The sequence below is a fragment of the Schistocerca gregaria genome, chromosome 7 (assembly GCF_023897955.1).
Source record: "Schistocerca gregaria isolate iqSchGreg1 chromosome 7, iqSchGreg1.2, whole genome shotgun sequence".
Lineage (NCBI taxonomy): Eukaryota > Metazoa > Arthropoda > Insecta > Orthoptera > Acrididae > Schistocerca > Schistocerca gregaria.
The window spans coordinates 99,128,421-99,356,290 of record NC_064926.1 but is presented as its reverse complement, the minus strand read 5'-3'; the positions used below and the strand labels follow the sequence as shown (position 1 = coordinate 99,356,290).

At 39.9% G+C, this 227,870-nt stretch overlaps 1 protein-coding gene across 3 annotated transcripts; it reads right to left on the bottom strand.

Annotated features, from left to right (window-relative positions):
- Positions 1 to 80,333: 80,333 nt before the first annotated feature.
- Positions 80,334 to 201,259, bottom strand: LOC126281864 (tRNA modification GTPase GTPBP3, mitochondrial). Of its 3 annotated transcripts, XM_049981131.1 has the most exons (9): positions 200,937 to 201,223; positions 180,425 to 180,598; positions 174,528 to 174,647; positions 142,991 to 143,271; positions 123,418 to 123,523; positions 114,121 to 114,367; positions 92,174 to 92,407; positions 80,556 to 80,834; positions 80,334 to 80,463 (listed from the first exon to the last, which is right to left on the bottom strand). In XM_049981131.1, the coding sequence occupies exons 1-8, from the start codon at positions 201,067 to 201,069 to the stop codon at positions 80,603 to 80,605; spliced, it is 1,527 nt and encodes a 508-aa protein (XP_049837088.1). In that variant the 5' UTR covers positions 201,070 to 201,223; the 3' UTR covers positions 80,334 to 80,463; positions 80,556 to 80,602. The 3 variants fall into 3 exon arrangements, with proteins under 3 accessions (XP_049837088.1, XP_049837090.1, XP_049837091.1); XM_049981133.1 differs by having other exon boundaries at positions 80,334 to 80,834; positions 200,937 to 201,259; XM_049981134.1 differs by having other exon boundaries at positions 80,334 to 80,834; positions 201,099 to 201,223.
- Positions 201,260 to 227,870: the final 26,611 nt, after the last annotated feature.

The following is a 227,870-nucleotide window of genomic DNA, read 5'->3' as shown; positions in this document are numbered from 1 at the left end:
GCCCAAAGGTAATGAGGTATCACAAACAGAGCGACCTTCTTCATGCCAAACACTATGGATTTCGAAAAAACAGATCATGTGAAACCCGACTCCCACTCATCTCATATGACATATTGAAAGTTTTGGATCAATGGAGTCAGGTAGACTCGGTATTTCTTGATCTCTAAAAAGGATTTGACTCAGTGCCACACATAGGTTTACTGTCAAAAGTACAATCATATGGAGTGTATAACCTCCCTCTTTGAACGAGAAGAAGATTTACTTTGGCAAAGAAACTTAGTTATATTTTGAGAATGAAAATATGGCTCTGCGTTCCTAATTCACGACTGCATGAGTATTAATTATTACAGGTGCACAAACTTTATTCGCTCTGGACATCGGACTTCATAATGAAATAATAGCTACAGGCTCTGGAACAGTATACTACAAAATATATACAACTTTAAGAACCGTCTGACATTCATAGGAAAGCAAACCTATATATTGTTAGACCCTGCCTTTATAATTTACTCAGCAAAATTAAATGTTCCTTTCACTGAGAGTAGTGTCTATATAGGACGTATACTTAAAGACACTTTTATAAGTTTCATGCAGTGATTTACATACAATATAAAAAAAACACATTTTTTTCTAGATCATTTTTGCATTAGATCGTAGTTTATTAAATATTACTCACAGTTTCTTTACTTTCATCTTAGTGGACTTTAAGTCACTTCATACTCAACATACAACAGTTTCACACACTTCATTCGATTTTAGTCTGTTCACTTAACATATAACAGAAAAACAATGGAATTATAGACGTTGGCTGCGAGTGATCTTCATTTAAATTAATGGGGAAAGTTGAAGATTTGTGCAGGATTGGCATTCAACCCCATGTCTCCTGCATACTAGACTGATGTTCTGACCACTAAGCCATTTAACATGGTGATCATCACAACTGCACTGACTACCCTAGCATGCCTCCCATCAGATCCAAATTCTCACTTACCTACACAGTACTAATATAATGCCCCTGGCCCATCATTCCCATTACTCCTGGTATTTCGCCGATTCTCATGAGTTCGAGCCTGGTGTGCATCCACACTGAAGACATCATCGGCCATCGTTGCCTGAATTATATTTCTGGTGCCTGCAATACTGTAATGACAATAACTGACAAGGAGAATTTGGGTTTGACGGGATGTGTGGAAAGACAGTCCATGCAGTTGCACTGTATTTGCAAGAACCAACATATACATTCAACAAAAAGTTTCAAAAAAGGTACTTTGAATATGTTTCTGTAAAAGAAATCAAGAAACAGTCACTTATCTTGTATTTAAGATAAAATGTGGTTCATTCATTGGATGTACACTTCCACAGCAGAGTGGTCAGTGTGGCTGACAGCCATGCAGGGCACCTGGGTTCGTTACTGGCCAGGTTGAGATTTAGTCCATTTGGGGCTGGGTGTTGTACTCATCAACCTTTCATCATCATCATCAATGCACTAGTGACCAAAGTGGCGTCAAATAAAAAGGGTGGCTGATATCCCAGGTGGAGTAGCTGAGCCAAAAATGCCATACAATCATTTCATTCGTGTTGGATTGGAATAATGCTTATGATAGATGTGAGATCAGGAATGGTGAGGTCAGGAACCTCCATGAATGTTTTAAGGACAATCAGGTTAGCTGCTTTCAAGCTGCTTTGGGAAGGATTCCAGGAAGTGGCATCGATGTCTAGAATTGGTGGATTATGTAGAAAAGACGTAGACGTTGGAATTAGAGTGGTTGCATATGCAAGTTACTTGCAAGTGCAAAAAAATACAGAAGCCAAGTGAATATACGTTCAGTGTAGTAAATATTATACTAAATACTTACATTAATTTTTCATCCCCTCTTAAGCAACAGACATATGACCAAACTGCTTTCACATACGCACTAAACAGGTCACATCCATCAACTCTGATACCCTTAATCAATACTTAACCTAAGATCACAGTGGTCATACTACACGAACATTCTCCTCTCACACTACAAGCGCATGTTTTCACTTGAAAAGTAGACTACTCTTTTATGTTCTAGATCCTGTTGCTACACCAACAACATTTGTGAATGGATTAGACATACATTCTCGTGTACTTGCAGCCAAGGCATTTTCTCTACAAAAAGTGAAACATAATGGGTCATTGTAAGTTACTTCCCCATTTCTTAACATTATTATCTGAGCAGAAAATTATGCTCACTCTCGTTAGTGACTTGTAGTACTAAGGCCTTACTCATCCTATTTTATTGATTCTGTCATGGTATTCATTCACTTATTGAAAATACTTCAAGTCATAATGAGGGTACACATCTTTAATTTTCGTTGTAGGCCAGTAGGTAACTGCTTTTGTGGGGAATTTGAATCATCTGGAATAGTCCAGTATATACAGGGTGCGGCACCTAAAACCAGCCCACAAAGCCAACACATGAAAATAAAATGAAACATAATGAATTGAATACCATTACTCGCCTTCACAGTAGGTGCTGAAAGTGTCATCTGTGCACTTCAGCACACATATGAGCATGCTTGAGGAGATTCATTTATACTTTGTCAGTTCTTGCCTTGTGATGTTACTGATAACATACTGGATCCTGACCTTGAGGTCTTCAACTGTGTGTGGATTTGTTTCATATACTCTTCCCTTTAACAGTCCCCACATGTAAAACTCACAAGTGAACAAGGCTGGTGACCAAGGAGGCTACACCCCTTTGCTGATTGTCCTCTCTAGTGCAGATTTCTCAAATGCTGAGTAGGTGTTTTTACAAAAAGTCTGATGTTTCACCTCCACATGGCATAAATTGATTTTAACTGTACCTGAATTCTTGTCAAGCACACAAGTATATTTTGACAGTAAAACTTTCAATTGCTCCTGCTGGTGGAGAGTGATATAGGTAGACTCTATGACTTTATCCTGAACTAATTTTTCGTGTTCACAAGTGATACTGCTATGATGAAACGAATCATCAACCAGTAACTGTCTCGTTTTGGCAAGTATTTAGACAATACTTATCATGGCACGTAGGCATTTTCATTAAACCCACAGCGACTTCCTTCTCATCAACACAAAGATAGCCTTCAGCAACCCTAAGTTAATTTTACACACTTCTCCCTAAAGAACTCATTACCAAAAATATACCTCTCTATCTGATCCTCCATTACTAAGAAGATACTTTCTGTGGCCATGTCCCCTACCATCACACTAACATGAGTTTGGATTTTTGCTGGTTTCGACTTACTACCTAATGCACCAACAATCTAGCAGTGTTGATCTGGGTCCATTGATAGCTTTCGAATTTTACTTATTTCATCAAATAACACTCTAGACGTAACATTGATTATTGTTTCAATATCACTCAAGATAAGTGTTGGAATAGTTTCTACAATTGCTTTGATACATGCTTGCACTGTTTCCCTGGAACCCTCAGCACACATGTGAAAATTATCTGTTGATTTGTCTCTCAAATCTACATCTTCATTACTCCTTAACAGGTGACTGCGTGTAGTGATTCACAATACAAGAGAAGGAGATAGTTCAACAGTATGTTACCTTGATGAAGGATGGACCAAGCAGAATCATTTCAGGAAAATCTACTGGAAAATGGGTGCTGGTACTGTCAGTTTTAAAGTTTTCATAGGAGTAGGTTCTAGGATAGTTTTTCTGCATGCTCGCTCTTCTTAATATTCGCTGAATCGCTTGTGCATGAGGCAACAGACAACATCCCACCTGTAGTGTTGGCACAGTCTATGTGGCATGCTCAAAAGCTTCAGAAAGATTAATTTGACAGGGAAGTGATGATGGATATAAGCCTTGAACCTATCATCATAAATTTACAATCAGATTGTTTGGAAACAGCTTCAAATAGAAATGATATTGGTATTGCCATGTAGACTTTGGAACAAAGTAATAATATTTCTTAGGTTTAAAGACTCAAGGTTTAAAAAATGTGTTTGTCGACATATCAGTTGCACACATAATAATGAAAACTTCCAAACCGTTTTGATCACGAATTTGCATCCTTTGAATTGTGAAGACTATAATGTTCAACATATTATCATGTTGTATACTCTAATAACATGCGAGAAATGCAGCTGAATAAATTCGTCAAAAATCCGATATTTCCATATGTAAACCCTCGTCATTTTCAAGGCACGAATCAGATAAGGCCCTAAAATGACAGTAACTGTTACTTGTTGAGATATCGGTGGTTTTCGATGTTATGGGTCACCATACACTGGAGTTATTCGCAGATGATTAATTGCTTCCTTGTTCAATGGATTACAAATGCGGTCTCTCAGTGAAATATCTAACGTGTCGGTTTACACTCATAACGCCCGTTAACAGCAAAAAATATGACAGCTTACTGACCATTTTAACTATTGGTCTTTTCTACCACTAATTCTTTTTTGCGCACAGTGATTAACACTTAACTGCAATCAAACCATCAACACACACACTGTATACTTATTTTTTAAAATTCTATTTAGTAGAAGCAGTTGTCAAGCAAATATAATGATTTCGGTTTGTGTTTGAAGTTAATTATGTTGTGTATTAAATTTTTACTTATAGTACACTTCAAATCGCAATAAATTATAATTATTGCAAGATGATTCAATGATCCTGTCATTAGACAATTGTCATTTTGAGAAAAATTGTACTTCACAAAGCTGTGTGAGCAGTTCTCACCTCTCGACGTCATGCAGAGTAAATTCGTGGAGCAGTGGACGCAACATCGTGAAGATGTGTATTAATATGTCTCTCACGACGATTGATCGAAGTTGGTTTTAATATTTACTATTTCCCTCATAGATTTGCACGGATGATGCGATGTACCATAGGCAAATGAGCATGACGGTTGTCTGCAGCAACACAATTTGGCAACATGGACTTCGCTTGCCCGCTCTCTGCTGCTGCAGATGCGCAGTTCTCAAATTTGCACTGCTTTTCTCTAATGTGACTCAGCAACTGGCCTTTAAGAATACATGTCTTTGTGTGGTATAGGTCCATCCCAGAAGCGATCTTGCTCAAATATTTCTCAAAGTACTGTGTTAGGCTTCCTTGTCTATGATTTTATGATTCTGTATTAAAGAGTTCCTTTCTCAATTTTTCTTGATGCCTTTTGACCAATACTTTGCTAAAAGGCATTTTCGAGTTGTTCATATGACTGAGAGCATTATTCAGTGTGGTAGCTTATAGGGCAGCCTCGCCCTGGATAAAGCCTGTGATGAACGGAATCTTTTGTGGGTCAGACCACGTTTAGACAATACTTTTCTACATGATTTAATGAAACTAACAGGATGTACAGTTTTCTTCTCTGGTATGAACACCTGAAATTGTCTATGTTTGAGGAAACTTTCCTCCAACTATGTAGAACGAAGGGTGAGACACTCCATTAAATTCTTACTGGTATACTTTTGCAGCGATTGTGTACCCGATCATACATCATCAATTCATGCATTGTTTTGTGATGTTGGAGTATTATAGTGGTCACTGGCTCCATTTATTGGAGCTACATTTGGGGTGTGTTCACAAATCTGACTTTTTACCATATTTAATTCCTTTTTCACATGATCAATTTGATCAGTTAATTTACCCTGAACCTCTTGTGCCATTTGGGAAGATCTTTAATCAACGTTTTCCTTAAGAAACCAAGTTCGCTTTTGACACCATGCACTATCATGCCCTGTTCAGCACATATCCCAGCGACAATCTGATTTATCTCGTTCCATGGCTCTAATTAGAATTTGTCCGTAATTTGATAATCTTTTTCTTTTAGGAATTCCTCTATTTTGATTTCGGGCTCAACAGGTAGATTTTCTGTGCGTAATACAATTGGTTCACTCTGAGCTTCACATTATTTCACTTTTTTTTTTGACCAGTCTTTTACTTTCTCCAGAAGGCCCTTAATGGTCTCCTGAAAACCAGATATTTCGGTATTTATGTGATGCAGATTAGGTCTTAAAACTTCTGTTACATGATTACCTGCTTCTACTTTCAACTGTTTGGTTTGTTTCTTGAGTTGTTCGCTGACTTGCTTCACTTGTTGTTTCAAAGTAAAAAAATCGTTAGACATAGTGTCTTGCTTATGGTCTATGTCGCTTATACTTTGATCCATAGAGGATATTCATGTTTTTTGTTTCTGATTCATGGACTCTTGTTTTTGTTTTAGTACTGAAAAGCTAGTAAACATGCTTTCGACTTTTTGCAAAATCAGTGCAACATAGTATCATATTCAGTCGTGAAGGCTGATGTTACATTATTTGCTAAGATAATAATGCTCGAAATAATTGCATATGAATCAATAACTGGATTAAAATTCCTAGTATTAACATTAGAAATAGGACTACAGGTCACAATATCGGATTCTGTATACATGACAGTTTCAGATAGCATTGTAACACTACTCGCTGTATCTGAGCCAGCAAATATATTTACACCAGCGAACTAGCTGTTAACCATCTCAATATTCTCATGTACAGTATCAGTGTGTGCCACTTTCAGCAACTGCTGGCGAGATAACACCATAACAAGGAATAGTAATTCTCTAAAACGGTATCACTTTTATGCAATACAACTAAAATGTTACAGACATAATGCTTGGCGTTCGTTAATGTAATTCATATATACATCGCAAAAGGTACTGTGACTGAGAGCGAGAATGGAAACAAAACAGGGTTTTGCACTAAACTCACCACGTCCTCCCAGTACTAACCAAGTGACCAATGAAAAGCCAGAACAGGGAGACCAGTCGGAAAGCGCTATGTTTTGCCTGCATGCAGGTTGTATTCATTTTCATGCTAAAGTTATTTTTCGCGCACTGTAGATCTGTCAGAAACGTGTTACCCTTGGTCTGATTTCTTATAATTAAATATCAACTAGAAACATATGACCAGAGTCATCAGAAGATCCTACTATGAACAAAAACTTTATTTCACAATGTTCAATGATCTGTTTGGTCGTGTGCTTAGAAGCATCAGAATACCGTGTCGAAGGTCACAGGTTTAAGGCTTATTGTAACTTAACTTCCTTTTTATCTCCGCGTTTGTGATGGGTTCTGAGACCAGCAATGATAATTATATTCTCACTCGGTACTAATATTTGGCGGTTTTTTCGACTATTTCATGATTTCCATGGGTGTAGTTAGGCAGCAACTTATGACTTCAGCCAAAATTGCTGTGAGTGAATAAACAGCAGTGATATTTGGAGAGAAAAGTGCATATATGCGCACACACATCTCGTTTTTTATTTTTCTTAAATAGAATATAGTAAAAAAATGTACTTTAAAATTAGAAAGTAAAAGTGCAAAAGTAATTTATAATCTCATGTGCCATTTACATTTCAGTGATAGGAAATAAAGGAAAAATTATTATGAAAAAATCTTTTAAAAACTTTATACTTATCGAATTCCAAAAATAGCTGCCAGAATCGGATCCCATGTACAAATAATCAAAATAACACTAAATGAAATTAGGAGAAGGTATTAAATTGTAGAAATCATAATTAGTGTCAAAGTAGGTGTAATACACCTTTCAGAAAGTTGCAGAATTTCTGTATGTGAATACAAGAGCTCTGTTATGGGATGTTCCTGTAGGATTTATTTCTGACAGCTTGGTTTTGTGTCATTTAAGAACTACCCCACATTTTCCCCAACAGTTTCGCCTCTGAATGGGTTTTCAGTGTTATTTTTCTCTAACAGTTGTATAGTCATTCTTCACAAGTCATTGTTATTAAGCATGAAGGAAGAAGCAAGACAACATTAAACGAGCTCTTCTTTAAGATCTTTACCCAGATATGCAGGTATGCCTCTTTTTGTTTTTGCTGCTTCATCTAACTGGATACCCTCTTAAGGTTGGTTTTTGAACGATTAAACTGTTCACTGTCCTTCTTCCAACTCACCTGTTTTTGAACTACAACAGTAGGCAGGCTCAATTTTTTTTAATTAGCCCTTCCTATTGCCCCCTTGGAATCAGCAAGAGAATTACAAGGGGATAAGAGTGCACCAATAGGGGAAGACTTTAAATGTGAAAAAGTAAAAGGCCCTATTTAAGGAGCTTCAGGAGGTCCAGTTTATGTGACTAAAGTGTACATTTCATACCAGAATAATTTTTTTAACGATACATCTCAATTAAAATGTAAAAGTGTTTGATACAAGAAATGTATCAACGCACTATATATAATTTTTGTGTTTGAATATCTTATCAAACATTGCTATGAGAAATAAAAGTTTTCCATATAAGCATTTACGCTCTGTGTAAATAGTTGCACTTCAGATAGTTTATTTGGCGCCCGTTTGATAGAATTCATGGGAAAGGGCTAAAGTTCAACTGTAAAGTACACCTACAACAATCATTTCTGGGAGAAATTTTTCTAGAAACTTAACATTTCACTTGATACACGAATAGTTTTCTGATTTCATTGTTCAAAACAGCAATACGAAAAAAACACTGAACATAATTTTCACAAACGAGTACAACTGTTGCAAGTAAACATAATTTTCAGAGGAAACATTTTTCACACATAAGTAGGCAATTTTTGAAAGAAGTGGCAGTGCCTTAGACCTTAAACAAAAATCAGCTGTTTTTGTAAGTATGTGGGTGAAACATAGAGCTTTCTGACCAGCCTCCCACATCTGATTTTTCATTGGTCACTTGGTTAGAGCGAGGATGACATGGTGGAGATATGATAAACCCTGTGTCGTTTCCTTTTTCGCTGGCTGCGCTCCTTTCAGAGATATACTTTTATTGAAGCATCAATAGTTGTCCCTGTTGCCAAGGTAATGTCACAGTCTCACATATCAGTCGCAATATTGGCTGCTGTAAAATTTGTTACCGTTTGACAGTTGGAGCGACACTAGCACTCCAAGTGGAGAGTAAGGAGTACATCAAATGTGTCTTAACCCTTTCATGCATAGTGTACCTCACCGCCTTCAGACTTCACTTCTTCGATGCAACCTATACTAAGCAACAGTTTTCAACAAATTCGTTATGTAGTTAAGTGTATACACTCTACTGCACCTGCTAAGCTGCTAGTTGTTCTTCATAGCGATCGTAAATGGCAGGAAGAACTGAACCAGTTCGACAATCAGATGTGTGGATGTACTGCTGTGCGTCTGTTTTGGGGGGAAAATAGAGACTTCTTTTGGTGCTTGTGCGCTGATTTACTTTTTTATTCTGAAAACGTAAGTAGATATGGTGTAGACAGTTAATTCGATTGTCTTTACAATTGATTTGAAATTAGTTTTTTTTGTGTTTGGAGCAATTGTCAACAATAATGCCTTGTTAATTTAACTAAAAAAATTTTTCAATATTTTTTTCGTAATGTAGGCACTATAAACTAAACGTGGTAATTTTTACAGCTTGAAATAAAAAATCGTGCATTTAAGGGTGAAGAATAATGTTTGTTTCGCATCCCTTTCCTATGTGATTTACGAAATATTTGAATTATTACTACTATTTTTTTGCCTCAAAGAGTTTGTGTAGTAAAAGAAGACAAATGTTTCTAAAAATGATTCTAAAACAAGTGCAAGCAGGGATAAAAATCATGAATCTAGTGGTAAGCTACAACATATTCGTGAAGAAACACTTGAGACATTGGGTAGAACTGCAGCTTACCACATTGATATCAAAAGAATATAAACACATAGATTCACATATAAGAAGCACATATATGTATCATTATGTCCAAAAGGGATTGGTGTCCCATTTGTAATCCTGTAGGCCTACTATGTTTTAGTCATTGTCGCCTCTTGCTATGTATTATTCTAAGTGCCAGATAGTGGGAGAAATACGCTGTGAGCATAAACCTCTAGTTCTCAAAGCCAATAACACTGTCAGAATGCTATCATATGTTAGATTAGCAATTAGAGACATTTCATCCAATCACATATTCACTAGTTTATCAGTATTGGCGAAATGCTGTACCCTCTGCTTTAAAAGGTGTAATATATTATCACTCATCCCGCATTTTATTTTTATGCCTTCCATATCCCTCTGTAATGTACGCACTGATAGAAGCAAAAAACATTCTGACAAAACGTGTATTCCTGAGTGCTGTAAAATAATAAATTTAGAGCAAACAGCTTATTTTCGTCTTTCTATCTTGCAGCAAGTTTCTCCTTCTAATCTGATTTAACAACAAATCAAGGGCATCTTTTTTTAAATATTGGGATCCTACAGTCTTCAAAATTTGTTTGTCCTTCTTCATTAGATTTTTCTGATACAGTTTCTGTTGCTGTCTGTAACTAAAATGATATGCATTTTCCTTGTCCCATAACAGTTTTGCAGGACATCTATTGATCTGCACATTCTGACACTTCACATGCTTTTGCAAAACATGAGTAATTTGCACTTAATCTAACCATTTCATCGCCAAAGCAGGTCTGAGTTGACGATCCAGATGAATCTGGGATATATGGAGAGTAGAACTGGATGATTCTGTGTGATAGGACTGTTTTATAGCTGTAGACGCATTATCGTAGCTTTGTGGCAGTTTCCTCTACATCGTCAGTTGCGGTAGCTTATTCAGGATATCAACAGAATATACAACGTCTCCCACTCAAATCTCCTTGATTTTAAGGACCCTGGTAGAAAATCCACGGTAGATACGACAGTGAAAAGTGCGCCACATTGTAGAGCATCCAAAGAATTTATATTCCCCCGTCAGAAGCGCCAAATATCGTCGCCAGAGTGCAGCATTGTCGCATGAAGTGAAAATGGCGACTCTATAGCAGAGTGCGCAAGCTGTAGTGCGATTTTCAGAAACAAAATCGCCGATTACTGTGCAAAGAAATTATGGTCGTGCGTATGAATGTGATCCTCCTGATGTGAGAACAATTAAGGAATGGCATAGGAAGTTTCTGGCAACAGGAAGTGTTCTGAAACATTCTGGCGGTGCACGTTATGGAGTTTCAGAAGAGATAGTGGAGGACATCAGACAAACGTTTCTCAGAAGTCAATTCTTCAAGCATCCAGGCAGTTTGTATCTCGCTCAACATTGCATCGTGTAGTTCACCAGCGTCTTCGTATGTATGCTTACAAAGCGCAAATTCTGGAACATCTGACTTCGAACGACAAACCACACCAACAATAATTTTCTGTTGATATGCTGCAGCATATTGATATGGATGCCAGCTTCCTGGAAAGATGTTTATTCTCAGATGAGGCAACCTTTCATCTATCAGGAAGAGTTAATAGGCATAATGTTCAGATTTGGAGTTCACAACATCTGCACATTGAACATGTTCATGATAGCCCTAAACTAAGCATCTGGTGCGGGCTGATACACGACAGGATTGTTGGACCATTCTTCTTTGCAGGACAAACAGTGAATGTGTCAGTGTATCCGGACATGTTGGAGCAGTTTGTGTACCCTCAGATACAAGACTTGCAACCCAACATCATTTTTCAACAACATGGAGCTCCGTGGCATTGGTCAACGCTGTTCAGAAGTTTGTGGATAGGCAATTTCCCAATCGTTGGATCAGACGTGGAGGACCCATTGCTGGCCACCACGTTCACCCAACATTTCTTTATGTGGAAATTCATGAAGGACCATATGTATGCGATCATGGTGGACGATATTCCTATATTGCGACATTGTATCACTAATGTGATTGCAACAATAACAGAGGAAATGTTATAAAGAACTTGGCAAGAAATTTAATATAGACTCGATATTATCTGTGCTAGAAATGATTCAGATGTAGAGGTCTATTGATGATAAATAAATAAATTCTTTGAGATGCTCTACAACGTGGTGCATTTTTCATTGTCATATCTACTGTGGTTTATTTTCTGGGTCTTTGAAATCAGGGAGATTTCAGTGGGACACCCTGTATATTGTGGGCACTCATGGACTGGTTTCGTTCGAAGCGTAGTGAACAAAACTTAACATTATTATAAAGGGTATGTTTTTCATAACATCTTCTCGCCTGCTATTCACTAGCAATTTTTTGCTTCTAAAACGAAACATTAATACACGTGTAGTTTGCAGGCAAATCCTGACGATACAGTTCAGTAACATGATGATATATACCTGTCAGGGTCCTTAGGCAACCTAAGAAAATACAAATTTGATATCTTCTTCTTCTTGTTGCTGAAATTTATTACGCTACAGACGTTCCTGTGTGTAAAAACCAATGTACAAACCCAAATAAACAACTACCATTCGCTTTCGCGATAGCGCAAAACTCAGCAGTTTTACTTCCTGGCCACTTAGCGCGCTGCTTGGGCAGTAGGCAACAAATTGAGGCGAAGTGTCGTGACTGTTATGTTAGGCTGTGGTGTCGTTGTGACTGCAGCAGCCATACTCGCAGAAGAATTAAAGCAGAAGCTCCTGATATATTCAGCTCGTTCATTCATTTGGAAACTATTGCTGTCTTTTCGCTCTTTGAAAGCGACCAACTGCCCACTTCGCGCTCGTCATTTATGTAGTGGTATACAGTACGAATAGTATTTAAGGAGCCTCCCCAAAGCTAAATAATTCTGCTGATTGTGTGAAGGGTATTCTAATTTGTGGGAAATTTTTTTCTGTATATTTTTTCTTTGAAAGAAGATCTTTACATAGTAGTACATATTGTAGAAAGTACTTAAGTAGAAGCTCCTTCACTGTTAAATAAATGTGCCGATTGTGTGAAGTATGTTCTGATTTTGGGGAAGAATTATAATTCGCTGCCAGGAAAGCAAACTTCATCGTTTACTCTTAAAGTAGTTGAAGCACCAGCAGAAGAACACCTCCATCAGTACCAGAATATACTTTATCTTTGCAAATGCTTAATTTGAAGGCGTTCATATTTGGAAAAGAATTCTTCTAAAGTAACTATCCCACAAATTTTATTTTATGCCTTGAATTGAAAAAATGAAATGAACATTTGGCATTGTTGGCTGGGAGGCTCCATCCGAGTGCAAGTCTTATTTCAGTCGACGCCACACTGGGAGACTTGCGTGCTGGTGGTGAGGATGAAATGATGATGAGGACAACACAACACTCAGTCCGCAAGTGGAGAAAGTCTCCAGCCCACCAGAGAATCGAACCCGGGCCTGCTGAATGGGAGGCAAGTACGTTACTGCTCAGCTAAGCAGGTGGACACTTCATACCTTATAGGTGGCTGACAGTGAGACTAAGTCACCTTTTAATACTTTCTTATGTGTATCAATTTTTTCCTATTTCGTGTTCTGGCAATCAGTGCTGGTTTATTTTATCAGTTAATCAATATGTTTTGAATACTCAATCGCAAATCCATTTGTTACTAATGAGAATGGCAAGTTCCATAATCCCTCAGAAATGTGAAGGTGAATAATAAATTTCTTGTAGGTGGCAGGACTCGAACCAAAACAACCAATCTAACACAACGCCATTATCGTCCATTAGTTACCCAATACACAATTCCTCAAGTGGAATTGAGTACTTTGTTTTATGTCACATGTCTGTGAAAACATTGAAACGCTAATAATCGTGATCTGAAATTTAATATCAATAAACTGCGCCTTTTCGAGACATTCTCAATGTACTAGTGTTTTGGAACAGCATTTACTTATAGGAAATACGTTATTGCTGAGATCTACTGTGCCATCAATGAACATTTACATACTTCAAAAAAAATGAACAATTTACCCACCAGTGCAACACATATTTTATTTAAAAACACGCCACACAAAAGGCACTCGACCAAAAGGCAAAAGATTACACACTTGCATCTACAACAGCTTTATACAAAGATACAGAGTTTAGATATCAAATAATCCAAAAACGAAAACATAAGTCTACACTCTTCCTTATTTAATAACTTACAGACTCCAATATTATCACACAAACATTTAAATCTAACTGAAAACAATGGTTTAGTTAATACATCAGCAAGTTGTCCTTCAGTGTCCACTTTTGATACTAGAATTTTACCAGCACTAAATAACTCTCTAACAAAGAAGCGTCTTATAGGAATAGGCTTCATTCGTCAATGAAATTCAGGACTCTGAGCAAGCCAGATAGTAGTTTCACTGTCAATCCATAAATTTGGTGCTGCTTTCAACTGACCTGATTCAATTAAAAACTTCTTCATCCAGACTATCTCTTCAGCAGCTTCGCTAGCAGCTACATTCTTAGCTCCAGTTGTGGATAAGGCAACAGAAGACTGAATTTGGTTAATCCAGGAGATAGGTGCCCTAGAATATAGACAAAGAACACTTGATGTTGAGTGCCCTGTGCCAGTGTCACCATCAAGATCACCATCACTATAACATTTTAAAATTCCCCTTTATGAGCTGTTTTTATAAACAAATCCACAATTTGTTGAACCTCATCCTCTTCACTCTCACAACATCATGATCTGTTGGTTTTTCCAGGTTTCTGGGTACCACACTGACAGTATACGCAATATCACGACGTGTCCCACACCAGAAACATTAATGCTCCAACAACTTGTCTGCACAGATGCTCAGAAGTATGAGGACTTTCTTCTGCATTACTGTCATTTATAACTGAAATAGATACAACATTGCAGTTAACCATGTTGAAGCGCCTCAATATCTTTCCTGCTTAATGAGATTGACTTAGATGAACAGGTCCATCTTCTTGTTGATCAGTTTCCAGACATAAGAAAAATGATGCAGATGTTGGAGTAATTTTGAACTCTTCTCTTAAATCACTGATAAGTTCTTGAAGTTCCTGTTCGCTGTGAGCTGCAGCAATCAAACCATTATCAACATAAGGCAAAAGGAATATCTTCTTAGAGCCTTTTAGTCTCTTGAAAAGACAAAGGTCAACTTCGCTTCTCTGGAAGCCAAGTTCAGTGAGACTATTACTTAACTTTTCATTTCAGCAACAAGGAGCCTGCTTCAGTCCATAGAGACTTTTCTTCAAGCGACATACTTTCCCAGACTGATCACCACATCCTTCAGTTTGCTGCATGTATACAGTTTCTTTCAAATTACTGTAAAGGAAAGCAGTTGAAACATCAATTTGTACAAGTTTCATGTTCTCAGTTGCTGCAACACAGAGTAGTGCTCAAACTATGGAGATTCTAGCTACATGACTATAAGTTTTCTCATAGTGAGCTCCTCTCTGCTGTGAATAACCCTTGATACCAGTCTTGCCTGGAATTTTTTCACTGATTTATCAGCATGTGTTTTCACTTTGTACATCCATTTGTTCAGTATGGCCCTCTTTCGTGGTGGTAGTTCAACAAGGTCGCATGTTTTATTTTCACTGCACAGTCCATGCTTCCTTTACTGTGAAGAGGAGTGCAAACTCATTAGATCATGAGATGTAATCTTTGAAGAGAGGCTACTGAAATGTGAGAAACTTTTAACTTCTCCAGGGACTACTTTTAATCATTGGGACCTGATACCTTAGGCTGATGACCAGTCCATTATTGATACTGAGAGTGATGAGAATGACAGATTAGTGAATATAGATGTAGACCATCAGGAGGAAGATCAAGAAGACATAAACGAAGGAGCCTTACCTGACCTGCATGATCGATCAACTCTAGAGCACCACAAACGTTTAGAGATTATGTGATGCATCTATCAACATTGTTTCAGGAACCAGAAACCTTAGTGAAGCCGTGAACACTGTTCAGAAGGATTTCTCGACAAGATGGAGACATCACCTGCAAATGTTGTCTTGGCTTCTTGATACACCACACTGCATCTCTCCATCCTCCAGAAAAAAAATAAACAAGAATATGCTAGGCTCAATGAAGGACAACTTGGGTCTAAGAACACCAGGTGTCTACAGCATTTCCTGTGAATGTGGTAAACAAGAATTTCTCGACAAGATGGAGATATCACCTGCAAATGTTTCAGTCTCGGCTTCTTGATACGCCACACTGCATCTCTCCATCCTCCAGCAAAAATCAGGAATATGCTAGGCTCAATGAAGGACAACTTGGGTCTAAGAACACCAGGTGTCTACAGCATTTCCTGTGAATGTGGTAAACAATATATTGGACAGACACACCATTGCTTCACACATTTCATCTCTGAACATCCAAGAACCGTTCGCCTTGGACAATAGGAAAAATCCGCTGTAGTAGTTCACAACCACAGTGAAGAACACACGTTTCAGTTTGAAGAAACCAAGAGATTGTGTAGATCGAAAAGTTTCTAAGACTCTATTATTAAAGAGGCAGTGAAGATACAGCTTATTGATAACCTGGCCAACCAGAATGGTGGCTTTCAACTCAGCACTGTGTGGAACACAATATTCTCGAGAATGGCAGCGGATGGAATATGGTGTCTCGCACCGAGACGAGACACCAGGGCCCGGCGCAAATGACTCCCCCCCGCCCTCCCACACCACGCGCCACCGATCTGCTTCTGCTTGCGCCTGACTGGCCTGAACAGTGCCGAGGATGCAGAGAAGCCGGTAGTCCAGCAGCTATAAAGATCCCGACGAGACAAAAACCCAACACTTCGCCTGAATATGGCAAGTAAGAAACTTACTGAAATGTTGCCAAAGAACAAGACATTGACTCGGCTGTCAACCCAAGAAGATTTTATGATGCATCCATTCTGTTCTGGAATGTACAGCACTCTGAGATGGTGAATTATACATTCTTTCTGAATAATTTCTTTAGATTATTTATTGTCAAATTCTGTTCCATTGTCAATCAGAAGTTTCTTGATGGTATGTCGAACAGCATTGCTTCAGCAATGAACTGGCACAACTTACCTACAATTCCAGACTTTTCTTTGATGAAATATCATCTTTAAAAAGTACAAAATATTGATATCCCGCCACTGAATTTTGAATAATCTCACCCGGTTCCGAAGTCCTATATCTGGAGCCAAATGGTAAACGATGAGGCTTGCCATAAACACAGACTTCACAAAGTTCACTGTCCATTTCCACATCGATGTTTAGCTCACTGCTAAGTACAGACTTCACAACGTGCTTGTTTTGGAGTCAAAATATTTCAAGATAAAGCTGCAAAAGATTGCCTTTGCTAGTGACATTGACTTCAGTGATGGGTATCACATTTCGCACAGCCAGTTTAAAAAGTCCTCCAAAGCAATGACAGACACCAACCAATCTAGTGACATGAGCAACACTGAATTTACAAATTTCTGTACTTGTTATGAATTTATTTTTGGATGTGTATCCTGTGCTGCAAGCACAGAGAATGGATTCTTGTGGATCTGAGGTACATACCACACATTTAACAGAGTATTTCTGTGCCATTTTCCTCCAACTGCTGCTTCAATGTCAATTACATCTTTTCCCATGATTTCAATTGTGGCACAATTAGCTGCAGTACTGAGAGTTTTGTTGAAAATGATTCAAAAATGTTGAAACAATTTTTATGATTTGTAATGTGTCATGTTGCACCATTGCCTATGTAATAGTCATCATTTCTGCACACAGAGGATATAGCAGCAAAAAGTATCATATTTGCAACTGTATTAGATGGTTTTGGAGGTTTGCCATCAGTTGCCCATTTTCTGCACACTTTAGTTGTACAGTTGGGTTTCTTGCATATTAAGTTCTTTTTCTCCATGGGACTTTTTAACGAGATGATTGCCTTGATGAATCTGTAGTGATAGCTTCTTTGTCTTCCAAGCTTTTTCATTTGCACAAAATTGATTTGTAACATTCCAATTGTTCTGTTATCTTTTGACATTAGCATCCAACTAGACTGGAACGAAAAAGTCTTCTGGTAGCATACCTAATATTTTGCAAATCAAAACCAAATTGTGCAATTTGATAATTCTTGTTGAATCCATCGTCGGTTGGATGGAATCAACAACATCATGAATAAAACAACCAGCTTTGTGATGATAACTTTAAAAAAATCTTGTGTACAAAGTAATGTTTACATTTTGGAGCAAGTGTACTTCTAACACACATCTGGGCTCATAACCAACTGATATTACTGTACAACAAACGAATATTTACACACTTGAAAAAAGGTGAAGAAAAACGAATATTTACACATTTGAGCAAGTGCTCTAATCAAAAACACGCCACACAAAGGGCACATGGACAAAGAAGACAGAATGTTGCACACTTGTACTGCAAACAGCTGAATACAAAGATAAAGAGTTCAGTTATTAGATAGTCCAAAGATGAAAAAATACAGAAACAGTTATATTATGACTATAGTATAAACCACACCAAATACCAGTTTGACAAAATCCAGTATGGCTCCAAGCAGGTGCTCCAGCCAAAGTACATCTTTGAAAGCAGCACAGCCACAGTACTTCTCATGGTGTACATGCAAATAAACACACGTGTTAATGTATATGGCAAATGCATATTTGGTAACAGATGCCAATCACACTAATCAATAGTATGCCCTTAACTATGTTTATTCGCCATGTCGTTGAATTTCTACACATCGTAATTTTAATTACAAAGAATTCTAAAAAATCTAACTAATTGCAAGAAACAAGCCCCAATGCCCAAGAAATTTATTTCTACTGAAGTGGATCTACTGATATGAACTGTATTAATTGATTCTTATCTTTTCACTTGGTGCTGCGTATGCCAACAACCATTATGATAATAAATTTATAACTCTTTAATTCAGCTTACTTTCCTTCCCGATTTTCTTTCTTTTTACAAAGTTCAGCACACTTCAGCCTCTCTTTCTCATCAGGTCTAATTTTCTCAGTGTATTTGATTACTGGCTCATTGATTCTTTTCATTATTCATTCTCACACAACACCACATCGAATAGAAAAGAACAAAATTATTACAACATACACAGCATAAAAATCAAGTCCTCCTTACTTTGTCTCCAGCATAACACTTCCTCTCTCACTGAGAAGAGGAATTGCTATGGAAAAGAAAATTGTTTATATTTTGAGAATGAGAGTATGTAGACTAGTACTTCATTGCCAAAATAATGCATTCACAATTCCTTTTGTGACCATGTAAATATTAATTATTACAGGCATGCAACTTTATTGATGCTTGGACATCCTACTTAGTAATAAAACAATAACTGTGGGCTGGATGGATGTAGATGTAGACATCAGAGTCCTGTGGCATGATGTGGCATGGTGGCCATTGTGAAGTGGCCATAACATTTTTACTATCACAAGCAGAGAGTATTGTGACTTTACAGTTGTATAAGCCCATTTGTGACAATTTCGCACTGAAAGTTCACTCATTTGTTTGCAGTAGATGTAAAGCACGACTTTTCTGTTTACGCATGCTCAGTGATCATTATCTGCTAAACGTGCCTTATCAAACAGATGGCTGCAAATATTAACAATATTATCTATTGATATCACTGTGACTGGACAACTTTAAACTGTCTGTTTAATGTACAAGAGACTTGGCAAAATCCTATGTTTTTTAAAGATAATGTATAACTGAGACAATTTATACATATGTTTAAATACCAAAATGAAACTTTCCACTAGGCCAATTCACACTGACCACCACATCACATCATGTGATGACACTGTTCCCACAGGCTATACTTACACTGTCTTTCACATCATGTCTCATCATGTCACATCATGTGATGTCAGTTTGCTTAGTCCAGCACTGAAAGTGAAGATGAGACTGTGAGATACCAACTGTGATATAAAAAGTTGGAGTATAGTGTTGAGAGACTAACAATGATGCAGTTTGTAGATGGCCAAAACAAATAGCATATTGTCTTGATCAGTATTGTGTTTTGAAGTCCTAAGAAGTGAAACAACATTTCAAAAATCAACATTAATTTGATATTAAATATATGTACATACAAACACATCAAATAATATTTATGGAACTAATATTGCCATAAGCAACTGTATGTTTGTCCTTCATTGGTGAGATTTTTTCACTTAAAATGTTATTAAATGAAAATTACTTCATTATATAATTTTTGCTTTTGGGCATCTGACCTCGCTTGCAGCAGAGCACTCAAAGGAGAAAACATCCAAGACATGATGGAAAATTTGCAATTTGCCACAAAAACAAAGTATAGCACTAGTCCTAAATATAAGACACATAGGAACAAAAGTAGAAAATCTGTTACTATAATGTGAATGAGGTATCGCGAAAATAGGTGAACTTCCGATATTAATACATGATGACATCCTCAAAACTTTATTCCTAAGAAACCTCAATCTAACATGTTGGCCTGCTGACCATCTGTGTGAATCCACTGTTTGAAATGCATTGTTGATATATTGAAAGGACATAATTTAATGGTCAGTGTAAAATGCGCTTTAAAATTTAAATTATGCAGAACATTCACTTAACATAGTAGCATCACATAAAATGTCATAACGTTTCCGAACAATACTGTTTATGCACAAGCATATGATGTAATTAAATTCTTGTAAATTCTAGTATAATTCAGATACTGAAAATGTGTCATTATACAGAATTCTCAGTTGTTATGTGTAAATATGAAAATTTCATGAATTTAAAGTTATGGATAAATAAAAAACATTTATTACTTACGTCTACACCATAATGTGCAACTACTCATCTCCTGATATGAGCTTTCATGGAAACTGCAGAAGCTCTACGAGACAGTTTACGTAAAATACGCTCTGTTAACTTATTGATGCTGACACCTTGTAGTGCAAGTAGTGGTCTGTTGTGAATCTATCGAGTGTGTAATTTTTGTTCACATCCTGAAACTAATTGAAGCGACGTTGAAGAACCAAAATTCCGTGTTCTTGATGCAAATTAGGGCTAAACCATGACAAATATGATAACTGGGATAAGAAACACACATTTTCAGAATGTTAAAAAAACCACAATTGCAATATGAATTGAGAAAAAATGTATTAGTGATACTTTGAAGGAAAGTAGCTGCCATTTTTGCGCAGTTAAGAGTGCAAAAATTTTATAATTATTTGTATAGTTTATATGGCAAACGGTATAACCATGAACAGAATGTAATGTGTCCTGAAAGAAACACACATCTATTAGATAACATATTTACTAACTGTAAGAATATAAAATATCCAATATCATACCTTCAAGTGATAAATGTTCATCAGTCACTTTGCATTGGAATGTGATGTGTCAGTCATGTTAGAAGAGATTGGATTTGAGTATTTCCAGGATCTAAATGAATTGAAGTAGTAGACTTTTTTCTTTAGCATAATTCATATTTTATTTCTAGTCATCTCACTTGACACATCCTTCTCAGCAACACACTAATAGACAGCTGCATTTATGTAATTAATGATGTGGATCATCAGAAACAAATGACATAGTTAGACTTGACAGAAATAAAAGAAGTATGTTAAGTATTGGCATCACAAGCAGAATTCTGTTTGATGCAATACATGAGAAATTAATGGATGTCTTACCTGTTTCCAAGTTAGAGGAAATGCTCTTCTTCTTTAGTGTTCAACCCTGAGGTTGGTTTGCAGCAGAGCGCCATTCCTCTCTTCTGTCTGCTTTCCTCTTCATTTCCACATATGTGTTACATCCAACGTCATTCATGATCTGTTGCATGTATGATATCCTTGGTCGCCCCCGCCGATTCCTTCCCTCAATAACTCCTTCTGCTATTGTTCCAATGATATTGTTGTGTCGTAGGATGTGCCCTACAAGTTTGTCTCTTCTTGTTTGGATGTGCCTCCACAGAGATCTGGTTTCCTGTACTCTTCTAAGCACCTCTTCATTTGTTACTTTGTCTGTCCAGCTGATCTTCATCATCCTTCTATAGCACCACGTCTCCAGGGCCTCTAGCCATCTTCTCTCTGCTCTTCCAACTGTCCAAGTTTCACATCCATATAGGGCCACACTCCAAACGAAACCTTTCATGATGCGTTTCCTTATTTTCAGACTGATGTTGTTGCTGGTGAGTAAGTTCCTTCTCGGATTAAATGCAATTTTGGCCTTTTGTATTCTGGTCGCAATTTCTTTCCGGCTTCTACCATCCCTTGTGATTTTGCTTCCCAGGTAAGTAAATTCCTGTATCACTTCCAGCTCCTCTCTTCCAATTCTAATTCTCGGAGGTTCATATTCTGCTCCTGTACTGCATACCATCACTTTAGTCTTTTTCTTGTTTATTCTCATTCCATACTGATTGTATAGAATTTTTTCCGTTGTTCTGAGGACTTCCTATAGATCTTCTTCTGTCTCCGTGACTATAGCAATATCATCTGCATAACGTACCATGTCTATCTTCTGCCCATTAATTTTGATCCCCACCTCAGTAGTTTCTCGAACTTGGTCTATAGCTTCCTGGATGTAAGCATTGAATATAAGAGGAGAGAGAGCACATCCTTGTCTTACCCCTTTTCTAATATTTGTTTGTTGTTCCTGGTGACAGTTCCTAATCACTGCCACCTCATTCTTATAGAAACTGAGTATCACGCGGATGTCTTTGTACTTTATTCCAATTTTCCTCAGCACTCTGAACATCTCTTGCCAGATAACGTTATCAAATGCCTTTTCCATGTCTATAAAGACAATATAAGTTGGTTTATTTTTCTGTAATTGCTTTTCGATAATGAGTCTTAGTGCCAGAATCGCCTCTCTTGTTCCCAATCCCCTTCTGAAACCAAACTGATCTTCACTCAGCATATCCTCCACCTTCTCTTCAATTCTCTTCAGAACTATTTTTATGAGAATTTTTGATGCATGTGATATTAGGCTAAGAGTTCGGTGCTGTTCACATTTTGTAGCTGCTGCCTTCTTTGGTATAGGAACAATGATACATTTCTGGAAGTCTGTCGGTATCTCTCCTGTGTTATAGATGGACCTAATAAGTTTAAGCAGCATCATTTTCATGCCGTCACCAGCATTCTTTATTAGTTCTGCAGGGATGTCATCAATACCCGTTGCTTTGTTGTCCTGTAGTTCTTTTAGAGCTCTGTCAAATTCTTCTTGCAGAATGTCATCTCCCTTGTTATCTTCGTCTACTTCCTCTTCTCTTCCTATTACTTCCTCCGAAAGAGGTGTTCCAGCATACAACTCCTCTATGTATTCTTTCCATCTCTTCAGCATGTCTTCACCAAACAGCATTTTCCCCTCTTTATTTTCTATTGTGCCTGAGAGTACTGTTTTACGTTTGTTAAAAAAAATTGATTTGCTGTTCTGTAGGCTAAATCAGTTCTTCCGTTTTGCATATTTTCTTCTACTTTCCTGCACATTTCTCCAAGAAAATTTTCTTTTGCTTTCCTAGCTTCTCTATTAACTAAATTCCTTAGTCTTCTGTATTCAGCTTTTCCTTGTTCCTCAGTTGCATTTTTGTACAATCTTCTGTTTTCTATAAGCTCAATAATATCTGCTGTAATCCATTTCCTCTTGTTTTTGGGTTCAGTTCTTCCAACTATCTTTTCTGCTGCTTTGTATATACCAGATTTAATCTGATTCCAGTCTTCATTTACTCCACCATGTTGAAAATTTTTAATTAGGTTGTCTGTTTCATGAGCATAGTGCTTTGCCAGTCCCTCAGTTTTCAGTTTTTCTAGTTCCCATTTAAGTTTTACTGGCTTCTTCTTCAAACGTTTGAATCTCAGTGAACTTTTCATCATGACCAGGTTATGATCACTGCCTATGTCTGCAGATGGATAGCTCCTGCAATCTTTTATCTGGTTCCTAAAACGTGCTTTCACTAGAATGTAGTCAATCTGTTGTCTCCTCAGGTCTCCAGGGGCCTTCCATGTATATCTTCTTCGTTTGTGGTGTTGGAAAAGTGTGTTTGCAACAACTAGTTGGTGCTTTGAGCAGAACTCGATCAGTCGATCACCTCTTTCATTTCTTCTTCCAAGTCCATATTTGCCAACAATTCCTTCCTCCGCGTCTTCACCCACAATCGCGTTCCAGTCCCCCATGGCAATCAGGTTTTCATCTCCCTTAACATTTCTCATCGCATCACTTATTTCTTCGTATATTTCGTCAATGACTGCAACTTCTTCTTTGGATGTTGGCATGTATATTTGTATTATCACAGTGTCCTTTGGTTTAGTTTCAAGTTTGACTAGTATTATTCGAGAGCTATATTGCACATATCCCTTGACACGTGAGCCATAGTTTTTCCTCAAAATTATTCCAACTCCTCCCATTCCCGGTCTATCTTGGTCAGTTCCGGTGTGAATGACTCTGTATTCTCCAGACCAGAAATCACCTGGTTGGGGCCATCTCATCTCCGATGGAGGCACCAGCAGCCCCGACAGGCCGCCGCTGGCGCGCCGGCGCCCGGACCCGCGACCCCTAATGACGTTGCAGTCGATGTAATGTTAAAAACCAGTCTGTATAACAGTGATCAATACAATGATTTATTTGCAGATTGCAAGGTTTTAGTAATGAGATTATTGTGTTTTTATTATGTTTGGTGGGTTGATACTGATATGGCGAGTAGAGTAATGTGTGATTGATTGAAATGTCAAACTAGAGAGAGGACTAAGTAAGTGAGAAGGGGAAAACATTTGTGTTTATTAACCACTTGTCAACATAAATAAGTGTTCCAGTGAAATAACGAGACGTGACTTAACTGATGTCTACTAAAAGTGTTATGGCTCTAATCTTGAAATAACATGTGATGCTTCAGTAGCTGCTCCTCCACACCGGTACATTACAAGTAGCGATGAGTGATAAAGACAATATACAGTGAAGAAGAATATTGGGGGGAAAAAACTTGAATAATAATATTATAATTAAATGTGCTTGATAAATGCCTATTGTAACATGACACGATGGCACTGATAGGGAAGTGTAGTGACTCTCATTAACAAGGCAAAAAATAAACAGTTCACTATGTAGGGAATGTGAAAAGCGAGTGATGAAAGGTGTGTTCTTTTTGCGTAAAGTGCAAATTCTAGTTATATAAAAAGAGCAAGAAAGTAAATCTGAAATTCTCCAGTAATGATTTTCCTTTGATGTTCCACGGCTGTTTATGTGACGAAATGGCCGACCTTTTAAGTGCAGTGTGCTCAAAAAACGAAATTATGGAGGTACTACAATGTGACATTGAAACACTAAAAGCAGAAATATTGACTGAAATGAAAGAAAAATGATAGATTAATACGTGAAAAACAGTCCTATGTGGGCGAAATAAATCTAACAGTAAAGCAACACAGCTAAAATACATGTGCTCCTATGAACCTTGATCAAACAACACATCCAAGATTTCTGATGCCACAATGAAGTTATAAAACCGATAACCTGTAGATACATATAAATGGAAGGTGGTGAAATACAATAAAATGAAACAGAAGACCATAGCTATGCAAAGGAATGAGAGTACATTTATAATACCTGGCGATTCGCTGCTAAAAGATATCGCTGTCCCAAAATGAGGAGTCGATGTCAGACCAGGAACTGGAATCAAGTAACCAGGGAAACATTATAAAAATACTGTAAATTCAAAACAGACGAATACATAATCAGATTGTGATTACAGTGGTGTCTTTATTCACATTGGAAGAAATTCGTTAAGAAGCAACAGCAGAGAAGAAATTATTAAAGGCACGAGAAATATAATTCATTCGGCGAGAAGTGTCTATGTGGCTTCCCAGCTGATATTTAGCGGAATCATAAAAAGGTCAGTGGGGTAGTCCACAACAGTGGACTATATCTCATCCAGTTACTTCTTCAGATCTAAACATCAGTGAGGTGGACTTTCCATATATATTAAAACAGGTAAAACCCTAATGACTGCAAATGGTACAGGTGTAAGATTACTCACAGCTAGAGGAAAAAAGACTTTGAAATTACTGGTGTAGTGACTGCTGACTTTAGATTGCTTTGTGTGAACATATCACCAAGTGGCAAGACTAGCATCTTCCTGAAGAAGAGAAAAATACCCATTACTAAGACTGTATATAAATAAAAACTCATTATTCTGGAGACTTGAAATGGGAAAAGAATCAAATCCAAGACAAGATTTTGAAGAACTGTTAATTACATACAATATGGAGGCAACAGTATCTGTACCGACAAGAGTCACTTCTCGAAGTCAGACAATTGCTATAACATCATTACTAATATTAGTAGGTGGAATTATGAGACACATTTATTCTAAACAGAAATATCTGATCATCATGGAACACTGATACGCTTCTGCAGATGTAAAGACATGGTATAAGAAGAAAAAAAATCAGGAAATCAATGTACAAAATACACTCCTGGAAACTGAAATAAGAACACCGTGAATTCATTGTCCCAGGAAGGGGAAACTTTATTGACACATTCCTGGGGTCAGATACATCACATGTTCACACTGACAGAACCACAGGCACATAGACACAGGCAACAGAGCATGCACAATGTCGGCACTAGTACAGTGTATATCCACCTTTCGCAGCAATGCAGGCTGCTATTCTCCCATGGAGACGATCGTAGAGATGCTGGATGTAGTCCTGTGGAACGGCTTGCCATGCCATTTCCACCTGGCGCCTCAGTTGGACCAGCGTTCGTGCTGGACGTGCAGACCGCGTGAGACGACGCTTCATCCAGTCCCAAACATGCTCAATGGGGGACAGATCCGGAGATCTTGCTGGCCAGGGTAGTTGACTTACACCTTCTAGAGCACGTTGGGTGGCACGGGATACATGCTGATGTGCATTGTCCTGTTGGAACAGCAAGTTCCCTTGCCGGTCTAGGAATGGTAGAACGATGGGTTCGATGACGGTTTGGATGTACTGTGCACTATTCAGTGTCCCCTCGACGATCACCAGAGGTGTACGGCCAATGTAGGAGATCGCTCCCCACACCATGATGCCGGGTGTTGGCCCTGTGTGCCTCAGTCGTATGCAGTCCTGAGTGTGGCGCTCACCTGCACGGCACCAAACACGCATACGACCATCATTGGCACCAAGGCAGAAGCGACTCTCATTGCTGAAGACGACACGTCTCCATTCGTCCCTCCATTCACGCCTGTCGCGACACCACTGGAGGCGGGCTGCACGATGTTGGGGCGTGAGCGGAAGACGGCCTAACGGTGTGCGGGACCGTAGCCCAGCTTCATGGAGACGGTTGCGAATGGTCCTCGCCGATACCCCAGGAGCAACAGTGTCCCTAATTTGCTGGGAAGTGGCGGTGCGGTTCCCTACGGCACTGCGTAGGATCCTATGGTCTTGGCGTGCATCCGTGCATCGCTGCGGTCCGGTCCCAGGTCGACGGGCACGTGTACCTTCCGCCGACCACTGGCGACAACATCGATGTACTGTGGAGACCTCACGCCCCACGTGTTGAGCAATTCGGCGGTACGTCCACCCGGCCTCCCGCATGCCCACTATACGCCCTCGCTCAAAGTCCGTCAACTGCACATACGGTTCACGTCCACGCTGTCGCGGCATGCTACCAGTGTTAAAGACTGCGATGGAGCTCCGTATGCCACGGCAATCTGGCTGACAGTGACGGCGGCGGTGCACAAATGCTGCGCAGCTAGCGCCATTCGACGGCCAACACCGCGGTTCCTGGTGTGTCCACTGTGCCGTGCGTGTGATCACTGCTTGTACAGCCCTCTTGCAGTGTCGGAGCAAGTATGGTGGGTCTGACACACCGGTGTCAATGTGTTCTTTTTTCCATTTCCAGGAGTGTATTAACATTTTTTGAACAATGTTAAACGAGGAACCCAGAAATGAAACTCTACAGGTGCAAAATATAAATAAAAAGTATGATTCATTTATTACAACAATTAAATCCCATTATAACGTAGCATTCCCCAAATTAAAGAGACAAGAAAAGTTGCAGGATCAGAAAAAGTTCATGTCTAGAGAAATAGAAGAAGTGGGAAGTAACCCACAGGATTTGAGATGGAGTGCTGAAGCTGAAAATATAAAATGCTACATAATAAAATAGACAGATGATAAGAGATGGAAATGTAAGAGCATTTAATGTTACTATAATGAACACAAAAAAGGTAAAGGTAGCTTGGAATGTAATTAATGATGAAAAAAGGAAAAAGCTGGATTGAACAAAGAAACAGATATCAGGCCAATGAAAATAGATAACACATTGATTAGAGACGGTGGAGACTTAGGTAACATATTCAATGGTAACTATATAAATATGATAGAGAATTTAACATTGGAAAGAAACAATCCACAAAAGAAGTTTACTATGCTGTCAAAAACATCAAACAGGACCATGTTCTTTATACCAGTGACAGAAGATTAACTGAAGAAAACTACACAAAAACTGAAGTACAAGAAATCTGCAGGTGATTACAAAATATCGGATCATATGATAAAGAAAGTAAGTAAGCAAATGTTTTTACCATCGGTGGACATAGGAAACAGCTCTTTAAGAAATGGAATTTTTCCAGAAAATCTGAATACAGGCAGGGTGGTACAAGAACAAAAGAAAAGGGATAAGATTGACCCCAACAACTACAAGTCTGTTTCACTGACATCATGTTTCTCAAAAACCCTGGAAATACTTATGTACAACAGATTAGTTGATTGTCTGAACAAATACAACATTCTTACAGCATCAAAGCACCATTTCAGAATGAGTAAATGTATGGAATATGATATTGCCAGTCTGGCAGGTTGTATTATACAGTCCTGCTATGAAAAAGAAGTTGTAACTGCAATGTTTCTGGATCTCTCCAAAATATTTGATACTACTGACCATGAAATAATGGAAAGAAAATCGTAAAACTATGGTTTTTGAGGGAAAGCAGGTGAGTGCATAGATTCATAATTATGCAACAGGAAACAGTCTGTATTAGTAGGAAATGCATATCAGCTAGAAGCCAAAGCTCTCAAATATGGAGTGCCACAGGGATCCATAGTGCGGCCATTGCTGTTTAATCTGTCTGTTAATGAGATAGCTGTTGAAGGAGAAGGCAATATTGTGTGCAGATGACATGAAAATACTGAACAATGACCAAAATGCGGTACACCTTGAGAGAAGAGCATACATATCTGTAAACACCACAGCTCAGTGGCTCCTGGAAAATGGGCTTGTTATAAACCTAAGAGAGACTGTATGTAGTGTACAGAAATAAACAGAAAACTGTACACATGGGTTTAGAGGTTGATGAAATGAGGCTGGAAAAAGCAGATCCCACGAGACTGTTAGGTATTACTGAGGATAACGACCTGAAAGAGAAACACATATTAATTCTGTCTGTAAGTAACTCAGCTCCATATTAATCATAGTGAGGCAGTTATCAGAGTATGCAGACAAACAGCTTCTGTGCACAGTATACTATGGGCTCTTCGAACCATATCTGCAGTATGGAGTGATAGTGTGGGGGAACTCAAACATTAAAGAAATTAGAAGGGTGTTCACATTATAAAGAAAGCATTCAGGATCATATTAAGATCATTGACTTCTGAAACATGCACAAACTGCTTCAAAAGACTAGGCATCTTAATTTTTACATCCTTGTACATATTAAAACTATAATATATCAGACGAAAGATAGTGCAGAGTGGACTGCAAATGCTAGTGTACACAACCACAACACACGGAGAAAGAATGACGAACAAAGTGTACCGCACCAACTGACAATGCTTCAAAAAGGACCTCAGTATTCAGGTACCAAATTACTAAGAAGTCTTATAATATATTATATGTTATTTTAATCAGCGTTAGAATGTAAGAAAAATGGTTAGAAAATAAACGATAATGATTGTTTTTTTTATTTTTGAAGTGTTCTGTATTGAATGTACATTCACTCTACTCCATGCAGTCTCAGAGCATCAGATAAAACGCATTTCAGTTCAGTTCGGCATGAAAACAAAGAACTCGGCATTAGAAGAGACACAACACATTCATGAATGACAAGTAGGAATGAATAGAACACACCCCATAGTCAGAAAAAGTTGTCCCACGAATTGTGAAGTGAATAAAAGGAATAATTTTACATATCAAACAATCAAAGCAATCACAAGAAAACCATGGACTACTTTTCAACATTGCAAAGTACAGTTATGTTACACTGCCATAGTAGCTCAAGACAACAAGAAGCAAAGTTTGTACTACTGCAAATTATCTCTGTGATCAAAACAGCAGAAATATTTACGCCTCCTATTTATCTCTAATTGCGCCTCTTTGAACCATAAACGATTGTACCTCTTCCTGATCTGCACCTACCTCTAGCTGCATTCTGTCAGATCTTGTTTCACATCTTCCACTGATCCATTCTACTGCTGTACTAATTTTAGTCATTATGACCACTACCTCCACAACTTCACCTTTGCGCTCAATTAGCGCCACTTCTTGCTATGTGACTTGCGCCACTATGCGGTCTAAAAACCCTTGCTTATCTGCAAATAAATCTTCGACTACCTCTTTAATCCATTCATCTGGCAACACATCCCTATGTTCATCAAGATCGCTCTCTACAACAAATATTCGTACTTCCAAGTTACTGGCTTTTTCCTCGACGGCGTCACATACCTGTTTCAACGCTCTCACTTTCGTATCTCCCTCATCTAACCAGTTATTCACCATCAACAAACGCTCATCGAGAATGGAGTATAACTTCCACATTCCCTCTTTATTACTCTTGTCCATTGCTTCTAATCTCTTCCTAATATCTCTGTCCCTCTCCTTATTATCTCTATCTATCGCTTCCAATCTCTCCTTATAGTCTCTATTCATCCTCTGTAAAAAGTGTAATAGCGCGTTATCATTTGTTGTTGTCGGTGCGCTCATATCAGCTGCCTGAGCGCACACCGCTTCGTTTGGGGGAGGGAGGGGGGGGGGAGGCGCTCTCATCATCTACCTGAGCGGGCGCCGGCTCGCCTTTGGTTTTGGAAACGAACCCGGCAGCAGGCCAAGCACGCTGCCTAACAACAGAACTTCTCCCCGCTGGCCCCTGTCCCGGCCAGCCCCTTGTGACTGCACGCTACCTTCTGAGACTCTCACTACCTAAAAGGCGCAACCTACTTCCACCTGCACTATGTTTTCTGACACGTTCGCTTCTGAATCACTACTCTCAATGGTGACTAAACTTTTGGTGCGTGACCTTGTTACCACGAACATAATGCAGAAATTACGCTATTATTTTCTAAACCCAGAATAACCGAATATTCAACAAAAAATATATCCTTAACAAACCAAAAAAAAAGATTCAGAGAAAATTTACACCATAGCAACGATACGATTACACAAAAATTGCTGATAAGTCGTACACTAAATTTCTTCCCACTATCGCCTTAAATGACACAAAAAATAAATCGTAAATGTGATTTCAGTCGATTCTCACAATTAGATATCACAATGAATCCTGGCAGGGTCGAAAAAGTGGGAAATTCCTTCCCCATCTCTGGCATCTAGTAGTGAGGCCTACTAGATGAATGCATTGCCAAGTGAGTGCAATTATTATTCGTACTTCAGAAATATTTTCATGATTATCATACCCACTGTATCTATGCTTGAAATATGGCCCCTAGTGCCTATCAGTTAAGCTATAATTTATCCTCGTCCATACTTCTTAATGCAACAGAATAGATAACGCATCTGACTATTAGCAAGTGCACATTTATGATGAACTCACTCCACCCTGGCAAGGCCACATTTCCTGTGGGATGTATTTTATCCAAAGCTTGAACATCACAGCAATAAAATGGAGGTTATGGTAAAATACCCCTCTCATAATCTCATTCATTAGCAGAATAACGAATTTACTAACTTTCGTGCTGTACTAGGAAAAATCATGTTTGACTCACTGTATTCGAAACTTATTCGCTACTGTCTCATTCCAACCACACAGATTAAATGCACGAAATAAATCATACTGGCAGTATAAAACACGTCTCATAAACAAAATGTTTGGTTATCTACTCGTTCTGCTTTCCTACGTCAAACAATAGTCATCCCAGATTCACACATCACTGATCCCCATAATAATTTTCCTACCTCAAACTCTGGAGGATTTATGAACATCTTCGTGTGGAATGCAACCCACATTGTGTTGCCGGGTTGATGGCTGACTCACCTTAATTCACTCTCAGAGAATCTGAATATCATGCTTGCGTCACACGAAAGTATCTCATAATGGAAGTTTTGGTATCTTATTTATCTCACACATGGATCCTCAACTGAATGCTAGGACAAGCACTTCTAATTCATTTTATTGTCTCATAGTTAGGTTGAGACTCACACTGTACTCACTACATGGAAGTGCTTGTCTCTAATTCAAGTTCTGCACACAGAAATCTTAATTATTTTCAACTTAGATTTATACACACAAGTATTTCATCTTAATACTAACACACACTAGTATTTTATCTCATAATTACAACACATAGTTTCTTTGTCACTTCTGAAGAATCCTATGATCCCCATGAATTTTTCCTGCCTATCTTTTTCCGAACAATTTACATGAGCCTCCCACAAAACGTTTCTGGAAAGGGAAATTATTAGTTCATCTACTCCGAAATATTCCACATGCATACCATTTTCATTTCAGTTTGTTTTTCTGCTGCACGAATAGAACATGTCTTCACTCCTCAGGAACCAGCAATAGTGCTAAAACATGGCCATTCATCTGATCATCCTGCACTTCCACAGAAGTGGGGGAGGACTTTGCCACCATATTGGTCAGCCACTTTCCAGGCCCTCTGGTGCTCTGGTATACTTCCTCAGTCCTCTCTTTGGTTCAGCCAAAGGTGACCAGAGAACTGTCTCAAAGATGATTATAGATTCTACCTTCATTATCTGTGGTCAGCAGACAACCAGCCATTCATTCAATTCACAAACATTACCATACTGGTTTCAGGGACCTAATTTAAGGAAGTGCACGTCTGAATAATTCAACATACAAATTGCCCTTCTTCCTACATTGGCCTTCAGCTTTGTGGTATTAAATAAAATGGTGTTAATCTACAAAAAAAGCTGTTCTGACAAAAACAACAAAGTATATTGTTGTACATCTTTTCTATGTCAGGCTGTAATGTACCCTTTCACAACATTTCATAAACATCAAATGTGTAAAAAAGGAGAAGAGCTGCAATCAATTTTATGGTGTTCAAAGTAATGGAAGATGGAAGAAACATATGAACTCAAAGCCTCATTATGCAGTACTAACAGCTAAAACATGCTGGTGTCTGATAAAAAAGCTTTACATGTGTAAGTGAATTTGAGTTTATTCACCTTCAAAGTTAAATTTGCAGACAAAGTAGATTAAGAATGCAGCGATGCTAGGTCATATATTTTGTATGAAGTAAGTCAATATCGTGGAAACAAGGCAAATAAATGCCTGCTCAGCTGTGGAACAGGGCTTCCCTTCTCCTCCAATAAACTGCACCAGAGCTAGATGTCAACTCTTTAAAAGTGGTGGGCGATCTGCTCACTCCACGCGATTGTGGAGAACATAGTGATCTGAGCTGTGTCATCAGGTGAATTGTGCTGGAGCATTAATTCTGTTCCACTCACATTTAATCAGCTGGCAATGCTGACAAACAGACAATATGCCCCAGTACTGTGGCATATGTGGACACTTGCACCTATAGACAATGAGACATATCACAATAAAAAGAAGGTTAAAGATTGTGTAAAGTGTTTTTCAGGCTTCGTTTTCTTGATTTCATAGTTTAGAAGGGTGCAATAATAACATTATTCTACAATTTATGTGAATATTAGAATATAAACAAAATTACAAATGGATGGAACTGTAGTACAATATGATCCATTTCCAAAGATTTAATACCCTTGTACCTTCAATAATATGAGTAAGATGTTCATTATTATTCTTATTATTAATTAGTCCTATTTTTATTAGCTGCTACTACTTCTACTACTTCTTGGCGAAAGAAATCTGACTTCTAGGTATTGTGTTGACCTGTTTGATGCATTTATGTATATCAATCCTGTTAAGCTGTTAGTTGATACATGGTAATGTGAGTGATGAGTGACAGTTACAATTATGTTGTACTTATGGTATCCGAGTGTGGGAAAGTCGTTAATTGTTTGTTCCATACAATCTTGTGGCACTTATCATTTCCTGACCTGACGTGATTTTTTTTGTCTTTGTTTTTCAAAATTTTGGATTAATTCAAAGAAAGGTTTGGTGATGGACTGTAAGATTATAATAGTAAAGCCAGGTTCACACAGGCAACAATAGTGTCACCACAGCTGGTGGCATACTGCAGTAATATTGCAGTTGCAAGTGTGAACTTCCAGTTTTTAGTGGTGCAGCTTGAGAGATGCAACGTTTGTCACACTACAAAAATTTCAGCTTAGTTGAACGTTGTTGTTCCACTTTCCTACCACCACTGCCCCTGGTGGCTGTATTTCGAAACACGAGCATTTTGTTGCAGCTATTGTGGAGTAATTGCTATGGTACGGTTTTCCATTTCATTGTTTTTCTGTTTTACTTCTGAAAAAGTGGTGAGCAGGTACACTTTCACAGCTTGTCAGAACTACAAGAACAGCATCCTATGTTTGATTTTCTGCAGCAGTCTGTGTCCGTAATATTTGCAAACCAATGGCGTACCCCACAGTCTTAAAAGAGTTTTGAATTAATAAAGAAACTCAGTATATTTAAGAAATGAAAGGGAGTCGTATGACAGTCGTAATTTGTGAGACCAAGCATTGTATTAATTGTGGATCATATGCAGGAAATAGTTCCAGCGTGTGATGTGGCAGCTGCTAAACTAAAAATTAATTATTCGAATTGCCTGTGTCAACGAATATAATAAGATTCAAAAATCTTGGAAGAATATCTGGCGATAATATTTACACGCCAGTTGTTTGTTAGTTTGCTATTGCAGACAGCATTTTAGTCTCTTGATTTTCATTTCTTTTGCAAATATTTTTGTTTCCTCTGATTTATCCCTATATGAAATCTATTTTCATCCAATATTTCGGTTTCGTCTTCCTTGTGTTTTGCTCTTGGCACAGCTCTAAGGCCACAACCTGCACTATAACATTCATGCCCGCCCATATGATTCTAAATACAAATAGAAATGTTATATTCCACTGTTGAGCATATTTACTTGCAGTTGGTGCCGTCAGTGTTTACATAAGAAATATTAACAATAATAATACTCTTATTGTTGTTATTATAATACTCCTGTGTGCAGTTTGCTGATCCCCCACTGGGCGCCTCCCCAGGTGGTGGATAGGAGAATGCTCACCAGATATGGTGGGTACTGGGGAAATAAAATACCCGGGGTGGACCAAAACTAGCAACTGCTGCCTTGTAGTATGATATTGGCTTATCAAAGGCTAAAGGTTGAGTAAAAATTACCTTGAGTAAAAATTACCTGGTCCTCCGGGGTTGTGCAGTGGGCCAGCTCCTCACTCACATGAAAATATAAAAATGCTAAAAAAAACCTAATAACACACCTAGGAAAAATTGGAACTTTGGACGATGAACTGGCTATAAGAAACGGACAATGATGTTTGGATGCTGGAATGTGCAAGATATATTCACTAAAATAAATTTACTACGTGCAGAACTTGACATGTTCAACATGTATGTTGTCGTACTCTCTGAAACAAAGAAGAAAGGCCAAGGAGAAGAAGAACTGGATAATTATGTATATATCTGGAGTGGGGTATCAAAAGCAGTAAGAGCCAAAGCAGGAGTCTCCATTATGATAAAGAAATCATGGAAAGAAAGAATCACAAATTGGACATTCATCAATCAACGTATTATAACTGTTGAAATGTCATTGTTTGATAGGGAAGTTTTGATTATTGGCGTTTATGCACCCACGAATGACACAAAAGATAAGGAGAAAGATACATTCTGGGCCACCCTCAGGGAAACTATTGAAAAAATCCCAAGAAGAAAGGAACTGATTATCATGGGAGATCTGAATGGATAGGAATTAGAGAATCCTGTAGAATAGTAGGAAAACATGGAGAGGAAGAATATAATGATAATGGGGAACGATTAATTGCAATTTGAGAACAATTTTATCTAAAAATTACCAATACATTTTTCAAACATAAGGACATTCATAAATATACTTGGCAACAGAACACTAAAGGACTTCGTTCTATAATAGATTATATTACCATTAGGCAAACAAGTAGTTTCAAGGCAGTAGACATCAGATCTTATAGAGGAGCCCAGTGTGGATCAGACCACTATCTATTAAAAATGAAGTCTTTCTGGCCATGGAAGAATGCAAGGAATGATACAAGTAACATAAATAAAAGAACCAGACTTATAAAGATGAAAATTTACATTTTAATATTAACAGCCTACAAGACGAAAGTATCAGAACACTCTTTGCAGCCAGGATGGAAAGGAAACTGCCTGAATCACTTGAAGGAAGTACAGAGGAAATTTATGACTATATAAAAGCTAATGTGAAAATCGTAGCAACAGAGGTGTTGGGTAAAAAACATAGCATCCACAACCACACAGCAGAGTGGTGGTCAGAGGAACTAGAGGTCTCTGTTAGAGTAAAACGAAATGCGTTCCTTCAGTGGTTGAATGATAAATCAGAAGAAACAAGATCAATATACAAGGAAAAGAAGAATGAATTGATGAAAAAATAAGGATGGCAAAAAATGAAGCATGGGGAAGAACATGTGCCAAGGTGAATAGCAAATTAGGATTTGGGAGAGCAAAAGAAACATGGTCAGTATTAAAAGGGCTTTGACAGGATACAGAAAGCAAAACAAACCTCCAACTGATAACACAAAAGTAATGGGAAGAGTTGTTTCAAAAATTATTAAATTAGGACAGAGAAGAATATCTATAAGAAGGAACAGTGGAAGAAAAAGGACATGAAGATGATGAGATACAAATTTTAGAAAGTGAAGTACTTCAGACGTCGAGAACAGGAAAGAACGGTAAATCACTGGGACCAGGCAATATCAATCTGGAGTGTTTGAAATATGGTGGTGACAAAATTGTGAAACTGATAACACAGCTCTTCAGCAAAATGATACATGGAGATTAACACCCAACAAGATGAAGCTAGGTTACATTAATACAATATTTAAGAAAGGGGATCGGAAAATTCATTCAGACTATCGAGGAATTTGTGTTACAAACACATTAATGAGAATTTTTGCGAAATTAATTAAAAACAAACTGTAAAAAAATTTTAGAACCCAAGAAGAACAATATGGATTCATGGCTGGGAGATCATGTATAGACCATATTTTCACACTACGAGAGATTTTGGAGAAACATAGGGAAAAATCAAAAAATATAGGATTAATTTTCATAGATCTAGAAACTGTTACAAGAAAATAACTTTGGAGAGCACTACATATGGCAAACATAAACCCTTCCTTGATTAAAATACTACAACATATGTATAAAGATAACATTTGCCAACTGAAAGTTGGTAATAAACTTTCACAGAAATTTAGAACAAGCAAAGGCCTTTTACAGGGCTGCCCCATGTCACCATCATTATTTAAAATCTATATAGATATTTGCCTTAGAGCATGGTCTCGTAAATGTAATAGTATGGGATTAGAAATAAGAGATAGAGTTTACCTACATCATTTATTGTTTGCTGACGATCAAGTAGTCGTAGCACAAGATGGAGAAGATGCTAACTATATGTGCTATCAACTAGCAGTAGCATACAAAACTTGGGGCTTGAAGATTAATTACCAAAAAACAGAATACTTGTCTAATGATTCAGATGAGCTTTGCATTGAAGGAAAGAAAATCAAAAAGATAAACACTTTCTGTTATTTGGGATCCATTTTAGAAATTAATAAAAGAATTAGTTGCGGACAGAAGGTCATTGGGATGCTTAACTCAGTCATATGGAACAGGAATGTAATGAGCAGAACTAAAAAATTAATATACAAATCCATATTAGAGAGTGTGGTTCTGTATGGAACGGAGACCTGGACAATTAACATGAAGCACATTAAAAAATTACAAGCTCTAGAGATGGACTTCTGGAGAAGATCGGCAAGAATCTCCAGGAAAGAAAAGATAAGGAACACTGAAATAATAAGGAGAATGGAAATAAAAGAAAGAATATATGACTTAATGGATAGGAAGAAATTACAGTGGTATGGGCATGTACGACGAATGGAGAAAACCAGAATACCAAAATTGATACTGGACTGGGAGCCGGAGGGGAGAAGAAGAAGAGGACGACCGATGACCACCTGGCTCCAAAATGTACAGCACACAATGAGGAGAATGGGCGCAGAGGAAAAGGACACACAAGATCGAAACATCTGGAGGAATATTTTGAAAATATAGTTTAAGAACGTTTATTGTTTGTATTGTAATTTCCAAGTAAATTATTATGTTGGAGATACGCCTCTGTAATGAGGAAAAGCTCAAAATAATAAAAATAATAATAATACTATAAACTCTGACATGACAAATGTTACTAACTACAATATAATAATCCAGGATGGATGCAATACATATTTGTGCAAATGTAAATAGCAACAAGAAGTTTCCTATTAAGTCAATTACAAGATAAATGAACTACATAGTTCAGTGAATGACAAATAAATAATCAAACAGATAATAACAATATGTACATTAAGCCGTAATAAAATAGTTGCACAGTATGGCATATGTATGGTTTTCAGTTAATTTATAGTCATTTTCATAAAGAAAGTGGATCATTTGTCACAAACTCAAGGAACTCTTGAGCAGAGTAATTTACTTTACTTTTTATCCACCTCGAAAGTCTAGTTTTAAATTTATTTACTGACACTGTGTAGGCATTTTCAGGTAATTTGTTGAAGTAGACAGGACCAAGATATTTGTAGCTGTTACGTGTCTTTGCAAGCCTAGTATATGGCATATTAATGTATGTCCATTTCTTATGTTATGGTCATTAACTGTTCTCGTTAAGTCAAATTTACTCAGGTTTTTTTTTACGAAAACATGGCAGTTGTATATTTACAGGCCAGGCACTGTCATTATATTTAGTTCCTTAAAATAATCTCGACATGATTCATATGGGCTAAGTTCTGCTATGCACCTTATGGATTTCTTTTTCCATTTAAACACTAATTGCAAGCCAATAGAATTGCCCATAATAGTGTTCCACAGATCAGGTGCGAATGGAAGAATGCAAAATACGCATACAACAGAAGTTCTTTACTGACACTGCTCCTCAGCTTGCACAGCAGATATATGGCACTTGCCAATTTGCCACATATCTTCCCTGTGTGAATATCCCAGCTGTGCTTTTGATCTATATGAAATCCTAATAATTTTACTGTTTTGTTTCCATGATTGGGAGCATTCAGATTGAATACGATAGCTTCAGTTGTAGTATCATTCTGCTGCAGTACATTTGCCTCAAACCAAGTAATGAACATCTCGATTGCCTCTGCCATGCTGTGTTGCACATTGGTATCACATGTGATGGGTGTTGTGTCATCAGCATAGAGCACTGCATCACATGATACAATTGCCGGTAAATCATTTATATAAATAATGAAAAGGAAAGGTCCAAGAACAGATCCTTGAGGTACATCCTTTACAACTGGGAGACGTTCTTACATTTGATCATTTACCTTAACTAACTGTTTTCTTTGTGCAAGTATGACTGCATTAGGCAGAGAGCATTCTCTCTCACTCCATAATGGTAGAGTTTTTTATGAGAATATTGTGGGAGACCATATCAAAAGCTTTCCTGACATCCAACAATGTTGCACAGATAATATCTTCATTTTCAAAACAGTTTTTTCTTTTGCTACCATACTCTCAACTGGTTTGACTGTAGAAAGGGTAGATCTGAAACAATACTTTGAGGAGGTGAGTATATTATTATGTTCAAAATATTGACTCATCTGTTTATGCATGCAGTATTCTATTATTTTTTATATTATGAGTATAAATGACATTGATCGATAGTTATCTGTTGATGCAATATCTTCTTTCTTATGTATTGGATTAACTACAGATATTTTTAAACATTCTGGATTATTACCTTCATTTAAAATTTTGTTGATTATTTTAGTCAGTGGTGTTACAATTTGATTTCTGATGTATTTAATGACATAATTTGAGAGACCATAGTAATCCTCTGATCTAGAATTACTGAGCTAAGCTATTGATTCATTGACCATCTTCCAGTGAAAGCTGTGTCTGCTTACTGTTCATTTCTGGTAGCAGTGCCTCTGCCTTGCTCACATTCTGCATTATGCTGTTATCTGATTGAGGACTGACAAAATGCACATGTAAAATATCAGCTGAAATTGGTGTTTGGTATACTTTATCATCACAGTTAGTTTCTGTTTTAATAATTGCCCGTGCAGCTTTGAATTTATTTACTGAGTTCAATATGTATCATCTGCTTTGCACTTAGCTGCCTTGATTTCACACCTGTAAATCTTTTTCACATTCATGTACATTTCCTTTTCAGCATTATTGTGCTTGGACCTATCATGAAAGAGTAAAATGATGATTCTTATTCTACTTAGATGTGGGGTGTACCAGCTTCTTAGATTATGTGTTTTGGTGTAACGATTTTACTTTGATATTTTCTTGTAGTGTTTAGGACAACATGCTTCAAAATTTTCAGTTAAGAGTTCTAGAAATTTGTTGGTAGATTCATTTGCACCTGCAGTGGTTATTATTTTATCTCATTTTATTAAATTCAAATTACTTATCAACTTGTTTAGCTTTCATTCGTTAATTGGTCTTATAAATTTTCTACAATCAAGTTTCAGTTGCTTTACTGTTAAGAGTTTGTTTGAGCCATAGTCCCTCATGATCTGAAATGCCTAGCTAGATTGTGTTGAATTCTGTTTTGTTTATATGAAAATTACAAATTATGTTATGCCAGACATGCTTCCTGTATTGTGGCTTTGTCATTAATGCAACTGAAGGTAAGGGATCTTAATGTGCTTAGCAAGTGATCAATCTTACTATTCTTAAGCCTAATGTCTGTATTGATATCACCAAATATTAATACTCTGTAGTTTTTGTATTTGAGTAGCAAGAGTATCAGTTTCTCCAGAAGCTCCATAAACAAGTCTTCATTGTGTTTTGGGGGGTGGTATACTGTAGCTATTATAATTTCCTGGTTTGGCAACATTATGGCTGCAGCTTCTATTTTTGCTTCTATGCACAGTCCTCTTACATCTATAACTCCATAGATTAGGTTCACGCTATTTTTAACATCTACATATACACCACCATGTTTAATACTTGTTCTACAATAGTTGGTTGCCAATTCATACCAAAATCGTACACTTAATTTTAGTTGCTCAGTGCTAAGCCAGTGTTCATTTATTGAAATAACAGTGCAGTTTAAGTTTTCCACCCAATACTGAAGTTTGTTTTTAAGAGACTGCACATTAATATGTAAGAGCATTACACTTGTACGTATCTTACGGGGATTTTGCTGTAGCCCTTGAGCAAAAAATCATTGAGATGGGATGGGATTGCTCTTTCCTCTTCCTCAGTATACAACTATTTGATGGATTTTCCACTGCTGACTGCTCTTTCAGATGGCATGTTGGTGAAGTTCTAATCTTGTTAAGAGGATGAGTGGCTGAACATAAGAAACGGTGGATTTGCTTTCTGTTGCATGTAGGGCAGGAAACAGTTTCTGCTGCATGTGTGGATATTTCAGCTGTCCTGACTGATGATTCTGCTGCTTTTGACGATGTTGCTTCTCCTGCTGCTGAGACTGGTCCCATACCGGTACATGGAATTTTGCTGTTCACTCTCTCCCTGTTCCCAATGATTTCATTTATCATTTTACACCCAAAGTTTTTCCCTTCTTAATTTAGATGCATTCGGTGTTTTGTATGCTGACATCTGTCTAATTTGCCTATATCAAGGACGCTACATTTACCAAAAAAGAACACATTTGTTTTATTTTAATGGTAGTTTTTCGTATTTCTTTGTTAACACACGAGTGTTACATCAGATCAGATCTGTGTGGTAACGTTCATATTGTATTTCGTTGTTTATTGCATTCCAGGAGCTTTCTTAGTTCCATTACACACTTATTTGCTTCGTTGTTTGCAATATCATTTGCACCCGCTATACACACGACGCAGTCATTTTTTCCCGACATTTTATCGTGTAAGTCGACACCAATAATGTTTTTCGTTGTTGCTCCTGGCTTCACAATACCTGTTGCATCGAATTTTTTATTTTCTTTGAACAGTCTCACCAGCTCTATGTTTTTGTTGATATTGTCTTTCTCATTCGTCCCATTACTTGGTGCAAAAGACGGCATGCTCAGTTTCTCACCGTCACTGTTTGCCTTACTTCTGAACTTAGATCCTGTATCACCTTCCTGTTGATACGGTTTGTTAAAAAGTTCATGTTCCCTTAAAACTTTCTTGTAGTTGTAGTTACTTATTTTACATGACTTACTAAACACACTACTTCTTGGCGATGCACAGGTACTTTGTTTACTTTTGGAGTTTATCGTAGATAACTTATCACAGCCTTTGTTGAGCACTAAATTTACGCTGCTTTCACACTTTTTTGGTTTCCGACACTCTGTGAACTGTTTATGCACGTATCTTTTGTGAAGTTATCCGAATAAGTCGAGTTTTCTTTCGTCGTTTCTTGCTTCAACAGCGGCTCACGTTTTTCTAATATAAGTTTACTAATATCCACTTTCAGTTCACTGTTTATAAGTTGTAATTTAGAAACACGGTCATTTAGTTCCGATATTTCACATTTATATTCTGCACACACTTTCTTTTTACCAGCAAAATTGGTGCTTTTTTGACGAGATATATGATAGACTTTTACACTGCCCGCCATCTTAGTAAAAAGAACAGTCACATCACAACACACAACCACAATATAATACATACAGTATCGTCCCTAGCGGTCAGAAAGCTTGCCTTCCTCTGACGGCACATTCGACGTAAAAATAATGTTTGTTTTTAATTCGTTTTGTACATAATTTAGAAAATAGTTAGTATATTTTTGCGTCACAAGTGTTAGGAGAACAGCAAGAGACATAAATGATCGTGAAATATAAGTAAACAGAGCACGAGCTATTGAATGAAGTGACATAAGCTGCAACATATTCTTGAAGAAATAATTAAGAAGTAGTATACAATCGCACTTATTCCGCGAAAGTAAGAGAATACACACTGTATATCTCACATATGAAATATATAGATGCTCTTCCTTGTGTAAAAATGGAGCAACACAACACTTTTCATTGCGTTCTGCTTTGCAGGAAGCCTGCTTCCAAATACACATTTTCCATTATTATTTGTGGTGTCAAGTTATCTCGATAAAAAGCATGACTGTTTTAAAACTTTATTATATCCCATTGATACATTTAACGAAAATAAAATTAAATTAATGAGTCAGTCCTAACACTTAAGCAACTTAAATGAGCCAGCTTCATCACTTTTTTATTTCTTCTCTTGCTCGTACAGACTAAGTCTTTATTCCTGAATTTAATAATGTACAAGAGCCTCACTTTCACAAACAGTCTTATTAACAGCAGCTGGGTTTCAGCACAGCACCCAGGTGGAAAATTGGATGATGTCCATCAACATGTTCACAAAGAAAGCACCACAATTACTTATGTGAGCATATTCATCAAAAGTAGAAATCATCTTAGTCTCACAATGAGTTAAAAATTCTTTGACATCTTCTGTACAAATAAATAGGCTTCCAAAGTTGCCTTTGTAACTTTTAAAATGACAATAAACTTTGTCATTTGCATCCAAGACTTGGCTGCCATCTACAAGTACTGTCCTATATTTATAACAGTCATGAATTGTAAGCAGTTTCTTTAATACATAACCAAGCACGTATCTCATGCTCTTTGCCTCTCCGAGGTCTGTTTGGACTTCCACATTTAGTAGTCTGATCACTGAACTCGTGTCACTGATGTCCAACAGTGGTGAAACAAGTAATTTTGGCGCTACTTTCATATCCACTATTGTCTGACCCTAGTTGGTCCCCTCACAATTGGCGGTAGCTACACTGTGTGCGTTCATTAATTTGCTTAAAGTGCAATTACTGATTGCAGCACAAAATTGTCGTGGTGATGGGTTGCTACAAAAACCATCTTTATGCCTTATCACTGAGAAAACGTTTTCCAGTGGAACTTGATTAATTTTGCGTGTTAATAAATATAACTTGGTTCCATCCAAAACATCATCAACAAACATGTTCAAGTGCTTATGTTACTCAGAAGTCCTTTTACACACTTAATCGTAGATGAAAAATCTTTCCATCAACTACTACATATTTCCATGACTGTATCCATGGCTTCAATGTCTTTAATATTTCCAGATGTCTTGAGGCACTTGTAATGCAGTTCCTTAAGGATACAGGCCCTTTAACACTATATGCGTTAAATATGTCAAAAATATCGTTTACTTTTTGGCAAAAACGTGCAGTATCAGTAGCAGATGATGATATGGTGCCACAAGTAACAAGTGTCTCACAGCCTGCTGCTATTGTATGACTCAACACATGAACTGCAGTGCTTACTTTCATTTTTGAAAATGTGGCAGTTGGACAGCTCTTTTAGTTAGCTTGGGGGGAAACTTGTACTTCCTTTCACAATCACTTGAGTACAACTGACAAATGTCCTTCCATGAAGCAGTGCCAATCCATCCTTCATCTGTTGTGTGGATAATGTTATACCTGAATATATTATTACGTATGCTTTTTATCAAGTGTGGGGTGTCATAAAAAAAGCATATCTTACTCCCTTTGTTTACTAAGCATGGATTAGCTGGTGGGATACCCAGTCTGTGCCTCCACTCTACAAAATTCAAGCCTTGGTCAGTCTCACATGTTTTTACAACCAAACGAATCTCTGTGAGTTTTTTGACAACTTCAAAAAATATGTGCGTGAGATGGGTGGCTCCTACTGGTCCTTTGGAGAAATAATATACTAATGACTGTTTAAAATTTGAGAGGATGCCGTTAATTATTATAACTAATGCAGTATTAGCAACCACTGATGTATGCATGAAACCCATGTCTTCAAATCCAATAACACGATCCCTAGAGCAGTCATACGTCAAATTTTTCATTAGTGACATCTCATCCATAGGCAAATTAACAATTATATTAGTTTCTGGTAACTGCTGCACTTTCTGCTTTAAAAGATGAAATATGTTATTATTTATCCCACAATTTAATTGTATATTTCCACATACCTTTGTAAGGCACATACTGATGGAAAGCTAAAACAGTGTGATAAAAACTGTGTACCTGAGTACTATAATACAGCAAATTAAGAGAAAATAGTTTAGTTTCATCTTTCCATCTAGCACACATTTTTTTTAAAAAAAAGAAGGAGAAAAAGAACATAATTGGACAGACTCATTAAAGAAGATGTGTTAATGTCTATTCCCTATAGTTAATGGACCACTCTACTGGAAACAGTACACAACTGGTACCTCGAGCTGATTTTAAGGTAATGGTAAACACAGCAGCTGAAGTGAAGACTCATCCCCTACTGACCCAGAATGAACTCTTTGCAGAATTAGGGCACAGCAACTTGTTCAGTAAAACTGGCAATGCAGATGCATAATTTTAAATTGCCCTGGATGCAGCACGACTACCTTACCTGGTGCTCAGTATGCCATATGGCCTCTATCATTATAATTGGTATCTTTTTGAAATTTCTTCATCTCCTGCCATATTCCAGCATATTATGGATTAAATCCTACAGAGTATTCCGAACTATGCTGCATACCTTGGTGATATCTTGGTTACAGGTGCACCTCGAGAGAACCATCTCAACAACCTCGACCTCTTGTTCCAAAGGCTGGCAGCAAAGGACTGTAATGTTCTTTCATGCAATCATCCTTGAAATATTTGTGATTCTACCTCTCTGCCAATGGACTCCAACAAGAGAAGATTATGTTGCGGCTAGTACCTGCTAGGAAATACATCTACATCCACACTCTGCAAGCCACCTGACGGTGTGTGGCGAAGGGTACTTTGAGTACCTCTATCGGTTCTCCCTTCTATTCCAGTCTTGTATTGTTCGTGGAAAGAAAGACTGTCAGTATGCCTCTGTGTGGGCTCTAATCACTGTGATTTTATTCTTATGGTCTCTTTGCGAGATATACGTAGGAGGGAGCAATATACTGCTTGACTCCTTGGTGAAGGTATGTTCTTGAAACTTCAACAAAAACCCATACCGAGCTACTGAGCGTCTCTCCTGCAGAGTCTTCCACTGGAGTTTATCTATCATCTTCGTAATGCTTTCGCGATTACTAAATGATCCTGTAACGAAGTGCACTGTTCTCTGTTGGATCTTCTCTATCTGCTCTATCAACCCCACCTGGTAAGGATCCCGCACTGGTGAGCAATATTCAAGCAGTGGGCGAACAAGTGTACTGTAACCTACTTCCTTTGTTTTTGGATTGTATTTCCTTAGGATTCTTCCAATCAATCTTAGTCTGGCATCTGCTTTACCGATGATCAAACTTTATGTGATCATTCCATTTTAAATCACTCCTAATGCCTACTCCCAGATAATTTATGGAATCAACTGCTTCCAGTTGCTGACGTGCTATATTGTAGCTAAATGATAAAGGATCTTTCTTTCTATGTATTTGCAGCACATTACACTTGCCTGCATTGAGATTCAATTGCCATTCCCTGCACCATGCATCAATTCATTGCAGATCCTCCTGCATTTCAGTACAATTTTCCATTATCACAACCTCTCGATATACTACAGCGTCATCCGCAAAAAGCCTCAGTGAACTTCCGATGTTATCCGCAAGGTCATTTATGTATATTGTGAATAGCAACAGTCTATGACACTCCCCTGTGGCACACCTGAAATCGCTCTTACTATGGAAGACTTCTCTCCATTGAGAATGACATGCTGCGTTCTGTTATCTAGGAGCTTTTCAATCCAGTTACACAAATGGTCTGATAGTCCATATACTCTTACTTTGTTCATTGAACGACTGTGGGGAACTGTATCGAATGCCTTGTGGAAGTCAAGAAACACGGCATCTACCTGGGAACCTGTGTATATGGCCCTCTGAGTCTCATTGACGAATAGTGCGAGCTGGGTTTCACAGGATTGTCTTTTTCAAAACCCATGCTGATTCCTACAGAGTAGATTTCTAGTCTCCAGAAAAGTCATTATACTCGAACATAATATGTGTTCCAAAATTCTACAACTGATCTATAGTTCTGCACATCCGTTCGACGTCCCTTCTTGAAATCGGGGATGACCTGAGCCCTTTTCCAATCCTTTGGAATGCTACACTCTTCTAGAGACCTACGGTACACCACTGCAAGAAGGGGGAAATAATGTCCGACACTACACCAAATACCATCCATGGTTTTCTTGTGACTTACAGTGCCACCCCAACTGAAAGCTGCAGCTCAGCACAGTACCCACTCGGATGTGCTGCGCCCACCACTGGCATGTATCAGTGTCAAGGCTTCTTCCATCTGCGTGCACAGCCTTGGTGTGGGTCTGGATGTTTGGATGCCCCCACAATTAGGATCCACAGGATGATTTACATCTGCCACAGGTCTGTGATGTGTACAAGGCCACTGCCCACAGCCTTCTGTGGTACCACCAAAATCAACTTCACCTATGCCATCCTGGTTAGCAACTGCCCATTTCCACACATCCACCAGACCATCTGGACCTAGGATGACTCATGCAACTTCCTTGGGCCTCAAACTGCCCCAATATTCTGCAGTGACTTTCAAGGACATCGATCTGTTGCTCCTCCCAGTGGCAGATTCTCCATACCATGCACCACCTACATTTTAATCCCACAGTGGTCACTGCGGGAGGTGAAGGGGATCTAGTGGAACCACCTGGCATCCCTACGGAAAATAGGTGATGTAGCAACATTACTGTCAACCGCTGCAGTGCCACTACTCAGATGATGTTTGTCATCAGGCACTCCTCTAATGAGACAATGCCAGACCCTTGCATATAAGCTGGCTGAGTGTCAGTATGAGTCAGTCTTGATGCGATCAATTAAATGTGCGCTGATTAGATAATGGTCTGGTTTTCCATGTTCACATTTTGGGCTCAGGTCAATATCCCCAGAACTCTAAAAGTGCAGGAGTTTGATCACAATTGAACTGCTTACTCTAGCATGCAATGTTCCTGAAGTGTTCTGTGCCAGATTTCACTCTAGCAAATAAGTAGAAGGCAAGTCTCTACTAGTTTCAAATGTAACTCATGTTTACAAAAGTTTTCACTGGCAAAATACTACTGATCACATGATGGGTATATTTCAGTGTACACTGTTATTTTCAATATTATCAACATCTTGGCATCCATAAAACAATCATAACTACAGTATGTGTAGCCAGACTTTACAAACATCCCAAAAAGATTAGGTTACGGTCTTGGATGAAAAAACTTTGCATTATTCTTCATGTACATTACAAAGAAACTAACAAGATTTCAGTCATGCTATGTATGGTCTATATCACAATACACATTATCAAGAAATTACTGCCTTACTCTCATACTACTGCTAGATATCTCAAGGATGAAAAATACTATTGACTCCTCTCTCACATAATAATGGCAAAACTAGTACACCATACATGCTTATCCATTAACTATTGAAAATGACAAACATCAGTAACAACAATTAATGTGCAGGAAGATAACAAAGATTGTTTCTAACTTGTTTTGTTACTTTCTATATAAATTTAAAAAAACTATCCAAGTTAAACACATACATAATATCAGGTTTAGAAGTAAGAGTACCAGAGGCTCATTTGCCAGACAATGAGAAATACACTCCTGGAAATTGAAATAAGAACACCGTGAATTCATTGTCCCAGGAAGGGGAAACTTTATTGACACATTCCTGGGGTCAGATACATCACATGATGACACTGACAGAACCACAGGCACATAGACAAAGGCAACAGACCATGCACAATGTCGGCACTAGTACAGTGTATATCCACCTTTCGCAGCAATGCAGGCTGCTATTCTCCCATGGAGACTATCGTAGAGATGCTGGATGTAGTCCTGTGGAACGGCTTGCCATGCCATTTCCACCTGGCGCCTCAGTTGGACCAGCGTTCGTGCTGGAGGTGCAGACCGCGTGAGACGACGCTTCATCCAGTCCCAAACATGCTCAATGGGGGACAGATCCAGAGATCTTGCTGGCCAGGGTAGTTGACTTACACCTTCTAGAGCACGTTGGGTGGCACGGGATACATGCGGACGTGCATTGTCCTGTTGGAACTGCAAGTTCCCTTACCGGTCTAGGAATGGTAGAACGATGGGTTCGATGACGGTTTGGATGTACCGTGCACTATTCAGTGTCCCCTCGACGATCACCAGAGGTGTACGGCCAGTGTAGGAGATCGCTCCCCACACCATGATGCCGGGTGTTGGCCCTGTGTGCCTCGGTCGTATGCAGTCCTGATTGTGGCGCTCACCTGCACGGCGCCAAACACGCATACGACCATAATTGGCACCGCGGTTCCTGGTGTGTCTGCTGTGCGGTGCATGTGATTATTGCTTGTACAGCCCTCTCGCAGTCTCCGGAGCAAGTATGGTGGGTCTGACACACCGGTGTCAATGTGTTCTTTTTTCCATTTCCAGGAGTGTATAATTAGTACTATTGTGAAGTCTTCTTGGATGAATAGGATGACTCTGTGTGCAATATTTGATCCCCAATTGCTTTCAGTATTGTAATTTCAGGAAGTCCTGCAATCATTGGAAGACCTACTGGATGGTAGATCATGTAGGAGACGTCTCTTCCTAACCTAAGACTAAATGAAATATGCTTACAAATAAAAAATAATAGAGGCTCTTTGTTGAGTAGTGCCTGTGTTTAGTCACTCCCTCTTTGTATTTATTAAATGTTAATTCAGTGGTTTATTTGATTTTTTTAAAAAAATACACTCCTGGAAATGGAAAAAAGAACACATTGACACCGGTGTGTCAGACCCACCATACTTGCTCCGGACACTGTGAGAGGGCTGTACAAGCAATGATCACACGCACGGCACAGCGGACACACCAGGAACCGCGGTGTTGGCCGTCGAATGGCACTAGCTGCGCAGCATTTGTGCACCGCCGCCGTCAGTGTCAGCCAGTTTGCCGTGGCATACGGAGCTCCATCGCAGTCGTTAACACTGGTAGCATGCCGCGACAGCGTGGACATGAACCGTATGTGCAGTTGACGGACTTTGAGCGAGGGCGTATAGTGGGCATGCGGGAGGCCGGGTGGACATACCGCCGAATTGCTCAACACGTGGGGCGTGAGGTCTCCACAGTACATCGATGTTGTCGCCAGTGGTCGGCGGAAGGGGCACGTGCACGTCGACCTGGGACCGGACCGCAGCGACGCACGGATGCACGCAAAGACCGTAGGATCCTACGCAGTGCCGTAGGGGACCGCACCGCCACTTCCCAGCAAATTAGAGACACTGTTGCTCCTGGGGTATCGGCGAGGACCATTCGCAACCGTCTCCATGAAGCTGGGCTACGGTCCCGCACACCGTTAGGCCGTCTTCCGCTCACGCCCCAACATCGTGCAGCCCGCCTCCAGTGGTGTCGCGACAGGCATGAATGGAGGGACGAATGGAGACATGTCGTCTTCAGCAATGAGAGTCGCTTCTGCCTTGTTGCCAATGATGGTCGTATGCGTGTTTGGCGCCGTGCAGGTGAGCGCCACAATCAGGACTGCATACGACCGAGGCACACAGGGCCAACACCCGGCATCATGGTGTGGGGAGCGATCTCCTACGCTGGCCGTACACCTCTGGTGATCGTCGAGGGGACACTGAATAGTGCACGGTACATCCAAACCGTCATCGAACCCATCGTTCTACCATTCCTAGACCGGCAAGGGAACTTGCTGTTCCAACAAGACAATGCACATCCGCATGTATCCCGTGCCACCCAACGTGCTGTAGAAGGTGTAAGTCAACTACCCTGGCCAGCAAGATCTCCGTATCTGTCCCCCATTGAACATGTTTGGGACTGGATGAAGCGTCGTCTCACGCGGTCTGCACGTCCAGCACGAACGCTGGTCCAACTGAGGCGCCAGGTGGAAATGGCATGGCAAGCCGTTCCAAAGATCTACATCCAGCATCTCTACGATCGTCTCCATGGGAGAATAGCAGCCTGCATTGCTGCGAAAGGTGGATATACACTGTACTAGTGCCGACATTGTGCATGCTCTGTTGCCTGTGTCTATGTGCCTGTGGTTCTGTCAGTGTGATCATGTGACGTATCTGACCCCAGGAATGTGTCAATAAAGTTTCCCCTTCCTGGGACAATGAATTCACGGTGTTTCTTATTTCAATTTCCAGGAGTGTATATCTGTCTCACCTTAGGAAAACCTGAGAACTAACTGGACAATCATGCATATCTGGCTGCGACTTGCCAATACAAAAATCTCTGAAAATTACATCTAAAATTTGTTCACTGCTAACATGTCCTGTGATATGACCAATGTGTCTCAATGCCTTCCGCAGTTGGTGGGTAGCCAAGACCGTGCCACCAGTGCAGTGGAAAAATCTGTCCAAACAATTAACACAGGCAACAAGGTGGTGTCGATGGTGAGCCTGTGTGAGTGCTAGGTTGGAATTGGTTATTGTGCTCCCACACCTGAAAAAATGGTGAGGATCATTATAATTTGTTACTTATAAATAAAGAAATTGAAAGATTCAGTTATATGACGGAATGCTAATATTATGACAACAATTCCTAAAGTGGATAAAAATGCACTTATGTTGTCTATGTCCTGAAAGGAAGAATGTACTACCCACTATCCTTCCCTCCCCTTCCACATTGGTATTCTGTTGCTCACCAAACCTACAAAATATCCTCCCACACCATCTGCTCCAGTCTGGTAACAACCATCACCTACCCCATCAAAGGCAGGGCTATGTATGAAACTAGCCATGTGATCTACAAGCTAAGATGAAACCACTGAGCTGCATTCTATGTGAGCATGACAACCAACAAGCTGTCTGTCCACATGAATGGCCACCAACAAAGTGTGGCCAAGAAACAACTAGCCATCCCATTGCTGAGCTCACCATCCAACATGACATTCTTCATTTGAATGACTGCTTCACAGCTTGTGCCATCTGTATCCTTCCCACCAACACCAGATTTTCTGAATTTCACAGGTGGGAACTCTCCCTACAATATATATTACATTCCCAAAACCCTTCTGGCCTCAACCTTCGTTAGCCATTGTCCCTACCCATCTTTTTTGCCCTGTACCTGTTCCCATTCCAGGGCTACACAGCCGTCTATTCCACCATTGTGCCCTCAGTCTCTTTACTTCACTCCTTGTCCACTACCCCCTCCTTCCCCCAACCTCCATCTAGCCTCCCAATTGCACCTAGCTGCCCTACCTTCTCTCCACTTCGTTCCTCTATGCTTCCACAAGCAGCACTTTACCATCCCCCACCCCCTACCATGCTACCCCTCTCCTCCCCACCCAGGCTGCTCCTTATCTCCCACCACCTGGTTGCCTTTCCCATCATGCGCTGCTGTTTGCAGTCTGGTTTCAGCAGCCAGAGACTGTGGTCACGAGAGTGTGAGTTTCATCTGCACAAGCGTGCACGTGTATGTTTGAAGGCCTTTTTGGCTGGCAGCTCACTTTCTGGTAGTCTTTTTGTTGTGCCTATCTGTGGCTCAGCTTCTCCACTATATGGTGACTAGCAGTTATCCTTTTCAGAATATTGTTACAGTCTGACGTTTTTATTCTTTGATTAGTATTAATGATATGTTCACCACTTTGTTACATACTGTAACCTATTGCAAAACCTGTGTGCCAGGTTAAATTACAAAATTATATTTGTCATCTGAGGATTTTGATCTGTGTCCTCTTTTGTACCACTTTCATGGATAAAATCTAAATCTGTCAGTCACTTCCAGGAGTAACAGATCATATATTTGTAGGAGGTTAGGGCAATCTAGATTTTTTAACTGAAAAAGATTTCACTGTCATAGGGCAAAAGTTTATTCCTAGGTAGGTCAACTGTAGGAGGATTCACCATCCATACCCAACAAAACAAAAACAAAGAGCCCAAGAGAAGACACCTGACACCAGAAAAGGCCAAGATTCCAACACCATGGCATCAAGATTCTGATGGCACTGAGGGGACATCAGAGGTTTCACACTCATGAAAACTAATGCTAGACACTTTCTGTATACTTCATTTGCACAAAAAGCTACCAATCCAAACATTCCAAAACAGTTTTTCAGGATGGCCTAGTATTTCATTTTCCGTATCATTTGCTTGATAATAATAACTGCTGTATTTTACTGTGCTTGGGGTTTAGAAGAACAGACAGCTCCAGTGTTCTCTAGCACTCATTAAACATTTATTCACCACACCTTTTCCCAGCCTGCCCTGTCTTGTTTGCTGGTCAGTGCTGTGTTGTCTGTCTGTGCCACCACAAAGCAGTGTTAATCACTTGCTAGTGTCTTAATGTTTGGATGTCTTTGTTGACATATACTGTCTCACTCTAGATTACTTTGTGGCCATTCATGAATGCGCATATAAAATTTGAGGTTTTATTTGTACAGAGAAACAAACTGACTTTTCCGTCTAAGTTAGGCATTGCATGAAATGTGCAATGAGCAGTATTTATTTGGGCTGACTCCATCTACACATTCCAAAACTGAAATTACATACGTTCACAGAAAGACTTGAGGAAATGAGCCTAACAGCACCGAGTGTTTATGTACATGTCACTTAATATACAGGTAGGTCTTGTAGCATCTCCATTGCTGCTTGTATGAAAAATGTATCGAAGACCAAAATGAATCAAACGCTCTCAAAAATTGATATTAGAATACTAAAATAAGAAACATAATTGAGGGCAATTTTTGACAAAACTCAACAAATGCCATTTACAAAATTTTGCAGGAAAGATATTTTTAGTTGTTCTTAATATCATTGGCTCAAAAAATTCCAAAATTTTAATACTGGTCTTCCATCAAGAACTAACTGAAGTTTATCAGTAACATCCTATATTTAGAAAATGTTACAAGTTACAACTTTTTATAAAACTCAACACTTTTTCATCCATGTTTCTTCTCTATTTTATTAAGCTAGGTGCTAAAAATATACATTAAAAGCATTAAATTTAATGGGTTCATAACTACCTTACATTTTGTAGATAATATCAGTATAAGAAGATAATTTCTTAGTAAATTTACATTTTCTTACTTATGACACTCATAGCTATACATTTAAATGATAACCAATACAATAACACATATTTCACTACAATGTTGAGATTTAATGCTGTGCGAAATCCAAAATGATGCTGAAACACAGCCCTCTTTAATGTAAATGTTCTTCATAATACAGAATTGTCTTTCCAGTATAATTAGCATTCCCTTGTATAACTGTTGAATAGAACTCTTTATTTTCCTCTGGATCATTTCCAAAACAAGACATTAACTTCTTCCCACCATCAGCTTTATTTTTGCTTACATGACTCACTGATGGATGATGAGGTGCTTCAAATGTTATTGAAGTGCTTCCCTTTCCACATTTTAGCACATCAACATCTGTCAGGGAAACAAAGCAAGTATTTTGAAAAAGACATTGTGCCCTGTTCTTAGGTTTTCTTACACGAGTACAATGCAAGACTCTTGCCTCAGATATCCCAAACACAGTTTGGTTTTCATGCCATGTTTGGGGATTGATTTCATATTTTAACTACGACAGTTTATATCCCAAACTTTAACCTCCCTAAATTGTCATAAAATTCTGCTGGCAGAGTGATTGTTTCATGTTTTCCTCGTTCTTTTCCAATAAGGCCAATATCAAATAGCTATGCCCACATATTGGGAAATAATGCTGAATTCCTTTAAATGTCTTTGAGCTTACGATGTTTTTCTTTTGAGAGCCACAAGAATTTGAAAATAAACTGGGACTAAAATTTTCTGCTCTTTCTATTGGTAGCTCTTGCTCTGAGGAATTTAAATAGTCTCTCACAACAGATGTAATTTTGTTTGACCCTGTCTTGAGTTCGTCTCAAGCCACATGTAATTAACTACTCTGCATGCTTTATTTTGTGACTATTTTAAGATCATACTTTATTTTGTGACTATTTTAAGATCATACAGTTATACAACCAGACCTGTCTGGAGTGAAGTACTTCTCTAACAGACAGTTTTTGTAAGCATTGATTCTGCTGTTAGTCAAAGCAAACTGTCACAGTATTGTTTTTATTTTTATTTAAAATATTGAAAAACTTCGTGCTCTTATTTTGTGCAACTTATAATCTGTTCTTATATTAATTTTCAATCCCAAACCTTGAGCTAACTTTAACTCTATAACAAAGTGTGTGCAAGTTAAGCAACTATCAGCACAGGTATTTCCAAAGACCAGGTAGAATACTTTTTGTACTTTGAAAGAGAGCCACCCGATAGTCTTAGTTTAGCTCAAGAAGCATTGTACCTATCATGCATTTTTGTTTTATCTTTAACTATGGTGGAGGATATGACCACTTAACTTTATTGTTCAAACAGTGAGAAGATCTGTTTTTATATTTAAGTATATCCTTCCCAATCCCAGCAATACCAACATATTTTCCATAATGTGTACTACCACAGGGGGGAAAAATAATAAAAAATACAACATTTGATAATTGTTGGTAACTTTTATTAACAACATAGTTTTTAAATAGATATTGATATATAAGAAGTGTCAAGAACCTGGAAATATCCTTTAGCACAATCTTACCAATACCCACGCATTTTTCATTATGTCTACATTATGGGGAGAGATGCTTTATGAACACCATAAAACAAAAGAAACACCAATTTCATTAAATGTCTTTGACTTTTATTCATAACAGATTATTTAAAGCTACACAGATGTGTAAAAAGGATCATGAATCTGAAAATATGAATATGACATACGTTATGAAAAGTCACATTCACTACTAAGACTAAAAATTTGCAGTTAAGTTTCACCAAAAATTTTAACATAATTATGGAATCTGGCATTAAAAAATTGAAAACAATATTTTTTCAAAATTTTGATATATTAAATTCATGACCAGATTAAAATTTTTCAAAAGGTGGGCATAAAATATGCCTGAATTTGTCTTTGAGCACTCCTTTAAAATACATATGAAATAAAGTAACTTCACCAGACAATTACATTCATTCTAAAAACTTTTGGTTTTGGCTATAAATAACATCAGACTTATCTGACACTTTTTTGAATGTTGAGGCACATTAGGTAATTTCTTGGCCTTCCTATTACTTGATGTAGTAAACTGACACAGGTCTTTCTTTACTTTTATTGTATTGTTCAACTTTGGTCTTATTCATGTACAGGGTATCTCTAAAATGAAGTTGTTTTCCATTACAGCATTCTAAACAGCGTAATAGCAGTAAAACACAGCCTGGGTGGCTAACTAGTAGGATAAGGATATCAGGCAGAACAAAATGGGAAATTACATCCAAATGTTTGAAGTGGTCACAATCAAGCTACAATAGCCCACTACAAACAGTACTTTAAGGTGCCTAAAATGTTATTAGGAAAGCAAAGAGTATGTGGTAGGCAAACCGAATAGCTAATTCACAGGCTAAAATTAAAACCATGTCATTAGTCATGAAGGAAGTGTCTGGTCGGCAGCCCAAGGTCAATGATATAAAGTCAATATATAGCAAAACTGTTTCTATTACTGATAAGTCAGATATATGTAGAGTATTTAAGTACCACTTTCTGAGCATTGCTGATGAATTAAATGAAGACTTAGTTTGTATAGGGAATCACATGACTCTCTTGGAAAAGTCTTTACGAGACTGATATTCGAAATACTTCTCTGTGATACTGACATGGGGGAGACTGAGTCAATAATTAAATCACTGAAGATTAAGGACTCTCATGGATATGATGAAGTGTCTAGCAGAATATTAAAGGACTGTCCTGCCATATCAGCCCTGCACTTAGCCATATTTGTAATTTTTCCTTAAAGAATGGCCAGTTTCCGGAACAATTAAAGTACTCAAAGTAAAGCCACTTTATAAAAAGATAGAAAGTTATAAGGTAGGCAATTTTAGACTTATTTCTGTGCCAACAGTATTTGCTAAAGTTATTGAAAAGGCCATGTATCAAAGAGTAATTGATCATTAAATTTCACATAATTTTCTACCAAATGTACTTCACATAATTTGCTATCAAATTTGGTTTTAGAAGTGGGTATAGAACTGAAAATGCTATATTCTCTTTTCTCTGTGAGTACTGGGTAGATTAAACAAAAGATTTCAGATGCTAGGGATATTTTGTGATTTAACTATCATTTGATTGTGTTGATCACAAAATATTGCTCCAGATGTTGGACCATTATGGAATATGGGGAGTAGCTTGCAAAGCTTACTTTAATAATAGACAGCATAACGTCATTCTCCAGAGTACTGAGAATGGCTATGATGTGGAGTCAAAGTAGGACACAGTTAAATGGGGGAATGGGGGGGGGGGGGGAGGGGGTGCTCCAGGGATCAGTTCTGGGGACACTCCTGTTCCTTATTTATACAAATGATATGTATTATAGTACTACAGACAATTCTAAAATGTTTCTGTTTGCTTAAGACTGTAGCTTGGTAGTGAAGGATATTGTGTGCAATGTTGGCACTGTTTCAGATAGTGCAGTTCAAGATGTAAGCGCATGACTTGTAGCAAATAAACTAATGCTCAGTCACAGTAAGACTCCATTTTTACAATTTATAATGTACAATTCAACGCAACATGACTATTTGATTTCACAGAGTGGGTATACAATTAGTGAAACAGAACAGTTAATATTTCTAGGTCTTCAAATAGATAGTAAACTGTCATGAAAAGCCCATGCTCATGCTCTTGTTTAAAAGACTTAATGCTGCCGTTTTTACTCTTAGAGCAGTATCTGAAGTAAGTGGTAGTTTCACACGAAAAGTAGTCTACTCTGCTTATTTTCATTTGCTTATGTCACACAGTACTATATTTTGGGGTAAGTCTTTGCATTCTCAAATATCTCAAAATGAGCAGTTCAGGAATAAGTGGTGTAAGTTCGTGAAATTCTTGTTGACCCCTGTTCACTAGACTGGATATTCTGACATTGGCCTTTCGAAATATGTATTCTTTATTGTCATTTTTTGTTACAAATACCAGCTTAGTCCCAATAATTAGCAGCTGTCACTCAGTCAATGCTAGGCAGATATCCAATTCGCATTTGGATTGTATTTCCTTGACTCTTGTGCAGAAAGGCGTGCACTATGCTGCTGCATCCGTTTTCAATAAGCTACCACGAGAATTAGCAGCAATCCACATGCTTTCAAATCCAAACTGAAGAGTTTCTCGATGAGCCATTTCTTCTATTCTGTTGAGGAGTACTTTGAAAAATTATACTGATTCCTGTGTTATACTGTTGATTGTGTTTACATAAACTTATGGCTTGTAATTTTTTTTTTTTTAATTCAAGAACACCTACTGTGTGATAGTCAAATTATTTTCCCGAAGTGACGTAGCAACTCTGTCCTATGAAGAAATTTTGTCTGCATCAGTCAGTGTAGTTGCAAAACGGTATACCTTCTTTCGTACAAAACTTATGGCAGGTCAGACTAATCGGGAGTGGGTTGCAACCTTGCAAAGCCTTACTAGGGATTGTGCTTTTGAGTGTCAATGTGGACTCCCATATTCAGATACTATGGTACACAATGCAATTGCGCAGAACGTTTCTGATGTTCATATAAGGGAACAGATTTTGAAACTAGTCAATCCCTCCCTTCAACAAGTGATGGACATATTGGATTGGCAGAACACACTTGACTTTGCTCAGGAATCATTTAAAACTTCGCCAGCCATGTGTCAAGTAAACCGGCCCGCCGAGCGAGCTGCACGGAGCAGTAAACAGCCCTCGCACCCAGCCATGCCGCTGCCGCCAGGCTCGCAGCTACGTGTGCCGCGCCAGCAACAAATGCAGTGCTCAAATCATGCCCGCGGTGCGCTAGTAAACATTCGCGTGAGAATTGCCCGTTACGCCAAACTATTTGCTTTTACTGTAATAAAAAGACATGTTCAGAGTGTTTGCCAGAAAAAGCTCAGATCGGAAACTCCAAACCATTCCAGGCCCTTTGCTTTGCACCGGAATTGTAATCGTACCAAGGATACTCAGGCTCATGAAACTTCGCCCATGGAAATTCATGTCGTTCATTCCACTCCGGCCAGTGCCACTCTCTCTAACAGTGACTGTGTTTGTCCCACAAATAGTGTGCGTTGACATCGCTGGAACTCCTGTCAAGTCGCAAGTGATTTTGTACCAGTGTCAGTTCACATTGCACAGGACAGTAGCTCTTGTCATCAGCAGGACAATAAACTTTTTGTAGACTTGGACATTAACAGCAAAGTGATACCATCTCAGCTCGATATCAGAAATGCAGTTTCACTGATCAATCAAGACACTTACAAACTGATGGGCACATCTCCGTTGCATGCCGCAAATGTTAAGTTCACTAGCTATTCAGGTCAAGACATCCCTGTGTTGGGTCAGTGCAGCCTTCTTGCAACATACAAAGTAAAAAGAAAACTTGTGTCATTTTACGTCCTTTGTTCTTCTTCTGCAGTGAACTTGTTTGATTTCGATTTATTTGTTGTTTAACTTGTCTATAGTAAATCAGGTCCTATCAGTGAACCAGACTGTGCCTTCAGACAGTGTATCTCATCTATGTGAAAAATTTGCTGACATTTTTGCACCGGACCTCGGCTGCGCTAAGAACTATGAAGCACATTTGGAACTGAAAGTAAAGGCGCAACCAAAATTTTTCAGAGCACGCAATGTTCCTCACACATTGCATAATGAGGTTGCAAAAACATGATTTGGAATCACAAGGTGTAATTGAATGTGTGCAGGCTTCTCTCTGGGCATCACCCTTAGTAATTTTGCCAAAACCTTTGGGAAAATTTAGACTTTGTGTGGACTTCAAGGCAACAGTGAATCCACAACTAGTGATTGCAACTTTTCCTTTACCCCGCCCTGAAGATCTTTTTGACAAACTGTGCCCGGGCAAAAATTTTTGAAGTTGGACCTAGCAGATATGTACTTGCAAATACTAGTGGACGAAGAATCCCAGCGCGTTTTTGTGGTTAACATGCATCTTGGTTTGTATCAATTCAAACGACTGCCATTCGGGTGTGCATCCGCCCCTGCATTGTTTCAGCAACGTCTACAAACTGTTTGTGCATCGGTCCCTACTGCAGCAAACTATGTGGAAGATATTGTGATCTCCAGAAAGACGGAAGAAGAACATTTAGCCAATCTCAGAACATTATTTCAGGTCTTGCGACATAATGGTCTTCGCTTACGGAAGGACAAATGTGTGTTTTTTGCTCGTGACTTGCCATACCTGGGCCATGTACTCAATGCCCAAGGCGTACATCTCAGTCCCAGGCACCTCCATGCCATACAAGACTTGCCTTCTCTGCAGAATTTAAAGCAGCTACAGGGTGTACTGGGAAAAATCAACTATTATCACAGATATGTGCCGCATGCCTCTTCCATTTTCCTCTTCATCACTTACGCCGTCAAGGTGTTCCGTTCATCTGGATGAAGGAAAGCGAATGAGCCTTTTGCCAGCTGAAATCGGCGTTGCTTTCCAATACATGCCTTACGCCATTCGAACCCCAGAAGCTTCTTTTGTTGATGGTGGATGCATCGGATTTTGGGATCGGTGCTGTGCTTGCGCACAAAGATGGTTCGCACGATCGCCCTATTGTCTTTGCGTCCAAATTGCTCTCGTCTGCGCAAAGAAATTATTCACAGATCGAGAAAAAAGCATTGGCTCTTGTATTTGGTGTTACAAAGTTTCATGACTTCTTGTATGGTCATCCCTTTACCATAATCACAGACCACAAACTTTTGACATCACTTTTTCATCGAACAAGCCTGTACCTCCACGTACAGCGCAGAAATTCATTCGCTGGTGTATTTTCCTTTCGCAGTACCACTACGATATCTTGTATCGGTCCACTGCTAAGCACGAAAACACCAATGCGTTGTCCCATTTGCCTGTTGCTGAGGATAGGGCATTCGATTCCTCCAAAATTGCTTGCATGTTCATTGATTCGGAAACGGATGACATGGTCGAATCGTATCCGATTGATTTTCGTCGTGTAGCTACAGCCACAGCTGCCGACCCTGCCCTTGCTACCGTTCTGCATTTTGTTGCTACGCAATGGCCCTTGCCAAAGTTATGGATTTGTGACCTGTTGGTTCGCCAATTTTTTTGCTCACAAGGAACGACTTTTTGTTCAACGTGGTTTTTTGCTGTTGCATTCTGATAATGATCAATCCAGGATCGTGGTTCCGCGTTTGTTACAGTCCTCTGGTGTCTTAAAGCTTCCCCACCAAGGACATTGGGGGTATAGTGAGAACGAAACAACTTGCTCGTCAGCACTGTAATTGGTTCGGAATCGATGCCGTGATTATGAATATGTGCTCTTCTTGCATGATGTGTGCCGAACAACAATCAGCCCCACCGTGGAAATTCTTTGTGTGGCCAAAAGCCACTTTTCCTTGGCAACGCTTACACATCGATTTTGCTGGTCCATTCTGGAATGCTCAATGGTTGGTTGTGATAGATCCTTTCAGTAATTTTCCTTTTGTTGTCTGGACGTCTTCCACGACATCATCTGCCACCATTCAAGCGTTATCTGCTATCTTTTGTGTTGAAGGTCTTCCACAGACTATTGTTTCCACCAATGGCCCACAATTCATGTCCACAGAATTTCAGTCATTTTGCAAGGCCAATGGTATTCAACATCTGACATCCGCGCTGTTTTTGCCACAGTCAAACGGTGCTGCTGAACGATTGGTCAGGACTTTCAAGTCACAGATGTTGAAGTTCAAAGAGTTGCAGTCGCGAGAGGATGTGTTATTGCTCTTTTTGTCCTTGTATCGCTCTCAGCCCCGAGATGGTCGCTCACCAGCTGAGTTGCTCCATGGTTCCTGTGTAGCGGCAGACACCTGCTTTTGCCCCAGGCGATATTGTCTACTACTGCCACTCTCGAGGTTCATGGCGTTGGCTGAAAGGGCACATTCTTCGCTGCCTCAGACATGCTATGTACCTGGTTTTGGGGGCCTCTGGTGAAGTGCACCGGCATCTCAATCAGCTGTGCCTCTGTCGTTGCACGGGATCTGCCGATTGCCATCTGCTTTCAGTGACGTTGCCATCCGGTCAGTGCCATGGGGACCCATCTACTGGCTCGCCTCAGCACCAGGTATTACCGGCCTTCCATTTTGCCCCATGGCAATGCGCCGCAGCTGCCTGTTCTCCTGCTGGTGACGCCCGCAGTGGACGTCGCTGCTGTCGCCGGGCGCCTCCTTGGGTCATGCGCCGCCGATCGCTCCCCGTGACCAGATGTCCTTCAACATGGAACTCTTGCCCGCTCCGGACCATATGTTGTCTTCGCCCTTCGGGTGCCCTGGCCCGATGGAGGTCAACCCTTTGGCCCCTCCTGTCTCTCTACGGGCGCATACTCCGCATGTAGGCGTGCACCTTGGAGTAGGTTTTCAGGCAATCCCTAGCTCTCCGCGGTCCGATTGGCAGGGTGCGGGTGGCACAGCCTCACCTGTTGTTAGGCTCCACACCTCATCGCATACGTCAAAACGGGGTCCTCCCTATGGCGGGCGGAGGCCTTATACCACAACTATAGCTGATTTGTGGGGGAGGAACGTGGTGTCACTGCCAGACACCACACTTGCTAGGTGGTAGCCTTTAAATCGGCCGCGGCCCGTTAGTACACGTTGGACCTGCATGTTACCACTATCAGTGATTGCAGACCGAGTGCTACCACATGGAAGGTCTAGTCTAGAGAGACTCCATAGCACTTGCCCCAGTTGTACAGTCGACTCTGCTAGCGATGGTTCACTGTCTACATATGCTCTCATTTGCAGAGACGACAGTTAAGCATAGCCTTCAGCTACGTCATTTGCTACGACCTAGCAAGGTGCCATATTCAGTTACTATACTCAGTATCTTCAAAAATGTGTTCTGAACAGATAATATTGTGAATCATGTCCCATCAAGAGCGACATTCATCATTAATGGATTAAAGTTAAGTATCAAACTAATTACGTCCGCTTTCTGAATTCTCATTCCTTCCTTGTCATGTTCCAGACCTCTCGCCAATTAAGTTCTTCCCTCCTCATGTCAGCCTGCATGAGCTAAGACGCGTGAATTTCGGCCTCCACTTGTAACACAGTGTTGTCTTCTGCTAACATAAAACTTGTACTACTGTGGTAGGCATGGGCTTCATATCTATTTTGGCCACAATAATGCATTCACTATGCTGTTTGTAGAAGCTTACCTGCATTCCTATTTTTTTAATTCATTATTAAACCTTCTCCTGCATTACCCCTAATTGATTTTGTATTTATAACCCTATATTCACCTAACCAGAATTCTTGTTCATCCTGCCACCTAACGTCACTAATTTCCAATATACCACCGTATCACTGAGGCATGCAAGCCTCCCTACCAACAGCAAGGTCCTTCCTTGTTGGCCTCCTCACCTGCCGGACGATGTGGCCAAGCGGTTCTAGGTGCTAAAGTCTGGAACTGCGTGACGGCTATGGTCGCAGGTTCGAATCCTGCCTCGGACATCGATGTGTGTGATGTCCTTAGGTTAGTTAGATTTAAGTAGTTCTAAGTTCTAGGGTACTGATGACCTCAGAAGTTAAGTCCCATGGTGCTCAGAGCCATTTGAACCTCCTCTCCTGCCAATATTATCTCATGGATCTCTGAGACTGAAGCCTCCCTATCTCACTGATTGACAGGTTGGAATCTCCTCATTCAACTCTTCCGTGAAACCCATGTCTGAGACACAACAATAACTCACAATTATATCTGGTTAGGGCTGTTGTACCTACCTGTAGTCCATATTTGTTTGGCATGCACTATTCCATTTTCCAGTCTATGATAGGGCACTGTCTCTGGATTCTTTATGTGACAACAGGACGGCATATATGTGTGCCACCAAGCTACAAAGGGTGCTTTCCCCTTCATGTGTCAATGAGTTGTATGAAAGAGACTTTCCATGTGCTGTGCCAATGCAATGTCCAGTAGGTGTGGCAATTAGACAGTGATATACAGAATGAACCCAAATTTCACCTAGCTTGTTGCAGAATCCTACCCCCATGAACCATGGACCTTGCCGTCGGTGGGGAGGATTGCGTGCCTCAGCGATACAAATGGCAGTACTGTAGGTGCAACCACAAAGGAGGGGTATCTATTGAGAGGCAAGACAAACGTGTGGTTCCTGAAGAGGGGCAACAGCCTTTTCAGTAGTTGCAGGGACAACAGCCTGGATGATTGACTGATCTGGCCTTGCAACACTAACCAAAACGGCTTTGCTGTGCTGGTACTGCGAACGGCTGAAAACAAGGGGAAACTACAGCCGTAATTTTTCCCCCCCGAGGGTATGCAGCTTTACTGTATGGTTAAATAATGATGGCGTCCTCTTGGGTAAAATATTCCAGAGGTAAAATAGTCCCCCATTCAGATCTCCGGGTGGGGACTACTCAGGAAGACGACGTTATCAGGAGAAAGAAAACTGGTGTTCTACAGATCGGAGCGTAGAATGTCAGATCCCTTAATCGGGCAGGTAGGTTAGAAAATTTAAAAAGGGAAATGGATAGGTTGAAGTTAGATATAGTGGGAATTAGTGAAGTTCGGTGGCAGGAGGAACAAGACTTTCGGTCAGGTGAATACAGGGTTATAAATACAAAAACAAATAGAGTAATGCAGGAGTAGGTTTAATAATGAATAAAAAAAATAGGAGTGCAGGTAAGCTACTACCAACAGCATAGTGAGTGCATTACTGTGGCCAAGATAGACACGGGATGCCTACTACAGTAGTACAAGTTTATATGATAACTAGCTCTGCAGATGATGAAGAAATTGATGAAATGTATGATGAGATAAAAGAAATTATTCAGGAAGTGAAGGCAGACGAAAATTTAATAGTCATGGGTGACGAATTCGAGAGTAGGAAAAGGTAGAGAAGGAAACATAGTGGGTGAATATGGATTGGGGGAGAAAAATGAAAGAGGAAGCTGTCTGGTAGAATTTTGCACAGAGCATAACTTAATCATAGCTAACACTTGGTTCAAGAATCATAAAAGAAGGTTGTATACATGGAAGAATCCTGGAGATACTAAAAGGTATCAGATAGATTATTTAATGGCAAGACAGAGATTTAGGAACCAGGTTTTAAATTGTAAGACATTTCCGGGGCAGATGTGGACTCTGACCACAACCTACTGGTTATGAACTGTAGATTAAAACTGAAGAAACTGCAAAAAGGTGGGAATTTAAGGAGATGGGATCTGGATAAACTGACTAAACCAGAGGCTGTACAGAGTTTCAGGGAGAGCATAAAGGAACCATTGACAGGAATGGGGAAAGAAATGCAGTAGAGGAGGAATTGATAGCTCTGAGGGATGAAGTAGTGAAGGCAGAAGAGGATCAAGTACGTAAAAAGACGAGGGCTATTAGAAATTCATGGGTAACAGAAGAAATATTGAATTTAATTGATGAAAGGAGAAAATATAAAAACACAGTAAATGAAGCAGACAGAAAGGAATACAAACGTCTCAAAAATGAGATCGACAGGAAGTGCAAAATGGCTAAGCAGGGATGGCTAGAGGACAAATGTAAGGATGTAAAGGCTTATCTCACTAGTGTTGGTTGGTTGTTTTGGGGAAGGAGACCAGACAGCGAGGTCATCAGTCTCCGCAGATTAGGGAAGGATGGGGAAGTAAGTCGGCCGTGCCCTTTGAAAGGAACCATCCTATCTCACTAGGGGTAATATAGATACCCACAGGAAAATTAAACAGACCTTTGGAGAAAAGAGAACCACTTGTATGAATATCAAGAGCTCAGATGGAAACTCAGTTCTAAGCAAAGAAGGGAAAGCAGAAAGGTGGAAGGAGTATATAGAGGATCTATACGAGGGTGATGTACTTGAGGGCAATATCATGGAGATGGAAGAGGATGTAGATGAAGATGAAATGGGAGATATGATACTGCGTGAAGAGTTTGTCAGAGCACTGAAAGACCTGAGTCGAAACGAGGCCCCGGAAATAGACAACATTCCATTGGAACTACTGACAGCCTTGGGAGAGCCAGTTATGACAAAACTCTACTATCTGGTGAGCAAGATGTATGAGACAGGCGAAATACCCTCAGACTTCAAGAATAATATAATAATGCCAATCCCAAAGAAAGCAGGCATTGACAGATGTGAAAACTACCGAACTATCAGTTTAATAAGTCACAGCTGCAAAATACTAACTTGAATTCTTTACAGACGAATGGAAAAACTGGTAGAAGCCGACCTCGGTGAAGATTAGTTTGGATTCCACAGAAAAGTTGGAACACGTGAGGCAATATTGATCCTACGACTTGTCTTAGAAAATAGATTACGGAAAGGCAAACCTACATTTCTAGCATTTGTAGACTTAGAGAAAGCTTTTGACAATGTTGACTGGAATACTCTCTTTCAAATTCTGAAGGTGGCAGGGATAGAATACCGGGAGCGAAAGTCTATTTACAATTTGTGCGGAAACTAGATGGCAGTTATAAGAGTCGAGGGGCATGAAAGGGAAGCAGCGGTTGGGAAGGGAGTGAGACAGGGTTGTAGCCTGTCCCCAAAGTTATTCAATCTGTATATTGAGCAAGCAGCAAAGAAAACAAAAGAAAAACTCGGTGTAGGTATTAAAGTCCATGGAGCAGAAATAAAAACGTTGAGGTTCGCTGATGACATTGTCATTCTGTCACAGACAGCAAAGGACTTGGAAGGGCAGTTGAACGGAATGGAGAGTGTCTTGAAAGGAGGATATAAGATGAACATCAACAAAAGCAAAACGAGGATAATGGAATGTAGTCGAATTAAGTCAGGTGATGCTGAGGGAATTAGATTAGGAAATGAGACACTTAAAGTAGTAAAGGAGTTTTGCTATTTGGGGAGCAAAATAACTGATAATGGTCGAAGTACAGAGGATATACAATGTAGACTGGCAATGCCAAGGAAAATCGTTTCTGAAGAATAGAAATTTGTTAACATCGAGTATAGATTTAAGTGTCAGGACGTCGTTTCTGAAAGTATTTGTATGGAGTGTAGCCATGTATGGAAGTGAAACATGGACGATAAATAGTTTGGACAAGAAGAGAATAGAAGCTTTCAAAATGTGGTGCTTCAGGAGAATGCTGAAGATTAGATGGGTAGATCACATAACTAATGAGGAGGTATTGAATAGAATTGGGGAGAAGAGGAGTTTGTGGCACAACGTGACTAGAAGAAGGAATCGGTTGGTAGGACATGTTCTGAGACATCGAGGGATCACCAATTTAGTATTGGAGGGCAGCGTGGAGGGTACAAATCATAGAGGGAGACCAAGAGATGAATACACTAAACAGATTCAGAAGAATGTAGGTTGCAGTAGGTACTGCGAGATGAAGAAGCTTGCACAGGATAGAGTAGCATGGAGAGCTGCATCAAACCATTCTAAGGACTGAAGAAGACAACAACAACAACAACAACAACAACAACAACATGTTGCACAATAATAATTTAATAATGATTCATGTCATTTGTTACATTAATTACCTCTGTGAAAATATCTTCACAGTGATGAAATGCCTGTTATGTGCAATCATCAAAATGTGCAATATGTAACAGAGAGTAATGTAACAATCCTCAGACACACAATGTGCACTTATATCACAGTATATTCAATAAATGCTGTAAGTGTACTGTACAGACTGTAACAAAAGCAGAACTGTTCCACTACATGTATTGTTCAAAATGTTGACCACCATGATCTGGCATAGTGTACAGTGATTCACCATCAACTGTCTTACACCTCAAGAATCCTAGATGTTTAGCATACTAATTCCATGGCTCTGATGATCCTAGGAAGCAGGTCCATGGGAGTATTGACAAGAGTCTCATTAACTAAATTTTTCACATGTGCACTGGTGTCATGCCTGGTGACAGGGATGGCAGGCCATGGAACAGGATATTAATGGTCAATCCACTATTCTCAAACTAAATGCAATTACTACATAACAGGCTACTGGAGACTGCAGGACCCTGATCCCAAAATACTCAGAAAATATCTGATAACAACCCCCAAACCTTTTTCGTGAATTTCATCTCACCCAATAATACTGCAACATAGTGAACTCAATTGCTAACTGCTGTACATTCTGCATCCTATAATGGAATTTCAAATGTCTTGTACTACAAGAGAACACTAAACTTTTTGAGTACCAACAGATCTGCAACAGATCTGCATCTCTATCTCCTACAACTACCACTTACTTTTCAGGCCATATTTCTTTTTACGATCATGAAAAAAGGTGAATGTAATATGAGTAATGAAATGATAAAATGCAGCCACTCAATGAAATAAAGAAGTGTTGAACAAGCACATAAAAACAGAATTTGGAAAAAATTCAAACTTCCAAAAAACATTACAGCACTCTCTCCCTCGACCCCTCTCTCCCTCCCTCTCTCTTGCTCTCCCCCCCTACCCGCTCCCTCTCTCTCTCTCTCTCTAAAAGAACATTATTTTTTAATTTTAAGTCATTATTACATAGAATAGATCAAACAAAATTTTAGGATTCAGCACTAAAATTAAAAAAGAAGAAATGCAAAAAATTTTAACATTATTAGACAACACAGCTGTGTAGCAATTACCTCCAGTAGAAATGTCAGTATGGCCCACACACATATAAAACTACATGCTCTATACTAGCTTATGGAAGTTATAGTTCCTTCCTCAGAGGAGATTCAGTGGGTGGCTAGTTTAAAAAGTAAGGGCACATCACTTAGATTCAGAATCAGAGAAACTGACCTGTAAGTACTGGCTAGCAATTCTGTCATAATTTTATAGTTTTCTCAAGAAATTTTCTTTTTAAGACATAAAAATTATAAGGTCATTAAAATGAGAGCAAATATAATTCCTCAGCATGCTGACAGCAAGGCACCTATTCATTCTACTAGCCTCAGGAATTCAGTAAAAAGAAACAACGTTATGCACACAGTCTGATAGGACATCATAGAATAGTACTCAGTCACATAAATTTCAGCACCACGAATGAAAGTGCTGGACACTCACAATGCAGTTTATATCACTGAATCAGTGAACCTGCAATGTGGCATGCAGGCAGCTCACAAGATAGCTGTTCTCTAAAGCTCTCTCATGGGAGGCAGGGGAAAGTTTTGCTTGTACAAGACTAGTACTGGCTAATGATGATTTGGAACCATTGTGGATGCACCCTCTATCAACTGAACCCAGGATCATTAAAACTAGTGAAACTGTAGTTATACACTACATCTACATGTATAGTCTGCAAATGACCGTGAGGTACATGGCAGAGGGTATGTCACATTGTACCATGTTCCATTCACTTATGGAGCTTGGGAAGAATAATGGTTTGAATGCCTCTGTGCATGCTGTAATTAATCTAATCTCAACCTCAAGATCGCTATGTGGGATAGTGATAAGTATGGGGTTGTAGTACAGTCCTAGTGTGCTGGCATAGGCTGTTGCCAGCACACTGGTCGGCAAAGATCAACCGATAGTAGGTACTGGTTCAAGCGTGCCTGTCACGAGAGAGGCCAGAGACACGCCGACAAGCAACACGCCGCCAATGCCCTCTTGACATTAAGTATTTAGGCCATCGCCGCTGACCGGAGAACCTCACTACTCCAGTTTGGCATCTGTCAATTCAACCACAATGGGCTCAGTTTATGTCACAGCTTACAACAGTACATAGCGACCAGGTCAGTGACCACAGTGGGACTAGCAGTGAGACTAAAGTTTGTAATACTGAGATTACCGATATTTCTTGCAAGAGGTCTATTACTGATGAGCTTGTACCACAACACATGGACTCTATTCAGCTTAAGTATCCTGTTCACGTAAATAAAGAACCATATTAATCCATGTGTGCATTTGTGTTGCAGAAAGAGGATACTGTCCACCCATAACAACATCCTCTCTCTTGCTTCCTTGCAGTACAAGATTCTACACCTAAAGTTATGATTTAAAGCTGGTTCTTGAAACTTGGTTAATAGAACTTCCCCAGTATGGTACCAATAATCTCCTTTGTATACTGACTTCACTCCCCACTATGGAACCAATAAACTGAAGTCTACCACCTGCTTTACCCCCAACTGAGCTTACATGGACATTCCATTTTATATCCCTGCAAAGTGTACCCCCAGGCATTTGTGTGAGTTCGCCGATTCCAACTGTGATTCATTGATACTATAGTCACAGCATTCTACATATTTTCATTTTGCGAAGTGCACTATTTAACATTTCTGAAGATTTAAAGGTACTTGCCAATCTCTGTACCATTTTGAAATCTTATTAAGATCTGACTGAATATTTGTGCCACCTCCTCTGTGTCATCTGCAAAAAGTCTAAGGTTACTGTTATTACTGTCCACAAGGTCATTAATATACAACATGAACAGCAAAGGTCCCATCACACTTCCCTAGAGTGCACTTGAAGTTACTTCTACATCTGATGATGACTCTCCATCCAAGATAAGATGCTGTGTCACCCCTAAGAAAAAGTCCTCAGTCCAGTCACAAACTTCACTTGATACCCGATATGATTGTAATTTCGACAATAGGTGTACCTGTGGCATTGAGTCAAACGCTTTTTGGAAATCAAGAAATACAGCATCTACCTGACTGCCTTCATTCCAAGCTTTCAGTATGTCATGTGAGAAAAGTGTAAGTTGCTTTTCACGTGATTGATGTCTTCAGAATCAGTGCTGGTTGGCATGATGAAGTCATTCTGTTCAAGATACCTCATTATGTTTGAGCTCAGAATATGTTCTAAAATTCTACAACAAATCAATGTGGAAGATACTGGATGGCAGTTTTGTGGGTCACTTCTACTGCCTTTCTTGTAGATAAATGTGACCTGTGCAAGCTAACAAACATAAAAAATTATATGATGGCTTTACAACCTCCTTTCTGCAAATTAATTGGACAAGTTGTGCAATATTGAAATAGAGCTACTCATTGTACAAAAGGCGTGTTGTAAAGATAGCTGCATAAAAAAGGTGTTGATGACTGAATTGTAGCTATAGTACTTGTATTCTCTCTCTCTCTCTCTGGTTTGATAGTGTTTTAGATAGCTTTTTGTTTCTTTCTGGCATTGATGTCAATCCACTGTTGCGAAAAGTCTGTAAGTGTCTCACTAGAGTGCAAAAGAGCACTGTAACATGTCACCACCTAGAGAGAGTTTCACAAATGAATAGAAAAAATACATACATAAAAATTTCCTGTTGGCATTGTTAGCAAGTTTCTTTTTGTGAATGTGCTGTGCCTGAGTTCTTGTGTGTTTTATTTTCCTGTGAACAACTTCAGTATACCACAAGTCTGAAAACAGATCAGAATGAATTCAGTGTACAATTTATTAGGCAAAATTTAGACTATGGTTATAAAGGAACTACTGAACCATCCAAACTTTAATGAAATAGTCCTAGACTATTTAGCAGTGTAGAAGAGGAAACAACCTGATTTCTCGTATAAACAAATGAGCTAAGGTAAGCAAAATGTGCTTTTATCAGTAATAGGAAGCAATTCTTTTGCTGCAACTGCCTATTTATCCTACTGTGTTTATGGTTTTTACACCATTTACCAAAGTGATGACTGCAATTACATTTTATTGCTTTCAAATTTTTGACATGGAAAGACAAAAGGTCGTGTTCATGTCAGGCAATCATCTAGTGGACAGTAACATTTTCCCACTAACATTCCACTATCTGATACTTTAGTGTAACAAACCATACTGAAAGTGATGTGTTTTTGTGAAATCTTAAATGTGGTGTATCATTTAAACTATACATTTTTGTACTACACAATTATAAATACAAAAACCAACAAATGTGGTACAATAATATTATGGAAAGGATAGATTGCTACTCACCATATGGGGGAGATGTTGAGTCACAAACAGGCACAACAAAAAGAGTGCTAAACAAGTAAGGTTTTGGCTAAAAAACCTTCTTCAGAAATAGACAAAGCACACACAGGGAGATAAAATCTGTGTGGTGGGGATAAGGAGGAGACTGGGGTGAGTAGTGGAAGGATAGCTACTTGTGGGAGCATATAGGACCATCATGGGAAGAGGGCAGGGCAGCTAAGTGCAGACAGAAGGTTAGATGGAATGCAGGGGAGGGAGAAGCAAAGGAGAGAAGACTGTGAGTGTGTTGGTGGAAGAGAAAGCTGTGTGGTCCTGGAGTGGAAGCAGGGAAGCAGATAAGTGGCTGAAGGTGACTAATGCAGGTTGAGGCAGGAGGGTGTGGTCACAGGAACGTAGGATATATTGCAGGAAGGGTTCCCACCTGCACACTTCAAAAAAGCTGGTGTTTGTGGCAAGAATCCAGATGATGCAGGCTGTGAATCAGTCACTGAATCAACGAATGTCATTTGGACAGTGTGCTCATCAACTGAGTGTCCAGCTGTTTCTTGACCACAGTTTGTCAGTGGCCAACCATGTGGAGAGGCAACTTGTTGGTTGAAACTTGTTGGTTGTTGTGATGTAGAATGCATGACAGCAGTTGTGGTTTAACCTGTACATAACATGACTGCTTTCACAGGTAGCCCTCCCTTTGATGGGACAGACGATGCTTGTGACCAGACTTGAGTAGGTAGTGGTGGTGGTGGGATAGGTCTGGCATTTAAGTTTATTACAGTGACATGAGCTATGTGGCAAGGGTTTGGGAGCAGAGAGTGTGAGATGGATGAAAATACTCTTTGGGTTTGGTGGGCAGGATAACACTTTGGAGGGGTGGAAAGGATAGTGGGTACTACTTCCCTCATTTTAGGGCACAATGAGAGAGTCAAAACCCTGGAAAAGTATGTGATTCAGTTGCTCCACTCTTGTGTGGTACTGAGTCATGAGGGAAACGCTCCTTTGTGGCCAGACGGTGAGACTTTTGGAGGTGGTAGTGACTTGTGTGATAAGGCACAGAAGATCTGTTTCTGTACTAGCTTGGAAGCATAATTTTGGTCTGTGAAGGCCAAGGCCTCAGTGAGACCCTTGGTACATTTTGACAGGGACTGCTTGTCACTATTGTTACGGCAGCAATGGGTGGATAGGCTGTATGGAAGGGACTTCTTGGTATGGAATGGGTGGCAGCTGTCGAAGTGCAGGTATTGCTGGTGGTTGGAAGGTTTGATATGGACAGAGGTACTGACGTAGTCATCTTTAAGGTGGATGTCAACATCACTGAAGATGGTTTGTTGGGTCAAGGAAAACTGGGTGAAGCAAATGGGGGAGCAGGTGTTGAGGTTCTGGAGCAATGTGGATAGGATGTCCTCACCCTTGATTCAAAATATGAAGATGTCATCAATGGATCTGAACCATGTGAGGGGTTTGGGATTCTGGGTGGTTAGGAATGATTTCTCTACATGGTCCATAAATAGGTTGGTGCAGAATGGTGCCAGGATGCCCTTAACCATAACATGGATTTGTTTGTAGGTGATGCTTTCAAAGGTGAAGTAACTGTGAGTGAGGATATAGTTGGTCATTGTGACCAGGAAGGAGGTTGTACGTTTGGAATCCATTGGGCATTGGGAAAGGTAGTGTCCAACAGCAGAAAGGCCCTGAGTATTAGGTATGTTAGTGTAAAGGGAGGTGGCATCAATAGTGAGGAGCAGGGCACTGTGTGGTAAAGGAAAAGAAACTGTGGAGAGTAGGTGGAGGAAATGGTTGGTATCTCTTATATAGAAGAGCAGGTTGCAGGAATAGGCTGAAGGTGTTGGTTTACAAGATCAGATATTCTCTCAGTGGGCACACAGCAACCAGCAACCATGGGGAGTTCTGAGTGATTGAGTTTAAGGACTTTATGAAGTATGTAGAAAGTAGGAGTGCAGGGAGTGGTAGGGGTGAGGACAGAAATAGACTCTGGGGAGAGGTTTTGGGATGGACCTAAGGATTTGAGGAGAGACTGGAGATCATGTCGGATTTCTGGTATGAGGTCACAGTGACAGGGCTCATAAGTGAATGAATCTGACAGCTGCTGGAGTCCTTTTGTCCGGTAATCCTTGTGACTCAAAACTACAGTGGTGGAGCCTTTTAGGATTATAAGGTCAGGATTAATTTTTAAGTGATGGACTGTGGTTCTTTCTGTGGTTACCTTGCATTTTGAGGGATCTGGGGAAATGACGCTGAGGCAAGGTTCAAGGTTAAGAAATTCTGGAAAGTTAATGGGATGATCTGGGGCAGTGGGGGTGGATCACAGTTGGATAGAGGAGTGAACTGAGTCAGGTAGGGTTCACTGATGGTTTTGTGTTGAGTCTAATTGGTAGGGTTGGTGGTGAAAATGTGTTTCCACAGTGGGGACCAGCAGAAGAAGAGAAAGTCTTTAACAAGACAAATGTGATTGAATTTGGGAATGGGGCAACATGTAAGACCTTTGGAAAGGGCTTGTACTTCTGCAGGTCTTCCTAACTGTGTTTCGGGTCTGTTTATTATCCATTTCATAATTACTGTTCCCTGACTTTGAGCTGATATACTGATCACAGCATGGAATCATGGAAATGTCTACTTTCATTTGGCTAGTTGAAAAGCGGGTGGCATACACATTAATATTTAAGACAAAGTGTGCATTTTTCACATTAGAAGTCAGACTGGATTAAGAGAAAAATTTCCTTTGCACAGTTTAAAGATACAACAAGTGTAGTTGCTTTCCAATTATTCATTTTGTCCCAATAATGGTGGGTGTAGATTGCTGAAATTCTCCTCTTGGTGATACATGTTGACAAGATGAAAAGTGTAGATGCAAGCTCTTTTATCGCCTTTCATAGCTGTTATGTTTTTTAGCACTTAAATCAGCATAAAACACTAATATTACACTTTTAATTTATCTGTGTTTGCGTTTCTATGTGCCTCATGCATGTGGTGCTATGTTACAGGGTCTTTGAATATTACCTCCAGTTCATTGTTGGTGTCTTTACATTGAGGCTTCCTGTCAGATAGGAAACAATTGTGCTCCCATTTGTTGTTGTGCAGTCATGTGAGACAGTGCTCGTAACATAATTAGTTTCTGTGTACTTGTGTGAAACATTTATGGAGTCGTGAAAAGTCTATGGTGATCAGTGATTACTTTGATGCTGAAAAAGAACAGAGCGCAAGCAGTTCTGTATCACAGTTAGTAAAAAGAACTTCCGAATGTCTCAGTATTAGTGAAAACACAGTGAAGTGAATTTTAGGAAAATACAGAGAAACTTTATGTCTTGTATCACCAAGAAACAGTTTTGGCTGGTGAAAGAAGTTTGTACTGATCGAGTTTACACAAAGCCACAAGAGGTAAAAATCCATGATTACTATGTTGAAAAGCAGTTTCCAACAGTGGCAGCCATGTTGGAAAAGTTGAAGATTGATGTGAATGGTTTTCCTGAAATGAGTGAAACAGCCCTTTGGCATGGTATTCGAAAACTGAGCTTCAGATACAAAAAGTTCAACAAAAAATCTATGGTGGTGCTGATGGAAAATAAACAGTTGGCAGGAAAAAGAGACAAGTTCATGTGCAGGAAATAAGACACTTGCACAACACTGGGAGGATTATTTATTACACTGATGAGAGTTGGTGTGCTGCAAATCATCCCAGAATGTTTCAGTGGTAGGAACAAAAAATGCCTTATGCCTCAGAAAATGTATATGATTGTCACAGAGGAAGTGTTCAAGAGTGGAATTGTTGGAAAGGTGGAATTCAAACACTATTTGGTTCAGTAAAAAGTATTATAATGTGCCACATTGATAACTATGATGGATCATGTTTTATTGAGCAAGAGGAAGGTGCAGATTATCATTCTGAATGAGCCATTATCGAATGCAGTGGAACTTGAGTTGTTTAGAGTATTTTTTTTTGTTGTTGTAACAATATTTGTTGATGAAGAAACATGTTTCTGCAGCCACCTTAGAATTTTGGTAATGGAAAAAGGGTCTCATTCAGTCTTATGCAGTCTGGGCTCCCAACCTACAGGGATTAAATAGAACTTGCAATTTCAAATGTTTGTGTGAGCAGACTAACATTCATTCCCTAATCATGGACATTGCAGTATGTCTTATTCCTGATTTGGAAGTGAGAAACCACACATTGTGGAAATCAGACCTTCAATGTGGCCAATAATGTGAATAGCTCATGTTTATGAAACTGCCCATACACCCCAGAATTTGTTCCTGATAGAAGATGACGTTGCAGCAGTCAGCTCTTTGGCACAGGTAGTTTGAGGTGTCATGCCACCTCCAGCATGGGCCTCACATGCACCACACACCCATATGTACAGTTAAACCAGCAATGACATGACATGTCAGTGGCAGCACTGTGATCTAGCTGTAAACATTACTTTCCTCGCTGTGCAGCCCATGTGTTCTTTAATTGGTGCACAACACATCACAGATGAGACAAGAAGGGACGATTCAGGAGCTATGTTAAAGCAGTTCTCATGCAAATATGCTACAATATGTGTAAGTTAATAAAACAGTTGATAAATCTATGGAACTGCAAATGTACTTGTATGCATTTATAAGGAAACATCCTGTGAAGTTACTCCTGGAGACTGACGCTTCAGTGTACTTGCTAAAGCAACCCACTTACTTAAGTTTGTCGGTTCTGCCCTTGCTGTCAGCTTAAACAAACTTTGGGTCTAAGGATACTATCATGTTCTTTTCTTAGAGAAATTTCCAGTGTTACTCACTCGCAACTCTGTCATTTGTCCAGCAAATTTTCTTGTGGTAACTGACCGCAAAGTGGATTATCTCTCTGGCATAGACTCTTTCAGATTTATGGTTCTACAAACAGTACGCACCATGCATTGCGAATGTCCTTGCACTGCCATAAATACAATCTATAAAGTACATGATCCAACCTTCTCACCTGGATTAAGGAAAGAAAATTATGTCAAAGCTGACCTCGCTTTTAAGGCAATAACTGCCCCATTGTTTTTCAAAGACACCTAGAGCCCTCAATTCTAAAGCACACACTTTTTTTTTTAAAAAAAGAAAAAAAGAACATAATTGGACAGACTCATTAAAGAAGATGTGTTAATGTCTATTCCCTATAGTTAATGGACCACTCTACTGGAAACAGTACACAATTGGTACCTCGAGCTGATTTTAAGGTAATGGTAAACACAGCAGCTGAAGTGAAGACTCATCCCCTACTGACCCAGAATGAACTCTTTGCAGAATTAGGGCACAGCAACTTGTTCACTAAAACTGGCAATGCAGATGCATAATTTTAAATTGCCCTGGATGCAGCACGACAACCTTAACTGGTGCTCAGTATGCCATATGGCCTCTATCATTATAATTGGTATCTTTTTGAAATTTCTTCATCTCCTGCCATATTCCAGCATATTATCGATTAAATCCTACAGGGTATTCCGAACTATGCTGCATACCTTGGTGATATCTTGGTTACAGGTGCACCTCGAGAGAACCATCTCAACAACCTCGACCTCTTGTTCCAAAGGCTGGCAGCAAAGGACTATAATGTTCTTTCATGCAATCATCCTTGAAATATTTGTGATTCTACCTCTCTGCCAAAGGACTCCAACAAGAGAAGATTATGTTGCGGCTAGTACCTGCTAGGAAATACATCTACATCCATACTCTGCAAGCCACCTGACGGTGTGTGGCGGAGGGTACCTTGAGTACCTCTATCGGTTCTCCCTTCTATTCCAGTCTTGTATTGTTCGTGGAAAGAAAGATTGTCAGTATGCCTCTGTGTGGGCTCTAATCACTGTGATTTTATTCTTATGGTCTCTTTGCGAGATATACGTAGGAGGGAGCAATATACTGCTTGACTCCTTGGTGAAGGTATGTTCTTGAAACTTCAACAAAAACCCATACCGAGCTACTGAGCGTCTCTCCTGCAGAGTCTTCCACTGGAGTTTATCTATCATCTTCGTAATGTTTTCGCGATTACTAAATGATCCTGTAACGAAGTGCACTGCTCTCTGTTGGATCTTCTCTATCTTCTCTATCAACCCCACCTGGTACGGATCCCGCATTGGTGAGCAATATTCAAGCAGTGGGCGAACAAGTGTACTGTAACCTACTTCCTTTGTTTTTGGATTGTATTTCCTTAGGATTCTTCCAATCAATCTCAGTCTGGCATCTGCTTTACCGATGATCAAACTTTATATGATCATTCCATTTTAAATCACTCCTAATGCCTACTCCCAGATAATTTACGGAATTAACTGCTTCCAGTTGCTGACGTGCTACATTGTAGCTAAATGATAAAGGATCTTTCTTTCTATGTATTTGCAGCACATTACACTTGCCTGCATTGAGATTCAATTGCCATTCCCTGCACCATGCATCAATTCATTGAAGATCCTCCTGCATTTCAGTACAATGTTCCATTATCACAACCTCTCGATATACTACAGCATCATCCGCAAAAAGCCTCAGTGAACTTCCGATGTTACCACAAGGTCATTTATGTATATTGTGAATAGCAACAGTCCTATGACACTCCCTTGTGGCACACCTGAAATCACTCTTACTTTGGAAGACTTCTCTCCATTGAGAATGACATGCTGCATTCTGTTATCTAGGAACTTTTCAATCCAGTTACACAAATGGTCTGATAGTCCATATACTCTTACTTTGTTCATTGAACGACTGTGGGGAACTGTATCGAATGCCTTGTGGAAGTCAAGAAACACGGCATCTACCTGGGAACCCGTGTATATGGCCCTCTGAGTCTCGTTGACGAATAGTGCGAGCTGGGTTTCACAGGATCGTCTTTATCAAAACCCACGCCGATTCCTGCAGAGTAGATTTCTAGTCTCCAGAAAAGTCATTATACTCGAATATAATACATGTTCCAAAATTCTATAACTGATCTATAGTTCTGCACATCCGTTCGACGTCCCTTCTTGAAAACGAGGATGACCTGAGCCCTTTTCTAATCCTTTGGAATGCTACACTCTTCTAGAGACCTACGGTACACCACTGCAAGAAGGGGGAAATAATGTCCGACACTACACCAAATACCATCCATGGTTTTCTTGTGACTTACAGTGCCACCCCAACTGAAAGATGCAGCTCAGCGCAGTACCCACTCGGATGTGCTGCGCCCACCACTGGCATGTATCAGTGTCAAGGCTTCTTCCATCTGTGTGCACAGCCTTGGTGTGGGTCTGGATGTTTGGATGCCCCCACAATTAGGATCCACAGGATGATTTACATCTGCCACAGGTCTGTGATGTGTACACGGCCACAGCCCACAGTCTTCTGTGGTACCACCAAAATCAACTTCACCTATGCCATCCTGGTTAGCAACTGCCCATTTCCACACATCCACCAGACCATCTGGACCTAGGATGACTCATGCAACTTCCTTGGGCCTCAAACTGCCCCAATATTCTGCAGTGACTTTGAAGGACATCGATCTGCTGTTCCTCCCAGTGGCAGATTCTCCAGACCATGCACCACCTACATTTTAATCCCACAGTGGTCACTGCGGGAGGTGAAGGGGATCTAGTGGAACCACCTGGCATCCCTACAGAAAATAGGTGATGTAGCAACATTACTGTCAACCGCTGCAGTGCCACTACTCAGATAGTGTTTGTCATCAGGCACCCCTCTAATGAGACAATGCCAGACACTTGCATATAAGCTGGCTGAGTGTCAGTATGAGTCAGTCTTGATGTGATCAATTAAATGTGTGCTGATTAGATAATGGTCTGGTTTTCCATGTTTACATTTTGGGCTCAGGTCAATATCCCCAGAACTCTGATAGTGCAGGAGTTTGATCACAATTGAACTGCTTACTCTAGCATGCATTGTTCCTGAAGTGTTCTGTGCCAGATTTCACTCTAGCAAATAAGTAGAAGGCAAGTCTCTACTAGTTTCAAATGTAACTCATGTTTACAAAAGTTTTCATTGGCAAAATACTACTGATCACATGCTGGGTATATTTCAGTTAACACTGTTATTTTCAATATTATCAATATCTTGGCATCCATAAAACAATCATAACTACAGTATGTGTAGCCAGACTTAACAAACATCTCAAAAAGATTAGGTTACAGTCTTGGATGAAAAAACTTTGCATTATTCTTCATGTACATTACAAAGAAACTAACAAGATTTCAGTCATGCTATGTATGGTCCATATCACAACACACATTATCAAGAAATTACTGCCTTACTCTCATACTACTGCTAGTTATCTCAAGGATGAAAAATACTATTGACTCCTCTCTCACATGATAATGGCAAAACTAGTACACCATACCTGCTTATCCATTAACTATTGAAAATGACAAACATCAGTAACAACAATTAATGAGCAAGAAGATAACAAAGATTGTTTCTAACTTGTTTTGTCACTTGCTATATAAATTTTAAAAAAAGTATCCAAGTTAAACACATAAATAATATCAGGTTTAGAAGTAAGAGTACCAGAGGCTCATTTGCCAGACAATGAGAAATATTTTTTAAAAAAATCAAATAAACCACTGAATTAACATTTAATAAATACAAAGAGAGAATGACTAAACACAGGCACTACTCAATAAAGAGCCTCTATTATTTTTTATTTGTAAGCATATTTCATTTAGTCTTAGGTTAGGAAGAGACGTCTCCTACATGATCTACCATCCAGTAGGTCTTCCAATGATTGCAGGACTTCCTGAAATTACAATACTGAAAGCAATTGGGGATCAAATATTGCACAAAGAGTCATCCTATTCATCCAAGAAGACTTCACAATAGTGCTAATTATATATCTGTCTCACCTTATGAATACCTGAGAACTAACTGGACAATCACACATATCTGAGTGCTACTTGCCAATACAAAAATCTCTGAAAATTACATCTAAAATTTGTTCACTGCTAACATGTCCTGTGATATGACCAATGTGTCTCAATGCCTTCCGCAGTTGGTGGGCAGCCAAGACCGTGTCACCAGTGCACTGGAAAAACCTGTCCAAACAATCGACACAGGCAACAAGGTGGTGTCGATGGCGAGCCTGTGTGAGTGCTGGGTTGGCATTGGTTATTGTGCTCCCACACCTGAAAAAGTGGTGAGGATCATTATAATTTGTTACTTAAAAATAAAATATTAAAAGATTCAGTTATATGATGGAATGCTAATATTATGACAGCAATTCTTAAAGTGGATAAAAATGCACTTATGTTGTCTGTGAATGTTGCATTGGGTACCAATGTTGTGAACAATTGGTGGGAACTTAATATGATGAATTCTGAGTTGATTATCAGTAGACAATCAGAGTGTTAATTCATAAACAAAATTAGCTGGTATTTGGTTCTGTGAGGTTGGTTTAGGATAGAATTTAACCACATTGTCAGAATTTTCGGCAGAAGCAGAAATAAGACATGCAGCAGAGTATTGCATTAACAAATGTGTATCTTCAGCTATACTATACATAACTCTATGATGGCAATCATATTTTCATGCTGAAATTTGCTGGCTCTCCCAGTTCACAAGCAAATTATAACATTCCAACCTAACCAAGGCAATGGGCTATGCTACAGGCCAGTCTGTCAGCACATTTAGTTTTCTTCCATTCACAACCAAATTGTCACATTCCGCCATAACCTAGGCTTCAAAGCTTCACCACTGATCAGTTTTTTTGCAGTCACCAAAGAAATATGAATATCAGTAACCAACCTTAAAATCCACAATAAACAGATCAATAAAATTTATTGCGGTGCTCTCCATACAGAAAATAAATGTAATCAATTTGCATCTTCTGCTGAAAGAAATCATTAGATTCAGTGATTCTCACTGACTACTGTATTCTACAATCTGACTGGCTATTGCCAAAGTCAATGAACTGCCAACATCAGCATGTAACACACCACAGGTGCACTGTAACCCTTAATGTGCACTATGCTGAGTGTGTGTTAAGTAGTCTGTTGCGCAATATTCTATTTACTGTGATTCAGTATTTAATATTTGGCAGGCTAAAAATACTTAACAATAAGGAACATCTTACTGAATGATAGGTGTCTGAATCAGCAGACATTTGGGTGTGTGTGTACACAACAGAAATCTAGTGTTCCCTGATTAGTGACTGGAGATATGTAAAAATTGATGAAGAGTGGCTCATTTTGTCATAATTTATGAATGATAAGAGTCTCTCCTTTGAGCACTACAGAAGTACAAAAGGATGCGCATGATAGGAAAGTTGGTTCCTGTGTCAGTTTCCAGTGAGAGAGATGTCAGGACTCCATTTCGCATCGTGTTAACGTCCAGCAAATGAAAAACATCTACCAGCTGCAAGTGGGGTGCATCTCTTCATGTGATTTTTTATGTATTCAAACCCTGGTATATGTGTGAACCAATATCTCTTCCAACTCGTTCTTACAGGTGTGATTATTACAATGTCTTGAGCATCCAGTAGCAATGTTCCTGTACCCACCATAATCTTTGCACACTGAGATGTGCAGTGACCAGAGGTACATGTTTAGTGTGGCAGCTTCTTTACTCTATACTAAGAAGGTGGTTCCACATGGCATGGCAGTGTGCAATTACTACTGTCCAGCATTAAATTGGTGAGTCATTTGCTGCAGGATGGCCTACCTACCTGTTGTTACAATCCAATGGTAAATGCCGACCCTGTCATGAGCACATTCCTATCCATGTCAGATGACTCTGGTGATGGCAGGAAGTTGCTCATTATACAACAATGACACGGTGGCTGCAAGATCTCTGCGATGAAGTGCTAGGTCATACTGATGACCCATGATCTGGTCATAGGTAGGGTGACCAGACGTCCGGATTAATCCAGACATGTCCTCCTTTGTAGCTCTTTGTCCAGGGTCCAGGCGGATTTTTACGGAGTCCGGTTTTTTCACAAACTTGAGCGTAATACAGTTAAATTTACAATTTGTCCCATTCTATTGCTTTTTTCTTAAATACTTTAACTATTGGCACAGCCTTCGCGATAAACACGCATAAAGGCGGTGTTAGTAGGTGGCACCAGGACCGTCGATGTTATCGTTGATCAACCTATATGCGAATGCAAATATCAATTATTTAAAATTTTCATTTTGTATCTTCCTTTGTATTGGCTTGGCTTCCTGTAGTGCACATGTGATTTGTGAGTATAATTTTTAACTGAGTGAGTTACGTAAAATATTTGGGTATGTCTAAACGAAAGTGTACATTTCCTGATGTCCTTCCCTGCAAATATCCAGCTTTCAAGAAAGGGAGAAATGAATTTGAAGAGGAATGTAAGATACGTGGAGCCAGAATGTATGTCTCAGTGGCCAATAAAGGTAAGAAATAACTTGACGGATTAACTGTCATGGTTTTATCTCATTGTTTCATAGTCATTCAATTTATTTGTATTCAGAAGGTTAAAGTGCAGTTTACATGTCGTCAGCTGCTGCTTGACTTATAGATGTTGGTAGCGGTGCGTCGAATGAAGGGAGGTGAATGGTCCTAAGTTTTTTGCTTTGTAAATGCTATAAAATGAAATGCATGTTGCTTTGTCACTGAAATGTTAAATTTCTTGCACAGGTGGCCAAGATTTCTAACACCACGTTGCCACTCAGAAGCATAAAAAAACCTTATGGCTTCCAGTTCAATGTCTAGGATAGACACATTATTTCAGCAACAACAATCTACTTCTGCTATAAGCCACAGAGTTCTTGCTGGAAAAGCAGCATTAGCATTCCATAAAGTTAGGCATCATTTTAGCTACAGATCAATGGATTGTACACTGAGTCGGATGTTGCTAAAAACTCACCCATAATAAAACTCAAAGTATTATAAATAATGTGATTCCTCCACATGCCTTGACTGTAACAATGGAAGATTTGAGTGGTATATCTTGTTTTGGCGTCTCTACTGATGGAAGTAACCATGGCAATATAAAAATGTTTCCAATTGTTATACAATATTTTGAGTACAAATAGGGTGGTTTATAAACAAAAGTAATCAAGCTAAAATCTACTCCAAATGAAACATCTGAGACAGTTGCAGAGTACATTACAGAAACTTTACATCATTTGGGTATTGTTAATATGTGTGTGTCGTTTACTGGTGATAATGCAAACACAAACTTTGGTGGTATTAACAGCAAGGAAGGCACTAACATATACAGCAGATTAAAGACATCTCTTAAAAATGAGCATTTAATTGGAGTGGGATGTCGAGCTCACATTTTACACAATACAATTCGGCATGGAGTTGATTGTGTTTCTATTGATTTAGAGTGTATTATTGTAAAAATACATAATTATTTTTCTATTTACACAGTTATAACAGAACAGTCATGATCTTTCTGTAAATTTGTTGAAGTTAATTACAAACAAGTCCTGTCTCATCTGAAGACTAGGTGACTGTCTCTTTTTCCAGCTCTTGAAAGGGTACTGAAAATGTATGCTGCTCCACCAAGGGTTTGTTTCAATTTTATGAGAACAGGTTGAGTGAAGCTTACTTATGGTATTTGCATTCATTGATGTCTTTGTTCAGTACAAGTATTCTGGAATTATAAAAGGACAACAACTCTGTGGTTGATGTGATTGAAATTTTGGAGTCAGTATGTAAGGTGCTTGAAGACCGATTAAGTGAAAAATTGATTTGCCTTAAGGTCAAGCAGAGCCTGAAAATTACACCAGAGGAAAGCTTCGAGAAAGAAGTCAGACTTCTTATGGAGGAAGCTATTTTACTTTATGAATCATGTCATGAATATTTGAAACGGTGGATCTGTATGTTTGAGCCTTCTCATGTTTTAGTGGATGTCACTTAAAAATGATTTTAGCTACAGTGATGATGAGAAAAGCCTTGTGTATTTGCAGGAGAAATGTAAAGCCTTTGAAATTGAATATGCAAAATGTTTTGGTCAGTTCTGCAATTTCAGGCAATTTCTAAAAAGGAATAATGATGATCCAGAATTTAAGACTTTATCTTGTAGTAAAAAATGGGCAAGGTTTTTTGTGACACTAAGTCAGTTGACTGTCACTTAGAGTTGCTGAAACTTGCTCAATACTTTTTCAGTATTTTAGGGCATAATGCTAATGCCGAAAGAATATTTTCTCTAATTACCACAGAGTGAACTGATGAGAGGAATAGATTAAATCTTGAATCAGTGAAAGGTCTGTTGATGACCCAAAATAATTTAAAAGAATTTTCATGTGTCATTTTACAGTTATCTGTTGAGTAAGCCTAAACTTCTGTAAAAAATTGGTTCCTCCGAGAAGTATCAGAAATTGTTAAGAAATGTATGTATGTTATGTGTATAAATAATAAACTCATTTATTAAAATTGAACGTATGTTTGATGGGGAATGCTGCATATGAGGATACCACCGGTGAGCTTTGGACACGTAACATGAAAGTAGCCAATCGGGAATGGCGTTTAGGCAGCCGTCTTTGTTAAATCTTAACACTAAGTGTAAATATAGAAACAATTGAAGCCACACTGTCACCACAATCAATGTTTTTAATATAAAATAAAAAAAATAGCTCTGGGGGATCACCACCAGTAACAATTAACTACCAGTTTTACCAGTAATTGCCGGCAGTCACGTGACTTACCCAAAGCTCACGAGTGGTGTCCTCATCTGCAGTTGACCCGTATGATGTGTCCTGTTTTTTTCTTCCTTTGTCCTCCTTTTTGAAGCCGTTTGTCCTCCTTTTTAAATAATTGCATCTGGTCACCCTAGTCATAGGTAAATGTGCTGATATTGTACGTTTTGTCAGTCTTCTGCTAAACTGTCAGGCCAACAACTACTACAAGATCTGAAAACACTGCAGGCATGGTGGCAACAGGCCACTCTCTTTCTGCCGCAGCAGTTATGTCTAATTCAACTGCTCATATGTGAACTAACATTCTACAGTGCAATCCATAGAATATTTAAGTGTATTAAGCTCTTTTCTGATAATTCTTTCCTGCATTTTGCACGCCTGGAGATCCAAATGGTGAATCTTTTTACCTCCTTCCAGACTTTTTTGTGAGGAAAGAGGTCACTCTCAGAACATTTTATAAGATGGTTCTGTGGATATTTTCTTTGCGACTTCAATGCTGTGGTTTAAACTGCTTTCTTCATTGTAATGCTGTTGATTACAGTTGATTCTTTGAATATTTGGGTCAGTTTCTCACTTTGTAGGATGAGGGTGTCCTGGAATGAAATGTGCTTGTATCTTAATATGAGGGTTGGAACTTAAATAGTGGCAACAATTTATTACCAACAGATACAAAAGAGTTACATGTTTGCACTTGTCACTGTCCTCGAAAGTGGTCACCAGTGTTGTGTAGGATCCCTTACCAGTGATGTGGAAGGTGTAATATACCGTTAGCAGAGCCTGTTCTGTTGATGGTGCGAATGGAGTGGTCTAAAGTTATGGTGATTTTCAAGTACGACTGTGATGGTCTTATCCTAAGGAATTATGCTCCTCCATGGCAGACTGTCAGTACACAGTATTACTGCTTGTTTTTGGAGCATCACCTGTGACCAGAAGTGGCGACCACCTTCTGCGCAACCCACCCATCATTTTGCACGACAATGTGGTGCAGGCGCATATAGCGCAAGCTGTGGCTGCTCTGTTCGGTCAATGGGACCGGGAAGCTCTGTACCATCTACCATACTCCCTGGACTTAAGCCCTTGTGACTTTGATTTGATTCTGAAGATGAAGGAATCACTTCATGGCATTTGCTTCAGAACTGTTCTAGAGATTCGACAGGAAGTAGAACGCTCCATTCACACTATCAACAGAACAGGCTCTGCTAACTGTATACTATGCCTTCCACATCACTGGCAATGGGTTCTACACAACGCTGGTAAATACTTTGAAGGACAGTAACAGGTGCAAACATGTAACTCTTTTGTATCGGTTGTGAATAAATAGTTGCCACTATTTAAGTCCAACCCTCATAGTTACAGTATTACCAGAACAGATGATACAAGCACAACAAACCATTATTAAAAACTGAAGGATTCTCTGGCACTTTCCAAGTCCATTAATTTTGTTAGAAGCTTTCACTGCTAATACAGGATGCCCAAACTGACATTCACATGTTTGACTTCCTACATGGGTACTTGCCCCTCTTGAACTCAGTTGCTGCACCAGCAACTTAAGAATAGATGTTTGTTTGCAACACTAGTTAGTTGTCTCTGTGGTGCTCAATTGTGAACAATGAAGGCAACTGTCAACAGAAGACGCTCACAATGTTCACAATCAGAAAAACTGTGTTTATCAGCTGCTTAACGTTCATAAAGAGGGCCTGCAAATGAATGTTAATAATTTTACTGAAAACAAAATAAAGACAATAATAATGAAAAAAATGCTGCAGTAAAGAATATTTTCCATTTTAACTGAACATAAGGATGTATACACAGGGTGAACATGATCAAAAACGACTAACTACAGGGACAGGGAGGGAAAAAAGTCATATGAACTTCTGTCCAGAAATGCAATGTTGCCACAGCAGATGGCACTAATGAATGAGAGCTCCTATGACCACGTGCCATGTCTGCAGGCCACAGATGATGATTATGAACATTGACGATGCCAGTTCTGGTAAAGGTTGCTTTGTTGGTAAAGAGGACTGATGACAGAAATCCCATAATTGTGATGGTCTGGTGCAAAACCCATCAACAAAATCCTCTCCATAGAGGGACATCTGCTGCTGATAATCCTTGCACTCAATGCAAGTGATAGTGATAGCAGCAGTTGTCATGCAGAGTACACATAATCATATTTGGCTTACACCATGTTGGAAGGTCATTTGCTTCGAGCCTGTACTAGGGTTCATCTCAATATCCTGTAGAATTCAGTCCTCCAAATCTGGTGTACGCACAGTTCGCCACCTCCCTGCACATTCATCTGTCTGGAAAGAAGCATGATCACACAATGCTCCAAAAGGGCTTGGAATGTTGTGTGATGTGGTTGGTATCTGTGAGGGTACTTGTCTTGGTATAGCTGTGCTGCTTTTCAACCATTTCCATCTGCTTGGCTGTACATAAACAACATTTTGGCCTGTTCCTGGCACGAATACCAGACCATTCTGCTGTTCACTGTACACTGCAACAATCACATAGCCTGCAACACGCAAGGAACACACGACACCACGGTCAGAGGAACTTTCATTCATCAGCACGATCTACCATGGCAATGATGCATTTCCAGACACTTGTCCACTGGACCTTTGTCCTCCATTTCTAGTCGGGAATCTGTCTCTGCAGTTTGTTGGTTTTATTAATGTTCACCATGTATACACCTGTTCAGAATGACTGGCCAGTATTTATTTATAGGAAGCAACTAACAAGTGCTTCCAAGAGAAATGTATAAAGTAGAAAAAAAACTATCCTAGCTTCTGGAAGTGTTACTTTCTTCCACATGAACGATAATAATATTGGTTGCAGGGTGCTCAACGACATGGTTATCAGCAACCTTGCAGAATATGAACTAAATCCTTAGTGAAAATACAGTCTTTCTTCATAAGCATTCTTCTTGGGCCAGAAACGAAACAGAGATAAGTTGAGGTAGGTTAGAAAGGAGGTACAGGTTTTTTAGACAACTGGATACAAGGTTCCCACTTGTTATGAAGAGAAAGGGAGACAAAGACAGTGTGGTGAATGTCAGAGAGAGCAAGAGATCTTTGACCAATCTGATCAGGTACCCCAACCCTGTGCCTCAAGACTTAATTTCTTCTGCAAAAGTGCTCTTGACATTAACAAACAGCTATACCTTCGATCTCTTACTGTATGTGATGCACATCCTTAATTTATGTCTCCACTTGTGCTTAAAACAGGTAGGTCCCTCTTGTCCTGGGGTCTGCCGCTTCTTTAAACATTTCATTTCACATTTCCTTTCTGAGGACGGAACTAATGGTTCCTAAAGCGAAGCTAGTTTTTTGTACTTTGATGTGTGTCTACCAGCAGAATTTAGCCTTTTCTTGCTGAAGTTAAGTGTTGACAGCCATTCTATCTTCCTCCAATTTTGTAGGCTTTTTTGAGTAAATTTTCCATTTTATAAATATCTTTTCATGCACTGAAGTTATTATGAAATACGACACATATCACTCTAAGAAAAAGTTCTGATATGGGATGTACAAGCCCTTTGAAGGCTGTTAAATAATGAATTTCCATAATTTTTATGTCATAATTTCTGATGCTAGAATTTAATCTTATGATATTCTGTTAGATTAAGGTATGCAGGTGGGCAAGCTCAGACATGTTCAGTATTGTCTACTGCAACAAAGGAGGTGACTTGCAAAAAACAATATGAGACTTTGAAATTCTGCAGTCATCTCAACAAATCTTTAGCTGAGGCATATGCAATGTTACAGAAGACCTAGGGAGAGTCTGTCCTTCCCTTCAGCACAGTTCGAAGATCATTTAAACTATTTACAGAGAGGAGATGATAAATTTCAAAGGAAGGTGGATCTGACACTTCAGTTACTGGCCTTTCAGAAGAAAATATTGACACCACTGCTGTCACAGAGAGAGAATTGACGAATAACCTTATGAACACTTTTGGACAAACTGAAAATTTCACTTGATGCCACCCAATAGTTGCTGACAGAAATTTACATGAGATGTGTACGTACACTGTGGGTTGCAAGACTGCTGATTTCTGAACAAAAAGCCATTTGTGTACAGGGTTGTCCTGAAATTGATTTTAGAGTAAGAGCCAGAGTTTCTTTCAAAAGTAATTAGTACTGATGAAACTTTGCTACAACATTGTGATCCCGAGAGCAAACAGGAAAGCTCAGTGTGGAAATCTCCATAACCTAGTCCCTAAAAAAGCAAAAGTGGTTGCATCTGCTGGGAAAGTTATGATCATCTCATTTTTTGATATTCATGGAATGATTTATTGGCATATTGTACCTGAACACACATCAATAACTGGACAATACTACAAGGTTATCCTGAAAACTTTGTACGACTGTATCAGGTACAAAAAAATTGCAGATTCATGAAACAGGCTGGATGCTGCACCATGAGAAAGCACAACTGCATATTGGATATGTCGTTGCGGAATATATTGCAAAAGTCAATTTGAAGTGCAGCCCTCACCCTTCCTGTAGTCTACATTTAGCCCCATGTGACATTTTTCTGTTCCCTACCCTAAATAAACACCTCTGGTGGGGGCACTTTCATCATCAGAAGCAGTAGCGAAGGGAGCAGAGGTGATTCTGAAGGAACTATCAAAACATGGTACCAGCATCTCTTGTAGATGGCCAAAATCACTAGGACTAGTGCATCGCATCCAGGAGAGACTATTATGAGAAGAACTATCAAAATTATGAGGACTGAACATGCACTCTGGGATTTGTGCCTGCAGTAATAAGCTAAATACAGTAATAAGCTAAATAATGGTATATGGGATAAAACACAAGGTCTTTTGGAGATGCAAACATTTCAGACAATTACATATTTGTCTCATTTTCTCACAGTGTTGCTTCTCATTGATTTAGTTCCCATAAAGAATTGGAATAGTTTTTTCAACCATATCTGATGACATTGCAATAGATACGTCTTTTCCCTCCACACTGTTTTAGATTTATGTCAATTTGTTTTAAGTATATGTGACTCATCATCAAAAGATAAAGTGGTGCACTACAGGTGAAACTGGTGTTTGTAAAGACAAGGGGTGTTTGAAAAGTCCGTGCAAAGTCCAAGAGATGGCACCACCAGTGTGTATCGAGGTCATGTTTAGTTAGTAGCATCTTCAGAAAAAATGCACACCAAGTTTCAGCCATACTGGTCTATTTCTTTGTGTTTGGCACTCGTGCGAATCAAGGAAGTTGAGTAATTGTTAAAAAATGCATGGAAAAGAATTTCGTGTGGTGATTAAACATTACTTTATGAAAGACAAAATGCCTCAGGCAACTAAAGAGAAGCTTGATAAACATTACGGTGACACAACACCTTAGATTAGAACAGTTTATAGAAGGTTTCAAAATTTTTGGTGTGGCCATTTGGGCACAAGTGATGCTGAACATTCTGGATGCCCTGTATAGGTTATGACTCCAGAAATCATTGATAAAATCCATGATATGGCAATGGATGACAGAAGAATTAAGGTGTGTGAGATTGCTAGTGCTGTGGAATGAACGGGTACATAATATTTTGCATAAACATTTGGACATGAGAAAGCTATCCGCAAGATGGGTTCCGTGACTGCTCACACTTGACCAAAAACAGAATCGTGTGAATTGTTGCAAGGATGGTTTGCAGCTGCTCAGGAAGAATCCGCAGGACTTTAAGGGTTGTTTCATCACTGTGGATGAAACATGGATACATCATTATACTCCTGAGACCAAACAACAATCTAAACTATGGGTTACCAAGGGAGAATCTGCACCAAAAAAGGCAAGACCATACTTTTGGCCGGAAAGGTTATGGCGACTGTCTTTTGGGATTCACAAGGGATAATCCTCATCGACTATCTAGAAAAGGTTAATACTATTACAGGTGTATATTATTCATCGTTTTTGGACCATTTGAAAGCTGAGCTACAAGAAAAACGCCTCCAATTGGACCGCAAAAAAAGTTCTTTTCCATCACGACAATGCACCAGCACACATCTGAGGAGTTGTGGTCCCAAAATTAATGGAAATAGGGTTCCAACTCATTTCACATCCCCCCTATTCTCCAGACTTGGCTCCCTTGGACTATTATTTGTTCCCCAATTTGAAGAAATGCTATTTGTTCCCCAATTTGAAGAAATGGCTGGTGGGGCAAAGATTTTATTCAAATGAGGAGGTGACTGCAGCAACTAATAGCTATTTTGCAGACTTGGACAGTCCCTATTATTTGGAAGGGATCAACAAATTAGAACAGCATTGGATGAAGTTCATAAGTCTAACAGGAGACTATGTCGGAAAAAAAAGGGTTCAAATGGCTCTGAGCACTATGGGACTCAACTGCTGAGATCATAAGTCCCCTAGAACTTAGAACTACTTAAACCTAACTAACCTAAGAACATCACACAGATCCATGCGCGAGGTAGGATTCGAACCTGTGACCGTAGAAGTCACGCGACTCCGGACTGAGCGCCTAGAACTGCTAGACCACCGTGGCCGGCGAAAAATGGAAAAGATTTACCCAAAACACGTAAGTAGTTTTTATTTTTGCGCTTACTTTCCAAACGCACCTTGTATTTTAAAAATTTCATTATTATTTCTTCATTGTAACTTCTGCTTCCTCCATATATTTCCATAGTTCAAACCCTAAGGACAATTTAATGCACTTCCCATTTTCCTTTAAAATAGGCAAAATTGTGAAGGGTTTTCTAAATCTACCAAACAGGAAATTCATATTCTGATAATATGTCACAACACAATTGGACATATGGCTACATATTTAAAGTCATTGAGATTACAGTAGGAGCTATGTTCGTTGTAATAGTTAACAGGTAACCAACTTACATGGAAGACAGTTTGTGTGTCAATTTTGAAAGCAGTTCAGGAACTCCTTCTTCTGTCTTGCATGACATTAGGACAACATTGGAATACTGCTGTTCAACTGCTCTAAGGGATTCAAGATCACTGAGCACGTCTATTTTATTCAAAGTCACAATGCAGTTTGGAGAAACCATATTTTTAGAGTCACAAACATCTGCTGCAAGGCCAAGTGAAGCAAAGTGGTGGCATATTGTAGACCTGCCGACAAACAAAATACATATCATAAAAGGTGTGTGTGTGTGTGTGTGTGTGTGTGTGTGTGTGTGTGTGTGTTTGTGTGTGTGTGTGCGTGTGCAAACACACACATGAGAAGGTGCGTTGGTGTATTCATAAGCACACACACACACACACACACACACACACACACACACACACACACACAAGTACACATTCACACCTTATGATAAAACTGATCACTGCTACATTCCCATTCTCTATGAAACATACAATACACTGCATTACTGAAAAATATGATCCAATATAAACCTCACATGCGATATTTTTAAATCTATATTTACAATTTACATTACATGTATGTCAAATTCACACTTGTATCGATACAAAATGTGTATATAAAAGGTGTTTGCACACAAGTGACACATATGAACAGACTCTGGTCTGGTTCCAGCTGCCAAAACTGTGCTTTGTGTGTGTGTGTGTGTGTGTGTGTGTGTGTGTGTGTGTGTGTGGCAGTCTTTTCGTTGTGCTTCACTGTGAGTTAGCATTTCCACTATATGGTGAGTAGTGGTTACCCTTTTCATCATATTGTTACATTTCATCCTGGATTTTCCATTGTTTGATATCTTGTGTTTATTTGTATCACTGGTTACATTTGCAGTCATTATTATTATTATTATTATTATTATTATTATTACTATTATTATTATTATTACACATAGCAAACACAACCCTGAAATAGTTTCTGCAAGCAGGAATACCATCACTTTCGACAAAACTGTGCTAACATGTAATAAAGCAAAGCTGCATGTTCTGGTCTTAAAAGTCAATCTGGACTCAGCAACTACCATGTCAACCCCTGCCTGTGGTGTCACTGAATGTAGTATCCAAGGGCATGGGGTTAGCACACCAGCCATTTTCAGCTTTCTTGACCTTGTTGCTGGTACTTTCCCTCAGGTAGCTTCTCAATTGGTACCATGAGGCCGAGTAAGTCAATCCCATTCCCGTCCTCCTACCAACGGCAGAACCCTTACAGTACCAGGAACTGAACCCAGGTCCTCCACATAGGAGCTACACATGTGACACACAGGGCTATGGAGGTGGAAAACAAAAACAATAATGGGCAGCAAACAGCACATAAATAATAGAAAAACTGATAATACTCGGATATGAATTCAATTGAGTTCTAATCTCCAGGTATGAAATTCACACTAGTATGAAGTAGACGCAACAATTCAATATGAAAAGGAAGTGAGAGAACCTACAAAAGTGGTAACTAATTTGGGCATACAAAATGTGCTTGCTAGAATGAGCCAGTTAATCATTGAAAATATAAAGTGGACTGTCATAACCCTTGAACAGACCCTAAACCAGTTTACAACTTGAAGTGAACAATCAGCTGAAGTTAACACAAGAAGCACAATCTGGAAAAGCAGAAACTAGCATTGAGACCAATTCAGAAATTTTGGAAATGGTGAATGCTAGTATTCAGGAAGAAGACAAAAATGAAGTTGCATAATTAGCAATAGACAGTACTGAATATAAAGTTTAGGTAGAGAATGTCACACTGAAATGAAAAAATGTAGGCAAAAATATGACTGAGCAGGAATTTATAATGGAAGCTGAAACTAACATAGTGTAGATAATGTTGAAAACTTAGGAGGAAGCATAAAGTAGTTACTTCATGCAACTATTACATAAAAGTTGCTGATGTTATGAATGAACCAACTCTATATCCACACCTACATTAATAGTCTGCAATTCACACTGACCTTCCTTGCAGTGGGTTCATTGAATAATGCAGAAGAGGACATAAACTGTTTTCTTGTTTTGAAAGATGAGTTTTGTCTGAGGAAATGTGGTGTCTCAGTTGTCAGCAACAACTGAGTTTCACCACTGAGTGCAGAGAAATGTTCAAAACCTATTGTACCTAAAGAATCTGTTTGGCAAAGACTATCAGAATTATATAAACATCTACAGCTTCACTGGTGAGAGATGTAGCAAAATGAATTCAGTAAACAGTTTAAATTATTTCACGAGACATTAGTGGCATGTAGTATAAGATGTCACTTTCTTTGGAATGTTTGATTCTAATGAAAGCATTCTCAGTTTTGATCTGGCAATTATGTATGAAGTGGCTCAGGACCCAAACATGAGTAATTTTTACTATCTAAATTTTACAGAGAGAACACCTTTTTCATCTGTTGCCTTTCAACTAATGTGACAACAAATAAACTGGTTCAAACCAGAATAGGCCGAATCGTTGTCAGTAAAGTCACCGTACCAAACACATAATTTCAGATATCAGCTGACTTACGAGAGCGAGGACTCTCAGAGCTATGACTCAAAAACATCTCCCTCTGCTGTTCCCAGCCATCACTTAGTGCAGACACTAAATGGCTTAGTTCCTTTACTTTAAATTTTCCTGTCTCCTTTGCAACGGGCCTAGGGCCACTGAAATTGTCTTCTGTCATTCCCCTGGCAATCCTCACAATATAATCCCCCAAGATCAAATAAACTAATGCAGTTTCTCTTTCTAAAGATGAGTACCATATTTAATCACAAGCTCATACCACTTTCCAATCCTGATTACACGTCTGAGGGAGTGTACAAACTGGCTTCAGGAGCAGCATACTGAATTCAACCTGTTGTTTACTTTGGTGTGACGCATAAAAAATTACTAAGCTGTGAACAGAAACCATTGTGCAGGGCCATCCGACTCTGTGCTGTGATGCAACAGATGAGTGCTCAGCACTCCAGTCTACGCAGAATCACAGCTGTCATTGTGGCAAAAAAGTTTCTTTTTTTATGTATGTGGTTTAAAGTGATGCCTACCACCAGGTACCATGAAAGGACAGATGCAAGCAAGGCTTGGTCAGCTCTGGGTGGAGAATGAAGATCTGCAAAGGTGCCTTAATGGATCATTAGTCAATGCAGCCCCACAAAGCAGCACTGTGCCCACAGCTAGCCTTACTTCCCCATTTCTGGGGTTCCCACAGCCATTATGTCCTGGACTGTAATTGATGTTGCAATGGACGCTCTTGTTCCCAACCTTGCTGGTAAACCAGGCAGAAATGTCCACAGTTTCATAAACAATTTAATGGATGTACAGAAACTGTGTGCAAGGAGTACGGAATGTTGGTAGGAGTCGCCAACCTTAAGGTGTGTGGAGAGGCATGCACTTAGGTGAAATCCATGGAAGGGCTCAGAAACATCAAGGCATTTGATGTCTTTGAAAAACAGCTAGTGGACAGATATGGAGATAAGCATAGCATTAGCCACTATAGGTGCCAAGTTTCAACCCTGTGTCAAATTTCTGGAGAGGATTTAGAGAAATTTTCTGTCATAATAAGAACTGCATCACTTCACACTTACGAGCTGGGCAAAAGTAATGTAAAGAACAAGGTACTACTCAGTGAAGTAGAAGCTCACTTTGTGGATGTATTTGTTTGTGGGACTGATCCACAGGTAGGTGCTGAGATGAAGTGTGCTTCACTGAGCACACTAAAGAAGGCCACACGACTCTCTTTTCTACACTATGAGTCTCAGCAGTTTGTCCAGTCTTCCATCAGGGTAAACCATAACAGAAATGCATTCATTGCAAATGCCACATTCACAAAGCTTCTGAATGTCTGGCCAGTACGTGCCTATTGTAGATCAGGCACAAGAGAGAAAGCTGTCTGCCTTTACAGGATCACTTGGCAAAAAAATAGGATACGAAAGTGCTCTATGGAATGCAAATAAGGGAAATGTGTATGGGAGTGGTTCTGCCACTACCCCTCACTCCCTTTCACAAAGTGTTTTCAGTTAGAGAGGTAGGACCCACTCAGGTGTCAAATGTAGCTTTTCAAGATAAAATCAATGGTAGGCAACCTACCTTTATCATGAATACAGGTGTACAAGTAAGTACTTTGCTCACTGAATCTATTTGCAGTTGAAAATTAAAATTACCGTGTTGTAGACTGAGATGGATTGGGAAAAAAAACTAATTTACCAAATACGTTCACAATATGTGGAATTGGAAATAAATGGAAGTAAGTACCAGATTATATTCAATGTGGTTTGGAAACATGGTCATGATTTTGATGCCATTATAGACAATGATATGCTGTCCAATTTTCAATGCATAGTTAATTTCTGAACACAAGATGTCCAAATTGGGGAAATGCCCACCATTTTGGTCGTTTGGATACAGGTGTAGCTACTAACCTTGAGAAGAAGCTGTTAGTAATCACATGCCCAATATGGAGGGGTGGGGGCAACGATAGGTGGCATTGGGCGGGGGGGTTGGTCAAAAAATTTTAAAAATTAGAAGCCTGATTTAGGTCTTTAAACAATACACATTTGCTGACACTAAATAAAGAGGATTTTCCAGGAATAAAAACAATTGTAAATGAAACAATCAGGTTATGTGGAAAAGGCTAAAAATTAGTTTAGTAAACATCAAGGATGCTTGAGAAACATTTCTGTAATTTTCAAACACAGTGAAACCAAAACTTACATTATTAAATGAGAAGCCTGTCTTTAGTGTTCTATACAAAAATATTCACAGTCCATCCTCATCTACTGCCTTATTGCATCTTCCTATACTTTTATAATACAGAATATGGATTGTCACTGAAGACTGCAGATAATTTTCTCTTCAAAAATAATCTTGTTGCACTCTGTGCAGCCTGAATCTGATCCTTGGTGAAATTATTTCGCTAACATGCTTTTCCTGAAGACAAATGGTTCATTTTACTGATCGTCAAAGCACTCAAGGCTGTTGTCCTTATACTAGATCTTAATTCATTATTGTTTTTCCTAACAGTACTAAAAACTCTCATACAGACAGTGTTATTATGGGGAACAGTAATGTGAGTATAAGTCTGCTCAGTGATGGGAACTTTTTAATGCCTTATGTGTCACATATAATGGACACATGACACCAATCAATATCAGCTTTCTTTTCTTCTACTGTTCAAAAGTCATCAAACTGGTGTCTTGAAAATTTCAATACTAATGTGTGTGTGTGTGTGTGTGTGTGTGTGTGTGTGTGTGTATTTCACTCAGGAGATCAGGAAATAGTGCACTCAACTTCACAACTAATCAAGATTTACTTTTTCTAGATCCAGTATCTATAACTTCCATGTTTCTTAAGAAGTCATTACCTAGAGAAAATTTTCTTTGATTCTGATGAAAAAACTTCCGATAGCTTCATACAATTTTATAGTAACAGCTTTTTCAATTGAGTGTGTACAACAATGACAATGCCTTCATCCCCTTTGTGATCTTTTTAAAAAAAATCTGTTCTAGCAGACAAGTGGAAATAGGTATTGCAAGATGTCTGATCAATATCACAGTCAAATCTGTAAATAAGATATTTAGGATAATATGAAATTTAGGAATTACTGGCTCTTCTTTCTGAAGGAATAGATTTTCTTTGGTAAAAAACAAGAGAGTATTATGCACGAAAAGAATATATAATTTAGTAACAGGATCATTTACAATAGGGCGTACTTTACTAAATTTTTTGAGGCCTCCTCACTGCAAAATTTTACAAGAGGTTCTCAATGTTTGATTATTCTTTCTATTGACTGCAGAAAAGACAGCCATACTGTACAAATGTACTTCAGTATTTTATGTGGTTTAGAGCCATATATATTCTGACAAAGTTTAAAAGTAGGTCGTTTTTTTGAACTGTTTTGGAGAAAGTGATAAATGACCATTACAAATTCTACAGCATCAAAATATTTGAGGCTTTTCACACCTGTTTCTGCAGCTAAACAAAGCAAGTGGTAGAAACAAGTTTGTATTCACATATCCGGATGAATTCTTTTTTCCAAAAATGCAGCAACTCGTGTTATATGACCAACTACTGTATTTGCTTTACTACATGCAAATGAAATGCAACTTTTCAAAGGAGCTCCTTTTCTTAGCAGCTCATCACTCAAGAGACTAAAAAGTCTTCCACCAATATTTAAATTTGATTCCAGCAAGTATAGTAGTGTGGTACACATCTTTCCTTGTTTAACATCACAGTAAGTAATGACAACTGGATACAGTTTAACATCTTTAATGTATGTGCTACCATTGGTTGCACATGAAAACGGTTTTACTTTTAAATATTCTACCACTTCATCTGTGTTCCAGATGACCCAGAATTTATAACTCCAGTTGTTTTACTTCTAACACAACTGTATTTTTTAGCAGTTTGATGATCAGGATCTTTTAAACAACTGTGAAGCATGATCTGCACAAGACATTTTTAGGTATGTCCAACAATAAATGAACTAAACAGCATTTCAGCATTGGTGATGGAGTCCTCCACATCAGGTTTTATTCCAAATGATGCCAATGATGTATTTGAAGACTAAAGGTTTGTTGGGAGTACATGACTTTACACAAAACACCATGACGACAATCATCATGACCAGGATGCTTTATAGAAATATCTCACGAACACACCGTACAATACATGTTTGTCTGATTAATTAGATTTTACCACACTTGGCTATTCTATACTATTGCTGTTTGCTAAATTTCTGTCCAGTTCTACATTTTATTGTTGCACTGTCATCCATAACATTAACACACTGATGTTTTACACTATTAGTATCTTACTTCGCTACAGCACTTAGGCCTACTTTTGCAGAACTTACTTTTTTATTGTGATCCTTTCTCACTTTCATTTTTTCTCTTTCCTTCTTAATAGAATCGACATAAATAAATCTATGACTATAGGTATTGGAATATCTACAGAAGCTTCCACATTATTTTTTTCACTTTCACTGTTCAATTTTGCATTATTGTCTTTACGGAAAGCTAACAGATGCCAAAGGAACAACAAAACAGTATAATTCCTTGCAGTTTTGACAAAACAACCAAACAAATCCTTAGCAGCTAATACTATAAACACAGAGGTTTTGAATTCTTAAAAGTGGAAGGAGTTGGGTGTTACTATTATGGTCTCAGCATGATGTGAATTATTAAGTCTGCATAAACAGGTGAACTGTGGATCTTGCGATGTCACCTGGTTAGAAAAACTGCAACAGCTTACAGACAGATACCTTGAATCTTATGATGGTACTCGATTCGAAAGCAGTTTTATTTCTATTATTTATGCTGACATATGCAGAATGAAAAACTTTTGTTGTTACTCAGCATAAAGTATCTCGGCTAAAATTTACAACTGGCCGCTCGAGTGCAGATCTTGGCAATGTCTATGAATGTATGATAAAGAGCGAATGTGTTATGACTTTCGACAGCAAAAGCTGATCACTTATTTCATCCACGCTTCTCCATAGCCCCATAATTTAATTTGAAAAAATCATATGAAACATTGATTCACAATTCAGCTGTTCTGCCATATCAGATTTCCCTGACAGCCCATTTTAAAATTTTATCTCTATCTCAACAAGCTGTGGTGAAGAAATCATTTATAGACAGGTTTACTACATGATCAAGGAGGTAATCACTGCAATTTATAAAATATATTAGTAGCATATGATTAGCAAAATGTAAACAGTACCTTTTCCAATTTTTTATAATATCAAGTTGCAAAATGTCTATCAGCATAATTTTTCAGTAATGTCCTGCAACTCCTCAACTAAGGTGATAAATCTGTAACAGTTATGAACAACTGAAGGTTTTGCCAGTATTTTCACCTTTAATTCAAAATTATGACCTTTTCCCGATTTTCAGAATAGTTACAATGTATGCAGCCTGGTGCGAGTTACAGTAGGGTAGGTTGCTGCTCGGCTTTCATACTGGTGATTATCCTGTGATGAGTTCACAGGTAGATGCACGTAAAAGGATGAAAAGGTTATGGACAAGCAGTAATAGTTAGCAGCTGTGTAGAGGTATAGGAAGATTTGTAAGAGGAGACATTTTCTTAGTGGATCCATTAACAACAAATGAATTTTAGAGGCTAAACAGATGCTTGTGAACTGCAGTTGGTCTCTAGTGAGTACAACAGAAGATTTTTGCCGGTGATCATACATAATTCTGGAAACAGAGATGTTACAATTCTCTGATATACCATATTTCCCAAATTCCATGAAGTAAATACTGATGAGATAACAACATATCAAGAAAATGAAGAGCGTGAATGAACAGTTTACTTAAAATCTATCTCAGTTACATCACCTGTAAAAGCAGAATCTGAAAAGAAACTGTAACACCTGTGTAAAACATATTGGGTACTGTACTCCATTCTATCCAAATCTGCAAGTTGGTTTGAAGAAAAGACCGGCAACTTCCTTAATGTACGATGAGATTCCTACAAATAATCCAGAAACTTTATCACTTACTGAATCACTTGCAGTATGTAGCAGAGAAAAATATTCCAGATCTGATAGAAGTAGACGTAATTCAGCCTTCTTCCAGCTCCTGGGCTTCACCGTACTAGTTGTACAAAAAAGCCACAGGCATATCACATTTGTGTGGATAGTCAGTAAGATAATAAAACCAGATACTTATCTCCTTCCAAGGATGATGACACTTCGAATAATCTCGGCAAATGTATATTCTTCACCACTTTAGGTGAATGTTCCACCTACTATCAAATTTCCCTTAGCTCTGAAAGATCAGGGAAAGACAGCTTTTGTTGTGCCCTCCAAGGATTAAAAATACCTAAGGATGGCTTTGGCCTCTGAAACGCTCCTCCTACATTTCAACATTTTGCTCATTTATTTCACAAGGTTTAAGGCCAACCACACGTCTAGTTTACTTGGATAACATAATTGTCTTTTCAAGTATGATGAGGGAACATGCAGAATGAGTGAGAAATGTGGTAACTCGTGTTAGTGATCCCAATCTAAATTTAAAATTAGAAAAGTGCAGTTCCACACAACCACGCATGCACTATCTAGTCCACACAATTTTGGCAGATGGTGTACAATCAGGTCCGTTGTTAACAGCTGCAGTGAACAATTTTCCAGTGCTGAGGAACATTAAAGAATTGCAATCATTTCTCAGATTAGAAGATTACTATTGTCATTTTGTGAACAACTATGTAGGCCATTGTTGGTGATCACAATGAAAGAAAGATGTTGAAGAATATGTTTAAAATTGAATTCTGTGTGCTAAGAGAGTGCAAGAACAAAGCCCAAATCTACCTCTTCAGACTTTGGCTACGGAAGTAGCACATTTTCAAATCTTATCATTCAGTATAGTCACACTGTTCTCCATAACAGCCCAAAATAACATATACATTTTATCTGTCATTGACTATCTCTCTCGCTATCTTATTATGATACCTACAAAAGAAATGAGTGCTGAGAGAGTTACGAAAGCACTCGTCGCTCATTTGATACTAACATTTGGAAGTACAGAGGCTACTATAACAGACCAAGGGGCAAACTTTATGTCCAGTCTTATGGTACAGGTATGTTGACTACTTAAACTAGAGAAGTGGAGAACTACACCATTTCACCCTAAGAGTAACGACAGGTTTGAACTCGTTCATAAAACAGTTGTTAAAATGTTGTTTTATTATGTGAACAGCTCACACTATGAATGGGAGAGTCTATTGCCATTTGTAATTTCATCATACAACACAGGGATATATGAAACAACAGGACTGAGTCACTTTGAGGTTGTTTATGGCTGCAAAATTCACTCCCCGTTTGAGACAGAGAAGCTGCCACCTGGAATAAATTCCAGCAAAGTGAACAACTGGCTTCAAGAGAGTTCGGTAGAACAATGCAGCTGCAACAGAAAGACAACAGCTCCATAGTGATTATACTGTGTTTCCAGGGCTCTTGGGTGTCCAGCCAGTTTTGATTGTTGAAGTCTCACAATATTTTGGCGAATAAGCTTTCCGCCATCATCAGGTGGTTATGATGGAATGATCTGTCTGCTCATTGTCAGTGTTACTTATGTCCGTCAGTTGGGTTTTGATTCCCTGCACCGCTGATCCAATTGCGGCCACCGAACTTCCAGTTGTGGCCGCTGACATTCTGTTTGTGAGTGCCGACACTTCCATTGCGGCCGCCAACAATCCATTTGCGGTCGCCGACCCAGGTCTGCACCCACACCTGGCATTGCATCAGGTGGTGGAAGATGTAGAATCCCGTGGAGTGTCCTCTGCGGCCATCGTAGAAGGGTCTTGTGGCGTGACTCCTGATGGAGTTAAGTAATGGTTGCCATGCCTTGCTTAATTGAAAACCTGTGTCTTGGTTTATGAGATTGTCCGTTACACGGATTTCAATGATGCTGTCCCAGTAGAAACTGGTAGGGGCCACAGTCTTGGTCTCTTCATATTTCGCATTGTGTCCAGTTTCCAAGCAGTGTTCTGCCAGTGCCGATTTGGTGGGCTGGCCTAGGCGCATGTGACATTGGTGTTCTTTGCAGTGGTCTTCGACTGTTCGGATTGTTTGACCGATGTAGGATTTGTCGCAACCACAATTACATTAGCATTTTACATGACAGTCTATTGTTTAGCCATGTTGACGATTCTGTCGTGTTTTTGCCTCAACCAGGCCCAGATAGTTAGAATATTTTGCTTAAGTATTGAGTTTGTGCCATTCTTGTAAAGTTGACTATGCATTACCGCTTTTTTAACAGTTTGCTTGATATCACTACTGGCTGTACAGAACTTCTCCCCCACTGGATTGTTGCTATGGACAAAAGCCTGTCTGTTACAGACATTTGATCTTCATCAAACAGTGCCAGCCACACGGCTGACACCTTTCGTACACGGCGTGCCAGTCTGTGTTCTAATGTGGTTTTACCATGGTTCCACATTACTAGAAGCCTGTGTCCTACAATGTGTCATTACTTTTACATTTGTATTTTACATAATCCTAGTCATGCCAAAATTAACAGGGTATGTTTTGCTGAAATTAAAGATGGGATATACTACAGTAAAGACAAATAATCAGAAAAGTGAACCCTCAAAGTGTGGTACACTCCCATGGTTATTTTAAGTTTGATTGTGATCTGCGACAGTGTAACGTGGGATACCATTTGTTGTAATGCGAGTTGTGTGTTCATAACTTCTACATATTTGTTCTATGAGAGATTGAATGTTTATAATTGTGTTAAAATGCTTCTAAAATCTTCTGGTATTTTGTGTAAAACTTCCAAGAAATGTTCACATCAAACAGTGCAGGCTTTTGTGTTTGCTTAATCATATGCAAGACCCATTTTGTCATTTTGTAACACGAGTTACCAAGAACAATTACAGGATTTGGTTTTATAAATATGATAATGTAACAATTGTTGTGATCCAGGTTTGTAGGGCATTCTGTATTAAGTATGTCTGGACTCATAAAAAATATTTAATACAAGAAGTTAATTGTCCAAGACATATATTCTAAACATTCACTTTGTAACGTGAGTTACCATGGAATAACCCACTCTTAAATTACATTGTCAACCCACATAAACATAAGTCTACTAGTGAAAAGAGGAGCTCCACTTGTAGAGTAAAGAATTACTATTCTGTCACCTTGGATCATAGGGGTGATGATCTTGATGGTCTCCTCCTCCCTCACTCCTCATATCAAGCAACCAACCAGAGGTACCATACTGAGGAGTCAGTGAGGATGTCTTGTCAGGAAAATGGATAGATATGGAATAGTATGTATTTGGCTGATTCTGGATTGTAATCTTGAAATCTATGACGAAAAAAGAGTTTTTATGCATTATTCAACATTGTTAATGTGAATTGAGAACATGAAGTACTGATTATGTATTAAGAGGAAATGAATGGGTATACTGTGGTACTATGGAAGTTTACAGTATGATGAAGTACTGATGTTCTAATGACGATGCTGATATTTTGAGTGAATATGATCATGAACATGAAGAAGTAATGAAAGATATAATGAAGTTAAGAACTGCATTATGAAAGACACAGCTGTAACGGTATGTTTTATTAGAGATGATCGATTTCAGTCAAGGATCAAACCACATCAGGTCCAAAAACCATCTCAACTATGTGTTCGTTAAATTAGAATAAGATTTATCAGATGTTATTCCAGTAACAAAAATCCATAGCCAAGTTGGTTTTTGAACCTGATGATAATCCAATCCTAAACTGAAATTGACCATCTCTAATAAAATACACAATTACAACTGAGTATTGCGTAATGAAATTCTTATTATTTATTGAAACTGTGTGGCACCACCTCCATAAAATATATAAGAAAGTATACAGTTTATGGTAAGGTTATTTATCTGTAAGGTTTGTGGAATATTAGTAATAATGGAAATAGGTAAAAGTTGTGAGGTAATTGTACAGAGCACAGCTCATGAAAAGAATCTAATGTAATACCATCTGTGAGTTTGTACCGGAAATTTAATCGAAATTATAAGTAGTGTGAAACACTGTGCAAATGAGAAACACTTGTGAAAAGAAAAATAAAAAAAACATTTACATGGTTACTGAAATTGCATTTGCCAGTGCAAAGTACTAATGCGATGGTGAAGTGATTTGCTATGGAGTACTCTTCAATACCATATTTAACATGGTGCTATTCACATTGCCTTTTGCATGCCTGCCTTCTTACATTATTAATAATTTTTGCATTTGAATTCAGAATATGATTTGGGTATGGTGTATGTGTTTTGTACTTTCGATATATTGATTACCAGACATGACTTATGAGGTGCATTCAAGTTCTAAGGCCTCCGATTTTTTTTCTGGATTGAAAAATGGCATCCATGTCTCATCCATTGTCATTCTAAAAAGAGGTCACATTCATTGTCAATATGTCTGTCCTTCATAAAACCTCACCAAAAGGAGTCGCATGTGTTCAGATACAGAGAGTATGGCACCCAATCGAGGACCATGCCAATGGCCTCAACAGACTAGGGAAGGACTTAGTTATAAAATGGAGCCAAGAAATAGTGAAGAGCAAATTGAATGTGCAGGATTGTACTACAGAGGCCATCCCTCTCAACGACATAAATAACGAATACTTGGGAGAATCCACCACGAAATGCCAGGTCAGTAAAACAATACATTGGCAAGATAAGAGTTATGTTTTTTAAGATGATAAAACCTTTCACCAGCACAACACCAGATGCAAGTGTGTGTGTTTCATATGTGCCTCAAGCAGACGTCAGATCACACGAGAATAATTTATCACTTTTGGACTATAATGTACAGAGTTTAGGAAACAAAATTGATGCTTTTGAATCATTTATCTCAGAACTATCTCCACATGTAGAAATAGTTGAAGAACACCAGAAAACAGTGAACAACATTCAATATTGCAAATTAAAAGACTACAACCTAGCTACATTCTACTGCAGAACACACAATGAAGGTGGTGGTGTTGCCATATACTCAAGAAAATGTAGGATCATAACCACCACGGAAAAAGTAATATGGGGGAACAATTTCTGTTTTGAGAAAGATTTCAAAATTGCAATTCTTAAAATCACATTTTGCACTGTTCCTTTCTATGTCATAAGTGTATATAGATCCCCCTGTGGAAACTTTGATGCCTTTCTGAAATCAATTGGCGGAGTTTTAAGTAAATTAATGTCAGGCTCTATAAGTGTAAATCTTATCATACTGGCAGATCTGAACATCAACACTTTACATGATGGTCAGGAAAGCAAACGTGTTATAGATTGTATCCTGTCTTACGAGGCTAAAGAACTTCTTGGACTTGTACCCACCAGAGTAGCTAACACACATATTAGTTCAATTGAGCATGTTATCACAAATTATGACCACATCATCTCAAACGGTCACCTCTCAGATCATTTAGGCCAAACACTAGTGCTAAAATGTAATACCAAATTCAAACCAAGAAAAGGTGGATATTATCTGCAAACAACATTGCTACTCTAAGACACAGTTTAAGTCAGGAATCATGGGAATCAGTTATGACTACCATTGAGGTCAACAATAAGTGGAACATGTTCACAGAAATTATGACTGAGCACTTAAATAAAGCCATGCCATTACAAAAAGTGAGAATCCAGAAAAATCAACCTTCAAAGTAAAAACCTGTGCCATTAGATTTTAAAACAAAATAGCTTACACAGACTGGCTAACTCAGAGTTACAAAAATGACTCTACAAGCAGTACAATAAAAGTATGCAAAGAAGTCAGGAGATTAAAATTAGAAAGAAGCAGCCAATAGATACGAAGTTCGGATAATGCTTCAAAGACTTGCTGGTCAAAACAGAAACTAAAATTAATAATGTACAATTAACTGTGAATAATGAAGATATCTCTGATCCTCTGCTAGTCAGCAATATTTTTGACAGTTACTTCATAGATACTGCTGAAAATGATGTCACTATGAAACAGGATAGACAGCACTCATACGAATTCTATAACAAACATAACTGCAGTAAACTACCTGCGGTAAGCACATATGACATTCAGCAGCTTATTGATAACTTCAGAAACAAAAAATCAGTGAGACTAGATGAAATTTCTCCATATCTATTGAAGAAATGTAAACTGAATTAATTAAAACTCATTTGACACAATATTCTCACAGTTTGCACCAGGTATATACTAGAAACTATAATGCTAGTGAAAGAAGACACTAAGATCAGAATAAGAAACATGGACATTCACAACTATGAAACAAAGCACAGAAAAGATTTTCATATGGTTAACAGAATATTAACTTTAACAGCGAAATGCCCCTATGTCAAAGGAGCTGTTTTTAATAACTTGTTACCACATGACGTTAAGAAATTGACAGAGGATACTCTTAAAAAGTAAGTCAAGCAGTGGCTTATCCAAAAATGCCCTTATAACTTGAATCTATCATGAATTACAAAGTAATAAGAAATAATGTAAACTAAAAAAAAATGTTTTGTAAAAATGTTATACTTATGAAACTTCCTGGCAGATTAAAACTGTGTGCCCGACCGAGACTCGAACTCGGGACCTTTGCCTTTCGCGGGCAAGTGCTCTACCATCTGAGCTACCGAAGCACGACTCACGCCCGGTACTCACAGCTTTACTTCTGCCAGTATCCGTCTCCTACCTTCCAAACTTTACAGAAGCTCTCCTGCGAACCTTGCAGAACTAGCACTCCTGAAAGAAAGGATATTGCGGAGACATGGCTTAGCCACAGCCTGGGGGATGTTTCCAGAATGAGATTTTCACTCTGCAGCGGAGTGTGCGCTGATACGAAACTTCCTGGCAGATTAAAACTGTGTGCCCGACCGAGACTCGAACTCGGGACCTTTGCCTTTCGCGGGCAAGTGCTCTACTATCTGAGCTACCGAAGCACGACTCACGCCCGGTACTCACAGCTTCACTTCTGCCAGTATCCGTCTCCTACCTTCCAAACTTTACAGAAGCTCTCCTGCGAACCTTGCAGAACTAGCACTCCTGAAAGAAAGGATATTGCGGAGACATGGCTTAGCCACAGCCTGGGGGATGTTTCCAGAATGAGATTTTCACTCTGCAGCAGAGTGTGCGCTGATATGAAACTTCCTGGCAGATTAAAACTGTGTGCCCGACCGAGACTCGAACTCGGGACCTTTGCCTTTCACGGGCAAGTGCTCTACCATCTGAGCTATCGAAGCACGACTCATGCCCGGTACTCACAGCTTTACTTCTGCCAGTATCCGTCTCCTACCTTCCAAACTTCTGTAAAGAAATTGTGACTGAGATTGTACAAACTGTGGCAAATTATTGTTGCTGTTCAATTAACTCATATAAGCATTAAGTGAATTGGAACATTTCAGGGAAAGATCTGCAATTTTATTATTGAGTTTTTATTTGTTTATGTTGAACAACATCCCACAAAAAGCACTAATTACTTGCTGCAAGCACAAAAGGGAGAGGGGGGAGGGGGGGAGGGGGGGAGGGGGGGAGGGGGGAGGGGGGAGGGGGGAGGGGGGGAGGGGGGAGGGGAGGAGGGGGGAGGGGGGAGGGTGGAGGGGGAGGGGGAGGGGGGAGGGGGAGGGGGTGAGGGGGGGAGACAAAGATTTGTTGATATCAACAACATTTTTCAATCTGAAATCATATGTCAAATATTACAATCTACAAAGGAACAAAAAGAAATCAAAGATATCAATGAGGAAATGACAGTTCTACACAAAGTATTCTCCAACACACACCATTAGGTGGATGGGGTAATATAGATGTAGATGTAAATCCAGATAAATTTCCAAACAAAGTTTAAATATTTTTTCCCCCAAATGAGACATATGGACAAGTATTACAAGTAATGCCCTAATCTGCCAGGACACATACATGGAACAAATTTTCTCATAGGTCAAAATATTCTTTCTAAACAATGCTCCATAATCTTTAAGATACTGAAGAAAGTCATTATGATACCATCAAAAAGTTGTTGTATTGCTATTACTCTTTCCTGAAAACTAATTTCAATCATGATGTTATCTTCTGGTTGGCATACAGCAATTACGTATTTAGGAAGTTTCTTAGGGCCAATTTCAAATACGTTGTTAATGCGTCAGGTGAAGAATAAAACAATGTTTAACCTGTGAAGTTTTTATGCCGTAAAGAAAGGCAGGCCTGGAGAAGCCGCCGAGACTGAATGGGGGCAGCTGCCCAAGAGAGCAGGTGAGGAGGGCATTTGATCGGTTTGGAAGGTGCCAGCAGAAGAGAGCGAATGGTGTGTCCGCTCCCGGCAGCTGGCCGCAGTTCTGCCCCCACTTGACCACCTCCAAGCCTCCCTATTGGTTGGTCAGGTCATAATACGCGCAGTTTGGTAGCGTTACCTCGTCAGCAACATGTGAGTTTAGCTGCTGATGGTTCATCATGTGAGTTTCAGGGTGGTTCTATCCGGTTCTGGGCAACGTGACAGATGCTGCAGCTTACCGCCAGGCAGAAGGCACTGACGAATATAAAGTGAAAAAATAAAAACCAAATTTTTATATTAATAAATCCATTCAGTAATGGCCCCCTACTGTACAATGTAATATAGGTGTCCATTACAGTGAGTATAATGGCCTTGCTACCATGTGACTAGGCAAAAAGGATTAGAAAATAGTTTATAGAGGTCCACAATGTCTGTAGATGCCAAATGAATATTATATGTGAGACACACCCTGAATGAGGTCAGACTTCCTTTGTACTGACTACAGTTGCAAATAGTTCAGTTGGTAGGAAGTAACTGACCTGACTTGGATGATGTCCTAAACATAATATATGGCTAGCATCTGCACTGCAGTTACATTACAGTTATACAAACTATTATTCATGAAGTTTGTTGGAGAAAATAGTAACCTTAAGAGATTGTAAATAGCCTAAAGTAGGAAGTGAAGAAGAAGAAGAAGAAGAAGAAGAAGAAGATGATGATGATGAAAGAAACAGTTTTTGACATTCTCACGATGGTACTTTTCAAAGACAGAAGAATTGGAGTGTTCAAAAGATTAGTGGAGAAAATAGGCCTCAATGCTCCATGAAAGAAAAGTTAAAGAATGTTATGAAAATAAAATACTGGTATCTGTTCAAATCCTTGAAATAAAATAACTTTCACCATTGCCTTAATGTACGAAGAGATCTGTGCATTCAAACACATTTCTAGATCACCTGTTATCATCCTTAAAACCCATCCGTCATAAACTGTATCAATATTGGCTGGTTCAAATGGCTCTGAGCACTATGCGACTAACTTCTCAGGTCATCAGTTGCCTAGAACTTAGAACTAATTAAACCTAAGGACATCACACACATCCATGCCAGAGGCAAGACTGTATCGATATTCTGTAGATATTTAATCTCACAGTTCTTACTGTATTTACAAACAATGCAGGAAAATATAGATTTCTACTTTCCATTAAGATAACAGACAGGCACAATCAAACGTCACTTCCCACCTGGAGTTTCCAAGGTTTGATTTCACTATACTTTTATTTATTTTATAGTCACACTGTCCAATCAAAATCAAATTGTGAATATTTTACACTGTCAGTTGTATGCGATCTAGAGTGTTGATAATTTTCTGCCTGACAACTAATTGTGCTATTACCAACAACATTTTTCCCGACATTATTTTCTGTTGCTGGTGATTCCCATTGTCTCATGCGCACAACACAAGAACCATAAATGTCATGTTACTTTTAATCAACAACAAATGCAGAACCCATTTTGAAAAACTATGTCTGAATGGGTTACACCAAGTTTGAATTTAAACAGTAAGCACATTATAAATACCTCATTTGTATAACGAATACAAAAGGCATGTATTTCTTTTCCAGTGTCTTTTATAGTCCAGTGCAGTGGTAAACAGATAACAAGTGACTTTGTGTCAGGTACAGTCAGTGCTTCAGTTCATGCTAAATCTGTGTTGTGGAATTTGGACTGCAGCTTTCACTGTTTCACTTAAGACCATATTTTCTTCACCACAGACATGTTGAAAATATTTAATCAATAGTAAGCTACTGGACACAAAGTATTGCACACTATATGCAGTGACATTACCAGAATGTGAATAGTTATTAGTTTCTTATAAAATGCATTTTAACCATCAGCTGTTTATTTGTTCCATTAATCATCTACTGGTTTCAGTTATTAACCACTGGGTACAAAACATTAGTTAAAAGCATCCCTTATTCCTTTGATGCTGAATAATATCAAAACTACCTAGTGAAATTACACAAACACCTCACACAATTTATCTTAAAATAGTAAAGTCCTTGTTGTTGTGGTCTTCAGTCCTGAGACTGGTTTGATGCAGCTCTCCATGCTACTCTATCCTGTGCAAGATTCATCATCTCCCAGTACCTACTGCAGCCTGCATCCTTCTGAATCTGTTTGGTGTATTCATCTCTTGGTCTCCCTCTATGATTTTTACCCTCCACAGTGCCCTCCAATACTAAATTGGTGATCCCATGACACCTCAGAACATGTCCTACTAACCGATCCCTTCTTCTAGTCAAGCTGTGCCACAAACTTCTCTTCTCCCCAATACTATTCAACACCTCCTTATTAGTTACGTGATCTACCCATCTAATCTTCAGCATTCTTCTGTAGCACCACATTTCGAAAGCTTCTATTCTCTTCTTGTCTAAACTATTTATCGTCCATGTTTCACTTCCATATATGGCTACACTCCATACAAATCATATCTCCCATTTCATCTTCATCTACACCCTCTTCCATTTCCATAATATTCTCCTCAAGAACATCGCCCCTGTATAGACCCTCTATATACTCCTTCCACCTTTCTGCTTTCCCTTCTTGGCTTAGAACTGGGTTTCCAATTGAACTCTTGATATTCATACAAGTGGTTCTCTTTTCTCCAAAGGCCTCTTTAATTTTCCTGTAGGCAGTATCTACCTTACTCCTAGTGAGAGAAGCCTCTACATCCTTACATTTATCCTCTAGCCATCCCTGCTTCGCCATTTTGCACTTCCTGTCGATCTCAATTTTGCCTGCTTCATTTACTGCATTTTTATATTTCCTCCTTTCATCAATTAAATTCAATATTTCTTCTGTTACCCAAGGATTTCTACTAGCCCTCATCTTTTTACCTACTTGATCCTCTGCTGCTTTCACTACTTCCTCCCTCAAAGGTACCCATTCTTCTTCTACTGTATTTCTTTCCCCCATTCCTGCCATTTGTTCCCTTATACTCTCCCTGAAACTCTGTACAACCTCTGGTTTAGTCAGTTTATCCAGGTCCTTTGAATTCCCACCTTTTCGCAGTTTCTTCAGTTTTAATCTACAGATCATAACCAATAGATTGGAGTCAGAGTCCACATCTGCCCCTGGAAATGTCTTACAATTTAAAACCTGGTTCCTAAATCTCTGTTTTACCCTTATATAATCTATCTGAAATCTGTCAGTATCTCCAGGCTACTTCCATGTATACAACCTTCTTTTATGATTCTCGAACCAAGTGTTAGCTATGATTAAGTTGTGCTCCGTGAAAAATTCTACGAGGCGGCTTCCTCTTTCATTTCTTAGCCCAAATCCATATTCACCTACTACGTTTCCTGCTCTCCCTTTTCCTACTACCGAATTCCAGTCACCCATGACTATTAAATTTTTGTCTCCCTTCACTACCTGAATAATTTCTTTTATCTCATCATACATTTCTTCAATTTCTTCGTCATCTGCAGAGCTAGTTCTCATATAAACTTGTACTTCTGTAGTAGGCGTGGGCTTCGTGTCTATCTTGGCCACAATAATGCGTTCACTATGCTGTTTGTAGTAGCTTACCCACATTCCTATTTTTTATTCATTATTAAACCTACTCCTGCATTACCCCTATCTGACTTTGTATTTATAACCCTGTATTCAGCCACCAAACTTCACTAATTCCCACTATATCTAACTTTAACCTATCCATTTCCCTTTTTAAATTTTCTAACTTACCTGCCTGATTAAGGGATCTGACATTCCACGTTCCGATTGGTAGAATGCCAGTTTTCTTTCTCCTGATAATGATGTCCTCTTGAGTAGTCCCCGCCCAGAGATCCGACTGGCAGACTATTTCACCTCCGGAATATTTTACCCAAGAGGACGCCATCATCATTAACCATACAGTAAAGCTGCATGCCCTCGGGAAAAATTACGGCTGTAGTTTCCCCTTTTGCTTTCAACCATTCGCAGTACCAGCACAGGAAGGCCGTTTTGGTTAGTGTTGCAAGGCCAGATCAATCAATCATCCAGACTGTTGCCCCTGCAACTACTGAAAAGGCTGCTGCCCCTCTTCAGGAACTACAAGTTTGTCTGGTCTCTCAACAGATACCCCTCTGTTGTGGTTGCACCTAAGGTTCGGCCATTTGTATCGCTGAGGCACGCAAGCCTCCCCATCAACCGCAAGGTCCATGGTTCATGGGGGGGAGGGGAATAAAGTCCTATCTCATGTCAAAGAGGCATATGACTGACATTGAGCCCATTTCGTCCATTAGCATTTTGCACACTCCAATTCAAGCAAAAAATTCTTCTCTCTTTGAAAAGTACCATTATTAGAACAAAAAAAGCTGTGATGTCTGTCTATTTGACATGGCATACGACTGTCAGTATTTTACAATAAATTATGTCAGGTTTTTGTAAAATTTCACTGGATAATTTCCATATTATTCAACTTCATCCAAATGTGGGATGCTTTTAACTAATCTGTTGTACCCTACATCCTGGATGATGGTTAATAACCAAAACCGGTAGATGACTAATGGAACAAATAAACAGCTGATGGCGAAAATGCATTTTATAAAATACTTAATGGCTGAACCTCATATTATGGAAACATAACTAGTTTCTGTTTGAGTGACAATGAGCAAATTGGTTCAATGTCAACAGCAAATATATAAAATGACTTGCAGAAAAAATATTTAGGTTATGAATTAACAATGAATTACAGGGCAGCAACCTCTTATTTTAAGGACAAAATGCGAAGATGTATTTACATTCCCAAGCTAATAAATTCTTGCACTGAAAGGGGACAAGAGAAGGAGTATGAAGCTTGGCTGTACTCATTTTTTAATTTTTAAAAATTTATTTATTTTTTTATTTTTCACACCTTACAGTCAGGAAGTCCTTTTTAAAAAACCACTTAAACCATGCCTTGTTTAGCAACTGAGAATTACCATTACCAAAATTAAGTCAATGATCCTTATAAAAATGCTGAAGCACACAAGCACACGCACACACGTGCACCCATACACACACATATGCCCACACGTCCTCCCCTTCCCCCCCCCCCCCCCCCCCCCCCCACACACACCACCACCACCACCACCGCCACCACCACAACTCCTACTACCACCACCATCAACAGAAGCAGCAGCAGCATGTATTACTTATCGAGTGTAATATATACTATGTACAGGAAACAAACCTAATATCTTGTATTTTAGAATTATTCATTATTGAAGGAGTGTCAACAACCAGCAGCAGAAAATCAGCACTAGCAGCTTTGTTTTGTGCTCGAGATACACCTTCTTTTTCAATTTCATCCGCTACTTCTTGTCTCAGACCAGCTGTGTCTGCTAGGATCATTGGGTATCCACCAATGTCAATTGTCAATTCTAGCACATCACGTGTTGTTCCTGCCACAGGAGATACTATGGCAGCTTGACGTCTACCTGTATGCAAGGAAAAATCACACTGCCAATATAAAATGACTTCTACCAGAGTATTTTTACATCTACATTTATAAACTGCAAATCACAGAGAAGTGCATGGCAGAGGGTACTTCGCAATGCATCACTTATTAGGACATCTTCCTGTTCCATTTGTATACGGAGTGCAGTTTAAGGTTGCAATAGTAAGATTACAATGTCTTTGGAGCTCTTTGGATTATGAAACTTCTTGGTACATTAAAACTGTATGCCAGACAGAGATTCGAACTCGGGACCTTTTCCTTTCGTGGGCAAGTGCTCTATCGAATGAGCTATCCAAGCACGATTCACCCCTCCTAACAGCCCCAATTTTCATATCAGCACACACTCCACTGAAAAGCGAAAATTTCATTCTGGACACATCCTCCAGGCTGCGGCTAAGCCATGTCTCTGCAACATCCTTTCTTCCAGGAGTGCTGGTCCTACAAGTTTTGCGGGAGAGCTTCTGTGAAGTTTGGAAGGTATGAGAAGAGGTACTGGCGGAATTGGAACAGTGATGATGGGTTGTGAGTTGTGCTTTGGTAGCTCATTCGATAGAGCACTTGCCCGTGAAAGGCAAATGTCCCGAGTTTGAGTCTCCGTCCAGCACACAGTTTTAATCTGCCATGAAGTTTCCTATCAGCGCACACTCCACTGCACAGTGAAAATTTCATTCTTTTGGTTATATTTAGCAGAGATGGAGGTAGAATGGTGAGTGGACTAACATGCGATGATTTGAAGTTAGAAAAGTAACCCCTGTGCTAAGTAAATGAAAGGATAAAATAGTTTTGTTTATTAATCATTTGCCATCAGAAATAAGATTTATGACTAATAAAAAGTTTTGATTTCACTGTCATTTTCTAAAAGTTTTATGGTTGTGACCTTTAACGTACTAATGAGTAATACAGTACATGGCGGTTCAGTTTATTCTCCCCTATGCCGATATCTTATAATTGGCGACAAGTAATGAGGATAATCTTCACTGAAGAAGAATGCATAGGAGAAAAAAGTGAAACCAAAATATTAAAATGAAAGTGGTGGTTACGACACTGATGCTTTTGATTATGATAATGATGATCTATGGCTGAGGGTGCACTGTTGAATGACTTGTAGGAACCAGCGTAATGAACCATGCAGCTGGACTAAGGTGTTCAGTGAACTTGCTAAACGAAAAGAGAGAATAGATTTACATTACATGTTGAACAACTGCAGCAACCACTATAACGCTATGGAGCAGTTTTCAACATTGCAGGGCATGCTACACTAGGCAGCCATAGCAACTGAAGATAATAGTAATGAAATGCTAGAAGAAGCAATGTCGTAGTTTTGCCTACAATTGCTGCAGTACAATGTTTGGGACTAACAGCTGTATATTTGAGTATGAAATAACATGTGAAGATTCTGGTCAAACTGAGTGTCAACTGTTAGATTTGTATTATTGCATATTATCCTTATGGGCAAAAATGCAATGTATTTACCAAGATAAAAGGGCCAGGATTACAACAAATTGGAGGAAGGGAACGAATCTAAGAATTCAGGCTTTTACGACCGTAATAAAATCAGAGAGAGGGGAGATCAACGATAGGAAGACATGACTAGTAGTGATGTGGAATTACAAAATCAAATTACTGCATTAATTATTTCAATAATGAGAGGAAAGAAAGAAAACTAGGCATGATAACTAAGAGAGAAGGAAGTGCAGGAGACATAATGGACAAAAGAGAAGGAAAAATGGGAGATACAATGAGTAAAAGACAAAGAACAACTTAAAAGAAATTCTACTGTCAGTATTTCATAAGCCAGAAGTGCATGTAGCTGAATTTGAGGGGTTAGGAACAAACAACTGATAAAAGAATTTACAAATTGGCAACTTGGGAGCAGAGCTAGAAAACCAAGCTGAAACAGTCGCAGCAATGGAGCAGGAAATCCAAGTGAGTGCGGATTTATCTTTAAAAGAACCATGAGAAGATATAATGTGAATATACAAGAAGTGTGTAGTGATGTCACCAAAATGAAGAAGACAGTAGTGGAAACATGCAAGATATGAGATGGACTCCATAACCAAATGGAAACGGCAAGGAATGAAATTGCCAAGAACAATAACAAGACAGAAGAAGCTACACAATGGAACAATGCTTCTACAGTGTCATGACTCTCGCTTAAGGGGCACTGACGAATTTGATATGAAAGACTCTATCAACACTGTCTCACTTTTGGCAAACTTCAAAGGAGGCTTGCTAATTGGTTGGACAGAAGAGGAAAAGGTCAGTTTTGAATCAAGGAAGTTACTGGTAGACAAACGGCACAAATTCATAGGAACTACAGTATAAAGCAACACAGATTTTGAGGTGGTGTTCCTGAAAGAATATGGACAGATTGAAATGAAGTTGAAATTAATATGTGGATCAAAATGGCAGGGAGAGATTATAGGCATCACACACATTACACACACACCTCACACAATTTATCTTAAAATAGTAAAGTCCTATCTCATGTCAAAGAGACAGATGTCTGACATTGAGCCCATTTCCTCCATTAGCATTTTGCACACTCCAATTCAAGCAAAACATTCTTCTCTCTTTGAAAAGAGAGAATGCGTCTATCATTCGTGATAACAAGATCTTGTTATCACAGCTGATAGACAGTGACAACTCAAAGCACTGAACTTTGCAATGAAGAAGATGACAAAAAAAGAAACTTTGCAGGTGACAAACTGTAAAGAAAAACAAACACTATAAAAACGTAATACAACAGGAAAGTCACACCATGTGGTAAGAAGCCATAACAATAAAAAAAAAAAAAAAAAACACTGATGATGATGCAACTGCAGTGGAACATGTCTGGGACAAAAACAAAATAGTGTTTTGCTAAAGGTGGGGCCCACTCACAGGATATATGGCATATATCTTCAGGTGTTCGTAAGTTAAGTTTGGTGTTTTCAGTATATCTGTAACACTCTCCCATGAATTAAACAAAGGTGCCACTATTTATGCTGTCCTAGTTTGTATACAGTATTGAAATACAACACAAGGAAGCAGTTATAACAGGCTTTATATCTCAGCACACCTTATAGATCCACATTAGCTCCATTATATTGTTGTAATTAATGAAAACTGCAAAGTCAGAACATTTTATATGCACCTACAAGAAAGAGAAAAGATCAAGCGATTTTCACACACTATATCAAGCAACACCCCCCATGAACCATGGACCTTGCCATTGGTGGGGAGGCTTGCGTGCCTCAGCGATACAGATAACCATACCATAGGTGCAACCACAACAGAGGGGTATCTGTTGAGAGGCCAGATAATTGTGTGGTTCCTGAGGAGGGGCAACAGCCTTTTCAGCAGTTGCAGGGGCAACAGTCTGGATGATTGACTGATCTGGCCTTGCTGTGCTGGTACTGCGAACGGCTGAAAGTAAGGGGAAACTACAGCCATAATTTTTCCCGAGGGCATGCAGCTCTATTGTATGGTTAAATGATGATGGCGTCATCTTGGATAAAATATTCTGGAGGTAAAATTGTCCCCCATTCGGATCTCCGAGCGGGCACTACTCAGGAGGATGCTGTTATCAGGAGAAAGAAAACTGGCATTCTATGTATCGGAGCGTGGAATGTCAAATCCCTTAATTGGGCAGGTAGGTGAGAAAATTTAAAAAGGGAAATGGATAGGTTAAAGTTAGATATAGTGGGAATTAGTGAAGTTCAGTGGCAGGAGGAACAAGACTTTTGGTCAGGTGAATACAGGGTTACAAATACAAAATCAAATAGTGGTAACGCAGGAATAGGAAAATAGGAATGCAGGTAAGCTACTACAAACAGCATAGTGAACACGTTATTCTGCCCAAGATAGATACGAAGCCCACGCCTACCACAATAGTACAAGTTCATATGCCAACTAGCTCAGCAGATGACAAAGAGATTGATGAAATGTATGATGAGATAAAATAAACTATTCAGATAATGAAGGGAGACAAAAATTTAATAGCCATGGGTGACTGGAACTCGATAATAGGAAAAGGAAGGGCAGGAAATATAGTAGGTGAATAAGGAATGGGAGTAAGGAAAGAAAGAGGAAGCCGCCTGGTAGAATTTTGCACAGAGCATAACTTAATCATAGCTAACACTTGGTTCAAGAATCATAAAAGAAGGATGTATACATGGAAGAAACCTGGAGATACTAGAAGATATCAGAAAGATTATACAGGGTGATCAAAAAGTCAGAATAAATTTGAAAACTGAATAAATCATGGAATAATGTAGATAGAGAGGTACAAATTGACACACATGCTTGGAATGACATGGGGTTTTATTAGAACCAAAAAAATAAAAAAGTTCAATAAATGTCCGACAGATGGCACTTCATCTGATCAGAATAGCAACAATTAGCATAACAAAGTAAGGCAAAGCAAATATGATGTTCTTTACAGGAAATGCTCAGTATGTCCACCATCATTCCTCAACAATAGCTGAAGTTGACGAATAATGTTGTGATCAGCACTGTAAAGCATGTCCAGAGTTATGGTGAGGCATTGGCGTCAGATGTCGTCTTTCAGCATTCCTAGAGATGTCGGTCGATCATGATGCACTTGCGACTTCAGGTAACCCCAAAGCCAATAATCACACGGACTGAGCTCTGGGGACCTGGGAGGCCAAGCATCACGAAAGTGGCGGCAGAGCACACGATCATCACCAAACGACGCAAGAAAGAGATCTTTCACGCGCCACAGCATTTTTTTTTTTTTTTTACTAATAAAACTCCATGTCATTCCAAGCATGTGTGTCAGTTTTTACCTCTCTATGTACATTATTCCGTGGTTCATTAAGAAGGGGTAAGATAGATACTGCCTACAGGAAAATTTAAGAGACCTTTGGAGAAAAGAGAACCACTTGTATGACTATCAAGAGCTCAGATGGAAACCCAGTTCTAAGCAAAGAGGGGAAAGCAGAAAGGTGGAAGGAGTATATAGAGGGTCTATACAAGGGTGATGTTCTTGAGGACAATATTATAGAAATGGAAGAGAATGTAGATGAAGATGAAATAGAAGATACGATACTGCGTGAAGAGTTTGGCAGAGCACTGAAAGACCTAAGTCGAAACAAGGACCCAGGAGTACACAACATTCCATTAGAACTACTGACAGCCTTGGGAGAGCCAGGCCTAACAAAACTCTACCATATAGTGAGCAAGACGTATGAGACAGGCGAAATACTCTCAGATTTCAAGAGGAATATAATAATTCCAATCCCAAAGAAAGCAGGTGTTGACAGATGTGAAAATTAACCAACTGTCAGTTTAATAAGCCACGGCTGCAAAATACTAACACAAATTCTTTACAGATGAATAGAAAAACTGGTAGAAGCTGACCTCGGGGAAGATCAGTTTGGATTCTGTAGAAATGTTGGAACATGTGAGGCAATACTGACCCTATGACTTATCGTAGAAAATAGATTAAGGAAAGGCAAACCTATGTTTCATGCATTTGTAGACTTAGAGAAAGCTTTTGACAATATTGACTGGAATACTCTTTTTCAAATTCTGAAGGTGGTAGGGGTAAAACACAAGGAGCGAAAGGCTATTTACAATTTATAGAGAAACCAGATGGCAGTTATAAGAGTCGAGGGGCATGAAAGGGAAGCAGTGGTTGGGACGGGAGTGAGACAGGTTTGTAGCATATCACCGATGTTATTCAATCTGTATATTGAGCAAGCAGTAAAGGAAACAAAAGAAAAATTCAGAGTAGGAATTAAAATCCATGGAGATAAATAAAAACTTTCAGGTTTGCCGATGACATTGCAATTCTGTCAGAGACAGCAAAGGACCTGGAAGAACAGCTGAAAGGAATGGAAATTGTCTTTAAAGGAGGATATAAGATGAACATCAAGGATAATGGAATGTAGTCGAATTAAGACGGGTGATGCTGCGGGAATTAGATTAAGAAATGAGACGCTTAAAGTAGTAAATGAGTTTTGCTATTTGGGGAGCAAAATAACTGATAATGGTCGAGGTAGAGAGGATATAAAATGTAGACTGGCAATGGCAAGGAAAGCATTTCTGAAGAAGAGAGTATAGATTTGAGTGTCAGGTAGTTGTTTGTGAAAGTATTTGTGTGAAGTGTAGCCATGTATGGAAGTGAAACGTGGTCGATAAATAGTTTAGACAAGAAGAGAATAGAAGCTTTCGAAATGTGGTGCTACAGAGGAATGCTGAATCTTAGATGGGTAGATCACATAACTAATGAGGAGGTATTGAATAGAATTGGAGAGAAGAGAAATTTATGTCACAACTTGACTAGAAGGAGGGATTGGTTGGTAGGATATATTCTGAGGCATCAAGGGATCACCAATTTAGTATTGGAGGGCAGTGTGGAGGGTAAAAATCATAGAGGGGGACCAAAAGATGAATACAATAAACAGATTCAGAAGGATGTAGGTTGCAGTAGGTACTGGGAGATGAAGAAACTTGCACAGGATAGAGTAGCATAGAAAGCTGCATCAAACCAGTCTCTGAACTGAAGACGACGACAACAACAGCAACAACAAGCAACAAACAATATTCACTGACGACAATCACATCTATGTTTTGAGGTCACTTGGCCTTTCTCCATGGCCGAGTGACTAGTGGCACAAATGACTTTTTATAACTGCAGAGTTACTTAAATGGAATTATGATGTGGCTTGTAGCAAGGGGGAGGAAAGATGTAACAAACTAGTACAACAGGTAAATTTTACAACTGTAAGTAGCAGGTAACAGACAGAAATAAAAACAAACAGACCTGAAGGATGGAATGAAAAATGGATGTACAAGTTTGGTTTTTCATACATTTTCATACCCATCAGATAAAATGAAAAGCTTCCTGACATGACATATGCACATAAATCTGTCTGTTAAATCACTTCATGCAAATGCTGAGATGGCTCCTTTGAAAGGGCACAGTCAATTTCCTCCTTGAACTTTCCTAATCAGAGCTTGCGCTACATCTCTAAAGACCTCATTGTCGACAGGATGTTAAACACCAATCTCCTCCTCCTACCTTCTGTCTGTTAAATCATGCAAAGAAGCTTGAAATATAAAATAAATCAGCACCCAGGGCTGGTTTAAGCCCAAGGGCACAAGCTGTTGCTTGGGTCGCCAAGCTGTGAGAGGCGTCAGTGGCTCCCTAGCGCAAGATTTGTATAAATATGTATTACATATATTCATGGATGGAGAGTCATCGTCAGATGAAGTAATTTTGTGTGTGTCCCAGGGAAGTGTGTTGGGATCCTTGCTGTTCATGTTTCATATTAATGATCTTGAAAAACAATATTAATAGTAAAATTAGTCATTTTGCAGATGATGCAGTTATCTATAATGAAGTACTACCTGAAAGAAGCTGCATAAATATTCAGCCAGATTTTGATAAGATTTCAATGTGGTACAGAGATGGCAACTTGCTCTAACTGTTCAGAAATGTCAAAATTTGCACTTCACTTCACCAAGTGAAAAGTGTAGTACTCTATCATTACAGTATCAGTGAGTCACGGTTGGAATTGGCCAACTCATACAAATACCTGGATGTAACACATTGTAGAGATTTGTAAAGCAGGTGATAGACTTTGGTTTACTGGTAGGATGCTAGGAAAGCGTAATTAGTCCACAAAGGATACTGCTTACAAATCACTCGTGCGATCAGTTCTAGAATGTGGCTCAAGTGTGTGGGACCCATACCAGATAGGACTAACAGGGGATATTGAACATATACAGAGACAGGTAGCACGGATGGTCACAGGTTTGTTTAATCTGTTGGAGGATGTCACATAGATACTGAAGGAACTGAAATGGAAGACTCTTGAAGATAGATGTAAACTGTCCTGAGAAAGTCTACTGGCAAAGTTTCAAGAATCAGCTTTAAATGATTACTTTAGGAATATACTACAACCACCTACATAACACTCACACAGGGATCATGAGGATTAGAATACTGCATGCACAGGGGCATTCAAACAATCATTCTTCTCACACTCCATATGTGAATGGAACAGGAAGAAACTCTAATAACTGTTACAATGAGATGTACCCTCTGCACACACCTTATGGTGGTTTGCAGAGGACAGATGTATATGCAGATGTAGCAGCAAAAACTGACACAGGTGAAAGTGTATAAGAGAAAAAGGGGAGGAGGGTGCCACATCATACAACAGCATGGTATGGCACGAGTATAACCTCAAGTTTGTTCCATATTTTGTTCAACAATCAATAATGCATAAAAATCTTATTAAAAATTTACAGAACTACATGAAAAAAGTATATCAGAATTAATCAGTCTGCAAGCAAAAGGCAGCACAGAAGTTAATAAGTCTTGAGAAATGCTATAGTTTATACTTAGAAATTATTAAGTATAACCAATGCATGATGGACTTGTTCATGTCATGAAGATCACAGGCAAAACTTTAGTAGAACTTTTCTTGTTACACTTTATTGGTCTTTATTACAAAGCTACAAAAATGATGTTCATATTTGTTTCCTGTACTTATTTGTGTGAGAATTTAGTCGATTTATCAAAATTAATAACTGATAAAATGAGGAAATAAAATAAACAGTTCATCTATGGAGTTTCTGTCATTTATGTGCACAAAAATATAGTACAAATAAATTTCATTGTTATTTTGGTCAGTGACAACTTCACAAAAGGTGTCCTGCTTATATAGTCGTAAATCAGCAACTACTTCATTTCTTTCATTTACCACTGCTCTTGCATTTAATTCTGAAAGTCAGGTACAAAATTTTACATGGAGACAGCAAAAGCTCTACAGGAAAACTGTGGATTCCCATAATGACACAGGGGCATGGCAAGGCCACAGAAAAATATACTTCTCTATTGGGATAATACATGTAGATACAAATTCACAACAATATCTTCAATAAAAGGGCAAGGTTTTTGAACATGGCTGGCATACACAGGATGTTGGCCTACTATGCCTATACCACATTTAATTACTATATTCTTGTACTAGTCTACTGTTAAACTATAAAACTGAAAGTAAAAACACTTACAAATAATATTAAGTAAACTGCTCTTGCCAGCATTAGGTGCACCGACAATAGCTGTGTGAACTCCAGACCTCAGAATTTCTCCTCTACGGTTGTCAGACAAGTGTTCCTACAACCAGTTAATTAAAAAATTATAACAACATAATATTTTATTACTAATTCATGATGGGGGAATTGCATTCCAAATAAAACTATGAGGCAATGTATTCTACTGAACAACAGTTGAAACATGGACCATTGAAATATAATTTCATTCCAGATCATTACGAATTGCTGCATGTTTTTCATGGCACTGAGTGACAGTGGAAACAAAAACAAAAGTAGACATTGTGAAGATCACACAGCCTTTTCCACCCAATCACATGCACAATCGGTTTAGTTTTTCATATGTTCTTATTCAAACACATATTCAAGTATGTTGATGTGCATAATAATGTCAGCAGCAAGAGGTTTACTATAGTTGTGGAGCAGAGCACACATTTTCTGATCAGCTTACACTGCATAGGACATGGGGTGCCTGTAGCACTACTTTCTTCTTTGTACTGTCATGTCATACAAGTTAATAATATCGTTTTGGATGAGGGGACTACTTTACAAGATGACAGAATGGTTTAAGGCGACATTGTGTAATACCACAACCCCTTTTGGGATCATGTATCCTATTCCAGTCTCATCTCCACTCTCCTGAAGAGGGCATATACGTAATATTAGTAATTTACACCAATTTAAACTGTTGCTTTGACACTGTTCATGTTGTGCCTCACCAGTATATGGAACGAAGAAACATGTTGGATTAAAAGCTAATGTACCATGATAATTTACACACAATACTAACTACAGGCACATGGTAGGAACAATCTTGCTATTGTAATTATGGAGTAATTAACAATTAAAGTTCTGATATTTCATGTCATTGAGACACATTTTTTTCTTTTCTTTTCTTTTTTTTTTAATCAGAAATTATCTGGATCCCTAATAGAAATATGAAATGATGATTTTTCAGTCAGGATCAAACATGCTCACATCATAATTGGTGTTAGTTAATAGAATTGTAATTGTGACTATTAGAAATGTAAAATTTTAGTTGTACAAAATTTAATTAATTGAATCAAGGCCTTTCATTCAATAAAGCTGATCACACTGTTCGCCTGAAAATAACAGGATGATTTTAAATTAACAAAATATATTGCTGCAATGATAAAACATGTAATCTATAGTCTTAATAGAAACACACTCTTTCCTGTCATTGTATGAAATTATTCACTGTTATTCCGTGTAATTGTCTATGTAATTTGGGAAGATGTATGTAAAAATTTTACTTGTTAAATATGCAAAATGCAATATGTAACAATAACAGTAATTGTTTAAAATCATATAAACAGAGGCAATTTGTACACCGCCATAGGTCAGTCTTAGGTCAGTCTTAGGTCAGTCAGTCATATCTCAGTCTGAGGTAAGTCTTAAGTCAGTCTTGGACTGGACTTTGTATCAACAGCATGGAGTCAGACATTGTACATTCACCACTGAACATATGGCATCCAAAATAAACTTCTCTGTGACCAAAAAGTACTGAAACTTATTTCAACCATTGCATGATTCCCGTGTGGTGGTGCAGTAACATCAAGATGAACCCACAACAGCATCAAGAAACAGCACCCTGGATTACACAAGATACATATTATTTTTTTGGTGGAGGATATCCGTAATAAGACGTGGTATATTGATCACTATTTTCCTTGTGTTAAGGAATGATACACATCCCAGACTTCACCACAAAAACATTATTGCCATGTTATATTACAACTGGAATTCATTATATCCTCGCACAAACTATAAATTGATGGCAATAATGGGCAACGAGCACTTCATAAATAGTGTGTGCGTAAGTTGAGAATTTGGGTCTGATGGGTGGAATCTTAGGGTAGTCCATACAGTTGCAATGGCCACTGTAGCCAGACAGCCCAGGAGCCAGTGCATCTACCTAGTAAGCAGGAAACCCAGTTTCGTATCCCTGCCCGGCACAAATTTTCCACTTTCCTCCTTCATTTCAATCAATGCCTGCTAGCAGCCAATGTCTGTAATTCCTTTGTGTCTAATTCTATAAGGGCTCCTGGATTAAAATGGAGTCTGTTCTTTCAGACATGTCTGAAAATATATAAATCAAAGCCATAATAAGGCAATGAGATGCCTGATCTTACTATGAAAGTTATCACTTTATTCATTACTTTAAATGTGGAGTAATCCACCATTTAATATAGTTCTGGCAGGACAGTTTCCTATATGTACCAAACTTACTGCTTGAAGATAACTATTTGCCAGTCATTCTCTTACACAATTTTAATATAGCTTTCAAATACTCGACTTTGGCTGATCTCATATAATGAAAAGAAAATTGGGGAATAGAAGGGCAAAAAAAAAAAAAAAATAAAAATGAAGAAATGCCTGCCATTAAAATAATTACACCTGCTTTTATTAAGTGAAGTGTTAAATGTAATTTCTTTTGCCATTTCATAGTCTTTATTTTATGTATAGTGAGTACACCGAAAGAGCCACCAGGTGATTCTTATTTGTCCTACTAAAAGATGAGAACCCACAGAAACACAAGCACTGAACAAAAGCAAATGAACAATATGTTGTAATGTATTAATGCACAAGCACAGCTGAACCTCGAACCCTTATGCTGTCTACATATGCATACTGCAAACCATTGAAAAGTTCATGACAGGGATGTACTCGCCATCATACCACTTATTAGGGCTTCTTCCCATTCCACCCACATAGGGAGGGAATAATGATTCCTTAAAATGCCTCTGTGAATGCTGTAATTAGTCTAATCTTGTCTTTGTGACCACAACAAGAGTGATACATATGGGTGTTGCATTATATGAGGTGTCACTGTAAAATAACGGAACTGACTCTGTCACAGCATGCATGTACCAAAGATGAACGACCAACAGCTGTGAAGCCTAACACCTTCTCAGTTGAATGCGACACTTCTGGTGTCTCTAGACAAATCAGTGTGGCTGTGGCCCTCATTTTGTTTTGCTGGAAAAATGATAAGTGCAATAAAGGAGCAACGAATTGTCGTGAAGCTATAGATGAAACTTGGAAAAACTGCTGCTGAAACTCATATTTTACTAAAAGAAGTGTATGGTGAAGACTATTTATCAAGAATGTAAGTTGTTGAGTAGTTCAAGCATTTCCATGTTGAAGGTGTCCGGGATGTGCTTCAACACACACACACACACACACACACACACACACACACACACACACACCACAAAGATGACAATATCAAAAAAGGAAGTAATCTGATTCAATCTGACTGTCTATTCAGTATTCAATTGATTGCTGAAACGGTAGGAACTGACAAAAAATGACTTGAGCTCAAAAGTCAGATATTCTCAGAATGGACGAGTCACTCAAAAATTCGACCCCTTTAGCAAGCGATAGCTGAACCTCACAACACACTGTGTGCATTGAAGTGCTACACAAGGAAGAATGGGTGTGGAAGTGTCCAGAAGAGTTCTCTCAGTGTGTCTGCATCTAAATGGTCACGAGGTGGAAGATATAAAGAATGCACTGTGAAGTTAATTGGTGCCAGAACTTTCATGGCAACTGCTTGTACGGCCATGGTAAGAGGGATAAGAGAGGAGTGACATTTGTCATCAATGGAAACAGCCACTCCATTTTTAGCCCTGTCTCCAGCAATATCATCCTTCCTGTAGGGGTGATAACTCAGTAATGCAGGAGTACCAGACACTTTAAAATGAGTTTCCTGCAAGCAGATGCAGAACAGTTTCTCCTTGACCAGAAACTGTAATTCTTCCACATGTAGTCAGTATCAGATTAAACGCAGAAGTCCCTGTGGGAGCCACTGATTAATGATGGTTAGTCTTGTCTTTCTCACACAGAGGTGGTGATTTACTTGGGAGGTCAGGGGGAAGGTTAGCCAGTGCCTGGCTCTCCAGTTCCTCCAATAGGAAACCCCCAGCTGCTGCAAGTGTTGTTGATATTAATTATCATTTATTCTAGAGGAGCTGCATGATCATCAATGGTATCTGTTCTTTTGAGAACAGTTACTATCTTCATATATATAGTTAAAGGCTACCCACCCATTGTAAAATGTAAACTTTCACAGCCGGAACTGTCATGATTAATAAAATTCTTTTCCGGGCTATTATGCCGTGGTCTGATGGATTTCGCATTGTAACCCAACGTTTCGTCCCCATCTGCGGAGGACATCTTCAAGGGGGTTCGTGGCTTCTGTTAACTTCCGAAACACACACTGTCTCAGTAGTGTGTGTTTCGGAAGTTAACAGAAGCCACGAACCCCCTTGAAGATGTCCTCCGCAGATGGGGACGAAACGTTGGGTTACAATGCGAAATCCATCAGACCACGGCATAATAGCCCGGAAAAGAATTTTATTAATCATACCCACCCATTGACAATCATCTGTGAGAACGCGCACAGGTTGCCTGAACTCTTACGGGAATCGTTACCTTAGCGTGTGTGAGTAATGAGTGGATGGGCAAATATCTATTAGGTACATTACATATGTAGATTGTGGACCGTTGGGAATAAGTTGGGGATAAGTCCCTGCAGTCGAGCTATTCATCTGTGTCCTCGGTGGCTCAGATGGATGGAGCGTCTGCCATGCAAACAGGAGATCCAGGGTTCGAGTCCCGGTTGGGGCACACATTTTCAGCTGTCCCCAATGAGGTATATCAACAACACCTATAGTAACAGAGGACTGGCAGTGCTTCCCAGTCCCCAGTTCAGGGATCCAGGGTCACCGAGCCCATACCCAGCAAATGAATGCTGAGTCCCTTGGAAGCAAATTTGCACAGAGTGTTGTAGGGATAAGGGAGAGGAGAATATTGATTGTGACAACAACTAAATGTGGTTATTTTTGAAATAAAATGTTTAAAGCAATAGTCCCACTATTTTACAGCCACACTTCAAGACAATAGGCATCTCAGTGACACTCTTGCAAGGTAGCTGCTGATAAACATTTTGAGATGTGAAGTTGTGGTCCAAGAAATTCTCCTGTTCCAGACATTTCGTTCAGTCGGCAAGACTCAGTGAAGGAGCCCCTCTGAGGATGACTAGTGCAGTCCTGGCCGAAATGTCAGGAACAGAAGAATTTCTTGGACCAAGACCTCACATGCCGAAAGGTTTACCAGCGGCTATGTCATTTGGTCATGAAAGCCTTCATTCTACTCGTGTAAGGAGCAAACAAACATGTGACTGTATATGTTGCTCTTACTTGTATGTAATCAACATCCTCTGGAAGTTCTATTTTATATGGTTATCACACATTTGAGTCATATTCTAGGAGGTGTCACATGGATGATTTGTAAGCAAATCTCCTTTACACACTCACTGCATTTTTTGCGGTATACTATCAATGACTCAAAATCTTCCACTTGCATTATCTATGGTTGAGTCTATATGACCATTCCATTTCATACCCCTACAAATTCTTATTTCTGATTGTGACTCATTGATACTGTAGTCATAGAATATTACATTTTCTTCATTTTGTGAAATGCAAAATTTTACATTTTGGAATATTTAAAACATGTTGCCAATCTTTGCACCACCTTGAAATCTTATCAAGATCTGACTGAATATGTGTGCATCATTTCTTAGGCAGTGTTTTTTTATACTGGGTGCTTGGAAACAGTCTGAAAAGCTTATAAGGGCGTTCCAAGGTAGGCTGTGCTAACAAATAACTGATAAGAAAAACATTGCTATTTTTGAGTTAATTAGAATTGAATTTAGCCAACTGGATCACTGCACACACAAATTTGAGAAATCCATCAGAGATGGTTTCACCAAATGCTTTCTTCATTCAGTTTCCTAAAACTGAATGATAGAGCAATACATGAATTGGACATGGGAGAGCAGTACGGATTGAACCCAAAAACTGAGCTGCCTCAGCCACTGTCATCTATGCTGTGAGAACAACTGACACTAATTGTATCTGATGGGCCACCTAAATTTGCATGTACAATGTCCCGACTGGCTAACTTCAATGCTAATTAACTAAAAAATCATGTGATATACATATTTTTTTCTTAACAATTACCTCTCAGCACAACCTACCCTGCAACACTCTTTCAAGCTTTTCATACTGTTTCTGACCACCCTGTATATAATTGCATAATGTGCAAAAAGTCTGAGGTGGTTGTTATTATCATCATCTGCCAGGTAATTAAAAAGAAACATGAACAGTAACGAGTACCAACACATTTCCTCAGGGTAATGCCTTAAGTTACTTCTACACATGTCGCATGGACTAATATAAACCATCTGCTTTACCTGGGACTGAGTCTACATGATCATTCCATTTCATATTCCTACAAATTGTCTTCAAGAGCCTGTCAATTCAGTTTCTTCAGCAACTCTATGACACTCCCTCACAGGTCAAATAAACCTGTTACTATTCATGCAGCCCATTTATATCTACATAAATACTCTACAAACAACAATATGGTGCATGGTGGAGGGTATCCTGCACCACTACTAGTTGTTTCCTTTCCTGTGGCACTCACACTTGACGTGAGGGAAAAATGACTTTCTGTATGCCTCCATACGAGCCCCAATTTCTCATATCTTATCTTCACAGTCCTTGTATGAAATGTATGTTGGCACCAGTAGGATCGTTCTGCAGTCAGCTTCAAATGCCATTTCTCTAAATTTTCTCAATAGTATTACTCGAAAAGAACATTGGCTTCCCTCCAATGATTCCCATTTGAGTTCCTGAAGCATCTCCATAACACTTGTGTGGTGTCTGAACCTACTGGTAACAAATCTAGCAGCCCAGATCTAAACTGCTTCGATGACTTCCTTTATTCTGACCTGGTGCAGATCCCGAACACATCAGCAGTACTCAAGAAGAGGTCACACTAGTGTACAATAAGCAATCTCCTTTACAGGTGACCCACATTTTCCTAAAATTCTCCCACAATCCCCAAATGTTCATTCTATTCCATATCATTTTGCAACATTGTGCTCAGATATTTAAATGATGTGATGTGTCGAGCAGAACACTGCTAATGGCATACCCAAACTTTTTTTTCAATACCCTGTTAGTCCTATTTTGTACAAGCCCCACACAAGAGAGCAATATTCCAGAATGTGTCATATATGTGATTTGCAAGACATCTCCTTTCTAGATTGATTGCACTTACCCAGTATTCTTCTAATAAACTGAAGTCTACCACATGCTCTACCCATGACACAGCCTATGTGATCATTTCATTTCATATCCCTATAAAGTGTTACCCCAATATTTGTGTGAGTACTGATTCCACCTGCTACTGTAGTCATTAGACAGTATGTATTTCATTCTGTGAAGTGCACACTTTTATAATTCTGAACATCTAAAGCAAGTTGCCAGTCTCTGCACCACTTTGAAATCTTATCAATATCTGAATTAATATTTACGTAGCTTCCTTCAGACAGTAACTGTACCATCTGTAAAAAGTCTGATGATTACTATTAATATTGTCCACAGGTCATTAATATACAACATTAACAGCAAAGGTCCCAACACATTTTCCTGGAGCACATCTACATCTGACAATGACTCCCCATCCAAGATAACACACTGCGTCCTCCCTATTAAAGAAATCCAATCACAAATTTCAATTGATACCTCATATGATTGTACTTTTGATAATAAGCAAAGGTGTGCTACTGAGTCAAACACTTTTCAGAAATCAAGAAATACCATGTCTAATGACTGCCTTGATCTAAAGCTTTCCGATGGTTCAAACCTGCATCCAGCCATTCTGATTTAAGTTTCCCATGATTTCCCTAAATTGCTTCAGGCAAATTCCAGGATGAGATTATAGTTAGAAGAAAGGCTAACTCAGTAGCAAATCAATATAGAGTCTGACAGGGATTCCATTAATATGGAGCTTTATTCAATTTTAACAATTTCAACTGTTTCTAAACACCACTGACACTAACACTTATTTCACTCATCTTTTCAGTGGTACAGGGATTAAATTGGGGCAATTCTCCTGTGATATTCCCTGTAAAGGATCACATGAAAACACAGTTAAGCATTTTTGCTTTGCTTTGCTACCCTCAATTTCAGTTCCTGTCTGATTATATACTTGCATGATGGATTCCAATTGTCACTGATTGATATTGTAACAATATAATGGTACATATTTGTGTTTTGTGGGATACAAAATTTTACATTTCCGAGAATTTAAAGCAAGCTGTCAGTCTTTGCAACACTTTATAACATTATCAAGATCTAAATGAATCCTTGTGCAGCATTTGTCAAACAGTACCTTATTATTTATCTTGACTGTACCAAATAACTTTTTGTCCAGAAGTAAAATAAAAAATGTATGAAGCAAATATTGTTTAGCTCCTCGGGGGACATTAACAAACATGAGTGCCACACTTGTATCATTGTTCCTTATGACAATACGAACAACAGTAAAATTTCTTAAAAAGTAATTTGTAATTTTCATTCAGTAAACAGCTTCCTAAGCTAAAGACCTTCTAAAAAACATGTTATGTGTTCACATAATCAAAACACTTAGCTTCATAAGAAACAGAAATGGCAATATTTATAGCATTTTGTTGCACTGTAGTCCATTGTGGTCAAATAAAGTGGGAGAGCATTCAATGGTTCAGAAATGGTTCAAATGGCTCTGAGCACTATGGGACTCAACTCTAAGGTCATCAGTCCCCTAGAACTTAGAACTACTTAAACCTAACTAACCTAAGGACATCACACACATCCATGCCTGAGGCAGGATTCAAACCTGCGACCGTAGCGGTCGCACGGTTCCAGACTGAAGCACCTAGAACTGCTCGGCCATGCTGGCCGGCCATTCAACGAAGCTCAAAGTGCTAACCACTGACAATGATACACTTGGCCAGATGTTGGATGAAAGAGCTCATCACTGCTTTCAGTGCTGTGTGCTGAAATGAACTGCACATATTACATTCCTATGGGTTCTCTGGAGTTGTTAGAATATTGTGATAGACAATGTCTTTCACAAATTCCCAAAGAAAAAAGTCCAGAAGAATTTAAGTTACATGACTGAGCAGGTCAATGCATTATTCCTCACGACCAATCCATTTGTCAGGATACTTTTGGCTCAGAATGTGACGTGAACACAAGGCATTATGTACTGTATATATATTGTGTTCATACGATATACGCATTCTGGTTCTTAGTGACACTTCAAGCAGAAGATGAGGATGAATTGATGTCAGAAAGCTGGCATATGCCCTGCAGTTTAGGTTACCACAGTTGAAAGAAGGGCCAATAATTGTACTACCGAGCCTTCCACACCCGTCTTTAACTGTCCACTGATGCTGATATTCCACTACAGATCTGTACGCAATTCTTGAAATCATTTTCACGGAATTCTTGGTGCAACTGTACATGATATGAATGGAAGTGGTAACATGTCAGAATGTGGTGTACACTGGTTTTAGGAATGCCAATCTCCTATTCAAGCTGTCATGAAAAAGTACATTTCCTAAAGCATCACAACAAGGCAGTAAAACATCCACTGAGAAGGTGGGTTCATGTCAGGATTTAACTCTCTGTAAAGTTCCTCTGCCTGAGTAGCGTTACACCTAGCTTCAACCACAATATGCACAAAGTAACAATGATGCAGTCTTTAATCAAGGACTGTTTTTACAGTACACAACATATAGGATGACATTATTGCAATTGCTGTTCTACCAATTCACATTCACTATTTATGAGTAGCATTTATACTTACTCTTTGTTGGTGTACAAAAGAATGAAGTTGACTGAATGATTGGCGTGTTCTTTCCCTGTGTTTGTTTACTGTCAACTCCAGCAATTGAACATGATGTGTTAGCCAGGCACCTGCACTGTGTACTACTACAGAAGAGTCAGTCAGTTTTGTGTTACATTTTTAATAATGTCATATTTATGTGAACAGTATATGTAATACATTTTTGATAAGAGCAAGTGGATTATGGAATAAAACATATATGGAGCTATTTAAAAAGATGTACTGCTGTTCATACCTTTGTAAAGCACAAAGTTACATGGCAATCATGCTGAATAATGTCCATTTGCTACCAATGTTTTTGGCTTTGGCTTATGGACAAAGCAGTATTTGGGGTGGACAACATATAAAGAACACACGTTAATTATATAATTGCAGCATCTGCGAAAAATCTGAGGTTGCTATTAACATTGCCTGCAAGGTAATTAATATTCAACATGTGAATATATTCAACGCCTGATATTACTTCTGCATCTGTCAATGACTCTTCATCCTTGATTATATGTTCCAACCTCCCTACTGAGGAATTCTCACAATCCAGTGTAAATTTCATTTGATACTCCATGTGAACATACTTTCCTTGATAAGTGTTGATGTGGGACTGAGTCAGATTCTTTTTGGAAGTCAAGCAGTGTGGCATCTATCTGACTGCCTCAATTCATGGCTTTCAGCATGTCCTGTAAGGGAAGGGCGAGATTTTGGAATCCATATCAACCATGTTAGTATTTATTTCTCTATTCACAGCAATACATCTATTAAGCTGATTGATGTTAATAACTTATTGAAAGGTATCTTTCATTTTTTTCTTTAAAAAATCATTGCTATACTGAAGTAGAACCACACAGCATCCACCTTTGTGGAATTCAATTTGTAAGTTTGCAGAATCTTTTACTGTATCAAGCATGTTGTTTTATTTTTATTTTTTTGCACAAATAAAATGTAACATAATCTTTTGTACCTAAAAATATCTTGGTGTTTATTTTTTACCACATATTATTCATACATTTTTTTTTCTTCGTAGGAAATGTCTTGTCACCAGACATGTCAAAATAATTCAGATTCTTTTTGTTATGTCTGCAAAGAGTACACACTGGAAAGGCAGAGAAAGAAATCTTTGTACTTCATAAAGAAGAACAAACCACAATAACACTGTGTTCTGGTGTCGTGAAAAGTGTTTAACTACATTATTTGTGGAAAATAATTGTTATAGTTACATATGCATCACAACATCTCAGCATGATGCGGAGAATGGAAGTGCTTGCCACATGAAAACATGACAAGCTACTTGTAGTAATTAACACAAAAGTGATCCAGAAATTCATGCACACCAAATGTAAAGAATAAATAAAAATGAAAACCCAATGATGACGGCAGAGTGGTGCTGAAACATGTTTGGGTACTGAGAAAAACTGTGGACCTCACATCCAAAACATTTTAGCTGCAAACACTGCCAAAACAAGGAGCTGCAAATCAAGAAGATGGATATATCATAAAGAAGTCTTACAAGCATTTATTTATAATGGAACAAGGAGACCAGGACAAGGACTGGGCACCACATATGTGTTGAGCGAGTTGTTATGTAAAACTAATAAGTTGGTGGAAGGGTAAACATTTCACATTGTCCACAGCACCCATGTCTTTGAGGGAGCAAGAAGATCACGTAGCAGACTATTACTTTTGTCTCACAAAAGTTGTAGGCTATACAAGCAGAAAGTCAAAGACACATAGTTTACCCAAATTTGCTTTCTGCAATCAGACCAGTGCCACACTCTGACAGTGATCCAGTGCCTTCAAGACCACATTTTGGACACAGATAGTGAAGAAGAAAGTGTTAGTCATGATTTGCCTCCTCTCCTGAAAGACGTGATCCAACATTTCAGGCAATAAGTTATCGAGATCCATCAGAAGTGCCAGGACCTAGGTTAAAATAATGTAATCTTCTAAGAAAAGATACAAATGTAACTTCCTATAGTAATAGAGAATGCACTCTCTTTCATTTTTTTTTTCATTTTTTTCAAATATTCCGTAATGATATATGTGACATAATCAGAACTCTGGACTTTAAATACAATGAACAGGACAGGAGACCCTGTGCAGATACCCCAAAACTAGTTTAAAAGCTGTTCTACTCCAAAATGGGAAGGTAATTCCTTTCATTCCAATTGCATATGCTAATATGGCTAAAGAGACATATGAAATTTTGGAATACATACTTACATGTTTGAAATATATTGAACATAGGTGGAAAATATATCATGACCTCAAAATAATAACCATGATATTAAGTATGCAGCAAAGCTACACCATATATGGCTGTTTCATATGTGAGTGGGATAGTTGAAACATGGATACCCATTATATTAAAAAAAAACATGGACTTTACAAAAATGGAAACTGCGAGAAAATTTTTTTTGTGGAAGGAACTGGTAGCTAGTAAAGATGTACTTCTTCCTCTGCTCCATATCAAACTAGGCTTAACAAAACAATTTGTTAAGAGAATGGATAAAAAGTGGAAGAGGATTTGTGTACCTCTCACATAAATTTCCTTGCCTTACACCAGCAAAGACAAAGGAAGATGCATGTGTTTTGGCCCCAACATTACACAGACTCTGTAAGACCCAAATTTTGAAGAAATCCTGATGACAAAAGAAAAACAAGCATGCATATGTTTTAAGCATGTCACAAACAACGTTCTGTAAAAATGAAGAGCCCATAACTACAAAGAATTGGAAAATGAGATGCTTGTTGCATACCAAAAATTGGGATGCAACATATCCCTCAAAGTACCAGAACTTCAAACACTGAGAGAAAGCACCAAAGTTGAAATCGTTATAGGTATGGAAAGCTGGCTGAAGCCAGAGATAACTTCTGCCGAACAATTTACAAAGCCACAGACTGTGTTTAAAAAGGATAGACTGCGTGCAACCGGTGGTAGCGTGTTTGTCACTGTTAGTAATAGTTTATCCTGTAGTGAAATAGAAGTGGATAGTTCCTGTGTATTATTATGAGTGGAGGTTATGCTCAACAACCGATCTAGGTTAATAATTGGCTTCTTTTACCGACCTCCTGACTCAGCAGCATTAGTGGCAGAACAACTGAGAGAAGATCTGGAATACATTTCATATGAATTTTCTCAGCATTTTATAGTCTTAGGGGGAGATTTCAATTTACCAGACACTCAGATGTTTAGGATGGGTGGTAGGGACAGAGCATCGAGTGACATTATACTGAGTGCACTATCCGAAAATTACCTCGAGCAATTAAACAGAGAACCGACTTGTGGAGATAACATCTTGGACCTACTGATAACAAACAGACTCAAACTTTTCGACTCTGTAAGCGCAGAACAGGGAATCAGTGATCATAAGGCTGTTGCAGCATCCCTGAATATGGAAGTAAATAGGAATATAAAAAAAGGGAGGAAGGTTTATCTGTTTAGCAAGAGTAATAGGAGGCAGATTTCAGACTACCTAACAGATCGAAACAAAAATTTCTGTTCCAACACTGACAGTGTTGAGTGCTTATGCAAAAAGTTCAAGGCAACCGTAAAATGCGTTTTAGACAGGTATGTGCTGAATAAAACTGTGAGGGACGGGAGAAACCCACCATGGGTCAACAACAAAGTTAGGAAACTACTGCAAAAGCAAATAGAGCTTCACTGCAAATTTAAACGCAGCCAAAAACCTCTCAGACAAGCAGAAGCTAAACGATGTCAAAGTTAGCTTAAGGAGGGCTATGCGTGAAGTGTTCAGTGAACTTGAAAGTAAAATTCTATGTACCAACTTGACAGAAAATCCTGGGAAGTTCTGGTCTTACGTTAAGTCAGTAAGTGGGTCAAAACATCATATCCAGACACTCTGGGTTGATAATGGCATTGAAACAGAGGATGACACGCATAAAGCTGAAATACTAAAGACCTTTTTCCAAAGCTGTTTCACAGAGGAAGACCGCACTGCAGTTCCTTCTCTAAATCCTCGCATGAACGGAAAAATGGATGACATCAAAATAAGTGTCCAAGGAATAGAAAAGCAACTGAAATCACTCAACAGAGGAAAGTTCACTGGACCTGATGGCATACCAATTCGATTCTGCACAGAGTACGCGAAAGAACTTGCCCCCCTTCTAACAACTGTGTACCCCAAGTCTCTAGAGGAATGAAAGGTTCCAAATGATTGGAAAAGAGTACAGGTAGTTACAGTTTTCAAGAAGAGTATAAATGTAGAGTTAGATGTAGACATAAGTGCATTTGAAGAAATCCTGGTGACAGAAGAAAAGCAAACACGGATATATTTTAAGCATGTCACAAATAATGTTCTGTAAAAATGAAGAGCCCATAACTACAAGGAATTGGTAAATACTAAAGACCTTTTTCCAAAGCTGTTTCACAAAGGAATGCATACCAAGAATTGAGATGCAAAATATCCCTCAAAGTGCATTTCATGCATTCTCATTTGGATCAGTTCTCATAAAGATGCAATGACATGTCTGATGAACATCGAGAAACATTCCATAAGGACATCAGGATGTAAGTATGAAGCAAAACTGATACATACCATGATGGCTGATTGCTACTGGAATATAATTCGAGATTGCAAGGACATTCATCATAAAAGGAATGAATAAAAGTATAAATGATGTAATGTATAAAGTATAGTGGTGGGAAATATACATTTTTAGATTATGTTTTTAATTTTTTAAGCTCTATGTATAACAGTCCTCCTCAGGGAACACTGCCTTAACGTAGCACTGTCTATGTGGGTGAGGAGGTTTATGTGCTCTGGATTCGGAGGACTATGCTGGCGGTAGCTTAGCTACCAGAAGGGTCACCCAAGCTGGACAGGCCAAAGGGGAGGAGCCAGACATGTGTACCACAATGACCTATCGCTCCCCCTTTCCTATCCCAAAACTGTCCTAGCAACTGTACTCCAGAAGGGTGGCTACAGACAGCGTCTGACTCACAGTGAATGGCTGATTTTAGGCTGGGCAACCTACTGCCTATGTGGAAAGTAACGGGAAACTACCACCTTACATTAACAAACAGTTCTTGGTATGTCTCTCTATGTGAAAGATTCCGGACTTAAAACTTCCCCTCATTCGGGTCTCCGGGAGAGGAACACACTGAGAACAGACATATTTGAAAGGAAGAAAGGGACAATGCAGAAAGGAAAGATAAGGATTGGAACATGGAATATGAGGACACTACTGTAAGCAGGAAAACTAGAGAATGCAAAACAGCATATGAAAAGGAACAGATCAGATGCCCTTGGTTTGTGTGAAATAAGATGGGGAGAGAATGGGGAGATAAAAAGTGGGGATTATATGTTCTTTTACTCAGGATAAATCAAGAGTGGTGAAAATGGAGTAGGAATAATGATAGAGCAAAAGCTGAAAAATAAGGTACTGAAGGTACACTATATTGATGGAAGACTGATGAGAAGTTCAAACGATTTGATGTTAATACAGGTATATATGCCAAACAGTCAGCACAGAGATGAGGAAGTGGAAGAATATTATGAGAAAATACAAGAACTCATTGAAAAAGAAAATAGAAATGCCTGCATCATCATCATGGGGGACTGAAATGCAGCGGTGGGTGAACGAAGAGATGAAGATTCTGTAGGAAAATTTGTATTAGGAGTAAGAAATGAGAGAGGTGAATGACTAATTAGTTTCTGTAAAGAAAATTCATGAGCAGTGGGTAACACATTACTTGAACACCACAGAAGGAGACATTACATGTGGATATCAAATTTGAATAGGAAAAGATATCAGTTGGACAACATCATGATACAAAAAAGGTTTAAGAACTGTGTGAAGAATGCCAAAGCTTATCCAGGAGTGGATACAAATTCAGACCACAACCTAGTAGTGGGGGGAAATACATACAAGAGAAGTTGAAAAAAGTCTGGAGAAGTAAAGCAAAAGAAAGACTTAACACAGAAAGACTCAAAGAAGTAGGAAAGGCATCAGATTTGGAAAACAGATTTATGGAAAAATGGAAAAAGAGATAGTGTTGATGAAACTATTAATGACAAATGGATAAAGTGAGGGAAGGGCTCATGGACTCTGCCAAAGAAGTACTAGGAATTAGAGAATCCCAAAGTACCAGGAAAGAATGGATAACAGAAAACATGTTGAAAAAGATGGAAGAGTGGAGGAACTGGAAAAATGTGGAAACTGAAGAAGACAAAAAGATGTACAGGAAACTGAATAATGAATTAAGAAGAGAAACTGTAGAAGCAAGGGAAAAAAGGATGACACAGAAATGCAATGAAATACAGAAAATGGAGAAAGAGAGAAAGTATGGAAATATGAATAGACTGGCTAGTGAGATGGTTGTTGAACGTAAAAGAGGAATAACGTGGAAATAGAAAGAGCAGATGGTACTTTAGCAGAAGAACCACATGAGGCTTTGAACAGATGGCAAGAATATATTGAATGTCTGTATAAGGGGGATGAAATACAAAGCAAAATTAAGATTGAAGAGGAGCAATATGTGCCAGGAGATGGAAACGGATTCATCAACATGGAAGCAGAAGTAGAAAAGGCACTGAAGGAGATGAAGAATAGGAAGTTATGTGGAATTGATGATTTGCCAGCAGAACTGTTGAGGAGCATGGGAAACAAGGCAAGAAAAGAAATTGTCTACCTCTGGAATGAGATATATGACAAAGGGAAATGGCCTGAGGACTTTTTTGCAACAGTTAAGATACCAATAGAGAAAAAGAGAAACACTAAAAAATGTGAAGAGTGTAGGACCATCAGTTTAATTTCTCATGCTGCTAAAGTGTTGCTGAGAGTTTTGAATAGAAGGCTATATGGCAAGCTGGATACAGGGATTGCAGAGGAGCAGTTCGGACTTAGAAGAGGAAAAGGAACAAGAGGTGCTATTGGCCTGTTAAGAACTGTAAGGGAAAGACATACGGAAAAAAGTAGAGAAATCTTTGCAGTTTTTAAAGCTTTGGCAAAGGCTTTTGACAGAGTTCAGTGGACCAAGCTGATGGATATTTTGAAGAGGAAAGGAGCACATGGGAAAGAGAGACAACTGATACAGAGTCTATATTTACACAAGTGGGAATAAAATGTCTGAAGGAAGTGGCATTGGATGAGGTGTTAGACAAGGTTGTTGCCTTTCCCCACTGTTGTTTAATGCATACCTTGAAGAGATTATCGCGAAAGGCTTTGATGAGAAACAGGTATATATATATTGGTGGAAAAAGATTAGAATGTATAAGATTTGCTGATGACATAGTGTTAGTGGAAGAAAGTGAGCGGAAAGATCTGAATGAAGCTTTTGTGGAATATGGGATGCAAATAATCACAGCAAAAACAAAGAGTATGGTCATCAGTACAAGATGCACACTGTCCAATATTAAAATAGGACAAGCTACCTATAGCCAAGTAAGTGCATTTAAATATCTTGGAAGCACAATAACTGAGGACTTGAGATGTCACCAGGAGGTGAAAACTCAAATTGCCATACTGACGAAGAGATTCAACACAAGGAGGAGACTGTTATGAGGCAAATTTGATAAAGGTCTACGGAAAAGGCTTGGCAACTGTTTTATCTGGAGTGTGGCGCTATATGTGGCAGAAACATGGATGCTGAGATGAGAGGATGAAAAAAGGTTAAAAGCATTTTAGTTGTGGAGGAGAATGGAGGGGATATGCTGGATGGAAAGACTGAGTAATGAAAGAGTATTGGATTGGTTGGTGTGAGAGAAGATGTCTGCTGAAGGTTATAAGAGAAAGGAAAAAGAACAGGTTGGGAAATTCATTGAGAAGGGAGTGCTTGCTAGCAGATGCTTTGGAAGGGCTGGTTTGTGGGAGAAGACTGAGAGGAAGAAGTAGATGGACCTGAAGAGGATGGCAGAAGACCGAACAGCCTGGAGAACTACCATGTGAAAACCTGCATATTGGCAGAACACTAATGATGATGTATAACAGTGGATGTACTGAGTAGTTCTTTTATTGGTTAAAATATATCTTCAACAAAGTTTAGAAACACTAGAGTTTTATGTTTTTTTATACAGTAAACAAAACGTAAAGAAGCTAAAATAGTAATTACTCAAAATTGTGCCTGATAGGAAAAAATCTAAAAACGGATTTGAATTCAGCTAGCACTGATTTGCATAATAATCACAACTCATATCCCCAGAAAAAAATTAAATACTGTAATCTATCATAGGTCTCTCAGACAAAAAATTGTGCCCAGTTATTGGAAGAAAGCACAGGTCACATGTGTCTACAAGAACAATAATACAAGTGATTGACAAAATTACCATCCAGTATCCTCAACGTCGACTTATTGTAGAATCTTAGAACACAAACAGGTATCTCAAAAGAATGACCTCCTCCATGCCAACCAGCTTAGATTCCAAAAACATAAATCATGTGAAACCCAACTCACACTTTTCTCAATGACATACTGGCAGGTTTGGATCAAAGCATTCACATAGATGCAGTATTCCTTGAGTTCTGAAAAGCATTTGACTCAGTACCACACCTACACTTATTATCAAAAGTGTGATCATATGGTGTATCAAGTGACATTTGTGATTGGACTGAGAACTTTTTGATAGGGAGGACACAGCATGTTATCTTGAATGGAGGGTCACGATCTGATGTAAAAGTAAGTTTGGGCATGTCCCAGAGAAGTGAGTTGGGACCTTTGTTGTTCATGTTGTATATTAATGGCCTTGTGGACAGTATAAATTAATAACAGTAACCTCAGGCTTTTCGCAGATGATGCAATACTGCATAATTATTGAGTCAGATCTTAATAATATTTTAAACTGGTGCACACATTGGCAACTTGCTTTAAATGTTTAGAAATGTAAAATAGCGCACTTCACAAAATGAAAAAAAAAAAAAAAAAAATTGTACTGTGACTACAGTATCAAAGAGTCACAGTTGGAATCGGCTAACACATATAAATGCATGGGGGTAACATTTTGCTAGGATATGAAATGTGACGATCACACAGGCTCAGTTGTGGGTAAAGCAGGTGGTAGACTTCAGTTTACTGGTAAAATACTGGGAAAGTGTAATCAGTCTACAAAGGTGATTGCTTACAAATCACTCATGTGACCCATTCTAGTATATTGTTCAAGTGTATGGAACCCGTACCAAACAGGACTAATCTGGGATATTGAACATATAAAGAGAAGGGCAGCACGAATGGTCACAGGTTTGTTTGACACATGGGAGAGAGTCACAGAGATGCTGAAGAAACTGAACTGGCAGACTCTTGAAGATAGACATAAACTATGCCATGCTTGTTTTTCTTTTGTCTTCAGGGTTTCTTTAAAATTTGGATCTTACTGAATTTGTCTAATCTGGGGGCCTAGGCACACACCATTTTTGCAGGTGTAAGATGAGGACATTTATTTGAGAGATAGAGGTACACAAATTGTCCTCCCACTTTTATCCATTCCCTGAACAAATTGTTTCTTTAAGCCTAGTTTGATGTGAAGCAGAGGAAGAAGCACATCTTCACTAGAGATTTCAGTTTTGTGTCATCTCTTATATCCCCTGAACTTATTAACTTGCTGGAGTGAAGGAACATTACATGGTCACCAAGAGTGTACCCAGAACTGGTAAGGTTTACAACTGAAAATGTTTCATTGGAATTCTGGAATTATTTTTGTTGTGAAGGTAATGCATATGCCCTGAAGTTTCATGGAATTACATGGTAGGTTTTTCAGGACATTTCTGCTGGCATTAGCTAATGGGAAAAGCTTTTGATGTCTGACACAAGACAAACCTGAATACTGTCACGCAGCTGGTGCAGAGAAAGTTCGGCAGCATGAAACACATCTCCTCCTATATCTTCAGATTCATCAAAGTCAATATGAGCTTCAACATGTGCCAAGTTATGAAGCAGATTCTTGCGCCATTCACCATACAATTTTGCCAGAGCTCCCTCAGCTTGCCTGATTGCCTGTCGCCTTTGTGCTTCAGTTTCTGCATGTATCAAATCAGCTAGGCCTTCTACTTCTGTCAGATCAAGCTTACCAGCATGAAAAGCACGTTTTGTGAATTCACCTGCAATTTGAAATAACGTAATAACAATTATAATAGTGATAGCAATATCATAGTTTTCAGACTTAGCAAATGGGGTGTTTATCTTCTTTTGTGTGTGTGTGTGTGTGTGTGTGTGTGTGTGTGTGTGTGTCAGATATGTTGTAGGAACATGAATTGACTTTCATGTATACTATTTATTACTCTCAAAGTTAAAAAGTTTAATAATGAAGAACACAAAAAAACAGTACAATGCAACTTGTGTCTTCTCTGTTAACATAAAAAAGTACTGTACATTACTCAGATTGTTCTCTGGTGCATCACTTGTTTAGCAGTAGGAACACCTTTACATTCCCCACATGAATCCCACATTCGGCTCTCCTGATGATCATCCAACTTGAATGATGAGTATCATTTGGCCAGTGTTGCATATATTCATCACATGTCACTGTAGTCCTGGGACCCTTGTAGTATCACTTACTTTACTTTTGTACTTGGTACTGGACAAGATTCTTGATCTTAAGTTTTCACATTGTGGCTGTTGTCTTTGTTACAGTGTATTTAGTCACTAAGTCTTCATTACGTTCCTTTTTTTTCATCCCCAGCAGAGTTTTCAGTGTCTAATTCTAGTTTGTCTGCTTTACAGATACGTGTGAGGTAAGTTTTCTGGTAGTAACTCCCTCCTCGTTTATCAAAACTTCAGTCTGGTCCACAACTACTGTTTTTAAATTCCTAGTGTATCTAGAAACAACAAAATATCTGTTTCAGTTTTCATATCATTAATCTTAACAGTAGTCATAAAATATACTTGTGGAAAGAGAAAGTTTCTCCCAAATACTGTCAAGATTGCATTCATTGTTTCCTAAACATCCTGACATAACAAACTGACTGTCACAGTCAATTAGCATCTGCTTCTCTCAGATACTTATTTGGATATTTTTCAATGTACAATTGTTAATACTTTCCTTAACAGCATTTCCATTCATTATTACCTTTTGACTTTTCTTCTCATTTGTGCATTCAGATGAGATCTGGACAAAGTCATTGCCCATGAGCTGTCTGTTTCTTTCTCTCGTGGTTGCTGTCACTTAATCTGCGACTGCTGGTGCTACAGCTGAAATACTTTCTGTTTGGATTTTAAGCAGCACTTTCTTAAACTCTTTCACATCTACAGCACCATAAAGCTGAAGTTTTGTGCCTGAATCATATTCTATCCAGTCAATCACAGACAGGAATAGTGAGTCATAATAAATATCTGCACAACAGACAATCAATTTCATTATGGGAAAATATTCTTGTAGGGACTCTTCCCATTTCTTCTTTTGTTAAGACAGTCGTTTGCAGATCTCTGCAGCATCTGGCTTCATGTCAAATCCTTCTTGCACAGCTCTCTTCAGTGTAGCCCATGATGTAAGACTCCTCTCGTGCAAAATGAAGAAGTTTTGTCAAACCTCCAATGCATTTTTTTTTTTTTTTACAAAAACAAAGCATTAGCAGTTGTTTCCAACTCATTAAAAAAACTCACAGACCTGATTTTGAACTAGAAATCTGCCACTGTCACTAAATGACATGAGCACCCCCATCATCATCATCATCATGAAATAACAGCAAAAATTTACATTGAGCCCATTGAGATTATGAAAGTAATGAGAACTGTGTTTCTCTTTTATTGTCTGTTCCTAAATTGGTATCTTTTTTTCATCGTCTTCTACAGACTCAATTTTTCATGACACCCATTTGGACGCATACTCTTCTTCAGCATCATACTCTTCACATTCTAAATTATCATTAATTTTTAATGCAAGTTTGTCAGTGTTGTATAAAAAATTGCAAATATTGGCATTCATTTTATTTTTCATTCCATCTCTATACAGAATATATTCTAGACAGCTCCCAATTTCATTTATGAAACTTATGCTTCTATAAGAGACTTCTTAGTTTCCAGTTCAGCAGCTTTTGATTAAAAGGAGAAGCCAGAAGATTTCTGTCACCTGGAACTGTTTTGAAAGTTAACTTACACAAAGGCTTAATGGCTTTAACCAGAGCAGAAGTAAAATTTTAATTTAGTCTTTCTATTTTACAAAACCTGTAGAGATGTTATCAATCTGCTTCACTTTTCACTATGTTGCAAACCAGACAAAACAAATCTGTGAAAATGCCTCAAAATTAATGTGTAAGTAAACCAGTTGTTGTGAGTTACCACTTGGCAATCCACATTTAGACTAGTTTCATCTAATATTTTTGTTTCATTGGATATTTCTCCTTTCATGAGAATGCTTAAAATTCCTGCTTGTGTCAGTCTGTTGCTGATAATTGACATTAAAATGTGAAATCCTCGTCTTTGATCCAAAACATAAACGATCAGACAACGCTACGTCATCATGGGCAAAATAATACTCAGAAAAGGTTGTTGTAAATATCACAGATCATCAGCCAAAACAGCATCATCACACATCCAGCTGATTGCAGCAAAGCCCCCAAAATTTCTTGGAAAAAATGAATCTAACTTTTAAGCAAATTGTTTATCACTTTCACAGTTACAAACTCTAATAATGAGCAACACAAAGAAACAAAAGAACAGAACAAGGCAACTTGTTTCTTCCCTGTAAGACATTGTTTCCCCATAAACATACAAAAACTACTGCACAATTACTCAACTTCTCTTGTGTGTCACTCATCTTGTCGGTAGAAAAACCTTTCAATCATCCATCTGAATTCTACAATGTTTAACACTTTCAGTATTAATTTCAATGTCAACCACACAAATTAAAGTACCCAGCTTAATAATACTCTGCACCTGCCTTGCAGTGTGATGTGGAGGGTACGTTGCGTACCACTCTCACTTCCCTCTTTCCCTGTCCCACTTGTGAACTGGTCATGGGAAGAACAATCACTGGTAAGCCATTCGTATAGGCTTTTATCTCTGTAATTTTATCTTCATGGTGTTTCCACAAGATATTTATAGAAGGAAGTAATACATTTGTTGTTTCTTCTAGGAATGTGCGCTCTCAGAACTTCAACAGTAAGCCTCACTGGGATGCAAAATGTTTCCCTTGCAGGTTTTTTTTTGCCATTGGAATTGGCCAAGTATCTCTGTGACACTTTTGCACTTACTAAATGAACCTGCAATGAAACAAGCATCTCTTCTTTGGGTCTTCTCAGTTTCATCTATCAAACTGGATATGGGTCCCAGACTGACAAGCGATAATCAAGTGTTGGTCAAATGAGGGTTTGTAAGCTACCTCCTCTTGAGTGGATTGCATTTCCTGAGGATTCTTTCTGCTAGCTGCCTGACCAGTGACAAGTTTTATGTGGTCATTCCACTTTAAATCACTTCGTACAAATAGTCTTAGATATATTATAACTGCAACTTCTTCCAGTAATTGTTCTGCAATCATGTAACCAGGCAATAATGGTCTTTCTGCCTATTTTGTGTGTAATATGTTACATTTGTTTATGCTGAGAGTCAATTGCCACTTCTTGCACAAAATATCAATCCTTTGCATGTCACTATAATTTTCTTGTGTCATGACTTCCCTGTATACAACAGTATCATTCATGAAAAGCATCATTAAACTTCAAATGCTATCCACTAGCTCATTTATATATAATTTGAACAGTATTTGTCTTATAACACTCACTTGGGGTACAACCATAGCTCCTTTTACATCTAAAGATTTCTCTCCGCTGAGAATGACATGCTATGTTCCATTTGCTATAAACTTTTCACTTGTGATATTCCATGCACTCATATTCCGTTCATTAGAAAGGCAGTGCAGAATTGTATCAAATGCCTCCTGGCAGTAATGGAAAGCAGCATCAACTCTGTGGCTTGTGGAGGAATACAAGGTCATTGTTTTGGAACCCATGTTGATTTTATATCTCCAGAAATGTCATGTGAGCATAAAATATGTTCAAAATTCTACAACAGACTGACGTCAGTGATATCCCTTCTTGAGAGTGGAAGTGCCCTGTGCTTTTCCCTGATCATTAGGTATGCTTTCCTCCTCCAATCAGCTGCAGTACATCACTGGTAGAACAGGATTAAGTTCTTTCACACACTCTACATAGAATCATAATGGTATACCATCAGGTGCAGTGGCCTTCCCTCTGCAGAGTGATTTCTTTTGCAGAAGCAACTGAAATCACTCTACATACTTATACTATGCATTGTCGTTCTCTCTCCCCCCACTCCTCTGTTTTTAACTGCGCTTTTGGTGTCGGACTGTAGGTTTAAGGAAGTAACTGCAGTGCAGTATTCCTCAGTGAAACAGTTTTGAAAAAGTTCTTTAGTATTTTGGCCTTTACTGTGTCCTACTCTGTTTCAACGGCATTATGGTTGCAGAGTGTCTGAACATGTGGCTTTGATGTTTGGACAGATGGCTTTGATCTGTTTATTGATTTGATATAAGATTTTCTGTAAAATTGGTAGATATAATTTTGTTTTTGAATGTGCTGAATGAATGGCTCTATGCTAACTGAGTCAAAAAGTAGGGTCTGTCTGTCACCAGGAAATGTAAATTGTTACCCTTATGAGTCAGCTCTCTGATTAACAGGTCAGGGTAATTTTCAGATAAGGCATTTAGAACAATTTCACATGATTCCCTGGTTTTACTACCTGCCCTAATCATTTGAGTTTATCAGTCTATAGCTGGTAAGTTGAAGTCTCACCTAATACTATGACAGGACCATGAAATAAATTATTCATTTTTAATTTCAGTAAACAGTTTCACTCTACACTATCATCTTCAGACCACAGGCTCAGATGATCTGCAGAGCCAGTAGACAGACCTCCTGGGAGTACCAACTCGTACTTGTCACTAACTCTGAATCTGTGACAGGTAGCAGTTAGTATTCACAGCAGCTCTATAGATTGGCTCCCCATGACAGCTGTGTCTCTGGTCTGAAGATAGCCAAAATGGACTGAAACTGGTTATCAGAATTAAAGTAAATAATTTATTGTGATGTGGACTTTTTTTGTTAAAACTATAATTTATCATTGATACGGATCCCCAATAACATATAAATTATTCATCTCAAATATACTGCTTCTGTGGCAGGGGAGCCTATAAAAGCATCTGATGATCATGTTTGATCCATCTTTAACACATACCTTCACTCAAACTATTTTGCATTCAGAATCTGTACTAACCACACAAGATATGAGGCATGTTCAGAACGCAAGTATACTATATTTCTATATTTTTTTAAAAAAATTAATATATCTGAAAAAATTATAGGATAGTGTTGATACACTTATTGACTGTTTTCCCACATAATCGCCTTCCTGTTCAGTGCATGTGGTGAGTAATAGCACAAGCTTCTTTATGCCCTCCTCAAAGAACTCAGCCATCAACTTCTTTCTTCACTTCAGACTCTCTTTCTACAGTTGCTCATTGTTTGAAAATTTAATTCCACTCAGGAAAGTGAAAAGATGATTACCTGAAGGCACCAAGTCAGGGGAATATTGGGAGTTATGCACTCAAAACAACCCAACCGAATGAGTCCATGAGCATCCTGGTGGTTAAGGCCATGTGAGGATGGGCATTGTCGTGCAACAAGCACACTCCTCTCTTCAGCATTCACTTCCTTTTGTTTTGACTGTCCATTTTTAGTTTCTTCACAGTCTCTCAATATTGCTGAGCATTGACTGTCTCTCCTGAGGCACAAATTTGAGCAAAATGATGCCTTTTCAGTCCCAAAACACTGAGGCCAGGATTTTTTTGCCTGAATTTGTGGTTTTGAATTTTTTGGCAGACAGAGAATTGGTGTGACACCACTATGATGACTGTCTTTTTGTCTTAGGCATGTAATGATGACTGTCTTTTTGTCTTAGGCATTTAATGAGCCAACCGTGTTTTATCTCAAGTCACAATAGAGCTGAGAAAATCCTCTGTTGTGGTACACAACACAAATGAACACTGGTGGTTGTAAACTTTTTATTAGTAGACAGCAACACGCAATGGCACAATATACAACAATGAAATCACCCAGAGGTGATAAAAGATCAGTAGAGTAACAATATCCAAATCTTGAGGGCTGCAAAATAAGTAACAGTTAAATGCAAGGCATAGACTGAAACAGCGATGCTCGTTTCAGTCTAGGAATAGACAAGTGTAGACAGCACTGATGTTGGTGATGATAGTTTTGATTTGAGTTGGTGCATGCAGTAGGTGTTGTAGACTCATTCTGGTGCAGACAGTGGAGCCTCCGGTGTCGACCTCTGCATCCACAGCTAGCGAGCATTAACTCTGTGCATTGAGTAATATCTGTGGTGTGCTGGTATAGCCAGCGGCATGTGCAGCTGGCACAGCATATGGATCCGGAGCAAGGCGTGTGGCTTAAGATAGTAGTAACTGTGGATTTACCATGTCATCAGTTTCCTATTCAAGTCATTCAAGAAACTTGCGTACACTACTGACCAGATTTTTCTTGTGCTGCTCTGTCAGCTGTTCTGGGACCCGTCTTACACACAGTTTCTGATATCTCAGCATTTCTGTGAGTGTCTTGTGTAAGGAATTCTGGAGAGTTGTGGAATCATCGCAGAAATTTCATACACTGTCAATCAGTGGTCTCACAAACAGTTTCCACATTTTTTTTGCAACATATCATCAGTAAAAATGGAAAGTCTTCCACTCCATTGTTTGTCACGAATCTCAGCATTTCTGTGAGTGTCTTGTGTAAGGAATTCTGGAGAGTTGTGGAATCATCGCAGAAATTTCATACACTGTCAATCAGTGGTCTCACAAACAGTTTCCACAATTTTTTTGCAACATATCATCAGTAAAAATGGAAAGTCTTCCACTCCATTGTTTGTCACGAATACTTGTTCACCACTCAAACACACTCATTCTGTTCATAACACCTTTTCTGTAAATCATTTTGATTCACAGAAAGTTTCAGTAAGTGTTATTCATTCCATGAACTGGAAGCATATCACAGCACATGGCTTGCATGTGGATGGATTTCTTTCTGACATCTTTCACAAAAGTGCCCTCTACAACATGAGTTTACATGCTACCACATTCTCATTCTGATCAGAGGATCCCCTTCTCCCACTCAGTGTTGCCAAAACTCAAAAAGAAATAAGACCCTTATACTTTCTTAATATGTTTCATATTATTATACTCTTTTGCAGCTATAAGCATACTTCCTCATCGGTGTTCAACCTTTCTTTATATTATACCTTCCAATTGGAATTTAGAATTTAGTTGGTATTAACATCTGATTTCAGCCAGGTTTCTGTCTCTAGTACTATGTAGGCATTTTTACCATTTAAAAGTGCAACTAATATGCCCCTGCAGTTGACTAACATTTTATTTATCTAATCTGCCATCATAGATGCTACTTTCTCTAATTAACGACAATTCTTTCTTGTCTGAAATCAGAATGAATCTTACCAGGCCTGTGGAGGGATTTCTTTGTCCTAAAAAACTCACATGTGCAAGCCACACACATTCTGCTATCCTACTAGCAGCCATTCCCTGCATGTAGTGCATGGCTGACCTATTATGAGCAGTCCTACAATGCTCCACCTTGTGCGAGATACGATACTGTGTGAAGAGTTTGATGGAGCACTCAAAGACCTGAGTCGAAACAAGGCCCCCGGAGTAGACAACATTCCAATGGAGCTACTGACGGCCTTGGGAGAGCCAGACCTGACAAAACTCTACCATCTGGTGAGCAAGATGTATGAGGCAGGCGAAATACCCTCAGACTTCAAGAAGAATGTAATAATTCCAATCCCAAAGAAAGCAGGTGTTGACAGATGTGAAAATTACCGAACAATCAGTTTAATAAGCCACAGCTGCAAAATACTAACACGAATTCTTTACAGACGAATGGAAAAACTAGTAGAACCCGACCTCGGGAAAGATCAGTTTGGATTCCGTAGAAATACTGGAACACGTGAGGCAATACTGACCTTACGACTTATCTCAGAAGAAAGAGTAAGGAAAGGCAAACCTACATTTCTAGCATTTGTAGACTTAGAGAAAGCTTTTGACAATGTTGACTGGAATCTCTCTTTCAAATTCTAAAGGTGGCAGGGGTAAAATACAGGGAGCGAAAGGTTATTTACAATTTGTACAGTAACCAGATGGCAGTTATAAGAGTCGAGGAGCAGTGGCTGGGAAGGGAGTGAGACAGGGTTGTAGTTTATCCCCGATGTTATTCAAGCTATATATTGAGTAAGCAGTAAAGGAAGCAAAAGAAAGATTTGGAGTAGGAATTAAAATCCATGGAGAAGAAATAAAAACACTGATGGTTGCCGATGACATTGTAATTCTGTCAGAGAGAGCAAAGGACTTGGAAGAGCAGTTGAATGGAATGGATAGCATCTTGAAAGGAGGATATAAGATGAACATCAACAAAAGCAAAACGAGGATAAGGGAATGTAGTTGAATTAAGTCGGGTGATGCTGAGGGAATTAGATTAGGAAATGAGACACTTAAAGTAGTAAAGGAGTTTTGCTATTTGGGGAGCAAAATAACTGATGATGGTCGAAATAGAGACGATATAAAATGTAGACTGGCAATGACAAGGAAAGCGTTTCTGAAGAAGAAAAATTTGTTAACATCGAGTATAGATTTAAGTCATTTCTGAAAGTATTTGTATGGAGTGTAGCCATGTATGGAAGTGAAACATGGACAATAAATAGTTTGGACAAGAACAGAATAGAAGCTTTCGAAATGTGGTGCTACAGAAGAATGCTGAAGATTAGATGGGTAGATCACATAACTAATGAGGAGGTATTGAATAGGATTGGGGAGAAGAGAAGTTTGTGGCACAACTTGACCAGGAGAAGGGATTGGTTGGTAGGACATGTTCTGAGGCATCAAGGGATCACCAATTTAGTATTGGAGGGCAGTGTGGAGGGTAAAATCGTAGAGGGAGACCAAGAGATGAATACACTAAGCAGATTCAGAAGGATGTAGGTTGCAGTAGGTACTGGGAGATGAAGAAGCTTGCATTAGATAGAGTAGCATGGAGAGCTGCATCCAACCAGTCTCAGGACTGAAGACCACAACAACAACAAACAACAACGTGGGATACTGTCAGTCTGGCTCCACAACCACACTGTGGAGGTGGCTCGTTATGCAGAGAAAACAATGGGTGAGTCTGGTATGACCAATGCATAGACAGCATAAGACAGTAGACTCCTTCTGAGAGGAGCAGAAGGAACAGTGCCAAACAACAGTAGTCTTCTTAATTGTGCAGAGTTTATTACTGAGAGCAGTAGTGCACCAGATGTCATTCCACTTTTGGGCAAAGAGCGATTTGATATAGATCTGCATATCTGCAGCTGGAATCATGAAACAGAATGGAAGGTAAGCATCTGCTTCTCTAGCAGAATGGTCAGTCAGTTCATTCCCTGGGATGGTAACCGAAGGTGGCCTCTGACCCCAAGCACCAGACATCATTCATGCTTTGTAGCTGGGTACACCCAACACATTCAGGAAATGTCAATAGACACTCCTCCACTTCTGGGATGTGAACTCATGGTAAGCAAACAGAGTGGACACTGTCCTCCTTTTCTGACCTGCCCACTATTTTCTTGAGGGGACTCTGTTGTGGTTGGCAGGAGAGCCAACACCGTGTTACTAGAGGAGGCCGAAAGGCACGCGATTTAGCTCACACAGGCTGGCGTGAGGTCTGGAACAGGACAAGGAAATTAGAATTTAGAAACAACAGACGTAGCTGGTGGAATACTTAACTTTAATCCATTTTTCCCAAGAAAATAGTGAAACATAATTCCAAGAAAACATATAAAAAACCTTGGCTAACTAAAGGAATAAGAATATCTTGCAACTGTAAAAGATAACTGTATCTAACAGCAAGAGGGAGTACTGACCCTGAAATTGTTCAATATTATAAAAACTATTGTGCGGTACTAAGAAAAGTTATTAAAAAGTTCAGAAGCATGTGTATCATGTCTGAGATCAGTAACTCTGATAATAAAATTAAAGCAATTTGGAATATTATTGAAAGGGAAACAGGGCAACCAAGAGCACAGGAAGATTTTAGTGCCATAAAACTGAATGACAAGTGTACTAACAAACAATCTAAAACTGGAAATATTTTCAATAATCACTTTTTAAATGTTGTGGAGAAAATAGGATCTAGATCTTCACTAGAAGAGGCAAGGCTTCTAATAGAAGAGGCCATACCTGTGCAGTTTGAAACAACTGTATTTCCACGAACCTCTCCCTCTGAAATCAGTAAAATAATAAACTCACTGAAAAGTAAAAGCTCTTATGGAATTGATGGCATTTCCAGCAAGATACTTAAAGCTTGTTCCCCACAGATAAGTATGATTCTCAGCCATGTATGTAATAGCTCTTTGGAGCAGGGTGTTTTCCCCGATAGACTGAAATATGCCATTGTAAAACCATTGCATAAAAAGGGGGATACATCAGATGTCAACAACTATCGCCCAATCTCTCTTCTGAAAGCTCTATCAATTTTTTTTTGAGAAAGTAATGTATTCAAGAGTAGCCTCCCATATTTGTAAAAATAAAGTACTAACAAAATGTCAGTTTGGTTTTCAGAAAGGCTTTTCAACAGAAAATGCTATATACGCTTCCACTGATCAAATATTAAATGCTCTGAATAACTGGACATCACCCATTGGTATTTTTTGTGATCTCTCAAAGGCCTTTGACTGTGTAAATCATGGAATTCTTTTAGATAAGCTAAATCATTATGGTTTGAGGGGGACAGTACACAAATGGTTTAATTCATACTTAACTGGAAGAATGCAGAAAGTTGAAATAAGTGCTTCATGTAATGTTAATACAACAGCTGATTCCTTAAACTGGGGGGCTATCAAGTACGGAGTCCCACAGGGTTCGGTCTTAGGTCCTTTACTGTTCTTGATATACATTAATGACTTACCATTCCATATTGATGAAGATGCAAAGTTAGTTCTTTTTGCTGATGATACAAGTATAGTAATAACATCCAAAAACCAAGAACTAAGTGATGTAATTGTAAATGATGTTTTTCACAAAATTATTAAGTGGTTCTCAGCAAATGGACACTCTTTAAATTTTGATAAAACACAGTATATACAGTTCCATACAGTAAATGGCACAACTCCAGTAATAATTATAGACTTTGAACAGAAGTCTGTAGCTAAGGTAGAATTTTCAAAAATTTTAGGTGTGTCCATTGATGAGAGGTTAAACTGGAAGCAACACATTGATGGTCTGCTGAAACGTCTGAGTTCGGCTACGTATGCTATTAGGGTTATTGCAAATTTTGGTGATAAGAATCTCAGTAAATTAGCTTACTATGCCTACTTTCAATCACTGCTTTCGTATGGTATCATCATATTCTGGGGTAATTCATCATTGAGTAGAAAAGTATTCATTGCTCAAAAACGTGTAATCAGAATAATTGCTGGAGTCCACCCACGGTCATCCTGCAGACATCTATTTAAGGATCTAGGGATCCTCACAGTAACCTCACAGTATATATATTCACTTAGGAAATTTGTTGTTAATAATCCAGCCCAGTTTAAGAGTAATAGCAGTGTGCATAGCTATAACACCAGGATGATCTTCACTATGCAGGGTTAAATCTGACTCTGGCACAGAAGGGGGTAAATTATGCTGCCATAAAAGTCTTTGGTCACCTACCAAACAGCATCAAAAGCCTGACAGATAGTCAACCAACATTTAAAAGAATTTCTAGATGACAACTCCTTCTACTCATTGGCTGAATTTTTAGATATAAATTAAGGGAGGGAAAAAAAAAACTAACTTAAGCATTAGTGTCATGCAATATTTTGTGTAATGTAATATCTTGTACAGACATCTTTCTTTAACCTGACACGTTCCACATCATTACGAAGTGTCGTATTCATGATCTATGGAACAAGTATTAATCTAATCTAATCTAATCTAATCCTAATCTAATCATTGTGGAATATTCCTGCGTCTGCCCCTATAGTTTCAGGAAGTTCTGACAAGTGGCAGCACTATACATAGCCTTCAAAATTTTGTCTGTAACAGACGGATATTCCAAGCAGACAACTGTCATTCAGTTTCTTTTGTGGAAAGCCAGAGCATCACAGATATTCATAGGCACTTGCTAAATGTCTGGAGATACATGGGCATAAATAAACGCTTGGTGAGTCATTGGGCAAGATGTCTGTCATCATCACAAGAAAGTTGCACAAACACGTCTGATCTACATACTGGCTGGTTCAACCAGCAGTGACTGCTGCTCTGTTAGAATACACAGACACTCTCATTTGAGTTGATGGACAGATCACACAATAAAACACCTCACTGCTCAACTGGACATCTCTATTGGTAGCGCCAACACACGAGTCCACCAGTTGGGGTACTCTACAGTGTGTGCTTAGCATGTTCCTTGCACAAACTCGCAGAAGACCATAAAGAGCAAAGAAGGACCATCTGTGCGGAACTGCTCGCATGTTAGAGGCTGATAGTGACAATTTTTTGTTGAAATTCACCAAAGCTGATGAAACATGGGTTCAACGCTTCAATCTGGAAGCAAATCGGCAATCTGTGGAGTGACACCACACTGCCTGTCTTCTGAAGAAAAACCTCAGCTGGTAAAGTCATGGCGACTGGCTTCTGGGTCTCTGAAAGATTTATTCTGTGTGGTGTCCTCCTTCACGGTGCATGATCAACTCCTAAGTATATTGTGCTACCCTCAGGAAATTGAAGGAATGACTCTACTATGTTCATCATCACAAAAATGCAAATGAACTTCTGCTTCTCCATGACAACACAAGGCCTCATACAAGCCCGCATATTTGAGAGGTTATCACAATATTTCGTTGGACTATCACAATATCTCATTGGACTGTTCTTCCCCCATCAACTCTAAAACCCTGATATTGCACCTTCTAAGTTCCACCTGTTTGGCAAAATGAAGGATGCACTGCACAGAAAGCAGTACGTGGATGATAGGGACGTTATTGATGCAACACAGTATTGGCTCTGACATCCACCAGCAGATTTTACCATGTAAGCAAAAAGTCCTCCAAGCAATGTAGCATGAAGCTGTCACACTGAATGGAAATTATGTTAAAAACAGTGTTTTGCAGCCAAAAGATTGGGGAATAATATGGTGTACTGGACTCCTGAATAAAACCATATTACTTTCAGGAAAAAAAGTGTAGCATTACTTACTGAATGTTCCTAGTACAAGTTATTGTTGTTGTGGTCTTCAGTCCATAGACTGTTGGAAGCAACACTCCATGCTACTCTATACTGTGCAACCTTCATCACCAAGTACCTACTCCAACTTACATCCTTCTGAATCTGCTTAGTGTATTTATCTCTTGGTCTCCCTCTACGATTTTTACCTTCCACACTGCCCGCCAATACTAAATTTGTGATCCCTTGATGCCTCAGAACATGTCCTACCAACCGATCCCTTCTTCTAGTCAAGCTGTGCCACAAATTCCTCTTCCCCCTAATTCTGTTTAGTACCTCCTCATTAGTTATGTGATCTACCCATCTAATCTTCAGCATCCTTCTGTAGCACAACATTTCAAAAGCTTCTATTCTCTTCTTGTCTAAACTATTTATTGTCCATCTTTCACTTCCATACATGGCTATATTCCATACAAATACTTTTGGAAAAGACTTCCTGACACTTAAATCTTTACTCAATGTTAACAAACTTCTGTTCTTCAGCAACACCTTCCTTGCCATTGGAAGTCTACGTATTATATCCTCTCTACTTTGACCATCATCAGTTATTTGGCTCCCCAAACAGCAAAACTCATCTACTACTTTAAGGGTCTCACTTCCTAAACTAATTCCCTCAGCATCACCTGATTTAATTTGACTACATTCCATTATCCTTGTTTGGCTTTTGTCAATGTTCATCTTATATCCTCCTTTCAAGACACTGTCCATTTTGTTCAAATGCTCTTCCAGGCCCTTTGCTGTCTCTGACAGAATTACAATGTCATCTGCAAACATCAATGTTTTTATTTCTTCTCCATGGATTTTAATTCCTACTCCAAATCTTTCTTTTGCTTCCTTTACTGCTTACTCAATATATAGCTTGAATAACATTTGGGATAAACTACAACCCTGTCTCACTCCCTTCCCAGCCACTGCTCCTCGACTCTTATAACTGCCATCTGGTTTCTGTACAAATTGTAAATAGCTATTCTCTCCCTGTATTTGACCCCTGCCACCTTTAGAATTTGAAAGAGTGTATTCCAGTCAACATTGTCAAAAGCTTTCTCTAAGTCAACAAATGCTAGAAATGTAGGTTTGCATTTCCTGAATCTATCTTCTAAGATAAGTCATAGGGTCAGTATTGCCTCCAATGTTTCAACATTTCTATGAAATCTAAAGTGATCTTCCCCAAGGTCAGCTTCTAAAAGTCTTTCCATTCATCTGTAAAGAATTTGTTGTTAGTATTTTGCAGCAGTGACTTATTAAAGTGATAGTTCGATAATTTTCATACCTGTCAACTGGACTGCTTTCTTTCGGATTGGAATTATTATATTCTTCTTGAAGTCTGAGGGTATTTCACCTGCCTCATACATCTTGATCACCAGATGATAGAGTTTTGTCATGGCTGGCTCTCCCAAAACTATCAGTAGTTCTAATGAAATGTTGCCTACTCCTGAGGCTCTGTTACGACTCAGGTCTTTCAGTGCTCTGTCAAAATCTTCATGCAATATCATATCTCCGATTTCATCTTCATCTATGACCTCTTCCATCTCCATAATATTGCCCTCAAGTACATTGTCCTTTTACAGACCCTCTATATACTCCTTCCACCTTTCTGCTTTCTCTTCTTTGCTTAGGACTGGGTTTCTTAGGGCTGAGTTTCCATCTGAGCTCTTGGTGTTCATACAAGTGCTTCTTTTTTCTCCAAAGGTCCCTTTTAATTTTCCTGTAGGCAGTATTTATCTTACCCCTACTGATATATGCCTGTACATCCTTACATTTGTCCTCTAGCCATCCCTGCTTAGCCATTTTGCACTTCCTGTTGATCTCATTTTTTGAGATGTTTGTATTTCTTTTTGCTTGCTTCATTTACTACATTTTTATGTTTTCTCCTTTCATCAACTAAATTCAATATCTCTTCTGTTGCACAAGGATTTCTACTAGCCCTCGTCTTTTTACCAACTCGATCGTCTGCTGCCTTCACTATCTGATCTCTCAAAGCTACCCATTCTTCTTCTGCTGTCTTTTTTCCCCATGTATTTATGAAGTGTTCCCTAATGCTCTCTCTGAAACTCTCTGTAACCAGTGGTTCTTTGAATTTACTCAGGTCCCATCTCCTTAAATTACCATCTTCTTGCAGTTTCTTCAGTTTTAATCTACAGTTCATAACCTACAGATTGTGGTCAGAGTCCACATCTGCCCTTCGAAATGTCTTACAATTTAAAACCTGGTTCCTAAATCTCTGTCTTACCATTATGTAATCTATCAGAAACCTTCCAGTGTCTCCAGGCCTCTTCCATGTGTACAACCTTCTTTCATGTTTCTTAAACCAAGAGTTAGCTATGATTAAGTTATGCTCTGTGCAAAATTCTACCTTCCTCTTTCGTTCCTTACCCCCATTCCATATTCACCTACTACTTTTCCTTCTCTTCTTTTTCCTACTATCAAATTCCAGACCCCCCAGGACTATTAAATTTTCATCTTCCTTCACTACCTCAATAATTTATTTTATGTCACCATACATTTCTTCAATCTCTTCATCATCTGCCAAGCTAGTTGGTATATATACTTGTACTATGTGGTAGGCACAGGCTTCGTGTCTATCTTGGCTACAACAATGCATTCACTATGCTATTTGTAGTAGTTTACCTGTGCTCCTATTTTTTTGTTCATTATTAAACCTACTCCTGCATTATTCCTATTTGATTCTGTATTTATAACCCTGTATTCACCTGATCAGAATTCTTGTTCCTCTTGCCACCAACTTCACTAATTCCCACTATATCTAACTTTAATCTATCCACTTCCATTTTTAAGTTTTCTAACCTACCTTCCCAATTAAGGGATCTGACAGTCCACACTCCAATCCATAGAACGCCAGTTTTCTTTCTCCTGATAACGACGTCCTCCTGAGTGGTCCCCCCCTGGAGATCTGAATGGGGGACAATTTTACCTCTGGAGTATTTTACCCGAGAGGACGCCATCATCATTTAACCATACGGTAAAGTTGCATGCCCTCTGAAAAAATTACGGCTATGGTCTCCCCTTGCTTTCAGCTGTTCACAGTACCAGCACAGCAAGGCTGTTCTGGTTGATGTTACAAGGCCAGTTCAGTCAACCATCCAGACTGTTGCCCCTGCAACTATTGAAAAGGCTGCTGCCCCTCTTCAGGAACTACACATTTGTCTGGCTTCTCAACAGATAGCCCTCTGTTGTGGTTGCACCTACAGTATGGTGATCTGCATCGCTGAGGCACGCAAGCCTCCCCGCCAACGGCAAGGTCCATGGTTCATGGGAGGGGTTTGTAAAAGTATGAGATGATATATTATTTTGATGCTGGAAGAAAATAGGGAACACAAGTGGATGAAATTTTTTCCATGGCTACAGCTGTTGAATATTGGTTTTGAAATTATGACTGAAGCAGAGTCTCTGTAAATCCAATTTGTTTATGTCATAGAATGAGTATGTTTACTAATTTATGGGGAAGATAATAGTAATTTTTTTCATTAACTGCCAAGAAAGATGGTCTAAACATGGATCTCCACCACATAATGATCAAAATACAATGAACTACAAGGTGCACAACTCTGCTTCTGCCGTTTTTTCCCCAACATTTGAGGCTTTAATGAAACAAATTGGTTATTCATGTATCATTCAAAGTATTTTCCAATACTGCCCACTACTTTCTCCCATCTTCTGGGCAGTGTACGAATCCCACGTCAAAAAAATTGTTCATCTTTAGAAGTGATCCATGAATCGATCCAATTTGTGACTTCTTCATGAGATTGAAAGTGTTGGTCAGCCAGGCTATGCCCCATTGATCTAAACAGGTGATAGTAAGAGGAGCAATGTCTGGAGAATATGGCAGGTGGGGTAGGACTTCCCATTTTAACGTTTCCAAGTATGTTTAGACCTCTTTTGCAATTTGGGGTTGAGAGTTGTCGTGCTGCAGAATAACTTTGTCGTACCTCTCGCTGTATTGCGACCGTTTGTCTTTTAATGCTCTGCTTAAATGCATTAATTGCATTTGATAATGAGCACATGTGATTGTTTCACTTGGTTTTAACACATCATAATACACGATGCCGAGCTAGTCCCACCAAATGCAGAGAATGTTTCTGAAGCTGTGAATATTCGGTTTGGCCATCAACGTGGAAGCATAGCCGGGATATCTCCATGATTTTTTGCATTTAGGGTTATCGCAATGAACCCATTTTTCATCCCCAGTCACAATGTGATGCAGAAATCCCTTCTGTTTTTGCCTCTGAAGCAACTTTTCATGAATGCTGTTCAATGTCTCTTGGGTTTCAGCTCAGACGGGACCCAAGTTCCTTCTTTCTGAATCATGCCCATAGCCTTGAGACATTTCGAAATGGCTTGCTGTGTCACTCCCACTAATTGTGCCAATTCTTCTTGAGTTTGACGTGAGTCTTCAATCAGCAATGTTTCCAATTCTGCATCTTTGAAAACATTCTCTCTGCCACCACTATGCTGGTCTACAATGTTAAAATCACCGTTCTTGAAGCATTGAAACCACTCACAACGCATTCTTTCACTAATAGCATTCTTACCATACATACTGGAGAGCGTTCAATGAGACTCAGCCACTATTTTCTTTATACTGAAACAAAACAGTAACACCTACCGCAAATGATGAGAATTAGGCTTGTAAACTGACATTTTCAATCAAGAACAACTTTACTATGCAGTCACAAATCGACTAATGTTTTAATAAGGTTATATTGACTGAGGTGCAATCTAACTGTCTGATGTCTGCGACCTGTTGCTTTTGACTGCTAATTACCGTTGTCGCCACCTATCAGCAAACGGCGGAAGCAAAGTTGTACACCTTGTACATTCACATGTTAAATGCTTGCAGCATCGTAATGCAAAATGCTTGCCTTTAAATTGCAGACAATGTTATTCAACATTTGGCAAGCATTCAGCTATCAGAGCACTGCGATTTTTTTCTTTTTTCTTTTTTTTCTCCATAATTTGAAATAAGAGCTACCAGACAAAAGTTGACTGAAACATCAGAAGTACTTCCTAAGGAGGCAAAATAGATTCCATGGTAATGCAAGATGGCAAGTTTTCACCTGTCTTTTAAGAATGACAGCTGTTCTTGGGCAAACTCATTCAACTCAAAGGATACTGACCATATAATGCAGGACACTATATGCCTCATTAGTGAAATTCAGTTATTGGGATTTAGCCCATGATTCTTCAGGGTGTATACATAGACAAGAAAAAAAAATTCCCGGATTTTTCCCGGATTTAGCGGTTGAAAATGCACCTTCTCCCCGGTGATAATACAGTTTCTCCGTGTTAAATGACAGTATACTTTTCCTCAGCAGTGTAAAACTTATCAATCCTTTGAATGTTTATGGTTTTAAACACCGACATAGAATTTCCCGTCACTTTAGAAAACGAAACTCAGGAGAAAAAAAGCACATTTGGGAAAGATCTTTGATGTGCAGCAACATGTACGCTGCATATTTTCGTGTTACGAACGTATAAATTCGAATGCCACCCAACACCGCATGTTACTTTCAGGAACATTGAAACCGAGTTTGCGACGCGCTTTTGTAAGCCAGTCGTAGCTCAAGTAACGTGATCTCGCCAGCTGATGACAGAGTAGGACACGTGATGTACTCAGCCAATAGCAAGATCACTCTTAAGTAGCGCGAACAAAAAAGTTAATGGTTTGAATTAATATACACAGTGTTGCTACAAGAAACGAAAAGCTTTCACATATAAGATTGGTCTCGAAGATTAATAAGCTGCAATAGAAGCTAAGCTTCCACATATAATGTTGATCTTTCTTGCGCGTGTTACACTTTAAGGCTGGGCGCAAATTGAGACGCGTATAGCACGTGTGACGTGACACGGCACTACGGCGCGACACGCACGAGTCGCGTACACCATACTTCGCAGGCCCCGACTGGCGACGCTCTGCGCTGACAGAACCGAAGCGCGCGCAACCTGTTACATTCCTCTAACGATTTTACAGAAACTATTCACTGAAAACATTTGATTTTTGCCTTACTTGTAGCGTTATATGTCAGCTTCGTGGCGAAGTGCCCGTCATCTCACTAATGACCATTCGTATTGTGATGTACACATTTTAGTAAGACACTACGCAAAACTCAAAAAGTTTGCAACGAAAATTATGGGTCGCTATGATTTTGCGTTTGGTGCGTATTACACCATATGTTGCTGCGTATGAAATTCAGCTAACATGTATAATTTTTGTTTAGACTTGTTAGGAGGTCTCTATCTGCCTCCGACTCGAGAAAATGGATCCTATATAGCGCGCCCACTTCCGATCTCACGCCCGCGAGAATCAAGTACTCGCAACATTTCTCATATCTCCTAAAACACTAGAGACATCGAAACGAAAGTTTGGCGAATGATAGAACACAAGAGGAAATTGTTTTGTCAATTCTTAAACACATGGAACTTCCTTATCTATGGCGATATATCAGTACTTATACTTACCTTTTTATTTATTTCACTCCAGTGACTAATTTTTTAAGAGTTATCGACAGCTAGCGATACAAGAGTTTTCTAGTATGGAAATAAACATAACATTTTTTCTCTTATGTTACTGCAAAGCCGGCCGGTGTGGCCGTGCGGTTCTAGGCGCTTCAGTCTGGAACCGCGTGACCGCTACGGTCGCAGGTTCGAATCCTGCCTCGGGCATGGATGTGTGTGATGTCCTTGGGTTAGTTAGGTTTAAGTTCTAGGGGACCGATGACCACAGATGTTAAGTTCCATAGTACTCAGAGCCATTTGTTACTGCAAACCGACACTATGAGGTTTTTCGTAAGCTATTGACCTCTGTGACTGCCAATTACTTGTTTAATGAGGCATTCCGTTTCAGAATTCTGTCGTTATAGCTGCTGTGAGATGAGTTTGGCAAATTACATTGTGACAAAGGAAGTACAATTAAACCTGTACCAACAGAAATGTGGCCGTTACTCATAAATGGTGATGCTTCTTCGGATGAGAAAAGGTTAACTAACACAAAAACAGATAGCCAATTCTGTTGGAATTTTGGTGTAATCCCCGTAACCCATCGTATTTTTAATACTGAGCTACTGGAATGGAAAATTACAAAGGATTTTATTCCGTCTCCTGATCTGAGCAGTATTAAAATAATGACGTGCGTTCCTCCAGGCAGAATGATAGGCACATGCTAGATATTGGTTACTCACCTACGGTTTGCCAAACTGACAATGTGTGATCGCGAATAAAATAGTTGTTATTGAGAAAAATAAAAAAATTGATCTGACGCACAAAACAATGGTCAGTGTATCATCAGCAGCGGGGGAAAATGCGCGCGACAAGAATGTGGAAGCTAGCCATGTGTGCCTTGTGAGCTGAAGTTCGAAAAACATTGCCATGAAAGTTAGATCTGCCTTTGTCAGCAGTACATTTCAACAAATTAAATATATCTAATCATGATACTCTTTTAGGATATTCCTACTTTCGTAATAATACAGACCATTTTCTTCATTTGTGAAGCCTACTGTATAATTAGTTTATTAATGCTGATAATGTGCATGCAACAATTAAAATGCTTTATCTCATCACGGAGAACCAATTAAAACATTGTTATTTGTGACTGCTTTTCGACTGTTTCTAGCTTGTAATGGAAATGTGATATTCACATGCGTGTAGTACAGTGTGTCATATTACACTATTACATCCATATCCAAATAATCACAGTGAGACTTCTATACTTCAGATCTTGGACGCTTTTTAACAGGAGATTACCCCTTTCCAAATTTTTGTAACAGATCGTACAGATACGCCAGCATACTAGGCAGCGAGAAGATAACCTTGTTTTACTTTCCTGCCTTGCTTCTTAATCACACGATTTTATAATATTCCTGCTTCCTTATTCACTACCCTCTGTCCCTTCTTGCGATCTGAAAACATCGCGGAGGCATATGATACAATTCCAGCGGCCAATGGCTCACCAGTTACTGAAGTATGCAGTTTTCTTGACAGAAGAAAAAAAAAACTATACGGATATAAATAACAGAAAAGCATAATCTACTAAGGAAGAAAGCTGGAGCGTTTGATTGGCGATAAACGAAACACTATCCCAGGGCAATAAAATTTAGTATACAGTAAGGCAATATTTATCGTATGAGCAATACTACCTCCGCTCATATGCGCCGTGCCGATGTGAGCGTATGGCCGGACTACTTTTCCGCTCCCCGCCTCAAATTTCCCACGGTGCTAGCGAGGCAGGCGCGACGGGCGGCGCTAGAAACTGAGCCACAACCGCAATGCCGCGCGACCTGGCGCAGGCGCGTGTCGCGTCCCAGTCGCGTCGCGTCGCAATTTGCGCGTCCCATTTGAACCTGTGATGTTACAAAAACGCGCTACGCTGCGCCGCGCCAAACGCGCAATACGCGTCTCCATGTGCGCCTAGCTTAGATTCATCACACAAAAGCGCCAGTAAAATTTTTGATAACGACGTAAATGTCTGATCTTCTGGGCGCGGAATTCTTCTGGACGGTCGTCCTCAAAGAGTTGATTTTGAAATGAGAGTCAAACGCTCTGTGATTTAAGAAATTCATCTTACATTTTCGCACGTAGTTCACCTTGCGTAAAAGTAAATTTACTTTGAAAGTAACGCTTTTCAAACCACTATTCGCAATATTTTCCCGTGACCTGTTAGAAATTGGTTCGTTTCAGCACTGCCAGAGAGCGCCATTGCCATTGTTTCGTTTATGAGACAATTCCTCTCTTTTTTTAAAATGGTAAGTAGCGGTAGCGCGCACAAAAGAAAGCATGCCGCGAGCGGCGACATGCCGTAAACACTCATTATCAGAATGCGACAAACTATACATGACACAGTATAGTAATGCATTTTCAGCTTAGAGTGACGTAAACACCTATAACAAAGAGAACGGCACTTATTAGATCAAAGAAAAATAAGCAACCAATTCAAAGCAGACGAAGCACGAGAAAAAGGAAGGGTAGCCGTATGAATACGGACGGAGCACCTGACGCGTAGCAATGGCTGCCTGGTAAAGCTTAGGTGCTAAGCTTACAACTCGAACCAAATTACTGTAGCTGTATCATCATTCATTCGACCTAAATTGTGTCTCATATTACAATGGACCAAATTTGTTTCGATTTGGAGGTGCGGCCTAAAACTTTTCTCTCTCCTTGAATTTCGAGTCTCAAATTTCAGGTGCGGCTTAGATTTGGGAAAATTTGTTTTCCTTGATGTTGAGTCTCATTTTTCAGGTGCGGCTTAGATTCGAGTAAATACGGTAGTCTTGTAGAATGGCCCGCCATGCAGTTTCCACATGGTACCTCAGGGGCCAGACTTTGTGTCAGATGTGCACACCTCGCAATATGTCATTTCATCACCTTGTCAGTCCATGAATGGTAGCTTGATGGGTTGCATGATGGTTCGCATGTAGTGTGCACCATTCAATGTTCCCTCAATGATCACCAGAGGAGTATGGCCAGTGTAGGATATTGCTCCCCACAGCATGATTACAGGTGTTGGCTCTTTGTACTTCTGACATATACACTTGTAATTTGAGCCCTCATCTAGATGACACCACACACGCATACGACCATCATTGGCACCAAAGCAGAAGTGACTCTAATCACTGAAGACGACACGTTTCCATTCATTCTTCCATAAATGCCTATCGTGACAACACTCGAGGCAGGCTGAACGATGTTGCGGCATGTGTGGAAAATGCCCAAATGGTGTGCAGAACCGTAGCCCTGCTTGATGGAGACAGTTGCGAATGGTTCTCGCTATACCCCTGGAGCAACAGTGTCCCTAAGTTGTTGTGAAGTGACACTGTGGTACATTATGGCACTTCATAGTATGCGACAGTCTCAGCATGCATCTGCAGGTTGCCACTGTCTGGACCCAGGCTGATGGGCATGTGTGCCTTCCGCTGACCACTGGCAACAACATCGATGCACTGTGGAGACCTCATGGCCCATGAATTGCGACTTCTGCAGTATATCACCTGCCTTCTTGCAGGACCACTATACGCCCTCACTCAAACTCCATCAGTTGCACAAATGGTTCATATACACACCGTTGCAGCATGCTAACAATGCTGTAGACAAAGATAGAGCTCCGTATGCCATTGGAAACTGCCTGCCACTGGCTCTGGTGATGTGTTGGCAGCACTGTATGTTTGTCATTGCATGCACCGCCCTCTTATAGTGTCCAGTGTAAGTATGGTGGGTCTTATTCACTTCATTTTTCATTTTCCAGGAGGGGGAGAGGGAGAGGGAGAAAGAGAGGGAGAGGGACAGGGAGAGAGGGAGAGAGAGAGAGAGAGAGAGAGAGAGAGAGAGAGAGAGAGAGAGAGGGGGGGGGGGGGGAGGGGGGAGGGGGAGGGGGAGGGGGAGGGGGAGGGGGAGGGGGAGGGGGAGGGGGAGGAGAGAGAGAGAGAGAGAGAGAGAGAGAGAGAGAGAGAGAGAGAGGGTTGGGTTGGGTTCTTTGGGGAAGGAGACCAGACGGCGAGGTCATCGGTCTCATCGGATTAGGGAAGGACGGGGAAGGAAGTCGGCCATGCCCTTTCAAAGGAACCATCCCGGCATTTGCCTGGAGCAATTTAGGGAAATCACAGAAAACCTAAATCAGGATGGCTGGACGAAGAGAGAGAGAGAGAGAGAGAGAGAGAGAGAGAGAGAGAGAGTCTATATATACCAAGGGGCACTACATTCATAGTGTGTGGATAAGCTGAGAGTGTGTGTCTTGCAGGAGGCTTGCTAGGGTAGTCCGTACAGTTGTAATGACCACTGTGTCTCGATGACTCAGTGGTCAGAAAACTGAGGTGTGTATGTTTGTCTGTTTGAACACACTAATCACAGGAAGTCCAGGTTAGGATATTAACTATTATGTAAAGGATAGATTGCCACTCACCATAATGATGACACACTGAGTTGCAGACAGGCACAACAAAAAGCATGTTACAGACTTGGCTTTCTTCAGAAAAGAAAGGAAGACACATTCACACAAGCAGCACACCACATGTACACGACTGCTGCCTCTGGCTGCTTTAGTCAGACCGCCAGTGTGGAACAGTCTTTTCATTGTGCCTGTCTGCAACTCCATATGTCATCTGTACAATGAGTAGCAAATTTACCTTTTTCACAGATGCCAATTTCTAAAACCACTAGAGTAATTTTTATGCAGTTTCCACAAGTAACTTGAGCACAGTTTGGGGCAACATATATACTTTATTTCATTAAAATCACATCATGAAAAAATAGATATTCTGATTTAAAGTTTTACAATTCTACTCAGATTAGTAGTTTGGCTGTTTACCTTAGTGATGGTCCTGTTAGTTTTTTTTACCTCAGTGACAGAAGTATTTTCAGGAGTTTACATTAGTGACAGAATGAAATTCTACGATCTCATCTTTACAAATACTAAGAAACATTGAATTTCCTTGGTTAGGATATATGCATTTACTGATTTTGCTTTGTGCATTAAAAACTTAATGATACTGTTTTGCTTCTTTTGAAAGGTTTCATTTATATTTCACTTCTCAGCTAGGGAAAACATATTCATTGACTCAGTGATCCTACAAAGGTTCCAATTTTACCAGCTGGGGTAGAAAACCTTAAAAAGTGACTTATGCAAAGGCCATTCTCTAAATGCCATTGTGAAGTATGGGTGTATAGCTATTCACAAAATACACTCCTGGAAATGGAAAAAAGAACACATTGACACCGGTGTGTCAGACCCACCATACTTGCTCCGGACACTGCGAGAGGGCTGTACACGCAATGATCACACGCACGGCACAGCGGACACACCAGGAACCGCGGTGTTGGCCGTCGAATGGCGCTAGCTGCGCAGCATTTGTGCACCGCCGCTGTCAGTGTCAGCCAGTTTGCCGTGGCATACGGAGCTCCATCGCAGTCTTTAACACTGGTAGCATGCCGCGACAGCGTGGACGTGAACCGTATGTGCAGTTGACGGACTTTGAGCGAGGGCGTGTAGTGGGCATGCGGGAGGCCGGGTGGACGTACCGCCGAATTGCTCAACACGTGGGGCGTGAGGTCTCCTCAGTACATCGATGCTGTCGCCAGTGGTCGGCGGAAGGTGCACGAGCCCGTCGACCTGGGACCGGACCGCAGCGACGCACGGATGCACGCCAAGACCGTAGGATCCTACGCAGTGCCATAGGGGACCGCACCGCCACTTCCCAGCAAATTAGGGACACTGTTGCTCCTGGGGTATCGGTGAGGACCATTCGCTACCGTCTCCATGAAGCTGGGCTACGGTCCCGCACACCGTTAGGCCGTCTTCAGCTCACGCCCCAACATCGTGCAGCCCGCCTCCAGTGGTGTCGCGACAGGCGTGAATGGAGGGACGAATGGAGACGTGTTGTCTTCAGCGATGAGAGTCGCTTCTGCCTTGGTGCCAATGATGGTGGTGTGCGTGTTTGGCACCGTGCAGGCGAGCGCCACAATCAGGACTGCATATGACTGAGGCATACAGGGCCAACACCCGGCATCGTGGTGTGGGGAGCAATCTCCTACACTGGCCGTACACCTCTGGTGATCGTCGAGGGGACACTGAATAGTGCACGGTACATCCAAACCGTCATCGAACCCATCGTTCTACCATTCCTAGACCGGCAAGGGAACTTTCTGTTCCAACAGGACAATGCACGTCCGCATGTATCCCGTGCCACCCAACGTGCTCTAGAAGGTGTAAGTCAACTACCCTGGCCAGCAAGATCTCCGGATCTGTCCCCCATTGAGCATGTTTGGGACTGGATGAAGCGTCGTCTCACGCGGTCTGCATGTCCAGCACGAACGCTGGTCCAACTGAGGTGCCAGGTGGAAATGGCATGGCAAGCCGTTCCACAGGACTACATCCAGAATCTCTACGATCGTCTACATGGGAGAATAGCAGCCTGAATTGCTGCGAAAGGCGGATATACACTGTACTAGTGCCGACATTGTGCATGCTCTGTTGCCTGTGTCTATGTGCCTGTGGTTCTGTCAGTGTGATCATGTGATGTATTTGACCCCAGGAATGTGGCAATAAAGTTTCCCCTTCCTGGGACAATGAATTCACGGTGTTCTTATTTCAATTTCCAGGAGTGTATTATGAATATTCTGTTGTATTAGTCATGAATTCCTAGAACTGATCCTAAGCTTCTCTCCCTCTTTCAAGATCTACAAACTTTTTACTGCGGCTGTCATATCACTGCTGCCTTAAAAATATGTCTACTCCAGTACCTTAGACTCACCAAATACCTGTCTCCTGACACATGATGCTCTCCCTGATTCTCCTTCTGATTTCACGCCAAAACTTTCTTATTCCCTCCAGAACTTCACTATTTAAACACTCTACATATGTCAGTTACCAATATGTCATTACTATTACTACTTCTCATTAAATATACTGGGTGATCAAAAAGTAAGTATAAATCTGAAAACTGAATAAATCACGGAATAATGTAGATAGAGAGGTATAAATTGACACACATGCTTGGAAGGACATGGGGTTTTATTAGAACCAAAAAATACAAAAGTTCAACAAATGTCCAACAGATGGTGCTTCACTGATCAGAATAGCAATAATTAGCATAAAAAAGTAAGACAAAGCAAAGTTCTTTACAGGAAATGCTCAATATGTCCACCATCATTATTCAACAATAGCTGTAGTTGAGGAATAATGTTGTGAACAGTGCTGTAAAGCATGTCCGGAGTTATGGTGAGGCATTGGTGTCGGATGTTGTCTTTCAGCATCCCTAGAGATGTCGGTCGATCATCATACACTTCCGACTTCAGGTAACCCCAAAGCCAATAATCCACAGACTAAGGTATGGGGACCTGGGGGGCTAAGCATGACAAAAGTGGCAGCTGAGCACACGATCATCACCAAACGACGCTTACAAGAGGTCTTTCATGCGTCTAGCAATATGGGGTGGAGCGCCATCCTGCATAAACATCGTACGTTCCAGCAGGTGTTTATCAGCCAGGCTGGGGATGATGTGATTCTGTAACATATTGGCGTACCTCTCACCCATCACGGTAGCAGTTACAGAACAAAACCAGAATCACACATTTTCTCGAAGAAAAAAGGCCCGATAATGGTAGATGTGGTAAATCCAACCCATACCGTGACTTTCTCATCGTACAATGGAGTTTCCACGACAGTTCTAGGATTTTTGGTAGCCCAAATTCTGCAGTTTTGGGCGTTGATAGACCCTCGGAGTGTGAAATGAGCTTTGTCAGTCCACAACACGTCACTCAACCAATTGTCATCGTCCGCCATCTTTTGAAACATCCACACCACAAATGCCCTCCACTTCACTAAATAGCCATGTAACAGTTCATGATGCCGATGGATTTTGTACAGATAACATCAGAGGGTATGCCTAAGTGCCAACCAAACAGTAGTGTATGGAATGCCGGTGCAACGTGCGACTGTACGAGGGCTGATTTCCCCGTGCATAGACGAACCCGCTACAGTCTCCATTCCTTCCTGAACTGTCTCAGCAGCATTACGCCTTGTGCTCAGTCAGCCACTAAGGGGTCTATCGTCTAAACAACCCGTGGCTTCGAACTTCAAAATCATTCTCGCTACAGCTGCATTTGTCAATGGACCTTTACCCGTTCGAATCCCCTTCCTATGGTGATAGGATCATAATGTTGAACTAGCACATTCCCCATTCTGATAATACAGCTTCACTAAAAGCGCCTTTTCAGGTAACATCAACATGCTGCAACCGCTGGTGCATCTGATTCTCTCTCTCATTACAGCTCCTTTTATAAATGATTGTCATGAGCAGTCACTGACGTTTTGCTGTCCAGCGCCATCTGTCGGACATTTTGACATTTTGTGAACCTTTTTATTTTCTTTTCCTTTTTTTCTTTTTTGTTTTAATAATAAAACCCTATGTCATTCCAAGCATGTGTGTCAATTTTTACCTCTATATCTACATTATTCAGTGGTTTATTAAGTTTACAAATTTATACTGACTTTTTGATTGCCCATTAGATAATGTATTACATAAGATGACTATACCAGGTGTAACAACATTCCATATATAGTCATTGAATACTTGTAGTGGGCGCCAAGATGGTTAAATTTAGCATAGGAACTTATATCTAGAGAAGTGCTGTTTATCTGTAAATGCAAAATATCACAAACACATGTTTAGATCTTTTGCGGCACTGACTAGACCATTATGTATGTCATTTATTGAACATGTGACATTCCATGCCCACCACACCTTTGTTTACAAGCCAATCACTTGAGTTTGTGATCTGACCTGAGAGGCTTCTACTTGCTGTTGTGCTTGTAGTCTTCCTCATACTGTACTACAGTAGCAGTAATCATTTGCTAAAGTGCAGATTGCAAGCTGTTCATACAATTGACTGTTAAAGTGTTGCTGTTGACCATGGTGAATTACATATCTGCAGAATATGCTGATATGATGTTATCGTAAGGTGAAGCTCAGTGCAATGAAAGGGCTGCTTGCCAATTATATGCGTAGCATTTTCCACATCACCGGGCACCTTTGAACTCATTATTTGCTACAGTGTAACAGCAGGCCTCAGAAATGGGTGCATTCCCCACCAGCAGGGCCAACTGTGGTGCTCCACACACCTGAGTTTGAAGAGGTTGTGCTCTATGCTGTGGAGGAGGACCTGATGACTACTACAAGAAACGTAGCAGGTAGACTGAATGTGGATCACCAAATTGTTTGGTGCATTTATGCATGAGCAGCAGCTACACCCAACCCTTAGAAGGTACAGGCAATGCAGCCACAGGATTTTGCTTCATGAGCCAATTTCTGCAGGTGGTTCTTGCAACACTGTGAGGATGAACCTGACTTCTGATGGGGGATCTTTTTCACAGATGAAGCCAACTTTTCCAGGGAAGGTTTTCTCACTCCCCAAAACAGTTGTGTGGGCTGACAAAATCATGTGTGTTGTGTGCCTGAATGGGTTTCAGGAACAATACGATCTGACATTCGGGCAGAGTTCCTGGATGGACACATGACTGAACCATACCTTCCTCCACCACATCTCACTGATGCCATGTACTTGCAGTTCCTTGATGGTGTATTGCATGGAATCCAGGAAGATGTTCTACTGCATGGACATCAAAGCATGTGATTCCAGCATGAAGGCACACCACCTCATTTTTCATAAGCAGTCCAAGATCATCTGGACCAAAAATTTGCGCAACAGTGGACAGGTTCTGGTGGCCTGATTGCTTGGCCTGGACATTTGCCCAACTTGAACCTGCTAGTCTAACCTAAATCCTTGAATTATGAACCTCTGTGGCATTTGTGGAAGACTGTGGGCACGAGTTATGGCTGTGGTGGATGCTGGAGGACCAGTGACTGGTGACTGCGTGTACCAGTGCATGGTAAGATGTACCATATCTGTGCTGATGTTGGTGGTCATTGCATTGAGCCCTATTGGTCAGTGAATCCAGATGACAAGCAGCAGGAGTCAGAGAGCAATGTGTGTTGTGGTACTGTGCACATAGCAGGAAATTGTACTTTTATGGACATGAACTCCTATGCTGAACTCAACAGTCTTGGTCCTCACTACTTGTTCTTAAGTTATACACTACCATATTTACTCGAATCTAAGCCACATTTGAAAAATGAGACTCGAAATCAAGTGATAAAAAAAAATAAAATCCTGAATCTAAGCCGCACCTGAAATTTGAGACTCGAAATTCAAGGGGAGAGAAAAGTTTTAGACCACACCTTCAAATCAAAACAAAGTTCGTCCATTGTAATATGAGAAACAATTTAGGTCGAATGAATGACGATACAGTTACAGCAGTTTGGTTTGAGTCGTAAGCTTAGCTATTAAGCTTTACCATGTAGCCATTGCTATGCGTCAGGCGCTCTGTCCGTATTTATATGGCTACCCTTCCTTTTTCACGTGCTTCGTCTGGTTTGAATTGATTGTTTATTTGTCTTTGATCAGATAAGTGCCGTTCTCTTTGTTATAGGTGTTTACGTCACTCTAAGCTGAAAATGTATTATTGTACTGTGTTAAGCATTTTTTTTTTGCATTCTGATGATGAGAGAAATTTTCTCATTAGCGAAACAGTGGCAGGAGACTGCTATTTGTTGTTACTTACACTGTTGCTTTCTTTTATAATGATAAACGAGAACCAAATAATAGACTGTGCATGTTCTGAACGAGAGTTTAGTGAAAATTTCTCTCCGTTTGAAAATCTCTGCAGACGCCTCTTTAGCACATTACATTCTGCATAGAAATTAGAGTAATCTTAGATTTCAAAAACCTAGTCAGTTGCCGTGCTTCATTTCTGACTGTATCATTATTCGACATAAGAATAATATGAATATAAACATGACATATATGTATATTCTTTTGTGTTTGCTGTTGTCTCACTCTAGTTTTGTAGTTTATTAGGCAAACAGGATTTAAATGAGATAGCAGCAAACATGAAAGAATACATGGCAAAATGTTTACATTTGTATTATTCTTATGGTGAAGAGAATGCTGCATGAGATTCACAATTCACTTGTCATGGGTAGGAAAAAATTCAGAACGTAGAGTTGGCCATATTGACAAACATCCCAAACAGTCTTGCCAGTCGGATTTTCGTAGTACATTGAAAGGCTGCTACATTCGAAGATGAACAATACAGAATTTGTATTTGCTTCGTTGGATAATGTATGAAAATGCATTGGTCGAAACTTGGGGCGGAGAAAAAAGCTCGTCTTCACCTTTTTTTAAATTTATTTACTGACGCAGAGGCTTTGGCGCCAGTATTTATCTTTGTGCCTGCAAAGCATGCCTGTGTAGCGCTACATATATTCGACGGCAGGAGTTAGTTGTGGCGGTACCTACCAACATTTTTCAGAACTTCTGCTTACTTTGCTCTTGATTCTAAGCTGCAGGCGGTTTTTTGGATTACAAAAACTGGAAAAAAAGTGTGGCTTACATTCGAGTAAATATGGTATTTAAAAGTTGTCATGGCATTCAAATAACATTTATAAACATAACTGTTACTAGTAAACAAGTAATCCATAACAGTTACTTATAGGTAGTTATCAGTGACAAGAGTATTTTTACCTGCTTCTGCTGGACGAAAGCCAGGGATTTTAGAGAGTGCATTAAAAATAGCAGCAACTACAGCTGGTCCTCCATGTACTTGCAACTCGCATGAGTCTTCACCTGTGAAGCTTCGTGGTCCTTCGAATAGAGAGATATATCAGATTAACAATGAGCTCAACTGAACATATTAAGACAACAATAATAAAGAGACACTGCAATGAATATTAATGTCTGAAACAATGAGTGAGAGACAACACAAACCAGTAAAACTTAAAGAACAGAATCAGCATTTATCATTACATGGAGCTGTCAGCATTTTACTGTTGACAGTGATGTAAGACCACTACATAGGTGAGATTAGGATGGAAGCTATTGCTTTGCGTGTAAGAGGTGATGCTGTCAAAGCATCTGTATACTGCATACAGAAATTGGGTTCACAATGGGAAGACCTACCTGCTGCTGAGGTCAAGATACCCCAGTCGCTCAGACAGTACGTGCAGTGCTTGTGTGCTGAGAGATTTCTGCCCCCGTATTTGACTACTCCTACCAAATATTGTTAAATGTTACCTCTCGAACATATACCTACTGTTAGTTTATGCCTGTTACTATCACATGTGAGATAAAGCTGTCCACAGGCAACTTCAGACACAAATGTTGTTTGGCCTGCTCAGGGGCTTCATTAGAGACCCAAACAGTGCTTGGATACCATTTGAACAAGACATCTCAAATGATTATCCCAGTGCTTGCAAGCTGTCCTGTTGCACTTGCATTGGTGAGATTTCTCTCACTGCATTTAAAGAGTTACTGCCCAGAATATGCACATGTTACCCATACCACATGTCTTTACTGTCAATGTACATCTAGTACTTACATGTACGGGATTCTGAAGTCTACAGATAATTTTAATAGTAAATACTGTGTGATCTGCCTAGAGCATTTGTTGCAGCAGCTAAAGGCACTAGGTTACTAGTAAATGCTACAACATGAGTGGCCCAACAACTCAAGCAACTGCCCTATTATTCACATTGTGAGAGAAGATAGCTGGGGTACCAAAGCTGACTGAATGATATCAATTAACCACTAACTTACCAAACTACAATGGAAAGCCAGTCACACTCAGAGGTAGCTAAGTGGTTAACACATATCCATACGTAGTGATGTACCTCCACTCACGAAAAGCACGACTTCAGAGATCGTGCATCCATACAGTTCATACGCCCACTTATAGAGGCACCCTGGGTTGGCCTCCCTGGCACACTCTGGTGAACTGCCAAGGTAATAGTATTACTTAAGCAATCACAAATGAGTGCTTGGCCAATTCTTTAACCAGTATTAACGTTGTCCAGTCAATGTGTTCAGTGTTACACACAAACTGTATCTTATATGTTGCTCTATAAATTAATACATTCCATCAATCATGTTTGTTCTTGCTGTAGCAAACTTGGTCAGGAGTGAGGTGTACATTTTCTCCACGTGTTCCCATGTGAGTGCTAAGTTACCCAACAAACATCTTAATGGAAGAAGTGCTCTAACTTATCATTGCTTAGCAGCAAGCTTTCACGGAACAATGGCAGATTCTCACCAATGCTCTCAGTCAGGTGGCTTTGTGTGTTCAAGGCAGGTTACTCTCCCTTCAGTGTACCTGCCATCCTTTCTGGCATGTGATGAATCTGCTGAAGATTGGGGCTCCTACAGTTACACCATCATTTCCAGGTTTTTCGTGTGGGCAGTGCAAACCTATGTCAGCTTTCTTTCTTTCCTGGCTTTTGCTGCGCATTTATCAGCTGTTGTGCCAATTTGTGCCTTTGGAAGACCTGACCAGCTTATCATTTGATGAAATGCCAAAGCTACTCTGAACATATTACTGTGATAGAACACAGGATTCTGAAAAGCGTAGAATTTTACCACTGCCATAAACACCCAAACCAGTCTTAGAAAGATTGGGCTACAGAATTACATAGGTTGAGCTGCTGTACTCATCACAAAGCCCATGCTGATAACATGGTGTGTGATTATATTATTCATCTGGCCCCAGATAGGGAAGTATGCAAAAATGCACTTCAATCTGAGAATCAAATGCTTATGGAAGTGCTTAATGTAGCACAGTCCTTTGAAGTGTCATGGGCCGTGGGCGATCAGATTGCTTCGTGGAGAGAGATATTGGAAGCTGCTCAGTTGACCCATGTTAGGAACGCTGCACCTGTTCAGGATGATGGGGAAGCCATCACAGCAGTACAACCTTTGACTCAACATCACATGGGGCAGCATTGGTTATGGCCACACCAGCAACAGGCTGCATCACAACAGAGGCTGCATGCCCTCCCTTCTGTCTTGCCCATGCTGCTTTGTCCAACATGAGTGCACTGCTTGCCCTAAGTTTGGGTTGTTTGCAACAAGTGTCAAGAGAAAGGCCACACTGCATCACTGTGTAACATCTCTTCAAACATGGTGGACACAGTAGCACTGATGGACACAATCTCTACAATGACTGTCTCCTGGAACAAATTGTTTATTGACTTGGCTGTGTTTCATAAACTGCTAAAAATGCAAGTGGACAAAATAGCTGCAGTGACATTAGTAAACTCACAAATATACATGGACTTGGACTCCTCTTCTCTCCCAAGGGTTTCATGGAAGTTGGTTAGCTACAATAAACAGCAGGTTCCAATCCTAGGTCGGTTCTCCACTCCTGTCTCTTACAAATCTGTTGTTCGCTTTCTCACCTTCCTTGTTGTGGATCATTCCCATACTGCAGATCTGTTCAGGTATAATGCTTTCAGCTTCTTCATTGCTGAAGAAATAAATTTTGTACCATATCAAGTTCCATATCAGCATCTGGATTCCATCTGCCCTTAGTTTTCATCTTTGTTTTCCCCTGTGATCAGTTGTGCTACTGTTTTTCAGGCCCACATTACAATAAAAGAATCTACCTGCCCCATTTTTTTTTCGGGCGTGGCACGTGCCTGTTGTGCTGCATGACTCTTTCAAGATTGAATTAGACTGTCTGACATCGCTCGATGTCATTCGGCCTATTTTTTTCAGAGAATGGCCTGCACCACTGGTCATCATTAAGAAGCCAATGGGTAAGCTTCACATCTGCGATGACTTCAGTGTCATGATTAATGCACACTCCATGGTAGATACATACCCTTTGCCCTGCCATGATGAGCTGCTCACAAAATTATCGAGTGGCCAATGTTTGTCCAAGATTAATTTGTCAGGAGTGTACCTCCAGTTCCCCTTTATCTAGGCATCTCCTCACTGTCAGTACACGTTCTGGCCTATACCCATATCAACACTAGATTGCCCACAACTTTTCAGTGTTTTTTAGAGCAGCTGACAGCCTCTGTGCCTGGTTGCATCAATTTCCTTGACAATATCACTGTTACAGGTTCTTGCACACGTCAATTGAGTATCTAGGTTTTGAGGTTTCTCTTCAAGAAATTTCACATCTTCTTATGTGGTTCTAAGTTCCATTTAATCATGGATCACAAGCTGTTGGTTGCTCTTTTCAACTCTTCGGCTTGCGTACTGGGCAAGGCAGCACATTGATTGCAGTGGTGGGCTCTCTTCCTCTTCTGTTACCATTATCGGATCTATTACTGGCTGATGCCGAACATGCCAACACCCATGTCTTATTTCATTTTCCAATAGTCCCGGACCTGGTATTCAATCACGATGAATTGCTTTGTTTCTATTCAGATATTGAGAACCAGAACACAGTCAAACCAGAACACAGTCAATGGTTTTCCCATCACTAGCGCCATGATAGCATCGGCCTTTGCCACTGTTCCTGCTTTGTTGGGTCCTCTCTACTGTGCACCAAGATTGGCCACAAAAACACCTGGGAAGTGCCTCCGATGCATTGCGTAATTATTTCTCCCTCCAGCACTGCCTTTTTGTGTTTCATGGAATTCTTTTGCAGTGCTCTTCCTAAATCAGTAACGTATCATAGTAGTGGCTGCCTATTCCAAGTTTCCCAACGTGGTGCATTGTCACTCCATGTCTGCAGCAGCTGCTATTTTGGCCCTGTCTACAATTTTTGCAATTGTATCTTTTTGCCAGGCTGGTGGTGTTCACCATTTCACAGCTTCCCTGTTTCATTATCAATCTAATGATGAGGATGACCACATGGTTTGACTGTTTAAAACTCAGATGTGGAAGTATGTACCCGGCAGGTCCCCTGAAACTGCTTTAGACCTTTTCACGAGTTTGTATCATTTAACTCTGGTGGGGAACAAGAGCCTGGTGGACATGCCACACGGATGCCAACCACAAACCCTCATCCACCTACTGCATCCAGTGTCGTGTCTGTTGGCGTCGCTGGCTGCCCGTCAGTTCCATCCAGGTGCGCCTGTCTGGGCTTGTGTTTTCAGCCACTGAACTGGGTTCCTGCCATCACTGAGCATTGTACACACTCCTGACAGGCAGACATCCCATTGCTTCGACCAGCTGCAGATGTGCACGGTGGGGTCTGCTCTGGAGGGCCCACCGCCTCCCCTGCCTCCACCAATGTCTGTTCCTGTGTCATAGATGGTCCAGTTCGTGCCATAGCAGGGATCATTGCCTGGCAGATGACACTCTAGAGCTCCTGCCTCTGCTCCCACTCCTTGATCGCCATCACCTGTGCAGCTCCCGCTGCACCTGACGCTGCCGCCGCCTCTGTTGCTGGTCCTGTGTGGCTCCCGCTGACACCTCTGGTGCTGACCGCTATGTAGATACCGTCCCCAGTCCTGCCCTACAGCCTCTCATGAGAGGGGGGGGGGGGTGGAGTGCCAAATCATACCCTCATCACTTTCAGCCCTATCGCCAGTGCCTACCCACCACATGCTGCAGCAGCTGCCATCAGCGGATGATAAATAAACGTCAGTGCCATCATTGGTGTTTTCCATGACCTTCAATCTCAGTTCCTTGTGAGATAATTGTTTTTTTTTTTTTTTTTCATGATACTGGAGCTTTTTGGGTAGCAATGGTTTTTTTCTTACCTGTACATTATGTGTACCATGTATTTTCCTGTGACTAGTGTTTTTATGTATGTATGTGTTTTTCCCACCCCCTAGAAGGCATGAGTGATGTATCTTCACTCATGACGTGCATGATTTCAAAGACAGCATAACCATACAGTTCACATGTTTGCTAATAGAAGCCACCAGGGTCAGCCCCTAGGCATGTTCTAGTGCGCCAAGAAAAGAGTATTATTTAAGCGATTGCCAACGAGTGCTCGGCTTATTCTTTAACCTGTATTACTGTTGTCTAGTCAATGTGTTCAGTGCTATGCAGAACCAATTCAAAGTTTTTGAAAGATATTAGATCTTCTGACAAGTACACAGCTAGCATCAGTGTTTCAGATACAGCAGCTAAACGGTCTACATTAGTGTTCATTTGCTAGAAATAATTCTGTCAAAGGATGATAATCAGTTTTTGGAAAAAAAATGATTAATCATATGATGCAGTGCCATTACAAGTATGTTTGGTGTGTCTTCTTAAAATATACATCTTTTTATGTGTATAAACTTTAGTTTTTATTTATTTTAGTAAAGTGATGCAGTCACATATGCAGAATATTTTCTGTTTGTCTACTGTTCCATTTTTATCCTAATTTTTCGCAAATGTCCCTTTTTTTCATGTGGAAAATCTGGTCACCCTATTATATACTTAATTTAGAAGTCTCCTTAAATGTCACATGCAAGCAATGTGGCCAGAAGTATGTGTAACAGTCAGTGCAACGCATTGCAGGATGGAATGTTTGCATAGAGTATACTAATGCATAGAGTGGTGTACTGACCAATGGAAGATTGTTAGTTTAATGGACAATATCTTCCTACTCTCACACACACATCTCATATGGATTCACAATGATACAGCAGGAAAATTTGCAACGTTTATAAATGATGAAAAGAAAATTCTTTGATTACCTGGAAACCATATGACAAGGCCTCTGTCAAGCATTTCCTTTGTCACTGGATCCCAAATTTTTCGGAGTGTTGCAAGACGAGGTTTTGGATCTGAAAGACCAGCCATTTTGTGGAAAACTTCTTTTGCCTTGGGTCCTGACACACGCACAACAGCTACTCCACATTTCCCATGACCTGGGAAAAGAACAGTTTCAGTTGTAAAGATATAATAATGAGGATTAATAACAAAGAAAGATGTGCTCCTATCTAACTGGCAATTCAGCATTATAGTTAGACACACACAATGCTGGTAACTCAGTGTTAACTAAAGGCCTGTAATATAAAAAGGTGACTGCAAAGCTTCTTCTTCTTCTTCTTTTTTTTTTTTTTTTTTTTTTTTTTTTTTTTTTTTTTTTTTTTTTTTAAATTTAAAAATGCTGTCATGCGTTTACTATTGAATATAAAGCCATAAATAACTTTACAAGGAAATGTTTAAAGATATCTGCATTGTCAGTTTAAGGAACTGAGCAAAATGCTCTATGGAGGAAAGGACATTGTGAACCTACAGACATTGTGCAGTGTGTAAAACCAGAAGTGAAACATTGCAAAAAATTGGTTACTGCCTTGCTTTGATCACCTTGCCTTGGTCACATGACCTCAGTGAGCAAACACTGTTTTATATTTTGGAACATTACACAGCCTGTCTTACACAAATACAGTAGGTTTCTTTGTTGAAACAGATTGTTACGTTAGATGAAGATTTACTAAATTACAACAATGTAAACTACGTTTATTTTCTGTCAAACAGAAAAAACTGTGATTTCTGTAAAAGGAAATTCTTTTACTAGTATATAAGAAAGTTTTATTTTTTATTTATTTATTTATTTATTTTTTTTGGGGGGGGGGGGGGGGGGGTTGGGGATGGTAACTGGGCACATGCAATGGGAAACTTGCAATGAATCAAGCATTACATGGGTGTGAAAGTTATTGCAGCACTACACAATTTTCCTGTTTACAGTCCAAGGCTATGATCTAATACTGTGATACAGTGAAAATGGTGTGCTGGACATAGTACATCCACATAATTAGTTGGATATAAAAATAAGTATGTGGAACAACATGACAGAGACACTCAAATAGTAACAACAGGAGGAGGAATGAGGAAAGTTTAGAAGAATGTAGCAAACATGGAAATTTTTATGAAGATTATTGGAGACTACCAACAGAGAAAGAGGTCAAGAACGCTTTATGTAAAAGGGGTATATGATATCAAAGTTTAATATCTAGATCTGAAAGATAATTATTAATATCAAAAATCGCAACACCATTGAAAAACTAAGAAAAACAGAGGAAAATGCATACAGAGTGGAAAATATTCACAATTTGCTGCAAACACAAAAAGAATATTAAAATTGTAGGTAAAAATTACACAGATAATAACCTTCAGGATGTACCGACAAGTGAGTCTTCTCAAAAGTAATGGAGGAGGGAGGAGGGGGTTGGGGGGGGGGGGGGGGTTGGAGGGAGGTGGCAGATGACTGGAGAGTGCAGCACGTGGATACCAAGGAGCATTCTGAAATGAAGCTCAAACATAGAAAAAATATTTACAACAGGCCTTAGAACAGGTCTGTGAATACAAAATCAAAATATTAGTACATACAAGTTTAATATAAGCATAAATGAGCATACCTTGAGAGTCGTTAAATGCAATGGATGTATGAAAAGTACAAAGAACAAATTTACAGATTTTATAAGAATGAAGATAATATGAATTTTATATTACTTTTAAGACAGAAAGGAATATAAACTGTGAAGCCAAGACAGTGCCAAGAAGAGTATGTTATTTCCATGTTATATTGCTAATGGTTGCAAATATCACACAAGTTTCCCTGGCTTTCCAGCGGTGGTTGGTTTTGTGGCAGATTTTGTTGAGGTGGGTTGTACCACCCCATGACAATGGACTTATTTTCATCATTTTGTGAACAATGTCGCCTGACTTCCTCAATAATGTTGCTACTAACAATCTTTTTGCCTCTTTTGTTCATGTGCAGACGATGAGATGTGTGCAGCTCCCTTTCTAGATAGCTGACATCTACTAGAAACACATTCTGAAATTTACTACATAGAGCTTTAATCCTATAATTTGTTTTATGAACTTCCCCGTCCAGAATAGACTTTTTCATAAGATCATGCCTCTGTGGGATGTTGACAACAATTGTTTTGGTTTCATTTAACTTACCCAGTACCATTTTCATATGTCTAATTGCATCATTTGCTTGATTTCTTCCTACATCATATGAACCTCCCATAATGACAACACAGTCATTGGATGAGAAGGAGTCACAATCCTGCATGCACAGCTTCACCACAGTAGAAAGAAGGGCTCAAGGCTGGACGTGGCCTACAGCTGCAAAGTTGTCTTGCATATTTGCAATGTTTTGCACTATTTCACGTCCATGGCTGTCTCCATATAATAGAATCCGGCCCTGCTTGTGTTTCTGATTGTCGTCGTTTCTTCTGTTTTTCTCTAGGGACGATTTCTTGCATGTACTTTCACAGAATCCATTTCCTTGGACGGTTTGTTTACGTTCAGTTTCACATTTTGCACACGAGTTTGGGACTTGGTGTTTTTTGAACTTAAGTTTGCACGGACTGAACTTGTTCTTGTTCCACTATTTCGTCGAGAATTTGAAATCTGTTTTGAGTAATGATGACAGGAAAGCTTTCCTTGGTTTTCAGTTTAGGCCTACAGTTGTTCATCATGTGCTGTTGTTCAAATTCAAACACCTTCTTATTTAAGAGAGTAACTTCAGCCTTTAGCCTCTGGATTTCACTTACCATATTGCCAAGTAGTGCAGATAATTCACAGCTACAGTCACAAATTTTTGCTTTATGATAGTTATCTGAGTTCTTAACGCAGCACTCACTACAGTTCCAGCATGTTATAAATTCATTATTTTCTTTCACGGATGAATCCGCTGATGACTACGCTGTTTAGCGCCCATAAACCTCAACACACCCCAAACGGATGAATCCATCCTTGCACATGATTCCAGTTTTTAGTACTTTTCCACATTTTTTACACTTTTCCCTGTCAAAACACGAGTTTTTATGCAAGCTAAGAACTTTACCATTACTATTTGCTCCCATCTTGCATCAACTTCAATGTCCTACTGACATTCTGTGGTAACTCAATGGCTGCTACAAAGATGTTGGGCACCAGCTGACGTATCCACCATCAGCTGTCATTGTACGGTGGTAATGTATGATGCAACAGCCATTCTGCATCTGGTGTGACAAAAGTATGGCTGCCAGGTTGAGACACCGCATCTGAGCAAACATGCACAATAGCAGCACAGATGCCTTCCAGCACACACTGTCAGTCTGTTCTCACTCATCTGCCATTCACTATCCATCTAAAACTGTACTGTAGTGGACTTGTCATGGGTCATACCAAGCACTGTATCTGTTGTTAACTTGGCCTGTGAAATCACTAAATGTACTTGTTCTGGAGATGTTGCCTCATGTTTCTTTTATGTTGTGAGTTATAACAATTACAAGGATAGGGGAGGAAAAGCTGTGCACTTTCAAAGGAACCATAATGGCATTTGCCTGACATGATTTAGAAAAATCATGGAAAACCTAAATCTAGATGGACAGATGTCGATTTGGGCCTTTGTCCTCCTGAATGCGAGTGCAGTGCGATTCTCTAAGTCTTCTTACTGGTGCAAGGAGCTACATGTTACCAGACTGTGTCCTACATAGTGATGGATGAGAAGGACATCATTTACATTCTGTGGCCAGGAGGTGGTGCACCATACCAGAAATGTTGGCTTTACTAGCAGCAGTTTATTATCAGTCACTCTTCATTCCATCTACACGGGACTCAATACTACAACAGCAAAGTGATAATATAGGAGGATGAGGGGCTTAACCACCAATTATCAATGCCTACCTCCTTGGCTGATAATCTGCTAATTTATTTCCTTGAATTCTCAAGCAAAATTACTTCTAATTTCCCTGCTTCTGTGTGTGCTGGAATCATTTGGTGTGGAGCAAGTATGACACTAAATATAAAGTTTTAACCATCCTCCACCCTGGTAACTGGAGAGGTCAGAGTAATTTTAGATCTGGTGCATTACAGGAGAGACTGCACTCCTGCTACTTTTTTAATGCAATATTTTTTGCCATTTTATCTGAACACCAAAACAATGTAGCTATTTTTATGGATGGATCAAAATGGGGGAATTCTGTTGGTAGCTCTGTTGTTTTCTCATATCATGTCCCCAAGGTCCATCTGCCTTGTCCTCAAGGTTCGACTGCTTCAAGACTTTACTGCCTTGGATGAGGAATTAAAACACAATCATGTGGTCACTGGAGCAAGCTGAGACATTTTTCCAGTGCTAAATTTCTTGTCCATTCTGATGCTCCGAGTCCCCTCCATTCTCTGAATTGTTTGTACCCAGAACATAAAGTAGTCCAGACGATCCACAATGTCGCCCTCCAACTACAACAACTGGTGAAGGAGGTATCTTTCTGCTGGATACCTGGGCACATGGGAATTGTGGGGAATGAAAATGTGGATCTAGCAGCCAAGGACACAGGACATACTGTTTATGGCTATGGCAAAGAGGGTAGCTCAAATTGATCTGAGAGTGTCTCACCAACTTGAGTCATAAAAAACCACTATGACAGGAAAGACCATAAAAGCCCCACTGATGAAGTTGTTAAGAATACTGTGTTTCCAAGTAGTGTCATATGACTTACTAACGTCAAAGAAGGTGCTAATATAGCAATGTTTACATATGAAAGGCAGTTGAAGAGCAGCCTTTAGCAGGTCACGTTGTTGACAATAAGACCGAGATCCCTGCAATCCACAATGACAGCCGCTAAAGAATTGCCTGGTCACTAACAACCAGACCAGATGACGGTTAACCATTTGTTCCAGGCTCTTTCCTACAAAGCTCATTAAGGCGATACTCCTATAGTTACAGGAATATGTCCAATCATTTTCTGGTTTGAGCAGAGGTATCAGAACTGCCTTCCTCCATGAACTGGGGAAGATGCCTGGCTGACATATGAAATTAAAACATTTGAAGGGGATTTCCTTTGATGTCACTAGCAAATGTTGAAGCATGCAATACTGGATTTAGCCCTGACTGAGTGCAGTGTCACAAGTCTGAGACAGTGCCAATTCAAGCTTCCTCATGGGAAAAGGGGAGTTGCAGCTCAGAAGAGTTGGATCTGAAATCCCACTTACCTCTCTCTACAGTCGCATGACAGAGATGAAAAGCCGGATCTTGGCTTGCATTGTAATAGTTTTTGCAAAATGCTCAACCATACTTTTGTTGAAGAAGTGGAACAGTTGATGGACTCCAGGAATGCTTCCCATGACCTTTTACTACTCTCTCCAGTGAAGTGTCGAGCTTTGGCACTCACAACTTGAAAGGCCCTGAAGTTTGTCAAAGAGCTGCACATCTGTTCCAGATTGCTGAATGGCACTCATCTGTCCACCAAGGAATAGGCCACCTCCTAAGATGACCTGAGGGCTTTGGGATGGGATAAGTCAGCAGCACGATGGATCACTTGTGTGATGTGGTCCACCCTTCCTCGGATGCCGTCATGGTGTCCAAGCACAGCCAGCTGGCCGAACAGCATCCAGGTAGCCCAGCCGACCATTCATTTTGGTGGCTTCTCTTACGGTAGTGCTCCATCCCGTAGGTGAATGCAGAGTGGGAAGTGGTCACTGGAATGAAGGTCGTCAATGACCTCCCACTGAACAGAGCCTGTGGGGACAGGAGAGCAGAAAGAGAGGTCGATGGCTGAGAATGACTCATTAGCAGGACAGAAATGAGTGTGAGTACCCGTGCTAAGGATGCACAGCTTGTGAGATGTCGTGAGGCTCTCCAAATTCCAACTTCGAGGGCAAGTACAGGTTGAGCAACACAAGACATGATGGGCAATGAAGTCTCTCCGGAGAAGAAGTAGTCAGGGAACTCTGAGAGTCTCAGAGTCTACTGCAGAGAGAGAAACAGTGAACAAACAGTGATCCTCTGACACACATGAATTTCAACTGCAACTGCTTGCAGGTCAGTAGCCAGTGGGAGAGCAGAGGATTGGTGCGCATTAGTGGCAAACACTGTGACAAGCCCAAGGCACATGCCTGTGCTAAAATATCGAGTTCCTCCACACGAGTCCTGAACTCATTCAAGTTCCACTGTAGTATTGCGAGCCATTTCATTGGCGTGGTTTTAATTTACCCCTATCTTTGCACTGTGGGGGTGAAGCACCTGTAGAGTGAGGAGGAGTGAAGGGGCCGCCTGGATTCGAGCCATCTAACTCCATGATGTCCTCCTCATCAGCCAGACATGCCAGAATGATGTCTGAAGGTGCCCAGGACCAATTTTGACCTGAACATTAGAATCCTTTCCCTGCACTCTGTCCCTTTGATGATGATGGGGAATGGAGGCTTTGAGAGGCACTCTGCTTTTTGTTCACCTTCTGGATGCCCACAGCAGAAGTATTGGTCTTACCTGTTACAGCTGCAAGGATTGCTTTGTCCTTATTCTTTTTTCCTTAGCATGTACATGTGCCAGTACGGATGCGTTTGGTGGATACAGGCATGCTGGACATCATCTGCATCGAAGTGTTCACCATGGGAACAGGTCTCTGCACCATGGAAGAATACGAAGTGGAAAAGATAGGGGGTTTCGTCACCTTATATTCTTTTTTGGCTTCGGCATAGAGGCACTGCTTGGTCACATTTATTTCCTACATTTTGCGTTTCTCGGCAAACACAGGGCAGTCTTGGCTGCAGACTAGATGGCTCCCAAGAGCAGTTGATGTAGATCACTGGAAATGGACAGTCAGTTCCAGCATCATGGAATAGATTTCTACCCTTCCCACAGGTCACTTCACCTCGACAACTCACAGTTGTATGGCCAAAACATTGGCATTTATAGCACTGCATAAGGTTTGGTATGTAAGGCCTAACTGTAAGTTGAAGGAACCTTGCCATAATATGTTTACATAGTGCTGAAGAACTGAATGTCACAATGAAAGTGGCTGTCTTCTCAGTCTCTCCATTATTCCTTCGTGTTTATTGCCCTACATCGACTATCCCCTGTGATGCCCATTCTTGATTCAGCTTTGCTATGTCCATGTCCATGATATCATGGCACATTACTGCACCCTTATGCATCTCAACAACGATGTCATATTCACCCAGTTTGTGTGATTTCTTTGGAAGAGTCATCTGCTTTGACCTGCTAATTTCGACTAAATGGGAGTCATTATGCAGTCGTTTTATAGATTTTAAACTGCCAGCAAGTCCTTCCAAACCCTTATGGATATAAAAGGGGGACATCTGCCAAATGTCCCCCCCTCCCTCTTAAACAACAGAAATACATTATGATTTATGACCCTGTGAGCCCTGTTATTAAAGTCCACTGATTCTTACTATCTTGAGAGTAAGCTTCCTTCACTCTTTTGGATGAATAGGTGTGAGTACTCCCAGGTGGTACACCCTTCCCACTGGGAGGAGAAGAAAATGATTTCAAGGGTTCTATCTCGGTTCCCTGAGCAGCCAGGGAAATAAGGGCCCTCTCAGATAGAGACACGTTTTTCTGAGTAAACCTTTTACAACTGAGGTGTGCAAGGTTCCCCAGAAGTTGCTCGCTGATGACTGTTCCCCCTAAATAGCCATGCATCTCATCAGTGCACACCACACCATGAGATTGAGGTTTTTTTCTTTTTATAGATGTTTTGACCATCTTCGCGATCCAGGCGGTCAAGCCACAATCCTCATTCCCTGTGACACACAACTTTCCATCGCCAAGCCACATGGTGGCTGCCGAAGTATGCCCGGAGCTTACAGTGACAGAGGACCGGTGGCACTTACCAGTCCCCGGCTCAGGAACCTTGGGGTCACCACGCCTGTGCTCAGCAAATGAATGCTGAGCCACTGAGCGACAGTTACTAATGCAGCAGATTGGAGAAGAAGCTTTGCAGAACAGTGCCAAATTCAAGTTTTTTACTGAAACTTTAAGGAAGAAAAAATAGGAGGCATTATTTTTCACTGACCCTCAAAATTTTGTAAAAAAAGCACAGTAAGCTTGTTTGGTTGCTGGACCTTGGGACCATGACTGGGAAAAACCACAGAATAGCCCTGCTAGGGTCCATCTGTGAGTACTGCAATACTGATAGTTGCAATACTCATTTAGATAAGATGGACTATATGAATACAGGCAGCTAAGCACAAAAACTTCATTAATGGGTATTGGAGTAAACTGTGCCTTCAAGTAGTATAGTACACCTTTATGGGAAAGAGATTCCAATTAAATGCTGCCTTCATAAGAAAGTCTGTTGTATTTCTGGCTCAGTTATGTCACGCTGTCAATGGGGGCATCGATATATCTTGAACTAAATAGTTGTCTGGTCTCTACTATCCAGATCACAAGAGACGTCCAATCATTTGCTCCATGGTATTTTGTACGCAGCTCATTCAGGTAATGCTTCTGTAACTACTTCAGCTCATTCCATCCTCCTCTGGTTTGAAGATGGGAAATAAAATTGCCTGCTTCCAAGAGTTGAGAAATTGTCATGTGTGGCATAATCTATTTTCTTCGGTTTGTCGTCAAAGCGATTTTGAATGCAATACTTGTTTCAGCTGTATCTAGGTGTAGAATCACAAGCCACAGACATAGCTGAATACAGCTTCCACATGGAAAGATGGCATTTATAGGATTCAGAATTCCTAGATCTGACGTCCAATGCATCTGGATCTCAAATGCAGTCACTGAACTCGTTGTTTCTTAGGATGGGTCTTTTTTGACCTGTCAGTAAACAAAAAATGTGGGATGGTTTGATGGCATTTGACCTGCCCTTTTATGTTTATTTGCTTGGCATTTGCCTTTCAGCTGCATTGTTGCCAGTGATGGCCATTTTGGCCAACAACATTTTGCAATGCTCTTTGTTGTGATGTCATTTGCTGTTTTTTAGTAACTTCAGTGTTTTACATAACTAATCTGCACGTTACGAGAGTGGAAGCTCTGGTTGCATTGCGCCTGGGATATATATTCAGTGATTTGACATGAACGATTATTCAAAGCAAGAAAGTCTAGTAAACACAGCCTCTAAAATGCACACCTTAAGAGCTATGAGCACTACTTCATCTTCAATAATGTGAAACAAATCTCTTCTATTGTGAGCTCTTTGCTTCCCATATTGTGAGAGGTGGTGGCATTGACTGAAACATGAAAAAAATAGTCCAGTAAACATGGGCTCTAAAGTGCATACCTCAAGAGCTATGAGTAGTTGTTCATCTTTGTTACTGTGAAGCACATCTCTTCTACTGAAGAAGTGCTCTTAGCACTTAAGGTACGCATTTTGGAGATTTTACTAGAGTTTCTTGTTTCAAATGATTGGTTCTGTCCTATCCCTGAATACTGACCATTCCTCGGTGGGAAACCCTGTTTTTGCTTATGATGATAATCAGTGCCCGAGTGGATACATTGGCTGTGGGAAGAGACATCTTAACTGCTGAGGTGTAGGGTCTCATGAACATGGGTGGAAGTTATGATTTTGAATAACTTTGTTTTGCCTCAGCAAAAGGTACTTGCTTGGTAGCTTAGCTCTCCTGTGCCGTCTCTCAATTTGTGAAATAGTTTTCAGATTTAATTTCACGATGTGCAATTGATGCATAATTTTGGAAACGAGCACAAGACTTCGGCTTGTTGGGTTTCCTGGCAGTATCTGCTACATGTTGCCCAATCATTATTTGCTAGCACTATGTGGCAATATCACTTACACCACCACAATGAGTGGGTGCCTATGGCCACACTTTTAAACGGAAAGTGCTTACCTTAATGTACTCTGGCAAGTTTGTCAAATCAAAAGATAGGCCTATAGTAGGTCAACTCTGACCTCTTCAAAATGTTACAGACATGTGCCACTGCTTCACCACACGATTCCTTCAGTTATTCCCTAGCATTAATATTCATGGTGTTGCAGCAGATAACACCTTTTATGGATTTAATAGAATTACTTGACCACCACAACAGAGAGTACTCTTCAATTTTTACATCCAAGCAACTCATTACCTTTCTTTTTAGCTGTGGTTGTTTCAATATGTCGAGCCACAGTTCTAGATCATTTCAATGATTTTATGATAACAGTAATATAGACTAGGCTCTCTGACTGAAGAAAGATGAAACCTTGTCAAACACTGTGTCTTCCTTTTAATCATAATTAATACATTTTGGTGTAGAAGCACTGCATTATTATTCAACATTTTAACATTAGACGTTGACTAGTCCAAAGGCTAGCCTGTCAAGTTCTCTTGTGGCAGTTACAACAAATGGACCACCTGACTAGGAGTAAGGTTTTTGGTTGAGAGAGATATCTGGGTTAAAATCAAAGGCAACTACGGAAATAAATATCAACTCACACACAGCCATGAATATCTGAGCAAGCATACAACTGAGGTGCTCTGGGTAACCGAAGGCTGCCTGCTGATAGCTGTCATCCTCAGCAATCAGGCATGTAATATACCAAGAGTTTGAGGGACCTTGTCCTTGCAATCTGCACAATTAAAGCAAAGGGCATTGTTTCTGTGATATGCGATGTGGCACCACTGCACCACATTGTGTTTGCTGTAGCATGCACAGATGTTACAGTTGTAGAGGCTTGGAGTGCTCACAAACAGCAAACACAAGGAAACCTCAGTTTGGAAACTTTACCCAGCCAATACCAGCTGTTTTCCTTGAGGTACTCACTGTTTAACATGTACCTAGGACAAGTGCGTGTTTTACTGAGTCCACAAAGATGGTGAGAATTATTCTTCATTTTGTTTCTATTTTTTATTTTGTGCCGTCAATCTAACAACTTGAAACAGTTCTCAACATTACATTAAGTGGATAATAACTGGACATATTCAATAATAACAAGAACAGTAATATGAGAGTAATTCGTAAATTAACCTCCAATTTGCTCTTAAAAATAAACAAATGCTTGTACCTACATGGTGCTTGCAAGGTTGGCAAAGTAGACTTTGAAGGACACATTACATCAGTCAGGTCGTTGTTTTGTTGCTGAAATAGTTAGTGCTACTGTGTCTCCCACCAATTGTGGGGTACATTCTGTTGTTCACTTTTTTCATACAGAAGGAGCTATTGCTGCCCAGATTTGTTGTTGATTCTGTTGTGTTTATGAGGATAGGATTATGAGTGAAGTCGTTGTGAGACAGAGGGTCAAAAAATTCAAGGCATGTCACACATATGTGCTTGATCAAAGTGGTCAACAGAGACATTCAGATGTGGCTGATGAACTTGTACAACATGTTGTCGAAATAGAGAGCATGATATGCTGGTTCACAAATACCAAACTTCAGAAAATGTGCCTCAGGTTTCAAGAATAACACACTTTAAACTTCTCACAGCGTTGTTAGGTTCTCATATGATTTGTACATAGTGGGCACCAAAATGTATAACCCATGTTCAGAATTGCTATGACCTTGACATTTCTTCAGCACTGGCATGAAGACAGGATGGAATTCCTAAGCAGAATCATGACTAGTGACAAGACATGGGTGCAGTACTCTGAAATTAAGGAACAGCCGAAACAGTGGATGCACACTCATTCTCACAGTAAGCAAAAATATTCAAGCAGGCACTGCCAAACTGCAAAATGATGGTTACAGTTTTTGGGATTATGAAGAAATTTTAACAACAGATTTCAAGAGAGTAATGAATGAAAGTACTGTGAGATCAGAGGATCCTTGTGCGACTCTTCTGAAACTCTGAAGGTCAACCCAAAACAAGCAGTGTGCGATGATCACAAAAGAAATCATTCTCCTTCATGACAATGTGTGACCCCATACTGTGAATTGAACGAAGGAAAAATCTGACCTTTTTGCTGACGGATTTTTCAACTTCTCCATGTAGTCTGGACTTGGCACCAAGCAAGTCTCTTCTCTTCCCCAAGCTGAAGCTCTCGCTGATTACTTGGCACTTCACAACTGATGATGAGCTGAAGACTGCTGTCAACAACAGGCTTAGGCACCAGGCAGCATTACATTTTGAAGATGGGATAAAGAAGCTGGCATCATGGTACGACAAATGTTTAGGCGATAAGGCAAAGTTGGTTAACCTGGCAGACATGGAACTCACAGAAAGTGAAGATAGCCAGAAGTACTTATTTATTACATGAAATTACACAGCAAAAGTAATTTGTGGAGTGACGCATATTTTTGACAAAAACATTTTTTTAACAGAATCTTCACACACAAACTCAGTAAATTACTCCCCCAAGACTACTCTTCAGAGACCCTAAAAGAAAATTGGATTACAATGACAAGAAAAACAGTCAGATCCTAGTACAATACTTTGAATGCGTTCTTGCTTATGAAATTCAACAATTGAAATATACTTTCGAAGAAATGTCACAAACCAAGCCACTCATCTTCACTCACAAAACATGGAAATCTAGCAGATCACGCAGGTCCTAAAGAATAACTAAGCATTAGGTGAAGTTGTAATAACTGACATATTCTGGAAGAGTGCACATGAAAAACCTTATGACAGGCTTACAGAGATTATTCATGAAATTCCAGAAACAGAAAGAGTGTCGAGTGGGTGGATGTCAGGAATACGTCCTGATTCAAACTCTGTTCAGAATGGTGGTAAGTCTGACCTGAACAACTATTCATCTAGACAATATACCAGGGCTTCTTAAAAGCTTTCAGACCTGGAGCGGAAGAACTTGATTCACAACTGGAAAAATATCAAGGAGGATTTAAGAAAACAACACTATTTAACATACTGAAAGAAAAAGGCTAATATAAGGAAACAAAAGCTGTTATCCCGCAGACCTTGACTGGCACCACTCACAAAGTGAAATATGCATGGGGACACAGTCTCACTTTCACTTTTCAGTGTATGGCACAGAAAAAAAAATCTGTGAGTGGCACATAAATTACATAATGATGTGATGAGAAATGGGGCCACAATGAACTAGACTGACAGTTGACTTCTAAGCTTTTGCAACTGATCTAGTTGTCTTTTCTGATCCCTAGATGCACAAACACAAAACAGATCAACAAACTCAATACTCAAAAGTGGTCACAACATGGCTCCAGCTCTCATTAGACACAACAGAGTTTATAACAAACATCACACCAGTGCCCAGAGAGCTGAAAAGTTCAAATATCTAGAAGACTGGATGCAGTCAAACATCATTGGAAAAGAACCCTTCAAATCTAAGATCAATAAGATGGAAATGACATACCAGCTGCCTGAGTGTGGTTACAACAAATGATCCAATTTTTTTGAGGTAGGGCATTCTAGAATAGTATCAAACCTGAGCATCAATAATATCAGCAAATCACAGTTTGGGTTTCAGAAGGGTTGCTCAACTGAGAATGTCATTTATATGTTCACCAAATTTTAGAAGCATTAAATAGTAAAATAGCACCAACTGATATATCTAACAAAAAGAATCCAGAAAGCTGCGCTTAACAATATAAGGAAAAGTTAGGTTGCTACTTACTGTAAAGATGACATGTTAAGTTGGACAGGAGCAATGAAGACACTTATGCATTAGCTGTCAGCCACAGCCTTTGTCAGAAAATGAAACACACAAACATTCATTCACACAACCAACACAACTCATGCACACATGACTGCAATCTCTGGCAGCAAAGACCGGAGCAACCTGAGAGAATAAAGGGTTCACACTTATGCTCAAAGGAAGGCAAGGCTGAGGCAACATAATTCACAGCTGGCCAAAACGAAACAAGAATAATAATAGTATTAAAAATAATAAATAATAATAAAACTCCCAGAAAAAATTGTAAGTTGGACAGACAAACAACCAAGAATTCACATAAAAGTTGTAAACTTTAAATGCGGGGAAATGGGAATAGCTACAAGAGGCTATAGAAGAGCAGCTCAGGAGGCTGCCCTACTCACAAAATCAAGAAAGCATGCTTTGTGGGAAGCAGAATAGATCCAAAAGTAGAGCTGAGACAGGTTGCTTTGCAGAAATGGAATTGCCAAAAAATTTAAGCAAAGAAGCAATCTTTCTCAATAAGAGAAAATCTGCATCAAAAACTATCTTTGGAAGCATGCATTTTATAAGACTCAGCTGGTACAAATTGACTTCAGAAACCATGTGTTTGTGTTTCTGAAGCCAATTTGTTTAAAACCTTCAGGCACATTCTGACCAAATACCCCCCCCCCCTCCCCCCCTCCACTCCAATTCCTACATTTCGAAGACTCCAAAGGGAAATGAGTCCACAGTGATGAAGATAATTGCCAGATTCGTCCATTGTGTGCCTTTATAGCCACTGGACCACAGGCTCCTCTGTTTTGTCTGCAACGGCTGCACCAATTGTGCACCTCCAGAAGGGGTGTCAATGCCATTTTTCAAAAATTAGTTATTTACTTTTCAATGCAGTCTCCTTACAGGGGTTTGTCAGGCTCTCTAAACTATACCTCCATTTCGAAGATGACCACCTAATCTGAGTAGAATTTTTTACCTGTGTACCATTTGCTCTCATTTGGGAAGAAGTAGTTATCATAGGGAGCCACATAACGTGAATAAGGGGGAGTATGACAGCAATTCATGCAAGTCTAGTGGCAACAACTCCACATGAAATGTTCTGCTGTGTTAGTGTAATGAAAGAGTATTTTCTTCTTCACCATGTGGGGGCAGTTTCTCCCTCAATTTATTGTTGGAGTGGTTCAATATTTCACTATAGCACTGTCTAGTGATCATTTTGCTTCTTCTAGGAATTTATGAGTATGGTGCCCTTTGTATCCCAAAAAGTTATCACCTTTATTTTGCTGACTTATGTGACAGTCATAATTTTCTCTGGATCAGAACTGTGAGTAGCAACCCATTATTTTGATTTTTGGTTCATGTCTAGGGTATAATAATGACTCTAAGTTTCAAACATGGTGACATCTTGACACAAAAAATTCCTTAAGATCTCATTTAAATTGGTCCAAATACAGGTTTGAAGTTGAAATCTACATCAGCTTATTCCCCACCGTCAGTAGTCATACCATGTATTGTACAGACAATTTTTTATCGCCATAAATATTAATTGTTGTTTCGATTGACACCTCTGTTACCTCCACTACTTTATGCACTTTTGTTTGGTGATCAGAGGGGATCGTAACTGGCAAAGGGTCACCATAAATAGAATCCAATTTTACTTATCTGGCCTTTTCCCATCCACAGTTGTATTACTGAATATACTCTAGTTTTTTCATCTTGATGAAAACCATGTATAACAGCATAGTGAAAGTGCTGTTAAAGCCAAAAAAGAACGTATAATGAAGGGTCATTTTTATTGTAGTGTTAATTACAGATGGCAACACATGCTGGTAATACCAACATGTGCCTGTTGTCCACATATTGCCTACACGTGGTTAATAAATTAATACTAACTACAGCTGGCACTTAAAAGGGAAATAATTATTTGTACCTGAACTAACAATGAGTTGTAACAATATTACCCCACATGATGCGGAAGAATGAAATATGCAAAGTAGCCTAACTTAAATATACCACAAGATAGTAATTAAGGACAATAGTCTGAACATAAAGGTAGCTGTGTTCCTCTCTTACAGGTGGTCATGGACATGTGGCTATTGGAAGAGCTTCACATTTATAAAGGACAGAAAAGCAAAATGAGTCATGTATGAAGCTGAGGAAGATACACATGAAATCATTAATAGAGATCCAGAACAAATCAACACTGCTAAGGTCTCCTAAAATGACAAAAGGACAGGGAAGCTTATTAGTGAGAGGGATCAGAGTTTGGCAATTTACTGACTAACACAATCACAAATACATAGAGCATGTTTTCCTGCGGATGTATACCATTATAGAAACAGTTTGTAATGGAATGGCACACTTGACTAATAAACATAACTACTCCACGCCTTCTACAATACACATTCTTTCACTGGAAGAAGTATCCATGCTAAGATGAATATCTCTTGTATCACAATATTATCCCACATGATGCGGAAGAATGAAATATGCAAAGTAGCCTAATTTAAATATACCACAAGATAGTAATTAAGGACAATAGTCTGAACATAAAGGTAGCTGTGTTCCTCTCTTACAGGTGGTCATGGACATGTGGCTATTGGAAGAGCTTCACATTTATAAAGGACAGAAAAGCAAAATGAATAATGTATGAAGCTGAGGAAGATACACACAAAATCATTAATAGAGATCCAAAACAAATCAACACTACTAATGTCTCCTAAAATGACAAAAGGACAGGGAAGCTTATTAGTGAGAGGGATCAGAGTTTGGCAATTTACTGACTAACACAATCACAAATACATAGAGCAGGTTTGCCTACGGATGTATACCATTATAGAAACAGTTTGTAATGGAATGGCACACTTGACTAATAAACATAACTACTCCACGCTTTCTACAATACACGTTCTTTCACTGGATAAGTATCCATGCTAAGATGAATATCTCTTGTATCACACATATGGGTCTTACCTCTACCAGCAGTTTAACAAATGTAATGTCACTATTATATCTGTCAAGATTGAAGTTATCTTCCTCTTTCTATTTGGCTGCAGATTCTGGACGAGATGGAGGATACTGTTATGACTTTCTGGCTCCTTTACGCAGAAAAATATTCCTACTTTGTGACAATTCCTATCAGACAGTACCATTGTTATGTTGTATAGCTGCTTAGAAGCTGTTGTCTTAGGCGTTATGAAGCATGTGCCGATGCATTGCACCGATCATTAGACCTGAATTTCTGTCCCTACATTTGCATAAATTTTGAAGGAAGATTAGGGTTTAATTTTTTATTGACAATGAGGACACTGGAAATAGAGTATCAGTTCAGATTGAGGGAAGGATGAGTATACAGATTGCCTGTATCCTTCCGAGAAACTACTGCGGCAACTGCTTTAAACGATTTAAGGAACCATGGAAAATCTAAACCTGGATGATCTGACATGGATTTGAATCCCCCTCAACGTGAGTCCACTGTTCTAATCATTGCACCACAATTCTCATCATTAATTTTGATTTCATTGAACAAAACTGATCACCAAAAAAGGGACTACACTATAGCATCCAAACAGAAGCAACATTCTTATGATTATGTGAACAATGCTGTATCTAAAAATTTCATCAAAATACACATGAAAAAACATTATGTACGATTTTTTGATAATCTGATGTTAGTTACAACCCAAAATAGCAAAGCAGGGAAACCCAGAAAAGTGAAAATAAGTGTAAGAAGAAAAACCATGAACTGATAACAGCTTAAATAATAGAAACTGTGACAGGCTCACAGGAAAGAAGAGAAATCACTGTTCTCGATTCCTTACATTTCTATGCAATGCATAACTTCTAAATGATATACACAGAAAGATGCTGTACTATAAGCTTTACTAATTTCTATATACAGTTAGAATTATATGGTGAACATATATTTATAGACAAATCCAGGTCTTCGATTCTTCTCACTGTCAATCACAGCTTCGAAAAGAATGAAAACTCATAAAGAGCTATCATAATAATATGTAACATAAAGAGACAAAATTCATTTTGCCCTTTTTCTTTGCATAAAAATCCTGAGCCTGCTGTGCTTGTGACACCCATGAAACAGGGTCAATGGCAGCATCTGATTCCATCTGTCTGCTTTGACCCATGACGTAATGGTGTTGTGGTGTGTGACGTCCGTATGGTGTGGAGTTTCTGAGGTGGTTGTGTTTGCAGATGTCGTGTTGTTGTATTCGATGGCGCCCTCTGATGGTGCATGTGTACATACTGAGTTTAACGTGTCATATTGGGTGCATTTGGGATTTGGTTGTGATCATGTTAACATGGTTTTGAGTTTAGGTAGTTGGTGTGGTAAGGTGGATTGTGGAAATGTTTACAGTGAATTATTAAGTTTTTTGCTTATGTGCTTGGCATTTTCTTAGGTTTATTAGTTTGGGGTTTGTAGTACAAATAGAAGTCTAATTCATTTAACTACTTTTTTGTTAGATATGGACATGAAAGTGAAGTTCACAAGTGTATCATCATGCTCTGTGATGGGTGATGATATGATGTCTATCATACATTTTCTGCAGATTTTCAGTCTTATTGCTGAATATGGTCAGTATCATGTTTGTGGCAACAACATGAGGTTGACAAGACTTCTGGTGGCTCAGGCCAGGAACAAGTATATGTGGCATTGTTGGTGCGATAATATCTGGTGATTGATAAGATGCAGTGCCTCCTTGGAGAAATCTAGGTTGGCTATGACGGAGATTGTCTTGCTCACTTGTTATTTTTGTTATTGGTGCTCTATAAGTTTTTGTGCACATTAGACTGGTGAGAGTGAGAGAGCTGTTTTAGACTGGTTTTTAGTTTTGTTGAGAGGTTTGTTCGAGTATGTCAGGTATAGCAGGAAGTTGGGTGGATTGGGCGTGGTTGTTGAAATTCATGAATCACGGTTTGGTAAGAGGAAGTATGGTAGGCGCAGTTCTTGGGTTGGTTTGTGGGTATGGCGGCTGTTATTTTGGGAAGGAGAGGTGGGTGTGCTGATTGTGTTTTTAGGGCTTTGCAGGGTTGTAGTATAAGGGAACTTGTGGGTCTAATTGAGGAATATACTGAGGAGGGTATTACTACCATGTCTCATGCATTTTCATCTTAAAGGAGTTTAGGAAAGAGGAGGTATAATCATTTAGTAGTTAATCACAGTATTGAGTTTAAGGATTATGAAACTGAGGCTTGTACTAACATAACATAAGGGTTTTGGGGGTAATTTAAATCAATTATAAGGAGGGGGAAGAGGTGCTCTTTCAAACTGCAATATCTTTTAGATGATTATTGCTGGCGGAAGTGTGTCCCTGGGAATTATTGTATTTTTGTGATGGCTATGGGGAGGATGTACAGGCGAAGCGTGGTGAGTTTAGGGCTTTGGTTGTGTGTGGGTGTTGAGGAGTGGGGTGGTGTGGTATTGGTTGTGGGGTTAATGGGGGAGGTTGTTCAGAGATGATGTTTGTTTATTGGTGTTCTTTTTCTGGGGGGTGTTACTGGGTGAAAAGGGCTTGGTTTATGGGTGGCAGGTATTTTGGGAGACTGTTTAGTTTTGTGTGTGTGTGAGAGAGATAGAGAGAGAGATCGGCTTTGTTTTTGGTGGATATGGGATATTCGTGTTTTTGAGTTCTTGAGATTTTGGTTCCACTTTTCAGAGTTGTAGGTTTTGCTTTATTGGTATTGGTTGAGCTATATAGGTTAAGGGTAATGTTCAATTCCACTTTTGGTAGTTCTAGAGGTTTGGTTTCTGGTTTGAAAGCTGTGGTTTAGTTTTATAGGTCAAAGGACATGTCCAGTTCCTGTGGATTTGTTGGCTTAGCTGATTATTGTAATTTAATTTTTTTTAATAATGTGGGTTTTGGGATCCTGCAGTGTTTTATTTATTGTTGTATATTTAGCTTGTGGTTGTCCCATTAGTCTCATTTTGTTTTTAGAGAAAGACATTATGGTGTCCTCTTTTTTTCACATTTGTTGCCCCATCTATGTAGTGACATCCTTTTGACATTTTGTATATGCTGGAAGTAGCCGTTTCCACCATACTGATGACGTCGTGGATCAAAGCAAACAGGTGGAGTCGGACGCTTCTGTAATGCCCATGAAACAATACTCTGTCTTTAACAACATCTAGCAACATCCAGTACATATCAGCAAAACAGTTCAGTGTATAGTCATAAAACTTGAAACTGCAATAAAATTAGTATCTCCCTAATGGGAAACTTTTGCGATCCTTCACTTTAGTAAACAAAACCTATTGAGAAAAGTTGGAGTTATTTCCGATGGACCACTGATTTTATTTGGCAAGTGAACTCCTCAACAAATGTAGTGGTATTTTTATAATATAAAATTAAGTAATATTACCTTAAAACACTTTCGTACAAATTTAATGTCAAGTTTATCGTCTACAAGGATCACGTTATAAATTCCATTAATATACATTTTAAATTCTGTCTTGGTTACGGACTGGCTTAGTCACACAATACAAAAGATAAAAAGCAAGTAACATTGAAATACATTTCTATATAAACATGTCGCTGATGGCATTAATTCGAGCTAAGATGCGTTACCACTAAAACGAAAATAATACGAATCGTTCTTATACTCAGTTGTTATACTTGCTGTCCTGGATAGAACCACTGAATGTGCCTTCCCTGTGTGATAGTGTGGATGAGGGGAGGGAGGGACGAGGGGGCTGTGATAATGATGATGATGATTCTGCACGAGCAAGACCAGTTACAGGCTGTAAGGGGAGTTCTTAATATAAGACTTCATTAATTTTATTCGTAACATCACTTCAAATAATATGGCAGACAGGGGCATTCATAGCCAAAAACGTGTTGCTTTTTCTAAAGCTATTTTAACAAACAAGTCACGTTCGGCGATTTATTTGCAATATTGAGTTTACAATCGTGCAATATCTTAATTTACGTGTGACACGTGATACAAATTTTCGTACCTGAAGAGAGGGCATAAATAGTAGATTTTTCTATAGACGCCTTAATATTGTCGTCGCAAAGAAATCGTTTTGATGTCTTCGCACTAAAATAACCTGTACTTGTGTATAATTTAAGGCGTTTGATAACAATCATATTACGAAATTCTAGTTCCAAAGTGCTACCTGTAGCTCAGTAACCTTAAATTCTCTTTACTTTTATTCTTCATCACACTTGTACCACGGATGCCATATCAAAACAGCACGTCTTCTGCGTACTACACGTGCGATATGTTTACCTGTGGTGTTTACTGTTTAGTGTTTACAATTCTAAACCAAAGATTTGTACTTTCCATAGATGACAGTGCCAAAATATATCTTTTTTTCTCCGAAACTATTATTGCGTGTCTGAGAATGAAACGCTGTTGGACTGGTCTACTGGAGATCTACAACACTTCCAGCAAAAAATTCTATAGTTGCGTTAAAAAAAGCTAAGTTGATACTGATACGTATATAAATAATATAGTCGAGACAACTTGTCATTTAGTGAGGTCTTTTGGTAGGTGCCCTTCCAAACTGCAATATCTTTTAGATGGTTATTGCTGGCATAAGTGTGTCCCTGGGAATTATTGTATTTTTTGTGATGGCTATGGGGATGATGTACAGGCCAAGGGAAAAAACCAGAAACAGAAAGACCGATTAAAACAATCCAGACATTGGTAACTTAAGGGAGGGTAGTTTTCACACATTAATTTCCTTCACGATTTGCTGGGCGAACCCGACGATTGGCGTAATTATTTGCAGGTGGATGGGGAAACATGTAATTATCGTTTTATGCTCATAACCCTGGTATGACAGGGAAAAATACTTGTCTGAAAAGAGCAATTTCTCCACATGAGCAGCTGACAGAACATCAAGATTCATGTCATGGCAGTAGGAAGAAGCTACATTCTCTGCTACAGTTGCGAATCAAGCATTGTGTCAAATCATAATCTCACACATATGAAGCTATTTACGTTGTCCTAATGGAGACCTTCACAAAGGTAAAAAAAGTTCCTCATTTCTGTAATATATCAATTCTGACAAGTTAGAGATAATATTTTTATGATTAGACGTGTTTGAAACCCAGTTTATTCTTAGAAATAACAGGTGATACCAATGAGCTATAGTTTAGTTTGTTTCTGAGTCTCAGTTTCCAAGTCTACCAACAGACTGTTATAGACTTTTGCACTAAAGTGTAAAGCTCAATTTTTATCTCTAGACAGGGATTCAAAGCCTATCTGGTAAGTTTGACTTCAAATATTGTGGTACTGTTAATGGTTTCTACAGTTTACCTTTAATTCAGTCTTGTTATGAACCAAATATTATGTTAGAAAGTAAAGCAAGTGTAAGTATCCTAATGTCCCTGAAGACACTACTGCAAGATCTTCCATCATCATCTATCACAGTATTGTGAATGCACTTTTGAATAACTAGGGACTGCTATTTTTTGCCACATAGTCATGTAAGATTATGGCATATGACAGTAATGAGTGATAGTATGATAGCAGTTCCTTTTGCTGGTCATCATAATCAGAGATTTCTAGGTTCAAAGCATGCAGAACTGAAAACTTTGGTTAAGTTAGCCACTTTCTAGTGCCATCTCAGATTGAAGAACTGATTTCAATCAGTTACATCTAAAATAAAAATTGGATGAAGCTATGTGTTAATAGTAATAATCTCTCTCAGTTGTTACTTGTATACTTTTTAGGTCATAGATAACTGAACAGAGCTGCAAAATTCAAGTAATAATTACTATTATGTACAAGATAAACCATATGCTGTGTTTCATATGATCCATCTTCATTGGAATCACTCAGAAAGCAGAGAAGGCAAAAATAGCACAAACTTGGCTTATATATTTCGTCATGCCAGGCGCCAGATCGAATAGTTTGCTTTACTTTGCTTAGCTCTTTGCTGTAAATAGTCTACAACGAAATGTTTTTTTTATTAACACTTCCTTGTTTGCAGAGGGTTAAGCGTTCATAATTTATCTCTTACAGAATTATAAGCAGCTGTCTTCTCATGTCAGTCACATTATTCCTTACTCTTAATTTTCCAGAGTCATGTGGACAGACAGACAAGAAGCACTAGACTAATCAAATAGCTGATTCAAATATGTTTCATGCGTCACATCTTTGGCAATCTTCTGTTCACACTCTACGATTTGTCTGTGTAGATGTACTGAAAGGTTTGAGCAATTTTGCTCAAACTGCCAACTCAAGCTTCCAGATTTCTGCACATTTCTTTGGATGAGCTTGAGCGCACTCTGGAGGAGACATTTATGTGCGCAGAATATAACAAAAGCTGAATGTTTACATTTGAAACATTGCAGGAACAACTTGTCAGGAAATGACTCATACAATGATATACTTTGTCACTGCAGCTATGTTTGTGGAAAAGGGGAGGGAAATAAAACTTGACCCACATCTTCAACAAATGAATGCTCGTGTTGCTGGCTTCTGCTTCTGGAATGTTGATGTATTGCAAAGAGTCGCGTACTTTTTTCTGTTATAGTATAATATGTGTCGAATAGTTGTCTCAGTGAACAGAGTTTCTTGCTATAATTGTGTATATGTAATTTTTAAAGAATCATTTAGCGAGAAGTAAAATGTGAAGTATAGAAATTATGGTACAAATCACAGCTCATGGTGTGGTGAAGTGGTTATCTTAGCCACTGAATTAACGAAGGTGGTGTTAACGATTCGATCGCAGCTAAATATTTATGAAGGAAAAAAAAAAACGGAATAACAATGCCGTGGGCGGGGCCTGTGTAGTACGCATTTCTGCTGCTAGGCGTTTATAGTTTGCCAGTTCAGTGCGGCCAGTTGACGTAACAGTGACTGGAACAGTTGCAGGGTTGAAGTGACGGAAAGTGTGGCAGGGCCCACAGAGCGGCCTGAGAACGACAACACAATGGGAGAGGACAGACATGGACAATGAAGGACAGAACAAACGAACAACAAGATCGAAACAACGGAGTCACAAGAAAATCTAACAATCACGTCCACTTGTACACAGAACTAGAAAGTAAATAAGCCGTCTCTGGCGATTCAATGTGTCCAGAAACGTACGCAAGATTAGACTCGCTGGCTGAGCGAGAGGCAGGCACTTAAATACTCTATTGGGGGCTCTGCTATTGGCCACTGGAACCACGTGTTCCACTGTGGCACCCTCACACTTTTGCAGGCCAGGAGGGGTGCGCTACCACAGCTTATGGTGCGATGATGCAGGGACCTCTAGGGGTCTTCGATTCCATGATGTCTGGTGGGAATTCAAATTCCGTGGCGCACGGTACCAGATCCCTCACCCCTGAAACTGGCGCGTAGGGGCGGAAACGCCCCGGACGGTGCCGAGAAGGGCGACAGTGGGAAAAGGAGCCGGGCTTATCAACCACTACTGGCGGGGAGGAAGGGACGTCCGAGCTATCAATGACAGCTGATCCAGAGTTCAAGGTGGGGCAGGGAGCCGCCGATCCACTCGGAGACGGAGAGGGCCGGTGGCGGGTCCACGGGGAGACCGCTCCTGGAGCAGGGATGGTGACCCGAGGACCAAGTCCGCACCTTAAGGAGGTAGGGAAAGAGGTGGCGGCGCGAGTCCCATGGCGGCACGTGGGAAGAGCTGATTATGATGGTGGTGCCCCAACCCTTTCGACGTATGCACCAACATCACATGCAGCCCATGGGCAGTAATGACTGTGCTGGACAGTGCTGGAGACGATGAGCCATCCACTTTGGAAGGTGAGAGTGGGGTCTGAAAAGTGTAACCAACAGTCCGTCAGGACGGTGAACTTTTCCCCAAAGATATAGGTGTGAAATTTTTGGACAGCGAACACGATCACCAGAGCCTCCTTTTCAATCTGGGAGTAGTTCGGTTGTGCTGGCGTCAACGTCTTAGAGGCATAAGTGGTGGGTTGTTTGGAGACAGCGGTATCCCAGTGCGCGAGGATGGTCCCAATGCTGTATGCCGACGAATCAGCTGCCACAACCAAGGGACGGTCCAGAAAAAAGGGAGTAAGGCAATGGGCGGACTTCAGCATCGCATTTAAATGGAGAAAAGCCTGGTCACAGGCAGGACTCCACTCAAAAGGTACCCTTTTGAGACGCTAGTGGTTGAGTGATTGAGCAACGGAGGCAGCCTGGAGCAAGAACTTTAAGTAATAAGTAACCTTGCCCAAAAACACCTGGAGTTCAGACAAGTCTTTGGGACGAGGAAGGGCCTCAATAGCCATGACATTATGACCTGAAGGGCAAATGCCATTTTTGCTAAGCCAGTGGCCTAAGTATTCCACTTCTGGTTGAAACAACAACACTTGTTCAGCTGACAGTGTAAACCAACAAGCTGGAGAGCATGAAATAAGGCGCTGAGGTTTTGCAAATGTTCCTGGTGGGAAAGCCAGGTGAACAAGATGTCATCCAGATAATTCACACAGACAGGGATAGGCTGTGTAAGCTGCTCCAGGAATCGCTGGAAAATGGCTGGCGCCGAAGAGACACCAAAGGGAAGGCGCTTGTACTTATACAATCCGATAACCATGATGTTATGAGATTGGGTATCCAAGGGCAACTGGTGGTATGCCTCAGCCAGGTCGATCTTTGAAAAATACTCTCCCCCGGCAAGCTTGGCGAGAAGGTCTTCCTGTCGGGGAATGGGGTAAGTTTCAACAAGGGACGGAGTATTGACTGTAGTGCTGAAGTCCCCATACAGCCGAAGGGACCCATTGGGTTTCCGTATGACCACCAGTGGTGTCGCCCATGCACTGTGAGTTACAGGCTCCAGCACGCCAGCGGCCTGCAGCTGATCAAGTTCCTGCTGGACCGCTGGATGTAAGGCCACCGGAAGTGGCCAGGCCCAGAAAAAACGAGGCTGTGCATCTGGCCGTAGGGTGATGTGCGCCTGAAAGCCAGGAGTACAACCGAGATCCGTTGCAAACAATGAGCCAAAAGCGGAGCACAGATCGTCCAAGTCCTGAGGAACAGCCATGGAAACGACCTTAACTTCGTCGGAAATTGAAAAGCCAAATAGTTGAAATGCATCCAGCCCAAAAATATTCGAAGCCGACGGATGGTAACGACAAAGAGGGTAAGAGGCCGCGGAACACGCTTGTACGTCGCCTGGACGACGAACTGCCCACGAAGGGGAATGGAACCGTCTCTGTAGGCGAACAAATGGCGAGAGGTAGGTGACAAAGCAGGAGAGCCCAGCTGGGTATATGTCGCAATATTAATCAGGGAGAAGCTTCTGCACTGACGGGTCATCCGGTGGGACGACAGATTGCAGAGCATGGACGGTATCTTGAGGCCCAGGAGGAGCAGGACTGGAGCAAGTCGAGCGACTACGACAAACCGATCAGATGTGGCCCTCCTTGTTAGACAGCGTGCACGGTTTCCAGCGGTGGGGACAATCAGCCCACGAATAGGCAATAAAGCACTGTGGGCAAGATGGAAGTGGTCTGAGGTTCCAGCCTAACCACACGTTCGAAAATATTCGGAATAAACAGTAAAGCATTCGTAACAAGCTAGCATACAAGTGTCATTCCTGGATGTTTGACTTGCAGGAGTTTCATCCTTCAGTTTTTTAATCAGACTGAAGTCACAAAATTGAAGAAAGTCATTGCTGAGAGAGCGCACTCGTATATGCAAGTAACATCGAATACTGTAGAACATACTTCTGTTATATGAATAAATAAGAAAGAACCAGAATCTGTTACAAATACTAAAATGGAAAAAAATTCTTGCATGTTGTAGGATGTGAACCTGCTTTCTCTGATACGGTTACTAGATATCTGTAACTACGAGATCATGCCACTCATATAGAAATGTTGCCCTTACTGTTATTTATCCTTGCTTGTTGTAAATGCTTTTTACCGCTGATGTGTCGTTAACTGACATGCAACCATAACAAACTGTGCAAACAATGACGATTGTGGCAGATGTTCTTTGTGCCAGTGCCTTGAAGCAGCATACAAACACGACACACAAGTTGCAATACAGAAATAACAGGATATGATGAAATCCAGCATAGAGTTTACAAAATATCAATTGAGCGACATCAAGTAAACTGACCTGAATGCTGGGAAATGCTATTCTTTATTCTTGTTTCACGCTGAGCTGTCCCTAACGACAAGTCTGTGTGTACAGATGTGATGTGGACGGGTCTCAACGATCACAGGGATATCAGAGGGCACCCTCGCGGTATGGGGAAGCTTTCTTTAAGACGCAGGGCTACTGGATGTAATGAGAAGAATTTCACAGCTTCCTTATCATCAATGGGTATCACTATGACACATCCACCTCTGCCACAGCCAGGAACAATGGTCTTTTATAAATGGATATTGTTTTAGCCAGGGAAGTGATTCTTTGTGTCTGTTGATCTGGTGTTCCGTTTAGGATGTGATGCAGTTATGATAATACTGGGGACAGGTACTTGTATGCGTTGCATCTGTGGCAGCAACATCTTACCTACACATATGCCACTGCTTATTTTTCCCATAATGGCAGGTGCCAAGGGATTCAGAGAAGCTGCAGCGATGCATGCAATTTTTCATGAGGCATATGGACCTGGATTCGACCTCATGGTACTGTCTGTCGAGTATCTGTAGCATGAGATCATCACGCATCTAAAATGGCTAGCTTGCTCCCCAGACTTAGATCAAGTGGAATGTTTGAAGCATTTCAATCCTATCATGGCCACCATGGATGATCGTTCACTCCCATAGTTTCAACAACTATGAGAGGCATTGCCATTAGCTATGCTGGTTGGCCAGATCGACAAAAGTGGGATGGGGCCTTGTGCATCGTCTGTAGCAATGCATGGGCATCCTACCTATATTCGCAGTATGTGTACCATAGGCAGGATGATAGCATGCATGATAAGTGCCACTGCGGCCTGTCGCTAGGTTCCAAATATACATTGTATTTCCATTACTCTGTAACATTTCTCAGTATTGTCACAGTATCTTTTAGTGCACTTATTTGAATCATACCTCTTGATGCTTCATGTATGGTTATGTTCTTGAGTGTAAAATGTTTTCGGTGATGACACTGTGCTGTACTGATATAGCACACAAGATGAGTTTGCAACAGCTGGTACCAGAAATACCGTGGACGTCTGTCCACATCAAGAACATCGCTGTTCGCAAACCAATCACATTGCCCATGAGAATCACGCACCCTGGAGCGGCAGCGCCGCCAGGAAGTGAGATGCATGCTTAAGTAACCGTGCGCCAGCAGAAGTTGCCAGCTGTAGGTTAGTCTAAGTCATGCTAGGGAGTTCCTGCAGAGCACTCGAATTGTCTTTAAGTCTTCAACTCATCGAGTGAGACAGAAATAGTGGCTGATAGATAGACAGTAGCTAGTCTTCAGCAGAAAAAGAACAGTCAATGGAATTATTTTATATGGACAGAGACCAAATGTCTAGAAATTTAACTGAGTACTGTTAGTTTGGAACCATTCTTCGAATAGTACTTCAAGACAAAAAATTAGTTTTCTTCTGGATTTAGTTCAAAGAAGATTATTTTGTTTGTGTTCGTGGAACTGTAGAGCAGATGGGCTAAACCTGCAATGTATAACAGCCGTAACCACTGTTTCCAAAGATGAGACATATATTTTACTGTCCACAAGTTTGCTTTATTTTCATTGTGTGTGTGCTGCCCAAGAACCCATGCATCCATCGTACCAGTACTCCTTTATTAATCTTTTTCAGCAGCAGCGAGATTTTCATCAAAGTGGATGTCCTCAGTCCACAACAGATACAAACTCAGAATCAGAACTAAGTTGTAAATAAAGAAAGTAATCCTATTTATAAATAACTTTCAATGGTTGTAGAAATATAAATGGTACAAACACTTCATTTCTGGAGCTTGTGTTCTTAATTAACTGTAAGGCTTTAACATTTTGACCATTTACCACATCATTTCCTTGTATGTTCCCTGATGCATCATGTATGACTACAATGAGTGCACCAAAAGAGCCCCCAACACCACTGAGGTATGATACACAGTGATAGGAATACAGTATATACTTGAAAACTAGCGACAGGCCGTGGCAGTGCTTATCGTTTATGGTATCACTCTGCCTATGCCAATACAGGTAGGATGTCGTTGCAAGGCGATACATGATGCACAATACCCTCATCCCCCTCTTGTTGATCTGGCCACCAAGTATGCTCATAGCTGGACAAACGCCCTATGGAGGTCAACAGTGGTCCATGGTGGCTGTGTTAGTAATGCAATCATTCAGCCTCAAATATCCTACATTTATTTAACCTGATTTAAATTTGGGGTCCAAGGTAGCCATTGTATGACAGTCCCATGCTACAGATAGTTGCTGGACAATATCTTCCATCAGACTGAACACAGGTCTATTTATTATGAAAAATTGCATGTACCATTGCAGGATCTCTGAATCCCTTGGCAACTACCATTATAGGACACATATGCAGTGACATATGTGTAGCTAACATTTTGCTGCCACAGACGCAACACCTGCATCACCATATAGATCCCTGCCGCCAATTATGATAATCATTATAGTGTCATGTCCTAAAGGGAACACCAGATCAACAGATGCCGAGAATCACTTTCCAAGTAAAGCACGACTAATTTATGAAAGACCATTGCTCCTGTTGGTGATAGAAGTGGATGTGGCACAGCAATATCCATTGACGATAAGGAAGCTGTAAAATCCTTCTTGCTACATTCAGTAGCCCTATGCCCTTCGTTTTGTGCGTGGTGTGTGGATCATCTCTTTTAATGTCCATCAGAAATCAGCCAACACAGCGTTAGTCACCATCCTAGGTTCCATCGTTCCATGACAGCAAAGTCCTGGTGGAAGCCCTCACTGTCCTCACCATTGAAGGTACCACAGTCCTCTGGGAACACGTCAAGGTGGGATTAAAAGAAGTGCACCTAGGGTCATGTTGCAGCCAATGACTTAAAAGCATGAATGGTTTTGTCAACAAAGTCCTTATAATTGTTCACTGTCCTTTTTCCCAAGAACAATGTTGTCACATTACAAAAACACGCAATGCGTGTAGCTGATAAGGAGTTAGAGTGGTCTCATAGTGCGCGTCCCCAACAGCTGGCGTATTTGTGGACCAACAAATGTCCCTTTTGTGATCTCCTCTGTGCCGAGTCATGGAAACTTCTTATACAAATGCTGAAATGCTGCTTTATTCCTGTGTACAGCCTCAAAAAATATGCAGATATGGAAGGACAATTTTGTTTGGGCTCGCTAGAGATTCTTTAGTAATATTTTCTGACCCAGGCACCAGAGTTGATTGTGGTGGCCATTCCCTCTGTGTGTAGTGTTTTTCTCTTACACAACTGTCCCACTCACACAGAAAGCAGCAATACTTTGTGTAACCCCCTTGCAAACCTATTAACATCATAATGACTTTGAAATCTCCATATACCAGCCACTCGTGCTTATTACAGTAAATACAGTTTGTAACAGTTTTCAACATGGTGTAACTTTCTTTAGCTAAGGTAACATATGTGTGAGAGATGTGTGGTGTTTCATTGCTATTGCGTATTTACACTTGCTTTCGAGTGATCTGCGAAGAGTTTCCCTCGCCTGGTTTGTATCTAATGTTCAAGTCTCCCAACAAATCTTCAGTATCACTGCAGAATGTAATGTTGCATTCAGTATTGAAATGACACTCAGACTTTTTCCGGCACTCCCGAAACGCAGACTCTTATACGGTGTCAATGAGGAGATACAACTGCTGCAGTCATAAGGCCAAGAGATCGGCTTTATCCTTTGGAAAATAAAAATTCCTAATCAGATCACTGTGTTCACACAGTGTGATTCTCCAGATGGTGCAAATGTAGGGCCAGTGTCACTGGTGAATGATTACTCTTGTCTGGCTGCATGTGCCTGTTCAGCATCATCACTATCACTGGTTGATGGTTGTACATCTGGGGAAACAAAAGCTGGCAATCCATCGCTATGGCAAATGACAGATGGGATGTCTGGGTATTAAATATTCCTCTTCCTCTTGGTATTGACTCCTTTCCCTATCCAATGCATGGTTTATGGATTCACAGCAAATATCAAGCACAGAAAACTTCATGGAGACGTTTTTAGGATGCATCTAAGCATTCAGTGTAGATGAACAAGGGTTGCAATATTCATGTGGAGACCATGACTTATCTTGGTTTCCAACTCAACATCTGAAATAGAGAGTGACTGCTTATTTCACTGGGCATCAGCTTATTTCACTGCTATGGTCAATGGTCACCTTTCTGAACCACAAATAACGTCTGCACAAATGTAACAAAAGTTATCAGATTTTTTATTACTGGTGCAGGTCATTTTTGTAAAAGTGTCTACATGAACAGTAACACAGTTGTTCAATTTCAGCACTTCACTTGACATACATTCACCGCCAACTGTCACGACACTAGCAGCAGCACAAGGGAACTGACGCAGAACAAGAGCATGCAGCAGTGGCAAACCACAGTTAAAATCACGTCTGGTTTCTACGTTCGACAGCGCTCATATGATTGGATGACGCGCTCATGCGTCATGGTGTAAAGCAGTGTTGACAAACTGCACTGGAAGTGACCCTGTCATTCATTCACTTAGGGCAGAGTATCCTTTGTCACAGCCACTTTGCATGTATCGCAGTGATCCGTAAGTCTTCCTTCGGCGCCGGATGCTGAGGAGGGTGGAGCAGTGTCCAATCGCGGCGGCCGTGAAGCAGTTCCGCCAGCGATGGTCCATCTCGTGGATACGAACGATAGTAGGCGAGAAACAGTTGCAGTGTCTGATCCCTGGTGTGTGTCGTGCGAAGTTTGACCATTTGCTACTTGAAGGTTCTGACAAAACGTTCTGCTTCGCCATTTGACTGTGGATGGAATGGTGAACTAGTTAGATGCTGTTCACAGAATGTTTAAAATTCATTTCACGTGAATTGGGAGCCGTCGTCTGACACTATGTCCTCAGATAAATCTTCGAGGCAAAAAATAGAGGACAATGCCTGAATTGTACTACGTGACGTTGTCGAGTTCATTGACACAGCAACAAGAGTCTAACACAATCAAACAACGACTGTTCCAAAAAAGATCCCGCAAAGTCTATGTGCACACTTTGTCATGATAATTGTGCCTTAGGCCAAGCAGAGAATTTTTGTGGCGGAGCGGACTGATTTTCCGCACATCTGTTCTATTTGGGTGTCCATACCATGCCAAGCACAGTGTTGACGCTTAAATTGTTTCGTACGAACAATCTCCCAGTACCCTTGGTGCAGTAACTACAACACTTCTTTTTGCAAAGCTTTGGGAATCAACACATTTGGCTGTCCCCTATCATTTTAAACCAGAATAACATTTTCCTGTATAGCGAGTCTATGCCGGCGTGGAAAGTAGCGGCTCACTACAGAGTTTTTTATGCTACGCAGTGAGTGAGGCCAAGATATGCGAATGTATTTTAGCGGAATGTTCAAATCTGAATCAGCTTCCGTGGCCTGTGCAATTTTCCTATGGTTAAGAGGGAAGGATTGCAGCAATTCAGAATCCTGAGCATCGACGTGACAACAAGACGCAGCAGAAGCGTCGAAGTCTGTATCAGGTTCAATCGGAAGACGTGAAAGTGTGTCCACATTACCACGTTGAGCTGTCGGACGATACACAATCTCGTACTGGAATTGAGACAACAACAAAGCCCATCTTTGCAATTTTTGGGCACTTCATACAGGAAGCGGCTTCATCGCATGAAACAATGACTGCAATGGCTTGTTATTCGTTACTAACAAGGGAACCTCCCCATCGCACCCCCCTCAGATTTAGTTAAAGTTGGCACAGTGGATAGTCCTTGAAAAACTGAACACATATCAATCGAGAAAACAGGAAGAAGTTATGTGGAACTATGAGAAAAATAAGGAAAATATACAAACTGAGTAGTCCATGAGCAAGATAGGCACATCAAGGATATCGTGAGCTCCGGAGCGCTGTGGTCCCGTGGTTAGCGTGAGCAGGTGCGAAACGTGCGGTCCTTGGTTCAAGTCTTCCCTCGAGTGAAAAGTTTAATCTATTTTATTTTATTTATGATTATCACATCCACAAGAAAACCTAAATCGGGCAAGGCAGAATAAACTTTTTACCCATTCGCCAAGTGTACAAGTTAGGTGGGTCGACAACATATTCCTGTCATGTGACGCACATGCTGTCACCAGTGTCGTATAGAATATATCAGACGTGTTTTCCTGTGGAGGAATCGGTTGACCTATGACCTTGCGATCAAATGTTTTCGGTTCCCATTGGAGAGGCACGTCCTTTCGTCTACTAATCGCACGGTTTTGCGGTGCGGTCGCAAAACACAGGCACTAAACTTATTACAGTGAACAGAGACGTCAATGAACGAACGGACAGATCATAACTTTAAGAAAATAAAAAAGTAAACTTTTCACTGGAGGAAAGGCTTGAACCAAGGACCTCTCGTTGCTCAGCTGCTCACGCTGACCACCGGACCACGGCACTCACAAAATCCTTGATGTTGCCTATCTTGCACATGGACTACTCAGTTTGTATATTTTGCTTATTTTTTTCATAGTTCCACACAACTTCTTCCTGTTTTCTCGATTGATCTGTGTTCCGTTTTTCAAGGCCTATCCACTGTGCCAACTTATAACTAAATCTGAGGGGGGTGCGACGGGGAGGTTCCCTTGTAAGTAGAAATTTCTGCCAAACATATAGTGGTGTAGTTTAGTGACACCATACACAATAGCCAATGCTTCTATATTTGTGAATAGTTACACTTAGATTTGGACAACACTTTTGACGCGAAAGCAATAGGCCTGTCTCTATCACCAAATCTGTGTGTAAGCACTGCACCGATTCCGTAAGAAGAAGCGTCAATTTGCAGCACAGCTGGTTCGTTTGGATCAAAATGAACCAAGCACCGACCACTGAGAAATGCATCTTTAAGTTTTTGAAAAGCTATTTGGCACTCATATGTTCAAACAAAGGGGATTTTCTTGCTACGAAAGCGATGCAGTGGAGCTGCTATTTGTGAAGCATTCGGTATGAACCGAATATAACAGTTCATTTTACCTAAAACTGACTGCAATTGTGTGACATTGCGAGGAGCTGGCAAGGTCACGTATGGCTAACAAACGTGAATGAAGAGGATGTACACCCTGACTGTTTATCACGTGTCCAAGATACTGCAACTCAGGTTTAAAAAAATCACACTTGTCCAATCTGCACTTTAGTCGTGCGTCAGATAACACACGAAACAAAGCACGCAAATTTTCAAGGTGCTCTTCAGGTGTACGACCTGCTACGACAATATCATCCAAGTAGTTTGAACAGCTTGGTACTTGGCAGTCAGCTGTTCCAAATACCGTTGAAAAATGGCGGGTGCAGAAGCACTGCCCAAAAGGCAAATGCAAATATTTAAACAAGCCCAAATGAGTGTTCGCAACACACATGGTTTGAGGTTCTTCAGTAGCGGTATTTGAAGACAGGCGTCGCGCAAATCAATTTTTGAAAAGTAGAGACCAGTGCCTGCTCTGTCCATGAGATCCCCTTGGAGTGGCAATGGATAAGCATCAATCACAGTTTGTGGGCTGACTGTAGACTTAAAGTCAACACAGAGGAGAAAGCGTTCTGAAGGTTTGGGAAGAAAAACCACTGGACGTGACACTGACTAGCTTGTATAGGCGCAATAGCTCCACTACCTTGCAATTCTTTAAGTTCAGCAGCTACTTTACCCCATAAGGCAATGGGAACAGTTCTGGCCCTGCAAAATTTCGGCTGAGCATTGCGCAACAAAACTGTTAGCCTTGCCTAAACCTTGAGAAAAAGAGGTCAGGGAATTCTTTCAGCAAACTAACTACATTGTCTCTGGCATTGAATATAGTCACTGACAGCACATTGCCCTGAATTTTAAAGCCAAACAAATCCAACGAGTCAAGGCCAAGTATGATCTTACAGTCACGTGATTGTAGCACAATGAAAGTCACAGTTCGCTATGTGAGTGATACATGGCAGGCAAAGTACATTTTCTGAGAATGACAATGTTTTGTCCATAAGTCGTCAGATGCATGCTAGTTTTAGACAGGCGTGGGGAGCCTAGCACTCCATATGTGTTATGATTCAGCAATATAACAGAGGCACCCGCGTCCCACTGAAATTTCACGCGTTTTCCACTAATATGCAAATTAACAAGGCATTTGTTGGACTGGTGTTGCACTGAAGAAAGTCTTTGCTTGCTAGTTTTGTTAATGCCTGCAGCAGGCTTTGAATACACTGCACTGATCATATGGGCCATGACTTTTCTTGCCACAAGTGTAACGTTCTGCTTGTCTCGAGGGGAAATCTTGGCGTTTGTGCCGTAAATAGCACCGAGGCGTGACTTAATTCTATTCACCTGTTTAGGGAATGGTTTACACGGCTTGGCACACGAGTGTTGTTGGAGCCCACTGGGCCAGTCCTAAGCAAGGGACGACTCAACCCAACAAATTGGTGGCTGCTCAGATTTATCGGCCGCTATGGCACCCGAACCACACTGATCTAGAATCTGGATCTGACTGTTTCAAAATATGTTCTCTTGTCTGACATCAGTTACATTGTACACGATCGCATCATACAACATTTCATCTGAATGTAAAGCACCACAAGCACATTTGAATTTGCACTTCCTTGACATACCCTGCAAATCTACACTCCTGGAAATTGAAATAAGAACACCGTGAATTCATTGTCCCAGGAAGGGGAAACTTTATTGACACATTCCTGGGGTCAGATACATCACATGATCACTCTGACAGAACCACAGGCACATAGACACAGGCAACAGAGCATGCACAATGTTGGCACAAGTACAGTGTATATCCACCTTTCGCAGCAATGCAGGCTGCTATTCTCCCATGGAGACGATCGTAGAGATGCTGGATGTAGTCCTGTGGAACGGCTTGCCATGCCATTTCCACCTGGCGCCTCAGTTGGACCAGCGTTCATGCTGGACGTGCAGACCGCGTGAGACGACGCTTCATCCAATCCCAAACATGCTCAATGGGGGACAGATCCGGAGATCTTGCTGGCCAGGGTAGTTGACTTACACCTTCTAGAGCACGTTGGGTGGCATGGGATACATGCGGACGTGCATTGTCCTGTTGGAACAGCAAGTTCCCTTGCCGGTCTAGGAATGGTAGAACGATGGGTTCGATGACGGTTTGGATGTACCGTGCACTATTCAGTGTCCCCTCGAGGATCACCAGAGGTGTACGGCCAGTGTAGGAGATCGCTCCCCACACCATGATGCCGGGTGTTGGCCCTGTGTGCGTCGGTCGTATGCAGTCCTGATTGTGGCGCTCACCTGCACGGCGCCAAACACGCATACGACCATCATTGGCACCAAGGCAGAAGCGACTCTCATCGCTGAAGACGACACGTCTCCATTCGTCCCTCCATTCACGCCTGTCGCGACACCACTGGAGGCGGGCTGCACGATGTTGGGGCGTGAGCGGAAGACGGCCTAACGGTGTGCGGGACCGTAGCCCAGCTTCATGGAAACGGTTACGAATGGTCCTCGCCGATACCCCAGGAGCAACAGTGTCCCTAATTTGCTGGGAAGTGGCGGTGCGGTCCCCTACGGCACTGCGTAGGATCCTACGGTCTTGGCGTGCATCCGTGCGTCGCTGCGGTCCGGTCCCAGGTCAACGGGCACGTGCACCTTCCGCCGACCACTGGCGACAACATCGATGTACTGTGGAGACCTCACGCCCCACGTGTTGAGAAATTCGGCGGTACGTCCACCCGGCCTCCCGCATGCCCACTATACGCCCTCGCTCAAAGTCCGTCAACTGCACATACGGTTCACGTCCACGCTGTCGCGGCATGCTACCAGTGTTGAAGACTGCGATGGAACTCCGTATGCCACGGCAAAGTGGCTGACACTGACGGCGGCGGTGCACAAATGCTGCGCAGCTAGCGCCATTCGACGGCCAACACCGCGGTTCCTGGTGTGTCCGCTGTGCCGTGCGTGTGATCATTGCTTGTACAGCCCTCTCGCAGTGTCCGGAGCAAGTATGGTGGGTCTGACACACCGATGTCAATGTGTTCTTTTTTCCATTTCCAGGAGTGGATTACCCACTCGCGATGAGCTTGTTCTGACCTTTTCTTGCAATGAAAGAACTGGTACCTAGCTGCCACCACATTCACGTATTGGTTGTGACAGTTAGTTTGGAATCTACAGCTTGATCACAGGGAAGTTCACTGGGAGTGGCGTTAGGGAACAATTTCTGAATGAAGCGAAAAACTGCACTTTCTACCGTTGACAAAAAGTAATACAGCTTCACAGTACCTATCAGAGTGTGGGCAAGGATGTGGGCTTCATACTGTTGCAACCACCGGAGCCACTCCTTTTTCATTAAACTGGCGAAAAGGCGGTATGGCACTCAGAGCTACAGTTACTGCTTGTGGCACTACGTTAGTGGCTTGTGAGCCGTGCGTGGCTCATGTGCCCGCCATCATGTATTTTACATCCTGTTTTTAACGTACGTCCACCTCACTACTTTAATTTAAATTACTACTGTCTCTGAGTTGCTGCTTTGCTTGATCGTGAGCGGCGCGAGCAGCGCATATCGATATATATCCTCTCGTAGTATCTTTGCTCGACTGCTATTACGTCTCGCTCGTTGTTTGTTGGAAGTAACTTAGTCGCCAGTTCGAGTTGCGAGTTAGGGTCTGCCAGTCGATTGGAACGCGTGTGGAGCGCAGTCCGGACCTGCCAGTCGGGGAGTTGCAATGCGGCACTGGTGCAGTCGGGTTGGAGCAACAGTGAGGTCTGCGTCGACATGGCTCGCCCGATCATTGCAACCACGCATCACTTGAGCCGGACCACGGTCTTGCGGTCTGTTGTTCTACCGGACGACGCGTTTTGGCTCGCCGATCGTTCATGAGTCGGCTGTGTGTGCGTGTGTGTGTGTGTGTGTGTGTGTGTGTGTGTGTATAACATTATGTAATGTTGCATATGATACAATACTATGTTTCAGCGTGCTTCTTGGCAATTTTGTATGACATGTTGCTATAAGCGTATATAAGTGTGATCTTAATTTGTTCGGGTTTTTAATAAAGGTATAGCTCATCCCGTGACAGCTGGAGTATTTCTCATTTTTGACGTTATAAGGAGCGTCGTTTATGCGTTAGAAAACGGAGTCTAAAACAGAGTAAAGTCAAACATTTGTGACGTTGAGTTCTATTTGTCTTTAATAGCAGGATGAGAGCAGTAGAACCAATTCGAAACACGTTGTAAGTAGGCTGGTTAGATTTTTATATTGGTAACGCCACGTAGCGCTCTGTATGAAAATCGCTGGCTGTGCTGTGTGCAATCTGTGGCTGGTTTGCATTGTTGTCCGCCATTGTAGTGTTGAGCAGCTGGATGTTAACAGCGCATAGCGTTGCGCAGTTGGAGGTGAGCTGCCAGCAGTGGTGGATGTGGGAAGAGAAATGGCGGAGTTTTGAAATTTGTAAGACTGAATGTGATGATCTGCTATATATATATACTATAATTTTTGACGACTATTAAGGTAAATACATTGTTTGTTCTCTATTAAAATCTTTCATTTGCTAACTATGCCTATCAGTAGTTAGTGCCTTCAGTAGTTTGAATCTTTTATTTAGCTAGCAGTAGTGGCGCTCGTTGTATTGCAGTAGTTCGAGTAACGAAGATTTTTGGTGAGGTAAGTGATTTGTGAAACGTATAGGTTAATGTTAGTGAGGGTCATTTTTTTGTAGGGATTATTAAAAGTCAGATTGCGTTGCGCTAAAAAAAAATATTGTGTGTCAGTTTAAGCACAGTCTTGTATAATTTTTCTAAGGGGACGTTTCATATGTCGACCTTTAGCCGAGGATACCTCACTGGAATCTTCTGATTTTTTCTTGTAGTTTGTGTAATTAGTGTAGCTTTTGTTTATTGCTAGCGCGTAATTGTAGAGAGAATTTCCTTTGTAGTTGTAGTTTTTCATTCTTGTACAGTAAAACAGTTGCGGCATGCATGCAGATTTGCACCAAGTATTTCGCAGCTGCGCTTGCAATTAACTAGCTATTATTTTCAGCGCTATGTTAATGTGTTCTCTTATTTTTGCTCTTCAAATTGTGCCTTTCTGTGTTATCGTGTGAAATATTGTGACAATAATGGCGTGTGAAAAACGTAACACTAGGCTTCAAAGTAAACTGAGAAATAATAGTGACGACGAGCGTAGCTTACCAGGACCACTGTGTAATGAATTAACAGACATTCAAAGTAGTAATTTTGTAACTGTGCATAGGGAAATAGAGCGGGCGTCAAATGGAAGCATTATCGATCGATCGGTCGGCAACAGCTCTCCTCAGGAACCGGGAATGACAGAACACAATACTGCAAATACTGTAGACTCAGGTTTTGGGTTCTCACCGTTTTCTCAAATGAGGCAAGACACATTTTCCGCTTGTCAAAATGTGAATGTTGCCGGTGCAAATTCACTGCCGAAAGACCTGAGGAACATGTTTCAGACACCAGTGCATTGTTATTACAATTGGAACAAAATCTTCAAAAGTTAGACACAATGGAACAAAATCTTCGGAAGTTAGACACCACGCTTGAACAAACACGTGAAGATTTAACTACTGAGTTACATAACATTGAATCTAAATGTCAAAAAGTGTGTAATGACAAATTTGTGAGCATTTTCTACCTATTTTTTCACGGCATGAAAATTCATTACAGAATCACGAAGCAGCCATGAAAGAACTGCAAACTATTTTTATGAAAATCATGAGACCTTGTAAGCTAAAATTGACTCAGTTGCGTCTACTGATTCGGTTACGCAACTTGGAAAAACTCATGAAAACTTAAAGGACACAGTAGATACTCTGAAAATTGGTTCAGAAAGACACATGGAGGAAATTAGTTCTTTATCAGAGAAAGTTGTCGAACTTTCGGATCAGCTAAATAATTTATCTACGAAGGTAGATGATAATCTGAATGACACAAAACCGGTAGTCTTTAATGACACAGAAGAGTATGAACAAATTAGAAATTTCAAACAAAATCAAAATCAAATCAGTACACAGTACAAAAGAGAAATCCGGGAAGTCCAAGATCAGTTGGCACAAGCAATACAAGAATTACGTACACTCCTGGAAATTGAAATAAGAACACCGTGAATTCATTGTCCCAGGAAGGGGAAACTTTATTGACACATTCCTGGGGTCAGATACATCACATGATCACTCTGACAGAACCACAGGCACATAGACACAGGCAACAGAGCATGCACAATGTTAGCACAAGTACAGTGTATATCCACCTTTCGCAGCAATGCAGGCTGCTATTCTCCCATGGAGACGATCGTAGAGATGCTGGATGTAGTCCTGTGGAACGGCTTGCCATGCCATTTCCACCTGGCGCCTCAGTTGGACCAGCGTTCATGCTGGACGTGCAGACCGCCTGAGACGACGCTTCATCCAGTCCCAAACATGCTCAATGGGGGACAGATCCGGAGATCTTGCTGGCCAGGGTAGTTGACTTACACCTTCTAGAGCACGTTGGGTGGCACGGGATACATGCGGACGTGCTTTGTCCTGTTGGAACAGCAAGTTCCCTTGCCGGTCTAGGAATGGTAGAACGATGGGTTCGATGAAGGTTTGGATGTACCGTGCAGTATTCAGTGTCCCCTCGATGGTCACCAGAGGTGTACGGCCAGTGTAGGAGAACGCTCCCCACACCATGATGCTGGGTGTTGGCCCTGTGTGCCTCGGTCGTATGCAGTCCTGATTGTGGCGCTCACCTGCACGGCGCCAAACACGCATACGACCATCATTGGCACCAAGGCAGAAGCGACTCTCATCGCTGAAGACGACACGTCTCCATTCGTCCCTCCATTCACGCCTGTCGCGACACCACTGGAGGCGGGCTGCACGATGTTGGGGCGTGAGCGGAAGACGGCCTAACGGTGTGCGGGACCGTAGCCCAGCTTCATGGAGACGGTTGCGAATGATCCTCGCCGATACCCCAGGAGCAACAGTGTCCCTAATTTGCTGGGAAGTGGCGGTGCGGTCCCCTACGGCACTGCGTAGGATCCTACGGTCTTGGCGTGCATCCGTGCGTCGCTGCGGTCCGGTCCCAGGTCAACGGGCACGTGCACCTTCCCCTGACCACTGGCGACAACATCGGTGTACTGTGGAGACCTCACGCCCCACGTGTTGAGCAATTCGGCGGTACGTCCACCTGGCCTCCCGCATGCCCACTATACGCCCTCGCTCAAAGTCCGTCAACTGCACATACGGTTCACGTCCACGCTGTCGCGGCATGCTACCAGTGTTAAAGACTGCGATGGAGCTCCGTATGCCACGGCAAACTGGCTGACACTGACGGTGGCGGTGCACAAATGCTGCGCAGCTAGCGCCATTCGACGGCCAACACCACGGTTTCTGGTGTGTCCGCTGTGCCGTGCGTGTGATCATTGCTTGTACAGCCCTCTCGCAGTGTCCGGAGCAAATATGGTGGATCTGACACCCCGGTGTCAATGTGTTCTTTTTTCCATTTCCAGGAGTGTATTTCAGAGTACACTCACGCTCCAATACGGGAAGAGGGACATAGAAATACGGAAAAGCCACAAAATAATAACACAGGGCACTTCGGGAATTATGAAAGAAATTGGCAAGGTATACCGAATTTTGAGATGGAACCGCCGAAACGATGTAACAATGACCGACATGCGACTCGCCGACATGATGATTTTGACTATAAGCTGTTCATTACTACACATAAATTCAAAACATTTAAGAATTCTGGCAACGACATTTATCCACAAGCGTGGCTTCATCAATTCTCTCATTGTTTTTCTCCCAACTGGTCATTAGAATGCAGATTAGAATTTATGTGTGGCTACTTAGAGAATGAACCTGCTGTAAGAATGCGATCGGTAATTTACGATTGCCACAGTGAAGGAGAATTTTACCATGCCTTCCTCTCACCATATTGGTCTCAAGCCACACAAGACCAAGTAAAACATAGTATCATAATAATGAAACATATCGAACAATCTGAATTTCCCAGTCTCATGAAGTATTTTGAGGACATGTTGCATAATAATCAGTACCTGTTAAGCCCATACAGCCCCTCAGAACTCATCCACATCTGCTTAGTCAAATTACTTGAACATTTACGACATATTATTTTGGCAGGACGTTGCAAATACGACATTGAAGCTTTTCAGGGACTCTTACAAGAATTAGAAATTGACACTGACAATCGCGGAACGTAAAAACAGGAACACAACAATTACAGGTCACATCCGTCGCAAGTCCGCGATGAACGAAATAATAACTGGACACGACAAGGCTATTCTCATAACACAAATCGTGACCAAAAAAAAAGACACCACCCGTATGACAACCATTGGCAGAGTAGCAATAATTACAGGGAAAGATCACCTCTCCGTGGTAGTGACTATCACAGAGACAATCAGAGAAACAGACAATATGGGAACCAAAATAAATATTATCAAGGGAGACAGCAAAACTTTAGACGCAACGGAGCAGCGCGCAGTTACGATTCAGGGAGAAATTCTCCACCACTTAACCTACATAAAAGAAACTAGAGGAACTACCGTTATGGCGACAGACGATATAATCGTAACAACAGACCAGAATTTAATCAGAACTGGCGGGTTTCAAACAGGGCACGGGCCTCTCGACAAGGTGAATTTGTAGAAGTTAGACCTCCAAATCCCAGTAACGACGCGCGGCAACAAAGAGACAGACAATGACTCGCACCGCAGGCAGACACGTGCGCCGGCTGGCTACGAGAAAAATAACGTTGACGCTAACCTTGAGAAAAATGTTAGCATTCCTTACCGACGTATACCGCATGATAACTGCGTTGAAGTTGAAACTCTGCGTGCTAGGAAGAGTAAAGGTTTACACCACATTCACATGTAAAACCGTTTATTGAAAGATAATCTGTTTTTTAACGTAGCCTTTCCCATAAAACTTTTCACTTCACGCTACTAGTACAATTTGTTACACTGAGAAACTGTTAACATGCAACAATGTTTTGAAGTTAACTATCCAGTCTAGAACCTAGGGAACATTTTTAAACAGAAATTACGAATGCATTGTTATAGTGAAGAGACGACACAGTGTTGTTATTTGTACATTCTTGCTTGTTAGTTGCACAATTACGTAGCGACTATCAGGCTTACATACTTAGAACATATACTGCTAATGAGAATTTAATGCAATATTTTGGTTTAGTTGGAAAGACATTCCTTATTTCAAGTAGTTTTTGTGACATTAAAGATGACTTAGTATTTGGTACCCGTGGTCTAGGGGTACCGTCTTTGATTCATAAACGTCTTCGGTCCTGGGTTCGATCCCCGCAACTGCCTAAATTTTGATAAATAATCAGCATTGGTGGCCGAAGACTTCCGGCATAAGAAGTCAGCCTCATTCTGCCAACGGCCTTGTCAAAGAGGGCGGAGGAGCGGATAGAGGTTCAGGGCACTCTCTTGTCCTAGGGGTGGGAAATTGCCCCTAAAGGCGGAAGAATCAGCAACGATCAACGACATGAGGATGCAGAAGGCAATGGAAACCACTGCATTAAAGACACGTAACGTGTATCCACAGGACATGTGGTCTGTAGTTGAAGAAGTGTCATGATGATTTCTCCATTGGCAAAAGATTCCGGAATAGTCCCCCATTCGGATCTCCGGGAGGGGACTGCCAAGGGGCAGGTTACCATGAGAAAAGGACTGAATAATCAACGAAAGGATAACATTCTACGAGTCGGGGCGTGGAATGTCAGAAGCTTGAACGTGGTAGGGAAACTAGAAAATCTGGAAAGGGAAATGCAAAGGCTCAATCTAGATATAGTAGGGGTCAGTGAAGTGAAGTGGAAGGAAGACAAGGATTTCTGATCAGATGAGTATCGGGTAATATCAACAACAGCAGAAAGTGGTATAACAGGTGTAGGATTCATTATGAATACGAAGGTAGGGCAGAGGGTGTGTTACTGTGAACAGTTTAGTGACCGGGTTGTTCTAATCAGAATCGACAGCAGACCAACACCGACAACAATAGTTCAGGTATACATGCCGACGTCGCAAGCTGAAGATGAACAGATAGAGAAAGTGTATGAGGATATTGAAAGGGTAATGCAGTGTGTAAAGGGGGACGAAATTCTAATAATCATGGGCGACTGGAATGCTGTTGTAGGGGAAGGAGCAGAAGAAAAGGTTACAGGAGAATATGGGCTTGGGACAAGGAATGAAAGAGGAGAAAGACTAATTGAGTTCTGTAACAAGTTTCAGCTAGTAATAGCGAATATCCTGTTCAAGAATCACAAGAACAGGAGGTATACTTGGAAAAGGCCGGGAGATACGGGAAGATTTCAATTAGATTACATCATGGTCAGGCAGAGATTCCGAAATCAGATATTGGATTGTAAGGCGTACCCAGGAGCAGATATAGACTCAGATCACAATATAGTAGTGATGAAGTGTAGGCTGAAGTTCAAGACGTTAGTCAGGACGAATCAATACGCAAAGAATTGGGACACGGAAGTTCTAAGGAATGACGAAATACGTTTGAAGTTACAATAAGGAGTAGCGCAGTAGGCAGTACAGTTGAAGACGAATGGACATCTCTAAAAACGGCCATCACAGAAGTTGGGAAGGAAAACATAGGTACAAAGAAGGTAGCTGCGAAGAAACCATGGATAACAGAATAAATACTTCAGTTGATTGATGAAAGGAGGAAGTACAAACATGTTCCGGGAAAATCAGGAATACAGAAATACAAGTCGCTGAGGAATGAAATAAATAGGAAGTGCAGGGAAGCTAAGACGAAATGGCTGCAGGAAAAATGTGAAGACATCGAAAAAGATATGATTGTCGGAAGGACAGAAGCAGCATACAGGAAAGTCAAAACAACCTTTGGTGACATTAAAAGCAACGGTGGTAACATTAAGAGTGCAACGGTAATTCCACTGTTAAATGCAGAGGAGAGAGCAGATAGGTGGAAAGAATACATTGAAAGCCTCTATGAGGGTGAAGATTTGTCTGATGTGATAGAAGAAGAAACAGGAGTCGATTTAGAAGAGACAGGGGATCCAGTATTAGAATCGGAATTTAAAAGAGCTTTGTAGGACTTACACGGTCAAATAAGGCAGAAGGGATAGATAACATTCCATCAGAATTTCTAAAATCATTAGGGGAAGTGGCAACAAAACGACTCTTCATGTTGGTGTGTAGAATATATGAGTCTGGCGACATACCATCTGACTTTCGGAAAAGCATCATCCACACAATTCCGAAGATGGCACGAGCTGACAACTGCGAAAATTATCGCACAATCAGCTTAACAGCTGCTCGAAGCTGCTTACAAGAATAATATACAGAAGAATGGAAAAGAAAATCGAGAATGCGCTAGGTGACGATCAGTTTGGCTTTAGGAAAAGTAAAGGCACGAGAGAGGCAATTCTGGCGTTACGGCTAATAATGGAAGCAAGGCTAAAGAAAAATCAAGACACGTTCATAGGATTTGTCGACCTGGAAAAAACGCTCGACAATACAATATGGTGCAAGCTGTCTGAGATTCTGAAAAAAAGTAGGGGTAAGCTATAGGGAGAGACGGGTCATATACAATACGTACAACAACCAAGAGGGAATAATAAGAGTGGACGATCAAGAACGAGGTGCTCGTATTAAGAAGGGAGTAAGACAAGGCTGTAGCCTTTCACCCCTGCTCTTCAATCTGTACATCGAGGAAGCAATGATGGAAATAAAAGAAAGGTTTATGAGCGGAATTAAAATACAAGGTGAAACGATATCAATGATACGATTCGCTGATGACATTAAGATCATTAATTAAATGATCTGCTGAATGGAATGAACAGTCTAATGAGTACACAGTATGGTTTGAGAGTAAATCGGAGAAAGACGAAGGTATTGAGAAGTAGTAGAAATGAGAACAGCGAGAAACCTAACATCAGGATTGATGGTCACGAAGTCAATGACGTTAAGGAATTCTGCTACCTAGGCAGTAAAATAACCAATGACGGACGGAGAAAGGAGGACATCAAAAGCAGACTCGCTATGGAAAAAAAGGCATTTCTGGCCAAGAGAAGTCTACTAATATCAAATACCGGCCTTAATTTGAGGAAGAAATTTCTGAGGATGTACGTCTGGAGTACAGCATTGTATGGTAGTGAAACATGGACTGTGGGAAAACCATAACAGAAGAGAATCAAAGCATTTGAGATGTGGTGCTATAGACGAATGTTGAAAATTAGGTGGATGATAAGGTAAGGAATGAGGAGGTTCTACGCATAATCGGAGAGGAAAGGAATATGTGGAAAACACTGATAAGGAGAAGGGACAGGATGATAGGACATCTGCTAAGACATGAGGGAATGACTTCCATGGTACTAGAGGGAACTGTAGAGGGCAAAAACTGTAAAGGAAAACAGAGATTGTAATATGTCAAGCAAATAATTGAGGGTGTAGGTTACAAGTGCTACTCTGAGATGAAGAGGTTAGCACAGGACCTACTAATGAGTGACAATTTACAATGTTGCTTTTGCGGTGTATCTGGTTTAAATCTGAATTATTCTGGAAAGTAAAACATGTTTTACTAGTAACTTTTGTGGTATAGCTACAATGAGACAGCCTTTTCCGTAGCACAACAATACGTTACATTATAGTACTTTCTTGATCACGATAAGGTACGTAATACCTACGATATCTATACGCAAAGCATTTCACTTTTGTTTATCATGAGGTAAGAACATTGACTTCTGCAGAACTTAGGTTTCAGAGGACGATAACTACGACACTTCCACAGAGATTATCTTACAACAAGACGCACAGTTCAGCACTGCAGTACACGTATTTGAGTGATTAATTTTGTACTTAAAACATTTATTTATAGAGATATTTGAAGTACAATGATACAAAGAAAGTTTTCCATGATACATTTCATTCCATTGCTGTAATCTGTAACACCTGAGGGTATAATTACATTAATCCTCAGGGGGGTACACGTTTACTTTGTGTATCGTTTTGACAAGCACAAGGAGCCTTAGCTAATTTGGTATTTGCTTATACAATTTTGCACATCGGTACCGTATTTCTCTAACACTACACAGCTATCTGATTATCTGACGGAGAAACAAACATCTTTTTACTACATCAGTGACACATTTTTACGCAATTACACAGTTGGATGATTTCATACTTATGAAATTGTATTTTTTCTGTACTTTGTGAACTGTTCATATTTTTTCAAAACCGTTGTGATACTATGACAGCTTTGAATGATAAATTTGGTATGGGATCATGATTTTTAAAGTACGTTTGAGGTAGATGACACTTTTAACATGAACACAGAATTTTTGTAGGTTTTGAAATTTTTGGAGGAAGCTACGACGATTTTGAGATTTGGCTGAGGTTTTATGATGTTATGATGACGATGTGTATTACGCTGTTGCGGTATGTTTATGATCAATAAGCTGATTCTATATGAGTTATTTGATTATGCTATGTATCTGTTATGATGAAATATTGAAGAAGTGTCGACGAATAAGGTAAAGGATAATGAGTAGTGGTTAGGGACTCTGGTTTGTGAAAAAGGTTGTTGGAAATCAAGAATCGTACTTTAAGAATTATGAAATATGTGTACATGTGTGAATGTATTACAATGCTGCCGAAAATTTTTTGGACACTTATATTTATAGGATTTTATTTTCTACACATTTGTAACGCAAATTCTCAACCTGTGAAAATATGTTTATGTGAGACTGTCACTGTAGCGGAAACTACTGTTGTAAATTTTTCAGTAAGAAAGGTAAGTGACTACCTGCACGTAATGAGTCGTGGGCACACAGCTGCGCGACAGGCGCCTGGAAAAAAGCATTAGTGAGTGCCTTT

Coding starts and splice junctions, on each gene's coding strand:
- LOC126281864 (XM_049981133.1), bottom strand. CDS start 201,069: ATGATTGTTATCAAACGCCTTAAATTATACACAAGTACAGGTTATTTT. Junction 174,648..180,424: donor CCTTGTCATATGGTTTCCAG/GTAATCAAAGAA, acceptor CTCTATTCGAAG/GACCACGAAGCTTCACAGGT. Junction 92,408..114,120: donor TCTAAAATACAAGATATTAG/GTTTGTTTCCTG, acceptor GTTTGTCGGCAG/GTCTACAATATGCCACCACT.